Source organism: Lutjanus erythropterus, chromosome 12 (assembly GCF_056507025.1).
Source record: "Lutjanus erythropterus isolate fLutEry1 chromosome 12, fLutEry1.hap2, whole genome shotgun sequence".
Classification (NCBI taxonomy): domain Eukaryota; kingdom Metazoa; phylum Chordata; class Actinopteri; order Lutjaniformes; family Lutjanidae; genus Lutjanus; species Lutjanus erythropterus.
This window is the reverse complement of record NC_139328.1, coordinates 27,899,569-28,162,490: the sequence shown is the minus strand read 5'-3', so window position 1 is coordinate 28,162,490 and position 262,922 is coordinate 27,899,569. Positions and strand designations below refer to the sequence as shown.

Genomic DNA, 262,922 nt, shown 5'->3' with positions numbered 1-262,922 from the left:
ATTTAGAGGAAATAAACATTATTTTTGCAAAGAAACTTACTATTTTATTTTACTTTTTTAACCTTTTAATTGTCGTGACGGCACTAAGATTTATCCTGGGATCCACTGCTGTAAAAGCGGCACATAAACCCAAGGTCCACATAAACAATTATTGTCTATGCAGGACTTATGATAACATACCACCACTGCTACACAGCAAGGTTCCCTTTTAAATGACTATCCAGGTTAAAGGGGCACTCTGCAGATTTTACACATAAACTCCATAATGAGTACTACTCAACCTGTGAAAAAAACATCTACAGTATATCTCAGCATTTCATTCATTTTAATTAAATTCAATTTATTGGCATGACATGACAAATTCTGTCCTGCATTAGTAAAGCATGCCAGTAAAACAACCAAAGACCTACCAGAACAACGGCCAAGAGTCAGGAGAGATGAAAATCCTGAATCTGTCAAAAAAGAAGCCTGATTGTTAAAAATTAAAATCTAAAATTGAATGTAGACAGAATTGTAAAAAAAAAAAAAAAGTTCCTAAAAATACCAGGAAAACTCACCTGTAATGCAATAAGGGCTACTGCTATTGTCATGCATTGAATATAATATTAAGTATCCATAAGATATGTCATTTAGTCAGGGTTTGTCACTTTGCTCAATGATAAAAAAAAGGAGTTCCTTAAGGAAAGAGACTGGGAACCACTGATTTAAAGTACTGAGTTAAGCTTGTGAGTTCACATTTAACAGAAAACCTGTTCTATACTGAGGGCATACAGATTTAAAGATGAAGGCATTTAGGTCTTGTGAAGGATGCTTGTGAGCTGTATTGTGGGAAATGTAGGGTCCAGTATGCTTGAACCTTGACTCTTACTAGACACTACATGTCAGAATATGTCAGGCCTTTGGATTTGACCGTCAGAAAAACAATGAGCAGTTAGGCATAATATTGTGGTCTGCAGCACTGATCTGTGTCAGCTTTGCACAACTAGACTGAAAGCCCATCAAATTTACTAATGGAGGGAAGCTATATATACTCACTCACTCACACACACACACACACACACACACACACACACACACACACACACACACACACACACACACAGTGAAATGGGCATTTCAACACTCCAAACAAGCACTTTCTATATTTCTGAGGATTATGGTAATCCGCTTCCCTCCATTCCCCGTCCTCTCTTGGTGTGTGAGACTGTGTGAGAGCGAGCGCCTGAGTAAAGAAAAACAGTATGAGACCACATAAAAAGCAAAATAAATAATCATGAAACATCTCTCTTCATACAACAGGTTTATTTTTGGTAGGCTAAATGCTGTTCGGGTTTCTTAACAGATTGAAAAGTAACTATCCAGCACAAGGAAGTAACATCATGTTTTACAGGGAACATAAAGTTTCTTCATCCATGAGCACTGAGAGCTGTGGTAGAACGCCTTTTCATACTCACTAATGACTAGTTTCAGTATCAATCAATCAACAGATCATATTTTTCGATGAACTGATTAGTTGTTTTGCTGAAAAAATGGTGAAAAAAGTTGTTCACCGATTCCAAAAGGCCAAAGAGATTTTTGTTCACAACCAAAAGTTGTTCAGTTTTCTGTAACCAGAAATTGAGAAGCTGAGATTGGGAGAATCTGGACATGTTTCTTAAAAAGTGACTCAAAACAATTAATCAATTAATTAAATAGTTGGCAATTAATTCAATAGTTGACAACTTATCGTTTGTTGCTGCTCATACTCATACTTCACAACAAAATAAAGTGATTCACTCTCTCCTCTCACACACAAGAAAAAGCAATTTCAACAATGAAAGGAAGGCTCTGCAAGTGAGACAGAAACGTTCAGTTTGAACCAGTGCAAAATCACAATGAGAGAATCATCACATGAGGACAAATTAAACTATATGTCTCAAATTGAAGACAGTATAGAAAGTATTCATTTGCTCGACTGATGCAAGAGACAAAACACACATTCACACAGTCATCCAGTACATAACAGTGCACTCATTCACACAAAGATACAGACAAGAGGAGGCACTGGATACATTAATCTGAATATACATTCATAAAGTGCCCATTCATACTCATATAGGCTATGTACAGTACATAGTGGAATCTGCATTTTAATCATGAAAGTGCTTCAGAACGGATGTTACTTTGTAAGGTTTTCGAGTGGGAAAAAGACAACAGAGAATAGACAAGAAAATAAAGGACACTGAGTCGCCCAGTTTCAATAGAAGTTGCATATACATATATCTGTACACAAAGGATTGTTTTACAGGAACGAAGAGGCACCCTGTATCCCAAACTACTACACTTCATTTTGTCCACCTGTTCACATGTGCAGTCAGTGAAAAGCCTCTGAATTACAGCTGGCTACAGTCTGAGAATGAGCTGCAGCACGGAAGAAGACGGTTAAGAAGTTGAGGTTGACGTTATGGGAAGACATAAGAAGCAGTTTACAGTTTTAAATTATTTCTTCAGATGTTTTTGGTTATTTTTCTACAGAAGTGTATCGCTGCTATGCCAGATCAAGAACAGAAAACAGATCAGTATCATGTTATATCATGAAAAGTTTGTTTTAACTAGATGTTTTTAACATTATCAGAAGATATTTTCAAGCTACAACAACCTATTTTAAGGTTATAACATATTTTCACGTTACAATATACAGATTTTCCTTGATTTAACAGTACACTATTTATCTTGTTATAACATGACAGGTTTCATGTTATAACTTATTATAACATCAAATGTTTCACGTTACAATATGGTCACTTATATTGTTATAACATGACGTCATAAAGATACATGTTATCACGTTAAAACAAGATCAGTAGTATACTGTTAAATCAAGACAAGTTTATTTTTATAAACATTAGCATATTAGTGTTGTCAAAAATATTGATTTCTTGATACATGAGGATTATGAATATTGGAAATGGATTCAATATTCCACAGTATCAGTTCAACTCTACAACTCTACTTAATTTTACAGATAAGATAATTAAATCATTTAATTAATTTGAAAGGTCTGATCTAAAAAGGGTTAGGTTTGTCGTTGTCATGTTATAGCCTTGTTATGTTTCTCTTTCAGTAAAAATCTGAAATTTATGCTCTTAAGATTATGTCAAGTTTTCCCTGTGGTATCAAAAAATCAATATTTTTCAACGTCGGCTTTCTGTATTGAAGTTAGAATTTCCAGTATTTTGTTATAAAAATAAACTTCATGTCAAGCTGTTTTCTTTTTCTGGCGTAGCAGCAACACACTGCCGTTCTTTCTTTTCTGTTCTGCAGTGATGCGTTTTAAAGATAAAGAGCTTACTTCCTGTGATGATGAAGATCATGTTATATGATTGAAAGTTCCAGAACAAAGTTAGGAAGTGGACTTTCAGCTGTTATTGTTTTGTCATACTATTTTAAAGGCTGTCAAAAAAATATAAGAGGGCACAAGAATGAGGACCTTTTCCATTAACTATAAATATAATTATACTGTATCAGCACACTCAATGATAGGCTGAATATAAAGATTTAAAAGAGTTCCACAAAGTGCTATTCCTTATAAATATTTATTCCAAACATTAATGTCCTATCCTAGTAAAATATGTACATACACAATATGTACAAACTCCTGTCGTGAGGTCAAAGGTCAGGTGGTGTGCTACCTGAAGGTTTGGATGTTCACACCTTAACTAGTGCAACGGACCACCTTGGAGGTTTCAGCAGGTCTGATTTGGGTTAAATGGTGTGTGTGTGTGTGTGTGTGTGTGTGTGTGTGTGTGTGTGTTTCAGGATGTCTATGAACTTTGCTAATTTCAAACTTTTAGAACTTTTTTGCTCAAATATAAGAACAATTTCTATAAAGGTCATGTCTGCAATGCATTAAAAGCTCACTCATAAGACATTATAATGCATTTACAAGCTTTGACAAGTGATGCACGACAGCTTCTAACAAGGTTTATAAAGTACTGTAAGTGGTGGACATAATGTATTATAAGATCAACATTCATGATGCTTTATACCTCCTTGCCAAAGTGACAACAGTGCTGCAGAATGTGAATCCTGGGTTACACAGCACATTACTACTAAATAAAAGAAAATAAAAGAGCATTAAAACTGAACTGCCTCAGTGTGTCTGTAAGGGTCTATGTCTGTATGTCAAGCCCCGATTCTAATGTCATTTGAATGTGCTAATAATGCATTATAGACATGCCTGTGTTACCCAAATGGTCAACCTATAAGAATATAGGTCTAAATAAATTTTAAAGAGACAGTTCACCCCCCCCCCCCCCCCCCAAAAAAAAGTTTTTATATTTTTCCTTTTACCTGTAGTGCTTTTCATCCGTCTTGATAGTTTTGGCGTGAGTTGGCGAGTTTTGGAGATATCGGCTGTAGCGATGTCTGCTCTCTCTTGATCATAATGGAACTACATGGCACTCAGCTTGTGGCGCTCAAAACACCAAAGAATTACATCTGAAATATTCAACACTAGTTACTTTTTCCAGACATCATGACTCGCTTACTCAAGATAATCCACAGACCCTGTGAGCGGTTTCATGAAGGAACTACTTTCTTTCTGTGGTGGAGCCTACTGGAAATATTATTTGTTCAAGAAAATAGTTCCTACAAGAAACTGCTCACAATAAGGTCTGTGGATTATTTTGAGTAACTGGGTCATGATTTCTGAAAGAGACACTAGTGTTGAATTTTTCCTTGAGCAACACAAGCCCAGTGCCATTTAGTTACATTATACATTTGAGAGAAGGCAGACATTTCTACGACCAAAATCTCCACAACTTGGCAAATCACACCAAAACCATCTAAACTGTGATTTTAATTTTGGGGTGAACTGTCCTTTATAAATGTTTTATTTAAGAGATTAAGACACTGTCAAGGGTTGGATTTAGTTAACACCAGCAGACACCTTGTGTTTGTGTTTTTACCTTATGTGAATGTTTGTAGCGCTGTTTTACAATCAACGCCTCGTCACTTCACTTCCATGCAGCACCTCTGGTCCGTCTATGTGACGGTGTAGAGTTCATCCTTGCTGCTCTGACACAGCGTGTACCCACAAACCCGGGGTCTCCAGCTCCAGTTCCAGTTCCAGCCTCTAGTCCAGCCCAACAACTCCCTGTCCTTCTCCTTGGGCGGCAGCAGGAACACCACGCAGGTGGCCACCAGGATGTGCCACAGCGAGTGTGTGTAGTAGTAGTTGTCCTCTGTCTCTGCAAATATGTACAAGCACACCCCGATCAGGGCGCAGAGAGCCCCAGGGAGCAGGTAGAGCACCCAGCGTTTCCAAGAAGGCGGGTAACAATGTCGCCGCTGCACCCCTCGGTACACCTGTAAACAAAAGTAATATTTTAATTAAGTGAATTGTTTTAGTTTTAGACTGGTTTAGGTTGACAAATAGTCAGATAAAAAAAAAGGGTTTAGTTAATGTGTAATGCATCATTTAAATGTTTCTCTAGAATTTCCAAATTCATTACACTGTATACTCCTGGGGAAAAAATCTCCATTAACCTGTTATTAACATTAACAATAATCATTTCTGCTACTTTCTCCATCATAAGTCTAACAATAAGTAGGCTACAGTTGATGTTGGTAAGTTACTGAAAGTTACAGTCAGTAAATACTTTCAAAAGTAATTTATTTAATTACTTACTACAATTACTGCATAGAAAGCCCACTTACATTTGTGGAATTTATATATATAGATGTTCTCCAGAAAGTGTCAATACATTTCAACATAGTTTTTATTATTATAAATTACTTTTTATTTAGTTACTGTCTTGTTTTCGTCAGTGAAACGAAAATGAAATTAATGCTCTTTGTAACTACCTAGATTTTTTTAGCAACAAAGAAAACAGCAGTTTCTGGTCAGACAGTGTGTTCTCTGTAGTATCTGGGTTTATGTCTTACCCAGGCAGTGACCATGATCAGTATGGCACAGAGGACGGGGCCCAGCAGGTTCCACAGACCTTTGCGGTCCAGCTGCATCGACATGGCTATCAGCAGAGCCCCGAGCATAAACAGAGTCTACACACACAAAAATAAAAAGATCGCATTAAAGGCACTAAGCATGTGAAATACCACACTCATACCCCAGAAATACAGGCCGTAGTCAGCGTCTTACATATTTGAATGTGTCTCTGATGCGAGCCATGCACAGGATGGTGACCCAGATGGCACAGACTGACCCCAGGAAGTCACAGTACTGTAGGGTATCGTAGTCCATTATACACAGCACAGCTACACCAGGCTGGTCACAGGCATGGTAGAACTAGAATATGAAGAGAAGAAGAAAACAGGGAAAAAGAGGAATCACTCGAATGCTACAAAACTGTCCCGTAGATGTTTCTACAGTGACCAGTCTGTCACATGCATAACTCAGTTTTCTCAAAATCTGCTTATTACAGAAATTCAAAAAAATAATCCTGGGTGTTGCTTGAATGCATGGAATCTGGTTTGAATAAATCTATATTTTTCTGCCACTAGGGGTCTCTCTTACATTCAATAACAAAAGACGTAGTTTGATGACATTGTGGAGTAGCGTGGAATCATGGGAGTTATCTTCACTGTTACACAGCCACCATTGCTGATGAAAATCTATCTGACATGACTCAGGCAGGACTTCCCTCTTCACTCTCCGACGCACTTGGCATATTCTGTATTTTCTCCAGATTTATAGCAACTAGCAACTAGCTAGCAACGGTTTACAGGAAACACATCTTTACCTTGAATAAATTACTTATTTCTCTGCATTTGAACATTGTTGAAAACATTTGGGATAACGTAGGTACACAACTCAACAAAATATAACATATGTCTAGTGTTTATACACATTTTAATGTGCAAATATTACATGTTATAGCTTTAACTTTCACATTTATGTGCTCTCATTCTGCACAGTTACAAATGACACATACAATACACACAGATGTTTCCATAGTGATCAATCCACCACGTTTGTGCGTGATCTGGTCTGGATTAATGTATTTTGAGGATATTTAACTGTAAGGCTATACATAACCAACATAACAGGATGGTTTTTGTATCCCTGTATCATATTGATCTGCTATTGTGTTATATACAACTAGGTCATAAAAATATTTGCATTTAAAAAAAGTACAGTTTGTGTCTTAACTCTACATTCCTTGGCATTAAAAAATGTGGCTGGCAGTCTTCACAGTGTTGTGAAAGGAATCAGGTTTTCTTAATGTCACATGAGCTCACTGATGAGCTCCCAAAGCATTCAAAGAAAATAAACATGGACGAGATCGTATTTGATTACCTGGAACTTCCTTCTTACACACTGTCAGGCCAAAAGAAAATAAGTATTCCCACATGTATGCATGAGTGTTTTTGAGTGTGTGTGTGTGTGTGTGTGTGTGTGTGTGTGTGTGTTACCGTAGAGAAGAACATCGTGAAGAGGTAGACGGCGGCCTCAGTGATGTAGCAGCGTCTGATGGCCACCACGATGGCTGGCAGGAAAGACAGGTTACTGATTGTGAGCAGCAGAGTCGCTGTCAACTGGCGACGATACGACTGAGCTGTTGAATCATCAGTGCAACCCCAGCCGTTCCAGCCTACACACACACACACACACACACACACACACACACACACACACACACACACACACACACACACACACACCCACACACACACACACACACACACACACACACACACACACACACACACACCATGAAACCAAATGAATAATTTTTTCATAAAAAGACATGACAACAAAAGATATGGTACATTCTTTTAGGTAAGACAGACTGCACTGGGGCCTTAGTTAACAATTAAGTTTAACATTAAGTTAAGTGAAAAAACATCCTCACAAATGTAGAATTATGTGTGTGTCTGAGTGTGAGTATGTGTGAGAGTCGTACCGGCTTTGCAGACACAGGCAGCGTACAGGTAGCTGTAGGATCTCAATAGTCTACATTCTCCATATGTCCCACAATCCTCTACACAGGCACTGATAAACACCTCTGGGACCACAGACACCAGTGATGTGTTACCACAGTCACTCCTGCAAGAAAAACACACACATTCAAATATCAAAATCACATAAGACAATGCACAGGACAAAAATACTGCTATTTTATTATTTGGTCTCTCGGTTTCATCATACTTAGTCAACTTCATCCTGCTTTTAGTCAAGTTTTAGTTGACTAAAAATCTTGACTTGATTTTAGTTTTATCTTAGTCAAAGAACACAAACTATTTTATTCCAGTTTTAGTCAATGAAAAGTGTTGACACTTTAGTCTTCTTTGTTCATCAGGTTATATTAACATGTCATGTCAACTTGTCATTTTAGTCAAACTTATTTCACATAAGATTTTGTCTTATCATTATCTGATGAAAAACAATGTAATGATCCACAACACAGCCTACAGTACATTATGTAACACCACCACTTCATTACTTGGCTTAATATAGCTCAAAAAACACTGTTTTGTTAATCTACCTCATGTCTTTGTGGTGAGCCTTTAGATTTTCAGTATTCTTAAGCAGTTTAATGACTGCTTCCCTTCTGATGAACCATTGCATTTGTTTTTGCCTTCTTCTCAGCCGCGCTGTAGAAACACTGAAATACCAGTTTGTTTCTTTCTTCAAAGCTTTCCCTATAACTGTCAAATTCAAATTCAGATTCAAAGGGGCTTTTTTGGTATGGGAAACAGATGTTTACATTGCCAAAGCTGGTGTAAAATAAAAAAAAAAAAGTACATAAACAGAAGAATTTTTATTTTAGCGAGCAAAATAGGCATATAAAGTACATATATATATATATATTAAAAAAAGTTATTATCTTGCTTCCTGTAAAATTTGATGTTGATAAAAGTTACTCTGAGTTCTGAGTGAAAGGGAAACCAAACTGTTGGATTAAAAAAAAACATACAAAACAAAAACTGCTTCATTCCCTCTTACTAACAGCGAAAGTATAGTGAGATTAAATTTAACTGTCGTCTTTATTCGTCCACAACGTTGAATATTGATAAAGTCACAGTTAGTGTTTAATGACACCAGTGACACTGTATCTCATCTTGTCTTGGTCATGGAAAAAAAGGTTGTTGACAAACATGTTTCATTATAGTTTTCATTAACAAAACTACATTTAGCAAGTCTCACACCAGACCTAAAAGTATGGATTGATTTCAAATTTATTGAGCAATTCTAATTATGAACAATTCTGTAAGTGTGCAAGATATCGCAGGGTCACATAAAACAATATTTGCGTTCTTACCCGTTACACGTGAGCTGCAGGGTGAGGTACCATGTTGTTGACTGAGGGAAAGGCAGCCTGACCACAGCTTTAGGAACACTGACATTCACATGAACACCATATCCTCCAAACAAAGCTGCAGGTACACACAAGAAACGCCTCAAAATCTGATTCACGGTCAAGCTTCATAGCAGTACTTATGCACTGCGGAGAGTCAGTGTATCAATATGATTGGCTGATTAATTAAAAAGTAATTTTGATTATGTAGCATGGTCTCATTAGTAAATAAAGTGATGGAAATCTTCTAAATCCAGCTTAAACTTAAACTGTTATTAACTTTTTTGGGTGACTTAAATACCTATCTTCTGTGCTGGTACTCGTCTCTGTTTCTCCTAACTTGGAGTGAGACGACCACCGTCTACTGACTACCAATAAGAATTACCCCTGACAGCCACACATCAAATAATCCAAACTATTATTTTAAGCTACAGCAGGTGTGAATACATCAGGCAATTCAGCTGTGCTACCTGTGCGACAGGGTTGAGATTGGTTGAGTTCGAGGACTGGAGCCCAGGGAGAGAAACAGGCCACCACGCTGCTGCTATTCCCCAGTGTCACATTAGTCTACACACACACAAACACAACACACACGTGTTACAGTAAAGCATCACAGACACGCAAGTGTCTCAAATGGAGCTGGCTTCATCAGATTGCTGTATGTGTGTGTTTAGAGATTCAGTGGTACTCACAGTGTTGAGTGTGAGCTGTAGGTTGAGTGTACCGCCTGTGGCTGTTGGGTGCAGAGGGTAGCTGAGCAGGGTGGGGTGTGTATCTGTAACGCTGACGTTGGGTCCATTGACGGGAGTGAATCGGAGCGACAGAACATCCACCTCCTCGTACAGCACGGGGATGTTCCACACACACGCTGACACTGGTAACGGTGTCGGTAGGGATGTTGATTTGTTGCTGAGGGCGACTGTGTCTGTAACCACTGAGCTGTTGCCTGTTGATGTTGAGTTGGTATAGCTGCTGTTCCCTTGGAGCTTGTTGATGTCGTCATCTGCTGTAAGGCCGACACTTTTTGGCTTACATCCCACTGAGGCAGACAAAGGCAGAATAGAAAAAATATACATACAGGTTACTTGAGGATTATAACAGAGTTACAATGTGTGAAACTTATGTTTCATGTACAACAAAGTTAACATGGAGGTCCCATCTGTTTTGAGATTGCATGTGACCAGATCATGCTTCTATGTTCACCTGTGTAGTTTGAGACAATACTAAACGTCACGGTACGATTGTCTTGGCTGCTCTCCACAACAACTCGCAACCAGGTGTCCCAAGGTGGGTTAGAAAGTGCTGCTGAGCAGCTGATCCCTGAGCAGTTCACTGTTACTGGGCCGTACTGCAGAGAGACAGAGCCGAGCCTGAGGACCAGTGAGCAGTTTCCACTGTCTGCTGCCTCCCCTGATGAACAGTCAGCCACAGAGACGGAGAGAGAAGAGGCAAACTCTGGAACATACAACCTAAGAAACACAGAAATATGTTAAGGAAACTTATGTAGAGTGATAAGAAAAATATACAGCTAGGGATGCACAATATGTTGTTTTTTTGGCTGATACTATTTTCCATTATTGATTAATAATTTATCTGCATCTTTTGTGCATCCCTATATAAAACAGAACAAAGGATTGGCTGCAGGAAGTAAAACACAGACGCTTCTTACTTAAGGCGTGCAGGCCTGTCAGGAGCTGCAGTCTGTTGGAGGAATGTGCCCTGCTGCAAAGTGGGTGTGTCGACTGCTCTCCTGATTGATAGTTGAGGCTGGAAGAAGTAGGAGCAGGACGGAAAGCCCTAAAAGATGAAGACAAAAGCATTTAATTTAGATGTACTAATGGATAATTCTCTTCAATCGATCCTTCCTTGTCAAGCACCTTTAATACAGGAAGTTCAAAGTGTTTTACACACAACTGATAAACGCAGTCAGTAGTAAGATTGACAGTTAAACAATGGGGGACTAATGCACATGAAAATAAAATTATAGAGAGATAAGATAAAACAGAAACAGAATGTCTCTTTCAAGGCCAGCAGTTGGTAAATAAGGCTACACTATCTGGTGCAGTTCAGCAATATGAACAGAGGCCAAGAAAAAGAAGACAGTGAGGAATGTGGTTCAGCTACTTTATGTCAGAAGCAATCCTTCGAACCCCTGCTCCGGTGGAACAGGTTGAGATAAAGGCAAGTTTTCAAGTAGAGCATGATTGGAATACTGACACTTTATCTTGGCCTTCTAATACAAAACAATGGACAAATTCATAGTCAAAGTGACAGTTTAACACATCCAGGCCACAAAAAATCTTTCTTTAAAATGGTCCTCATGAAAATTGCAGCAATTTTAATGACTATAGTGTTCATAGTAAAGGTCCAGTGACAAGACCAGGAAAAAAAAAACAACATAGAAAATCATAACAACAAAAACAAAAACAGAAATTAACAAGCAAGTGCTGGATACAGCTCTATACAGACCTTCTGCTCTATGCGACCATCATCTTCAGGCAAATGGGCAGCAATGTACCAGTCACCAGGAGCTGGATTGGAGAGGTTGAAGGTTGTTGAGCTGTGTGAGGTCACCGGTAGGATCAGAGACAAACAGGGGCTCCATAGCGTTGCATTGGGAAAAACTGACCCTATTGGGTTTATGACTGGAGGGGCACCCCATCGAATATGACTATGAAGGAGAGAGAAACATAAGAATAAAAAGAGAAGCACTGGCACAAGATTCAGCAGAGAAACTAATAAATAAGAGTCACAAGGGTAGCTGAAACTAAAATACAGCAGAGAGAATGTGTGGGTGTTTTCACGACGCACAACTTTTTATGCCTTACATGGTGACGTTGTGCTGTCCACAGTGGAAGTTGTGGCCCTTGGTGACAGAGAACAGCCAGCGAGCGATGGCGGTTTCCTCCGGTATATGAAACCTCTGCAGCCTCACATTGCCGTACCAGCCATACTTTGACAACTTCTGAGCCGGCTTGGACGAGAGTTCTGACACAAACGTCACCTGTCCATCTGTAGAGCAAAAGGCTTCAGTATATCAAAGTGGAAAGTTGGACTCGTATAGTACACGTGGCTCAGAGAAAATGGACCCCTCTCAATGTAAAATGCATCCAGCATTAACCTAAAATCTACTGCAGAACAGGCAGAAGTTATGGTTTATTAATCAGGTTTTAAATGTAAACACTTTATAAACCATTACAGTTTTCATACACTGATGTGGGCTCACTATCTGGCAAGATCCAGTTACTGCTTACTAATAGTTAATCTTACTAACAATTTATTAACATTGAAACCGGAAAAATGAAGCCTAAATGTAAAGTGTAAAATGGTGCATCCTAAAAATGTCAAAGCAAACTATATTGTCAAAGCCTGAATGTATGAATCTGATAATTTGACATACTGTTGACTTTAAGAAATGAAAAGAGCCTTTCTGGCTGTAGCATATTTCACAGAAATGTTATTAGAATGCAAGATCCTTGTCAAATAAAGTAGTAGCAGTAGTAGTAACATCAACAACAACAACAACAACAACAACAACAATAATAGTACGATGAAGATGATGATGATGATGATAATGTCGGTGGTTATATGCTGGTAATTTATTAACGAATATGTGATGGAGCTGACAGGAAGTGCTGGCTGATGGACAAGACAAATAAAGCAATGAGAGCCGAGGCTAAACAGTAAAGGTGGGCTCAGTATCTGGCAAGCAACAGGTGACTGTTGCCCTTTTTATCTAATGCTATAACAGCTTATTAATGATTTATAAAGTGTTCACAGCCTAATAGCCTGTTCTTGTAAAGTGGCACCTTACTTCCATAATAATATCCACAATGTATTTGTAAGATCCAATAATTTGAAGGAGAAAATGAAGGAAATTGTCAACTTTGTTAAACGCACACGCACAAACAGTTAACTAGCTACAGACTTGCCAGTCAAATAACCAATTAGCAGTATGGGTGAATGAGAAACGCTGCATAGATGTTGTCATTTTCACACCAGGCATAGGGCTGTCGAAAACCTCTCTCTAAGAATGCGCATAACACTGTATGAGAAGCGTGAGACAACCGTATAGAGCGCAAAAGGTCTTTCGCATTCATGAAAACTAGCAGGTGGAGGTAGTTAGCAAACATGCTAACATCGGTTTGATTTGACTTCGCCCTTTTAGCTGAAAACACTCACCGTCTCCTAAAGTCCGAGCCGTCAGGGCGACGAGAATGAGACCACGTAGAAAACAAAAGTCCATGTTTCCCTGACGAGTGTCTGAACCATTACATCGTCCTTTCTCTACCTGTAATGTCACACAAATCTATCGCCGTAGGGAAATCATCCTACCTGCACAACACTTCCTGATTGCTATGTAAATACGTGACGTAAAGATGGCCGTCAGGTGCTGCCTTTGCGGTCTATAGGAAAAACTAAAATCAGACATACAAACGACCTATTAGCAACGAGTTGGAACTTTTCATTAATTCATTATTATTATTAATTTATTTGTTTAATTATTTTTCAAAGAAATAATGCGCTAATATCATTAAAGTTACATAGAACTGTTTGTGGGTTATTTACAATGTTAAACGTAGAAATTTAATTTGTCTGAGCTGTTTTTAAATGCACCAGAAAGACTAAAATAGTTTATTGTTGTATGTCATTTCCAGGATGTGAAATACCGACGTTTTGCGTCCGGAGTACAGCATAAAAATGATAAATACAGACAGAGGGCAAGGTCTCTGCAGCTATAGCCACCATCACACTTCTAGTGGGACAGAAGTCATGACTGAAAGGGATTATAATTATAATCTTTATGAATGTTTCTGAGTCAACACATAGTTGCCTATATTTCCTTTTGTAAACGCGACAGTAACTTAAGACAAAAAATAAAGATACCACTGGTCTATTTAAACATGAAACAGCGCTGGAATGTTGTTGGAATGTAATAATAATCAGCGATGGAAAGTAACTAAGTACATTTACACAAGTCAGTTACTTGCACTTGCATTTTACTTGAATATTTATATCCTCTGCTGCTTTCCACTGCACTACATCTCAGGGGAAATATTGCACTTTTTACTCCACTACATTCATATGATAACTTTAGCTACTATTTACTTTGCAGATTCAGAGTATTAATGCAAAATATAGCAAACAAAAAATTATGGTGTATTATTTTAGGTTACGATGAAGCTTTATTGATCCACAGGGGAATGCTCAACCTGCCCAGAAGTACTGATCTCCATCCAATCAGCTGCAGCATTAAAGTGATGAATACATTGATGGAACAATAATTATAAGACATTAATATAGCATATATTACTCTGAAATGGGCCATTCTGCATAATGAATACTTCTACTTTAGGCACACTAAGTAAAGTTTGATGTTAATACTTTTGTGCATTTACTTAAGCATGATTTTAAATGCAAGCAAAAGATCAGAGTACTTTCTACCACTGATTATAAGATGTTGTAACGTGTCTTGCTGTTACTTTGACATAAATTGTGTCTCACATTTAAGGACATGTTACAATCAAACGTGCATACATCCATTTACTGTTTGGGTTTAAAAGCAAAAAAGAACAGAAATAAATATATTTTTTGTATTGTTTATTACCAACAGGTATACTAGGCTCATCATTGCATAACAATTTAAGCAGAGCAGTTGCATCATCTTGGTTTATTGTTGCATTATATCCACAATTGTAAAAGATTTCAAGGAGACAAGACAATATATGAGAAACAAATACAAAACACGATTACTACTTATAAATACAGTAGGACAATAAAATGAAATTCAGTGCAAAAAAATTAAAAACAAAGAAGGCCCACTAATTTACAACTAACGTTCATGATCAGTGTCTCTAAAATTAAGTCTCCAGTGCATAAAACATTTATCAGACAAGGACATAATACTTCTAGATATCTTTTTAAAGGTCTAGTGTGTAAGATTTTGGGGGACTTTGGGGGACTGCAACCTACAGTCTCGTCCCTAGATGTCGCTAAATCCTACCCACTGGTCTTTTAAAGAGCTCCTTCATGTTATTTACTTCGTTTTTAATAAAAAATATTTTGTTGGTTTTATTTTGGAATGCCTAAAATACACAGGCAAATGAAAAAAAAAGAGGGCATAAGTCCTAACCAAAAGCACTGACAGAGTGACAGAGACAGTGACATATTCATCTTAAAGCATCATTCATTCTTAAGTCTCAAAGTGCATTTTAAACCCCACTTCACTGCTGGCAGTTAACTGTTGAGGGGAACAGCTTCAAACCAAAGATCATACATTTAAACTATGCTTATAAAAGATCATAGAAACGTCACATCATCCTGTGACTCCACCCAGCACCACTGAGCATCATACCCAAGCAGAGTTGTCTCTCTTGTGGGCACGCTATCTTCTTTTTTTTTGTCTTGAGAGACTCTGAAACTCTCCTGGTGCTCTATCTGTGCCTCCTCTGACTTTCCAGTGAAGGTGAAACTACCATCATCCACTTTAACTTCTCTTCTTGTCCAGCTTGATCTGAGCAGAGCTCTTCTGATGGGATCAGTACCAGATCTGACGTCTCGTGAAGGAGATGCATTCAAGTCCCATGGTTGTGATTTGGGTAAGCTGGCTCTAAGCAAAACACTGGCAGGACCAAACGATGCCTGAACATGCCTGGAGGTGGATGGAGTAGGGGGTCTTGCTTCGGCAGACTCGGGGCTCAACATGTCAAAGTAGCTCTTGTGGTTTGAATCGCAGCGGTCACTGTGTGGTGGGTGATCTTCTGATTCCTCACTGATGGTTTCAGTCAAATCCTGAGTTGGACTCAGACTTTCTCTGTGGGAGCAACAGAAGAATATTGAGCCACATATGAAGCCTGAATACAGACACTAAAAATGCTTTAAATTTACACCCAGCATGTTAGGAAACTCTCAGTTCAACTTTAAAGATTTTACATGACTACTGCCAGAAATGGGAAGTATTTCAATTACGTATTTAATTACTTTTGAATATTTTGCCATTTGTTTTTTTTTTGGTGGGCAGAATAAAATAAGATGTAATCCATAACAAAATATTTAAATGACTAGTATTTGTGTATTTAAAATACTTAAAATACATTATATTATATATCATTTTATTCTCAAGTAAGACACATTTTAATCCCAAGATTTAAACTGTAGGGAAAAAACTGACCACAGTGTTTGACTTCTGTCTGACTGACAGAAATGACCCAGCATGCACCACTGAATTCACAGGCTCCCACCTCCAGGCCATCCTGATTAGCCACTTCAAATTGATGACGTGGGAAATTAGCAGCACACATTTTTACAAAGAAGGGGGTTAAAGTCAGACCCATGTTGAAGCTACTAAATGGCTAAAATATGGTATGTTTGCATGGATTTATTATGTGTTTTCAATGTCAAATATGATAACCGTAACTGTGAGATAACACTGTATTGGTTTAGTTAAGAATGAATGTTATGTTTATGGGTCTCTTATCAGGACATATTTTGTTGTACTGCATAAAATCTGCAATGCAAACGCCTCTTAATATGTAATGAGGACTCACCTCGACTAAATGAATATTTTGGTGAGGATTAAGGTAAGATTTTATTTCTGGTATTGCTTTGTTTAATGCAGTTTTTCATATGAACTACGTCTCTAAACACTGTGCCATACCTGCAGGGGGACATCGAGGGTCCGTGTTCCTCCACAGTCACAAGGCTGCTCAGGCTGCCTGTCAAGCTGCTGCCACGGCTGGCTAAAGCATCCCGCTCCTCCATCAGCCAACGCATGGCCTCGATCCCCTCGTGCACGGCCACCAGCTGGCGAAGAATCCTCACGTCGGCAGAACGTAGCCACCTCTGCATGAATAGCGTGGAGTTAGTGTGGCTAGATGAGCATGACGCAGGTGTAAATAAGGAAACTGGGGCCATATTACAGAAATAAGCCTGAAGTTAAGATAGGAAGAGTTTTCAGCTACTGCACACTTAGTGAACACTACTGTTAGTTACTGTTGGCAAACAACACTATAGTTCATAAGTTAGCTACCTGTAATGTCTTTCCTAAATCAAGTCCTAATTACCATGGTTATCAAACTGTTAAGGTTCTGGAGTTTAGTAAGTTTCTGTAATATAGCCCGGTCTGTGCACTGCAGGTGTGGGGAGAGCTAAGAGAGGTGTGTACGTTCACTGTGGCACCTCTCTCAGGTCTCTCTCCTTGGCAATAAACTGCTTGATTCCAATTTTGATGAAGCAGAAGAAAAACAAATGGCAAGAAAAGAATGATGAAGGAGTGAGGTGGCAGAGAATGAGCGGGAGGAATCCAGCCAGTGTGTTAAATCACTGGAGGTGAATGAGAGGGAGGCCAGGTGAAGGGTGTGGTGGGGAGACGTGTGACACCGTCTGTCATCAGGCATCAAAATGAGCAGGTGAAGTGGTTCAGAATGGAACTCAGCAGTTTTGACATTTGTACAGTTCAGAGGAAAACATGTCATCAGAATAAACAGAGCAGCGACTGCTGAAACAAGTTGTGCAAGTTGTGGCATTAAAATATTTGTTTTCAGATATGGAAAGACGCTGGGCGCATGCAGGCAAACCACAAACACTCAAACAATACAAACTCACGCTGAGTTACAAAACATTTCATTTTAAATGCACTGTAGGGGAGACCGGGAGTGTTGTAACACTTGGTTAGTCACTTTCAGAAAAGAGCTGCAGTGATGTCATCAATATGGGACGCACCCATTTCCTTTTTGATATCACAGAAGAACTGGCATGTCTTTGTGAAGTAACACTGTGGATTTCAAGACCAAAAAATATATATTTTCAAATAAAGAAGTAAGTTTCTTTCAAGATAATCTTTTGCTTAGCATTCATTATATTGTAACCTAAAGTAGCAGTTCCCCCTGGTTTAATTGGACGTTTTGCAGTCATGCTATGTAATGGCTGCTTGGGGTGGGGACAGTTGCAACAGTGCATGAACATAATGAGAATTTCAGCACTTTGCATGTAACACTCAAGTCAAAAAGAAGTGTGGGTCAAGTTTGTATGCTGTCAGTTCTGGGCCAACAAAGCCTGCAGCCCCGGGGCAGGCATCTGCATTTCTTTCATTTTCAATTTAATTTCAAGAGGGATTTTCTGCCACTTTCATCTAAAATGATTATTCTTTATTCTCCAGTAATATTATCTAATAATCTGAATGGTGTGGACATTAAATAATCAAATTACCTCTCACTGTTACATTCATTCTCAGCTCCACACAGCAGTGGGGTAAGTTCAAACAGTGGAGCTCGTACATATATTTGACATTAAGTGAATTTGTAGTAAACAAATATGGGTTCTGTTTGAGAGATCTAGCACCAAGAACTACTGAGTTACTGATGCTAAAACAAAAGGTGTGACTACCGTCCCAGGTCTCCCCTAATTACAATATGATGAATGACTGAAAACTCATTGCTGAGAGCAAAATAGGAATCTTTACCATCTCTTGTTTTAAGTTGCTTATTTTATCAGAGAAGCTGTCGCTGAAGGCAGAGCTACGGTCTCCTTTGTCAACCGCATCAGACTTCCAATCATCTTCGCAGTCCGCAGCATCTTTCATCCAAATCAAAAGGCTCTCCGGTGTTTTCCTGCCAACCTTATGTTCCAGTTCCTTCAGCTCTGGGAAGGAATCGTTGAGGATTTCCTCTTCCATCACTCCGCGCAGTTATTACTCTCAAATAGTCCGATCGGTGGCTTAAGGACGGAGACGAGCTTGTGCGTAATCTTTACCTTTCCAACTTCCACGGTCTGAAATTAGACCCCAGCGGCGGGGAAATCACACACCCATAAATCTCCCACACTTGTTGACTGAAGTTCACGCGTTATATTCCTGAACACTCCACAGTAAACTATGATCCCGGCCGGCAAACCTGCCACAGAAGCGCAGAGCAAGCCATGAAAACGCTGGAAGTGTGAACGCGCGGCTCATCTGTCCTGCTGACTGCTGTCACCATTCACACTCTACAGAGGCATTGATGGTATGTGGCCCAGAACGTGGTGCTGGAAAGTGGAAGTGCTCTTTGTGTAGTCCTCAAACAATGGTGGGAGTCTCATACCAGCAGTCACATGGAGAGGCTTCAGTGACGCCTGTGCGCACCGACTCCCGTGCCATTATCAGGCTGTCAGTCACAATCTAAACATTACTAACAAATCAAACCTTCATTCCACCACATGGAAAACAAACAAGAATTTCACACACATCACTAGTCAATGTGGTAGAGTGTTGATGATCTACATTTTATTATGAAGCCAATCAAAAATATTACATTATAATGTAAAGCCAGAAAACCTATAGTTGTATAAAATGTGATGTGCACAGGCTACAGTGTTAATGAAATCTCTCCCTGTCTCTATCATAATGTATGTAATAATGTGTACCTCCTTAGTGGACAGGTGCAAAACAAATTCCCAGAGTCCTATGTTCTAACCCCTAAGCCCCTATGTGCTATATAGAGTTAGGGAATGTAAGAATAAGACTTTGGGGGAAATAGGGCCCTTGGCAGGACCCTGAGAACACAGGACCTTATGTAGGACACTGGGAACATACACTGTAAATACTAACATCAAGTTTAATTACAAATACTCAGTTTTTTATCAACTTGTTATTAACACTCATTTTAAATAAGTTACTTGTACTCTGATGTCAAAAAGCTGCCAAACTGAGTTGGGTTATGTTTTTTCAGTGGTGAAATGTAACTAAATACATTACTCTTGTACTTTAGTATCCCACAAATTAGAGGCATTTTACATAAGTGAGAATGAAAAATGCCTCTAAAACAAATTGTCTCAAACCATCCAGTTATTGAAAGTAACAAACAGTCTCATCTGGCCTCTGTAGAGCCTATTAGTCTTTACTTAGATCAGGGCTGCCCAAACTGTGGTGCTCGGACCAAAGTTGGCTAACCATAATGTTTGATTCGGCCCACCTGATGTTTCTAGCTTTAATTAAGAATGAATATATAAATTGTTATTTAAGCTGTTTTATTTTTGTCTGTCGTCTCCTTTGTCTCTCTCACCTTTCCAGTCTACCTTCACATGTCTTGTTCAAAATAGGCAAAAGCCCCCAAAATATTTTTAAAAAACTCTTCAAATAAGATCCTGTATTATTAATTATTTTTCATAAACAGAGCAGACAGATAGACAGATAGAGCGACTCTTTGCACAGGAAGTTAATGGAACTTGGGATTTCAGATTTCTTTAATTAATTTCTTTCTTAATTTTCATATTGATTTTAGGTTGACAACTTTACATCTTGTCAATAAAAAACTAGCCTTTTGGCTAATTAAGGTATATTTATAGTTTTTTGTTTTTTTTTAATTTTTGAATACGAGATATGGGATACGTATTTATAAAAAGATTTTTGATATACAGAATATGCAGGTGCTGGATTTGGTGTCTGGTCTAAATAATAAGTAAATTAAATTATTAGTAAGTAACTTTTACTGCAATGTACAAAGGTATTTATACATATTATGTCATAGAAATATGTTGAATTGGTACTTTACAGTGTGAAAGTGCTTAATACTCCCCAGAGAGACTCTGTCGATGAAACAGGTCTGTACAGTTGCACAGCCCACTTTTAGACACAGAGACGAGCCAAATAAGCAGTGACGAAGCTAACATCTGCTACCCACTCAAATAGATTATTTATTTTTATTCGTCTGTCATCTTGCCCCATATGTCTTTCAAAATCAGGGCAACAGTAACGGGAGCTTCATGCTTCCTCATGACTGAGGTTCAGGCCAGTTTCTGTGCAATAAGTGTTTTATTTGAGGAGTGACTGGCACATATTGATGAAGCAGGAGTAAAGGTAAAGTGACTGACAGAATGAATGACTGAAAATAAGTTTATAATGCCTCACAGTTTACAAAAACTAACCCTAGGCCTCATTTTGATCTAAGAAGAAAAGTCAGACCCTGGGAGGAAAGTTTCAGGAGGGTTTTACCACTGGCTGCTATTAAAGGGAGACAAATACCTAAAAACAAGTTTGTGAAATGCTTCTTTGTAGAGCACTGGCTCCCAACCTAAGGATCCTGACCCCCATTAGGGATTGACAAAGCTTCATGAGGGGTTGTGAGGAAGAAAAAAAAATATCAAAGCATCAAAGCATTTAATTTATTTCTGTGAAAAAAGACTAAATGAAATTGTAATTTTTAAAGTTTGTATTATTATTTAAACTTAAAAAGCCTCACAATGGCCAAGTGTCTGGGAGAAAAAAAAACACTGAATTTGACAAAAAAAAAAAGCCTTCTAAGTATGTGTGACTTAAAAAGTTTTAGAATGAAAATGATGAAATTTTCCACAAGAAATAATCTTGTCAAAATTCATCCAAATCACTTGTTAATACGTGTTATTGCATTCACTATTTGAGTTAATTGAAAAGTTTGTCAGTTTTTATGTTGCTGTTATTGTTGCGCATTAACTATAATATGAAATATTCATATAGGAGATGTCAGTTTCATAATAAATAAGGGGTCCCATAAGGGAAAAGATGGATGAGAACCACAATTTTAGAGGATGTAATTAACATGTATAATTATGCAGTGAACACACTATTAGAATGACTAAATATACCTCGTGTCTCACACAAGCATACAGTACACACAAATGCAGATGTGGCTGTGAAATCAAAACAGGTCAAAATCTGGATGGAAACTGAACAGTGTTCAAGTCTGTAAAAACAAAATTCCCAAGAAATTTCACTAAAAGACTTGCTGGTGGCCTTAAAAGAAAAGTCAGAAAAAGTCACTGGAACCAGTAAAACTGATGTCCTGGGGACCATGAATGTCACAAAATCTCATCTAATGGTTGGTGAGATGTTTAATTCTGGATAAAAGTGTTGACCTGACTGACACAACGAAATTGCCATCCATAAAGCCATGTCTCTAGCATGGCTAAAAAAAAGTTATGTATTAATTTACGGTGCTTGACATTTAGATCAACATGAACAGTTCATAAAAAACACCTGAGGACATTTTAGTAGGGAAGAGAAAGAGTCCAAATAATACTGTATTTTTCGGGCTCATGCCAATCCCAATATTAGGAAGGATCCATATTGGAATTGAGAAAATATGATAAACCATACATAAAATTATGCATAAAAAATAAAAACTATCTTCATTATGTTGTGTTAACGGTGTGCATATCAAACAACATACTGATATAGACCAATATAGCCATTATAGACCAGTATTGGGCCACTAATATCAGTTATCCAGTGTCTTAGTCTGGTTTACACATTCAAATATCTCACACCCAATTTATTCAAGGGCAAAATTTTTTACTAATATTAAAAAGACTGTTAAAAACTGATACTGCAATTGCGATATTGTTGTTATATTATTATATGCAGTATTAGAGTGAGTGGTAATTTTTACATTATTATTCTCATTTTCATTGAAAAACATATTAAATTGATTCATTGTGATATTTGCAGGGATCTGTACCAAACAAAGATGTTTTTTCAGTTTGTAAAACATGGTGTGTAAGAAAGCATGGCAATATTTAATTACAAGTGGCATTTTGACACACATTTCACCTTTAACAAATATTGTGTCTCCTGTGATTTGAAAATTGCAGGAGGCCATGTTGAGATTTGAAAAAAAGAAAAAAATGCCTTAATTTATGCGGAATTTTGGTACATTTTGGAACACGTCCTTTGATGTGTCATTAAAGAACGTGTCACCACATTCCGTGTTCCATGCACAACAGGCATAAGAACACAAACTGTGGACAGTTAGTTACAGATAGACGTGTTGGATGGACATTGGCTTGTTAGTGCGTAGTGATTGTTTTGGAAACTTGTTGAACATTATTATGGAAAACAAATCTTCACCAAAGATTGACACTGGCTGTTCTCTGGTCCTCAACAGAGGTCGAGGTAAGTAAGAAATCCAGACAAATCTGCATTCATTTGTGTAAATTATCCATGACTTATCAGGTAGAGCAGGGACTAATTCAGAGTTAATACCTCGAGATAGGCCTCTGATGATGTTGAAGGGTTTTTCCTCACCCTGATAAGATGTCTGTGATCTGAATCTGTACTGTGAGATGTTTAAAGGACCTTTTCATATAGTTAGTGGAAACAATTCACAACAAATCCATATTATACTGTTTTTCTCATTTTTAGACAGCACAAATCAACATTGTGCAGCATCTGGAAAGAATGGCGGGACTAAAAGAAAAGCCAGTCCTGATGAGAGGACCTCCAACAAGAGGACAAGGGTGTCTGAATATGAACCCCAGAACACCTCTTGGATGGACGTTTTCGCCAAACTCCTGGACAGGAAAGGTATGTCAAACTGTAACCTGAAAAGTAACAAGTAACTAAAGCTGTCAGACTAATGTAATGATCGAGAACTATGATCTTTTTTGATTACAATGTCATCTATAGACTTAGCAGAGGAGATTATGCTTAGTTGTTAAGAATTGCATGTTAGGCAGTTTCAATAATTAGAGTATAATGAGCTAATAAATTGCCCAAAACTGGAAACTTAAAAATCTAAGTCCGTGGGAAATATTTTCACCATCACTTGCTGACCATGCTGTGGGATTAGCCAGCAGAAAGTATAGGCTAACATTTGTCGGTGTAGCCTACTAGATTATTTTAGTGTTTTAGGTCAGTCTGCTGTTGATAGTCTGGTGTAGGACATGATTGGATATTAGTAAAGCAGCAATGGTTTTATTGAAATTGTAGTTATTTGTCTGGTGATTGTTTTATATTGGCTCAGTCAGGTTATAAAGGCTGCCAAGTACAGACAGGTGACATATTTTGAAACGTGAAACTTTGTTGTGTGCTAATTTAGAGAGCAGCAGCGGCGCATTAGAGAGACACAACTCATCTGTGGAGGATGTTAGCGAGAGGAGCGGGAAGAGAAAGGCCGCCGCTGATGAAGAAGGACCGAGCAGGAAGAGGCAGAGGAGCCTGGACCTGCAGAAGATCAAACAAGAACTGATAGTAGAAGCCCGAAGAGGTAAGTAGTGATTAATGTCTGACTTTACTTTAAGATAAAGTGTAAAATGAGGATTTACATGAGGTATAACACAGGAAATATCAATATTAGAGCTTTGGTAACATGGAAGTGATGTTCTTCAGAACTGTGACTCAACAAAATATGTGTATCTGTCTGTTCAGCTGATTTCGAGGCCAAATATCAACAAGAGAATCAGCTTGGAGAAGGAGGCTGTGGAGCTGTGTTTGCAGGATATCGCAAAACAGATAATTTACCTGTAAGTGTTACACACAAGCGCACACCATACACACACATGTATGCACAGTGGTCAGAAAGTACTAACCAAAGTCTTGTTTGTGTCTTGTAGGTTGCGATCAAACACATTCCTAAAGACAACATTTTCTGCAAACATAAGGTAAGTAAGTTTGGAGATATATTTGCTTTTAACTACACATTCATCTACAGATCCATCTTGCATCTGTTTTGAGCAACGTCCTGAAATGGTTAAAAAGAAGTATATCACCAAAGAAAAGCTGTTGAAATCTGCTGTTTCTCTGCTCTCATTGGCTGAAAGTATTCTGTATTAATGGTGGTTCTCGCTGTGAATCTCTGGAACTTCTTCCCCTCATCCTCCATCTTGTTGTGATGTTTCAGGACCAGAATGGGACCCAGCTTGCGATGGAGGTGGCCATCATGTTGAAACTGCAGACTGGAACAGATGGTTCAGTGGGGACGTCAGCACCAGTGTCCCTGCTGGACTGGTATGATCTGGACCAGGAGCTCATCCTGGTGATGGAGAGACCAGTCCCCTGCAAAGACCTCTTAGAGTACATTGAGGCCAACGGAGGCTCCCTACAGGAGGACCAAGCCAAGGTAAGTGGCCATGTGTGTTTCAAGCCTTTCATATCTTAACTCGGGTTAGGAAAACCACTTCAAGACAGATGAGTTAGAGGTGTTACTAACACTTATTGAGAAATCCAACTTAACAATTATCCTGAAGTTAGGAGAGTTTATTTAAGTTTTTGGGAAGTTAGGATACTTGTGTAATACACTTTTCCTATCTTCAGTTAGGAGAGGAACACTGACAAAGGAACTGTCATCTGTAATGTCTTTTCTCTGAAATCAGGTCCTAACAATAATCACCCTGGCAACCAAACAGTTAAGATAGGATTTGCAAGTTAGGAAGTTTCTGTAATACCCTGTCCTGCCCTGTAACTTAACAGACATTATCTCAGGTGCATTTTGTCCTGGTATTTGAACCAGTTTCAATGAATAGAAACACAAAGGTAGAAACACAATGCAGAATCTGGAACCAAAGCCCCACAGATTCCTAAAATATACATTATTTCAGTGTCTGTAGGTTTGTAGATAGTTGTAGAAACTATGTATGTTGCAGTTGTTGTCAGCTTTGAATCACAGCCTTGAAAATTTGATACCTCACCCTTGTCTTTCTGTCTCTGTCAGATCATAATGAAACAGCTGGTCGACGCAGCAAAAGAACTTAAGGATAAGAACATCTTTCACCGGGACATCAAACTGGAAAACATCCTAATCGAGACCGGCTCGGATGTCCCGCGTGTTCGCCTGATTGACTTTGGCCTGGGCTGTTTTACTGAGAAAAGATCATCCTACAGCATCTTTTATGGTGAGATGTCGAACTTCTATGCTGCTTTCCACTCATATTTACCTGTCTGTGACTTTAACATTCAAACAAAGCTTCTCCCCATCCTCACATCTTGTTATTATGTTTGTGTATTCTAGGTACCTCTGCTTACATCCCCCCGGAGTGGTACAGCCGCTGCACCTACAGGCCTGGACCCTCCACGGTGTGGCAGGTGGGAGCGGTCCTGTTCGAGTCGCTCCACAGAGACACGGTGTTTGAGACCAAAGGATTTCTCAGAAACAGGATGAGCATCAATAGTAACCTGACCAAAAGTAAGAAATCAAAAACTTGTTCACATTCTGATGGATCACTGCCATCACATTCACCTTCTCCCCTTTCTTTTTCTCCAGACTGCCAGAGCTTCTTGAGAGCATGTTTGGCCAAAGCACCTGAGAAGCGCAGCACCCTGGAACAGCTCCAGCTTCACCCGTGGCTCAAATAAGTTTAATCTACACACCTTATTTATCCACTACAGACTAAAATAAAAGCTCAATCACGGGCAGCACGGTGGTGCAGTGGTTAGCACTGCCACCTCACAGCAAGAAGGTCCTGGGGCCTTTCTGTGTGGAGTTTGCATGTTCTCCCCGTGTCTGCGTGGGTTCTCTCCGGGTGCTCCGGCTTCCTCCCACAGTCCAAAGACATGCATGCTAGGTTAATTGGTGACACTAAATTGCCCATAGGTGTGATGCGATGAATTGGTGACTTGTCCAGAAGGGTATACTACGAAGCAAGTTCAACACAGCCAGGCTTTCTTTGCATGATCTGGATCAACAAAGCCTAAAACTGCAATCAGAGATAACGGGTATCACGATGGTGGTCACCAGCAGGAAGTCACCGCAGATCAGCGCAGAATGACAACTCAACAAGATGTAGACGCAAAGCAGCTCAGATCAATGGATCATCAGGAAGTCTACGCAGAGCAGCGCAGATCAACAGATCATCAAGATGTCAACGTAGAGCGGTGCAGATCGACGGATCATCAAGATGTCAACGCAGAACGGCGCAGATCAACAGATCATCAGGATGTCAACGCAGAGCGGCGCAGATGGATGGATCATCAGGAAGTCTACGCAGAGCAGCGCAGATGGACGGATCATGAAGATGTCAACGCAAAAAGCATATGCTCTTTGCTAATGCTATTTATCTATATTTCATGGGCAGCACGGTGGTGCAGTGGTTAGCACTGCCGCCTCACAGCAAGAAGGTCCTGGGGCCTTTCTGTGCGGAGTTTGCATGTTCTCCCCGTGTCTGCGTGGGTTCTCTCCGGGTGCTCCGGCTTCCTCCCACAGTCCAAAGACATGCATGCTAGGTTAATTGGTGACTCTAAATTGCCCATAGATGTGATGCGATGAATTGGCGACTTGTCCAGAGGGGTATACTACGAAGCAAGCTCAACACAGCCAGGATTTCTTTGCATGATCTGGATCGACAAAGCCTAAAACCACAATCAGAGATAACGGGTATCACGATGGTAGTTATCAATTTGCTTTGTTAATCCAGATTCTCATCTTAAGGCTTTGTGCACGCTCACATGAAAGGGGCGTTTGTTGCGTCATTTGACTCTTCTTCCGCATGAAATGAAGCAATCGTGACTTAAGTCAAAATCATGATGATGAATTTTCTAATCAGTGATCTGAGCTGCAATATCACCAAGACAAAACAGATAACAGAAGAAAGTATTCAAAGTGTCTGTAGTTGCTTCATCATTATTTTAGTGTGTGGATTATATACCATGTCAATTTAAAGTGTTAATATGATCTGGAGCAAATGGGGAAAATTACTCTGCATCACCAAACGGAGGTTACTGTGACAACGTGATGCATTCAGTTTGTGCCGCTGTTACATTTTTACATTATATGGATTTGTTCGGTGATATTATGAACATACAGCTCAGCAATTTTTCATTTTAAATGTCTTTCCTCAGTTTAAAAGCTATATCGCTCATAAACAACCTTGTTAGAACAATAATTAGTTAAAGAACAGCGCATTTTACAGACGATTTAATCATAAACTCTGAACATATCCTGCTCCCGACCATGTTATGAGTTTAGTATAAGTTACCATGGTAATCTAGCCAGGTAAAAAGAGAGCCACCTTTGTGACACTGAAAATCCTGGCTTTAGACTCAACATAGCTCGCTAACCCATTAATCTCGCTTCGTAGTACACCCCTCAGGGTGAACCCTGCCTCTTGCCCAATGTCAGCTGGGATAGGCTCCAGCAAACCGAAAATCAATCACTTTCAATAAATATGTACATTTGTATTTGGAACTATCCTGTGTCCATGACTTGTTTATGTTGAAAAATGTTGTTGTATGGGTCTGTTTTGATATTTTTTCGGCAGTTGCAAGAACTGTCTCAAGGTTAAGTAGCCCTGACAGAATGCTGTTTGCTAGCTAGACACTGTTACTTAGAAGTCAACGAAAAGATTAAAATGATGCAAGGTCTGATTAATTTATGCATATTATTTTTTGTCATTTTTTTCTGCCATTACTATTGATTAAATATCAATGTGTATATTTGTAATTGGTTAAATTCTTAATGGCAAGTAATTGATTAATGGTTAATTATTAACATCTTTATATATACATATATATGTATATATTTGATACAAGGCTTGTTATGTTTTATTTGTATGCTGTTGGTTGTTTGGTATCTAGTTGTTTGTTTAATGTCTAATAAGCATCATGCTTCTGGTTTTTGTCTAATTTAATACAAAGTGCTGATTGTTAAATCTACTGTAAAATAAAATGATTTCCCTGCTTCTGATGGACACAATATGAAGCATTAATATTCCCCTCACATTTAGTTGTTTGTTGCAGCATGAGGCTCTTTGTGAGAGAGGGGACATCTGCTCAGCCTGCCACACACTCTGACTTTTGGTCATAACATGCAGCTTTTTTCTTTTTGACGTGATCTGGTAATTGATATGTTTTGGAGAATCAGGCGAGTAGATTGGAAAATAAAATAAAAGGCCTGTAGATGGCAGCAGACATTCAACATTTCTAAGCAGATATTTGATGACATTCTCAGAGGCTGAACAATCAAGCCTGATTTCTGCACTGAGACTGGGAACACATTCATTAGGTCTGTTTTCTTAAGAGCGCAGATCAAGTTTCACCAATGAGGCTGTCAAACCTGCAGCAAGCCTGAAAACTGAGCCTAAATCAACACGCTGAGGTCATCTCATCTACTTAGGAATCATAAAAAAAATGTTTTCTGTAATTTTATAGCTAAGTTTCGGCCATTAATTGTCCAAATTCCTTGACAAATACGCTCGCCTGCTGCGAACATGTTCCATGATTTCATCAGAGAGAAGCATGATATTGACAGCTAATCTGTCATACTTGACACAACATTCTTGTAATTTCTTGGAGTGAAAAACATGTGGGAAGTTGGATGACGAGAGGATAAGAAAAATCAGGTTAGTGCAATCCTGGGGGGGCAGGCTGTAAAATATTACCCACGTACAAGCAAGTGTTTTCAGGGCAGCTTGGAGTGACCCTGGGGTCAGTGTTACATGAGGCAGAGGCTAATCATAAAAATGTTTCACACAGAAAGAATTATGTTTTTTACGAGTCAGGGCCTCTGACTTCCAGTTTTAGGGAAATCATAAACTTACATAAACATTAAAAAATGGTCAAAGTATGGATGTCAATGAAAGGCCAGCATTATGGGCAGATAAGATTTTACAGCATCTGTCAGTGCAATTAAGTGTGATTTACCATGAATCATAAAGAGGATGTGGGGTTTATTAGGGGAGTTGCCCTAAGCTTTTTGCCAAACCACCTGAAACGTGAGCATGAAACCACATTTACTGATGTGGGCTGTATTACTCTTCAAGTCTCTTACACTGTAAAAAAAATATCACACAGGAATCAACTAATCTTTTCTCATTAACATAACATATTTTTTTATTCCAGTTAAATAAACTTAAAATTCAAAACTTATAAATATGTTCTTCTAACCTGGAGTCTTGGAATGATGAGTTCAATGAATGTACTGTACCAAGTTAAATAAATAAAAAAATGATCAGCATATCAGCAGACTTCCCAGAATGCATTTTTTGGGAGTTAAAACTCTCTTCAGACCCTACTTTTTTATAGTTAGAAGAAAACATATATGGTGAAGACTTCCTGTGTGTCTCTAATATACTTTAAGTAAAGTCATAGCTGAGAAAATGTGTTTGTAATGTTTGTGTTGGTTCAATTTAATATCTAAAAGTTGTTGAACATGTTTCCTTAAGTTTATTTGACGAGAAAAGGGTATTTGCTTTGAATCATTACAAAATAAGCTAAACTTAAATTACTTAACATAAAATTCTAAGTCAGTCTGGACACTTTTTATAGTGATAGAATGATGGGAAAAGTGGACTACATATTCTGACATCATCGTGATGCAGCCCAATTCCCCAGTGAGTAAGTCTGAAGTGTGGCATGTGTGTTTGCATGCATTAAGTCAAGGGATCAGAAAAACAGCACAACAAACAAAGCCACTGAGCCAGGAAATCCTTCAGGTTCACATGGTCTCACGTGCAAAACAAAGTCAATCAGCACAATTAGGTCAGAAAATACTCAATGGGTCGTTCACATTTCCCAGAAAAAGTAAACTCTGATGTCAAATATACAGTATTCAAGATACTTTTCACGTTTACAGTGTTGAGCTGACTTTACCTGCCTTCAGAGGTAAACATCTTTATTCACTTTCTTGTCAAGAGTTAGATTAGAAGTTCCTCCAGTAGCCAGCTAATTTAGTTTAGCATAATGACGGGCAAGTTTCTCTCCTGACCAGGAAATATCAGTCACATAATTGACCCTTCCTGAGCCAAGCTAACAGCTTTTGACAAATCTCTCCCAAGACTGTGATTTTGATTATTAACATTGAAAGCTCATTTCAGTCATGTTTTGATTGACTATTGACATTCCTACAGCCCTAGAAATATGAGTGAAAAGGTGCCAACTAACCCAGTCTCCCCTACTTTACTCAAGTATTTCCATTGTATGGTGCTTTTCATCCACTCATCACTGCACTGATGTGATGGCTATATTCAGTTGGTTACTTTACACATTAAGATTTTGGATACAAGACATGTCATCACATTATAACATATGATGCCTTGTTACAGATTAAATGACCCAAAGTTTATTTAAATGCAGCTGTTTACCAAAAACAACTTCCATGTTAATGTATTAGTTGCAATGATCCAATAATTTGTGATAATATATCAGTCACAGATGACATCCTGCTGCATTATATGTATGTGCCCTGTTGTACATTTCAGTATTTAGTTAATGAAGTCTTTTTTCTTGAAGCCTCTACAAAGAGCTTTCATAGTGTGTTGATTTTGGAGGCCCCTGTGGATAAAAGCGGGAGAATTTCCATCGCCATAATCACAAAATATAATGCCAAAAAATAAAAATATCTGAAGAAAAATCCCCTCATGCTTATTTTTAACTGTAACTTTGCCTGAGAAAATGTAAACACAGGCTTGTTTTCCCCACCAGGCACAATATCTCAAGAACGCGTTGAGGGAATGTCTTTAAACTTGGCATACGTTTACTTGAACTCACATAAACTGATTAAGCTTTGGTGGTCAAAGATCAAAAGTATGATGACCTCACAAAATCGCTGGCTCTCCGAGAGAGGGAGGATGGAGGCAGCACCAGTCAGGGGAAATCTCTCTCGCTGGAGAGGGGGTGTTGGTGGTTGTTGTGGTGTTGGTGGTGCTGTTTGTTTTGGGTTGTTGTTTGTTGTTACTGTGGCCTCATGTGCATCCTGTTCTAATGAACACCATATCTCAAGAACGCCTTGAAGAAATTTCTCCAAACTTGGCACAAATGCTTACTTGGACTCAAAGATTAACTGATTTGAGTTTGGTGATGAAAGCTTAAAGGTAACCGTGAACTTCACTTTCAATAGTGTCCTCGCCCTGAGGTCAGTACGATGGTAAGCAGAGCAGCTGATGGTAAGCAGTTTTGTTTGGACAGAGACAGACTTGCTGTTTCCAGTTCTTAACCTAAGTTAAGTTACCTGACGGCGGTGGCTTCATATTTACTGTATCAATCTTCTCCGCTAACTCTTGGCAAGAAAGTGAGCAAGCATATTTGCCAGTATGTTGAACTATTCCTTTAAGAACCTTGCTAGACATATTGTGTAAAGACGGCTCAGACTAAGAGAGAAACAGTTAGTTAATAACTCCTGCAGCTCATGAATTTTTAGTTAGATGATCATGCTGTTCTTTGCATCTGTTTCCATTTAGGAACCTACAGAGAGATTAAATGAGTGCGGAAAAGTAATGGATCTCATATGTATGGAGAGGCCCATTTACTTCCTGTAATTGTATTGTGTTTATTCAAACCATGACATAAAGCACAGACCCTGGAGCTGAAAAGACACATAAATACAGTGTTTACAGTGCGTGAGAGGCATACCAAGAAGTCCATGAATTTCCACTGAAAAGCCTGCAAATATTACAATACATCAGCTTCCAAAGTGCATATTACAATGTCAAATTGAGGCAAAACATAAACAGAGATGCAGATTGTGTGAATGCACCGAGGCAGGCTTTTTGCCCCCGTTATCTGACTGCAGGGTCATCAATAGGTTCCTGTTGCATCAATCTTTGCTGTTTAAACAGATGGCAGCGGCACCGAAGAGCTTGTGCTGCGCCTGATCGAGTGCTTGATAGGAAAGCCCAGCGGAGCCTGTGTCAGAGGCCACAGGGGCCAGTAGATTCTAAGCACATTAACATTCCTGAATAAATAACCCCAGGGAATGTTATTGTGGGGACATTAAACAGGATTTTCCTCCCAGAGCCCAGGAGAACGGCCAGGCATCACTCTGGCGTCTCCGTCGCCCCGGGTGAGGAGAAGCTAAAGAACCCTCTGCCAAAAAGAAGAGCTTTTTAAACCCTTTATATCCTATCCCTCCTTAGAAAAAAAATGAAGTGTCTTAGAATTGCAGCAAATTGCACCACATAAGAGAAATCTGGTGATTCTGGTGTAACGTTCTTCCTTTTGCTGCTTCATTTCTTGTTTTCATTTAGATATCGTTCATGTTTATGTCAGTGTACATACTAACACGTCCGACACATGGTGATACTGTCAAGCACAAACCCTCATATTTTATTTTCAAATTTTAAGTTAGATCTTCTTATATTTTATGTATTTTCAAGAAGGTGTCACAGAACTGTCTATTTTTAAATCTGCATCTGCATAAATCTATTTCTAAATCTTTTAAATCTAATTCTGCTATTTTGATTACACTGTGGGTTTCACATTGTTTTCCATGTGACATATGTCTGTAATAATGGACTTTCAGAAGGGCAAGTGGAGGTGAAGGGGTTAAGAATAGTGAGCAACTTCTGAAAAGCACCTGATGTAAGCTTTACTAAACTGTGATATTTCCCCACTGGTTTCTCTATGCTACATTTAATATCTTATCATGTGTTTAATTGAATTCCATCAAGTATTTCCACATACATTGTTCACATTGTGACATTTTGTATATGCCACTGACTGCACCATCAGACCTCTCCAGTCTCTCATGGCATATTACACATGCCGGAAACTCCACAATTAAACACGACGGTCGCTGTGCTAAAATTAGTCCCCACTTTGTATTGTTACCCTTTAAGTACAACAAGGGATGTGGATGGCCTCATGCCTGTGTTTGCCTTTGGCCCCAAAATGACTAAATCCCCCTGCCTCATGTTGTTCTCTTGGCTGGCAGGCCAAAGAGAAACTCATGTTAGTTAAGCTAAGAAAGCTTTAAAATACCTCTCCAGAGTCTAAAGTGACATAAACTTGATTGTTAAAATCACCAATACCAGAAAAAATGGACTGAGAAGTATTTATTTACTTTGCCAGCCGTTTACTGTGCAATAAATATATCGTGCGACATAAAAAGGCACTACATGGCTAGTTTTCTGCCAGTTCAACACTATCTTTCCCGAGTTCTGCACCCTGTAGATTGCCAGCATTTACAATAACACTCGCAGTGTATTTTATTTCTCCATCCCACTAAATTGGCTAGTTGTTACTCCCTTGTTCCCCATAGTGTTGTTTTCATCTTTATTGGTACCTTATCCATACAACAAAATTACACTGTAAATTGCAGGGTGTATTATGTTATGTCACCACAGATTTTGTTACCTTTGGATGGAGCCACACTGTTCCCAGTGTTTGTTCTTTTCATGTTCACTTATTGTTGAAACCGTTTCGGAGAGGTGTTGAGTCAAATTTAATTTTGGAGGATGTAGTTTGCAGTGCAGTTGAATTCTATTGCCTTATAGTGAGTATGTTTTTAGTGTTTTTGGAATGTATTGTATAATTGATAGGGATGGAGTGGACCAAGAATCTATAAAGTCATCAAATTATATCTCAGACAAAATGCATTAAAGTCACAGTTAAGTCATCCTTGATATCCATTATTATTACATAACTCAGACATATTAATATCCTGTCCATAGGGAGACCAATATGCAATCAATACATACAGAAACTAGAGAATACCTGTAATATATCTATCTAGCTCAGATTACATACACAGCAATCAATACAACCACTAATATACATGCACTCAGAGTAAAGCAGCCTACACTGATATATGTACAGTACAACAGAAATATTGATGACGCTCTAAATCAATACTGATACCACAGCGAGAAAAATGTAAGTGTTTCAGTCAATGCTGCATCTCATTGTGACAATGACAATCAATGTCCCAACATCTTCTTTTTTATAAACCTGCAATAATAGATTATTATTATTATTTTTTTTTTTGCCATTTGAAGCTAGCACGACAAGTTGTAAGCAATACATACTGAAGTGTGATGGCAAACAGTTTAGCAAGCAGTTGGCTATTTACACATCTTGCAGAGCAGCATTACCATTAATCTGGAGTTTGTGTCCATCTGACAAATTTTTAGTCCCATATTCACTCTCCTCTTCACTCTGCTTTGGTCTCCACCAACTCCTGAAGGAAATATCTGTCTCTTTAGCTGCTAAATGTTCACCAGCTAATCGCTAACTTAGTCTGGCTGCTACTGAGCAGCTAGTGTTGGTTTATGTCTGCAGTTTAAGCTGCTGGATGGAAAAACCCAAACACTTTTTCAATTTTCTGTAGAAATTAGATAAGATAAAGATAATATTGTTAAGTGCAGTTTTCACTACAGCCTACTTGTTAATAGAACAGACTGAGGCCATGCTATGTTTCCATGACGTTAGCAATTATCTTGACATCGAAAGCTTAAGTCAGCACTCCATGATTTAGATATCATGACAATAATGTGAGTCAACAGCCAGTGCCTTTACTCTTGGCAAATATATTGCCAAGTCAGCATGTAGAGTGTGATCACGTCATCGATTGTGAAAGTTCATATGATCAGTCACACTCACAGTTGGTAGTGAATCAAAACTGTTACATTTGCCCTAAAAGATATTTTACCTTGTTGAATGTCAATAGACATGTTTCCATATGATTGTCAAAAGAATTTGTAGCAAACTTTTGAAACATGGCAAATAAGGCACGTTTGCATCAACTGGTTTAGAGCAAATAAACTGAGCTATATAAGGTGTAGTTTCCTTGGTAAGAGGTCACCAGCCAGAAATAAAAAACACTTGTTTGCCAAATGCCTGAAAGAGGAAGTAGAAAAAGAAGAAAAAAAACCCCTTCCCCTGTTCTTCTTCTCTCGGAGCAGAAACAGCTGATCAGGGGTGTGTTGAGTTTTTGCTTCGTCAGAGCTTATTCAGAAATACTGTTTCCATCTCCCATTCAGCACAGTGACTCTTTTTTGGGACAAAAGGCAAAAACCACAACGGTAAAAACCTTTTTTGCGTAACTGAAGTCCTTTCCCCTGAATTTTTGCTGTCTCTGTCAACCTTTTGTAATGAAACATTTCAGAATACACATACTGATGGAAATATTGATGTTGTCTGTCGTCAACAACAATACTGGACATCATGAAGCTGTCACACTGGACTGCAATTCCTCTGTTAAGTTGCCTGGGTTGCAGGGTTTCTAATTCTGCTCTCTAATCACTATTAAATGACCTGTCAAACAGTTGACCAGTGGATCCAAATGCAATGCTACACAATGAAACCCCCTGCGATGTAATAGCTCCTCTTCTACTCAGAAAGGCTGTTATTGCCAAATCCTCAGTGGCCCCCTCCCTCAGCCTCCCTGTGCCTGTGGTGATGTTAGAGTTGCCTGGGGAGGAGGCAGAGCTCGCTGACAGGATTCCTCTGGATAAACCTGTAGCTCTGTTATAATGCAGCTTGGAGTCAGCCAGATAGGAGCAGAGTGCACTCTTTTCCTCCCACGGTGAATCATGCATTCCTAATGTTGGAGGTCAGCATCGAGGGAGGACTATAGCCCCAGACACGTTGATGATTGCTTAAAAAATAGCTTTACTTGATAGGGTGATTTTTCTCTTTAAGGCTTTCTGTAAGTGATCTTTCTCCAGAGACGTGTATTCATTGCCTGAAAGGTCACAACCGAGCGCCTGCCGAGTGACAAGAGAAAGAAGGTGAATAAGGTCACAAGCCTCTGGCCAGGTGCCAAAGGAAATACAGCTTTCGATGAGAACGAGAGTGGTACCTGAGACTGAAAGTTAATCACACAGGGAAAGTTATACCCTGTCTTCATCTCTGCTCCTTTTTTTCCCCCTCTTTACTCCATTTTTCTGTTCTGTCTCCTGCTTCCCCCTCTGCTGTTTCTCTGGTAACTGGCTGAAAACACATGAGGCCCTGCAGAGGGATTCTGGGATTTCATTCACTTCCATTAAATTCTGCATACGAAACATTTACATTTGATTGACACATTTAAATCTTACCTTTCATATCAGGATTCATCCTCTGGAAATTGATCCTTCCTCAGGCTCATTTATGCTCCCTTTATGTATGAAAATACTCATATGATTTAAATGATATAACCATCACTGCCTACATACTTCCATGTATCCCTCACGTTGGCATAGAAGAGTCAGAAGTTGCCCTGAAGAAGAAGGAGAAGAGTCAAAAGTCTCTGACAACAGCAAACATGCTGGAGGAAGCTGTAATAATGCACCTCTTGAGAAAGAGGCAAAGCTATAGATATAGGTGGTCTGTGCACCATTAAATTGATCAAGACATTTTCTTCACTGCCTATTTGACGTCATTTACAATATTATTGGATTGTTAAAGCTTTTTCGTTGTGTGCTGTGGTTGTGTACCATTTGAACTCCTGATTACACTGCTACACAGCTCCCACGACTTCGGAAAGAAACTGGTATGTTTGATCCGTATCTGTAAACTTTCAGAAAACATGTTTAAGTACAGATAAAATGAATGCAGATCTATCCATGTCCGTATGCGTATGTAACATAGAGCACAGATGTGCCCTAAGCCCGCCCCTTTTGGAACCTCAAGCAACTTTCTTCTTGCCTGTTTCCTGTACTTACATATGCTACATGCTAAGATTGTGTTTAAAAAGAAAACCAAATTTTGAAGATCATTAAAAGGTGACCTGTAAAACCTACACGTATATAATCACGTTATCTACATCAATCTTTAACTAGCTAGTTACCTCTGATAGCTAATTTAAGCGAAACACTAGCTAACTACCTAGCTAATACCAAACAAGTGTTAGTGTGCTATCTAACTCACCTTTTGCTGACATGCTGTGATACTTTTACAGGTCCCCCCACAGTACCTCTTAACCATCTTCAAAATTTGGTTTTATTTTCAACAAAGAAGAACCATAGGATATCTAAATAAAGGAAACTGGCAAGGAGAAGCTAACTAGCTAGCAAATCAACATCAATTGTTTGCAGGCTAGTGACTTCTGATAGTTAATTTGATCAAAAAACTAGCTGACTAGCTAGCTGATCTACATCAATTGTTGGCTATGTTTCCCCTACTATTGTTTCTCTGGTTAATGGCTGAAAACACATGAGGCCCAACAGAGGGCTTCTGGGAGTTTGTTCCTTTCCATTACATTCTACATACAACACATTTAAATTTGATTGACACATTTAAATCTAATCTTTCAGCTCCCTTATCATTTGAAGGTCTGAGGAAACACAAACCCTGCTCTATATGCTGACATGTTACCTCACTGGTGATAAGAACAAGCATGACCAACCTCCTCATCGCAGATACTAAACAACATGCGGCATGAGAAGATAAAGAGCCACACTGGCGAGATGTTGCTGTGCTGTCAGCAAACGGTTGCCAGTGCCAGGTGAGCATATGGAGAGCATCAGAGCACGCTGCTCGCGATGTTTGATGAAGTCAATGTTTGTGTTCCGTCAGCAGTATATTCTTCTTGGCCCCTCTCCCATGGGGCTCCTTCAGACACATATGGAGGTAATTTGTTCAAATTCTTCAGCAGAGAAAGAAGTAAGAGGGGGGGAAATGGCCTTGGGATTTTGGGGTTGGAAATCAGTTTGAGAGGTTGGGACTGGGTGGGGGTATACATCTTTGGGGGTACCAGGAATTGGGGTTTCTGTGAGAAATAGCTTTTGAGAAGTTTCATGTAACATTGTAGTGTACGTGTAGGGATTTTATAGAACCACTGATAGCCAGTTTTAGAAGAACAAAAGTTAACTTGTTAGCTAATCTACATTGAATGTTAGGAAGCCAGCTAATACTTAATTTTATTAGTTTTGTTATTCGATTGTCTGGAGTCCACTTGGAGGACGCTTTCCACACGTGCACAGCAGATCAGTGTCTGTTGTGGCGCTAATCTACTGCACACGTCGATGCACGAGTCACAAATTAGGTGTGTGTATGTCCACACAGAACCTACAAGTACACCATAATGAAATTTCCGTCACACAGACCCTAGCATACCCTTGTGCACTTGTGGACACAGAAATTATAACCTGCAACCTTAGCAGAGTTTTCTTTGGAAAATTAGTTTTGTCAATACCTTGTCTTGAAATAAAGTCAATCGGGGGAAAATCTCCTGACTTTGACCTGATGCAAAAGGTCCTGGTGGTCATTAGGAAGGATGTTTTGAGGACCAAGAAAATTCAGAAGAAAGTTTGTGGCAATAATTGTTTCCTGTAAGTTTTTATAGAGCTTTGGGACAAAGAAATTGTGACTGACCAATAGACTGACAGCCTTCATCATCCCTAGGCCTTGTAACCAACAATAAAAGCAGAGAAGAATGACTGGTTTTGATTGTTAACTCTGCATCCATGAGGTGACTTTGATCACAAACACTTCAAGGGACATCCTCCGTGAGCTGGATGACTGGCATATTGGGTTAAAAACTGTCAACACGATGTTCTGGATTAAAATCCAAGAACTAACCACCTCATGTAGTGTCCAAAATGAAAAGAATTAATCCTCTATGGGGCATGAATGTGCCAGTTCATTTTCTTGACAATACTGCAATCTTTGTCATCCTTTATCCTCTAAGGTTCAGCCTTAGCAGCATTTTCTTTGGAAAATTAATTTTGTGGATATCTTGTCTTGGAACAAAGTCGATTATAGGAAAAATGACCCGTCCTTGACTTGATCGTGGCACCAGACAAAAAGTCATGTCCATCATTATGAAGGATGTTTTGAGGACCAAGAATATCCAGAGCAAAGTTCATGGCAGTAATTGTTCCCTAAAGCTGTTGTTGCAATATTGTGCTATGGGACAAGGAGTTTGTGACTGACATATAGACTGGCTGACTTTATCATCCTTAGACAGCGTCGCCAGCAATAAAAGTAGAGACGCTATAAAGAAGGAATGGTTTTGATTGTTAGGTCTGACTTCCACAGCAAACACTTCAAGGGACGTCCTCCATAAGATTGATGATTGACATGTTGATGCGGAGGGGGGAAACATAGGGTTAAACTGTCAACAAAATGTTTCAGCATTACAATCCAAACACTAATCACACTTTACTTTCTGTGTATATTAGACTGATTCAGGCTCAGACTCCCGGTCAGTGTTGCTCTGTCTCCATATCAGCTGTAAGGAAGATTGCGATGGCAGAGATTTGGCCTCCCGCCTGATGTTTACATTCTCCAGACACAGGGGAGGATGAAGAGAGAAAGAGGGAAAAAGAGAGACAGCGAGGGAGAGAATTACTTACAGCTGCAGCGCTGCAACCCAAAGTCCTCTGAGACTGAGGCCTTCTGGGCACGGACACAACATATTATGGCTAACATTAGGGTTTAGAGTCAATTTTATGAGAGCCGTTTGCGTGTATTGTGTGTGGATGAGTGAGGGGCAGATAAAGGAGACTTACATAACATGTTTAAGGGCTGCTGTCTTCACCTCACTTTTGTTTCAGTCCACTCAAACAGGACATTTACAAGTGGTGAATGTTCTTGTAAACAACGAGTGTAGAGGGATTAAAGACGTGGTGCATTTCTGTGTATATGTGTTTCAGGCTGATAATGGCAGTCCTGGAAACTGATTGTGCGCCTTGAGCCAAGTAAAGAAAAACTCTCAGAAAGTCCAAGAGCTTGGCAGGGCTCAAAAGCCGAGGTCTCCCGGGGAGCCAGCCATCATCATGGTGTTCTGTGAATAAGAAAAACATGCCCAGTGGAGCTGTAATGAGGTCACTTATCAGCCAGGGCGTTTGGAGGGTGTGCCTCGCTTCCTCTCAGCATCCCTCCATCTGTCAGGGAGAGGACAAATGACCTCAGCTACTACTGCCAATAATGTCATGTGGCGTCAGACTCTATGACAGGCTTCAAGTTGACTGAAGGAGCAAACAGGCAGCCAAACTTTCTGAAGAACTGCTTTTCTAGAAGAATTAATCAGGTCAGATTTTTTTTTCTTTTGCTTCTAACTAATTTTCACTCAAGTGAGTTTTTCCAAAAACTACAAAGTGATTATTGCTGTGTTTCTTTAAAGGTCCAGTGTGTAAGATTTCAGAGATTAGGGCTAATGGCAGAATGTGGCAGAAATGGAAAATAATAGTAGTGCCACGTTGCACCACCATATTTCGACAATAGCCCAGATTGGACAAACCAAACAAGAGCTCTCAATATGGTCTTTTGTCATATTATGGTTCATCCACATGTCTGGAAGGGGAGAGTCAGACGAGGTATTTGCAATCTGCAAGCTCACCACTAGATGCCACTAAATCATCCACACAGGTCCTTTTATGTTCCCATGAGACGGTGCTTATGGGCAGTTAGGGTTGTTGGTGTGTATATCATTGACATGTTGAAGGAGAACAGTCATGCAGGCTGACTCCACTGGACTGAGAGCTCCCAGTGAACATGGCCATAGTGGGACAACAACAGCCTCAGAGACCAGTGGAGGCCAGACTGACAACATGGAATAGGCTACAGTACTGTGGTTTTCTTGCTGGGGCTGAGCTAACCAAGCTAATGGCAGTAAGCAATTAGCTAACTTACTTTAGCAACAAATTGACCTTTTCACAGCGAAACTCCTGTACTGTAATCCCTGTTGGAGACCATGTTTACTGGGTGGTTGCTGAACGCTTAGCTACTAAAGTAATAATTAAGATAAAGCCATCTCCCCATCTGTAAGTAGATCATTTTAGCTGTGTGGGCATTGTCGGATAAACCATAAATATTTTCTCCATAAAATATTATTCAATTTCAACCAAATCAGTGAATAAAGTTGTGCTTTTGTACATTCAGGCCGCTATGAACACTCCAGTCCTCCAGGAAGCATTTGATTGGACACAAATTTAGTAATGCCCCCAAGTGTGGGATGACTCATCAACAGTTTTTAATCACTTTGCAGGAAAAGAAAAACTGTGACTGACCATTAAAAGTACCCAAAAATGGGGTGCCTGTGTAGCTCAGTTGGTAGAGCATATGCCCCATATACTGAAGCTGTCAGTCCTCTGCAGTCGCCACTGGTTTGTCTCCTGCCTGTGGCCCATTTGTTCCATGTCATGTCATCCCTTCACTCTCTACCCCCTTTCCAATATCTTCAGCTGCCCCTATCAAATTATGGCAAATACCTTAAAAGTAATAATGAAAAAATACATCAAAATATCTACAGTATTACTTTTTTGTGATCATTTGGTCAGAATGGTGTATAGTGCAATACAATTGTGAACACTTAAACTCTGATTTTGATTTCATGAGAACTTTAATAGCTAGACCAAACCATGAGAGGAACAGCCAAAAACAGCTCTCACATTGCAAAAGGACAACTCAAAGACTATAAAGTCAGTGTGGCAGTTTGAAATGTTTGTAGAATGAGAAAATACATCAGTTCAATCATGTAAGTGACTGACAACAATCTGAGTAGCAGAGGGGATGTTGGTTAATTGTGTGTGTGTGTGTTTGTAGGGGGTAAACAAGAAAGAGAATAAGTCATCACTTCAGAGGAACCACAACAGTGCTACAGAGTTCATGAGAAGAATTTGTAAATCACTCAGGGTAATTACTTCTCAAGTAATGGGGGTTAAACTGCGGTGGGAAAACACAACAGTTTTTCTCTCCAAACCACATGAAAAGGATTCCATTATTAGAATGTTAAGCGCTGCTGATCAAGAAAGCCTCTTTGAATCTCAACCAGAAAAATGGGTGCAGCTGAAAATGTGAAAAAGCATAGGACTGTGCCATTTGTTGGTCTGGTGGATACTAAAAATATACCCAGCATGCGGCCTCTATCACTTTCAATTACAACTGAAGATATCTTTCAGAAAATCTTGCACCACTGATGCATTAATGGAGTGGGTCAGGACTGGTTCACAAAGATAAACATTATGTCAAGCTTTTGGCACTGGGTGTGAACATTAACAGAGAGGGCAACACTCGTGAAATTAAAGGCACTGCCATGTTTGGTAGCGGAGGAGAATTTACACCTTAGATCAAACATGCTCCATGTTTGGTTCATAGAGAGGAAGAGGAAGAGAGAGAGAGACAGAAATTCATTTAGATCAAGAGAATGACAACAGGTTAGTGTAGGATAAAAAAAAAACCCTTAATATTTACCGAAACAAACAAACACCCTGTAGGGTGTAGTTTTATACTCAATTAAGACAGTGGAAAAAGTAATTTAGTAGTTGTCATAACAAAAGGAAACTGCCACACAGCAGTCTGCCACTCCTCATATGGTCATAACAAGACATGGTGCCTTGCGGCTATGTGAAGTGTAGCATTGAGCTACCATCAGGATGCCAACATGCTAACAGTTAAAATGCTTATGTTTGCCATGTTCATCATCTTATATGTTCCATTTACCTCAGAAGTCGAAGTTGAGAGTGACGTCACACCGAAGTTGACCAGGTTGCAGTAGCTACAGGAAGACAGAAAACATAGATGGATGCCTCCAGGAAAACGTTGTGCTTGATAACAACCCATTACTTGGTATTTTGTGCATGGAAACACCATAGCAACATGTTCACAGACAGAAATTAGACATTACTGTGTATGACTGATTTAAATCTATAATGTGTAGCATTTTCACATTAGACTGTCTAATAATGCTAGACTTGTATATTTTGTTGAGTTGTGTACTTGAATTATCCATCATTTTTCTAACATAGAAAAATAACATAGAAATCTGTAGTTTAAAGGTAACACTGCATTTCTTGCTAGCCACTAGTTGCTACAACTTCTGTAAAAACATGATATGTTGAAAGGAAATGGGCGAACATGACAATAAATGTAATGTGAATAAAAGTTTAATATTACCTCATCCATGAACATGATTTCATGGCAATCATTTAACAATAAAGGCACTTTCCATGAACCCACACTACTTCGTAAAAACAACACGTCTTTTGTTATTGCTTAAATGGGAAAGAAATACCCATAGAACTTAAATTCTGCGTTTAATGAGGCACAAAAGACATGTGTGGATTAACACTGTCAATCCATGGAGCAGCCATCTTGGATTTTGAGTTTGAGGTTGGTGAGGTTCTTCACCTGCAAATCCAACTTCCCAGTTCATATGGAACACACCATTAGTTTAGTGTGTTGGTATGCTAACATTAGCACTGAGCACAAAGTACAACTGCAGCTGATAATTTTTGTAGGTTATTTGGTCATAGACTAACCTAAATTGATTGTTAACCTGATAGTACTGCATAACAAGTTAAGGGATCCCCTTTTACAACGTCTTCAGGGGGACCTATCTATAATTTCATGGTATAATCTATCTAGTAGCTGTAAACGATAACCTCATGGTGCTTTCTATTTACCTTGGAGGTCAAAAGTCGGAGCTGGGAATGATTTCACACCAGAGTTGACCGCATTCCAGTACAACAAGTTGTACTGCATAACAACACAATATGTAGTATTTTATGTACACAAAGACCATGGTACATCCCTGTCCACAGAAGTTCGACTGTGTGCATGACTGATTTAATCAGACACAGAAGAGATAATAAACAGGTGTTGATGTACAGAGCAGGCATCTTGGACTTTTGAGTTGGTGAGGTTCTTCTGATTTTCCAGGACAGTAATCAGACTTTATGAGGGTTTCCAGTTGAACATTCCAACTGGAAACTATGAAATTCCAACTTCAAATGGAAGGCACCATGATGGCAGAGGAAAAGTCAGGGTATTCATTAAGATAGAATACCTGGTCAGGGTACCATGAATATGTGTCCAAAATCAGTGCTAACCTCTTTAGTAGATGTTGAAAAATTTCCCTGGATAATTGAAAAAAATGATCTTGCAGGTGGTGCCAGATTAGAAAGCAGGGGATCATCAAAGCTGAGAGTTATTTCCCCAGCGACCATACATGGATAGTTGTAAAAAAAATTCTTGCAATCCTTTCAATAGATATTGAGAAACTTCACTAAAAACTGAAAATGTAAAAATTATATTGTGCTGGAGGGAAAGTCAGATGATCACTACAGTCAGTCGTGAATGAATTTTATGACAAACCGTTCAACACTTTGAGGAATTTTAAGTTTGGACTAAAGTGTTAAATTTACCAACCAACACTGCTATCCTTAGAGCCATACCCATAGTGTGGCTTAAAACCCCAAAAAACTAAATACAAAGTCTGTTGGGTGTAGTCTTGTGCCCAATTAAGACACTGGAAACAGTCATTTAGTGGTAGTCATAACACGAGACAGCTGCTACACAATACTATCACCCCTGGTGTGGTCATAAAAACAAAACATGTTTTGCAGCCTATTAAACTAATCAACTAATCTCCTTCTGGGCAACGCGCCTGATCCAGTCAGCTTAGGATACCATGTGAACACACTGACCCAAAACCCAGCTCACAATACGCTGCCACATACTGTTAAATGGTACAACCTGTAGACGGTCTATATATGTGGTGGTTTACTCAGGTTTTGTGTGGATAACACAAGACACTAAAGGCAAATTTTATTGCTTCTAAGCATTCTCATATGTGAATGTACTTTACCACTCTGGCATACTTTCTGTGTGGAGTCTATATTATTTCAGAGAGCCATTGGGGAGAGGGGTTAAAGCCTGGAATGCATACTATTTCCCCACAGGAAGCCGAGCATGGAAGTCTACCATTGCCCCACGCCCAGGGCCCTACATCGCACGCACAGGCCGACTACTGAATTATAGTACAAATTCTTCTTATGCATGTACGGCACAAGTCACGTATGACACAAAGAGTAAAATAAAGATCACAGAGGTCTCTTGATCTTTTGTGTTTTATTAAAGACATCACATCTTTGATACGTCTTACAGTTTCATTGTACAAAATTTCACATGATGTTACAAAAATATTGAAAGGCATTTTTTAGTAAAAATGAACTGAAGCTGTCTGTCCTTAGAGCTTTGTTTTTTCATAAAAACTTAATATTCACAAGGTGTCAACTTTACTGGATGACATCTGCCAAGCTTTGCCTCTTTAAAGCAGCATGTTTTACATTTACACAGGTCTTGACACAAAGTCATAGTGGGCGTTTCTTCAAAAGATATACTGTATACACACACACAATACAGTATTGTACAATTAATGGTAGCATGCAGAATTATCCGATGCTGAATATAGTACATTTTCAAGACATGTATGAAAAAAAACAAGTTTTCCTTTAAGTCTCAGATCAAAGTTTGTCTTAGTAACTTGAAGGGCGACTCCACCTGCGTTCTGTTTTTTTTTAACCATCCCCATTCTTCAGCCTTGGGGTTTAATATGTTGCATTATCACCATGCAGAAACCTACGTCGGGTCATGTGGTAAAATACAGGCTCGGAAAAACAGCATTTTGACACTAAAACACACATACCTCAACCAAAATTTGATTGTTTGGATTTGAATACATAAGGAACACTACAGGGAAGCAACAGAAAGATATACAAATCTCAAAAAACAAAACAAAACAAATAATGGACACACCCTTTAAAAATGAGTTAGGCCTTTTCACACCACTGTCTGGTAACTCACTACCTCCAGTCATTTCACTGAGGGGAAGGCGGCAGAGGGGATGATGCGGTTTTGTTCACAGGAGTAGGGGTAGGTGATCCATGTGAACACGGACAGGTTTCACTCTGCTGCTCAGAGTTCATCATGCTGAACTGCTGGTGACCACTTTGCTTTGGCCAATCAAAAAAAAGGGGGTGGACATGGCGGAAAGGGCAAGCATTGCGGGGTCTGAACGAGGTGGTCATGAAGGAGCTGGTAATGCTAGTGACCGAATACCTGGAGTTAGCAATGTACAAGGATAACCAGAAGACAGACTGTGCCTGGGACAACATGTCTTGGACTGCAGATGCTTTTAAAACTTTTAATAACCATGAGCTTAAGGCCCCTGGCTACAAAAAGTTACTCTTTGGCCACCAAATATTCTGCATAGCTGCCCCCCTATGGCCAACAACTGTTATCTCCATACATCCTGATTTCTTTGTGCCTTTCAGCTCAAAATTCTACAAAAACAGTGAACAGTTCTCATCGCCAGCCAGCTACCGATATGTTGGAGCCACTGAAGAATGGGTTTACTAAGCCTACTCAAACTGCTGACACGATTCTCACAGAAGAACCAGTAACACCAAAGTCCTCAACTAGAAAAAGAAGTCTAGCTTGTTTTTAACAAGAAACACCACGTCACAATTCATGGCAAAAGCGGACATGAAAAATGTTGCAGATAAAGAAGGCTGTGTTAAGTTGCATTAAATTGCCTAATCTCTATGGCTTTTTACATAAGTTTACATTTGGGCCATCAAAAATATACTTTGGTTACCTGCCCCTGCTTAGAAATATTAGTGTCTCTCCCTGTTGAGGTCATGGGAGGAGGCCGTAGTCATGGATCTTTACCTTTAGTTTACATTTGGGCCACCAAAAAAGCACTTTGGCCACGAAAATTAGGGGACTGTTGGCCTGTGAGGGCCACTGCTTGCTTGTAGTTGTCAGGGTGATTACTGCGTGGTGGTGTGAAAAGGCCTTTAGGATAATGCTTTCAGTCAGTGGTTTTCACTATTATTATTATCTTTTTGGCTAAAAAGTTGATTACATCAATGTCATGCAAACATATTAGCATCATTATTATTTTTATTGTATACCAATGTAATGATTTTCATCTATTATAATGCAGAGCCTTACTGGCAGGCCTATTGATATTAAGCAGCTACAATGTGCCAGAATAGTGACTTGTTTTGCTAAATTGTGCTTTGGTGAAAAGATACTGTAAGTAACTGCTGCTCTAGGAAGTCCCTATCTTTATTTTAAGTATACCTATATATATATGCCTGTGTAGCATACAGTATATCACAGGATTCCTCAGTGATGTGAATCATCACTATGATTAGCAACAGTAAAGTACATGAACTGTATATGATGCTTTTGTTCCACAGTGTTCCCGTCTCGAGTTACATGTGTCTGTTGGAGCAGGTGCCTGTTCTCTGGCTTAGGAGAGGCACACTTGTAGGCTATAAACACTGAAATATATAGACATGACATTAAGACACACTGGCACGCTCACAGAAAGGCCTCACCCATACACACACAGAAGAGACACACACACACACACACACACACACACAGTCTGACCTAACACTTGTGAACACCCGTCTGGTACATATAACAGACAGTCATTTCATTAAATGGCTCAGTGGGGGCTCATCCTACCCAGCAGAAAGAGGCCCACATGCAACACATACGCTCTCACTGTACTTTCCACCTACTGGAACTTATGTGCACCTTCTAAGAAACACTACATTATGGACATAATAAAAGCTTACAAAGTCTTACAAAGCTTTCCAAAAGCTTCACTTCAGGTCATTCAAGTGGTGACAAACAGTACTGAGTTTAGCTAAAATAGTGCTATAAATCACACATAAAATGCTTATGTTTGTAATAAAACCAAACAAAAACAACATCCTTAATGGAAATCAAGGAATTTGTTTTTTTGTCATGTTTTTTTTGTATTAGTTACACTGAGTCAGTGAGTGGCAGGATTATTAGTATAGCTCCCATAGCTGGATGCAGCTGAGGGAGAAAGGCACAAAAGCCACACACAGCTTTGTTTACAGCTGCCGTTTCTCGGTTTTGTTTGATTTCAGACTTCTGTCCATGGAAAGGTCTTGACAGAGGACAATCTCCAATAATCTTCATAACAGAGGAGGAACAAATATCCCTGCTCCTCTCTCTTTTCCACATTAAAATGTCTGGTGAGACTGAGGAAAAACAGAAAAATTTCCGTTGAGAAGGCAAAACACGCTCGACTGCTTTCCATGGCCTCTTCTCATCCTCTGAGATGTTCAAGATTCCATATTTGTCTGCATTATCCAGATTGTTTATCCAGTATTGGCCAGTGGCTGTAGTAGTTATTTAAATGGCACAGGTCAGGGTTATGTACAGTCAGATTGCAGTCTTTTCTACGCCATTATGAGATGGTTGCTCCGCTCTCTGATGTCTGCTGGAGGAACGAGATCTTTCTTCACTGGGGTTGACGATAGGGTAGAACGTCTGCCTTTGGGCTTGAACAAATCAGACACAAAGAACACCTGTGGAGGGAACAGAAAAAAAACAAACATCTCATTTGTTGCAAAGTGGCACAAGAACTCAATTTTGTTTTGGAGGAGGGGTATTTTTTTTTTATTACAAATGAAATACAACAGAGCAAATGTGTAGTATTAGTAGTATAGTAGGAAATGTATGATACATAACATTATTGGCAGTAGACATGTGACCGTACATTAATTCCTCAAGGTTCTGTATTAGACCCTCTGTTTTCCATATACTGTACATGTAAACGCTGCCTCTCCTTTTATTGTAATGCTATGAACGGCAACCAACAACCGATTGTATTTACATGTTGACCTATATGAGTTAAACAAGGTTTTTACAAAACTTTATCAATTGATGCCAAATCTACACAACAACATACCGATTACCGTATTTTTCGGACTATAAGGCGCACTTAAAATCCTTTAATTTTCTCAGAAATCGACAGTGCGCCTTATAATCCGGTGCGCCTTATGTATTAATTCTGGTTGTGCTTACTGATCTCAAACCGATTTTATGTGGACGACTTTGGTAAGCTACGAAGCCGCACCGCTTGATGGATTGTCAGAGCATTACGGCTACTGTAGTCAGGAGCCTCGTGGAGTAATACGTACTGTGCTTCAACATAATATTACGGTGTGTGTATAAGGACCCCAAAATGGCACCTGTTAAGAGACATGCTTACGAAGCGGATTTCAAACTCAAGGCTATCAGTCACACAGTAGAACATGGGAATAGAGCAGCTGCAAGAGAATTCAACATTAATGAATCAATGGTACGGAAGTGGAGGAAGCAAGAAGATGACCTGCACCTTATAATCAGGTGTGCCTTATAGTCTGAAAAATACGGTATCTTGCCTGCCTCAAGTAAGTAGTGATTATTTTGATTATCCATTAATCTGCCAATTATTTTCACAAGAAACTGATTAAAATTGATAAAGTGATTAATCATTTAGTCAATAAATCTTTAAAAAAAGTGTGGAAAATGTTCATCACAACTTCACAGAGCTCAAAGTGACGTCTCCAAAACCAAAAGAATGACAAACAAAAGCAGAGCTGAGCAGCTGCTGAGTTGGTTAATCGAATTAAGTCTTGTTTGTGTCTGACAAACTACATTAAGTTATAATTATTATCATTAATGGGAAAGAACAAATAAATTAACATTATTCATTTACACTTAAGGTCACTCAAATTCTTAATGATTTCTGACCCAATCTAATAAAGCAGATAACAACGTAATAACATAATAGAAGCACTCACTATGCAGTAGGCCACCAGGGCTCCCTGAACAAAACCCGCCAGGACATCAGTGGGATGGTGCTTGTGATCAGAGACGCGGGACAGGCCGGTGTAGAAAGACATCATAATGAGGGTGAACTGGGTCAGAGGGCGCAGCAGGCGAGCTCCGTGCCAAGTGAAACGAGACTGCAGATAAAACTGTGAAGGAGACAGAAGTGTGAGTCGATATCAGATCGAAACTCTTTATTATCTAGGAAGGGAGGTTTGATTTTTTCAGTAACTCACCACCAGGTACAGCATGGTGTACATGGAGAATGATGCATGTCCAGAGAAGAAAGACTTCCTGAGAAGAATTAGAGGACAATTAGCTTTCAATGTCAAGTCAACATGAGTACAAATAAATATGTAAACAAAAAAAAACAAACATTTTCAATACTAGGTTATAGGTTGTTTCCATGTTTGGCTATTACCTGGCCTCCTGAACTTTGCTCTCTGGCCCCTGACACTGGTAGTCAGTGATGTAGCCCAGGGAGCAGTTGATGGTGGAGAAGTCAGGTTTGCACACATCGAGGAAGTGAGGGCGCATACGTCCCACCGACACTTTGGCGATGTCAGTGAAGGACTGGCTGATGGCGCAGCCGAAGATGAACACGCCCACCTGCTTGTACAGTGCAGAAATGTAGGGGTTCCCCACGAAAGACTTGGATCCCTCGTTCAGAAAGTAGATCCTGTAGCTCTCCCCGATGATGATCTGAAGGAACAGAAGAAGAGTTAACGTCAGTGTCACCACCCTAATTCCTAAGCACTTGATTCACATTGCCTGAGTGTGTAGTGAAAATGTGTGAGTGCAGGAGAGCCAAGTCATTTTATGAGGAATGTGACAGAAGTTTGAAATCATGTCCTTGACTGAGGAGTTTATTTGGCAGCTAAAAGCGTCATGCTCATATTTCACATGTAATTTAATGTGTGCAAGTGTTTGTTAGTTATCATTTGAACATAATAACAGCCTAACAAACTTTTTCCTACAAAGTCTATTTTCATTTCTTTTCATCCCCAGTTATTACTGTTTTTAACATTAGAAGAACACTTTATCTTTTGAAGCCTGCAGCATATCCTAACTAGAACCAGACCAATTCTGAGTTTTGGAGACAATGCCAGTAACAATGTTAGGGAGCAAAAAATTTCCAGTAACTGTGTATTGACCACAATTGCAGTGATCCCTAAAATGTAGATATCAAACGTGACGAATATAATGAAGGGTGTATATTTAACAGTATAACAATAAACTTTATTGTCCAATATAACATAAAGGCCCTGAATCAGTAAACTATCAGTGGTAATTTAATACAGCCAGACTGATATATTGCTCGGCTGTTATTGGCAGCCATATTGATATATATAAGTATCAGTGTATATGTTGTCCAATATGCACCGATATATACTGTAATCTTTTTATTAACTTAAATAAACTGTAAAATATCCTGCCTCCATTGCATATCCTTGTCACAAGTGTTTGATAACCACATGTGTACATATCTCGATGTCAGAATATTTTTTTATTCTCCAATATCATCAGTAGATAGGCCCCCAAAATCTAGTATTGGTCAGGCTCTAATTTAAAAAAAAAAAAAAGTCAATATATAAAATGCTGCTTAAAAAAAAAAAAATCGTAATTATGTTCTGTGAATATTTCAAACTGTGATGAGACTGTGATAGGTCAATATCGACAGATAATATCAGCCAACCAATATCTCTGTCTGGCTCTATGCAGAACTACAGAAAGTGTGAATAAAAGGCCTCAAAATGTTTATGAATCAGGCCTCCAGCTCTTGGTAAATATCACAGAAGACCAGTACTAAGCTCTGATGGATTTGTTGGAAATGTGCATCAAAGGGTGTGATTTGTGTGAGGGCGGATATTTGGGACCCGGTTTTAGAGAACTCTGATGGTCAGAGTGGAGAATTTAAGTTATGTCTGCGACTAAAATAACTTTTTCCAGATCAAGATGTTATTATGAGCAGCTAAAATAGACTTTGGTGATGTCTCCTGAAGTGGTTTGAAAAGGGCTACTTTGTAGTTGAATGTGTTTACCTGTGCCAGTCGACTTCTGAGACAAAACAGTGAGGCGACGTGGGAGGCAACTCAAACTGTCCGCCGTGTATAGTTTTCTGTAAGTGTGTAAATAAACCACCGTCTAAAACCGACGATTGACGTGTAAGGCGCGCTTGGACGGGGGGGAGGTGGAGAGCTTTAACTCACAACAGCTGTTAAAGCTCAAAAAGCGCCTTCCCAACCCCCTCATCATCCACTGTTGTCTTCCGGCAAATGAAAGTGTGGAAGAGGAGTCAGAGCGAAAGTGCGGGGGAGTTCCAAGGAGAAAGTGGAGGAGTGGAAGGGAGAATAGTGAGGAAAAAGAGTGTGTAATAAATAAAGGCGTAACAGGACAAGAGGAGTGCAGACAAGGAGAGGAGGAGAAAGGGGACAAAAAGAGGAAGGTTGAGAGGAGGAATGAGGAGGGAAGTGGGAGAGTATAGGGAGGGAGCGGGGGAGGCACCGCTGGTTCTAATCAGCAGAAACGCTGAGCTAGGCGACGTGTCTGATTTTGGTGGCCAGACTCCACCAGGCGCACGTCGGGGGCACGTTTGTTTTTCACCGCTGCGGCTGTCTCTCAAAAACGGCTCCGATTTCACAAGGGATGTCTGACTGTTTTCATGTTAGTATCTCGGTTTCATCAGACATTCTTTAGAGGGGCGCAGAAATGAGTCTCATTCTGGGAAACACTCTCTGCAGAGGGAAAGCCTTTACGGAGATTTAACAAGCTGATAGAGTGTGTTGTTTCCACCATCCAGGCCTTTAGAGCCAGCTCGATAAAGCCCAGCTGCTTCCATGGGAAAGAGGGAAGGGGGAGAAAACACATCTGGTTCCCCTTGTGTGAAACATTTAACTATGTGAATGAATAAATGAACTGGCGTTGGAGGACAAGTAGCTGCTGCACTGGAACCTCAAGAGATAATCATGGAGACAAGACGTTGATTTGTGGCTTACGTCAAACGCCTTGTGTTTCCAAAATGACACCATGGTGCTTTCGTTTCTTCTAAAAAAGATTTGCATAAATTATAAGGCATGCGGCCTCTCAGCTCAATTCGGTGGGAAATGAAGCACAAAACGACCTAATGTTGGTGTTCTCTGGTTCAGAAAACACAAAGGCTGGCCAGAACACTCTTAGGGGCGAGACGATTTGTAAAGTCACGTTTTGCGAGGGGGAAAATGAGAGATCTGGCAGAGTCTTCTTGTTTGGGGCCTTCACCACAATTCCACCCCACCAATTACAGTATTTCACCAAACAACCATTGCGTCAACCATAATTACATGGAGCCGGGGCTTGTTCTCACCATGAAAACCCCTGTGGCCCCAAGCCCGTGGAGTAGTCTGCTTTACAGGGGGAGGACACTACTGGCTGCTGGGACAGACGATGACAAGTCCACGCCGTAAGGCAGGACACCTTCAATCTACACGTCTGCCAGGTGCCAACACGTACATGTCATGGCAGCATGTACCAGGAGTCAGATTTTGATGTCCTACTACAAGCAGATTTCTTCACAAAGTCTTGCATTCATGTGTGAATTATTTCAAAAGTTGGATCTGGCTTCTATGAAACATCTATTTTCAATTACATAATTTATTTGGGGGTGGGTGGCAACGTCATGTGTTATCTAAACTGGATTTCTTTAGCCATAGTTCTACAGTGAATTCAGAAGTGTTTGGAGAGAACTCAGCGGTCAGTACACAATAATGTACTTAGAAGCACAAATGGGAAAAAAATAACGGCCGAAAAAACTCTCCGTGGCGCAGAGATGCATTACTCAAAATGTCTAAAAATGGTGTCAGAAAAACATCCAGAGCAGATGGGGTGTTTCAGCCTCTGAACAGTCGCAAATAGAGAAAAAATGAATTGAATTTGAAGCACAGGGTGTTGGGCCGGTTTAGTGTGCAGCTCTTGGATGCATACTCACTGTTTTCTCCCAGGAGAATATGACAAACCACTCAACACTCCACTCGCTCAAGTGCCTTAATCAGCTGAGTCATTTTAAGTCCCCAACGAGAAAGCCTTGAACAAATGCTGCTGACTGGTTTTTATCTGGAATCTGCTGAAGCCAATCAAAGGGACTGATAGCACAGGTATGGGGACGTGTTGTCTCAGTAATCATGTAGGATAATCTCTGTTTATACCCACAGTGAATCAACGATCAGATAAAGCCCTTTAATGGAGTGTATTTCTCTGAATGTGGGAGTGCAGTGGGAATGTGTGTGGTTTGGTTGCAGAAAAACATGAAGAACATGTGAAGAAGAACAGTTTAAAATCTTTACATCATTACCATATTATTACATATTGTTGGAAATGTCACTGTTATAAACAAATTAAAGGGATAGTCTGAATTATTCAATGTGGGGTTGTATGAGATACTTATCGATCAAGTCAGTATATTAGCTACAGGAGATGCCAGTCGACATACCCCCATTTTGGAGAAGCAGCAGAGAATCTAAGCAATCAATTGCTGTGGACAACAGCAAAAGGTATTTTAGCTATTTAAAAAATGGTCCACCTAAAAAAGTCCATATCATATTTAAGTGTAAGCTATATTTAGAATATTTTCACCGCTTTACTTTGCCATCAGACAGCCTTTTCCGACAAGAAACCAGTGTTATATAAGAAAAATATCGCTCTCTCCAGTGTCTCCCTGAGGTCGACTGCTTCAGAGGAGAGGACGGCGTCTGCAGTGTGGGGCGTTGAGGGTCTTTGTGACTGTGTGAATACAGAGCAACTGTTGCAGTAACCACATTAACTGTGTATTCACAGTAATACAGGACAAGCTAGCTGGGCTAGCCAGTTAGCATAAAAACTGGCAAGGCTAATTTTGTAAGAGTCTAACGAAACAGGCTGAATCAATCAAGGGAGGTGTGGGGGGGTCCACCTCAAGGTAATGGTAGGGGGAAAAAGTGCAAACCAACCAAACTCCATGGGTGAAATCAGTCATTTTACCTCACAGAACACGGGATTTGCTGGGCTACCACTGCCTCAGTCTGCTACTTGTTCGTGTTGTCGTCTGACTTTGGTGGGTCTGAATTACCCTTTTAAAACACCAAGGTCACACAACAACACAAACAAACTAACACATCGAGGAAGTGGTAGACCAGCAGACCCTGTGTGTTGAGAGGTAGAATTGCTGATTTCGCCTGTGGAGTTTGGTTGGTTAGAGAGCTTTTTGGCCCCGTCAGAAAAGGCTGTCTGAAAATATTCTAAATATACATTTTGCTGTTGACCCTGTCTGCAGCCGTACATTGGTTAGCTTCGTTCACTGGTCTTCTTGATGCCTCTCCAAAACAGGAGCTGAACGCCTTCTACTGTTGCTAACACAATGACTATTGATAAGTACCTCTTACAACCCCACATAAAATAACCCAAACTATTCCTTTAAACCCTCTACTGGACTTAATGAGAGATATTAAGATGCCCTGAAGATGAGAGGTTATGTCGTCAACATCTAGTATAAGGTGTGAGTGGGTGCTGCTAGTAACAGTGGAGGCTGCTGAAACACAAGGAGTGATGATGACATTAGTGATCAGAGTGAGGTGACTTACAGAGAGGATGGTGATAAGAATGCCAGCAGCGCTAAGCACACCGTCGCTAATGGTGTCTCCATTTTTGGCCGGGTACTTGATGGACTCATCATCGCAGTAAAACCCTCTACGGTAAGGCTGAACAGCGCTGGTCTCAATGACCAAGAAAGGCAGGCCAGCTAGTGTGAAGAAGCGGTGAGCGGCACAGAGAGAAACAGGGTGGTGGGGATGGGTGAGGGAGAGAGAGAGAGAGAGAGAGATGGAGGTGCTGGGTTAATGAAACGCAAATTACAGAGGTCGCAGGTACAAGCAAGAGGCAACGAGAGAACATCTGGGACCGGCTCAACTCATTCAGAGGTCGTAATCTGTGACTAATCAAGAAAAAATTACTCCAGCGTTGTTCAATATTTAGTATTAGCTAGTGGAACATTTTGAGCAGAAGTTTTTAAAGGACCATATTTTTGTATGTTTTAGCCTCTTAAGGATAAATCATGTACTTTACTGCTGGCCATTTTCCAATACACACCATGTGGTTTTAGACAGATCTCTATTTCACCAGGCTGCCATTAATTTCCATTAATTTCCCTACAGAATGCCAATGAAGTGGCAGACAATTGGAAGCAAAAGGAACGTAAAATACATGTTTAGTCAGTTCACATTTTTAGAGCACAACGTGTATTATGGCCTTGTGGCAATGCAAGTCAACTTAATAATATCAACTAGCAAAAACAGGGTACAAGAGCGTAGCTTTAAGTCTTAAATGAAAACGAAATAATCCCCCAAACTCAAAGGTCTTTAATTTAAAGTGAAGTGATCCAAACCTTAAGTTATCTAATGTTAGCAAAACACTAGCCTACTAGCTAGTTAGCTTTTACAGGTACCCCAGAAATGTGATTTTCTTTTCATTATAGACGTGTCTAGTACAGTACGAGTTTCTACTGGGTACCAAACATGCTCAACGAAGAGTGAAAAGGGGCGGGACTTAGGAAGGGTCAGTGGTCATAAAAATGGTTCAGGTGTTTTCATGTGCACAGTCTCCATAACAACTGTGCAAACTCCACCTGCTGATGAAGACCAGGGGATGTAAGTGAAAGCCTTTGAGTTAAGAATATTTTTGTTAGGAAAGTACGTGACAATTAGTTGAGCTAAATTACAAAAACTTCCTTATTAATTGTTTTGACATAAGAGTTTAATGTAAATTGCATTTTTAACTGTTCAGCAGTTGTTTCATTACACGACTATTTTCAAGGTCAATAAAGAACCGTCAAGCTCAGCAAATCTTTGGTATTTTTACTCGATGAATCATTGTAACAGTTAATATATTTTCTTACAGTATTAAATTTAATGGAAAGCATTGGCCACCTCGGCTCTAGGGTAAGAAATCAATTCTGAAAGCTTATAATAACATACAGTAGCTTTGGAAAATGTTGGCAGTAATATACAGTATACATGATTTAAAGCTAATGAGGTACAACATGCAAAACCACTGAGTGTGACTCAGAGTCTGTCGAACCAATCATGTCCTCTGAGGTGTCACAAGCCAACCGTTGGATGAACTGAGCGTGTCCCAACATATGCTCTCTAGTCCCCCTCCTGCAGCACCACAGCAGGACTTACTGACACCACGGGCACAGAGACGCCCACGGCTGTGAGCACCGTGTTGGACACCGTGCTGCTCTTATAGGTCAGCTTGATGCTGTTGTCATTGCAGAAGAATCCTCTCTGGTAAGGCGGGAAGGGAGATTTGTGCAAAAACACGGCAACAAGCAACACTGTATGGTTGGACACACACACACACACACACACACACACACACACACACACGCACGCGCACAAACACACACACACAAGCAGAGGTCAGACAGCTATTTAAAACAAAACAATGAACAGCTGCATCAATAAATATTATCAACATGAAGGCCAACAGAAAAGCACATAAATACGGAGTCATAGGAGTGCCATAAAAAATAAATAAGTAAAATAATAATAAATGTGGAAATGATAAGAGAAATATATAAAAGTATAAATAAATGTTTAAGGATGTAGTCAAATAGCAAAATAAAGTAAAAAAAATAAGCATTTTCATTTGTTAAAAAATGTACTTGTTCATTTATGTCTGTGTAAAATATATCCATTTATTTTTTTTACATATAAAAACTTTCCTGCACAGTTCTAAAATGTTGCTATTTTTTATTTTATTTTTTGCTTGAATTTAGTTATTTACGAATCCTGCCAGGAATAGACCACTCAAAACTCTTTGTTTGGTGAAAATCCCTGCATAGCATAATCATTTTAATAAGAAATAAGAATAAATGTGTAAAAAAGATCATTCCCTCTAGAGTGGAAAATCAAATTTCAATTGCAAAAAAAAGGTTTGTTTTTTTTTTATTTTCAAATACAAAAGTTAATGAGCAGATAAATGGGAAAATAAATGAAAATGCTTAAAATACTACTAATGACTACATGTATCTTATTAATATAGCACAATTCATGAATAAAATGCAACACAAGGTGATTATAGAAAAAAAGACCACAACACTGATAAAACAAGAAAAACAAAAACACAAGTGAAATAATTATTGATTTATATTTTGTTATCAAGCTTTATATTTCCACATTTATTGTCTTATTCTTTTACAGATGTATTCTATTTTATGGCATGTTTTGGATGCCATACACAAAGACAAATCTCAGACAATCATACACGACTTTAAAACTCCCAGCAGACAAGTCTTCTGGTTATATATCTAATCCTGTTTTCAAAACAGATGATGATGCTGTCTTGAGAAAATAAACAAAATAAAATCTGATGAAACTAATGCCAAAAATCAAAGTTTCATCAACACTTTAGACTTCAGTAAACCTTTTTGTGCTTAACTGATCTCAAACAGGATGAGTTAGAGCTAAGAGGGTTGGATGTGTCATGTTAATAGAGACCATTGCTGCTAACTGACAAGAAAAAACCCCACAGACACTATCAGAGTCTCCCTCCCCTGCCTGCAGAGGCTTTCAAGTGCACTTAAAAAGGACCACTTTAAGATGCCTCGGGGGGGTGTCTGCGTCTGATCAATTTAGTGTCTTTTGCCACTTAAAGTGGCAAAAAGATCTTATTTATCTCCTGACAACAAACACAGAGTGGGTGTAGCTAAGATGCAAGCCAAAAAACGACAGCTTATTTTCCCCACGTATGAAAGGCTTCAATGGAGGGACTTTGAAATTTGAGTGTGGACGTTTGGTACCCAGGGGAGGCCTCAAATCTCTGACAGAATTTAGAAAACACACTTTCAAATCACTTCAAAGCGGCGTTTAACTGATGGTGGAGCTTTCAAGTGGCGCTTTGAATAATTCTGCGATCTGCCGATACAAAGGAAAACAAACATCTCCCTCTCGCGCGCTCTCTTCCTCCGGCTCGCCGTCTCAAATGCTAGAAAGCGCCGGGGTGCAGAGGTCAGTGCTGAGAGCTGCTGAAGGCGGGACGGTTGTGTTTGTGGTGCAGAGGGGTGCGGGGGTGATTTCTTAAACCAAATGTCAACACACGCTTCAGTTGCTGAGCCCCTCAGCCGGTTACATCCACACAGCTGACTCTGGCCTTTGAAGGTCCAGCTGGGTTGGGCTCAGGTTACAGACAGAGCTCTGCTGCATGATGGGAACTCCAGAGTGCTGGCCTTCCCTCCGCATTCAGCAGGATTCACATTATTAACTGTCTTGTTTTCATTCTCGCCCTTCAAACAAATACCTGGACGGAGCCACAATCAGCTCCGGAGCAGGTCTGGTGTCGGGAGAAAGAGCAGGGAGGTACGTCTCAGAGTTCTGCAACTGTAAAAATATACAGTACTTTAATCCTGAATGTCTGACCCCCTCAGTTTGCTTAGCCTGGCCATGAACAGAACCACACAGACCTTCCCAAGACAGGCACTTTGGCTAGCCAGACAACAACACAACCCCCCTGCTGAGAGTGCTGGATGTGAGAGACGTTAACAACAGAGTGCTGACGCCGTATCACAGAAACGTCCTTAAGTTAAGATAGAAAGGGCCGAAAAATGGATTTTTAGTATTACTGATGGAAATCCCACCCCCCTGTTAGGCCAGCTTAATGGTTATCTTAAAGTTAATACAGTTTATTTAAGATTTTATGAAATCAGGATGCTTGTCTGTCTTAGGTTAGGACAGAAACATCGGCTTGTAATTGTTCATCTGTAATGGCTTTTTTTCTAAATCCTAACTTTTATTACCATGGTTAGTAAACAGTTAAGATATGATCTGCAAGTTATGAAGTTTCTGTGATACGGCCCCTGACCCCTGTAGAAACCTCTAAACACATTTACAGATCAGATACAAAACCACAAGGCCCAGAGGCAGAGGGCAGAGACTGATGAGACATAGAGGTAGATTATAGATTGATGGGATAAACTGTCCACAGATTTAAATGGACCTGCATGGGTCAAGTGCTTCAATCAGCTGATTGGAAAGAAGGGGGAAAAAAACACAACCACAGTGAGACACTGTCAAGTCCTGTTTTCCAGACACTCAGCTGGGTTTTCTTCTACGACCCCTTCCATCCGTCTAAACAGTGCAGCATCAGCACTGAGTGCAGCACGTTAGGATTTTCCCCTCCTACCCTCTTCCTCCTTTCCCACTTCTGACAGGCTGGGGAGAGGAAGGAGGAGGAGGAGGAGGAGGGTGTCCTCGTCCTGCCAACAACAACACCAGTCAGCAGGCGTGGGTATGTCTTTTGCATTAGCTCAACATCAACCCCAAAGACAACAGAAACAAACAAAATGGACCTGGAGGGAGACATTAGTTTTCCCTGAGATTTTAGTTCCTAATGTCCACATCAGGTGTCTTCTGTTCAGTTTTTGCCTCTGAAGCAGTTTGCTTTACAGTTAACTTACTGAAAATAAACAAATACTGTAAATGAAGACTGATGATGACTTTTCAGCACAAAACTGAGCGGCGCCTCACATCAAAGTATGAGAGAAAACTTTTTTTTCTCATTCGCCTTTCCCCCAATTCAGTGCTGGCAGTTCTACTACAGCTGCAGCTTGTGGAAACTAGAATCAATGTATAACCCTCACGCTGAATTAAATCCCCACCATATTTTGGAGGCATTCGCCAAAACGCAGAGTGTGACTATTAAAATAAACACACGCACATTTTCCACTTGCAGGGATCTCTCACTGTCTGGCGTTCAAATGTATACATGTCTGAGGTAGTTGTGGTGTACACACAGATGCAGTTGTTTTTACTCTTAGCAGCCCCCACGCACAACCTGCCCCCTGTCCATCCGTCTGTCTCTGTCTGTCAGTCGGGCCTGCTGCAAAGCTTAGCTCATAGTTCCACTGCGGAGGGGAAACCAGGTCTGCCTGTTTGGGTTAAATAAAAGTGCATGTGCAAGGAATTGCTAGTGGCTATAACTGCTGCTTTTCTTCAGTTTCTCTGCTCCTTTTATTATTCAAGAGTAGGAGGTATTTCACACAAGACAGTTTACATTTACATATCTGTTCCTTCTCTGCTCCCATACACCCAGAACACACACACACACACACACACACACACACACACACACACACACACACACACACACTGGCTCTTGCAATACATGTACATTAGGCATGCTAATGATTAGTCTAATCATTAAACATTTAATCACCATTAAGAATTTAACTGATTAAAAATGAATGATTTGATAATTAATCAAGAGTCTACAAATGGAACTAACTGCACCTCACTTAGCATTTTTTTTTTACATTTTGTATCTTATTGATTAACTGATTAATCTTTGTAGATACAAACATAAATGCATCATACACAGCAACATTACATATAAAGGAAATGGATACATTCATGCACATATATATGATCTTGTATGAACATTCAGCATGCAGACATGAGGGCTGCAACTCACAATTGTTTTCATTATTGATTAATCTCACAATTATTTTCAAGAACAATCAATTGATTGCTTAGTCTATAAAATTTGATAAATGCTCGTCACCATTTCTCAGAGCCAAAATTATTGACTTCAGATGCAAACCCTTACGTTTAAGAAGCTGGAACCAGCAAGTGTTTGATAAAGTACATATTTTTCTGCTCGCCTGTAGTGCTATTTATCCATCAACACAGTTTTGGTATGAGTTTTGTAAATACTGACTGTAGAGATGTCTGCCACAATATAAGGTCAAGTTCAAATGTATTTGTTTGGTGCTTTGGACACCACAAGCTAAGTTCCATATAGGTCTATATCCAAGGCTGATATCTCTAAAACTTGGCAAAAACAATCTAGATAGATAAACAGCACAACAGATAAGATGAAAAATACTGTTTGTCGTTTTGATTTTGGGGTGAACTGTCCCTTTAAACTTAAACTAATGACTCAGTGCCATTTTTAACTGTTTAAATTGGCTGTTATAATTGGGCAGCACCTGTTTCTTTTCAGGACCCTTTAAGCCTAATTTATTACTTCAACTGACACTTCAACTCCAAGTTCAACTGAATCTTCAGCTTTTTAAGGTACTTTGACTTTAACTGGGTAAAACTTCATTTTCTCTCAGCCCTTCAATTTTAGCAGGCGTTTCAACTTCTTTAACTGTAGGCTATTTCAACTGACACTCAAGTGTCTTTCAGTATTTGCACTATTTAAATGTTTTAGGTACACATTATTAGCATACCTGATAAAGATCAAACTTTTGTTAGTTCATTTTAAAGGATTAGTTCAACCAAATTACAAACCTGGAGATGCTTTACTTTCTTCTTTATGCCTGACATAAATACCACAAGCATAACATACCATCAACATTATAAAAAAAAAATGTTGTAATTTGGGTGAACTGACCATTTAAACTCAAGTGTCCACATGTTTTACCTGGTTCAACAAAATAGCCTCACAAAACTTAAAAAACAGTGCAGTTGTTGGTGATTAACCACCTTTTATTTGCTACTGAACTAGAGCAAAAGTACATGGAAACATTATAAGATGATTAAGTGGAAAACAAGAAAGCCACCTGCCACGGCTTAATGTCAAGTGAACCTGGTCACCTCACCAGGACTTTGAGGAAACAAACGAAATAACAGCTGTCTGCTTTCCTCAGCATTATTTAGCAGTGTTCAGATCCAGTCACCACTAAATCAGGGTGCATTCTGACTAATGTTATCTTTAATGGCACTGATGGTGACTGAAGATCGTATCCCTGCAGGAGAGATATATCTGTAATACTAGACGTGCAATCAGTGTGTGAGAATGGAGGAGTGGCGTCTGATTACCAGTAAAGACCCACCATTTCCTCCTTGTGGCTGCTCTCTTTATACCACATCTTCAGCCAGAAAAACACTGCTGGTTTGTTGACAAGCTTCTCTGTGGGAAGTTATGTACATAGAGAGCAAATCACTGGGATTTACCCGCCATAGAGACAAAAACTAGACCAAAACTAAATATAACTTGTAAGAAAAAGACTGTTTATACTGTAGTTTGTTTTAACAATAGTTGGACTGGTGCTTTTCCCATGAACTGCTGTTTGCACTCATGTTCTTATAATAATGGTTCACAGAACACATTGGAAAACTATATATGTTTCATCTAAGAGAAAATAAATTAGAGAAATTAGTGAAAGGTCAGAGGTTCAAGCCCCAAGGTCTGACAAACCCTTTGAAGGACTTTTGGGTTCAAACGTCAGTGCACCAAAAATGTTTCACCCACAATAACAACCTTAACCCAGCGTCTGCAGCTGTTAAACATCACAGGACCTGTGCTGATGAACATACACACACTCAGGTCTGACCTTTTCACCACTTCCCTTAATTACTGCACACACACACACACACGCATATATATATATGTTATGCCAGATGTTGAGATCAAGAGAATTCCTGCTGGTGAGGAATGTGAGCCATTCTGGAAAATATAATGAGGAGTCAAAGCAAGCAGGGGTACAGTACAGGTGTGGGTGGAGACCAAAGAAATATATCCCTCCTGGAGCAATTTAACTTCTCCTTCGGCAGCACTGTTTTTTTTTTTAACTTCCACTACCTACCCCTATGTATTTTATGGAAAATATGTAGATTTAGTGCTATTAAAGCTAAATGTGTCAGATACAGTTACTGACGGGGCATCACTTGTTGCTTTGGTAACAGCTCGTTGAACTGGTGTAGCTAGCTAAAGTGTTTTCAACAATTTGGCTAACAACTATGATTATTAGCATTTGTTTTTGACATTTTATTCATCTAACTGACATTTATCTAGCTTAACCCATCAGGACAGTATCGACAGAAATGTGTTTGTACTCTGTAGTTAAGTATGGATGCAACAATACCATGATAAAAAGTCCACACAGTATTTACCACAATTTTAAAATAAACAAAGAAAAAAATACTACTTGAAAAAATGGTCTTTTATATATCTAAAAAGGTACAGAAATGTACTTATCATATCATATCATATCATATCATATCATATCATATATGTGCAACATTTTTTGTTGGAATACAATTAATTTTACCTTTTAACTTAAAGTGGTCTTGCTTTCCTTTATTATTAACATAAATAAAAGTAGTCAGCCATGACCTTAGCATGTGCAAAAAATAAAAAATAAAAAAATAGCATGAATTGCCCTTGGCAATAAATATTTGAATTCACCAATACATGTAAAATCACAAGTTATATAATATAATGTTGTAATATCATGGTACATATTGTCATGTTTCCGTACAGTATTGAGACATATTTGTCTAATTGCAATATTACGATATGTGATATATTGATCCATCTTTTATTGTGATATTTGACATTGGTAAATCCCAACTGTAGCTAGCTAAAACATTTAAAGAATTATGGCTAAGAATTTTTTTTAAATGTTAATTAGCATAAACTTGGTTATAATACAATGTTGTAGTATTGTGGAAGATATTGTCACGTTTCCCTGTTGAGACTTTTTTTTATGTTGTTACATCTTTTATTGTGATATTCAATGCATTGTTACATCCTAGGTGTAGCTGAAACATTTTTTAAAATAGTACAGAAAAGTGGTTAAATAAGAATTACATTAGTGAGAATATAATGTTAGTTAAAGTACCTTAATAGTTTTGTTCTATTGCATTTATTAATTTAACTGACAAGCTTTACCCATCAGGACAGCATCAATATAAACATGAAATTCTTGGCCAGTACACAATAATGTTATACTCATATAAACAACAGTTAAATGTCACAGACTACAGAGAATATTATAATGATATTAAGTTAAACTGTATCTTATGGCAAATACACAGTATGTAGTTGAGAAGTAATCAGAAAGTTATTTAGAACATGATTAAAATAAAAGAAAAAAGTTTAGAACATTAGTTACAATGAAATATGAGGATTTAAAAAGCCCAAAATTGACTGTTGAGTATCACAAAGTGCTTGTATTAATAAAAGTGATGGATGTTATAGATAACATGAACACAGACTGGGGTTCTTACCTAGAAACAGACAGAACAGATCCACTCCGACCAGTAACTTTCTCCTGCTGTGGTCTTTGCAGTTATTGTTGTTCAGTGAACTCCCGCCGTTCCTCGTCTCGGCTGCCATACTTTTCTCATATATCAAACAGCGTTGCATTTAAAACGTGTTGTGTGGTTCAAATAACAGGGGAATAAAAAAAAAAAACTTGTAACTGTCTGTCGCAGGGCTCCGTTGACTTTATTTTCTATCTAGCACGAGCGATTCTACTTGAATCCTGAGGAGGAGGCGTCATGCAAGTCTAAACTAACGTTACTCTACAGAGAGACTAGGCTCTTTAACTCTAGGTCCTGTCTTCTAACAATCACAGCTCGACTTCTCCTAACTTCTAGCCATCCTTTACTCGTTTCCTTGGGGGTAGTGGGAGTCCTGTGACAGTCCTCCAGGAAAGCCACTCCTCCAGCCCCTCCTCTTTCAATTAATACCATATGGCAGCTGCTTCACACAGGCTCATTCCCACACTCACCTCATGGTGCTGCTGCTGCAGGGGGATGAACACAGCAGCAACAAGGGGGATTTCACACAGCAAAGTCAGCCAGATCACAACAAATACAAGGGCAGAGAACAAGTTGTAAATTTAAGTGGTTAGAGGTTTGTTTTTCACAATAATGGTTGTTTTTCTCTTAACAGCGGTTACAAATTGGTCTATGGTTTGTGGAAAACCTGCTAAAAATGACAAGGTGTAATACAGAATTTCCATCTGACATGCTGCACACAATGACGAAGGAAATATAGGTGGTGCAAAGCTGGCACACTTTTGTTTTTGCCCTCATTTTTCATGCTGATCAAACAGCATGATTATTGCACAGGTGTGTCTTTGACTGGTTGCAATAAAAGGTAACTCTAAAATGTGCAGTTTGATCTTAAAAAAATACATTTATTAGCCACTGAACTGTGTGTATTTCACATGGGGCTACAGATACCATGTTCTTTTCCCAGGAGGGTTACAGGTACAGTCATGACCCACCCTAATCTGCCTCTGGCTACTTGTCTTTGTTGGTTGGTTAGGTTTGGGCATGATGAGTGATTGTTTAGGGTTAGCTTAAGAATATCAGGGTAAGCCAATCAGAGGCAGAGTAGGGCAGGCCATGACTCTGCCCCCCTGGCTAAAAAAAAAAAGGTATCTGACACACCTCAGGTCAGGAGGATGGATTATCTTGGCAAAAGAAGACAAGCGCACTAAAATGTCAGATTTTAACTTGAACAAAAGCTAAGAGAAATGAACCTTTCATGTACACATAAGTCAGATTTTCTTTCAGTTTTACTCACAAAAAAGCAAAAACTCAATGTGTTTTTATATTTTTGTTGATTGTATAAAAATGCCACCTTTTATCAGTAATCTCAGGAGTGGATTATAAAATGCAGGGTTCCCTTTTACATGACTCCTAATAAAACTTCCATGACCACTCATAAACTTTAAATACAGAAACAGAACTGTAGTATATGGCCTTGTCAAACACTACACGTCAACAGCTACTGAAAACTTAGCTGTTACATTACATGAAAGATTACTGTGACAATTTCATTATGCACAGTAAATGTCCATGACTTTTTCAAAACTTTGATAGATTTTACTAATTTACTACTTTTCCAGGTGTAGAAAACAAGATTTTGAGAATCCATGACTTTTCCAGGTTTTCCATGACTGTGGGAACCCTGTAAATGTTATATAGGCCTAAGTCTGTGGCAGCTACACTATATGCATCATAGGGGTTGAGAATCATGACACCCCTTATACAGTAACTGTTCAAGGAGTCTGTTTAAATCAGGGAAAATGTCATGACGATGTAATCAAAAACATAAATCAATGACAAATATTTATTAAATGTAACAGAAACAAAAGAAAATCCAAATGCAAAGAACATCTTCACAAACAAATCATTTAATGTAAGCTACTACAAGTCAACAGCTTCCTACTTTATATGATTATCAATTATTTTAGATAAAGTGCAGTGATGATTTGTGCTCCATAAACAGTTACATCAAAAAAGGGAAAAAGGTGAAAATGTGCGAATATGCACAATAAACAAAACAAAAAGGTGAAATCAGAATTCTGTTCACATCAGCAGCCCTAATCATTCATGATAGTTTCTTCAAATACACAGCAAACTGGTGTCAGTGGAAGATATTCTTCATCATAGCAAATCCAAAAAGTGAGCTGCAGTTTTTCGTGCTGACATTCCCTGTAATAGCCGATGCTGAGGTTAGAAGGTGTCAGCATATAGCGGCGGGGGAGGAAGGAGCTCCAGCTCTGTGAAGTCGACCTCCTGCTCGCTGTCATACAAAAACACAACGGGACATCAGAGCATATGAGCAGCATGCCAAAGAACCTGAAGTACCGCGAGTGCTTCTTTGGCAAAAATCTGTGCAGATATAAATAAAGATCAAACGGAGCTTCACTTGCTGATGAGAAGGAAACAGTCAACACTTACGGATATGGAGGCTCCTCAACGGCACACAAGAAGTCTGGATAAAGACAAGCAGATACGAATGTCGCATTAACTTTGAACTGTCTCTGCAACCTGTCCTGCAACATGTCTCCAGGTGACAGGAACCAGATAAATGTACCGACACAAGATATTTTCCATTACAGGCAAGACGCCAACCAGTGTTGAGACTGTAGTGTCTTTAAAGAGGTTTCTAAGTATCCTCGTCTTAGCTTCACCGTTATCAGAGAGAGTGACACAAGTGATGACAACAGTGGAGTCATGGAAACAAGTAAACTCTAAACTTACGTGGTGGCTCGGCACTTTTCATAGGACAGCATGGATAAAATGAAAAGAAGAGGTTAATTTAACAAAGTTTTTCATGACATCAGTAGACTTAAAGGGATAGTTTGGATTATTTGAAGTGGTGCTGCATAAGGTGCTTATCCATAGTCCGTGTATTACCTACAGTAGATGCCCCCAGTTAGTATTTTAGCCAGTCCAACTAATATTGATTAAAACTGATTGATTACACTGGGCATGGCATGTCTGCACCATGATCAGTCCTCCACATGGCTGCAGGTCTTGGCTTATACAACAGCGTTTTTTCTTCAGAAAAGGCAAAGTAAAACAGTGAAAATATTCTAGATATATCATACACTTTTTTATTTTTAAGGTAATTCATTTTCTAAGTGGCTAAAATAGCTTTTGTTGCTCATCTTGTCCACAGCAGTACATTGTTAAGCCTCCATGCTGATTCCCCAAACTGGGGCCGTGCCGTTCTCTGACCGTTGCTAACTAGCTCATACAACCCCACTTTAAATAACCAAAATCTATACCCTGCAATAATGTGAATTTCAATAAAGTTATGATTGAGATAATGGATAAGAGAGTACTGTACTTTGTAGGGGTTGGTCCTCCACTGTCAGGGATGTCACTAAATTCGTCTTTGTTGTGTTGAAAGAAGATGGCAAGTTTCTGCAGGGCCTCATGTCTGGTCCTAAAGGTTAAAGACAACAAACTGTTAGGACTTGTTTTACTATTGTAAATATTACTGTAATACTCATCAGTGGGCTACAGGGGGCGAGGAGCACCTGTACAATATATTAAAATCCAATATAGTAACCATGAATTAAATACCACTAATTTTAAGCTTATAATTATCAGTCTTTGTGTCCAAGAGTTGCTGATATCCTCCATATGTTCCAACAGGAATACAAAGGTGATGATAACACCTTAACTTTAGAAACAAACAGAATTTCAGTTCGTTACAAGTAGACTGAAAGTTTTTTCCTTTTAATTATATTCAGTTCCAACGTCATGGCTCTGTGATAAGTGTATAACAGTGTTTCGAGGGGCATGGGATGGCATATTTACACGGTCGGCTTTGGTTAGGTGTCGCAGAAGGCAGTCTGCAATTTATACTTGCATTAAAATTTTTGCTCACTCGGCATATTCAAGACTTCAAACAAAGAGATCACAAGGAGAGGATGACTCAATAAATTGCACCGATAGCAGAAAAAAAAAGTTGTGTAACCTATGGCCTTTGGAAAACATTAGTACATTGTGAACACAGTGTGCATGAGTCATTGCTCTAACTTCTTCCCCAGCTGCATTTTTTTATTTGCTCTGGGGTTTAAAAACAGAGAAACAATAATATATTTGGTTGTCTGTTTTTTTTTCTGTTTTTTAGGCAGCCCCATGCTTGCATTAGCTAACCTTCATCCCATATGTTGGATGGACATAAAAGCCCTTCTCCAATACCTTTGGGTTGTTTTTATGACAACTAGACAGGTTCTGAGCTCTGATTGGACTGTTTGGTGTCATTCAAACAGACATGTCAACAAGCTTAGAAGCATCTGATTTCCAACTTTGAACAAACCTTTTTGTGTGCCATTTGATTTGATTAATTTACTAATTATTTCAGTTCCTCACCAGTTAAACTGTTACTATTTTGCCAATTTTTAAGCCAATTATTTGCTTGTTTCAGGCTCTGAAATATGCCGAAATTGCTGCTTTTCTTTGTTATAAATGATAGTAAACTGTATATCTTTGGGATTCAGATTGCTGGTTGGACAAAACAAGTTATCTGAACACCTCACCTTCGGTTCTGGGAAATTATTATGGGTGTCTTCACCACTTTTTGACATTTTATAGAAGAAATGATTGGTGAATTCATCAAGAAAATTATCTGTAGATTAATCGGTTGTGTCCTCTATGTTAGTGTCATCCAGAGCACAAACTATTCTCTTTGGTCTCCATCAAAATCATAGAGTGAAAGACTCCAATTATCAGTTTGTTTATCTGCCTATATTACTTTTTTCTTTCCAAAATGTCCAGTGTGTAAGATTAAACAGGATTTATTGGCAGAATATGTCAGCACTGGAATATAACACTTTTCATTAACAAATAAAAACGAGACAAAAATGTTGGGGCGAGATCCAATCTCTTAGTGTGGTAGGGAGGTTAGATGCACACAATTGGATATTAATAATCTACCCAAGAAGTCAGGTAGCATACACTTGCTGTTGACTGAAATTAGACTACAACTAAAACAATTCAGATGGCTATAATGATTTTTTGTCAAAAGACTAAGACCCAAACTAAATCAAAATTTGCTGACAAAATGAATACAGTTTTCATTAGTTTACACATGAAAACACAAATCGTGGTTTCATTACCTTAAAATGAGCCTTTTATATCTACAAGATGTGCAGGTCCTTGTTCCCACAGTAGTCCAGAATGGACAAACCAAACACTCTCACAGTCTATACAATCTTTTATGTTTTTTATAGTTTCTCCAACATGCTTGGAAGGGGAGTGACATGAGCCATATTCAGTTGGTTGCAATCTACAACCTCACCACTAGATGCTGCTGGTCCTTTAATATTAGTTGCTCAAGGAGAAATATGAACACAGTCACTGTCTTGAGAATGGATGGACGTGGAAAGATTCATGTACATGTAGGTTAGCAAGAGAAACGTGCCAAGGTATCTGCTTTGACACCTGTGTGTTTCAGACTTACTGTGTGTGTAGGTCCTCCAGGTTGGCATCACTCAGAGTGTGCTGGGCGCTCGCATGGCCACATGCTGTTAGAGTGAACGCATGAAGGGCAGAGGTGTGTGGGGGGGTGGGGGTGGGGGTGAGTTATATAAGGACAGTAAGACAGAAGAGGGAGAGAGGAAACGGCATGGTAAAAGTGCACTTCAAAGGCATGTTACAGTGTGCCCCATATGTTAATGCATAACATGAAACAACTACTAAACCAGAGGGCTGAGAGATGAGGAAAAACCTATTCTGTTCTCATGTTTTCACTTCAAAAGGACTGGATATAACATGTACTCACACATGTCAGATACTGAAGCAGTCTGCTGCGGAAAGCTACTACACAGAATGAAGAGAAAGAAAATAATTATATACAGTCTATATTGTGGGTCACATAAATTCCTCTCATGACTTTAATGTACTCTTATGTGGTCGATGGCTTCTGTTCTTCTTTAAGCCACAGTAAAGGATAGCACATTTTCTCAGTCTTACTGGCTTTCATTGGAGGGTGAGAGGGTCTCATCTTCACAGGCCCACTCCTCACTGTCGTCATCTGTGACTGTGCAAAAACAAACCAGTTTGATTAAGCACAGGGTGCATGCTGATGATAGAGGTTTGGCAGGGTAGAAACAAAAACCCCCAGCCTGCATGGAATTCCTTCACAATCATAAAACAACACATGGCTGTCAAGCAGATGATAACTAGTTAAGTTATGTAGGCCAGCAGGCTTCGCCTTGTGCGAGTCTGTGAGCTGGTTTCCAACTTCTGTGCGACTGCTCTCTGTCAGTCGGCAAGTCCATCCATCATTTCAACCAGTTAATTTTGCTTGTGCTGTCTGTATTAGACTACAGCACTGTCGTCAGCTGGGCTAATGAAAAAACTAATGCAGTTAATGTTAGAAGAGTCAGAACAACCAGTTCAATAATAGGATTAGTTCAGAATATTTTATGTGGGTTTGTGTGAAGTATCGATAGTCAGTGTATTAGCTACAGTAGATGCCAGTTAGCGCACCCCTAGTTTAGAGAAGCAGGCGCCAGCATGGAAGGTACTGGAAGCGACCGCCATCTACTGTAGCTAATCCACTGACAATCAATAAGCATCTCATACAACCTTACTACAACTAAATAATTTGAACTGTTCCTTTAATGTCTTTGTGCAGACAATATGATACTTACAGCTGCTTGTTAGGACAGGGTGACTCGAGGATCTGCAGAGCAAAGAACAGAGTTATGAATTATTGATCAAGACTCATACTGACAGACTGTCAAGCAAGGGATGCTTACGAGTTGTTTTTTTTAATTGAGAATTTTATCAGTGAGCTACCCAGTACCTGCTCCCGATGCTGATGGTGTCTCCCTCCAGGTTGCCTCCTCGTCCAGCCGCTTGGGCTTTCTTGCCAAGTTCCAGCATCTCCTTGATATTCAGTTCCACATTCATGACCGAAATATAACCATCTGCAACACCCAGGACAGAGCAGAGCGGTTACCGAAAATAACAACTTTCATGTGATCAAATGTTCTTCTTATCCTGCTTGTTGTCCAAAATTCAGGTGAAGTTAACAGATGCTGAGGTACTTTAACTCTATGTCAAATCAAATGAAGAACTGATAATGGGGTTCCTACATATTCCCGATAAAAAATTCACAACTCAAATTTCCAGATTTCTTTTCAAATTTGACACCTGACTACAAACTGCTAGACGTTCATTATGTAAGTATGGTTTTAAAATCCAACTATTTTGCACCTTGGTTTCTTTTCCCATTTGGAATTCTGAGCAAACCAGGCTTTATATTAGACTGCCCTCAGAGAACTGGACATGCATGTACCCACTGTGTCCATTTGGTCCACTTTCCTACAGAGAAAGCTGGATCACATTCCACTGTCAAACATCTCTGCCCAAACAGGAAGTTAACTAACTGGTGCCAACTACACAATTATTATTTATTATTATCTAAAATTCTGTTTAAATAATATTTTATTAATGTTCCCCACATATTTTGTAGTGTCTTTTATAAATGAGAACCAAATAATATGATTTAATAATCACAGGAAAACAAAACACTACATGTAAACTCACACTTGTGGTTGGCGTCCCGGGCCAGCCATTTGCCTTTGGGGCAGCTGGTGGTGCGAATGATGCTGACTGTGTCCCCCGTCTTCACAGGCAGGTCATTCTTGCGAACCTTGCTAGCCACCGTCACCCTGGCGTGGTACATGGGCTCCTCTTCACCGGTCACCTAGAGGGTCAAATCTCAGCGATCAGAGTGTTGCCATGCACGATGCCAAGCTGAGAAATTACAGTAATTATTCTTTTTTACTGACTCTCTTTATTATGATACCACTGACAATGATAGTTATTGAAATGTAGGATGTAATATTTTGTTGAAAAAGACTTAAACTGTCACAAGTAAACAAGTCAATCACTGGCTAAAAAAGGTGGCTAAATATTAAGCATAAGCGGCGTTTTGAAAGCGGACAAAAAAACAGCTCTGCTAGATGGAAGAAATTAGCGACTTCCAAGTAATTTGATTGCTTAACTTACTTTGAACTTCTTTTTCATTTCATTTTCCTTCTTCTCCCTTTCTTTTTGCTCTTTTTTTTCCCTCTCCAGGCGCTGCTTCTCCTTCTTCTTCTGTTCTTTATGGTCAGCAGTGTTGGGGCTTTGGCGTTCTTTACTGAAAACAAATCGGACTGTTCAGTGGCACAAAGTAGCTTATTTTCCATAAAGATTAGATGTTACACCTGAAATATAAATGGAACCATATGGTAGTAAAACTGACTGAATAACAAAAGGAATTTTCAGTGTAAAAACAGAGGGCAAAGGGATATGACCCATTTGTTTAAATCAAAACACCAGTAAGAGAGAGATGTGTAACATACCTGAAGACATGAACATGAGCTGAATGTTCTCCTGCTACACTGGCCCTGCAGTTTGATTGTCATAATAAGAAAAAAAGAAATCAATGGCTGCCTTCCATCTGACAAAAACAAATATCAATGATAAAATGCAGGGTTTGTATGTTTGAAAAGAAAAATAGACATACCATGGATTCTTCGGCCATATGTGAAGACACGCCTCTTCCTTCTGGAAATAAACACAGATGATTTTTAATTTACCACAGATTGTTCAGCTTGTAAAACAGAGTGAATTCCATAATTTCTCCAGCGTGTTTCTGGCCATAAACTTAAAGAGACAGGTTGTATTTTTGTAAGTGAGGTTGTATGGGGCACTGTACTTATATATGTCAGTGCAGTTAGCAGGAAAAAGAGCAGGAAGCAGGAAGTGTGGAGGTGCAGGAGGCTAAGCAATGTACTGCTGGACAAGGTCAGCAGCAAAACATATTTATCCACCTAAAAAAAAAAAAAAAGTGTACGGTATACATTTAGAATATTTTCACTGCTTTAACATGCCGTCAGACAGATTTTTCTGACAGGAAACTCCTGTTCTAAAAGCCAAATATCATTCTCTCTAAACCAACAAAACTCCATCGTCAAAATCAGTCATTTTACCTCACAGAACACAGGAGTCGCTGGTCTACTGCTGCCTCAGTTAGTTAGTTTGTGCTATTGGGTGACTTCTATGGTTTAAAGCACAATTCAAATTCCTCAAAATTACACAACAACACAAACAAACCAACCAACCAAGGCAGCGGTAGAAGCGCAACTCCTGTGTTCTGCAAGGTAAAACTTATTTTGGAGAGAGCAATATCTGGTTCATATAAATGTGGTTTCGTCTTGGAAAAGGCTGCCAGATGACAATGTAAAGTGGTGTAAATAGTCTAAAAATAGCATGCACTTAAACTCATATAGATTTTTTTAGGTAGCTAAAATATGTTTTTCTGCCGACCCTGTCCACACTGGTGCTTCTGCTGCTTCTCCAAACTGAGAGCATGTTGACTCCAATCTACTGTAATACACTGACTATTGATAAGTTCCTCACACAATCTGACTTCAAACCATTATTGTAATTTAAATGAACTATAATTAAACAACTCCTCCTAACTTGTTCTTATAAAACTTACTCAATAAGATAATTATATACTTAAGATAAAAAAAAAGTTACCGTAGGATGGTTGTCAGCATATGGATCTGTAAAAAACGGTTAACAAGGAAACTGAACAGGGAAAATAAATGTCTGCAAATTGTGTATGATAGGAAAAAAACATCATATTAAATCATATTAAGTGCATAGTCTTACTCTTCAGACCGACTTTTCGTTTCCGTGAGTTCTGGCCTAAGATGAATTTGTTGATGTTCTCGACATCCTCATACACATTATTGCACGCCTCATAGTAACTGTCCTGTTGATACACACTGAAGGGAAGAAAAACAATCAAATTTTACAAACAGAAGTACAAACACACTGAAATGTGAAAAAAATAAAGATGCAAGACAAATATCAGGGCCCATCAATTAGTGTCTGATAAGGGGACATTTAAATGATTTATTATAATAACAAAATTATAGCTGATAAATATCTGCTATAATACAACCCTAATTCCAAAACATTGCATACATTGTACACTTAAATTTTACACAGCACTCCAACTTTTTGGAATTGGTTTCTCTGTGTCTGATACATATATGATGATATAAAATCTAAAGCATTCAATTTGAATTCTCAGGCAAAATGCTTTTTCAAAGCCAAAGTATATTTCTAACATTTATTTCAGAGTCAGAACTGTTCTTTGATTTTGTTGTAATACTGATGTCAGTTAGATTTGGTTTGGTCAGAGTCAAGAAATATTAAAATCATCAAGCTTTGCTCACTACATCTGAGCCTTTCTTACCCTCACATGTGTATAAACTACAGGTTATATGTACTTCTTTTTTTAAAAACAAAAATGTGAACTTATCTGTTAGCTGGTATTGGCCATGAGAAGTGGTTAATTATCTGTCATCAGTATCAGCTGAAAAAAATCCATATCCTGCATCTTTAGAAACAACGGCTCAAAGTGTGACTGCAGTCATTAAAAAACTCACCTTGTCTCCTGTGCAGCAGAGTGAAACTCAGTATCTCCCAGATCAGCCTCATCAGCTTGAGAGTTGGACAGAGGATCTATGCTGCTCACCTCCTCACTCTGAGACCACTGCTCTGGCACAGCAGGCTCTGGGAACTCTGAAAGGTTTATTGGTTCAGGGAAGCTGGCTGGATCGGGGGGTATTAAATTTTGGCTGCCAAGGTTCAGATCTTGGATGCCTGTGCTCACAAGGGGCTCTACGGGATCACACGCTGACGAGTCGGGTTGCGGGTCTTCGCAATCGGCGACCCCGCAGACATCGTCAGCGCTGACTAAGTCTAAGGCTTCCAGCTCCAGGGCACCAATGTCAACACCTTCACCCTCTGCTGTTTCCATCTCTGAATTCTCAAAGTCTGGAAATTCTGGAGCGTCAAGTACAGATGATGGGTGCTCAGACTCTGGCCGTGGGTTTTCACTTGGTGCTTGGCTCGGACCTGGTGACACCTCTATAATAAGGAACCAAAATCAGCACTCAAACAGATGTTTAACCCGACCACAAATAAGTATAATGTAAACTGCAGTGCGTATAATACACAGTCATTGATGTCCAAGTAAAATACAACTCTGAGCCGTCATATTTTTGTGTGGCCACAAAAGGGGGGAAACAAAAGTCAAATAAAGCAAAAAAGAAGCAAAAAAGGATAGTTTGGATTTTTTTTATGTGGGGTTGTATGAGATACTAATTCATATTCAGTTTGTTGGCTAAAAATAGGTACAAACAAACAAAAAAAGAATCTTTAAGTGTATGCTATAATTACAATATTTTCACCGTTTAACCTTGCTATCAAACAGCCTTTTTCCGATTAGAAACATTATATAAGTCAAATATCGCTCTTTCCTGAACAGGGAGCTACAACCTTTACAATCAAAAGAGACATTCTGGGCCAAAAATGTGGTGAAAATACATCTGTTTGGAGCCACAACTTTTACATTCTCTATTTACCTGTCTTTGTTTTGATTTAGCATCCACAACTAGCCTTTGGAGACATAAGACTAGCCACTGGCAAAACTTAGAGGACAAGATGCTATAGATGTAAGCTATGATGAACATTTTAGCTGAATAAATATTAAAACTTTTTTTTATTCAGTGTATAGGCTACACATTTTTACAGTTGGTGAATGTAAGAATCACTTCAAGCCTACTACAATGATGAGTAAAAATTAAAAAGTTAAAATAAGAATGATTATTCATTTCCATTTAATTTAATTTGCCAAAGCTACAGGGAGCTACTGGAGAGGGGTGAAAGAGTTGCAGATTGCTGACCCCTCCTCAAAACCAATGAAATTCCATGGGCAAAATCTGTAATTTTGCCTCACAGAACACAGGAGTTACTGGTCTGCCACTGCCTCGATTTGTTAGTTTGTTGTTATTGAGTGAGTTCAGTCTTCTTTTAAAACACCAAAGTCATAAAATAACCCAAACTAACAGATCAACACAGCAGGACACCAGCAACTCACATGTTCTGTTAAATAAAATTACTTAAACTGATTTTGCCCATGTAGTCTGGTTGGTTTGAAGAGAGCAACATTTGACTTAATTACCAGCGGCTTCCCATCTGAAAGGGCTGTCTGATGGTGAGGTAAAGCATACCATTAACTGTGGGTAGGTGGTAGCAGCTGAGATCTACTAATGGAGGTCTGGGGGGCTTTGGTGGCAATGGTCCAAGCAACCTCAAGTCAGGCAGGGGCTTCTTGGCAGGAACACAGGGTAGCTGAGGCTCACCAGCCCAGACAGATGGAAGTTCAGCTTTGTCCTTGCCGAACTGCTTATCCAACGCAGACTCTGGACACCAGGGAACATCATAATACAAACACATTAGAAAAGTGTCTGATGTGGACAAAAAAAATGTTTAGCACAGAATAATATAACTTACTGCGTACAGAGGTGTTGGCTTTGAAGAAAGGCCGGGCTGAAATACAAGCCAGGTGTGGGAGACACACTGGTGGGGGTAAGGGAAGCTCAGGCTCAGCGCTTTCGATGTTCTTTGGTGGTGAAGGGAACACCTTGTTTCTCGAGGCATAGTCGGGAGAATGCGAGCTCTTCGGTTTGGCAGAGATCAACATCTGCCTGCGTGAAAACTTCTTCTTGGCCCTCTCCAAGGTGCTTATGATTTTGTTGTCGGAGTCGGTGCTCGTCTCCGCTGAAGGAGGGGTGACTGGGATATCTGGGCTGGAGAGAGGGAATTCAGTGTCACTCTGGAGAGAAACCCCATCTTCTGTGGTTTGTTTTTCCACAGAGGGCAACTCGCCAGGAGCACTGGAAGGTCTGGTGGTCAAATCAGCATACGTAGGCTCCTCTCCGTTTTCTGCACTGACTTTTGATGCTTTGGCTGACTTGAAAGGAAGCAGCAAACCTTTCTTCTTGATTTTAGTTTGTGGCAGGACTTCTTTCGCTGGCACTGGTTCCAGTTTGTTCTCCTTTTTGGCTGGCGCTTCTGTCGTTTGCTCTTTTACAGGCAGGACAGGAAGCACCAGCGGCATGTGTCGGTCTTTGAGGGATTGCCTTGCTGTGCTGTCTCCATTAGCAAGCTGGGATGAGTGGGATGTCTGCTGAAGCTGCGGAGGGAAGGAATTTGGTCTCTTGCCTCCAGATGCCCGCAGCCCATCTCTGAAGATGACCCGGGGAACCACTGGTGTCTTGTTTTCCACAGCAATATTAACACTGCTCACCACGGAGCTGCAGTGACCTCCAGGAGGGGGGAGGTGTTTGGGTTTCTCTGCAACAGCTGGGCGGCTGGTTTTTGACTGAGCCAGCAGGGCCTCTTCCTGAAACTTGGCCCTCAGAGCTTTGAAGTTGATTGGTCCCTCAAAGAAAAAAAATCACAAATAAATGATAGGAAAGTGTATTACTTTGGCAGACAATTTACCATAGTTTGCTAATTTAGGGAAACAAAATGCTGACACAACATAATTTAAGGGCTGTTTTACAATGGAGGTGAATAGATTTCAATCATCTCTTTTCCAGAAACAAACTAGAGCTTCAATGATTGATTGTTTAACTGATTACAATTTAGATAATGGATTCATGAGTCATTTTTTAAGAATCAAATTCAAATCCCCTGCTTCCAGCTTTTCAAATATTAATATTTGCTGGTTTCCTTAATCGTCTATGACAGTGGTTCCCAAACTGGGGTGCACAGAGCCACTGCAGGGGGGCATGGATGACCAGGGGAGAGAAACAGAGTGAAATAAAGTTAAAAGAATTTGATTTAAAATCAACAAACAGGAGGTTGCTGATGCAATAATGCTGACCTTTATTTCACTAAAATTTAATTTGAGTCCTTTTTTAAAATCAGCTGCTTCCCCAATTATTGTTAATAATTGATAATAATTGTGGGGTAAGAGGGCCTGAACTTTTTTTTCAGCTTCAGATAGACAAAACAAGATATGTGAAGGCATCAAGCTTTTGGAAATTGTCATGGGCAGTTCTCAGTATACTACCTAGGGATGTACGAAATGAGTCGACTATACGATTAAACGTTGCCACCCTCGTTAGTCGGCATCAGAAACACTGGTCGTTGAAACTATTATCAATATTTCTTTCATGCACAATATCAGTCAACTCTAAGGTGTTAAGCAGTGACCCGCCACTAGTGGGGGCTTCTAACATTTTATAAACCACACAATAACTGATTAACCAAGAAAATATTAGATTCCTCAGGCTGCCTGGTGTATGGTGATTTTGTACTATTATTAGAGATGAAAATATCAAAAATTAATCAACTAATAAATTAATTGGCAACTACTTTGATAATAATTGTTTTGAGTCTTTTTTATATTAAAAATGTCCAAATTTCCTGGTTTGTTTACTCTCTTATGACAGCACATTGAATATCTTTTGGTTGTGGACAAAACAAGACATTGAGGATGTCATCTTGAGTTTTGGGAAACACTTATCAACATTTTTTACTATGTTTTGCCATTTTATTGACCAAATCAATAAACACCAAAAAAAATTATTGTCCAGAAAAGACGCTGCTGATGACTTTTTACCTGTAATTTTTCTAGATTGTGAGGACCATACGAGGAAAATCCGTTTGCAGCTATGATTTTGAGGTGGTGGAGGTTGATATCTCAAAGTTAACGTTAGATATCTGAACACACTAGAAGTGAAGGAGAAAATGTTTTGTAATCGGTGTGAAGCAACTCTTTACTGCAGCATTTAGAATTGTGATAACTTGGGTAAGAGATTTATTTATTTGGCATAAACTAGTCAAACAAACTTGATTAACAAAGTGTGTAGTGTATTATAGATGGGGTAACAGCTAACGTAAGACGTCTTCCAAAAACTTAGCTCTCCTCAAGCTAAAATTACTCAGAAAATAACCTAACTGTTAAAAGTTTAGCTTACCTGCTCCATTGTAGGTCTGCTCGTACATCACTGTTCAGGTATTACCAATGGAATGAAATTACTCGCCTGCCGGCTACTTTGACTAATTTACCGACATAAATCCTACAGACTGTTTATGCTAAAACAAACATTTTGAAATCGCCGCCACGAGACGGTCATGTCTGGAAGGGAACCCTTGATTTGCGAAACTCTCGCGAGATTTGTACGTTTTGTTTCAACAAAGTGCAAACAAATTAGGTTTGTATGTTATGTAATATTACAACGTTGTAATTATTATCTGGGTAGATTTAAGGACAAAAAAATACTTGCTAAGGTTTAGGAAATTATCCTTGTGTGGGTTAGAATTATCACTCTCACTCTTTCAGCGTGTCTGGAGTTCCCGTATGGACACGACCCAGCAACGCCTGAGACGCACCTGCGTGCTGCGCGTGACCTGATAACGTGCACGTTCATGTTATTTGATTGACAAATCAGAAGCGTCGGAAGCCACGTTGTTTATGTATTATTATTATTATTATTATTATTATTATTATTATTATTATTAGTAGTAGTAGTAGTAGTAGTATTCATTCGTTTGTTTATTTATTTATTCCTTCTACTATAATAGACCTAAATATAGTAAAATAAAGTTTAACTTTAAATATAAGAATTATTTTTTTATATCATGTTACATTAAAGTGAAAATTAACACATTAAACAACACATTAACACATTAACACATTAAAATTAACACATTAAAGTGTTTGTGTGAGTTTCTACAACATGTTCTGGCAGGAATGTTGTGTTTGCAGGGATGATGCTGGGAAATGGAGGTCGTAGATCAATTTTAAAAAAGACTTTGTTAGCTGTTGTGAGAGTATGTGTTTACTCTTGATCAATCATTCACTGTGGTTGGTCAGGACAGCTGTGGGGGAATGTCCCACAGGATCCCTACAGCTGTTTTGTGACACTGCATTTCAATCTTTAAGGAGTAGCTTATTTTCATTATGGGGATATTAATCAATTTCCCCCTGACTTTATGCACACTTTACTTGTTTATCAATTTTAGCTCAGTTGTGAATGCATCAAGGAGACCATGGACAGCTGCTGATAACAGGTGCAGTATTCCTCACTTACTACCTACATTCACTTAATACCAAATTGATAGCAGTTATTAATATATTTCATGTATCATGGTATTACAAGATGAATTGAGATGATAATGGTTGTTTCTGGGGGTCAGTTGGGCTGGGACAAGGAGAGCCAGAGCTGTAAACAGGCCAGCTCCCATTGACTGTTTACAGGGGAGGTGGTCATCCTGGACTCCTTGTACTTCCTGCACAGACAAGAAGGTAATGGTGTTTTGGTCTTTTAAAAATGCTAAATGAAAACTATGATGACAGCTTGTATCATCGTTGGCTTGTACAATACCTTGCAATAGTAATTTGAGACCTCTCTCCCAAAACACTGGAGTTGAAACTACTGGAAAGTTTTGTGTCTAAAACCTTTGATCAAATCATTGTGGATGAGATGATCAATAGGTCTGAAGGGAACAATGATTATACTTATCAACACGCCTGCTCCATTAAGTTCAATAGAAGGGAATTTCCACTGTGGAATCCACTAATCTTTTCTCTTTAAATAAATATAAATATACACGTTTTATTTGCTCAAGTAATTAAAACATAAAATTTATAGTATTTATTTCAGAACACTTCTGAACTTATAAACATGAGGTCTTCTAACTTTCTAAGTCTTTTGATCAGAAAGGATGAGTTCAGTGAATGTACTGTTCAGAGTTAAGCCAAGACCTTGCTTTTGTTATAGGTTGAAGAAAACATGATAAAAAAAATGTGTTTCTTAATTTAGAATAAGTCATGGCTGTGTAAATGTAAAAGGAAATTTACATTTTTAATGTCTATGTTTTTCAGTATGACTGAAGAGTTGTTGGTTCAACTTAATATCTTAAGGTTATTGAACATGTTTTCTCAAGTACATCTGAATTAATATCAAGTTTATTTGATGGCAGTTTATTTTATATTTATTATCTTTTGAATCTCTACAAAATGACCTCAAATTTTCTTTTCAAATTCAGTTAACTTAAACATTTTAAAGCAGCCCAGACACTAACTTTATTCATTTAAAACATTTTTTTTTTTTTTAGTGTACCAGTGTCAACTTGTAATTTTAAGGCAACCTAGACAAAATGACATTTTAGGCTATCTCTAAAATACACAACTCATTTAGGATCAGGAGTGCACTCTAAAACTGAAAATGTTGAGAAAACACAAAATTCCAAGGCAACTTACTGTGATAGATTTTTGAAGTCTGAGCCCAACTCAAACTCTTTAGTCAGCGTTTTATTGACTATGTTTTGTTAAGATAATTTACTTTTCCTCTTTAAACAAACTTGAAAGTTTTAGAAACCTCCTAAAATTTATATTTCAAATATTGTTTGAAACTCATCAAAGTGATAGTGAATAATTGTTATCGATTTAATATTTCATTTTTATATATTCAACTGCAAATTTTCAAGCACCCTGATAATGAAGAAGCAGGTCCACAGCTCACTGTGAAATACAACTTTTTGGTGTTTCTAAAACTCAAAGATTCAAGTTTATCTGAAGAAGAAAAGCAAATTTATCAGCAAAAGATTGTAGGTGTTTTGTTTCTTTCAAAACGTAATCTAGTGAAGGCAGTTGCCTTGAAATAAAAATTAAAAAAAACAACTTTTTTGTATTACAGTATATCAAATGTTACACAGCTTCCTATATGGAATACAGAAATGTGAAAAAAAACCCCAAAACAATATGGTTTTACCTGCACCACTATGGACATAATGTAATGCAATATAAGTGTGTTTTATGGCTCTATATCTCAATGACTGTGACATACTGAGTGAGTTTAAGCACTAACTCATTTTTAACTCTGGCTTAGTTCCGTTTCCGATACTTGGAGAAGCCCTCACAGTTTGGTGGCACAGAGTGCGCTGATCCTAAGCTGTGGGAGGAGCTGCCCTGTCCAACTGCAAGCCAACAGTGTCTGGTGCCAGATTTCTGTGGAGAGAGCTTCACCTGCAATGACACAGGCAAGTCCCATCAACAACCACTCAGACAGCACATTCTCTCTGCTGGTGTGATGTACAGTCCATGTAAATCTGTGTGAGTGACTCTGTCTGTCTGTCTGTCTGTCTGTCTGTCTAGGACGCTGCATCAGCCAGTCCCTCCGCTGCAATGGAGAGTTCGACTGTGTTGATTCTTCTGATGAAGACGGCTGTGTAAAGGTCAACGAAAGAAAGGACAAGTGTTCCACCTTATTGCCAATCCCTGGTGCTGAACGTGGCACTCAGGGGTAAATACTGCATAGCTATTATCCGCCTTATTGTTATTATTCACTTTGAAATGAAATATCAGGACAGTTGTAAAGAAATCCTTTCAATAAGCACATACACTGTAAAAATCACCCAGGAATTTAATGGTATTAACTAATCTTTTCTCATCAACGTAACACAAATATACAAGTTATATTTATTCAGGTTAATTAAACTTAAAATCTCTAGTATTTATTTTTAGAACACTTCAGAACTTATAAACGTGGGTTTTTCTAACTTAAAGTCTTTTGATTTGACATGATGAGTTAAATGAATATTCTGTATTAAGTTCAATCAACTGATTAAATTAAGTTTGTAAAGAAACATGATTAGCAGACTTCCCAGCATGCATTCTTTGAGAGTTATAACCCTCTTGAGACTCTCCTTTTTTATTACTTTATATTAAAAGTTTCTGTGTGTCTCTAACACACTTTAATACAAGTCATAGTTGTTTGATCAACTTCGTTTGTAATGTTTGTCAGTGTGACTGCACAGTTGTTGCTTCAACTTTAAGCTTATTGAATTCAAGTGCAACTGAACTAATATCAAGGTTATTTGATGACAGAAGTTGATTTTATATTTATTATGTTTTGAATAATTACAAAAGTACCTTGACTTTTCTTTTTAAATTCAGTCACCTTAAATGCAGCCTGGACACTTAAAACAAGTTAAAACAAGTTTTTGTTTTTTACAGTGTCCGCTCATCAAAATTTCTCTTGCTCCGTCTCATTTCATACTTAATGACAAATACTTTTCACAGCTACAATGTCTTGACTGGAGAGTTTGTGGATCATGTGATTGACCCACAATACTTTGGAGGAGAGTGTGAATACGTCTATAATGGTGAATGGAGGAAATTCACCTATGACGCATTCTGTGAGAACCTGCACTACAATGAAGATGAGAAAAACTTCAGGAAACCTTACAACTACCACACCTACCATTTTGTGGTAATGTTGTGATTTATCTCTTTGTGTAACTTAATAAGTCAGCTTTTTGTTGAACGGAAACATTCTGACATCAAGTTTTACCTGTTACAGGCTGAAGCTACGTCAGAGGGATCTGAGGAGTACTATGAAGATATGGAGAAGATGCTGAAAGCAAGGAAAATATTGGGTTCAGCCAATGCTGGTTTCACAGTTGGGATCGCTTATGTGGAATTTGGTTTGAAAGGAAGCACGGAGTTTGACTTTCTCCGGAACATATCGCATTATACAAGTCAGGTAAGATGTAGTGATCCACAGGTCAACATGCTTTACATGATAAAACAAGTATTTGTTTTTATCTTAAATACATAATTATTGATTGCTTCTGGTCAGGGTTTGGTAAATTTTTAAAGCAACAGTTTGGATTGTTTTAAAATATGCTTGTTTGCTTTCTTGCCAAGAATTAGATGAAAAGATTGATGCCACTCTCATGTCTATTTGATAAATATATAGCTACTGCCAGCAGCTGGTTAGCTTAGCTTAGCATAAATACTGAAAACAGTGGGAAACTGCTAGCCTGGTTTTGTCCAAAGGTTGAAAAAATCTGATTTGTACAGACTGAACAAACCAGGTATAACATGTTACATGTTACAGTTGAACAGAGCTAAAGCCAGTTATTTCCCCATTTTTAATCTTTATGCTAAGTTAAGCAAATCTCCTAACAGTTTTATATTTAGCAAAATATAGAAACCCATTTCTGCCAGTGAGACTGAAAAAAAGTTAGTAATTATAATAATGAGAAACTTTCTCGAAGTAATGACGTAGTATTTCCAAACAATGACTTAGTATCTCAAAATAATGATTCAATATCTCAAATAATGACTTAATATCTCAAATAGTGACTTAATATGTCAAAATAATGACTTATTTTGAGGAAGTTTCTCATTATAATGAGTTATACTACATTGACAGAAATGGGCTTCCATAGCATGAAAGCAAATATGCATATTAGACAAAGTTACCAAAACTTGTATCATTATTTTTACTATTTCTACCTCTGAAAAAAGAAAACTCACTTCACTGACAAAAAGTTGCCTTTTTGCCCACAGGAGCTTGGGTTCATCAGGCTTTCGTCCAAAGTGCAAACAGCCCACTTCAAAATGAGAAGCAATAAATTGATGCTTTATGAGGATATGTATGTTTCACTCATGGAGCTCCCTGAGCTATATGACTTTGGAATGTACTCCCGCTTCTTCAACACATTTGGTACCCACTATGTCACAGAGGGAACTATGGGAGGAACCCTTGAATATGTTGTGGTTGTCAACAAAAGAGCAATGGCAGAATCAAGTACTGTGGACTTTCCAGTTTGTTAATCAATATCATCTAATAGGAAAAGTAATGTAAAGTAACCTTTGTTTAATTGTCTTCCCTAACTCTCACAGATCTATCGAGTCATCAAGTTGGAGGATGCATTGGCGCCTCTATTGGTTTAAACTATCCCATCACTGATCAGTTAACAGCATCTCTAAAAGTGGGTGTGAACCCATGCCTTAAACACGGGGGACTTGATCGAGGTGAGACATTCCTTTGGCAGTTGCTGGCAGTTCTTCCTGAAGGGCTGAGGTTCTAGCTTTTTCAAGAAATGGTTTGTCAAGGAGTTTTTCAATGATTGTGGAAGATCTCATTCATGAAGGGTATAAACCTCTGGGGGCCCTTTTCCACCAACAGGAAACTGGCACCTTTCCAGTTCAAGAACCTAATTTAGAACTGTGGCATTTCCACCAAAATTGAACTGATTCAGAACCTGAAAAGTTAATTTCCAGCTGGAGTCAAAAAATAGAAGTGCCAAAGTGCACATGTCAACAGGTGGTTGTACATTGTGACGCCCTCTGTTAATAACATCCTTGATTAAAATGGTTCCACACAAAATTGGTGAAAATGTGGGCTGGTTCACTAAATGGCCCCAAGGTTCATCTGCTGATAAAGGCTCTGAGAAGATTCTAGATTAAATCCTTGCAATATAGGAAGGTTCCCAGTAGAACTCTCTGGCTGGGTTCTAGATAAAACCCTTGAAATATAAAAATATTCTCTGTAGAGCACTCATTGTGTTCTACAGAGAACCTTTTTTCCTTCTACCAGGAATCAAAAAGGGTTCTTGTAAGGGACAAGCCAAGAACCCTCTATGGTTCTAGTTGGCATCTTTACTTCAAAGAGTGTACCTGAGGTCCTAATAATACCTCATCAGTTTGAATTTGAGTTCATTAGCTTTTTTGTAAATGTTTAATTTCCACTCAGCTGACAATTGATATGAAAGATTGTTGCAGTAGTGTCATCAGAGGTTGTACTACAAATGTTTTTCTTTTCTTATGTAGCCGGGACCTCCAAATCAGGAATTGTTGAGGATATTGTTACTCTAGTGAAGGGAGGGGTCGTAGACAGCAGCGCTGGTCTGTTGGCTATCAGGAGCCCTGGCACCTACAAGGCCTGGGGAGCGAGCCTCAAAAACAACCCAACAGTCATTGAATTTGAGGTAACTTACTGGAAGAAACAGTTTTTATGATTTGACATAACAGGAAGAAAAACAAAAGATGATATGACATCACATTGCTTTTGTGCCTTTGGTGGTGTGGCCATCTGCTTTTTATTAACTTCACTCTTTCTCCTCTTCCTGTACTCCGTCCTGCCTCCCCTATGACCCAGATCATGCCAATTTATGAGCTAGTGCGCCTCAGCACAGCCGCCGACCATGTAGGTGCTAGGCTGGCCAACTTGCAGAGAGGCTTGGACGAGTATCTGCAGCAGTTCCACTCCTGTCGCTGTGCCCCCTGCAGGAACAACGGGATCCCTGTCCTCACGGGTACCTCCTGTAAATGTGACTGTAAGTCAGGCTACCATGGAGATGCCTGTGAAGAGACTCTGAGAGGAGGTGAGACTTTTGTTGCACGTAAAAGCAAAGGAGGTAAACACATTCAAATCATCTGTGACAGTAGTCTCCTGTCACTCAAACCAGGAAGTTTATTTAGAAACTCATTTACCACTGGATCAGTTCTGAATTTTTGCAAACCTCTTGTAAAATTTCTCAAGCTGATTGAGCCACTGCCTGTTTCACTTGCTCCTCGGGTCAGAGGATGTGGTGGAGTGACGATAGTGTGCGCACATATCCCGTTTCGAAATCTACGTTGTCTATCCCTTTTGTTGTAATCAACTTAAAAAACCCCTTAACTTTACTCGACAGAAACCAGGATAGATGGGTCATGGTCGTGCTGGGGGGCCTGGTCATCCTGTGCATCTGGGAGGAAGACTCGGAGAAGAACCTGTAATAATCCTGCACCTGAGGGAGGTGGTGCAACCTGCCTGGGCTCCTCCTCTCAGAGTCAGCGCTGTTAGTGTGACGTCTGCTTTACACCTACATACACTTTCATGCTAATTCTGAATAATCTGCCATGTTTTTTTGGTTAATAAGAACTGCACAACTCTTCTGAAATCTGCATCACTTATCAGGAAACTGTGTGTCATAGAAATAAATGTGTACAGACATTATTACATGTGTCTGAATGTGTTTCTGTCTGAACATGAAGTACTTTTAATCAAAACCTACCCAGTTTGAATCCATGCTTTCTTGACCTCTGAGCAACATGGTTAGCATGTATCTATGTCAGTGTATCTAGCACATGATGTTCTGTCATTGCTGCTTAAATTTGGGGTGACTGCAACAACATGTATCAAAACAGATCATGCAACAATATTGTTCAACATAAACAAGTCACTGTGAGGCACATAATAGATAGTTCATGAAAAAACAAATGTGTATTGCTTTTTTAAACATACATAAGTCATTTTGAGTAAAATAATGCTGTATTAAGAAGAGTTCACACACTAGAGTGTGCTAAAAATGTTTTTTAAACAGGTACAGTATATATAATAAATGCATGTTTAATATATAGTTTTATAAAACAGTGCATATTTTCACAATGCTATGCAAAAAGGAAAAGTTAATTAGCAAAATGTAATGTATTTTTAATAAGTTGCAACTGTCCCCAGGGTTGGGATCAGTTGTAATATCTCACTTCTTCCTTTTAAATAAATATTGTGAATTATATGTCGTATGTAATTGTCTTTAAATGACATGGGTAATTAGAAGATGCAACTTCAATATATAAAGATTTGCTTAGTCTAGTGCAAATGGTCTCTGAGTTACTGAGAGAAATTTAAAAGGTGTAGCTACTGTCCCCAGTCTCCCCTACTACATATCAAGAAATGGCACGTATAGTTTAAACATTCTTCATAAAATATTTATTGAAGATATTCCATTCATGTGTCATTTTTAATCAAATTATGGCACACTAGCACACAGACCACACTTACATTTTTAAGTTCTTTTAAATGTCAACATTGACATTTCACAGTTTCAAAAGCATTCAGTAGACTCCTGCTGCAGTCCGCTGCATGTCATGCCTCCATTTCTGGGCGTTGGGTTGTTACACTGTCGACTCCTTGTCATCCTTCCTCCACTGCAGGATGACCAAGCGCCCCAGCAGCTCCAGCTGCCGTCAATGGCTATATCTGTCAGAAGTAGTCGTATTATATCTCATGTCATTATGTCAGTATCTCAGTAGGTTTAGAGCAAAGAAAGGAAAATAATGTCATGTTGTATGCAGTGGTTCATATTTTGGATCTTGAGTGCTAACCTTTTTGCCTCTGAGTGATCTCACAGCCCAGTCCAGTGTAGCCAACAGGACACACACAGTCACACCTGGTGCCTATTGAGGGAGATGGAGATATGTCTTTCACCATCTTAATTATCAACCGACATCATTAACATCATTGCAATCATCATCAGTGGCACTTGCTGCACTATTGTTTTCTGTTAAGGGCACAAACACTCTAAAAATGCTAATGATCAGCTCTGTTGGTGTTACTGGCTTCTTTGGTCATTCGTTGAGGGTGATCATTCAAGCAGCGTTTCCACTTCAGGAAGTTTCTTCAGGGACTAGGAACCTTTGGAGACACTTAGTGTATTTCCACCACAGGGACCTGGGACTAAATTAAATTTTTAGAGACATTATAGCCACGTTTCCACCTTAGGAACTTTGACATGGAACTAGAATCCTTTGGAGGAACTGTGTGTTTCCAGCATCACCACCTCCCTAAAAAGTCCCTGTCTGGGGGATGATATTTTCCAAAAGTACAGGAACTTTGTGGGTGGGTCTTGCAGTGCTGAGCATTTCTGATTAGTCAAGTATTCATAGTATTATATTTCAGATGAAACAAATAGGCACACTGAATGGCAGGCTGCAGAGACTAATGTGTGCGGCCACCCACTAAACGCTGAGGTAAAGAGCATTTTACTCTACCTTAACTTACATTAGCACTGTTTTGTCCTGAGGCCTGTCCCTCGCTTTATACGGGTTAGGGTCATCGTTGTTGTATAATCGCCCACAACAATAATGTGTACAAACAGGTGTCATTTTTCATACATCAGCGGGCTAATTTGCCTGATTTTTGCGCTTCTTTAGACCACAGTGGAAACAACAACGGTGGGCTGAAAGAACTTCTCGGTTCCTTAGAAAGTATCACCTGGGACCAAGTTCTGGGTGGAAATGGGGCTGTAATGTTTCTTTAAGTAAAACCTTAAGCTTTTGCACAAACAATGAATAACAAACATAAGGTCACAATAATGCAACAAGTTTTCAGTCAGTAACTGATATCAAACCATAAAGTCTGTCAAAAAAACACAAAACAATAATATCCTCTGAGGTACCTTTCAAAACAGCCACTCCGTTGTTGTGGCAGGGAGCACATCGACATGAGCTAGCCTCTGCCAGGTACTCTGACAGGGCTCTCTTCAGGTTTCTTTTCAGGGTGGCAGCTTGGGTGAAGTCTCTGGACGTCACTAGCTCATACAGCGGCCGTGTCTAATGAGAAACAAATGTAATTAAACCAGAAACAAATGTCTATTCAATCAAGATCTTTTTAGTCTTTGAATTCTATTGAATTGAGTGTGTTTTTTAGAGCCAACTGTAAAGCCCCGCAAATGCTGAAATTTGTCCGTGCTGGAGCAAGGTCATTGTTTGCTGTTCGTCCTCCAACTTGCTATTGATCAGCCTAGCTGTACTTTGCCTGTTTGTAACTGTGCAAATTCTGGTATCTTCACTGACCAATTCTTTTATAAATGTATTTGGTCAAATTCCTTGTGGACAGTTTTATCATGGCAAACTGAAAAAGACTGAGGTTTCTGTAAAAGAAGAACAAGGAGAGGTGCTGCTCTGTGCACCAACTCAGTCAACTTTATCATTTTCCTGTAAAAGTGACATATAGGGCCCTTTCTTACACCTGCTGCACAGCAGATGATGCAGGTGACACAAGTGGCATTGCAATCTTACAACGATGCAGTTGTCATTTTCCCCACATTTGCAAGATAGCAAATGAACTTGTACCTGTCTGTGCACCCATGGGTGGGGGGTCTAAAAATGAAGGTATGACCATGCATGTTTGGTATCTTGAATGGCTCACTGTAGCCAAAACCCCTTGCTAAAACCTTGTCAAAATTGAAAGTCTGTGGTGCATATAGATGTGTATAAGAGTTTGTTGTAAATGGGAACAAAAACAGAGATGGTGAAGATAGGTGAGAAAAAAGGAAGCAAAGCATGAGATTAGTAAATGTTAGAGAAACTCACTGTTCTGCGAATGAAGTCGGGGTTAAAACGCACACCCTCGCCCCATAGGCCCATCAGCTGTGGAGTGGGAAGCCTTTTAGACAACAAAGCAGTGATGGATTCACTGCTTCCTCCCCTCACAACAGCAGTAAAGTCCTCCACCATGCTGCCATGTGCTGTGTCCGCTGGAGAGAGACTCATTCAGTTTTAGCATCAGCTCATGTGTCTATTGTAAAACAGAGGCCATTCTGCAGGACATATGATGTGAGATGGAGCCTCACCTCCCATTTCATTCAGCAAGCCGCCACATCCTCCAACCTGAAAACCCCCAGACACATAAATACCCTCAATGTTGACCCCAAGCTTAAGGCCTGTCTGCACACACTGCTTGTAGTCATCCAAAGAATAATCTGGAACAACAAAACTCTGTTAGCTGTTTTTCAAAGTTTCATTATCCTTCATAAATTTAGTCCATGAGGTGAACATTTCAGTGCATTGGTTTATTAGATTACCACAATGGTGATAGGATGGCAAGATGTACAGTAGCTGATGCCACTAATATCTATCACCTGATTTCTCAAGTTTCTCCTTGTTCAGGATGATGGTGTGCTCAAAGGTTCCTCCGAGGCCTGCCTCTGTGATGTAGTGTGTGCCATAGTCTCTGTAGATCTGTCTGTATTCCCCGTAAGTATACGACTGTGGCAAGGAGCGCAGGCGCTGCAGGAACTCATGGTGAAGCACCAAATCATCTGGCTTCAACATGTACTGGGCCGACTCCAGCTCTGCCTTGGACCTTATAAAGCTGTTAGTCTGAGGAGAGAATCAGTGGAAGGCAGGTGTTGGATAATTCACTGCTTTCATGTTGAGACCTGGGAGGGAATTTATAGATATTTGGAGTGTATTGTGGCTTTGTATGAACCGTAAATATGTTGAAGGGATAATTCGGACAATCTGAAGTGGGGTTGCCTGAGATACAGCATGGAGAAGCAGCATGGAAGCTAAGTAGTGTACTGTTGTGGACAAGATTAGCAGCAGCACAACTTATTTTAGCCATTTAAGCAATAATTTAATTTTAAATGTATGCTATATTTAGAGTATTTTTGCAACTTACCTTGCCACCAGACAGCCTTTTAAAATGGGAAATAGCTGTTATATAAGCCAAATATTGCTCTCTCTCACTCAACCAAACTCTGTAGGCAAAATCGGTCATTTTGCATAACACAGGAGCTGCTACTCTACTGCTGCCTTGATTGGTTGGTTTGTTTGTGTTATTGTGTGACTTCAGTATTTTAAAAGGTTTGTCTGGATTGACACAGAAGTCAAACAATAACACAAATAGACTAACAGATCGAGGCAGCAGAAGATTGACAACTCCTACATTCTGCAGGTAAAATGACTGATTTTGCCAATAAGTGTGGTTGGTTTGGAGAAAGCAGTATTCGGCTTATATAACGGCAGCACCAATTCGACAAGGCCGTCTGATGGCAAAGTAAAGCAGTGAAAATATTCTAAATGTAACATATGCTTTTTATGTATGTGGACCGCCTGTTGATAACTATCTCATACAACCCCACTTCAAATAATCTGAACTATCCCTATAAATTTATTTTGGTTCAGTTTGGTTTTTTTAAGACACAGAAGTCAGGGGAAAAGAAAGCACAAACGATATCTCACGTTGCCAGAAGCACGGCGAAGCTTCTTCACTGACTTGCTGTATTTCTCATTTCTGAAGTTGAAGCCAAATTCAACTACACCTGGAACGGCAAAGCCAATAGATACTACGGTTTTGGATTTACGCTCCTCCTGGGTGAAGGCCATGTAGTCAGAGTAGGAATCAAATGACGTCAGGGTGAAATCATGTGAGCCTCTTGTCTGTAAATACATGGAAAGCAAAATTTCCTTTTTAGTGTGCATTAAATGTGCCATATTAATGACAGAATTATTTTATTGTAAACATTTGGAATATGGAATAATGACAAAAGATGAATAGAGAATAAATATTACAGATTAAAACTAATCCTGGCTGATGCAACATACACAAAGAAAATGGCCAATAATGATACACCATTTCTAAAATGTTAGGTTGTAACTACTGGCACTATTAATCTTAACACATCATTTACTATGCTTTATAGAGCACTTGCAAAATCCCTTTGGTGCCTTTCTATTTAGTGATATGCAGTTATTAATGTTGCCATTCATATTGCTTAAAGGACCAATATGTGACACTCTAGCATTCAAAATTAGTGCTGCAGCCCAAATAGCAAGTTGGAAAAATAGAAAAAAGGTTGAATCCATTTTTAATATACAGTCTATGGTTGAAATGTGTTGTTTTCCACCATAAAATGTCAGAAAATGGTGAAAAATAAGTGTTTCCTAAAATGAAGAATGATGTCTTTAAGTGTCTTGTTTTGTCCACAACACAAAAGATATTCAGTTTACTGTCTTAGAGGAGTAAAGAAACCACAAAATACTGATTTCAGTACCTGGAGCCCCTTTCTGGATGTTAAATTGTACTATGGTACAATCAGTTAATGGGATTTTCTAAAGTTTGATAGCCTCAATAGTGTTCTTGTTAAAGGCTTATATGTCAAATTATTACAAGTGATTTATTAACCATTAATAAAGACATTATGCACAACTTGAGCTGTTGTGATGGGTGAAACATTAGAAAAATGTTTCTAATAAAATGTCAGTACTCATTAAATACATAAGTGTGATAGGCAGCCAGTTTCACCTCTAGAGTGTACTGTTGTAAGTTGTAAGGCTTCCTGAATCTGGTATCCTGGATGTAGTGTGGCAAGCAGCTGCCAGCATAGTATCTGTTATCCAGCACCACTCCCTCCAGGTTACTGTTCAAGATGTTGATTCTGAAAGATGAGCAACAGCAACAGTGTTGATGGTGAGCAGACTGATTTGAGGAGAGCAATTTGTTTACATATCTAAAATATCTTGGACTCCCGCTGCAGACTCATGGGAATGTGACTCACCCTTTGGCGAGGTTCTCGATTCCCCAATACTCGTCAACCTCCTCCCTGCATGGTTTGGAAACCCTCCCACAGCCAACTTCATCTGACATGTCCCCACAGTCGTCCTCCCCATTACACTGCAGAGTTCTGTGGATACAGCGTCCTGAAGGAGAGAGACGGCGTGGCTAGAATTTTATAATGGTTCAGTCTAAAAGAAGACAACAACAGTTTGACAACATGCAAGCAGGTGATGAGATTAGCTTAGCATAAAGAAAGAGGGCAGTGGGAAACAGCTACCCAGGCCTGTTGAAAGGTTAAGACTATGGAGGGAAGTCACTGTGCGTGGCTGACAAATAGTCCAGCAGTACACTTCTTTTACTGGGGGTTATGTGAATGAATTTTTCTAGTATGGGGGCAGTGATTTCATTGACCTTTAGAAATTATGGTAAGCCAAGGGAAACCAGGCTAGCTGATTCCCTCTGTTTCCAGTCTCTTTGCTAAGCTAAGCTAAGCTAATTTGCCTTTCCTAAGTCCTGCCCCTTTTTGCTCTGTGATCCAACAACAGTTAGTTGAGCAAGCGTGGTACCCCATGAAACTTCGCTCAACTTTCCTTTCCTTTTTCCTGTAAGGTATGCTACGTGCTAAACTCATCTATGTTGAAACAAAAAACACATTTTGAAGCTGGTTAAAAGTTGTTGCTGAAAGACCTGTAAAAGCAACATAGTCACATCAGAGGCTAGCTAATGTTACCAAAACACTAGCTTACTAGCTAGCTAATGTTTGATCTAGAGCTACCTCGTTAGCTAGCGTTTTGTTTTAGCATTAGTTTGCTGATAGTTGATATACAACACCCAGCAAGTGAGCAAACGTTTTTCTAGTGGGCAAAATGCTAGCTCACTAGATAGCTAAAAGAGAAAGTTGACGGAGGGTTCCAACAGGGGCGACACTTGGGAGGGGTCAGTTGGCTGCTGGCTCCTATTAAGTGTTGGGTACTGACATGAGAATGGTAGAATAAGTGTGTTGCCCAGAACTATTCCTTTAGGAGCAAAGCTTTATAAAATGCAAAGTGTCCTGAAATCTCCTTACTGTGATGACGAGATGGCTCACTCACGACTAACACAGAATATTAACTTCTTGAACGTGAATCTTTGAACATTCAAACAATGATGTCACTGCTGTGCGGGTGTACAAGACTGAATATATGGTTTCCTGAAAAGAGAGTGGAGTATATGGTAATGGTTGTAGGAGATACCTGTCTGGGTGCAGAGGAATCCCTCACACAAAGGAACATTGTTACAGGTGTAGCGGGCTGGAACAGTACAGGCCTCCTCCTCCCTGCCATGAAAATTGCACGGCTGCCCTCCGAACTGAGACGGCTGTTCCAGTTTAGCATAACGAAACTGGATGGTCGAGGGAGACACAACACATACACGGTCAGAGAAACACAGACGAAGGATGGCCACTACTGAATAAAAGTGGTGGAAGAGCTCGGAAACTGCCCCGGGGAACTATAACAGCCGTAATCCCATTAGAGGGCTGTTTTCACTTTGTCATGTCAAGGTTATTAATCCCCCTCCTTGTAAAGTGGATGAGATAGAGCACTGAAGTACATCAGCTGAGACCTTTGCCAGCAGTGGAACTCTCTACCCCACAGAAGAAAAAAGCCTCAGACATGTCTCTCAATCCTGTGATTATTTATTTAACCAAATCTAATCTCATTTATGGTATTTGGTGCGTTATCAGATGGTTACATCAATTTGTCTGGCCAGTAGTTTACTGGGATAATGGCCATTTATTTAGTTCACTGCAGTCCATAAAACCAGCTGTTCTTGTGCATTTTATTTGCCTCATTGTTAAATTACCATTAACAAGTTTTAGGTAATGTGAAAATATACTATACATTTTCTTTATTGCTGGTAGTTAGATGGGAAGATTGATAATACGCTAAAGCTACTACCATGCAGTCTGAAAACTGTTTCATTGGACATATAGCCCAGTTGTCTGACAGCCTCTTAACCCAAAAACAACAGCCGGTGAAAACGCTACTATCTTCTTTCTCTAATATCTTAGTGTATTTTGAACTGCAAATATTCTTGACCTTTAACAAAAGTCAAGTGACCTTTGATATCATAGTAATTACCTGGTTAGGTTTTGAAAAAGATGATTCGGGGTTCAAATTTTTTAAAAAAAGGTTTACATAGCCTGCAAAATTTCAGAGCAATGGGCTAAATCCAAAACTGCCAACGATTTCTTAGTTCAGGAAATTACTTGACCAAGAAATAAACAGCACTTTGTTGTTTTTATATTTTGGTTTTCTGGTATTACTAATGAGCTTTAGTTCAACACATTTGGTTGCCGAGCTAAAGTGAGTTTTTCCCTGTTTCCAGACTTTGTGCTAAGCTAACGTGGCTGCTGGTTTTATCTTCATGTTTACCATACAGTATTGAGAGTGGTACCAATCTTCTCAATCGACCTCTTGGCTGATTACATCCGATGATATCACTGAGATGAATTTTGGTGTCACATGATGGTCTACATGCTGACTCAGAGGCTTTTCTACATAATGGTAGAAACAATGAAAACTTTTAATCTTAAAAATGAAGCATTAGAGGCAGTACAGTTGTGCCTGTAGCTGATTAATATGAACTTTTCCAGCTGTGTGGCTGTCGGCTGACTAATAACAGCCAATCATATTTGTGCAGGTTAAACTAAACATCACAGCTATTATAATCAGACACTTCTCACTATTACACAGCTGATATGGTCATGTTAACACACCACTCAAATCATCTCTTATGAGGTACTTTTAGTTCATTTTTATGTTCATGTATGGATTAAGGGTGGAGCTAAACCTTTTCTGCAATATTTTCCTCATATTACAGTTTGCTACATACCCATATACAGTTTGCTTGTCATATGTGTCTTTGACTGCATTTTAATTTAAACATCAGCATGAACTATCTATGGCTATGTGTGATTTTATTCCTTTGTAACAGACTATCAGAGTGTCCAAGTGAGGCCAGCAAACACACGCCGTGTATTGTTGCTGTGATGTTCCCCAGGCCCTCTATCACCTGTCTGGGGTCATAATACTTACTCTCTTTTTCTGACAGGTGTCACAGCGTGACCATGCGCTCCAGTCTGATAAAACACAGTCCACTGGTTGAACTACCACCTGATCGCCCACTGAGCGAGCTTCACGAACACTGGGCTCCTCATCGCTTGCTGTTGCGATGCCGACTTTACTGTGACACGTAGATGGAAATCAAGTCAGAAGAAATCGACATTTATGTCACTTTGAAAGATCTTTTAGTTTCTCTGAAGAGTCTTGCTGTAAGATTGTCTACTGACAGATCAGCAGTTGTGTCAGCATGTCTTTGACAGCAAGACATTCACATAACCTCAGTGGACATTAAACTGAATCAGAAAATGAAAAAAGACAATCTACAGACGAATACAACTCCTACCTTAGCAGCACCAAGCTCAAAGTAACATGGAGTAGATGGCACTGCAAACTGAGTGCGCTCATCCGTATCAGCACAGAAAGCATGGTAGTGTGTGTGATGACTGACTGCGAATGGGTGGAAAACACTCTTCAGCTTTCTGTGTAAACACCCACTGATCAATACTGTCCGGGATATGAACTCACTGCTGCTGTTAGACTCAGATGTGGAGCTGAATACACAATCCTGCAGGCCTCAGAACCACAGAGCTAAGAGTGAGGGTTTTAGGTCTTGTGTATATTTACCACAAGTATGACACAGTTTATAATGAGGCACTTTAGAGTCCGCAGGTATTTTAAATTAAAAACTTCTTTTCATCTGTTACATAAACTTTATTATGCACAATCTGTACTGATATGATCAATGGCTGCAAAACATACTTTAAATAACACATGGCAGTGGTGGAAAATAAAGGCTTTGTAAATGACATACATTCCCGTTAAAAGTCTTCTCTTGTCTAATTATTTGAGTCATGTTTGTGTACTTGTGACCCTGAAACTTTGTTTACCTTCGCTCATTCCTGGATTTCACAAAATGATGCAATCCCATGACTCAGCTGTAGTTACTTCAGTTTTGAGGTACTTGTACATGACATGGGTATTTTCATTTTATGCTGGTTTAACTCATATTTGTACTTACACTCCACAACAATTAAGAGGAAACTATTTTACTTTCTATTACTCCACTGCTTTGACTTGACAGCTGGAGTTACTAAAACATCCCACCTGTGTGTAATCTGTCAGATTTAGTCTAAATGTAGCCTGTTATGGACCACATTTATCCCTAAAACATCTTAAATTAGTCTTTCTGAACATTTTTAAACATAATCACTGATGTTCAAAAACTTGAACACTGCTCTTTAATATAAAATGTATGTAAAAACAAAAAATGCACATTTTCTGCTCCTTCATGAGATGCATACATAATGCGCTTATACAACACAACACATTCTAAAGATCAAACCACCTTTTTTCTCAGCCTTTTTGGTTTGTGACACAAGAGTGTGTGTGTGAGTTGTTTGCTGAAATGTGATTTCCCCTTCAACTTCTCAGATGGTTTCAACAAAAATAACTGTTCTACTGTGCAGAAAAAGAAGAGATCAAATTTTCCAATATTATACAACAAAAGCCAGACAATGAATACAAATATGTGTAACAGAAGTTTTTTTTCCTTATTATTATTTTCTTCCACCTTAAAGGGAAAACTTAGCATTCTTCATCTGGATATCCAGTTGGTGTTGATGGAAAATGTTGTCAGCTGAATAAATTCCTCAGTGCTATGTTGACCAAGAAAGATGCTTGTGGTGCCTACGTGTACCAGGATGCATTGCATGATGCCAAAGCTCATGTTGCCATGTATCACCAACCAGCCTATTACTTGGCTGGCTAGAACATAGCATTAGGGAACAAAAATACTCACCTTGCTCACGCTTCCTGACTACCTGTAGACTCCAAATCCAAGCTGAAATAGCCTGTTGTTTTTCCTTACATTCAGTGACATCACTGTGACATCACTGGATGCATGAAGAACTACAGATTTTGCAGCAAGAGAACTCGGTTTTCTAGGTCAATATAGCATGCAATGAGGAATTTATTGCTTCAGATGACTACATTTACCATCAACAAATAAATTTTAATTTATTAAAATATTACCTATAATTAACTTTCAGTTTCTAAAACTCAGTGATTCAAGTTCATTTAGTCAAGTTCATCTATTATTTTGAATATTTTGTTTTTTTTATTACACTGCTGCTCCTCATCTGATTAAGTAATATGATCTGCACAAAAAGAACAATATATATCATATACACAGTCGGATGACTAATTGACTGTACGGAGGATTAATGAAGAATTTGTGAGAGGAGAGCAGCCTCTGTTGGCTGCTTTTGTGCTCCTTACAGAGCAGATCATTAGAAACATGGCATGAGGTTAAAGAGAGAGAAGAAAACCAGGCAGAAAAGTGGGAATCACATGATATTTTATTTGTGACTGAACAGTGGCATGGGTACAGTGTATGGGGGAAGTCATAGACGTACAAAAGTCCTTTTTTTCTCTTTTTCATGACAATTCTTAATTCCATAAATAAAATTTACAAAATATTTTGGACTATTTCTCATTTTTCTTACACGAGCAGGGGTACAGTTACCATTTGTTATTGTAAGTCTAGCAGTTAATAGTGATATCTCTATTGTTCATATTATATACGCCTTTCTTTTTGACCCTTTCCATTCGGTGGAGCAGACCTACAATATGCCCAAGTGCTTTGTTACAACAATGACCTGTTTACTGTGTACAAATGACCTGACAAGAACAGTGACTGGACAACAAAAAAATCAACCTGATAAGGCATAGAAATGCACTCTACTGTCTCTGAGCTTGTGGTTGTTAAGCCATGTCACATCAGTATGGGTTTATTCTGCTTATTTATTCAAGAAACCAAACATAGATATGATCCTAAGAGGCAGGTTGTAAACAATGCGACCTCAGCTGGAAATGTAGAATATCTAAAAAACAAAGAGATGCAGGAAAATCTGCCTCCTATTTACTAAAAAAAAGTCTGTAACCATTAAGAAGTAGTAGGATTCTTGTTGCTATTCTTATCAACCCCTTCGTTTCTTTCACCAGGTACAGCAGGCTTTTATTTTGAATGACCATGTAACACAGATTCACAGTTCATATCTCACCAACCGAACAGAAACAAAGACAAGTTCTCTGAAATCAAAAAAATAAATGGCAGCGAAAGCGAAACAAACATCCAGACGTCAAATATGGAGGTGCTGGTAGGGCATTGCTTGAGAGAAACACAGGTAGTTGGCATCCAAAGAGGCAGAGAGCTATCTTATGGCACAGAGGCTCAGGTACGGGGCACTGGGAAGATTCTTATTTACAAAATAGATGTTTGGCAAATTTTGATTTCGACATTGATGCCTCAAAGTCATTTCGATTATCTCTAATGACTCGGCGTCATCAACACAGAATTCACAGCTTATAAAATAAGAAAAAGAGCTCATGTTTTTTTTCGATTTGTTTCAGATCTATAGAAGGAAGCTGCTGCTGCAGAGAACAGTTTGCTCACAGCTGAGTCCGCTGAATCCACATCAAGTCTGTTCATGCAAATGGACGAGTCGGTGGAGCAACATGATGAGAATATTTGGCAAATCCATCTGCTGTGCACAGTCTTTGCTGGTGGCAGTCGACAAGCTGAAGGTCAACCACGTGCCCCTCTCGAAAAGGTTCCAAAAAATAATTTGCATCATCAGTGTCACATTGGCCATGTTAACGTCTCCTCACAGGTATAAACTCATTAATCCGTCACAGGAGGGTGCTGTCACCTCCCATCGTAAGATCAAAGGTCACTTCCTGGTTGAAAGGTTATTTGATTGGATGATAAAGCCAAAGTCTGGTTGTCATGCTGAGGAGTTACAGTACAGTACAGTATGTGGCCTCTGGAGGGAAGCAGATCCAGCTTCTTGCCAAAATATCCTTTCAAGGTTGAAAAAACAGAACAAGTCTGTGTAATCCAGCTGTGAGAGACGCTGCTGCTGATCACAGTCACTCATCTCTCTCATCTTCTCTTTCTCATGAGCTTCTGTCTGGGCCTCGAGAGCTTCCATCCCCGACACTGGAAAAAAAAATCATACAGGAATTAAATGGAATCAACTCATCTTTTCTCATTAAGTTAATGTGACTATACTAGTTTTATTTGTTCAAATTGAGTAAACATGACTTAACTTTTTGTATTTGTTTTCAGAACTTACAAGTTTGAATTCTTATAACTTGAACTGACGAATTAAATTATGTTTCAAGAGAAACTTAATAGGTTGAAAGAAAAAATATCTGATGGAAACTTGCTGTGTGTCTTTAATACACTTTAAGATCAGTCATGGCTGAGAAAATGTAAAAAAAAATCAAATTTGTTTGTAATGTTTGTCAGTGTGACTGAAGAGTTGTTGGTTCAACTTAATATCTTGAGCTTACTGAACATGTTTTCTCAAGTACAACTGAATTAATGTGAAGTTTATTTGACTAGAAAAGTCTCTTTGTTTCGAATCATTTCAAACCTCAACTTGTCTTTTCAAATGCAGTCAATGTAAAATTTTAAGGCACATTTTAAGACACTTTTTTAAGTACAAGTACTTGTCCTTAAGTAGATCTTTCCGGTATCTGTACTCTACTTGGGTATTTGTTTTTCATTTTACTTTTACTGCCTAAATTTTAACACAAACAGCGACACTTTCTTGGGGAGTAAGAAAATGTTAATACACTTGAGTATCGCAATATTATTTTTTGTGATACTGTATTGATTGTCAAAAATACTCTTGATATCATGCAAAGATCCTTTGCTGTGGTTCATTTTGTGTTGTGCTTAAACACCAGACCACCAGATAGCAGCGTAAATACAAATAAACTTTTTTAACTTGGATTTATTGCAAATGGTGTTGTGGTGTTATAGTGTTATACTCCTTTTACGCTTTCCATAAAATTAAATTAAAAAGATTGCATAATATCACCTTGCTCACAGTATCGCAATATATCGAAATATACTGAATCATGACACCTGTATCGTGATACATATTATATTGCCACATTCTTGCCAATACACCACACTAGCACTTTCTGTTCCTCACATTGTCAAAACACGCTCATAACTTTAATTTTAATGCATTTGAGGGGAATTATTGATTATTTTTATTTTGTGTCACTGCATGCTGCCTCCCAAACATGAAGACTGCTTTCATAACAATGCTCTGGTGTATCCATCAGTACACATCATGCATGAGCAAGACAGACATAACAAGATGAAAATGGCTCAGAGGATGTTACAAGACAAAACAGACAGAGAGGGAGAGTAGATTGAAAAGAAAAGGCGTCTAGTGAATCTGTCAGCTGCCTGTGAGGGTTTTTTTTTTACCACTGCACTACCAATTTTTAAACACCAAAGGGACATCAAAGAACTTTCAAAACCAGCAAAAGATCTGGGTAGTCCTGCAGAGATGAATGAATTTCCAACAAAAGAAAAAAAGGCTTAATTCTGCACATCACACTCTTAGAAATAAAGATGTTTACTAGAACCATAAAGACTTCCTCACTGGTGAATCCTTTTTGGTTCCTGGTAGAACCTTTTATAAAGGTTCCACTTGAACCCTTTCAGACAGTATTATCTAGAACCCAATATATGAAAGGCTTCACCCAGAACCCCTATGAGAGGTTCTAAAGGAGAACCCTTCTATGGTATAATGGTTCGCACTTGGAATCCTCCCTGGAGTTCTATTTATAACCCTTCCACCTTCTAAGGATCCTAACGAGAACCCACCCAGGGGTTTCTACTAAGAACCTTTCATGTTCCAAAGAAGTAAAGAAGCTGAATCAGTACTTCTACTTGTGTGTAATGTGTATACTTTTGCCACCTCTGCATGTCATGAAGCTGTATTTGTGCGGTTATAACTCTGACCACTAGGTGGCAACATTGTGCCTTCCTTATCTTTCGTTGGGGCGACGCAGAGAGGCATAATGACAGAAACACTGAACTAAACCAAGGTTCCTCTCCCATTGGCAGCAAACCACTCATCCACAACAAAAAAGGGAACACAGACAAATGAGAATATAAAGCTAATAAAGAAACACAGAGCATGTTATGAAAATATGAGAGAGGGCATTGTTGATGAAAAAAAAGAGCGCCTCAGTGTGAGGGTACAGTTGATAGGTAACAAGGGCAAATAAGAGAGGAGGGGACCATGAGATACCCACTCAGTGTCTGTTGTTCTCTAGCTGTCTTCCTGTGGACAGGTCTGATCCTGCGGAGGATCAGAGGCTCCACTGGGCACCGGAGAGATCGACCTTGCAACAACAGAGCCCTGAGAGAGACAGAGAGAAGAAGCTGTAAAATTTATATTTTGCAGGCAAAATCACCTCCAGCATGTGAGTACTGGCAAAAAAGTGCATCTTTTCTTCCCAAGAAAAACATCCGCCAAACATTTAAGAGAATGACAACAAGCATGATTAGCGTGGAACATAATTTCACCTTATTATATATGATCTAATCAAGACACTTAAATCATCTTTGACCTTTCACGTTTAATTGACTTGACATTTTTCTGAAAAAAGGGTAAAAATCAATCCCATTTGGCCGTGTTAATCACATGACATTCTACCCTGCGTGTGATTATGTGCGATTTACTCGAGAACAGATCATCCATATGACAATAACAGATTATGGCATCATGCCAGTCAGTTTGTAAATCAGATCCATGAATCTTATCGACTGGGATGTGACCCAGGGGGGGACGGCGGCGCTCACCGATTGTTCCTCCTCCTTGGCGTTGCTGGAGCTGCCCTCGGGGTCTACAGGGGAGTGATCTGTGGGGGGGTCACTGGCCTGGGAAGGGGGGCAGTCCGAGGATGAGCTCTGCTGAGGGGCCGGGGTAGATGCTGCAGAGAGAGGGAATGAGAAATGTAAATTCATGAGGGAAAATATGCATGAAATACAGCAAGAGGGCATATAGTAGAATTTTAACTTTGTTTTGTTCCACTTTCTTAAACGTGGCGTGTTTACTGTTTGATGCTAATGTGCTCTGTGAATATATTTTAGCATCAAGCTGGTAACATGCATAACCTATACTGAGAAGTGGTGCTTTCAAATCTAGATCATGACCTTTATGTGTCATCTCCTTGACTTTTTTTCTATTATACATGACATTCTGTATTCTGTATACCAGGTCTATTCAACTGGCAGCCAGTGAGGCGAACCCTGTAACAAAAGTATATAAAAAGGATATAATTGTAATTTTATTTAAATAACTTGATAACATTCTAAGTTTATGGTTGTTTACATTGTTTATTAGTAGATCGTCATTTTATTGTGCTAATTAGTGTGTTCATTGTTTATGTCTGTTGTTAACAGGGTTGGAATTTGGCCACAGATCCCAGGAGAGACACAGCAGACGTGTTGTAATCTTGAGTTTCTCTGTTCTTTGTTTTGGTAGCCGGCCGTGTGCATGTTAGTCCATGTTAGCTATGAGCTACTGAAGGACTCCAACTTGACTCTGAGCTGGATTTTCTTCTCTTTGATGTGTAAGTAACTGGATAGGTTCATATTATTACATGTCTGTTTTCATTAGTGACTGTCTAGAGTTGACATAATAGCTGATTGGCTGTTGCCGATGTTATGAATTTGTTCTGCAAATGTTGCAATTGCTAGATGTCACTGAATGTTGACATAGCCCCTTTAAAACCAGTGCTTTCATCTTCAAGTGTAGTTTGGTTTACTTGATGTGGAGTTGTGTGATTTGGTGTATTAGCAACAGTAGATGCTGGTCGACACACCCCAAGTTTGGAGAGGCAGAGAGGGGCACCAGCAGAGCAGCTGATGTGCCATCAGACAGCTTTTTTCCGATGGGAAACTGCTGTTACGTAAGCATAAGTATCGCTCTCTCAACCAAACTACAAAAGTGCAAAATTAGCACCTCACAGAGCATGCAAATGGCTGGTCTACCAGAGAGTGATATTGACATATATTATGTCTGTTTCCTGTCAGCAAGGACAGTATAGGTTAAGTAAAGTGGTGAAAATATTCTAAATATAGCATACACTGAAAACAGATATAGATTTTTTAGGTGAACCACTGCTGCTGGCCCTGTCTTCAGCAGTTCATTGCTTAGCTTCTGTGCTTCCTTTCTGCTTCTCCAAACTGTGGACTGTCATCTGCTGCAGCTCATACACAGACTATGGATAAGTGCATCATACAACCACACTTCAAAATAATCCAAAATATCCCTTTAAATTTCAGTTAGTTGCTTTAGTGTGTCTGTGTGCTCAATGAATCTTTTAAACCTGATACTTACAGACCATGCCAGCGACAATGTAAACCTGTTAACCTTTTGAAAGCCACTGCATCTCTCTAACCCTCTGTCTGTTTGTGTCCTACAAGCACAGTTCTCGTGCTGGGACCTTTCTTGTTCCCCTGGCAGTCAGTGCCTCTTTCCAGATGTTCTAGATCGTCCAGGAGATTCAGCCTCTGCTCTTATCTCTCTCTCTCTCTCCCCTGTGTGCATGTTGTCCTTGTCTTTCTCTCCCTCTGCGTGGTTGTTTCTTTTCTCCTATCTCTGTGAATGATGCGCTTGAGCTTTGCCTCTCGTGTGCTTGTGCAGTCTGTCCTCTCTCCAGGTCTCCATGGTGGAAAGGGAGGTTGTGTGGCTCAGGTTCTGTTGCATATCTGTCCCTCCTTGGAGAGGGACCCCTGCTCTGATGCGCTTTCTGCAATTTGTCCAGTTTTTCCCCCATTAAAAGGCTCATTTCTTATCCGAATCAAGGTTCTTAGGACAGAGAATGTTGCTTGACAAAAGATTGTAAAGCCCTTTAAGGCAAATTGTGATTTGTGATATTGGGTTATATAAATAAAACTGACTTGACTTGACATAAGTCTTCATCTTGCTAAAGGTCAGTGGAGTTTTTGGTCACACGCAAGCCGTTTTCTTTTTGTGTGAGGCACAGTGTTGCAGAATAAAATTACATCAACGTCATGCTAACATGCTCATGGTGACAATACTAGCATGCTGTTTATAGTGTTTACCAGGTTAACCATCTTATTAGTAGCACTAGCATTCTAACATTTGCCAATTAGCACTAAACACAAAGTACAAATGAGGTTGATGGGAATGTCGTTAAGTTATTACAATCGCTGCTTCCTAAGCCTCACCCTTTTTGGCTCTGGAGGATATATCCTCTATATATCCTCTGGAACCATGAATGAACTATACAAAAGTTTATTACAAAGCATTCAGTAGATGCTGAGATATTTCACAGGACAAGTAAATATTTTGATCAGTTGCTGGTGCTAATGGAACAGATGATACCAGAGACATTATCAACTTCATCTTCAGATACCATGACTGCCTATAACAATGGATCTAAATGTTTAGATAGTCCAGTTTGTAAGGTTGTAGATGGACTGTCAGACATCACCAGAGCCATGCTGCTAAAAAGTCTAATAAAATGGTTCAACTGAGCTTCAATGTTTTAAAATGCTGCATGTTTTTCACATAAACTGGTACAGACAGTAATCTACATGCATTATGTGGGAGGAAAATAATTAGGAACACTTACGAGATTCAGTAGACGGTGATGAGGATGTACCTGGGCTCAAGGTCATCCTGGAGAGATCAAGGTCACTACAGCTTCCTTCCTCTTCCTGGGTCACAGCAGATGAAGGTGGCAACAGCTGACTGCAGGCCAGTGTGTCCGGTACACTCATGAGGCCTGGGGTCCCACACCTGCTCACCGCTGCCGACGCCACGCCAGGTCCAACACCTGCTGCTCCAACTCCTGATGTAGAGGGGCCCTCGCCCGCGTCTGAGTCCACGCCGAGGCCTTCCTTCCCCAGACTCAGCTGCCTCTGCAGCAGGGCGGGGTCGGCCGTGTGCTGGGGGCTGGTGATGGCAGAGGAAGGCGCTGATAGGTCGCAGGCTTGGGGGCACATGGTGGTAATGGGTACCAGGCCTTGGAGCATGGCAGCTGGTATGGCATGTCCCCCCACGCCCACGGTCTGGGCTGGCATGTAAGCCGCCATGGCCGCCCACTGCTGCTGGGTGGCAGGGAAAATGTTGGCCTGGCTCCAGATGACCGGCTGACCACCGGGGAGGACCTGAGCCACCTGGAGGGGCCCCTGCACGGGGAAGGCCAGAGTCTGAGCCTGGGCAGGAAACGGCTGCTGCGCCCACTGGGCCGCCTGCACTGGACCCATGGTCATATAACCTGGAGCAGAAACAGGAGGAGGAGGGAGAGGAAGAAAATAATTAAAGGATATTAGGGCAGGAAAAGGAAGTGGTAATGATTATTATTATTATGAGCACTGCATACATTTTGTCTCCTGTAACTGTGAGTTCAATACATCGATTTTCAACATTACAGCATGTTCATCTATTTAAGTTTCCCTCCAGACAAGTTTTAAATACTCTGCTATGATTAATATTTCGTTTAACATGGTTTTCTAACATAAAAAGTTGAAAAAACAACAAATAGGCTGGAAGCACATCTACTCTTTCCCCTTCATTGAGAAATTCTGGCTCTGTGCCACCACACTAGGTTGATCAGTGTGCATCAAGACAACAAGCGTTAACATTAGAGGAAGCATGTAGGTTTCAGCCCTACATGTGCGGGCCTCAGTCACTGCTTGATTCAACTGGGCATGGCTGTGTCACATTCTGGCTGTGAAGTGGCCGCCGTGATACTTGTGATTCCACCACAAGTGCCACAGCACATCCCAGAAGCGGCTCTCCACTCTGCTCCGCAGAGAATACGTGATGGATGCTGTGTCAAGCTTCACAGAGCAGATCGACCAGGCACGAACTCAGACACAGGATCAGCATAGAGAATTCAGCTGATTTTCAGAATAAAAGACCCTGTACAGATTCCAGATCATGACAACAGACAAAACAGAAACTACTGAACTACAAAGCCTACTTATCAGATCAAGCTAAGCACTCCGCTTCTCAAATGCTTGTGGTGGGGTAACGGTGTCATAGATGCAACGTGCCCAGTGGCATTAATCAGACGGAGACTTAGATGAAGAGTCTGTTATGCACCAAAATCAGCAACCAGCATATGTATATAATGGTGTCATTAGAATCTTATATTTGTTCATGTTAGCTTGTAAGTGGCGGTGGCTGACACAGCTAATACTAACGCTCGCTGTCTGTACTGACAAGTCAGATCTGCGCAGGAGGTTTCGGGTTTCTTTAGATAGAGATTGGCTTTTGGATTTGCAACCTACCAAATCTATGCTTTCCTGAGATACATTTGAATATCATATTTCAGGGAAGTGTACAGATATCTTCCTACTCAGAAGAGGAATGTTAAAACAGCTCTCTAGTGACACACTTTGAACAGATACAAGTCAGTATAGTCAAAGTCTGACATTTTAGAGAACATATAAGAAAACACATTTAAGTGGAGAGCTGTCTTTAATATTGCTTTAACAGCCCAACCAAACTTGCGTCACAGGGTATGTATGAACTTTTAAAAGATTTATTAAGTACAATTATGATGACTTCAGGTAACTGATTTAACCCAGGCTAGGTTGGAAATTTTATCACAATCATATATTGTCCAAAAATGTTACTGTTGCATGTTAATACGCTTACAAGCACGGGTTATGTGCTTCATTGCTTCATTGTTCCAGGACAACATCTGAGATTTGAGAGTCAGCTGTCAAACAGCAGTCATAAGCTGTCTTATCATGGGCAGACACATTGTGAAATGGATGATGTGAAACAAGTTGTTTCTTGGATTAAAAAGGTCGCTCTTCAGTAGGCTGAATGACGTTGGAACGCTCTTGACTGTTCTTGGAAAACCACGACGTCAGTGGTTTTGGTAAAATATGCAAAACCACCATTGTGGTCTTTTAAGTAACATCACTGTACTGTATCTTGGTGGGTTACAGCTTAATCACACGGCTGCTCCATGTGTGGTCCTTATAAAAACTGAGATAAATCCACATCCTGCCAAATCTTGGTGGGGCTTTTTCACAAACTACACATCAAAGACAGCCATTCCCACCAGCACTTTATTCTCTTTTATGTTTTGTATTGTGGAAAAAGATGCATCGTTTCACTCCGGGTAGCTACCTGACGGCACAGAGGTGGGGCTGAAGGGGGCATACATCTCAGCAGGATTGTGTTGCTGCTGGCGGCTGCTCCTGCTAGGGTCCAGTGTGTTGGCAGGTGATGGGGGCATCTGGGAGGCAGAGCACACACACACACACACACACACACAGATGTCACCACTATCAAAGTCACCTAAAAGTCATCGCCACTGCCCATTTATCTTTAATGTGCAGTACTGTCGGATATTTGGGTTATTCAGATCTCTGCCAGTGTCCTAATGAAATGACCGACCATCACAAACAAAATTAGGGATGCATGATATTTGATTTTTGACAATACACAAAATTTTTCAACTCATTTTGCCTGATTGCCAACTCTGACACCGATATATGCACATATTTTCATTATCAATTGTCTGCTGGAATTAATATATTATTCTGCCGACTCTTATTGCATGGCCTACTGGACTTTTCAGAATAAAGCACAATGATTTTCAAAATAAAATACAGTGCTGACGAATGCTGATGGGTATTTTTTTCTCTTTGATCTTTGCTAATTGGTTTTATGATCTTACAGTGATAGCCCACTGGCAGATGGAAACATAAAATACAATGCCTTTTAAAGTAAAATACAATGTTTTTCAAAATAAAATACATTGCTTTTCAAAATAGACAAATATAATATTGACAGTATTGTGCATCCCTAATTAGAATTAGAAAAACGTTGGTATTTGGCTTATATAGTGGCATTTTCCCATCAGAAAAGACTCTCTGATGACAAAGCGTCATCATAATATTTCTACCGATATGATGACGCTTTAATTTTACACACATGACTCAAGTATGTTGGTACAATGGAGGTTTTTTGAAGTGGTTGAAACTGATGTCAAAGCTATTTGCAGTTGATGATTGCTCAGCATAGATCATGTGAGGAGCAGTCAATCACATTTCTTTAGCACTACGTACACTATAAATTTAATTTTCCATTGTAAGAGCCGTAATCCCAGTCATATAGCCCAGTTAGTGAAGACCAAAGGGCAAAGCCCCCATCAGCAGTAGCTTTCTCATTCTGACCAGTAAATATGTCTATTCTGAAAAGCAGTACATTTTAAATACTAAAATAGTTGTGTTTTATTTTGAAAAGCACTGTCTTTTATGTCTGCATCTGCCAGCCAGGAGTAGGCAGAATAAAATGTAAATTACAGGAGAAACGTGTTGATGAAAATACATACATATATTGGTATTGGTATCGCCATCAGCATCAGTAGTGGCAACTGGCAATAGATAAAATTTAGTTGGAAAATGTTGGCATATTGGGTACTGGCAAAACTCCTAGTGTAGATAATATCGTGCATTCCTTCATAAAATATGTTAGTAATTTTTTGTGCAGTTCTATAAAATTGCATCACTTACACAAAGTTATTATATAGGGTTTAGGTTTGTGTGGTCAAACTCACCGAGGGAGGAGTGGACATGTCGCCAAAAAGATCAAAGTGGTTGATGTTCTGCAAGTTGAAACCAAGGGATGAGGGAGAGAGAGAGACAAAGTCCAGTGATACATCATGACAATGAGATTTGCACAGTCATGAAACCTTGAATTTATCTCCAGATAGGGTATGGTGGTTGCATGGGTGGGTAGGTGTGGGGAGTGAAATCTATTCACAAAGGCAGTTTGTGCTGCGGATGGCAAGAAACAACTATCCCCTTCGTTTCATTATCAGAAAATGGATCTAAAATGAATCTTTCATGGCTCGCTATAATTGAGTGGGTAAAAGGCTATTCAGTCCTATAAAACAGGCTCTGATTAGATATTCTTATGTCTGCCAATCAAGAAGGGGGCCCCCGTGAGAGACCAGGCCGCTTTATCATGCTGATTCTGCTCCATGAGGCGGACACACACACACACACACACGGAGGAGTGTGTTTATTTTATCGAATGAGTGAAAGAAGAAGCTCCTGGAACCACCCAACCGAGACAATGAGGCCACCTCACCCTATAGGCAGACGTGACCCCTGCACTAGTCCCCTCTGTCCTCCACTCGCACTACTTTAAAGGAGAGGGGACGCGGCTATGGAAGAGACTATGGAATGGCTAAGTTGCATGAAATGTCTCTGGGGCCATGCACAAGCAGACAATGAGTCACCGTAAAAGCACAAAAACACACAGAACACACAGGATTTTCATGCTATAAATAAACAGATACACGAACAAACACAGAAATATTCAAAGAAAAGAAAGAAAAGGGAGGAATCACAGCAATCAGAGTTGCTGCTACAGTAACAGGGTGTTTATGTCCTCCTTGAATAAGCCGGGACATAGCGGATCGCACAGTTTGCACGGCACTTTGGGACCATTGAGGGGCACAGAATGAGTCAGAATTTGAAAAAAGGTAAACATTGTACACAGAGGTCTCTCCCTGCAGGCACTGACACACATCAGGGGAGCTCCGAGGCTCTCAAAAAGCTCCAACTGAATGAACAGACAAGCAGTAACACTTAGAGATATGGAAGCGCTGCTACTTATACTGGCATGGGCTGCTCGGGTGAGATAGCGAAGGGGGCCGGGACAGTTTATCTGTTTGATATGCTGAGCAAAAGCACACAAACAGCGAAGAAGAGCAGAGAAGCACTTTGCTAGGGCTGTTTTCAAAAGTTGCGTGGAAATTCTCTCTGGGTGAATGTTTGGCGAAATAGGCTTGAATGAATGTTTTTTTTTATAAGCGATTTGAGAAATGTAATAGCGTGGTCACTGCATGGTGGTGAGGAACTCATAAAACCTACCAGGATGAGATGAAATATATTTTCAGTTTGATGGGAGAGGGGGGAAATCAAATAAATGCTTTTTGTGCTGCTTTCTGATCAAATCAGTTCATTGCAGAAAAATATATTGCTATTCATTAAAATGATAGTTTGGACTATTTGATGTGGGCTTGTATGAGATGCTTATCAATGTCAGTGTATTAGCTACTCGTTGATGGTAGACGGCACACCCCCAGTTTGGAGAAGCAGAAAGGGGCACCAGCAGGGTCAGCAACAAAGGGTATTTTAGTCTCTTAAAAAAGGTCCACCTAAAAATATTCATATAAGTTTAAGAGTACACAATATTTTCACTGGTTTACTTTGCCGTCAGACAGCCTTTTCTAACAGGGAACTGCTCCATTGGCCAAATCAATCATTTTACCTCACAGAACATGAGAGTTGCTGATCTACCACTGGCTCCATCTTTTAGTTTGTTTGTATTCTTGTGTGACTTTGGTGTTTTAGAGGGACAGTTTGGATTCAAGGAAGTCACACAATAACACGAACAAACTAAAACACTGAGGTAGATGTAGACAACTTCTATGATCTGTGAGGAAAAAATCACTGATTTCACCTGTGGAGTTTGGTTGGTTTGGAGAGAGTGATATTTGGCCAGTCAGAAAAGGCAAGTAAAGCAAATTACACTAAAGTAAAGCGGTAAAAATATTATAAATAAAGTGTAATGATATTGATTTTTTTGGTGTGGACCTTTATTAAGGCTGGGGTAGGCAGTTTTGGCACCACTGGTCACGTTTCCTAATAATTATTAATGTAATTTTAGTGATCTGAGAGAAAAGTAGACTTCAGCCCATCCCCATTGGCTCTATTTTCAGGTTTTAAAAATATCTATCCTGTGACAGGAGACTTTAGCCAGTCACAGGTCAACAAAACTGAAGTATCTGACAACCTGGGAATGAGACTGAACATTCAACCATCTTAGAGCCACCAATCAAAATTTTCTGAAATTTGATGACCTGGAAATGAGACAAAGCAATCAACTATCTTTCTCCAGAATCCCTTAATGCACCCTTAACTGCCTAAAATACCTTTTGTTGATGACCCCGTCCACAGCAGTATATTGCTTGGCTTCTGTGCTGGTTCTCCTCTCTGTTTGTCTAAACTGGGGGCGTGCCGACTGCCAACTGCTGCAACTACTACACTGACTATTAATAAGTTCCTCACACAACTCCACATCAAATAATCCAAACTATCCCTTTAAGGTACAGCTTTAATGAGTGTTTGGTGGCCTTGACTGTATGTAGTCGTGACTACACTGCATGCAGCTCAACCCAACACCCACCCCACCTACAAACCTCTCGTCCTCATCCTCTGAGGAAGACGCAGCAGCCACCCCTTTATTCATCTCGCCAGTCTGGTGCACCAGTCAGATGAGACCAGCAAACAGACTCTGATCAAGCTGATTTGGTCTTGGACATCTGGTCCCGATATGCGCCAGATTCTGCACAGGATTGGATTTTGGATACGAAGCCTGCCTCCCTAATGTCCTGTGAAATTGCTGACATGTCTGACTTTGGTTGACCAATCAATTAGTCCTATCTCTTCAAGCAGGCTAGGCATGACCAAAGTAGCTTTGCTTCATCATCATCATCTCAGAAAGCGGATGCAGACATAGACCCCTGCTGTTGTTGGCTTGGGAAATGCTTTTTGGAGCCTGTAGGCTGTAAAACTATTAAATACAGTGGAGCAAAATACTACAAATGGATGCTGTCAAGGGGGGCTTAAGGCACTTCCTTCAAGAGGATCTTAAGGAGAGGTTTGCAAGTAGAAGAGAAAAATAAACAAATAATAAAAAATAAAAACACCTACAGTCATGAAATGGCGTTTTGGGACATCATAGATCCCTTCCTTCTGCTGACTGGTTGGGACCTGCGTTGGATTGGAGGTCGATAAGCAACAGAGCAACACCTTTTTTTTTTATGTGTAGGCTGGGTTATTAAGAAACAGGAGCTTACAAGAACTGAAACAGGTCTATTGAAAAAGAAAAAGCTTACTAAATCAATTTTTATTCAGTCTATTTTCTTAAAAGATGTAATTTTATCTTTTAGAGCAATGGGATTATGCAAATTCTACAGCTGATTTTGTTGAATCAATTCTACTTAAATCAATATTGATTGCAAACAATGCTTGAGGATGGTGCATGCTGGTTCTGTGAGTATTAAGACAGCCTATTGTTATTCTGCACCAGTATGTCTCAACTGGTTCATCTGACAATACGAAAATTCCTCAGCCCTGGCCTCCTTTGTATACTTCCCTCACATTTATTCCAACTATATGTTGCTCTTAATCTTACTGCCTTTCACCCCTATCGCTCCCTCGACTGGTTAACTTTCCGTTACGTTTTCCCCAAGTCTATTGATCTTGTTTCATTCTGAGATCAAATGGCATGGCAAGTGATTAATCTCTCTCTGCATCTTTCATCTTCAGAGGAACGCAAGATACAGAGAGGCAAAAAGAGGAGGAGGAGGAGGAGGAGAGGGTGAGGGAGGGAGGGGGTTAGGATTAAACCATACGACAGGTCCCTGGAGTCCTCGCTGGTCCTTCAAATGGTCTAAAGCCAAAAGGTCAAAGCGTTGGATATATAAAAGGAGTCTGATATACCGGCTTTGACTTAACTATCCAGACTAAACAACTGACCTTGACTCTTCTACAGCTGTTTTAGATGCTACATGAGGAATAAAAACCTGCTGCCTTTTTATTTTCAGCATCTTTAACGTTATAATCCTTAAGATTTTAATGAATTCAAGTGGTCATTTTGTCAGCAATAGCCGTTCAATTTATTTACTACAGCTGACAATTTAAAGTCAAAGATATGAATCCACACAGTTGACTGATAACCTTCCAAGCTGAGGCGTCGTTTTTTGTTTTTTTCAGTCAGTGCTAGTTTACTGTGCTAGCTAGCATACTTACGGGGACATTTCAGCCCCCAAAAGTAGCTGCTGAGTAAGGCTCCTCACATGCGCTGCTCTCCAGGGTAAGATCATTCAAGTCATTTTAAGAGTGAAGCCTGGATTATACTCCATGGATACGTAGTAGGCTGAGACAGAGGCCTGGAGGAAGAGAAGCCTTGCCCAGTTGGACTCTGAAACTTTTAGCTCAGAGCAAATTGATGCAATATAGTCTCTAGCAGTTTTTTGTATCTAGTCTCAGCAGTTATTATGATTTTGTTTTTGTTTTTTTGACTTTTCATTTACTATATAACGTGAACGCAGCCGTCACCCTGAACATCCTGCCAAATCCCAGTAAAAAATCTGGCAATTCAATAGTGTTGCTTGATAGTCCATATGAAACAAGGAACGAATAGTGAAGTATTCATACTGAACAACCACATTCGATCTGACGAACAACATTCTGAGTTTGGTATATCCCTTATATTTATGTTATGTAATCGCCTTTGTTAGTGGCAGAGTCCGCCATTCCCATGCTGGATTCAAATTGCCTTCATATGCAGGGAGTCAGAGGAAATAATGTATGTCTTTAATCCAGTGTAATTTTATCTAATTGACATCAGCCTCCCTGTTTAGTGTTTTCTCTGTTTATACTGTATCAATCCTACCGCCTCTGCTTTACATTGAAAGTGTTGGCTAACTGGCTAAACACGAGGTGGCTTTTGTTGTGAAAGAATCACGGGAAAATATATATCACCAGATGAAATTTAGACAATCTGGCTTCCGTATTGAGTGAAACAGGATAGGCAGGTGGGACATAACTTTGGGAGGAATTTCATTTTGAACATTGAAAAGTGGGAATGTCATAACCCCACCCGTCATGCTGTTGCTAGCTAGCTAACTAATGAATCTTAGCTCTGTGAAGCGCACCACTGAAGACTAATTGATGTGTGGATGTCATATCATTGGTTGAAATTGACTGGTTCATGTCTATGTGAGCACATCATATTTTTTAAAAGGAAGAAAACAAAATTGGATTTTGATATAAGAATACAAAGAAATTGATTTCTTTTGTCATATATTGATAAAAAATGTACACAATATTATATAAAAGAGTAAAAAGACATGTTTTCATTTTGAAAATCATCTTGACTTTAACCACAGGTTTCTCAGAATCAAACAGGGACTAAAATCTTGTGGATTATAACTTTATCATGAACTGAACCCTTTTTAAGATCTCACAGCTTCATTCGGTTCTTTCCTGGATGGCTTTTCATCCTCAGCCACATTAAAAAAACAGTAACCTTAGTTTGATCCTACTCTTTTTTCTGATTCCCAAGAAAATCCTTCTTTTTTTTTCCAAAAACAATCTGCACTTTGTAACTTATTACAAGTCAAGTTGTTAGTACTGTTTCTATTATCATCTATCACAGGGTATGAAGAGGGAGGAAAAAAAGGGGGCAATGCTTGTCTTTGTACCTGATAAACGCTCTCCTCTGACTGGGGGCCACGGAGGGGTTCGTGTCCAGCCTCAAACACTATGTACTATAGAACAGAAGTAGTGGGCAAGGCATAGAGGTGCAGAGAATAATGAGATGGGAAGACAGAGAGAAGGGTTGGCATGTAAAATAAGAGATACAACAAGGGAGTGAGACATGATGGGAATAAATGAAAGCACAGGGGGGCGAGGATGGTGTTGAGTGGGGAGTGAAATGAGATCAGGAAAATGAAAGGTGTAAAAAAAATGGGGCATGGGAAAGAGGAATGGGGGAGATGAAGAGAGAAAGAAAAAAGAGTGAGGTGGGAAGAGGAAAGAGCACAAGTATAATAGGTCAGGCAGTAGTTCAAGGCAATGTGGAGGTCTTAGCTAGAGGTCTCCCTTCAACATCAGCAACGTGATGCTCCACCTCTCTGAGAGAAAACAGACCCGCAGGTCAGAGTATTCGCTTGAGATCCATGAGTGAGGTCTCATAAGTCCTCAAATCAGTCAGTATCTCCTCTTAAGGTTGACGTTAATAAATGTTTTTGTGGATCTCCAATTAAAGGAGCAGTTTGACATTTTGGTAAATGCATGTATATGCTTTCTTGGCAAGAGAAAAACAAGAAGATTGATACCTTTCTCATATCTGTACACTAAATGTGTAGCTGGAGCCAGCAGTTGGTTAGCTTAGCTTAGCATTAAAACTGGAAACAGGGGGAAACAACTGGCCTGACTTTGTCCAATTGTAACAAAATTTGTCAAAACAATGACCAAAAACTGATGAAAACAAGACCAAACCAAATAAATAGTAATCATTAATAAAGATGAATATATCAAATATACTATATAGTAGATGGGTGATGGACACATTATCTAATTACTGAGTCTCAATAACCATCAGTCATTTGTGGAATCACACACTGTAGCCAACCGCTTGATTAGTACAATGTATACTCCACTGCGCTCCTCTCTTGTCAGAAGTTGAGCTGTTTGACCTGTTTCACTATCGCCAATAAGACCCATCTCACATTATGCACTTCATTCCTCCACAATCCACTGAGAATTAAGAGAGAAATCTGCATTGAAATGCTTGAGACAAACTTTGAAAACATGCAAGCAGCACACCAACATTTACAGTCCACTTCCTTCCTTTCTGACATACTTAAGTTGTAGCAACTAGCTAGCAAAGGCTAGCAGCACCGTTATCTTGAATACATTACAGATTTCTCTGCAATTGACAACTGTTGGAAGCATTTAGGATAATGTAAATACACAACTCAAAAAAACATGTAACGTGTTTATATTTTACATATTACAGCTTTAATGTAACATGATCAAGTGCTGTTGTAAATTGTAGGATTATTGTCGACAATCAACCATCACCACCCAAAGAAATATCACTACATTTTCCATCCTTTTAGCTTCTCCTCAGACAACAAATGGTATTTTTGTGCAAAAATAAATGAATGCTCTGCAGTTGAGAATGCAGGTGCGACAGCTGTAGTAATGCTGCTGTAGTTCAGTCAGTGAGTGTTTCTCTTCAAACAGCCAGGCTGTCGTGTTACTGCAGATCATACAGACACAACTAACTAAGAAAACAAATGACAACAGTTTGACTAAAATTAATCTACACTTTCATTAAACGACTGAGGGCCTTTTTACACCTGAAAGACAGAACCCAGGCTCACTTTTTTGTGAACTGGATATAGTCTTGCATAGCCTGTTGTATCACCATAGTGCTCAGTGCTGGAGAAAGTTCTGTCCTCACACATTATCAGTCTGCTATAGGGGGGAAAATGATCTGGCTTGCTTGCATTTCTTTAAACCAATCAAAATCATGTTGGACAGTGCTAAGCCCAGGATGGAGCAATGGTGCCCCTGCAAAATAGTGTCAGGGGGTACTGACTTTTGGTGAAACATGTGCATGCCCTACCATTGAAATGGCTAAATCACAGCAAAAGAAGCTGCTAGCTTGTTTATGTTCATACTGTTAGGGATCCAGATGCTAATTTGCCATTTTCAGTGTGAGGGTTGCTTGCACTGAGGTTGTTGTTGTTTTTTTGTTGTTTTAGATCCGATCAAACTGAAAAGGTGTGAGCTAGTGCTTTCCCCTTATTTACAGTCTTTATGTTAAGCTACAGTATGCTACCTGGCTGCTGTCTCCAGCTACATATTTGCTCCACAGACATGAAAGTGGTATTGATCTTCTCAGCAAGGAGTGTGGAGACTGAGTGCATTTTCCAAAATGTCAAAGCACTCTGTTAAGGTTCTGGCCACAGTCTGGAGTTTTGTCAACCAACATCAACATAATCGAAAAGCTGCAAATGGAATGACTTTATGCAAAACACACTTCAAGAGCAAAGAACAGAGGTGATCTGGGAGGTGGCTGGACGTACTGTACCACTGAACATAGCATTCAGAGTAAGAGTTAGTGTTGTCTGTATTCAGTGTGAGCAAACACAGAGAAAAAAAAAAACATGTTCAGCCAAATAAATGCACAGGGCAAAAAGGGGTGGGGGTAACAACCAGTCAGGGGGGGCATGTCTTTGGAAGAAATCAGAACACTGACACAGATCAACTTAAAAAATATGGTTTTACAACACTGCACTGGCAAATGGGAGTTGAATGGTTGAACAAAACTGTCCACTAGGATGGTCTACTGTGTATTACTGGAATGGTGGCATATCATGAATCATTAATTCAAGCAGATCAGTGACTGGAGGAGATATTTAAATTAAGGATTAATTATTTTTGTTGATTCCAAGCTTTAAGAGTGAAAACAGCACCAGTGAAGCTAGAAAAGCATCAAAGTCAGCAGTGTTTGGTTTTCCTGCTCTGTGTGCCTACAGACCTACCTGGTAAACTGGGTCGTCCACTTCGTCCTCCAGGATAGTCTGTGCAGTGGTGGGACAGAAGGCAGATGACACATTTTGTTTTTCATCAGTAAAGACAGAGCAGCCGAATTTACTTTATTTACTTATTTGAAAATAGATGGAGGAGGCAAACAACTCAGTCTTTTCCTGCAAGCAAGCATAATTACAGAGTGACAGTGTGTTGTCTTTTAAAGGGATAGTTTGTACAGTCAGTGTATTACCTACAGGAAGTACTTTAACATGAAATACTAATATAAGGCAGATATGTGAAAGTACAAACAGCGACAGGAGAAACTAAACTACAAACCACAGAGATTCAATTAGACGCTACAAACATACGAAGAACTGAACACATAGATACTTTAAAAAGCATCTTTGTGTTGCAGCATGGACATTATTTGAGTCTTGGCTTTCTGGTGCACATCAGAAAAACAACAGAAAGGAAAACTCTCCTCTATTTTCTTCGTTTACCGGGGTGACGAGTCCCCATCAAAGCTCTGATTGGTTGTCTAAAACGAAACAATGATGATGATCAAAGCGCCTTTCTGAAAACTTCAGAGAGTTTCAACTAGAAGTGCTCAGAGCGGCTGTACAAAGAAGAAAGATGCCGCGAACAGCACCTTTTCTGCAGACGTTCTCTGCTAGTTGGGAACAAAGGGCGTGCTCAGAAAAAAAACATCTAATGTGGACACAGGCCCTTAGCCACCTAAAAAAGTTTATATCAGTTTAAGTGGACATTATATTTAGAATATTTTCACCATTTAATCTTGTTATGTTATAATATGTTTTGATGCTGATCCTGTCCACAGCAGTACATTGCTTAGCCTCCTACATCAGTACTCCTGCTGCTTCTACAAACTGGGGGCAAGCTGACCGCCGTCTACTGTAGGCAATACACTGACTGTGGATAAGTACATCACACAACCCTACTTCAAAAAATCTCAACTATCCCTTTAATGACACAGTGATTTGGTATATCACAGAAACACCAACGCATCCTGTCACACATACCTGACACTAGAAGAACACATCTAAACCTGTTGTATTTCCACTCTATTTAAATCTTCAACACTCAGGACTCAATGGTGCAGACAAACACAGTCTGCAGTGCACTTCAAAGGAAGCTTGGACGTGTTAGGATTTCTGTTGTGTGAATGAATTGCTGGCTGAGTTAAAATGTGTGATCTCGCCTCTGAATGGGAAATGAAACTGAGGAAAAAGGCAGAAATGTGCTCTGAGCGTCCTACCTGGTAGACTGCCTGCTCACACTGCTTGTCCTTCTGGGCCTTCTTCTCCATCTCCTCCCGCTGCTTAATGTCGTAGATGAGCGTGAAGAGGTCGCGCAGGTCGATGATGAGAGGCTCCGCCTGGATGAGAGATGTGGGGAGAAGAGGAAGAAGAGGATGTGGAAATTTAAGGAGTGGATGTAAGGAGAGAGATGCAGGGAAAGGAGAGGAAATGAACAAAGAAAAATAGAGGTGCAGAGAAGTGAGTACAGCAATGAGATCCAGGTCAATGAAGAGCCGTGAGCGTGGAAGATGAACATGTGTAGGCAATGGGAAATCCAAAAGATGTGGAAGAAGAAAAAGATTTTTTTGAAAAATAAGTTAAACCTTAACAGAATTCTGAGGTCACAAAGTCTAAATTTAAGACTCAGTGTGTTATCCTCATAAAAAAGGATAACATAACTTTGGAAAATCAATAAGGGACATCAAGTCTAAGTCAAGAAGGTGCCAAGTTCAGACCATGTGATCAGAGTTTGTTGAGCAGCTGAATGCTGTGTTGGACAAAGGATGTGATGCCTCTTTTAGTCAGCATCTTGGGCAGAAAATTCCCTCACACTGAAGATAAAAGTGCATATTCATGCCCCACCAACACTGAAGACAAAATGTCAGCATTATCTAAATGAAGGTCTTTGTAACACAGCGTCAGAATAGTTCTGTCTACAGTAAAGCATCAAAGTCTCCTTAAACTGTAGAGATGTTGTTGGTGTGTCCTCAGTTTGCTGTCAATAACAGTGCAGAGGTACTTGTACTCCAGTATACATTCAATGGTTAGGTCTATTTTGTTCATAATTTTATCATTTCTTTAGTTTTCTTTGTGTTTAAAATGTATTAATTATCCAAACACCAGTTATGGACGAGGTCAACTGCAGCTCTATAATGGTCTCATTGTCGGTTAAAAGTCAGATCAGAGCCACATTATCTGCTAATTTTATCACTGTACAATTATCCTGATGAATAATACAGACACCAGTATATAATGTGTCTGTCTTTATGTAATAATGAACTGGCCCTGACCTCGTCACTACCCACAAGGCTCAGCAGAGAGTGGAGAGTGATGACTCATACTCAATCAAAAACTCAAATAGAAAATTAAGTCAGTATCTAAGCATATATCTGGTAAACTAGTGTCACGTTGTTGTAAAAACACCTGACCTTCACACGGGTTTGTTTCTTAGATTGGAAAAAGTAGGCCGCTGCTGAAACTCAGGGCTCTCCAGTAAAATGAACTTAAGGCAGTTCCCTGCATCACAGTTTATTTCTATGTTACTGAACTGACCTACAATTCACATCACAGTTTTTTCCTTACCAGTAAAGCCACTGTTTGTGTATTCTACAATTCTTCACAAGAGCTCTTGAGCAGTATTTGCAGATTTGTGATTGAACAAAATAGTGCACATCTGTACACTGGACATGTGAGACCTGGGTATGAGTCAAACTTAAAAATACAGACTTGACTCCTTAACTGCTTCACTTGAAAGCAAAAACACAAACACAGTCTCGTGACTTGGTTTAGAACTGCTATAAAAGACTTGAGACTTGACTTCTACTGGCCTGCATTAGTTTTAAGATAGACAATGCAGTAACGTTTGTGAAGCTGGCCCCTCCTACCAACATACCAGAGAGTGAATGAAGTGAGGGACCAGCGATAGCAAGAACAAAGCAGCAAATCAAAGGAATAAAATGTTATTTTCAATTTTTTTCACAGTGGTTATGCTCTAAGGCACAAATAAACACACCCACACCTCCCCACAATGTGGAATTCTATGTGAAAACGGCTGCCAAGATCCTCAGTCTGCTCTGCCTGTGTGTGTGTGTGCGTGTGTGTATGTGTGTGTATCTCTGTCTGTAACTCTCACAGTCAGAGAGCAGGGGACAAAGATGGAAACAGCCACTGGCCACTACGTTACTATAGAGTCTCGACCTCGCGACCTGACACTCAGAAACGCTCTGAACACAGCAAAATATGAACAATAAGAAAATACAGGCAGAGGCCAGACACAGACACCACCACACACCTCTGGTGGGTCATGAGTGATGATTTACAGAGATTATTTTAGGTGAGTTTTTTAAAAAACAGCTCTAGCAGGGTGGAAAAACACTTACCGACTGTGCCGTCTTGATGGCCACAAACCTGTGGTGGCCCTCCTTCCCACAGACATAGCCGAAGGCTCGGTGGTCCCTGGTGTCCTTGGCGATGTAGCTGATCTCATGGACTGAGTGGTGATGCAGGAGCACCTACGCAGCCAAGATGTAAAGTGTTACAGGAGTGGTCGTGTGGATCATGTGAAACAGACTGAAAGAATCTGCTAGGGCTGAAACGATTCCTCAAAATCATTTAGGGCTGCAAAAAATTATTATTTTCATAGTCGATTAATCTGTCAATTATTTTCATGAGTATTTGATTAGTTGTTTGGTCTACAAAATGTCAGAAAATGATAAAAAATCTGTTTCCCAAAGCCCAAGATGACGTCCTCAACTGTGTTTATTGCCCACAATCCAGAAATATCTATTTTACTGTCACAGAGGAACAATGAAACCAGAAAATATTCACATTTACAAAGCTAAAATCAGAGAATTTTGACCTTTTTTTTTTCTTAAAAATGACTCAACCCAATTAATAGGTTATCAAAATAGTTGGCAATGAATTTAATAAACAAGTAACTGATTAATCGTGGAAGCACTTAAATCATTGTTTTATCTATTTAACTATACAGCTCAATTATACTATGTTTCACACAGATACATAGTGTACTGTCACACAACAAGCTCACACTCTGGATATGTAACATGAAGAAGATGAGATTTGACGAAGAGAAGAGACCAAAGAAAATGACAGGAGGTTTTGGGATCAGTTTAAACTGAAACTAGCGCAAACTCTGCCTCCAGACCAACACAAGGCAGTGTTAACATTAACATTTAACATAAATCACTATAATAGCTGGTTCAGATGAAGGCAAAAAATTGACCACAGAAAATAAAAAGCTACAGTCAGTTTGGGAAAGCCTGAGCATCATGATAGTCACACACACCTCTCAAAGTGATAAAATACCCCAGAAAGCAAAATATCAGGTGGTGCAAGTCACAATTGGAGCCTTAAATGTAAAAATATAGATTCTTCAATAAAGAAAACCAATTAATTGTTAATTTTACGAGACGTGTCTTCTTTCCTCCATATTGACAAATTGAAGGAATAATTAGTAGAATATTCACTACCACCCTATAATCCACTGTATGTGTTGCTCTCCTTAAAGATGGGGGGAAAAAAACATGTCGTGCTTAATTTGAAAGTCTGCCTGTTTTATATAATGTTTTACAAGTACATGTACTGTACACTGTGTTGGCTGGAAAAGTAGGTCAAACCTACTTTAAATATCTTTGCATATTGTTGAGCCAAATGCAACCAGCCAGCACAGAGTGAGCACAGAGTGAACCTAAAAGTGACAGAGGGAGGAGAAAGGCTGTTCAAATCTCTATCACACAGTGCTGGATACTATAGTTACTATAAAATTTGTAATCCAGTATGTTTTGTTTATTTGTGCCAGATTGGATGCCAGATTTTCTTCATTTATGCCCAGCTTTGATATCAGCAGGATTTGAGAGGCTGTGAATTCGGTGGTTCAGAAATGCCAAATTCAGTAGACAATCCAGTCTTCAAAATCTATCTACTGTATGAATTATTCACTCTATTTATAATAGGCAGCTCTGAAACACTTAGCAGACAATAGACACCCCAAAAAAAGCTCACAAAACACAGACACACTCCCATAAATACACACTGAGAGCAATTCAGCTGTCACTCAGGCACACCCACCTGCCGCTCCACTATTAGCAGAGATAAGCTTAGGCACTGGGGAGGAGCTTTCATTTGAATATTAGCTGATATTCAGTGGGGAGCGTCGCTGGTAACGCCTCAGATTAATGTAAAATACAAAACTAATATGACTAGTCTGCTCAATTCAGCAGAGAATCATGTCAGCTTTACATAAAGTATTTCCATCTAAATGCTCGCTGACGCTGCCTGCGCTGGAGTGATCCCCATTTCCACCATAATAACTCAAGAGGGATATTAAGTGTGGAGTGTTATTTACTGCCAGTAATCAGTAAATAAAATGAAGAGCATTAGGGGCATGATTTCCAAAACAACAAATGAGCTTGTCAAAAGCTGGTGAGCTGGTTGGTGGCGGCGGGCAGGAGGCTTAATGTGCTTTTTCATTACGGGCGAAAGACACGCCACCACCACCACCACCACCACCACCACCACCCCTTACCACCACCAGTCATATTAGAAAGAGATATTATCAAAGATGGGTGTTTTTTTGGGAATAGACGTTTGGCGTTGGGGTGGGGGTCGGCAGCCACGGGACAAACGCTGTTGCATAATTATCAGTTTAGCGCTAACGACAGCTGAGGTGGAGCCGTGGTGTAATTAGCATTAGCGGCAATGATCATTAAGGGGTGGAACTGAGTGCTAATTATCGGTTAGCGCTGATGAGCAGAGTGGGCCTATCTAGCCAACACTACGCCCCAGGACGGGGGAGAGCCGAGCCCCTCGATCATCCTGTAATGGAACAGCAGGCCTCTGAGTCCGCCAGGGGGATGAAAGCCAGGATGGAGGCGGAAACAGCCCGTCTCATAACATCACCATAACATTGCTCACTGTGCTACATTAGCAGGCAGACAGGGCCTGAGTGATCTTAAGTAGGTCCTGCAGCATACTCCTAATCTGACTGTGGTATGTGTTAAACCACGGTACTCAGGGTCAAATATCAAATGCAAGACCTGTAATTTAATGCTGTCAAGTTCAATTTTTATGATCCAAAGGGCAAACTGTCCTGTGGAAAGCTTGTTATTGCTTCTTTTTGCGTGATAATTGGAGCAGAATTTGGACTTTTGCAAAAGCAGTGATGAAAATGACACATTTCATCTCAGCGTAACCTCGTGAACACTGTAAAAATCATACAGGAATTTAGCGGAATCAATTAATATTTTCTTAGTAACTCAACACAAATATACAAGTTTTATTTATTCAAGTCAATTGAACTGAAAATTTCTATTTATATAAGAACGTTGAACTCTGCTAACTTTAAGTTTTTTTGACCTGAAATTATGAGTTAAATTAACGTACTGTGCAGACTTCAACAACTGAATTAATATCAAGTTTATTTGACTAGAAATGTTCATTTGTTTTGAATCATTGCAAAATTACCTAAACTTGTCTTTTCAAACATAATATTTTACAGCAGTCTGTGCACTAACTTTTTTAAGTCTCTTAAATATAATTGGACTAGAAACTACTTTCTTTCTGCAGTAGAATCTATCAGAGCTATTTTTTTCCCACTTGACAGAAAGACGTTCCTACATGAAATGGCTCACAACAAGGTCTGAGTAAATGGGTCATGATTTCTGGAAAGAGACATTGCTCGTGAGCTTTTCAAATTTTTGAAATAGCAGAGTGCCATTTTGTCCAATTATATTTGAGTGAAGGCAAACATCTCAATGGCCGATATCTCAAAAACTCTGCAACTCACACCAAAACAATCTAGATGGATAGACAGCTCTACAGACCAGAGGAAAATCTGTATTTTTGACTGAGGGTGAACTGTGCCTTTAAAACAAATAGTTTATTTTTTTACTGTGAATCATCCTCCCTCTGTGCAGGTATTGCAGTTGAACTAATATGTCAACCGTGCCAGCCAGGCTTACAAGATGGCGGCCCTGGCAGCCGCTGTGAACTGAACCGTGCGAGCGAGCGTCTGCCCTCTGGATGTCCTATACTGTAGGTTCACAGTACAGCAGCTGGCAGAGGCCTGGCGGTGCAGCTCTGCCACAGGGCCCGCTCGCTGACATGCTACTCACCCCTGATCTTTCACAGTAAATCTTGATCCCGCCGAAAGAGACCGTCAAGAAGACTCTCTGCTTGTGCTCCCCTTTGGAACGTGCCGAGGAAGCCATTCCCTGCAGGAGATTAAAGGCAAACGACATGAGGAGATGAAAGGATATGAGCTCAGCGTGAAAGACAAGTGAGCCTTCTTCTCTTCCGACTCAGGTGAGTGTGACAGTGGGAGATGGGGGGAGAGATTGAGGGGGAGATTCATAGGAAAAGATTGGGGGGTAGGGTGACAGGAGTTACATAAGGTGTGATAGGACAGAATGTTCTTTCATGTGCCTTTTCTTGACGCTTCACTCTCAGAGGAATTCACACATCGCCTTGTGCAGCGAGTCTTATTATTATTGCGGCCTCCTTTTTTTTCTTTTTTCTAAAGCACCTTTTTTCTCTCCCTCTCCTTAAAGTAGGTCTACTGCACTTCAACGTGACATACACAAGTGCGAGCTAACAACAATAAGGTGAGATTTGCTGACAGAATGGATCGCGCGCTGCTGACCGACCGGCTCGCTCAACTTCACATAGTGCTGACTGAACAACCAATCCAGCCTTTGAAGTGCGTTTTTCCCATGGATCTCGACAGCTCTCTTTTTCTCATATTCTCAGCTCTAATAAAGAAAACAATTAACATTTCCACCGTGCTCAATTTGATGCGACCTGTATGCTTGACATGTCTTTCATAGAACAAAGCCTGCAAGAGAGAATACAAGAGAGAAGAAGAGAAGGGAGGAGTGGAGATAAGAGGAGAAGAAAGACCCGGCTCCCTGCTGTGCTGAACACGTCTGACAAAACTGCAGGCTCAGTGACGTCGACAAGTGGTCGACATCCACTGTACATCAACTACCCTCCACCTCAGAGTCTGTCTTTTAAAGCTTAGCTAATATTTAATAACACAACTGACCCTTTGTAAATCCCCTGCCTCTTACGAAACCTCAGTCAACTTTCTCCTTTCCTGTTTACTGTGGGCTCTATGTTGAAAAAAAAACCCAAAAAGTTTTTAAAAAAGCGACAGAAAGTCACATCTTAAGCTGGCTAATGTCAGCAAAACACTAGTTAACTAGCTCAGGTAGGTCTATCTGCAGTCCTACAGGACGCCCTGGACACACTAAGACTCACACCCCAGTTAGGCTACATTTAGCCAACAAAACTACACAGTGAAGTTTAGGCACAAAAACAACTTGGGTAGGATTAGGGAAAAGACTGAGCTTTGCACTCAAATACCTGCATCAATCCAGGATGTTATTGAAGGGGTGTGTCCTGTAACAAACTGTGTGTATCTTGTAGTCTGTGAAGACGTAGACAGAGGCGTTGTTTTCCCCCCAAGACTGTTCCATCAGTCCCTGCCTACTGTGCTGTAATTGGCTGCTACTACTGCTACTGTGCTGTGATTGACTTGTATCTGTTGTCCTGATGATGCAATGTGTGATGTGATGTAATTGACAGAAAGCCATTTCTAATGCTGTGGAAAGGGTGTATTCTAACCATAAACCATTATCTTTTCCAAAACTCAACCCAAGCAGTTTTTGTGCCTAAATCTAACCAGATTAGAGCTGAAAACTGAAAACGAGAAGTCAACTAAATCTAAATAAAGTCAACTGCAAATAGCTACACTTGCACTCCCAGCCAATCACAGCACAGTAGGGCGGGACTTGGAAGAAAATAACACCATATAACACCTTCTCAACTAGATAGATAATCTTCATCAGTCGTTAGCTAGCTACTTTGCTATCCAATTGAAAATTTTTGCTCACTTGAGACCATATTTGTGCCTTCAAATTGAAATCCTGGACTTGGTTAACATGGTTACAACATGGCAAGTCATATACATGACTTTGCGAGTCGTGTACATGCCACTTATGTGGTTGTGAATGCCACAAGAGAGGGGTGTTCATGTGCACTCTAATTGTGTACACGCCAAACACGAAGGCAGCATTAGTTGCTTTCGTAGGCCCCCCCGCAACATCTTTTAACCATCTTCCAAATGGGGTGCAGACTTAGGAAGGGTCAATTACTGGTCTTGCATTAATCACCATCAAGCTCTGCTTCTGCAGGAAGATGGAAAAAAATATCCATCCATCTTCATATATAAATGTATATATAAATGTATATTCTTATGAGAAAAAGAGGCACTGGAGGGATAAAAGGAGTACAAAGACAGAAAGAGTAAAGAGAGGAGGATAAAGACCAGAACAAGCAACAGGGATAAGAAAGAGATGAAGTAAGTGAGAGTGAGGCAGGCGGGCAGGCGGGCGGGAGAGTCGATGGATGTTGTCAATCAGCCATCGGCTTCTCCATTTGGTGGATTAGTCCTCAAGGCAGCAAGAGGCAGCTCAATAGAGACCCCGTCCCCTCCTCTATCCCCTGTCCAGATAATAGCAGGTCTGTATCGACTGCTCCATTGACTGTAACTGGCTGGTGGCTGGTAACTACTGGAGTCACATGGAGGGCACTGCTGAAATGTCAGATCGAGGCAGGGAAAAAGTTGTTTTATTGGACATATCGCTTAGAATGGATATGGGTGATGAGAGGCTTTGCCTTCTGGCTATACTGCTCTTCTCATGGGCCTTCCCACACATTTAAGCTCCTGCAAAGTCTGTGAGAAGATACTTAAAAAGCCATGCATATACGTCCCCTTTTGGAGAAGGATTTATCCCGTAGCCACCTACAGTGCTGCAAAGATGCTTACGTGCCGCTTTTTTCCTGAACAAAGAGAGCGATAAGTATTGCCTGCCTTTTACTTCAGAGCCAGTAAACACAATTGCCATTTAAGAGGGTACAGAACAAACTTTTGAGAAGAGAAAGCATGCTATTTCTGAGTAATATGTCACTTAAATTGATAATTGACCATTTGCTAAACCCTCCCCTGAACAGCAACTGTTCATTTCTAACCTAGCAACAGTAAATAGGCACAACAGGACTACCCAGTGTCCTGACAGCTTATTATACTTAAACCCCAACAGTCAGAAAAACATACCATTGGAACATAACTCCTTTGTCTGCCAGCCCATTATCCCAAAAACAAATGCACACTGCTCTGACGGCCAATTGCTCCAAAATTACGCACCCTCTCTGTAGTTCAGTGACTGCCAGCCCTGTCCATGCTGCTGAATCAGCAGGGATTTTACCCTTAATAGACTATCTTTCTGGCCTTATGCCAGGGATTTCAAACTCACTTTAGTTCACGGGCCACACACAGCCCAATTTGACCTTAAGTCACCCAGACTGGTAAAACCATTGCATAATACACTGAAAATAGCAACACTTCAATTTTTATCTTCTCTTGGTGTAAAGAAGTACAAGTACACTCTGAAAATGTTCACAGTTAATGAACCATTCTGTTACAAAACAGACGAAAAGTCTTAAGATGTCTTAAAAAGAGTGTAATTTCTACATTCTTCTGTCATTACGTGCAGTCTAATGTACAGATCACAGTGGATCTACTAACTCACCAAATAATATAGTACTTTACTTTTTTATGATTTGCACGACTTGTCAAAATCTAGAAGTTCTTTTAATTTTCCAGAAATGTCAACTCTTGTGTGGTAATGTTGGTATCGCCACGAACTGAAGTGGAATCTAACGAGGGTGGAGGTTAAGTTATCTCCTGCCTTATAAACCATGTTCAAATCAAAGGTTATGGCAGTGTCTTAGCAACAGGGTTGCACCAGTGGTGTTTAAGGACAGAAGTCTGATACTGAGCATTTATGACTGACTGACAATATTGTCTTTAAATATAACCATAATAAATATTCTTCCAGTCTTTTTGTCATCTTGGCTGTTCTGATAAAATCAAACATGTTTGATACTAGTTAGTGGACATTGGAGTCAGTGTTAATTTTGAAGCAGTGGGGATGCAGAGCAATGGGTATTTGTTTTTGGGAAAATGGGCTGTCGGACAAATAGGTTTTCTGTCCAGTGGGACATTTTCAGGCTACTGGGGATTCAGAATAATGAGCCCCAGCCAAAGTCTTTATCTCAGATAGAGTAGCTTGACGTTTGCTGAACACATTAGTCCACGGTCCAAGTTTATGTGGAAAACATGAACAAAGCCCTTTTTTTTTCTTTTTACCAGGGACATAGCTTTAGCTTTGTCTTCTAGCATGATATAACGTGTAGCCATCAAGCTCATATTGACGTCAGCTAAAAACATTAAAAAATTAGCTGGTGACAGCACTTTCAACCGGACCATGGAGCTAACCAACTTTGTCACTTACTGTAGGGCTGAATTTGACCTAATTTACTTTTACAACATTCTGTATAGACGCACTGGCTAAAATATTATCTGGGTCACATTATCACAGTTTGCATATGTGCTACAAGTATAACATCATGGTCTCTGTTGTAAAAATAGAAGGCTTTGACTGACATGAGAAGACATACAATACAGTCACACGCTGAAAAGTGAAAATTTCCTACTTAGTGACATACTGCTTTAAGCTTCACAGAGTAGGAACCCAGTTTGCCTCGAAGGTCAAAAATCTGTATGAATAAATGTAGAGCTTTGAGCAAAACTAAAAATACAGACACCTATTAGAAGGAGAATAAAGTACAAAGCTGCTCCCATTTTGCGAAAGATAGAAAACCAACCTTACAGTAGCCTTTTGTACATGACAAAGAATACGGAATAATAAGGTTGGACTTTTATTTGTTCCGTCTGGTCAGTTCTTTACAAGGCTTCAGTGAGTCATATACAGGACAAGACAGCTCCCATGACTCATTCAATAGACAATACAGACATGCCCGAGCATGTATTCTCCAAATCTGACTGAGATGACTGAAGAGGCTCAATGATGCCCCCCCCCCCCAACCACACACACACACACACACACACACACACACACACACATTTACAAACACACATAAGTCTGCACCTTCAGCTTCATCATTGAGTCCTGGCACAGCTTGTCCCCACGCGCCGCTGTCACCTCATCAATCCCGATCAGCTTGGCCTTGTAGCGCACGCCATCTCCACGGAAACGCTTAATAAGCCCCGCCTCACTGCGGTCCTGACCTGCAGGGAGAGACGGAGAGAAAAAGAGAGGACAGGAAATAAGGAGGAGAAAATGAAAGAGAGTGATTACAGGAAACAAGGATGGGTGAGCTCAACTGAATCCTACAACTTTAGCATCATGCCCTGCTTGAGGTATAGATGCTGCTGCTGCTGTGTGTGTGTGTGTGTGTGTGTGTGTGTGTGTGTGTGTGTGTGTGTGTGTGTGTGTGTGTGTGAGCTGGCCTCTGTATAAATATTTATGGAATAGGAAATGCAGAATGAATAGCAAATTAGCAGCAGTGAGCAAGATTGAAAGAAAATTGAACTTGAAATTGAAATTGAAAATGAAGTTGGGTAAAGGCAGTGGACCAAATGAGAAAAGAACGGGAACACTCGACCATCAGTGATAGAGCTCAACAGTGACCGCCCACTTTTTGAACAGCTCTGGTTCATTCATTCACTCCATTTATTAATTTGAAAATCCTTATATAAAGCCTGAAACTAACCCAACCAACTATCAGATGAATAGTGACCATAAACATTTTATCAAAAAAGGAACCAAAAAGATTGGAAAATGGAAAAAAGTCAAAAGGACAAGACTGTGTACATAATAATTTAATTTAAATTTAACTTATGTCATACATTTAGTTAAGATTGAGGAAGACTTGGCTACATTTTTCAGGTCAGGTTGGTGGTTTCAAACAATTCTTGTGGCTCACAACAGTGTATATAGGCTACACTCACAGCTAATCGACCCACATGTTGCACTAATAAGTAGCTAACCAGTTTATTGATAGGTGCTACACAGTGACTTAATAGGTTAGCTAGCTTTTGTCAAGGTTGTGCAAATTAAATGTTTTGGATTTTCTTTATGAATACACTGATTTATTTTTGCAAGTAACATGTTGGATTATTGTTAATGTGTATTTTCAGATGTATTTGAATTGCTGAAAAAACAGCTATCTGTAGAAACTCTGAGTGCCCACTAGGGGTTGAAGATCCATGGTTTAGTTTATTGTATTTATGACTGTTAGCTAATGTCAGCTAATGTTAACTACCTAGTTAACTAGCCTGCCAGCAGTAAACATTTCCACAGGAACAGCGAGCTCCACTAATTAAAGATGTTGCTATTAGACTTAGGGGTTGTGGGTAGTGTAGTACTCCATGGCATTAGGGTTTGGCAATGTCTACTGAATTGGCATGCTGTGATGTTCATGGTGAAACACTGTAATGGACAATGATATTGTTGATATCCTTTTTATATGTTTCCTTTTGTGTATGTTGGGCATTAATTACAAATTGGGCTTTATCTGTTATTTCTTTTCAGCAAATCTGATGTCTGATTGACACTCCTTAAATTCATATTCATCAATTCTAAGGCACTTTTAAATCACAATGTTGTGATGATAGAGGGCTCCGTGGATGATGAGTGTCTGGTTTACGGGAGTATATATCATTCACACGTCACAATCTCACAGCTCGTGACCAGTCCATTTTGGATTGTTATGATATTACGGTTAATAATCCAAATCTAGACTCAGAACATCATTTCCGGCACCTCAGTGTTGAACCCTGATGCAGGGCAGTGTGGGACAACCACACACACAAGAGCTCGGGTGGAAGGTTAGCGGGTGGCTGCGTGGGGGTGCGCACTCCTTCGCCTCACCACGCCCAGAGTTCCCATGGGTGCTATTGGCAGTGACAAACCAGCTTGAATGGCTGCTATTGAGGGAAATCATCTCGGTCCAGTGCTCACCCACAATCCACCAGGCCCTCCCTAGCTGGGTGATGGATGTTGGGTGGTGGGATGGTGGTGTGAGACAGGGACAGGGAGGGGGCATTTGCAAATGTGTGTCTGGATGTCCTCAGGCTGTACCTCCCGTCTCCCTCCCGCCCCTGCTGCTGATTATTCTGTCTGTCAATCTCTGTGCCTGGCCTGACACCACCTTGACACTGACACCTTTCTTATTTCGACTCCGCGCTGGCTGCCGACGTACTGTTTTGATTATGAGGGCGCGAGCCTCGAGCACTGCGTCTCGTGCGTCTACAACGTCTGAACCATCCCCTCATAACCTGTGCTGGGCTTGTCAGCTGCGAAACACCGACTTCCGCCGCATTTACACAAAGAGATAGCAGGATTTCCAAATCAAGGTCACTGGCACCTTGGAGAATTTAACAGTTTTCAGGCCCCTTGCTCACTCAATTCTAGGTCATGAGCGCATACAGTACATCAGTTAACGGCACATTTAAGTGTCTGGCTAAGCTGTGTGTGAGAAGAGAACAGGGTTTCACATTCCAAATAAAGACTATCAGGCTGCACTCAAACATAATATTACACCAAAAACACCTTATTCCACCAAGAAACACACAGTTTTGCTATTCGTACTACATCTTTCAGGGTGAGTAGGAAGGGGGAACACACACCAGTAAGTGCAGACAATGAGAAAATGAAGGTTGCGGGAGAGGCAGTTGTACGCTCGTAGCCACGATGCAAAAACAATATTTTAATAATTTACCAACAGTTCAACATGACAGTCCTCTTCAGGGTATTGAGGAACAAAACAGCCCCAAAAAAGAAAGCACAGAGGATAATTACAGGATAAGACACAGGTGAGTGTCCTCAATTACTTTTACATTTATGTTGTGAGAAGAGCAGAAAGCTACCTGGTTCATTAAAAAAGTCTTTAAAAAAGCAGTTTATTCACTCAATTAAGTTGTATATTATGCTCAAAAACATCTCCATATAAATGTAGTACAGGAGCACAAATATTATCAGCACATCATCTGTATCGACTTTAAAATAAAATGTAAGTAACAACTCAAAATGTCAGTATTTCTGATGATTTGGCAGACGCTTCAGTTTTTTGCACAACACTCAAGTACGTTGGTGGTGTGGAGGTTTTTTGAAATGTGTGAAACAGATATCAAAGTTGCCATTTGCGACTGACTACTCTCTACGTCAGTCATGTGAGGTGCAGCCAATCACATGCCTTTAACTCTACAAATTTATTGGTCCATCATTAATGACGCCATCCTGATCATTACGACCATATAGTGAAGAATAAAGAGAAAAAAAACTGTCAGCAGTAGTTTTCTTATTCTGTCCAATTAATATACAGAATACTAATGCATAAATCAGTACTGGCCATTGGCCAAAATGAGTTGGAAAATATCAGGTAATATTCTGCAAAAATCCATTATCGTGCATCCCTAAAATGTAGACAAAAACTAAAGAGAACATGATGATGCATTTGATAAAAACGGTTATTATGTATATTTAAAGAAAATATGCCCAAGAAACAGTCAGCTTTACTGAGACACATAATGCTGAGAAAGACCAGGTACATACCATCTATTTTAATGGTTCTTGATAGCGGGTGTGTTGTCAGCACACTTAAAGGGTGGAAAAGTTCTTGTTGGAACCCCCAAAGAGGGTTCTGGGTGGAATCAGTACAGCATAGAAGGGTTCTCTGTAGAACCTCTCATCAATTCTGGATGACACCTTTCACAGATGGTTCAAGGTACGACCCTTCATGTTGGATTGTAGATAGAAAAGCATTCCAAGAGGAACCTCTGTAAAAGGTTCTACCAGGACCCAAAAAGGGTTCTTCTATAAAAAGCTGAAGAACCCGCTACGGATCTAGTTAGCACCCTCATTTTCAAGAAAATAAGGTTAAGAGCAGGATAGAGGATGGAGGTCTCAGTATCTGTGTGCTATATACAATAAACTCTATGCACTGTCAAAAGAGATTTTTAAATGAAAAATCAACATCTAGGTAAATGAAACAAGGCTTAGATCTGAAACAATCTCTCATTTTAAACAAGATCAAAATCACCCTAACCCTCACCCGAATCCATGCTACATCTATCATAAAGCATAGGACATTTCTTCTTCCCTCCATGTAATGTCCAAGGAAAATAATTAAAGCAAAACTAGAAATTTTGATCAAGTGGCTCCTGCAAATGGAGAAAAAAATGTCTAAATTCAAATGCAAGCTCTTGTCTTGGCTATGCACACCCTCTCACTAATTCATGAGAGCACAATTCTCTAAAGGGGGGGAGGGCTTGCTACAGTCATTAAAGTCTCTAAGCAAGTGAATGTCAAATCTGGGTCTAATTCAGACTTGTTTCTCTGCCAGGGGATAATGAGTCTTATATACAGCCACCGTGTACCTCTGAACATCAACCAGACGCAGCCTGGCATGCACGCAGAGACCATGTAGAGAAATTAACATTCCCACTTTGATGACAAACTCACTAAAAAGACAAACTGCAGACATTTCTATGTGTGTGCCGTTCGTTAAACCCTGCAGGACAGATGCAAGAGAGGGTGGACTCCTACGATAATTATTGCTGTGCCTGATTCAAACCACCCCTCATACAGCGTCTGTAGTCTGTTCACACAGTATTATGTATTCCATCCTGATTTTACTGACTCATACACTCTGTAATGTAATGTAAAATGCATGCTGCTCCAGTTGCATTTTAAACACGATCGGTCCAATTCAGTGCAGCTCTCTCAGATGAGCTTTAACCAGATGTTCTGTGCCATTTGTTTCTTTACATACAGCGTGCCATTTCCCCTAATAACACTTCAGGAGAGATTTAGAGGTTTATGTGCAGATCCTCAAAAATGTAGGCCTTGCATACGGAATGAGAGTCTTGACACAGTGGCATAACTCGTACGCTACGTGCTCTGGGTTCAGATCCAGACGAGCGAGTGTGCTGTATTTGAAAACTAAAGAGCTGCGGGGCATGCTGTTTCATGTTGTTACACACTGTAAGAAAGGAGAAGAGAGGGGGAGAAGGTGTGTGCGTGTGTGTGAGCGGGGGGCTGACACATATTCCTCTGGCTTTCTGGATTTACAATTACCCAAGGTTGAATGGTCCTCACAATATTTCTGGCCCCATAAGTCCGATGCTCATAATTTGTCTGACAGAGGGCTGCCTAAAGCTTTGTCTACTGTTAGTCTGCGTCTTAGTGTATCCTCCGCATGGGACAACATGCCTGCCATTTGGGAGTCCTGGTGGGCTGAGACGCATGTGTCCTCGGTTAGAAACCAGCCTGGGACCTCTGTCGCATCTCTCTGCCCCCAATATTTCCTGCTGCCCTCATTTTCCAACAAAGTAATAAAGACATAAAGGACCAGTGTGTAGGACTTCTGTGTGGCATCTTGCAGTTAGATTGCAGATAGCAAACACTTTTTCTCATCCTTGTCTTCCAAGCGTGTAGCAGAACCTACCCTTCCCTATAGTTTGGTTTGCCTTTTCTCAGCTACTGTAAAAACATCCGAGCACAACATAGTGAACTGATTGACCTATATATTTAGATAGTGAATATGAAAAAGTGAAGGCAAAATATCGCAATTGTCCCCTGGTGGCTTGTTGCAGTGAAGGTCATTAATCCTACCCCTGCCATTTTAGTACATAGGACATGGCCCAAACTAAAACATCAAAGTACACATCAAATACATTTTTCTGTAACACCATTCATGTCATTCTAGGTAGGTCTTATCATGCAGATGTACAAATGCAGGCTCAAGTTTTCATTTTTCTGATAAGTTGGGTTTTAATTATTTATATTTAGGGCTGCCCCCTAACAGTCAATTAAACTGTGGTGAGGAAACTCTTAGTTGATCACATTTTTTAAAAATCTATTTACCAAAAGAATAACTTAAACTCCATTCGAGAGCTGTTAAACAAGGAGGATTGTTGCAACATAGACCTTTGTCTTGTAAAGCTGTAGTCACTGGCGCACTGCTGCTAACTGTGCTGTAGCTGCCATTAACTAGTTAGCTTAGCAGTCCTATTAGACCAGGACACATCCTCAGAGGCTGATTGACGCCAGTTTGACTACCAGGAATACAGTGATTTACTGAGGTGTTGTTCAGGGCTCTAACAAGGGAGATGATGAAGATACAGTGGGTTCAGATGGGGAAAGGTGGTGTGATGTTTGTAGAGAGTTAATTTGTAATCATACATCATCCATTATGTTGATAAGTCTGTGAGTATTTATTCCTGTGTTTTGAATCCTGACTTGTGTGAGGTTATAATGTATCTAAATAAACACACATTTAGCATCATTACCGCTTTTGTGATTTGTATTCAACAGGTGGTTCACATCATGCCCCCCCCCCCCCCCACCGCCAACATAATTAAATAATTAAATTGATATAAACGTGTAATGACTAGTCGACTAATGGCTTTAACTAACACCTACTAGTGGACTAGAAAAACCTGACAACATGACAGCTCCCCAAAAGTGAAGCCACAATATCTTGATGACCCCCTGGTGGCTGGCTGCAGTATAGGTCATATATTCCACCACTTCCATTTTAGTAAATAGGAGATTTAGTTGATTTAGAAGATGGCAGTGCTAATATCCAGGATATTTTGGCTTCATTTAATTACAGTGGGAGAAAATGGAAATGTGTTTTTATGTATGTCAATGGGCAGACTCCATGGAAGGGGGCCCGTACCCTCTGTATATAAACGTTTTTTTCTAAGGTAATGAAAGCACAATCTTTCTTATTTTCAGGTGATTAAACAATAATGAAAACATACTTCTGAATATTATATTCCAGTTCTGCCAATGAATACCCATAAATCTTACACACTGGACCTTTAAGGGGATTAAATTGCCAAATCTTCTACTGTCGGGCTGAGACTTAACAGCCTGCACATCAGAGGTCCTCAAATCAAATGCTACTATCACCTACCTGACACACAGGCCCTGAACCAGGACCATGGAGAGAACAATTACTGTTCGCCCTGCTCCATACTGTTTAAGGGCTTGTCTCTGATCACAGTGTTGCATCCTCCTCCTTGCCACACTAGAATGGGGACAGCGAAGGGACAGATGGCAACAGATGGAGAGTCAGAAGTGCCCCTCCAGATATAAGGACTTGGCAACAAGAAACTTTTTGTTGGGGATCCGGGCATCGAGGCAACTTAACCTTTGAACCTTTCTGAGTGTGTATCTGTGTCTGCCCATCTCTCGCTGTCAGTGGCCCTGTCTGCTAGTAGGACACACACACGACATCCGTTGAGCTATAATGAGAGTGTACGGAGATGCCAAATCACTCATGTGTTCAACTACATGCAGTCTACAGTGTTAACCATTATTTTGCGCATCTCTGCACAGGACATTTGAAATGAAAACACTAGGTATGTCCCATCAGTGCGGGGGGCTGATGACTTTAAGCAGCAGTAAAGAGAATGGATGTCTGAGGAAGGCAAATCTGTCGGCGCCATCTGCCTCCCCCATGTGCACAAAATAACTTTCATAAGCCTCAGCAAACACACAGATACACATTTACAAACATTAACAGCAGCACGTGTTCCCCGGTCCAGACCACACTGATGTCAAAATTCCTCCACCCAACTTTAAACACAAGATGGAGGTTTTGGTTTAATGACTGATCGTTAAGCATTTACAGAGTTAATGAGGGGTATTGAGCACCTCATCAATGCGGCGGATTGTCCATTGAATCACCGCCGAGTTACATGCAGGTATTGATGTGTGCTGGGTTGTGATGGGCGAGATCATTTATTAGGTAGGGGGCTCCACGATGCTATTATCACATTCATGGTGAAGCAGGATGATTTGGTCAAATGTGGGAAATAGTGTTTGAACAGGGTGAAATGGTCGGTATTTGCACTGCCTCTCACAATCTTTCCAATGTCATACATTCAGTACGAGAGGTGAGTGGTGATTTAATCTGCCGTTTGCCTCTCTTCCTCTTTCTACGTCTGTTTGCTGCATCTCCGTCCTTCTCTCCCCCCCTCTCCCTCAATGTCTCTCTGTCCTCCATTCCTTGTCTCTCTTTTTGAAATGAATCATTTTTGTGTGTGCACAGATTACAGTGGGAGAGCAACAGTTGCTATGGAGATAGAGTAAAGTCACGCATGTAAAGCAATTCTGTTGATGGATAGAGGGGAGCTTTGGCTTAAGCGCAGCAGTCAGAGTTTGCTGCAGTGAGGTTTTGATTTTTCCAAATGAGCACTATGACGTTCCTGTGAAAAAACATAAGATAGTGTGTCCAGTCACTGCGACCCAAAATTTTCCTCTGATATCCATTAGGCTTGTCACAGTAGTAGGATGTTACAATTACACAGGCTTGGAGAGTAATGGCTTACATGTAACGGGAGTATGTAATTAGGATACCTAAAAAAGGAAACTGTATTCCACTGCAGTTACAGAAAAAATGTAATCAGGTACAATCAGTAAAAAAATGGGGATTATTAGCAGAAATTTGCATTTTGAAATTAAGTTTAAAATAAAGCTCAATTCTTCCTTCAGGTGTGAAAATAATGTCATCATCCAAGGACTCAACATCTAAATTAAAGAAACATTTACAGGTAAGATCAACCTCTACCTTAAGTAACACAGTAACGGAGTCTGAAAAATATTTTGGGACAGTAGGTGATGCTGGTGACTGGGATTGCGTGGTGGGTAAAAACACATTTAAACCCCAGACCAGGAGTAGCAGGAACGTAACACTGTCGGCAGCCTGACAAGAGGTGGCTCGACAAATTAGTACAGACTGGAATCCGCCGGAAGGGCCATTTTACGGAGCCATGGCATTGTGAAACAGTTATGGGGTGTGTGTAGACATTTAAAAGTGAGTATTGTGTGGTTCAAAATATTGCCATGAAGGCAATAGCTGGTGGTAATTTGTCAGGCTAAACCAAACTCGCGTTGACAAGGAGCCGACATAACAACATAGTATGTAGTATGTTTATTATGTATGTAGTTAGCATTAGCATTACTTTACAACTCATCTCATCAGCTTTGGTAGTTGGAGCCAGTGTGGAGGATGTTTGATAGACCTGACAAGTCAAAATTAAATAACTGCTTGTAAATGTTTGTTTTGTTCAAAATAAGGAGAAGAACTACAGATCTACAGTGAAAAATAAGAATAAACACTCTAACATTTCAGAAATTGAGTGAACTTAGGCCACTGCAGTGAGGAATCAGCCTTTTAACATATGGGAAGTGCACTACCAGGTGAGCTTCTGGAGCTGCCCCAACCGGTCCCATATTTGTGTGTTAAGTTTAAAGCTAGAGTCTTAGATTATCTTAAAGGACCAGTGTGTAGAATTTAGTGGCATCTAGTGTTGAGCTTGCAGCCTGCAGACACCTCATCTCACTCTCCCCTTTCAAGCATGTAGGAGAACTTACAGTGGCTGAGAAACTTGTGCAAAACATGAAAGGACGTATGTAAAGCCAGTGCTTGGTTTGTCCGTTCTTGCCTACTGTAGGAACACAGCTGTTCAACATGGCGGACCCCATGGAAGAGGACCTGTGCTTGTACATAGAGGTAGATATAGACAGCTCATTTTAAGGTAACAAAAACATGATTCTTATTTTCAGGAGATTATACAAGATTATGCAGAAAAGTCCCTGTAAATCTTACACCCTGGACCTTTGAAGACTGGAAGCAGGTGATTCATTGAATTCCTGTACTGTGAAGGCAAGACTTCAGTCCACTCCACTCTGCTTTTCAAGTTGGTGTCCCAAAGGTGTTAAATAAATTACAGTCAGTACCACACACACCAATGCTGTAAATACTGCAATACTTACTCTTGTTTGAGATTTTTTTTTTTTTTTTTTGCTAGAATCTACAGTTCCCTACAGTTTTAGGAAAGTATTTAGCCATGTAAGAAATTAAACTATTTTTTTGTAATCCTTTAAAAAAAGATTTTCACAAAGATGAGCTTGGGCTTGAATGTTGCAGACAGGGGAGGGAAGTATCAGGAAACTGTTTTACACATGCTTGGTTCTGGTCTTTCCATGGGGGATTGTTGATGAAAAATATATAATGATGGCAACCTTATCCTTAAAAATCACACCAATCTCTTCTGTTGCTTCCAAACCAAGTGGATATAAGCAGGACTTTGTCTAAATACATGTCATCAACCTGATCCTCAGCAGTGTCCTTCACCTGGCCTCAGCCGGCTCACAACCACCTCTAGCAGTCTGCATACATTTATGCTGCCCCATTTCCATTTATATGGATCTAAATAGCATCTTTGCTGATTGTGACAGTGGTCCCTGCAGCACATGTGATTAACATGCTAAAGTCAGGGGCTGATAGCCTGTGCTGATGGCCCCCTCAGACGAGCCGCATGGCCACGTGTGTAATAGCTCCCTCGGTCTGTTCTCCCCCCTCCACTTAACTCAAATCAATGGGCCCTCCTCCAGCCTGGCCATTTATCTGAGCAAGCCGTCAGGGCCTGTGAAACAGCCACAGAGGACCTGGCCCCGCGGCCTCGTTACAGCAGCCCGCAGAAGCCAGATTTACTGGACTAGCTGGAGTGGCTTTATTCATGGATGGAGAAATGGGGGGAAAAAGGATGAAGTGAGGGAAGGCAAAGGAGAAAGTATCCTTCCTCCTACCTCTCCATCTCCTCTTCTTTCCTCCTCTCAGCCAATTCAATCCCATTTCAATCTCCCAGTGAACGTTCGGAGAATGCCTCGTCCTATTACATCACTTATGCTGTTCATCAAAGCGACAGGGTGTGAATTACCCTGTCCATGACACCTAAATCATGGCGCTACCAAACCCTGGGGCTACATGGAATAGCTGTTACTACATCTGGATCCCTGGGATGAGACAGGGAGCCTCTCGGCGAGCTTGACAGAGTGGGGCTCCTCTCTGCGTAGTCCAGCGTTATTTAGCTCCATCCAAACATGACTTAAGGTTATGTTCACTGCCTGCCAAACATGAGAAAGCTGCCAGTTTCCCATTTTGCCCTGATTCCCCTTTTCTACATGTTTGTGATTGTCTTTTCAATACTTGTCTCTCAACATTAACTTCTATCTCAATTCCAGAGATGATAGACACCATATGAATCTAATACTGCACATGCACCTACATTAAAGGGATAGTCTGGATTATCTGATGTACGATTGTATGAGATACTTATCAATAGTCAGTGCATTAGCAACAGTAGATGGTGGTTGGCACACCCTCAGTTAAGAGAAGCAGAGAGGGGCAGCAGCACAGACGCTAAGTAATGAACTGCTATGGACAAGGTCAGGAGCAAAATGTTTTTTAGCCACTTAAAAAAAGTCCACCTAAAAAAAAAATCAGAATTTGACTTTATAATATTTTCACCACTTTAATTTGTCCTCAGATAGCCTTTTCTGACAGACAGCCAAAGCCACTCTCTACCTTGAAGAACGCAGGAGTTGCTTAGGTTTTTTAAAAAGATAGTTCAGCCTCACCAATCAGGGGCAACAGTCGACCAGCAACTTCTGCATTCTGTGAGGTAAAATGGCCTTTTACCTATGAAGTTTAGTTGGTTTGGAGAGAGGCATTTTTAAGTGACTAAAATACTTTTTTTCCACAGCAGTACATTGCTAAGCTTCCTTGCTGGTACTCCTCTCTGCTTCTCCAAACTGTGGGTGTTCCAACCCACATCTGCAATTTGATAAATTGGATTTAACGTACCTTTGATCCTCCTGGACTCCTTTCGCTGGCTGGTTTTGACACCCGGCTGGAGCTCGGCCTCCGCTGACATCCTCCACTGCTGAGTCCCTTGTCCTGCTCACAGCGGATCCACCATGGGTTAGCAGCACACTAGCTAATCCTCCCAACTCCCAGTGTCCAAGTCCCTCCACTCCAGTCTCTCTCACAGTCGCTCTTTGGTGGAGAAAATCTCGTTTGAATCCATTGTGAGACGTCTGGTACTCCTCAATATATGAAGATCCAGCATTGATATCTGCGCGCCGTCACAGCTGGCCCATGGTGTTTGAGTATCGCTGAACAACTCATGAAAAGATGATTGAATTATGGGGCCAGGTGATCCTCTCGAGAGCAGCTTCAGATCAGATTTGACATCTTCTGGAGTGCGCCTGAGTTCTCTCCGTGAAGGTCAAGTATCACATGGTCCACCGTTGCTCTTTTCTGAGGGTCCACCTATAACTCTGGAGTAATTCCCCCCAGGGGAGACTGCAACATTGATTGAATGAAATATTGTTCTTCAGCGTAGGTCAGGAGTGGATATTATTCTTTGGTAGAGCACTTCAGATGCAGTCCGACAGCCCATCACAGACATTTGCTCCAAGCACTGCAAGGAGAGGAGACAGAGATGACAGTTAATGTTAAACTTGAGGTGGTTAAAAATTAAAATGACAAACACATGCCCCTTGATCACTCATTACAGCATTAATTTAAGGTACAAAATGGCAGGCACCAATTTACCAAATCAACAAAGATGTTATTATCTCCTCTGGATCATCAATCCCTAATGAGAGTGTAGCAAACGCGTGCTGTTTGGTGCCCACCCTTGAAGGAGACCTGTGGCAAAATACTTGATGCTCTTGTTTTACATGCTGCTTGTGAGTAAACATAGAACATTAAAGCATGACCGACGCTTCTGTGCATGCAAAGCAAATTTTGAGAAGATGGATTGTAAATGCTCCCAGCTCCGGCCAACAGCACGAGAGGAGGGGAAGCAGCAACGAACGATGAATGACAGGCTGTTTCAAAGCGAACTCTGGTGAAAATCCTGGCACAGCCATCTATAAACTGGAACCCCCCCCACATTGTGCTTTAATGCCCTTGAATCATCCACTGCTAACACGGGGGCCGTGCCAAACTGGCACCGCGGCTGGCACCGCTTCTGTTGGCATGGTGATAGGCCATTGTTGGAGAAAGAGGCCTTCAGCCTACCCTGGCCTGAAAAGAGCTGCTGCACATCGAGCACCGAGTACACATTATCCTGTGTGACATTGTGTGACATTGTGAGTGTGTGTGGTGAGACTGAGTGAGAATGAGAATGTCATTTAAAATGTATTTTAAGAATTTACTTTATTTTGATATTTGGCTCATCCTACGACTGTTTCTGTTGGAAAAGATTAACAACATAGCTTGTTAAAAGGTCACTCTAATTACAAAAAGCAAATCCTATCCCCTTTGTTGTTTTTTCCAGGTTGAGACAATGTTCTCTGAGGGTGTGTTCAGCCTGGCAGCAGGTGGTGTGACATTAGCCGACCTTACCTTAGAGTAGCTACCTTAAACACTATTGAAATGTCAAGCTAAATGGTTTAAAGTGTGTATCCCGTGCATCTGGTGACGCATGGGATACACTTAACAGCAGAGGGATGTACCATGCTCAGCTGGTTGTAAAATTGACAGCAGGTTAGCAAATATGATATTTCTGCAAAAGAGATGCTGAAGTTTGAACCTGGAGTTTGTATTTTGCTGTTGTTAGTACTGTAACTGTTAGTTATTGTAGGTTAGGTTTAATGTCATTAACCTTTTTCCTTTTTAAAAAGCATGAGCTCAGGCACCATTTAAGGCACCAGTATTGTTTTAAAAGTGTTGTTTGAGCAGTGGTATCAGAAAAAACCTTAACAATACCCAACCCTTTTCGAGCCTTTTATGTTTTTCACGAGTTTTGCTGCCACCATAGGTTCTCCTACATGCTTGGAAGGGGAGGGTTAGACATGGTGTTTGAAATTTGCAAGCTCACCCTTAAAAGTCACTAAATCCTATATACTGGTCCCGTTGCTCCTGTGTTCTGCACCCAGTCAAGCTTTATATCACAATAATGACCCGTTCACTGTACATTATCCCTTACAGATTCACTCAAAGTTACAGCCAAACAGCCAAATTAGTGACTATACAAATGTTAGCTACAACTCAAAAGCAACATCCACATCAGCGGCCTGTGACCGACCTCAGAAACTCAAGTTCTTTCTGTTAATCTTTCAGTTTCTTTTCTTTCTTCTTTTCCTTTGCCTGACTTTGAATGCAGTTGTCCTGTTGCTACAACTTGCTTTGCATTCAGTTTGAACACACCTTGAGACCTCTCGTCGACCCCAGTTAACATAATAGAGGTAAATTAATTCAATTTGTGCGGCTCATATATTTTAAACATGACATTTGCAAAAATCAGCAGCAATACATCCTTTTAGAACCAGCGTCCCTGTTAATCTGGATAATCCACAGTGTATGCAGTTTTCATTCGAACTACTGTCTATCAAAAAAAAATAGTCCATAAGAAAGCTATTCACAGTGAGGATTGTGGATTATCCGGAGGAACTGGGACACTGTCTGTGGATAGAGATGTCGCTGTGAAGATGTTGCCCCAAATGGAATTCCATTCACCTCCACTGTATTGTGGTGGTGGCAAAAACCTTCAGAGACAGATATATCAAAACTTGGCTGGCTGCCACATTTGTGCCCTAAATTTACCCGTGGTTTGGACATACACTAGCATAGAGCGTTACCCTGGCAAACCTTAGGAGAAAAATCTGCTACTATTGTACCATTTATCCAGAAGCAGGCTGTGTCTTCAAAGGTATTTTTTTTTGCTCCCACAGGTGTCTACTGTCTGTCAAAAATGATATACGTTCACTCAGTGCCAAATCAACATTTGAATACAATATTTCACAAATAGCACTGTAAAAAATCATACAGGAATTTACTGGAATCAACTAACCTTTTCTCATTAATTTAAAGCTACTACAAAGAGTTTTTAACAGGTTATGAAAGTCTAAATTTATTACTGATGCCTCTATATGACCTACATAAGAAAACAAGACCATCTGCGAGGAGATTTCTCTTTCTATTTCTGTATAATGTCAGCCACCAGGTCAGATTCTCCATGAAATCTGATTAAATAAGTCTGTGTTTAGATTTTCCCAGCCAAAGTTAAACTGAGTAGTGCTAGTAGTACTATTTTTGTATTTTTGGCTAGAAAGTTAGTTAGTTTTGAATAATTACAAAATTATGCCAACTTGTCTTTTTCATTTTTAGTCAACTTAAATTGTTAAGCCAGTCAGAGCAAATAGTTTATTCTTAATGTGAGGCTAAATGAGAAAGGAGGTAAATGAGAAAATGTGTTTTTTTTTGTTTGTTTTTTGCAGTGTGCCCTCAGCAGACCTCCCATAAGCCTTTGTTCACCAACATGGAACCTGCCCTGTTACACGTCAAGCACCTAATTTTTAATCTTTCTGAGCATTTCCACTAAAAATAATTTGGTTTGGAAGGTGATAAGTTGGTTACCAGCTGGAACCAAAGAATAGCAGGTATCAAAACTGCTGGAAACGTGGGCTGGTCCACTAATTTACACTTTACACCAAGGCTCCAAGAATCTTAAAAAGATCACATGCATAGCTTTGTGCGTATGTATAAAACAAATAGCCTCTCTACAGTCCTCATTCACCTCCCGTAGACAAGTCCTTCAACCCTCCCATTATTCCAAAATGACCTGCAATGTTCATAAAAATTTCATTTCCTTGAACAACAGGTCATTGCGATCGCCTCATCACCACCCGTTCTTCTTGTGCATGGCTGTCTAGACCATGTGTCACCCCTCATGTGTGCTTATGAGGCAGATAATGTCGCCCAGGTCCAGGCGAAGGGGGCAATCTCCCCGTAAGTACGTCTCAGAAAGAGCCTTGGAGTGTCAGTGATGGGAGAGGTATTTTCCATGTCACAAAGAACCTTATCAGAATGTAATTTTCATTACCGACGAGGGAGATATGCCTCATTGTATTAGACGGAAGAGCGATTTAATGTGATGTACGGCTGCTTGTCAAAAGCAATGCTATCTAGGTCACCCAGACTCCCCAATCTGCTCTGTGTTTTAACAGCTCCCAGTGTCTCTTATGATTTGGGTCAGAGTTAACGAGCATCACTCGTTTCTCCAGCTACTCTCAACTGTTCGGGGATGTCAGAAGCCCTTGACAAAAGCCACCCTTTATTTATTAATTTGTTCATTTTAGTACTACCTCTCTCAAGTGCAAAAGGAAAACTTCCTTGAGGGAAGTCCGTTTTATTTCGACTTGCATTTCTTTATTTCCTTCCATCAACCCCGCCGCTGTCTTTGTCTCTGTCTGCCTGTATTTCACAAATCATCTCTTGAGATGTTTGTTTCCCGCTTGCGTCAGAATCTTCACCCCGTGACCGGCTTATTGAACAAAAACAGGCATGCTGCGAGAAAACCTGATGTATGGCAACTCTCTCTTCCTTAGCATTAAGCATATCAATCATGCAAGCCATTGATTTTTCAGGCGAGGCGTTTGAGTGTATACCTTCACATACAGAGAACTAGACCCCCTGGGCAACACGCAGGTACATATATCTTGTCATGCAGCTTCAGTGCATTGGGAGGAGGTGTGATGTGAATCTTTTTCAAGAACAGAAACAACTGCATCTTTGTTGTTTTAATCAGTTTATCAGAAAGATGTGTATAACCTTACAGGCAGTGTTACTTTAAAAATGTAATTTAATGCAATAAAAAAATTACCTGTTAAAAATGCAGTCAATAACCTAATTGAAGTATCACAACATTAAAATAATGTAACCTGATTACTCTCCATTACTTCTGGATTACCTCATAAACCAATATGGTGAAATTGTTTATCCCAGTATAATGTTTTGTGTTTGTTGCATCACCATCTCCATTTGTCAGTAATAGCAGTAATCACAAGTATCTGTAATCTGATTACATCCTTTTGATCTGCAACTTTAACAGTTACCTTTTTTTGCACCCTAACTAGATAATGCCATTACATGTAATCCATTACTTCCAAAGTCTGATTACAGGTCAATCAAAACACTTCACCAGTCTCCCTGTATGATCAGTTAATGACCAGAAATAACATATAGTTGTCCTGCTTTCAGTTCTTCATAATCATGTATTTAACGCACATACAACAGAGAATTTGCTCGTCATGATAATTTGTTCGCAATGAAATAAAGACTATAATTTAGATCTTTGATTTATGCTCGAGAGACAAAGGGTTGTAATTTCCAACAATTATACTGAGTTCCATCTTTCTAGTCGCCTCTATGAATGAAAAGGCTTCATTAAGTGTGATCAGATTTTCAGTCATGTTTACCGTCTCAGAAATATAATGGGCAATCACCGAGCATGCGTTGATTTTTAAATCAGATCATTCTTGAGATTTTTTTTCAAGCTGCAGCATTCCAGTAAGTAACATTTCCTCCTGAGACTGGTGTTTAATAGACTGCACAATCAACCTCATATTGTGAGACAAGCCTCCGTGCATCCTGCCACCAATGAGTAACAAAGGTTGAACAGCCATCTATCACTGGATATGGCCAATTACACCTCCATTCACTGCAGTCCCGACGGAAGGCGCAGTCTGTGCTCTCCACCTTGCATGTGACTGCACAGGAGCGGGGAGGCCCAGTCCCCCGGACCATCTCCGTCTCTTCCTGGCAGAGGCTGGCCATGGCCTGGGGCTGGTGGAACGTTTGTTCGACAGACCGGCTTTGGCACCTCGCGCTGGTCATCTTTGTTACAAAATGCCCCCCAGCTTATGGAGTGGGACACAACTGTCACAACCTGGCCTAGCAAAGCTCCTCTGAATAGCCCTGCTGTGCTACCTTGTGTCACCTATGGCAACGAAGGCCGTCCAACTACTGCTATATCCTCTCTATACCTAAAGCCTGTAATCTGTACTGCTGTGAAATGTTTTCTTTGTTCAAGGCTAGACATTTTGTTTCACTCTGTGTAAGGTCTTATCACAGCCTCACAATCAATGATAAGATTGGCTCATGTGGCTTTACAAGATAAGCTGATAGTCCTGGAATCTAAGATAAGGTTAATTTGCTTTTTTTTTTTAGACTAATTAGATTCCCGAGAAGCGAGTGATTGACTGACATATGGGTCTTTGGGGTAACACTGCAATCTATTAACACTTCTGACCATATGAAGCAATGTGTTAATCATGTTACACACAGACATGGCAAGCCATAAGGTCACAGAAAGACAGAAAAAAATGCAAATGTATAGTTAGAAGCCAAGAGCCACCATGTTAGTGGTTCTGTGAGGTTTTATATAGGTGCTTTGAGCTAACATGCTGATGTTAATCAGGTATAGTGTTTACCATGTTCATCAGCTTAGTTGAGAGTGTTAGCATGCTAGCATTTGCTATTTAATGCTACATATTACAAATGCTACAAATGTTCAGGCTTTAAGCATCATGTAATTCAAGTGGTCTGAGAGAAAACTAGAATACTGCTCCTCCTCTTGGCTCTGTTTTCAGACCAGCTGGTGATGGGAGACTTTGGCCAAACATGGGCCAGTATGATAGTTCAGTCTCATTCCCAAAATGTGAGTATTTGATGAATACAAGTGATTACAATTCATCCTGGGGGGGGGGGGCATGAATGTGTGTGCCAAATTTAATGGAAATCCATCCAATAATTCACTGCAAGTCACAACTGTTAACTTCATGGTGACGCTAGAGACGAAGTCTGGGGATCATCAAAGTTAGTCAGATTCATCCTCTGGGAACCAAAAATGTCTGCTCAGGAGTTCATGGCAATTCAAATTTCAGTTTGGACCAGCAATAGTGGACAGACAGACTGATGTTGTCATCCACAAAGCCACGCTATCAGAACGGCTATAAACTAAAGGATTTTAGGAAAATCGGGGCTAGAAAGGACAACCTAATGACAATCTGTGATGAAATTGAATAAATTACAAAGCATTCTTTTAACTAGCACAAATGCAAACTTTTATATAAAATGGAAGCAGAAGAAATGGGGACAACTACTCTGTGTGAACATTGTACCATAAACTTATCCATTCCTTTTGATTTATACTGGGATTTATCTGAGGCAAAACTGAAATATTGCAGCCAGAGAAGGAGAAGGACCTCTCCTTTCTTCTCCTCCTCCTCCTCCTCTGCCTTCCTGGCCTTCCAGGGGGAACTGATAGCCTCTGAGCTCAGGCTGTTCAGCCACGGCCCATTAGTTCACCTCATTCTGACAAGATGGAGGGCCTCTGACGATGGAACAGTCAAGTGTGCGAGCGGGGAGGAGGAGGAGGAGGAGGGTGGAGAGGGGGAGAAAATACATACAAAAAAATTCAGTTTGAGCATTTGAAGCGTTCTCATTTACTTTTTGAGGGAAAGAGAAGCCTCATTGCTTCGGGTTCAACGGCTACAGCTGGTAAACTAAATAAGCGTTGCCACACAGTTGCTTTGCTGTGCAGATTTATGTCAGTAAAGGCCTCGGAGCTGTGCACTCAGTTAGGCGTGGCTCCAGCACGGCCGGGCACGGCTACACAGAGAGGGCAGTGAGGAGCTGCCCTCTGAAGTGCTCCTGCATTATCCTTTTTTACTAGCTCAGCTGCAGGATAACTGGGCCCAATTTAGATGGAGAAAGAGTGAACGGAGAGGGTGTGTGAGGGCGGGGTGGTCTCTTCAAGTCTGAGACATGACATAAATGAACAAATACACACCCGCTTGCGCAGCAGATGCAAATATTAATGGGGTTTGTTTAGAAAGTTTTCATTTGACAGGCTGTTGAAGTCAGGTCATTTTATTTTTAGAATGTAATGTGTATGTTTATGACTTCATGGTAATATTGACATAACTTTATAATGCTATGCTAGTGGCTCTGTGTGGCTGTGCTTTGAGCTAAATGTTGATAATGCTAACATGAACATGCTAACGTGAGCATATCGATAACGCTAACACACTGATTTTGAGCAAATATAATGTTTATCAGGTTCACCATCTTTACAGTTTAGAGTGTTAGCATGCTAGCATTTGCTATTTAGCACTAATCATTAAGTTCAGCTGCTTAAGGCTGATGGGAATGTTGTTAGTTTTGTAAGTAGCTATAAGCAAACACATTGCACACTAAAATTCTGACCTTATGATAAACACTTGACGGGAAGTACGTCAATATTGTCACAGTATCGGTATCTGCTGTCAATTTTATTTATACTGCGCAAAATCATAATAGAATCTATCTCAGTGTACTTTTCGTATAGAGCACATCTAGACTACAATATTATTTAGGCTACAGAAATGCATTACCTCTCACCAACAACAACACTTAGGCAACAGTTGCAAGGAAAAGCTCCCTATTAACAGGTCGAAACCTTGAGCTCTGTGGCAGGCAGACATCCATCATGGCTGATAAAATATTGCTATCAGCCCAAAATTAACATTTCTGCTGATATGACAGACCAATAAGATGGCGCTTTCATTATGTGCAAGCAATGCGAGTATGTCTGGGCCCAATTTAGATGGAAGAAGAGCGAGGAGAGGGTGTGTGTGTGTGTGTGTGTGTGTGTGAGGGGGAGGGCGGGGTGGTCTCTTCAAGTCTGAGACATGACATAAATGAACAAATACACACGCTCACACAGCAGATGTCTCAAGATGCAAATATTAATGGGGTTTATTTTGAAAGTTTGCATTTCTTAGGCTGCTTCTGCCTCTATAACAGACATATTCAGGCTAATAAAGTGTCACTAGCTCCCTATGGTGGCAGTAAACAATAGCACGAAAACAAGATCGGCTACAATTTCTCTTTTATTCATCTAATTCCACCCACTGCACATACAGCGGGTCTGGAAACGAAGCCGGCGTGAGACTCCCGGACCCCTCAGAACAGTTAATTGGTGGATCCGTCTCTCCCAAACACCTCCTCTAATGTTAGTGTGTGGCTTCCCTGAGGAGCCTTTAATTCACTGTTGATTTGGTTTGTTGTTGTGCTGTGTCTCAGCATCTGAACAGTGTGTTAAAACAGCCCATTTACCACGTTCAGTGGGAGAGAGGGAGAACTGGGCCGGCTCCAGAAGGCCTGGACAAACACCACGTTACCTCACAGCCAATCTTTTCTCCTTCTGTCTGTCTGTCGCTCCTCTCCGTTTGATTTACTCTGGATTCATCTGTTTGTTCTACACTTGTAGAAATAAGGGTTCCAAATGAGTTCTCTCTGAGGGACTTAGGTTCTACCCAGAAATATTTGCCACTGAAATTCCTCTGAAGAAAGGGTTTGTCAACGATTCTTTGTAAGACCAAGGGTTAAGAACTCTTTTCACCAAAAGAACCCTTTTGCACCATAATATAAAAGAGTTCTCAGTAGAAACCCCTGTGTGTGTTTTGGATAAAACCCTTGAAATATAAAAAGGTTTCCCATAGAACCCCTTTGGTGGGTTTTTGATAAAGCCCCTGGTTCTCAGTAAGAACCCCATCAGTGTGTTGTAGATAAAACCCTTGGAATATAAAAAGGTTCTCAGTAGAACCCCCTTGGTGAGTTTTCAATTAAACTCCTGAAATTTAAAAAGATTCCCCAGAGAACCTACTGAGTGTGTTCTAGATAAAACCCTTGGAATAGAAAAAGGTTATCTGTAGAAACCCTTGAGTGTGTTCTTGATAAAAGCCATGGAATTCAAAATGGTTCCCAGTAGAACCACTCTGTTTGTTGTAGATAAAAATCTTAGAATCTGAGAAACAGATTCTCAGTAGAACCGCCTTGAGTGTGTTCTGCATAAAACCCTTGGAATAGAAAAAGGTTCTCTGTAGAAACCCTTGAGTATGTTCTTGATAAAACCATGGAATATAAAATGATTCTTGGAAAACCCTGGGTGGGTTCTTGTTGGCACCCTTAGAAGACAGAAAGCTTTTGGACAAAACCTCTAGCAAGGGTTCTGGGTGGAACCATTACACCATAGCAGTGTTCTCTGTAGAACCTCTCATAGGGGGTTCTGGGTGGAACATTTCACAAATAGTTCTAGGTATAATGCTTTGTTGTAATGTTGGGTTCTGGGTGGACCTCTGAAAGGGCTCCAAGTGGAATCTTTATAAAGGTCCTAACTGGAACCAAAGAGGGTTCTTGAATTGGGACAGGCTGAAGATCCCTTTATGGTTCTACTTAGCAACTTTATTTTTTATGAGTGTACAGTGGGTTTTTTTCACTTACATATTTACCCCTCTTTCCTCCTGTTCTCCTCTGCCCTCATTTTCTTTGTCTCCGTCTCTTCCAACATAATGTCTGTTTGTGAAAAGAGGTTGAAACATGTTTTATTTGGCTGCCACCCCCACCAATGCCGTCTTTTGTGAGTTACAAAAGAACTGTGGATACCTTGGTTTGGTCATTATTTCATGCAGAGAGTAATTAATGAGACAATTAGGGTTTTTTTCCTCCTTCTGTGTTCTCTTTGAACTAAATAAATAGCCAAAAGGTGTCCTCTTTAATTGCACATGGGTCATGGATATAATTAAGATACGCAAGCAGCCTCTTTATGAAACTCGGCTGTGAATAACTGTTTCACTGTTTGTTGTTCTGACTGTATTCATGTCTTAAAAGGACTCAAATTTGATTCGGCAGCATTGTGGACGGCCAATATGACTATCAAATACAACAGAGATCCAGTGTAGCCGAGATAAAAGTTGCCATGATCAAAACCGCCGTGCACAAAAACATTACCTGCAGCGTGCGAGACGGCATTAATGAAGCTGAAGGGAAGCGCCGAGCAGCCATTTCAAAACATGAACCTTTTTGTTTTTCTGCTTACTGTCACAATGTCTTATTGATGTTGTCATCATGTGACACAGACACGCAATGCTGTAGAGTAGTTTCACTTAATGTAAATGAAAAAGCAGCAGGAGTTCCGCATTACTGTTGTTGTTTTGAGCTATACGAAATTTATTACATAGAGAGAGGGTGTCCAAAAATGAAGGGTGATGTATTCTTTGTTGAATTTTTCTCCTCCCAATTTTTATTTTTTATACCAGCCTTCCCTTGAGCTGCTACCAGCGCCCGGTTTATTTAGTCACTGGAAGTAATAAAAGCTCAGTTTTAGTGGTTCAAAGGTGTGGTAAAGAGGACTTTGGTAAACGCCTGAATTTCTACTCTGAGCAATAGGCATTTTTTGTAGAGAGGAAGTAAGTTCTGAACATTGACCTATCACCTCTTAAAGCTACTGCAAGGAACTTTTCTATTTTGTTGATTTTGAAGGTCCCTGTGGACAAAAGCGGTAGTGTTTTCTCTGCCATAAACAGAAATTATTGATGCCAGAAATGAATTTATCTACATAAAAATCCACTTCTGCTTTTTTTAAAAACTGATTAATGTACTACTTGCTGTAACTTCACCTTGGAAAATGTAAGCACAGGCTCATTTAATCTGACTTCATGGAGAAGAGAGGGGAAGAATGGAGAGGAGTAACTAACAGAAATAGTCGATCTTCTCACAGATGGTCTTGTTTGCTTATGTAGGTCACTATTAAATTGACTGTTTCATAACCAGTTAAAAACTCCATATAGTAGCTTTAAGTTGATGTGGTTCCTTTTTTTTTTTTTTTTACACCAAAATTAGCGTGTTTTAAAATTCCAAGCAAACCCACGAAAATAAGGGCAATTGAGTCTTTTCCCATTATCAGTAGACAAGATTGTTTCATGTTTGACGTCACAAAAGTGCTTGAAAACGGAGCAGCATGGGGGCCAGTGACAATGTTACAGTGGTTGCTTTTTTATCCTTAACTTCAGTCTCTCTTTCAAACTCAGTGCCAACTAATTCAGAATGGCATTTGAGTGCTGCTTGAATGGACACCTATGGAAGAGTCACATAAGTTATCGACAGGGGCAAAAATCCTTGACTGCATCAAACCAGAAAAGAGGCAAAAATTTGCGCATCCACCAGGGTATCATGTTTCTATCACTGTTGATCAGAGCTGGAGCTGATAAATACCCAGAGTCATTGATTTGCAGTCGTGTTTCAGGCCATCTGATGAATGTAAGCTCATCTCGAATTATGCCTGTCTGTTGTTTAATGTTGGGAAGGTAATGTACAGCGGTTTTAGAGCCTTTTCACTGAAAACAGATGCCAAAGAACAAAGCTGTAAGAGCAATGAGAGTGAACCAAAACAGTGAAGTTATGAACCAGACAGGTAAACAATGATCTGAAACTCACAGCTCTGTAAAGGCGAGATGGGATGCAGATTTAGCTAACATCACTATGAGCAAGCATATGACATATTGTTATTACAAACTTACACCTTATAGCAATTTTAGGTTTTTTGATTCAACACATTGTACCAATTCAACATTAGTTTATGATATTAGGGAGGTGGGTGTCTTGTGTAAAATGAAAAGTGATTGTAGAATTATTTAATGTGACATCTGGTGCGTCACTTCAAACTCATGAGTGATGTCATTCCATCATGTGACATACGTAACGTAGTTATTTGAACCCAAATCACGATCTTTTCCTAACCTAACCAAGTAGTTTTTGTGCCTAAACCCAACTAAACTGTGACCTATTTACAGCATAAACAGTGTGTGTAATGTCACATGTGTTCTGTCACCTGACTGATGTAACGTAGTTAAGGTCCTGTAAGCCTGTCAGTAATGTGCATCTTGTCTTGGGAGTAACTGACAATCATCCTATTTTGTTGTTTAGGAATGAAGATGTGTTGAAATATCTTTAATTCAGCTACGAAAACTCCACAGTTGGTCTGGGTTTCCTTTCAGGCTGTTACGTTCAGCAAAAATATGCCTGAGAGAAAATATAGGAGTGACTGACATCACGTAGAAAGGGAAGTTTTTCGCTGTGATAAGGCAGATGGGATATTTGGTTTGCTTTCATGCCTCCACTAGTTCCTCGCAGCCAGCTGTAGGAGCTATTCAAAGCACAGACAGAGTTCTTTTTTTAAATAAATTATACTACAACTCTTGTTAACATCCCAATTAGTGGTATTTTGCAGTGATGTGATTTTGTTTTTGCAGCTGTATTTTAGCTATCACCATTTCTACAAAGTGCTTTTAACTGGTTCTTCTTTTCTCTTGAGGGCGCCTTTGTTGTAGCTCAACTTCTCCCACTGTGAAGTAACAGGTGTCTCGTAAAACTGTACTTTAAAAGAAGCTCACACAACCTACACACACACACACACACTCGCACAGACACAAACTGTCTATTCCCCTGACGACAATATAGTATGTGCGGGTGTAATTAGTGAATCTCCCACCACACCTCAACATCTCTCATTAATCTCTCATGAGTGATTAGGCTGCTGCGACGTATGGAACCACGGGAGGTGTGAAACTGGGTGTGAAACTGTTGTCATCTCATATGTTATCGCACTCTGGAGACCGGCGGGATTAAACCACGCCAGGCACAGCCCATTGGCAGCTAATCATGCCGCTAATGATAAGTGAAATATTCGACTGCCTCTCATTACAATGGCATCGCAAGGTCAAGATCTCACACAGGCCGCGAACACAAACAAGCGGCGCCACCGCTGTCTCTCCGAGGAGCTGCTTCTCCACTCACTGCTGGTGTTGTTTTGTATAAACCCAAGCAGAGGCCGGGTACGAGCCCCGGTGAAGCCTCCTGAATGTGACACTTGATGTCTGATTAGAGCGAAACATCAGTGTGGTCTCCAACTGTGACGCTCTGATGAGAAGTGATCTAAAGGGTCTCGTCAGAAGACGTCATGCTGACCGCTGTTGCTGTGCCAGATGCTTGTCGCTCGGCGCAACTACACATCAGAAATATAGAATCTGTTCCCTGCAGGCATCTCTGCGAGAGAGATCTGCATTTAATTAAAAATAGGTACAAAGTTCCAAACTAGAGCGACTGCAATTACTTAGCCTGGGCAGACATTAAGGAAAATTAAATGTCATCCGCCATTAAGAGTGAAACGTTCATTCTATATTTTACTTACATGCCAGTGCCTATAGCTTTAGATAATCACTGAGTTAAAAACAGCCTTCCCTTGTCCCTTTTTCTGATAATGACATGAGTCAGTGAAGGATAATGATGACGCATTGCAAAGTAAATCAAGAAATGTAAGGTTTTCTTCATGAAGGTCATAAGGTTACATCTCTTTAGAGCTGACAGACTGGATTATCAGTCGAAGCGATCAGCTACAGGGGAGCCCCAGACCTTTAGGGGATCTAAACGATCCAGGTTCACTGTGTGGCAATTAGGGCTGCAAATAAGGATTATTTTCATTATCATTTAACCTGTCCACCATTTCTCAATTAATTTGTTAGTCGTTTGGTCCATAAAATGTCATAAAATGGTGAAAATTCCTTGTTTTTTTCTAATCATGCTTAATAAGCCAGAAACAGAGAATTTGGACAAAAAAATGACTCAGAACATTAAGTTGAATATTAAAATAGTTGTCCATTCCTTTAATAGTCACAACTAATCAATTAATGAATTGTTGCAGCTGTAGTGGCAATATACAGTAGACTGAAATAATAAAGATGTAAAGGCATCTGGGTCCATTTTGTGAACTTGTTAAATTTTATGTGTAAGGGGATGTGATGTGAATTCAATACAAACCATCATGGTTTGCAATATTTTCATTAATAATGTGTATCTTTAAGTGTATTAGAGATACACAGCAAGTTCCCATCAAATTTGTTTTCCTCAAAGTTTCCTCAGAGTTTTAACTCTCACAAAATGCATGCTGGGAAATCTGCCAATAGTTTCAACCAGGAAACCAGATTTCAAGTCCCGTGTGAAACCAATATCATATTAAAAGTTCTATTGTACATTAAGTTATATATGTCATGTGAATTTTGTAATGTGACTTTTGTGTTGCGTGTTTCCTCAGTAACGTCAAGTGACATATGTTACATCACATAATGTAATGTCACATAATGTCACATAATGGATCGTTACATAATGTAACATAGTTATTTTAACCCTAAACGCAGTCTTACCCTAAACCACACGCAGTAGTTCTTGTGCCTAAATCTATGCAAACTGTCAGCGTTTCACAGTGTTATTCACCTGATAAAAAGTCCTTCTGGCCTCGTCAGCTACAGTCGCTCAGGGGTTCACTGTGTTTCAGTATGAGACACTGAGGGCCAGTGACAAGTCATTGGTACGTGATGAGTGACGAGAATGCGCTGCTCAGTTTTACTGAACTGTGAGTAAAGGAAAATAATAAGCTGGTAAAACACAGGGAAATGCTGCAGTTTAATTAAGAAGGAAGCAAAACATTTTTGCATTTAGCGTAACACTGCAACTCTTGATGTAAGAACATGTTTTTGTTATGTTAAGAGAACACAAATGATCCATTTTACTGAACAAGTAATTGACTAAAAGACATGCGAACATAAAAATACTGAGTACCATTTTTAGTTCAATAAACTGTCACAATCTATGCTAAGTGCACAATGTATGTGATGAACTACTTAGGCTTTATTGGCTTTATAAATTTTATTTTAAAAAAATCCAAACTTGTTGACTGAAGATTAAAAACTTATGTCAGTGTCAGGAGGAATAGTTTTAGCATAAAGTTTTAGGTTTTATCATTTTATCACTGTCATTTTTGACAGTCCTGAAAATGGACTAAAATTTTGCATCATGGATGAACTGGGGTTAACTGTGTTTATTGGACTTAATTTGATCAGTTTATGTACTTACTTGGTGAATATTGTTGAATAGGAGTGAGCAAAACGTGGTGCTCAACTGGGCCAACAGATGATTTTTTCTCCAGGCCCCTCTAGCAAGTTAATCCATTCCTGCTTTGGGGTTTAATTTTACTTCTGTTTGATTTACTTTCAAGAGTTACACTTAACAGATGTAGCTGCACTCTTAATTAACAAAAACACAATATTTCAAAAAAGTTTCACACCTGCACTGTTCCCCTCTCTGACTTAGTCAATAAATAAGTGGGCAAGCAACTCTGTCTCCTAGAAATGACATTTATTCCCTACACATTTAAAAAAAAAAAAAAAAAAGAAATAGTTTGTTTTTCTGACGGTAGAAAGTGGTTTGGTTTTTCATCATTCCTTCGTTGATGTAGCACAAATGAAATAAGTTGTTGATTAATATTTTGCAGACATGTTCTGTATGAATGTTTCATGATTTTGCAAATATGTTTATTAAAATATTTCCTATTTTTCGTTCCCCAGTTTTGTTGCTGTTATTGCTGTTGTTAGCTTCACTACTGATTTTAGGATTAGTTTTACTGTTGTTTTTTTTTCAATTCTTACTTTATTTTAAAGAACCAATATATAACAATTGTTTGTCCAAACATTTGTACTGCAGTCCAAATAGCGAGTTGGAACCAGAGATGACATATTAAAACAAGTTGACATCCCATTTAATATCCAGTCTGTCTTATTGCCTGCCAGACTCCATTAACATATTGCTCAATTTACCCGTGGTAAACATCCACTCCTTCTAAAAGATTATTAATGATTTCTTACAGCTCATAAACAGACACTAACTCATTCTGCAAACATTCGGCATTAATTTGAACGGGCAAACAAAAACACAAGTGCAACAACTGTAGCATTTGTTGTCAGAGAAGCAAATATTTCAATTTAGCATGTTTCCTTAATCTCTGATGATATATCATGGTTGTTTCTATAATTTATTACAGTAAATTCATTACAGATTTCTCCTTCATCTGTCTGTATCTCTTTATGTCTTTCCAAACTCATGTGCCTGGTCCTTCTCTTCAGTTTTTGTGAACACAGTTCAACTAAACTAAACCTATGTTTCCTTATTATGTTGAACTAAAAAATGTAACTCAGGTGTCATTATCTTTCCCTAAAAAGGTATTTGTTAGCAGCGTAGTTTGTGTAATTTTTAGGAGACAGGGCAAAATGATTGCTGGTCTTTGTAGCCAGAGAATGTTTTTGAATTTCAGAAAATGCAACTCAACGGTATTTTTTCCTACTAGTCATGTTTTCCTCCATCTTTACAGTGTACTAACTGAAAGATAAAAATTAAATACTCAAAATAATGAACTTTGCTGCTTCCGTTCTCTTGTTTTCCATGTTGGCCACATGAAAATAATACCAGCAGACAGACTACTGGCTTAATCTACTTCATTATACGCTCAGTTGCCAGATTATTTGGTGCACAAAGCTAAAACTAATGCAGTCTTACACAACAGTCCTGCAATAAATCCGACATCCATGAAGATTAAAATGGTCAGTTTCTGCTGAAACTGTTTTAGAGTGGTGTTTATTAAACAGCATGGTTATTTTGCAGGCTGCTACTTTTGGTATCGCTGAATTGAGAACACTAAATATGAGCAACACCATAAACTACAGCCTCCAAAATGACCATAAAGTTAAATCTACATCTCTTTTACACTGTAATTAAAGAGATGCTTCGTTTGTGTGCAAGTGGATGAACTTTTGCTGTCATCTAATGTTTGATTACTCAGAACTGTAAATGATCTCAACAAGGGGAACACACTGTGCTCAATAAGAAAAAACATGAATCAGGAGATATAAAATCGCATGAGAATTGAGTTTGATAGCTCCTCCAGGCTGAACTAAACATCTCAATTACCTCCAGGGGGTTGAAAAAGCACTGCAGTAAGGAGATGTGGCAGATACAATATTTAAATTGACTGCCGGTGGAAGAAAAGCCCTGCTAAGCTTATATTTGATTACATATTTTATGGAACACAAACACAAATGCACGCACAAATGCATCTCAGCCACAGTAGTGCCTGCTGCTGCCAGCCTGCCGCACTATTATAATCATCAGCCACATATGGAGCCGCTGTCCCGCCTGTGGGGAATAGGGTTGTAGAATGGGCCAACGGGATGAAACCGGAGGACCTCACTACTCAGAGGTGATGAATGCTCTGCTGCTTATGGAGCCTCCTGTAGTGCATCTGTGAGAGCAGATGAATGGGGAGGAGAGGCTGATAAATTGGGTCACACGAACGTAGCGTTTCTGGGTAATGCGGTGAAAACGCTGGAGGAGTGCAGTTGGGTGGCTGCACGTGCCTACAACTGGGGCAGAGCGGCTCCGACTTGACTTGATCTGCCTCGCTCCGGCTCGTCTCGCGCTCCTGGCATTATTGAAAAGTTACGCTTTTAATTCGCAAAGAAACATGCCCCGCTTTTCCCCATTTCTGGAAGTCACTCACTCAAAACAAGGCACATAAATTTTAATGGGACCCAACTGAAAAACACAATTTTTTGTTGATAGTATGCTTTATGACTTTTGGCTTTTTTAATGTAAGAAAACTGCATTTACAGATTGTCGACGTGAATCAATCCTAGTTCAATGCATATTTAGGCAGATATTGGCCGTCCATATCAGCCATAATGTATCAGGAAGATATTGAAACTTGATTTGCTGTCTACCAGACATGTTGTTAAAAGCTGATATGAGATTCCTTCTTACAGCTCAACAAAAAATAAAAATGTGTTGTGTTTGCTCCCATTTTTTATGAGTTAAGGTAAAATATCTTCTGTGCACACAAAAGTTTTATTTCTCTCAAAATTCTTCATAAATTTGTTAAAATCTGTGTTTAGTTGCCAAGATAATCCATCCACCTGACAGGTGTAGATACTGAGCAAACAGCAGGGTTATTGCACAGGTGTGCTTTGGACTGGTCACAATAACAGGCCGGTAAAATGAGCAGTTTGATCTTGAAAAAAGAAAAAATTTATTAGGCTCTGCACTATGGATGCTTCACACAGGGCTACAGAAAACATTTTTTACCCAGCAGGGCAAAGTTATGACTCTGCCTCCAGGGTTGGGGAATATTTAGAATATAAGTATTTAAAATACAGAATGTTTCTTTAATTTAAAACAACCTAAAATTACCTCAGGCAGGGCTGAACGAAATATTTAGATTTTAGTAGAACCTTTAAATTTGAGATTTTATGTCATCACAACATTTATGTGAACATTTGAAAATTGGGGAAAAAAAACACTGGAAAAGTCAATATATAAAAGTCATAAAATGTAGGGTGCAAGGTTTAGTGTGGAGCAGAGAGAGAAAAAAATATTTTGTGCAACCATAAAGTAATAATCATTCATCAGTCATCAACACATATACCAAAACTATATTAATAAATAACTGGTAACATGCCTGATAACAGTCAGAGTTTTACAAGCAGCATCTCTAGTTTGTTTAACGTCATTAGAAATTCTCGTTGGAATTCGTTGGATTTTTTTTTTAAACATAAATCTTCATTGTTGCAGGACTAAAGTGATTCTTACATTGTTCAGCTGTAAAAATGTGTATCCTGTTCACCGGGTAAAAAGATGTTTTAATATTTTGTCAACTGAAATGCGTATTATTGCCTCTTGGAGGCAACTTGGAGCTGTTTTCCTCTAAATGTTGCCATTTGCTGTTCAGAGACAGATTTTATCTCTTTTTTTTTTTTTTGGCTAAAATGACTCTTTTAATAAAAGTTGTTGGGTTAGAGTTGTGATTAGTTCAGTTATGATTAGTTCTATTGTATTCTGGGTGAAACCATATATGCCATAAACTGTGTGCTTTCAAAGTTAATAAAATGCAGTGAAAAAATACTGGGGTCTTGTCAGATACATTCTGACTGATGCACTGGAGTGAATGTCAGTCCAACGACCTCTCCTCCAATATAGCAGCGTATTTTCTGCTTGATTTATTTGTGCATAGAGAGGATATGAATGCAATTGTTCCTTCAAAATTCAGTGTTAATTAATAAGAAATGTATTGTATGTATCCTTGCAGCTCCACCTCTTGATGTAACCATGCAGATGAGGAAAAAGCAGATGGAGGCCAATCAGACTTAGTTTTTAGCTTTTCTGAGGTATTTCTGGAGGATCTTTGTAATCATTATTTCATGGTAAAGTTTAGCATTAAAGCGTGGGGACAGGCTAAAATCCCTTTTCTTAGTGTTCTAGATGTTTTTTATTAAGGTTTTACATGATGTATCTTCAATTATAATTAAGATAAAGCGCAGGACATGCATTATATCTATTGTAATGCATATTATACATGTAATCTTGGGGAATGACAAGGCATCAGTTTGGTGGATTGGACCCTGAATGATTTGACCAAATCCTTTTCGAAATGATGTCCCTCCCAGCTCCTGAAACTGCTGGTTGACTCTTACTTAAAATGCTAATAATTTTTTATATTTGAGCAAATTGCCCAGTGGCAGCTATTTTGCCAAATCAGCCGTGTTGACCTTTAAAATCTTGGCAGTATCAGTCATTAATACATATCACATGCCAGCTTGTGCCAGCTTACATGTATGGACAGCATGTGCATGTGCCACATCACATCACATCATATCACGAATCTGGAGCTTGGTGTGTTCATTCCCCTTGTTCTCTTTAAGGCTGCTCTCTGCTCCGATCTAATTTCATTAATTTTGGGTTGCGGAGGAGTGTGATTGGGTGGCGGATGGGGGGGGCATGGAGGACGGGGCAAGGGGGTGGGGGGTGGTGGGGTCCTTTACCTTGGCACAGATAAGAAGACAAACTAGATTTGAGGGCGGATAGATCTTGTCGGCAGCACACGCCGTCTCTTGGCAAGCGAGGCGAAGTCGATATTGAGCGGGGCCTTTCTTACCTCCTAAGATTTACAGTATCTGGAGCTCCACAGCCTCATACTTCAGTAGATGGATGAGTATTTCATACGGAGCCAACTGGCGCAACATGAGTTGAGCTGAAGGTCATTGTGACTCATTCCCAGCTCAGAACCTGGGTGGCTGAAGACAGAGCCGCTAAATCTCTACTACAGACTTGTTTTAAAAGTATAAAAGAAGACAGAACAGGCTGTAGCCCTGTGCTGGTACTGTTCAGCATCAACAACACACGCACAGACTGTACAGTGCCAAAGACAGTTGAGAGTACAGTAGTAGGGAGTGGGTACAGATTGCCGTAGAACCTCGAGGCATATGGCAGGACGCCCCATGCCTCCCAGCTAATTGAGTCCTAATGAATCACTGGTTTGGCATGCTACATGTCCCTTGTGATGGCTGGTGTCATTGATGCATTGAAGATGCCCAGTCCTCTGGAAGCGAAGCGGGCAGTGACGGCCGTCCGGGCTAAACATGGGAGGCAGGCCGACACTGCTGGCTACACACTGAACACTTCACTCACTCACCAGATGTTACAGGCCAAGGCACGAGGATTACAAGCCACCCAGCTCCACACAATGGAAATAATTGTGTGATGGGCTGGCAATTCACTGCCCCATTTGATTCTAGTAACACTCTCTATAGCAGCGGGGTCACCGCCTCACTGTCAGCTCGACAGGGTCAGAGCGACGAGGGACATAATGGTGAGAAAACACTTGAAGTCAACGGTGCTTGACTGCTGTTTTTGCAGAATGTACAGCTCACTAAATTATGTGAATGGATGGAAACGTTACATAAGCCTCGACCGCCGTCAGCAACACTTACTGACCTAATTGTTTTATTTATTGGATATTTTACACTTTCTCATTTCAACATGTAATTCAATAACAATAATATCAAATGACTTTGATATGGTTTGATGCCTCTGTAAATACAATAGCCCAATTTTACTTGCATAATGTCTAAATGAATATTTGAGAGAATTTAATGAATTCATATGTAACAAGATATGCATGAAAATAGAATTGCAATTCACAGCCTCATTATAACATGAAAAAAAAAAACCTTAGTTTAATGTGCAAGATGATATCTTCAATTCTGTGGGGGCTGGATTCAGTTTTAAAAGTGCGAGTCTATTTCCACTTTCATTACTGAAACAGATGCAGCCTAAATATACAGGAAAGGAGATGTTCATTTAAACATTTTCCAATTTCATATCTTATATTTTGCACAACAGTGTGTTGATGTCAACAAGAGACCATTATATCAGCTGGTTTGAAGTCTGAGCTAAATATTTTTTTCTCTGCAGGATGATTCTTCGGAAACATGTTTAAGTGATAATTTGACATTTTGGGAACTAATCTTACATCGCTGTCAATAAGATAATAATAAATATAGTGCTACAGCCAGCAGCTGGTTAGCTTAGCTTAGCATTAATACTGGAAAAAGAAGGAATCAGTTAACCTGGCTCTATCCAAAGGTGACAAAATCTGCTTATCAGAACTTCTAAAGTTCACTGATTAACTCTTTATAATTTATTGCATTTCTTTAATCTGTACAAAAACTTAACTGTAAAACCATTTTATGGCAAGACTATTTTAAGGTTTCCGTGAGTCCTTTAAAAGTCTTAATAATCTTAATTTTGTGCCTTAAAATGTCTTAGTTATGATTATGACAGGTTTTAAAACTTGATTGGATTACTAAATTGTTGAAAAGCTTAACTTCACTCTTGATTTTAAATTTGTTTTGGAAAAAAATCGCTCAGATGTGAGATATTTTTGCTCAGTGTTGTGTTTTTAACTAAATCACTGTTTCCTGTAGCGATTGCTTTATGAGCCAATGTTGGCTCAGCAGGAGAGAGTATCATGTCAAACTGTGCTTCAAAACACTGTAAAGACTGACTTCTACATTTGGGTCCACGATTCAACACAATTATGCTTAATCAGAATTTCTATCTGATTTAATTATTAGCTATATTAGCAGCTAATATTACTCAGTTCATACAGGTTAACTCTTTCCTTGTTTGGGCTCTTACTTAGTTAGCATCGCTGGTTAATTCTGTGTGCTAGTCGAGATGAACATTTGACATAAACATTTCTGTAGATGTGTATGATTTATTGTCCTCTGTCTTATAATGTACAAAAGTCAACAGAAACTCTTCTAATCTGCAGCAGTTTCTAGATCTGAATAATCACTGAAGTCATTTAAATGCAGTAAAATTAGAACAAATAAAGGTGGTGAATGAATGAAAGTGCAGGGTACCTGTTATCATGTCATGAACTATAAACAAATAAAAATTGTACAAATAGTTGTTACTATAGGACACCCACCAGAGTTTAATCTGATTTTCCTGCATATCCTTCATCCTTCATCCATCCTAACTTGAGTTATTCTTTCCCCGTTTCATTAATTAGAATTCAAATTAATGCTTAATGTTCATTGAATGTGTAAGTGTCTGTTTATGAGTCGTAACAAATCATTAATAATCCTTTAGAAGGCATAGATCTTCAGAACGGTTAAATTGAGCAAAATGTTAATGGAGTCTTGCAGGCAGTCACTGAACTCAAACTCCAGAGTCTGTATTTTTGGAAAGTGGGCTTTTGTTTTCAGCAGAATGGGCTTATTGACTGATCAACTCAGGGTGTAGGACTCATCGCTTGTTATTGTCAAATTACAGTTTGCACTTGTCTTGTGCTCAGCCTGCCTGAGCTTTCTCCCCCTTTCTTGGTCATAAAAGGTCTTAAATTTAATTTGTTAATTTAATTAACCCACATGAAACTCTGGCTTGAACCGAACTCTGGCCAAGAAATATTACAGCACATCACCCAAATAAAACTTCAAATAGCTGCTTTTTGTAAGGATCTTCTTATCCAACTCTCATGACAGGAAATAAAAGTAAAATATCAAACTATTCCTTTAAATGTCCTATGTAGGAGATCAGAGTTCTCCTACATCCTCAGCTTGTAGTTTGAGTCTTTGCTCCTGACACATTTGGTTGCCACAGCCCTCCCATTGCACTCTTAACTTCAGATGCACCTGTCATGTTGATTACACTCCCAAAGGAGCATGTGTGCATCATTCAGCATCCGACAGTGCGCCGCTATCTGAGCAATCTCCCGCTTTTCAACCGAGGCAACTGAGATCACCCCTGACCTGCCTCTGCCAGGGGCCACATCTTCATTAATGAACACACTAGAAGTGATAAGGCCACCAGCAAAATGAGAACTCAGACACAATCTTGCAAGCTCATTAAAACTACTTTTATAAAAGATTTAGGCCACTCTGGCAAACGTGTGTCTAATGCTGGAACGCTACATTAATGTCAGTGTAACCCTGTGTTCGTTAGATGCATTATCTCAGAGCACTCGGGAAATCTTGAGGGAGTTCAAGTCGAGGTAATGCCACTGCAGTATGAAGAGAAACAACAAATGTGATAACACACCAGGCTTTCAGCGAGACAAAAGCCAAGAGGCAACACTACAGCAAATGGGCGAGACAACCCCAAGGATTTCAGGAGTGCAAAACAACAGTCAGCCCAAATGTTGCTCCTTGCATTGTTGTAATTGTGCTGAGATAACATGAAAAAGAAATATCCAAACCACTCTCACCATTTTGCAATAATTGCAAAAGGGGAAAGGCATTATGGTCTTAATCGGATAAGATATAGCTCCCGTATCCACTGGCTGCTTTTGCTGTCAGGAGCTAAATTAAGTGTCTTGATTCCACTGGGAGACCCAACAAAGAAGCCCTTACTGGAGAAGTTAATGCTCTCTAGTGTTTTGTTCAGCTCCATCTTAAGCCCCACAACTCACACTGGGCTGCAGAGAACTGTCTTGGGATGACAACTGGAATCTGTACTGTGTGCATGTGTGTGTGTGCAGCACATGTGTCCTACAATCGAGCCAATGGGTGCAGCTTAGGATCTGTTGCAGAACATCCCCTGTAAGGAGATTACTAAAGGCAGTTTGGCCGATTGGCAGAAGTCGCCAATGAACTTTGGCACCAATGTCAAAATGCTAACGGCGACCTCTGCTTACATCCCGCCAAGCCACAACAAAAACATCACTGGTCTTTTGAGCCAGCAGGACGTAGGTGGGCCACATTATTTCTTGTTTTATAGCTGCTAGCTGTTGTGTTAGTGCTTTTCCGCAGCAATAGTCAAGGCCATTTTCCATCTAGGCCTGTCCTTACATTAGCACTCAAGCAGAAAACACAGGGGCATCATGATAGACATATGGTCCAGCATTGCACTGTGTATTTGAACTGGTCTTGTTGGCTCATATTCAGTTTTACCCAAGGGGGGGTTGAGTATTGAGAGGTTAAAATAATGGAAAATCATGTTAGGAAGGGGTCAAACAATCTCCTAACAGCACTACCATGAAGATTACTTAAGAAATAATGATCAAGGCTGTATTTTTCAAAGCAAAACTCTTGTTTTTCACATTTATTAAATGCACAATATGTAAATTCTGCCGATAGGGGCCTCTCACATCAAAACAATAAGAAAAGATGTAGTTGGATGACGCTGTGAAGTAGTGTGGGATCGTGGGAGTTGTTATCTTTATGATAAAACAACCACCATAGCCAATGAAAATCTATATGACATGACTCTGGCAAAAATCATGTCCAGGGACGAGATAATATTAAAGTTTTATTCACAGACGTTATAGCAACTAGTTAGTAACATGCTCCAGAAAAAGCACTGTTGTCTTGAATATATTATGGATTTCTTTGTGTTTAAACATTGTTGGAAACATTTGGGCTAATTTAACTCAACAAAATATATCAAATATATCTGCATTTTTAGACATTTTATTGTGGAAATTTTGCATATTATAGCTTTAAAGGAGCAGTTTGTAGGATGTAGTAGTGGCGGTGAGCTTGCAAGTTGCAAACACCTTGTCTCACTTTCCACTTCCAACTGTGGAGCAAAACCTGCTGTTCAATTGTTGTTGTTTTTTTTAAAAGCCCATATCTAGAGCCAGTGTTTGGTCTGTCTGTTTTGGGCTACATGGCAGCACAATATGGCGCCCTCCGTGGAAGAGGACCCGCTCCCTCTGTAGATATAAACTGCTCAATCCAAGGTAATGAAAACACAACAAGCTAATTGTAAGGTGATTATACACTAATGAAAACATTATTATTACATTTTCCTAGCTGACCAGTAGCCGTCAGTTCAAGCCATCAGTCAACTAGTCATTGCATGTTCATGATATCAGTTTTATTATTTAAATATATATTTTGGGGCATGAAGCAAGCACAGTATAACCCTGTTGTTCAAAACATGGGAATAAATAGCCTAAAATTTGACAAAAACAGATATTAAAAGTCATCAGCACAATGGATGATGTATACTGACTAATTAACCTGCTAAATTACAGATTTGCTCCTCAGCCCACTGTGTCTTCATTGTCCCCAAGATCAGAATCTCGTCAGAGCTTCTGTAAAGTTAAATCACCTTGGTTCCCTGTTGTCAAACTGGTCCATGGTCTCTAAGACTGTGTCCCAGTCTAATACGACCACTAACTTGGCTAACTAGCTAATGGCAGCCACAGCACAGTTAGTAGGGGTGCACAGGTGACTACAATGTTACAAGAGAAAAGGTCTATGATGCAACAATCCCCCAGTCTAACAGCAAGGTGCAGCTGCTGAATGGAGTTTGAGGGGTTTTTTTGTTTGTTTGTTTGTTTGTTTTTTCTCTGACTACTGAATAACTGAAAAAGTGGTTAATGAAGACTCTTAGTTTAGTCAGCTATTAGGGGGCGGCCCTAATTTTGTTTCTGACATATTCTGGCAATAAACTGACATAAATCTTACACACTGGGCTTTTCAGAAAACAGCCATCAAATAAGAGAAAATGAATATTTGTATATATCAGATTGGCTGTTGGTTTAATAGGATCAATATGATTACATTCAACATGGTAAACTGTAAAAAGTTGAATTCAAGTGTATTCTTTGCCAAAAAAAAAAAAAAAAAAAAAGCGAGTGATTGCTCTCTGATATCCACTGGTCTCCCATCGGGAAAATCCAAATGTGGGTGCAACTGCACGCCCTGACGCAGCTCAGACGCCCCCCCACGCCTGGACGCTTCCACAATTAACAGGATTGTTTTTATCTCCACAATGACCCCTGGACGTGAACACAGACCAGATAGGACTCACTCTTCTACAGGCCTGTGCACTGGTTTGAGGCAGACTTTGGCTCAGCGCTGCCGGTCAGAGCGGTGCCGCTGCGCTGCGCTGCGCGCTCCCATCCAACCAAGCATCCATCCATCCATCCACAGGTACTCACCCCCACCAATACAGCCTGCTGAGCATTTTCTAACCGCTTCTGAACACAAATCAATACATTTATGAACGTATGCGTCATCATTCACTCATTCACTAGGCGCCGGAGCGGGTTAACACACGCAGTCGGTTGAAGATGACTTACTGCTGTTGCAGCAGGACATCTCTTCATTTGAATATTTGGGGAGGGAGGGGGTTCAGTCAGACGTGGTTGAACAAGCTTTTAGCTCATACTTGTATCTTTAGATCACATCTTATAAAGCTGCATCACATTTACATATCAGTCAAACACCGCAATCGTGTCAAAACGAAATGCCCAATGTCCAATTTGTGCGCAATTCAATGTGGGACAGCAGCTTATTTGACAGGCGACCGGCGTTTGCGCTTTAACGGACTCCACATTCAAATCCACCAAAGCACCATCGATGATCTCACTCAAAAGCTCATTTCTGATCTTATTTGTCTTCTTCTGTCATCAGTGTGTGACTGTGTCTCAGTCATCCACGGCGGACTGCTCCGCAACCCATTTTCATTTAGCGGCCAACGCATCCTATCCATAAATCTTGACATGACTGAGCTGCCTCGCATCCTTAAACAGCTCTACAGTTGTACAGTTTTAAAGACTCCGGTTAATGGAGAAGCTGAGGACGGAGATGTCACTCACCTTTTCTCAGCGGAGTGTCCCATTTATGCGTTTTAATCCACATCTGTGTCCCCTTCATTTGAGCGCTCTATTTTTCCCCCATTGAGAGAGAGATGGAGAGAGGAGGAGAGAGGTGGGGGGAGAGCGTGTTTAAGAAAATCCATTTGTTAATTCCATTTGCCGGACACACACAAGGTAAAATCACATTGCCTCGCTTTTTACATGTTCACAATTCTTCCATAATTCTAAGATCCCGTAAAGCCCCTATCTTCCTCTTCTTCTTCTTCTTCTCTCCAGCTCTGAAGTTGCCTGGTTACCCCTGTTTCTCATTCAAGGAGGCTGAAGGCTGCATACAGCGGCCAATCATAGCAGCAGCCGGAGAGATTAACTATTTCTTGGCTCCACTATTCTAGACTCGGGCGAAAATGAGGAGAGTGGGCGGGGAAACTGGGCCCCCGGTGACAGAAAAAAAAATTAAAATGCACAGAGAATAATGTAGAGAGAGAGAGAAAGAAGGGGGGAGAGAGAGGAGAGGGGGGATCCGTTAGAGGGAGAATGTGTGGAGGGGGGGGGGAGAGAGAGGGGGGAGGGGACAGAGGGGATTAAACATTTTCGAAAAATAAAGGATGGTGGGATGGGGGGGTGGAGGAGGGACCAGTTGCCACTTCTCACAACAACAAAGATGTAAGTGAGTGATATACAAAGCTGAATACCCTCCCCTTCCGAATGACCTCCATGGGACCTGACTTCAGAAAAATTATGAACAGTGGTCAATGGTGAGAGCTAAATATTTTTTAGAACTGTGCCAGGAATTACACATATGATGTTTGTCATTTTAAAAGATAATTTTGCAAGACAAAAGAGTTGCAGTTTGTCATAGTTTAGCTTGAGTTTTGAGTGAAACCGCTCAGTGAACTATGTCTCCCATCACCAACACCAACATCGCCATCCCTTGCAACGTTATCTTACATTAAATGTTTATCCATTTACTTCTGGCCCTTTTATCAGCTGGGAAGTGAAAGAACGAGCAAGACGCAGATAAAGACATGATATCACTTCTGGGTGTGAAGTCTTTCTAATTCTAATTCTTCACAGACTGATACCTTTGTTTTGCAACAAACATCATCTTTCATGACTTGTAAAATTATGTTTTAAACTGACAGACATTATATCTGTAATTTGTGGCTAAATTAAAACAGAATCTAACATTATTTGTGTCGCAATTAACTACCTTTTTACTAGCACGGATCACGCCACAACAATTAAGGATTTTGATGAACATTCAGAGGGATAGGATGTTGATGATGAATGAATGTGAAGGGAAGGGGCAAAGGTGGATGGACGATGTCATCAGCTAGGCTGGTCCAGAAGGGTGTGCTGAAGACTGGGCAGAAGGAGACTCAGTGTGGGGTCTCCGTCTCCACATATTTCTGCCCGAGCTGATTATGGACCTTCTGACTGTACCCGGAATGAGACATGGAAGAGGTATGCACTAGACTGAAGGATGAGAGGAGAAGGGGAGAGGATGAAGGAAAAGGAAAGAGGTGGGTGGGTCGAGAGATCTAAGACAAACAAGGCCGGATGGCAGGTAGAAGTAGCCGCATGACTACATTCCAATGCAAAAACACACAGGCTTCAGCAGCTAATGTTAACTTTTGGAGGGAGAAAGTCATGACTTCACTTGCACGACTTCTAGGTGTGAAGTCTTTCTTCAGTCTTATACTTCAACAGTTTTACAACAAATGGAGACTTTCTTGCCTTCTAAAATGATCTTCTAAATTTACAGACATCATGTGTAATTTGTGGCACGATTCAAGATCAAAAAATTGTTTGTCTCTAGCCAGTAACTGCCATTCATATTTTTTCCAAAGTACAGGCAAAAGTCAAGAAAGTCGGCATTTGTCATAAAACTGTGATTACGTAATTAGAAAGACTGCATTCAGTGGTCACGTAAGTGACCTCATGGCTTTCTCCCTTTAAAAGCTAGCTAATGTTAGCTGCTGAAGCTACGGTGCATGTGTGTTTTTTGTACCAGGATGTAGTAACCCAAGTTAGGATTTTGCTCATTCTTTCGCTTCCCGTCTGATAAAAGGACCAGGAGTCGGTGATACAACACATCAGGCAGGGTAAAGTTACAAGGAACAGCAATGTTGGTGTTGATGACATATATTGTGCAAAGTGAAAGATGTTGTTCACTCAGCAATTTCACACTACTGACTAAGACAAACCTATGATAAACTGTGACTTTTCTAACTAGTAAAATGATCTTTTAAATTTTTAAACTTATGTGTAGTTCATGGCACAATTCAAATAGGATAAAAAAAAATTTAGTCGCTTGCCATTGACCACGGTTTATATTTTTTCCAAAGTAATGTCCCATGGGGCACATCGGAAGGGGAGGGACTTCACCTCTCTATTCCTGTTGCAAACCACAGTGGAGCAGTCTCCTCCTCCTTCTCCTTCACAGGGCAATCGGTCTATAAGGAGCAGAGATCCGTCTCATTTCTGAAATCCCCAAAAAGCAATCCATCAGGGTAATTGATCGCCCCCCTTTAACCAGCCATCCGTCAAGGCGAAGCTCTCCCCCTCCTCTTCCCTCCTCCCTCACCCCTGTCCCACTCCAGTCGCCTCATCATAGGCCGTATCGATTTCAATTTCCCCCTCCAGCCGGGGTGAAAGGTGTAGGGGAGCGAGCCAGCTTCAATCACTAGTACACGGCACGTGGGGGCATAATGACCCCCCACCTTCATGCTTCAGGCTACTGAGGGGGCGACTACATCCAGGTCAAGCCCCCTCACACACACAGATACACACCTACTGCAGGACGGCCTCGACCTTTGTGAATGGCTGCACCGCGCGGCACACTGGTGGCTTCAGACTGGCTCCCGCAGGGTGCCGCGCAGAAGTGCTGGTGCATTATGGGGGAACAGTTGGGGGTCCTGACAGCACAACAACAAGCTTCTCAAAGAGACAGCACCCAGTAGGAGGGGGTTGGAGGGGTGACCTGTGTGTGTGTGTGTGTGTGTGAGGGGGTGTACACAAAACTGTCTGGGACATTCCAGCAGATACAAGTCAGCATGAAATCTTTTTTGTTAAAGTTCTCATTAAGTCAAAATCAATGTTTAAGTGTTTTTTTTAATCACATATGTATTGCTCTATACATTAGCTATGGTTTCTGGCTCAACAATGACAAAAAAGTAATTTTGTAGAAATTCTCTGGTATTTTTAATTGTTTTCCCAGTGTTTGTCTTTTACTGGAAAAGGCTTAAAGACTGCTGATGACTCATTCTGTCATTCAGGGGCGTATAATAAATATTTTGTCCAGTGAAATGCTTTCTCGCTTATGATGCAGCGGAACATAGAAGGACAATACATGGAGTGTTTCTGGGAGCTGGGTCTCACTGTACAAAAGCACAATTTTATAACTTTACTCACTGATTTCATTATTTTTACTGAGAAAATATTTTCTGATGTCCTCCAGCTACACAGTTTCAGTTCTTGGTTATTTAATCACAGAGTTATATATATGTATTGATAGACAGATGGGCTTAGCTTACTTGTTGCTAAAGTAGCTAACCATCAGTGGGATGACTGTTCACTGGGACAAATATAGCCTCAGAGGCCGAATGAAGTACCAGGGTTGTTTGCTTTAACACAAATATCTGAACCTTCTTGCTCTTGTTGACTCATTACTTTAGTTTTAAACATATCAGGGGAAATACTGGTTATTCTTATTTTGCATCATTACGTGCTGACTTCCCGACATCAACTGTCCTAAATGGACAGTCAATAACACAGAAAAGATATTTGCTTTCTGTATCCATCAGAGCTTTACACACAAAACAGACAAGAGAGGAAGACCTGACTGTGTAGAAAAGTGAGGTTCAGTTAGTTTTGTATGGGAACATCTGGTAGAAATGTCCTTCAAAGGATGACTTTTTACTTTCATACTTTGAGTACATTTCAGCGCCTGTTCTTTTTCACTGTTACCTGAGTAAAGAAGATGAATCAGTACTTCTACCTCTATCAGAATCTTTTTTAGACAAATATCTGTACTTCTGCTTGAGCAAAGAATGTGTGCACTTTTGCCACCTCTGCTTAAATGTCAACATTCTTACTTTTAAAAAGCTTTTTAAGGCCTTTTGTCCATTCTACATTATAGTGTCAGTCATATCTGATTCACGCTTCAGTGCGAACAGTTCACACAGGCGATAAAAAAAAGTTTTTCTTTTCATTTTTTTGTTGTGCTGCAGCCGCTGAGTGTGATTGATGCATCACTGGCTTCACTCCATCCCACAGATTACAAATGAAAACAACAGTGTTGGGGTCCTCCCTCCCCCCCGCGCTGCCGGACGAGAGCTGTGTGTGTACATGTGGGTGTTACAGTTGTGTATAACACACACACACACACATACACACTGGCAGTAGTACACACACCCGCATATACACTTAGCGGTTGATTGACGTGTAGCTCTTGGCTTGAGCACAGCTTAATCCCGCTGCTTTCACAGATGGACTCAGTCTTCCTCTTTTTGTCTGGTGTCACCAGCAGTGGCAGTGGCATGTTATACATTTACACACATATACACCCACACGCGCACACACACACACACACACACAGTACAGTACCATGTACTTTTGTTTACTCTGGAGGGAGGCTGCTGTGTGGGTTCTAATCCCCTCTGTAACCCTCCCTCCCTTTAGTGGCCACCCTTGCTCTTGTGCATACACACATACACATACACACACACACACACATACACACAGACACACATACACACCGACACACACAGATGCACACAGGCATCTACTCTTTGGTCATTAAAAAACAAAGGAGGTCAGTATCAGGCAGCTGGGTTCTGTGAAGCGGGAGTTAATCCTCATTTTCAAGGCCCACAGACAAAAAGAAGCCTCGCAGATGAAATGTTTCATGAGTTACACATGAACACATCGCTCTTGTGCCACCTTGTTCATCCATCCGTCCATCTATCCACCTCCAACACCAACAGTGTGCGTTGTCGTCGAGTCTCTCAGCTCTTCGTAGGTTGCTGCGGTGAATTATTAGCATGAATCAAGAAGGGAGAGATTAGACTTTTCTCCCCCTCCCTAATCGTATTCCACTTCTGCAAAGGCTTTGATTTCCATGTAGATGGAGCTGTGTTGATAACGGTGGGGAACTGCCCCGGAGAAATGAGGCAGAGCGATAAGATAAGGCAAGCAGATCCCCATCCAGACAAAAAAAGACAAAGAGGAGAGTCATCACCCCACATGGCGGTTAATCTCCATTCAATCCAGAGATTACCGCAGTCAAAAATTCTCATCGCTGCTCCCTGGCAAATGATTAGTCATCTCCCAGAGGAGAGATGGTTTACTGGTGCTCCCCCTCCCGTGAAATCTTGGACTGATGGCTGATCAATAACTAGTTCCTGGTTGCAATGACAGAGTAGCAGCTTTGGGATCACGACAACATGTACTTCCAAGGCAGAACACATGCTTTTTGGACATGTGAGATGCTGATTCCTGCTCCACGACAGTCCTGCAGCGTGTTAAAGACTTTGACCACTGATTAGTCCATCCAGCTGTATTCCTGACACGAGTAAACAGCCACTGAATGAGCGTGTTATCAAGGAGAGAGGCCTGTCTACTCAGTATTGTCCTCAGCCTCCACTGAGTTCTATGCTAATGGACTGTTTTAATCGAGTCTAATCGTATTGTTGTTGCAGTGTGTGAGTGATTAGCATTCAGAGAGGAACGCCGGGGAGAAGCCTGACATCGATAAATGACATGTGACCCTTGACCCTGACTGCTCCGGCTGCTGAAAAGTTCCTCTTCTTTTATCAGTCGCACCCCAGGCCTCTTCATTTCCTGTTCTCTTGATAACCATAATGTACAGAGACACCAGCAGGACAAAACCCGGAGCACCTGTGGTAAAATAATACACCCATTTTTTTTTATTGAAGCAGATAAGAAAGTTGTTCAATCTAACTGTCATACATCAATTACATGAGTGCTATGATAATGTTTAGCATGCAAGCTTTTGAGTAGAGATATTCCAATACCATTCTTTCCTTCTGATACCGATAGCTGAACTTTACAAATTGGCTGATATATACACTACCAGTTTGTTAAAAAGTCCAATTGGTAAAGAATCCGTTTTGTATTTACATACTTTAAAATGTTGCTGATGGGGAACTAACAGAAGATGAAATGTTATTTCAAAAAACAGTGTGTCCAGCACACACAAACATATAAACTTCCCATGAAGTCAAATTTGATGTTTAAACTGAGAGTTTGTTTTTTTTTTTTTTTTTTTTATCACATATGGGTTGAGCTACATGTCACCTATATGCCATTAGTTGACCCAACAATGACAAAGTAGCCATTTTGCAGATATTGGGGGTATTTTAATGGTATTTCAGAGATTTCCTTAGATTTTCTGGGAGCTGGGCCTCACGGCACAAAAGCACAATTTTATAACTTTATAAAGAGAGTTTTCCTGTTTGGAAAATAGAAAAGATACCTTAATTTGTTGCTAAAGTAAGTTAGCTAAAGGCTAAATGCCAATAATGACAAAGAACACACAGTGCTATTGGCTACTGCAAACGCCAATCAATAACTGGATATCTTGACTTTCTTGACCCTCCCTAGATGCCTGTTTTACAGGAAATACATAAGCAATAGGCACTCCAGTAGCTGTTTCATGGGAACTTCAATGAGAATGGGGCTGCTTGTAGTGACAAACTCACAGAAAATTATCACCTGACTTCAGTTCTCCTAAGAATTATAGGATGTCATTTTTCAGCTTATTTTAGATTCTGAATGAAACAGTTTGAGTTCATTCTAACTGCTCTTTTCAATGGCATTTCCAGATGTAAAGGTAGCTGTTTTTGGTGAAAAAACTCCGGTAAACCCATTGTTCACTACTTGACCAGCACCAAACAGCAGACAGACAAAGTTAGTGACTAGCCGATGAGCATATTGGAGCATTTAGCAGCAAATGAATCAGATATTTTAGTCTGCAGTTGGTGCAGCAAAAGGTAAAAAGAATGTTAAATGTTGGGCTTAAATTCATCAGGTGGACATACACGACTCAAAATTAATGCTAATGCTGCTCCATGTCTGCAGGGTGTGAGCAGTTTGCTAATATGTTCACCATATGACATTTTTATGTCAGTGTTGAATATGCTAACAGCTTGCTCCACTTTTCTCAAGTGGCCCAAATATCCGCTGCTTTAACCAACAAGGACTAGGTCTATTGTTACCCTTTCCTTTTCCCTCTCAGTTGTACTTCTGTTACACAGAACCATCTGGGAAGTCATCCTTAGAAACTGTTTGGAAAGGGGCAGGCACTTTTAAAAAAAACACTTGGCAGGTGATTGGATTATCCATCTGTCTAACACAGGCTAACTTTAACCAATCAGATCAACGTCACACCTAAAACCACACCTGTAGCTGCCAGTCGTTGCTCCTAAGATGCTGATTGGCTGCAACACTTTTGGTGCAGACACAAACGGATAACTTGAAGCCTGGCAAGATGGATTCTTGTAACTGCGGGTGCCTCACAAGGCAAATGCTGAATAACAGTAGAGGATTAATGCAGCCAAAATACAGCATAACATATACAGTGATGATCATCGGGAGTTTAAAATGTGCCTGGGTCACACGTTTAGCTGTGTTGCACTTCTGTGTCTTGATGCTCTCTGCCGTTGTTGTGTCTTGTTTGAGTCTGAAAGCCACAGCACTAGCTCATTAATCTCATGTTGCCAGACTTGTCAAGGTCACAAAGGCCTGGAGAAAATCTTGTTCATAAAACATCAGATATTCAGACCATGAGGAATTTTTTGATGCACCCACTCAACTAACTTTGAAAATGGGAACTCTGCTTTGTTTTCTGTTTGAGTAGAACGTTCTACATATTGTAGTTATATTGTTGTAGAGTGTAGCAGACATCCATGTCTTATAACTAACCTTTGATTTCTTGAAAGTGCCTGAATGTTGTAGTTGAATTTCAAAACATCAGCAGTGAACTGGGAGGGAGTGAGAGGATGTAACCAGTCACTTAAACCACATCTGATTCATGCTGACATTTGTCAAGTGTAAATGCATCATTATTATTAAGCTACACATACACACAAAATATCAACCTTGAACACTCTTAAGTGCAGCATGGAGGCAGGCAGTCTAACTACAGCATGAAGGATACATATGGTTGAAGATCAAGCTCAGGGTGTGACGGTTTATTAGCTGCTGATATTAAATCACATGAACAGGAAATAAAGCAGATGGACAATGACAGGTGCCAGTTTTCATTTTGGGAGGGAAAAAGCAACGGATTTATATCCATCTGCTGATCTCGCATTCTTAATTAGAAGCGCTAACACAATGTGGTTACATTGCATCTGTACACTATTTGGATACAGCATAGCATACAGATAACTTCTGCCAGTTATTAGAAGTGTAAACATCTTGATTATTGTCTGCTGAAGAAAACTGGCAAAGTCTTAACTCCATATGCATCTTTTTTTTGCTCCTGCATGCATGCCATATTCTTATTGTTTAATGACTTATAAGCAGCAGTCGTGCATAGACCAAAATGTTAATTGGTTATTGTTCTGAGTCAATTCACCATTTTCACATGGCAGCCATTTTCCTCTGACACAGGGAAGAAAGCTCAAATGTTCCAGGTTACAGGTCAAATAAATGTAGAGCATCTGAGCGTCTGAGATTTTGATTTCCCCACTTCGTGATTGATCAGTAACTGAAAAGACAATGAATTGTGAAACTCTGGAGGGACAACACATTTAATAACCCATGAGCGACTGTAGCTAACATTAGCATTCAGCCACTTCCTGACTAATGCTACCTTTTGATATTGTTACATGATACAACAAGTAAGGCATAAATTAATTCTGAAATATCAATGCACATCCTGGATGCATTTATTCATGCTTTGAAATAAAAACCCATTGGATTATAATCAAGCTTGCATTGTAACGTCTTACTGTCTCTTCCCCTGACTCTTCAGAATTGTTTCAGATAAGTCAGTAACAATATGTGACATTTTGCTCACCGGAAAACATGTTTCTGAATAATGTTCATAGAGATTATGTCCAAAACAAAAGTGTGTCACAAACACTGTAACCCACACTGTATGTAATCAAGCTTGTAAACTGTAAGCTAGTTGACTCTTCAACTGAAATGTTCTGGTTAAGTCAGAAACATTATGAAATATTTTGCTCGCAGTGTTCATACAGATTACATCAAGCACAAAAGTGTGAAGCATAGTAATGATAGCTAGGAAGTGGCTACATACTAATGTCCAGCTCACAGGAGTTAATTGATTATCAAATATTTTCTTTTTTCTACCTTGAAATATGGCCACATGTCCATCCAGAATTTCACTATCAATTGTCTTTTCAGTTAATGATCAATCAGGAAGTGTTCAAATGAAACAGTTTTTTCAAAATTCTCTATATCATAACTAGCAACCTGGAACACAGGTGTATGATATTGAAGCATCTCACTCGAAGCTGTAGATAACATATAAACTATGCTATGCACATTTTTCTGAATAATAAGCGAATCCAAAGAGGTTTTATCACATAAATGCTAAGCTGACCTCCAGGTCGATCACCCATCTCCGGGTGATGTAAGTCTTGATACTCAATTATAGATGTAAATAGTGAAAAGAGTGAGGTGGCATTGTCCCTGCCCACTCAGCAACTCTGAGCACACATCGGTTTCTTCAGGGTACCATGGAAACACACGACACTTTGGTCATGTCCGGTTTGTCAAAGAGGCCTTTTATTTCAGCGAATGCATTAGAAATCCCATCACACACACACACACACACACACACACACGTATTGTGCGTGCTCTTTCCACCCACACATCACTGTGATCAAATTGTCACAAGGGCCCGATGACAAAGACAGTGTGACAGTATGTGATTTATTGTGTCAGAAAAGAAAGTAAGAGAGGGTAATTGAGGGGTAAGTGGAGGAAACAAAGTTTGCAGGTGTCAGCGTAACTTTGTCTGCCATCACAAGACTATGATGAATTTATTCATGGGTGGGTGATGCTGCCAAGTCAAGGACAAACACCATATAATTACCCCATAAATTTAGGAAGTGATTAATTCTAAATTCCAGCTATTTAATTAAAATATGCAAATAGTCAGCCATCGCTGTAACATGCGACACACTTAGCAGAGTAACAAAGTTTGACGGGAGTTCAGTCACTTCCAGAGACCACACACACACATATACACACACTCACACACTACATCTGTCTCCATTGCACATTTGCGCCATTGCGCATCACTGATTTACTGAGCACATTTGGGTCCAACAGTGGTGACTCAAGCAAGCTGACTCCTTCAAAGCAGAAGAAGAGTTGGAGAGCCATTACAGATATAATTGGATTTCATTTCAACCATGTGAGTGGAAAAAAGACTTGTCACCACCCTGAAGAAAATGGAGCCAAAATACAATCATTGTATTTACTGCACTGCATAGAGGGGGTGTGTTTGTGTTAATGTACAGATGTGTGTTTCACCCCGTGTGCCTCTGTTTGTGTGAGTGTGAGTTCTCAGTGTCTCAGTGTGGGTGTGTGCTGCACATCCCAATGCATAAAATCCCCAGACACTTACACAAGTGTCAAATGAATCCAGAGAAAGAGAGAGAAATGGGTTTTCCTGACGCTCTTTAAAGCGATGCATCAGAAAGGGACATACTGAAGGCAGTAAATGCAGGACAGGAGGAAACCACAGCTTCAGCAATGCTTCTCCACTTTTCAGAAAAAAGCCTTACAAATAGAATGTTGTGTCTGTCAATGCTGCACAGCAAAAATGTCCATCTTGACAAGACCTTCAGTCTGTGAAACTGAACTAAAACTGACAAAAAAAGGCAATCAAAAAAGCTATCAGACATGCAGTTAACACTGAAGACAAGGTTATGAAAACAGATGCATGGTGTCAAGAGCTGTAAACTGCTCTCAGTATATACACTGTAAGTATTGACCAAGTAGTATTGAAACTTCGGCATTCAGACAATAGCTGCATTCAATCCTTTTTGCAACCAGATCTAAAAAAGAATGACTATGTTCACTTTAATGCAACATGTGATAGGCCCACCAATGCAGCCAAAGCTAGCATACAGTCTGTTGTGGTGAAGTCAAGTGTGGTGTATTTGTCGGTTTGCAGTTCAGAATACTGAGATGCCACCATAACGTTTGAAAATATGGAAGTTAAATGATAACCAGCCCTAATGGTGTCTAGTTAGTGCTAGCAAATCTAATATTTTTAGCATATGTTTGGCAACTAAAATACATTGGCTACTATTAGAATAGTTGATAAAGTGATGCTGTACTCATGCATTATTGGTAGAATAGGAAGAAAAGTGTTCATGCATCATTCTAAGATGGCTACCCACTGCTAGCCTTGTAGTCTTGTATCAGATACAGCCTAAATTAGTTTAACTTTTGTTGCTCTATGTATTAGCAGCACTTCATTAAGAGGTAAAAGCAAATAGTTTTAAACAAACCTGCACTGCCAAAGCAATTCAAAGACTTCAGAGGACAGTTCTTCATACTGAGTGGGCAACGTGAAAATATTGTGTGCCTACTACTGAGGAGGATGGATGAAGAGCCTAACTAAATTTAATTTAAATTTTTATAGTTGATATTTGATTTTACATCGATGTAAGTGGCCTGGGACCAAATGAATCTGCAAGCTCATGTGTCATTTGCTCTGGCGTCTGGCAGCCTTCCTGTTGAAATAGATTTCCACCACCCTCATCTTTTGTCTGGCCAATCACAGCTGTTTATGTTAATGTAAGGCAGGTTTGATACAATGATTGACCAGCTTGAAACCGGACCAAGCATTATGTTTCATTGCTTTTCATTGCATTGATTTTCAGTCTGTTCTTTTTGTGGACTTAAAGAATGAAGTGTAGAAGCTTTATATGACATTGGTGTTAAGCCACTCCGTTGTGTTGTGATTTGTAGGAGTATTTATCTTTTGAATTTACATTTTAAACACAGGAATATAAGAAACTTTAAGATACTTCAATGTTAGGAATTAAAGTAGATATGAGATGGATAAATTAACACTAATCTGACGTGTGCATGTGCATGTACGTATGTGCACAAGCACCTTCTGTACTTCATGCCACTCCTGCATAAGTCAGTGCCCCACTTGTGCCACCCCAGTCAAAAGAGTGTGGAAACACCCCTTCTCAGCGCATTCTCAGTCATTTTTCAAAATTATGAAGTGGATGTAGTTAGGCTCAGGCCTGGGGGAATAAAGAAATAAATAAGTTTAAGTTTAAATAAGTTTTATTAATTGATTGGTGGTAAAACAAAAGCATAAAACATTACCTTTCTTTTTAAACTCCATTTGAATGATTTAATCAAAAGTATTATTCATTAAATATGTTATTTAATATGTATTGATTGTATTTTTTGACTCATTTGATAACTTTTGATAGATTTGATCAGTTTCAGGCCTCCATGTCAGTCCACTATAATTGTAAAAAAAAATACTTTTGTTGAAGCAGGTGAAAAAACAGTTAGTAGGTTAGAGATTTTTTCCCTTTTCCCAATGCAAATCACATGGCTTAAGAGTATTTTGTGACTATGTTGATATGAATGCAGTTGTGTGCCATATTTTAAGGCATTAACATTTTTTAAACAGGTGTAAACAAGTCAGATTTCCTCATTTCTAGCCACACACGTTCACCTTTTTGTAAAAAAAAAAAAAGAAAACAAGATGTTAAGGCTCAATCCAAGATAAATGACGAGCTTAGATGGGTATATTTTGCAGCGCGGCACCCAGATACCACACCAGTCTTTTAGGAACGCGCCAGCAAAGTGGAGCTCCACACAGGGAGTTGAGGCGAGGGAGGAGGGAGCCGGGGAGCATTTGATTTTCCATCAAGCGGATTCAGATGCCTTCAGACCTCCCCTTCACAGCCCTGACAGGCACACCTACATACACATCTTCGCATCATCACACTCCTGTGCACATGCAGACAGATGGGTGCAGCTGCTGCACACCTCTCTGTGTCTAACTGACATATATATTTAACCACCCACACATACTTTACATGACACACATGCACGCAAGATGCAAATTGAGGCACACTGACACACAGGTAGACTTTCCATGCACCCGCTGCTCCACGTGTGCAGGGCTGCCCCGGTGTATTCACCAGGGATTTATGAGTTTAACTGGTGCAGGCCCCAGATTGGAGGCTTTGATCAACATGCAGTGGAGTCAGTTAACCAAGATGTTGACTATGAGTTATTTAGAGGCTGGAAGCTGCTGTGGACAAACACACAAAACCACAGAGCCCGCTTCTCTGACATCTGGATTCTGGGCTTCCCTCTCCTCCCACCGTCTCCTCATCTCCATCCTAAATGTGCCAGCCTTTTGTTTAGAGAGTTTTTTATCTGGTGGAATATGAGGCTTGACAATACACAGAAATATAATAAGGCTCCTCTTCTGATATTTTGAGGCTCTGACCCAGTTTTGATTTGTTCCACGGGGGGCGTTACTGCGATACATGGCTTCAGAACACAACTCTAAATCCTAATAAACAGTGAAGCTGCTCTATAATTACACCAGAAACTTTCCCAGCGCAAACAAGCAGTGGTGGAGAGAGTACTGAAGATCTGTACTCAAGTATTGATGAAATTGCAAGCAAAACTACTGGTACATAAGTAAAAGCTTCTCATGAACTACTTTTTAACCATTAATGTTTAATGTCACAGTTCCAGGGCTGCAACTAAAGATTATTTTCATTATTGATTAGTCTATCATTTTCTCAATTTTCTCAATCTCTGAAAAGTTGCACTGCAACCTCTCATGGTCCAGTATTGAGCACAGCATTTCTTCCATCTTAGTCACAGTGTTCAGCTGCACTATTAACTCAAAAATGCCAACACTTCTATTTGAACAAATAGTTCAACATAGACATACATAACCACAACACTAGATTTGCTGGTGACGGTGACACTGTGGTACCCAGCACAAGGGCTAATTCACTGAGAAAAACTTTTATTTAGAGAGCCATAATGAATTGGAATAATTTACCCCTTAATGTTCACCCGCTAAAAAATTAATTAACCTTTAAAAAGAATATGCAGAGGTATTTATTCATACAGATGATAGACTGAATAGGAGGTATAACTCTTCAGTGTTGTGTTTTGCTTCAAATAGGTTGCATAATTCTCATCTCTTTAAGAATTTTAATCATTTATATATAGATTTTTATTAGCACTTTACCTAAATATATGGACAGTGTTGTCTGCCTTTAATATATTGATGTATTTTTTGTGGAAATTATTGTTTTTGTTGTATTTGTTTCATGTAATGTGGTATGTATTGTTTGTTCAGTGTGGACCACAGGAAGACTAGCTGACTGCCGAGTCAGTTAATGAGGATCAGTTGTTTAGTCTGTGAAATTCCAGAAAATTGTGAAAATCAGAGCATTTTATTCTTTGAGAATAACGACATAAGCTAACTTAAGATGTGACCCCATGTCGTTTTTATAAAGGAAAAACATAAAGTTGACCAATGTAACAAGTTTGCTCAACTGTTATTGGAGCATAGACCAAAAAAGGGGCGGTACTTAAGAAGGGTCAGTTGCCCCTGGTCTTCTCTACAAGTACCTAATAAAATGACTTAATTACTGTAATTTTAGTAGTTGTAATTAGTTCTCTCCACCCCTGCAAACAGGTTATGTTTGATGGATGGCTGAGCTTAATCTACGCAACCTACTTTGAACGGAAACAACTGCGGGTACATGAGGAATCAGCCAGAATGAGAGAGATGCTACATGTGTGTGAGAGTCTTTGAAGGAGGAGGAGAGGAACAAGATCTGAGGGTAGCAGTGAGTGACAGAAAGGTAGAAGACAATGAGAGTAAAATGAAAAATAGATTGAGAAAGAGCCAGATGGAGGTTTGAATATTCTGCTAACTGCTATCCCTCCACATGTACTGTAGCGTGACGTGCGGCTGTCGCCATAACCCGCCTGATGAAGAATGAGGCAGATGCGTAATGGTGTAGGAGAAGAACTCAAATGTCAGTCGGTAATGGGCAGCCTGTTATATTAATCACAGTCAGGGGCCTCCTTAAGACTCCAACATCCTTGGGGAGGAGTGTCATAAAAAATAAGGCAGTAAAGAGAACTGTGTAGCAATGCAGCATGAAAAATGCCCTCCATCTGCAGTGACTCAGCCAGTGAATCCAAGGTAAAGAGGAATATGTTTGCCCTCTCTCTTTCTCCTCTCATCTCTGCGCTATCTCTCTCTCTGTCTGTCTCTCTGTCTCCACGCGCGCTTCGGTTCATAGGCTCAGCTCCGCACACACAAACCCAGACTCTGAGAAAAAAGGAGGAGAGATGGAAAGGGAGACACTTGCTTCAGCACATTATCAAGGCCTGCTTGCATTCATCAGGTCCCGTGTACATGCGATTCCAGTCATTATCCCCAAATAGACATATGAATTCATGCATGCCTCCTCAAACAATCACTACTGTCTTTCCTTTTCTAAATCAAACAGCAGATGCAGGCGTTTTCTTCTTCTACCCCCCTCCAGTTGGCTAATCTGTTAATTCTACATTCCCTGGGTGAGACAGACAATAAGGACGATGGGCTTCCACGTTAAAACCCCCGGCTATCGGATCTACATGGTGAGAGTGTCTATTGTTACAGGGCTTTCTAATGTAAATAGGCAGTGTAAACAACAATCACTACATGCTACTGTCCTAGATAGATACTACTGTGCACTGCAACACAATTAAGCACAAAGACGTATTTATGCACGACTGGGTACACTCACATTCATGCTTCGCAGTAGACCGTAGTGAGGCCGAGGACAGCACATGCATAAACAAGCATGAGCTCTCATTTAGTCCACAATGAGGAGTAAGGCCACTCTGTCATTCGGTCCTCTTTTAAAGGGATAGTTCAGATTATTTGAAGTGGGGTTACACGAGGTACTTATCAACAGTTGGTGTATTAGCTGCAGTAGATTCTGTTCGACACGCCCCCAGTTAGGAGAAGCAGAGGCGCACCAACTTGGAAGAATGACGTGTCAGCAACAAAAAGTATTTTAGCCACCAATTAAAATTATAAGTGTATACTATATTTAGAATAATTTCACAGCTTTACTCTGCCATCAGACAGCCTTTTCTGATGGGAATCCACCATTAAATAAACCAAATATTGTTTTCTCCAAACCAACCAAACTTCATAGACAAATTTAGTAATTTTAGCTTGCATTACACAGGAGTTGCTGGTCTAATGCTGCCTGGATCTGTTAGTTTGTTTGTGTTATTGTGTGACTCTAGTGAGGCTGAACTAGCCTTTTAAAACACAAAAGTCACACAATAACACAAAGAAACTAACAAGTTGAAGACCAGCAACTACTGTGTTTTGCAAGGTAAAATGATTGATTTTGCCTATGGAGTTTGGTTGAGAGAGCTATATTTGGCTTAAACAAGAGTGGTTTTCTGTCAGAAAAGGCTGTTTAACTACAGGTGGTGATAATATTCTGTAGCATACACATAAAATTTTATAGATTTTTTTCAGGGTGAGTCTTTGGACTCACGGATAAAATATCTTCTGTTGCTGACCCTGTCCACAGCTGTACATTGCTTAGCCTCCATACTGGTACTCCTCACTGCTTCTCCTACCTGGAAATTAGTGGCATCTTACTGTAGCTAATGCAGTACCTCATGCAGCTCCACTTCAAAAATAATACCAAATGTCCCTTTAAAGCTGTAATACAAGCCATGAACTGTGTGCAATGGTAAATAGGACAGTATTTCCACAATAAAAGCCTTCAAGTCTGGAGGGGAGGTAGAACTTTGCCAAAATGTTCACTGTAGGTGTGTGTGAATAAATCCTGGTATTTATAAATCTGATGAGCAGTGAATGGAAGCATATCATCACTCCTTCTTCTTGGCCAAGGCAGTTTGCGCATGTTTATTCCCTGAATTTATTGCCATTGCATGACTGCACCCTTTGCCGTGATAAGTTTGCTGATTTTTCCTTTTCAAACCGATGCACCTGTAATTCCAGGGGTGAGTTTGCCAGCTCACGTCGCATTGAATCAGGCATAAAAGAAAGGATTTTCTCTTTTACAGATAGCACAGAATACATTTATATGCACATCAGTATCCCAGTTTTGGATTTTATCCTGCTTTTGATCATATCTGGTTATTCATGACATTATCCATGTTTTTCTGATCATATCAGTTCAGGTGTGTTTCAGCATGTAAACCACCATTGCATCATTTGTGATCATATCTGTTGTTTTCCTGACTGACTCTTACATAATTTGAGGACTGCATACAGTAGAACCTACATGTCACAAGACGCTAGTTTCCTTTAGAGTACTCCAGCTCGCATATAGGCATTTTTGACATTTTGACTTGTCACATGCAACGTTTACGTTATATTTTTAAGACAGTAATTATGAGCAGCCGAGTGGGAAAAACCCTTCATGCCAGCCTCCAAGTTGTAATTCAGAGTCGGAGATGCAGAATCAGGAGTTTCTGACAGCGACGATATCTCCCACTGGATGAAAAGCAGTACAGAAGTGTCAACAAACATGCAGCAAAAAGGCAAATCTGCTGGCACTTACACCTAAATAAAATCCAATAATGGCAACACTACAGTCAATTTGGTATATTTCAGAGAAGCTATATAGGTTGAGAAGTAGTGCCTAGTATTTTGCATATATTTTGTGTAGTAAATGAACAATTTTGGAGCATAAAATGAAAGAAATTATTTTCTGTTTTCATTTACCAGTGCATTTCTACTGACTGATTGATAGTGTATACAACACCAAAGTTGCCATTCCTTACATTTTCCCATGAATAGTGGGGTATTTTATTTATTCGGTTTATGTATGACCTGTGAACAAGTAGGCACTTTTTGCAATAACCTTTTTTTGCAGGTATGTGACTTTATTTATTATAGTTCACTCTAATGTTGTACATTGTCAATTTGATCCTTTTGATATATAAGAAGTGAAAACATAAAACAGTGGTTAAACTTAAAAAACATTGAACTAATCCAATCACACAAAATATTTGATGCTGACTAAATGTAAGTCATTTGTTCAGTTTAACCTAAAATTTAAAAATGGGTTAAGGCAAACATAAATTAGTAAGTTTAGTTTAAATGAACAAAACTAATAATTTTCAAATATTTAACCAGTGACAGCTTAGTCTGACTTTTTTCATTGTAGATTTCTCCCTTTGCTGTACTTCAGGTTCTTCCAGTGTGAACTAATTGGTAGCTTACAAAGCTGTGCTTTCAAAGTAGCTTCCCCAAGACTGACTGCTAAAGAATTGCTCCAAATTTGTGACACAGCAAAAGTAGCAAATCAAGGCTATTAAAATTATGTGAGTACAAGGTTAGCAGTGGGACTGGAATAATGCTGGAGCACTCCCAAGTTGAAATTTCACTGGTTTTACTATTCTACTCATTCTGACAACACCGCTTAAATGCAACAATAGCAGGAAAAGCACAGGTGTTACTAATAACATTAACAATGACTCTGTTAAGCCATGATAGTGTGACAGTCATTATTGTATTTACATGGTCCTTTTTACTACTGTGACATGTCAAAAGCTCCTCTGTGAATTAATGGATTACTCAAACACCTGATCTTAACTGGGATTCCAGTGTGCACTGAAATGCACTCGGCACCTCAGTTATTTTTCCAGAATGTGATTCAGAGCCTTGAGGCATCTTTCATGAGGTGTTATGCTAATTTTTGAGCATGCAGACACATTCCAGTAAGCACTGATTTGATGTGTTGAAGGTCAAAAGATGTCTAGACGTCCAAGCTGACTGGATGAGAGAACAGAACAGCTACCGAGCTCTGCTGACGCAGGCCACGTGATACAGATCAAAGCTTTGGAAGAAGTAGGTGGATCTTGAGTTTAGCTTTGCCTTGACAAAAGGTCAAGAGTGATATGTCACACTTAACTTACTCTTTATAACAAGGACGAGAAGACATAAATGTACTTAGACATACTTAAACCTACTTAGCTCACATGTCAACACATCCACTTCCATGTCAACTTAGCAAACTCCATTCACTGATGAACACTCTGTGATCAGGTTGAAAGCTCCAGTAAAGCTAGTAAGTGAACATTAAAGAACAACTTTGTTAGTTTTCAACCTGGACTCTATCTACCTATGTAACTATATCTACGTGACTAATGGGGTGAACAGTTTTTTGAATTGGTCCAGTAAGAAGCAGCCAGCAGAAGCAAAATGGAGCTGCAAAGTAATCCCTCTGGGCAACTCTGCACATCAATGTATCTCCACAAAAATGCGTTTTCATCATTGACAGGCTCAGATTGTCATTTTACATGTATGACAACATTGTGGAAAGGATCACTACATGGAGCTTTTTAAAATAATAGGATGTGAGATGTTTTGTTTAACCAGAAACAGCAGTTTTATTGATCTCGCCACACTAACCAGACTCCCTTTACAAAATGCTTATTTTAAAATAGTCACTGTCATCTTTATTTAAACTCAAAAGAAACAAAATTAAACTCACTGAAAAGCTCTTGGTTCATTTTCCAAGGTTTCAACAATCACCAGCTCTGGTTTGGCTGAAATACAGCTTTTTTATACACGGCATTAGATGAGAAAATATCAGGAGGGGAGCGAGAGGGTTCATTTCAACCGAACAACCTGAATTGATGAGTGTTGGCGCAGTGGAAAGATGAGCCAAGATGGTTTTAGTGAGCTTTATTTTGCTTCTGTTGAGTTTGAATGAACATGAAGATGACAATGAGGATGTTGAAATTAGCATTTTGTAAAGGGAGTCTGGTTAGTTTGGTCAGAGCAAGAACAGGTGTTTCTGGTTAAACAAAACTTGTGTTACTCTCTTAAAAAATGTCTCTCTCTGTAGATCCTTTCCATAATGTTGTCAGAAATTTAGAAAAACAATCTGATTCTGTCAGTGGCAAAAAAGGATGGACTTTGACAGTGCGCAGTTGCAGAGGGATTACATTATAGCTTAATTCCCCTCGGGTGGCTGCAGCGCTGTCCCTCAATTAGGACTGGGTTTTAAAAAAGATGATTAATTGATTCGAAACAATTTTCATTTGCATGTCTGATATCAATCCATAAAATCCCAAAATTGATCATTTAATATGATGACATATCATGGTAATTTTAGGATTTATTACAGTAAATATAATACAGATTTCTCTTTTAACTGTTATTTCCATTTAAATGATGTATTTCCAGATGAGGCAGATCTACACAGTGATTGGCTTACTTACAACGTGCATACTGCATCCATATGCACACACACGCAGTAAAAGCTTTGGGGGACTAATGCAAATAATCCAGTACTAAAATGGATGATATTTCCCTTTCAATGACATACTGACACCCTTCCTGACGTAAAAATAAAGCCACAGTTATGCACACATAAATACACACGCAGGCGAGTCAAAGAGAGAGAGAGAGAGCGAGAGAGCGAGCATGTCAGCTTCTGCTGTGGCCTCACTCATCCGTGTCCTGCTCCGATGCAGATGTGCTCTCTACCTCGTTAACCTCGACCAATGGGAGCTGCCCGCGCGCAGCTGTGCAGCCGACATGCTGCTCTGCCTCACCAGACTGCATTGCTGGCATGAAGCAAACCCACTGGCACCAAGTCAACACATAGTCACACGCTTGGACACATGTACATACACATACAGTACACGTTAGTGCACACACACATACAAGTGGAGAGTGCTCAGACATGACTGTGTTTTTAAACAGGGGCATCGCACTGCAGAGTGTACTAGCATGTGCTGCATGCAGTCACCTTGTTCAAGGCCAGAAATAAATAGGTAATTTATTGACAGCGGCCAGTTGCCTGACTACATTCAATTACACTTTGCGAGGAGCTTGTACAAATTTATATCTATTCCTATAATGTTCATAGCAGCTCTGCATCCTGCAGAGCTGCAACCACTACCACCACCCGCTTTACAGTAACCATAGCAACTACTTGGGGCTACCAGGGCTTTGAGGGGAGGGAGGTCAAGGGTTGAGTTCTGTTCAGTGGAGAAATCAAATCTGCTCTTTGCCTAGACAGCAGCTCTCAAGATTGATGTCCAGCAGGAGAGGAGTCTGCAGAGCGAGCTGCTTTGGGGGGGTTTGGGGACTGTTCTGACCCAGGCTAAAATCTGCTGCCCACACCCACCGCGACTGAGCCTCTATCTGACTGATCCAGAGACTTTCCTGTCTGCTGAATCAAGATGTTTTTATCTGCCTGCGTGAATGTCCTGAAACATCAGAGGCTCTGAAATGTTGGATTTATTCCAGGCTACTCTCGGTCAATCAGTTTGCAGTCTGTTGATTTGTCTCTTTTTGCCTTTTACATCAGACGAGAGCCCACAGGTGGTCGCTTACTTTACCGTAGCCATGGCAACTGCCCACGGAAAACCACAAGTGTTTGATGGAGGAGAAGAAGAAGAAGAAGAAGGAAAAAAAAAAAGAAACCCTCCACTTACCTTTAGAGGGGCAGCTCCTTGGATGAGCGTGGGTGGTTTCTCCGGTGCTAAGTGTGTGTTTTAGGCTCCGACGGACCTCTGACTCAGAACAAAATGGACACTGTAGCGGGGGCCCCCGGTCAGCCCAGGTGGGCCACATTCATTGCCCCTCAAGGCCAGTCCACAGATGGGCTGAGCCAAGATGGGGGTGAGTTGCGGGGGTGGAGGGAACTGGGCACAGTCCTGGCACGGAGGAGCTGAGCCATCTGCCTGTCAGGACTGCTCCATTTCAGACCCCTGCTCTGGCTCTCCGGTGTTCCCACCACAGATGGACAGCCTTCAGAAAGGTGTTAGTCATGCCTGGGCTGCATCACAGTGACACTTGGAGGGCCGCACAGTCTGGCTATCATTAAAGGGATGGTTCAGCTTATTTGAAGTGGGGTTGTATGAGGTATTTAGTCAGTCAGTGGATTAGTTACACAGGGTGATTTGTTGTATTTTTATGTTAAATAAAGAAAATAGATGTGAGAATATGTCCTTTCTTGACATTTTGTGAGTGTATTTCATTTATTTTGTCACGGCTTCCACATATCTCATCACAGTCGTCCGATATTATGTAACTGGACCAATTGTTGAAATCTTTAGGAAAGTAAAGTTTGATTTCAGTCTTTCTGACTGACCCAAACAGCTGCCTTGCGGCATAATACAGCACATGGCACAGGCAGGCGTGCTTATGCGCATGAATACAGAAGTACTATGATTATGAAAATGTAGGGCCAAAGTAAAGGGCTGTCTGATAGGTAAAGCTGTGAAAACATTCTAAATGTACACTGAAACGGATATTTATTTTTTTTAGGTGGGCCTTTTTTTTAGGTGAGCTGGGGATGCACTGACCGCCATACACCAAGGGTAACACACTGACTATTGAGAGGTACCTCATACATCTCCATTTCAAATAATCTGAACTATCCCTTTAAACAAAGGCTGAGTGAAAAAGGGAGGACAGAGGAGGAATGCAGGAGTAAATCTGTTGTATGTTTGAACAGGTTGAAAGGGGTTAAGACGCAGAGCAGAGATCTGCCAGTAACTGATATTTGCACACAACATTAAGTAAACGCTGTGTGGATACCAGATATTAAATGTTACAGCCCACAACCCCTCATTCTACAACCAGCGCACCCACACAGCACCACCATCGCTCTGTGTTCTCCTTTTGTCCTCGTTTTCCTGCTCTTACACCCCTGCCTTCCTGTGTCATTTTCCTTTTCACTCCTCTCTCTTGTGTATTCCCACGTACACATGCACAAAGGCAATGTTTGAACACAGACACACACACACACACTTGTAGCCCTCTGTCATTCACCTCTTCCTATCCACACCTTTTCTTCATCACATCATTTCTTTTTGACCTTCTCCTCTCCTCTCCTCTCCTCTCCTCTCCTCTCCTCTCCTCTCCTCTCCTCTCCTCTCCTCTCCTCTCCACCCTTCCTATCGGTGGTGGTAGCCCCCCTAATCCGTTGGGATGCAGTGCAGCATCTCTGCCGGGGTTTTCTGGAAGTGGATTTGTAAGAGAAACACCAGTAAGCCTTCCTCTCCCCCTGTCTTAATGGCAGATTAGAGCCCTGCTCCAGCTTTAAGTCGACAAACACACAGAGCCGTCGCAGAGCCTCGCAGGCAGGTAACAGGAGTAAGGTGGAGCAGCTCGGGGAAGCGAGTCGACATCCGTCAGAGAAGTGGGAGCGAGGAACAGAGGTAAAAAGAGGGGGGAGGGTGATCATCATAAACTAAACATAAGCTGCTTAATGTACCACCTGCTAATTCAATTTTTCACAGGAGAAGAAACAGGTGTGGTGAAAAGGACACGTGAACCCCCCACATGTTTACCTTTTCACGGTCATGTTGTGACGTTCGGAGAGGTTGACCTTTTTCAAGACATCGGGCTTCATTCCTGCTCATATCTTGGTTTATTTTTGTCCCCTGTGCAGCCAATATGGACCCCGTTTGCAGTTAATATCACATGACAGACAGTATTTTTTAATAAAAAGCGAAAAGGTTTTTATGATCCTAACCTCATATCATGAAATCCTAAAATAAAACCTCTAAAAATGAAATCTCAAAAGTAGTTTCTACTATCCTGTTTTATGACATAATATGATTTTTGATAAAAATCTAATTTGAAGAAGGAGGGTCCATAAAAGTGCTATTACACTGTCATAACCCTTTCAAGACCCCTGCCATGAACAGGAAGGAGTCTTAAGGAATCTTTAGCTGTCGTCATCAAGTGTCATTTGGTCACTTGGTCATTTGTTTGAGGTGTCTTTGTTATGACAACTTGACATTATCAAGCTTAAAGAAACAGTTTACTTTTACATTATAACATTACATTATAAACTGTTATATGTGGTTGGTCTCGACACTGGCTGTCATAAGACCATTATAAATGTCATGAATACTTTCCTTGACCTCAGGTAAAGTGGTGCATTTTAAACTTGTCATAAAGATGTCATTGAATGTTATAAGGTCAGTTTGACGACAGAGTATAGTACCAAGGTGATTTAGCCTACAGAGCTGGTGGACAGACAGGTTTGCTAGTTTACTTGTTGCTAAAGTAGGCTTTTGCTGCAAGAAAACCACCTCAGTACTGTATTCCCAAATACAAGCAATCAGAATAGCAGAATAGAAAAAGGTAAGTGCCAAAATACTTAAAAATTATCTGCCAGTGTTTTACATCACATTATTAACTATTGCAGGTGGGTAAACTAAGGGTAGTATGTAAACTTGATACATTTCTGAGAAATGAATTGAATTTTTCAATACTTTTGTCATTCTAATCAGTGTCAGCTGCACTTAGTGCTAATGAGCAAATGCTAAAATGCTAAAATAAGATGTTACTATGGTAAATACCTGCCGCACATCAGCATGTTAGCACTGTTATTGTGAGCATGCTTTGCCTAAGTACAACCACACAGCTGCTAGCAAGACTCTTATTTATCTTTTGATTGGCTGAACTTTTGTTTGTTAATTAGGTTCAGGCCATATTGAGTGATTTTATTAAGATAAACTATTGTCGCTGAGCTGCTACTTTGTGGTTGCACTGCTATATATGAAAAACAAGCAAACATTATTGTAAGCAGTCACATACCTTTGCAGAATTAATATTACAGTAAGTGATCAATTGTATATTTTCTTGTGGCGACTGATCGATTTATAGATTAGGAGTAACAGGGCTGTCCTTGTGGCTGTTCCATGGTCAGGAATTAGTCTCAAAGGTGATTGTGCCGTTGCTGTCAGGGCTCTAATAGCCAACCATCCTACTATAAGCAGTAGTGATTCTTTTAACACAGTACTGTCTTGGAATGTCTTACTTCACCGATGTAGATTTTATGTTTTATTTTCACTGTTATTATTTTCATAATTTTTTCCACTGCTTTATTATAATGGTAAGCAGTGATCACATATGTCCTATAGATCACCCTTCAAATCCAGACATCTTGGATCATTAAGTGTTACACATTAAATATATATAATTAAATCTCTAAATGACCAGTGGGTATTTTAGGACTCTAAACTGAGAACCAGCTGTCGACACACTGACATCTCGGATGCCTTCATCTGTCGATGCTGCAGCTGATCAGACAGCTGGATGTTCCTGCCTCGCCGCTCCTCTGGCCGCCGTATGACACAGTCAGAGGGACTAACCTAACCTCGTGTGCCAGGTAAGGTGGGCTGACAGGGCTCGTTACTGGGTCAGCGCCGTGAACCGGCACTGCAGCTCACACACCTGACCTACATTGCACTTCACGTAGCCTGGATGAGCTGCACTCCAGTATGCAGCAGTCTCTGGACAGTTTGAAAAACATCAGATAAGCTACAGTACAGAGAGAGTAGCTGATGTGCGAGAGGTGTTTGCTTCAGTTGCTCATGCATTTTTCATCTAGTCAAGTGATACAGATTTGTATCACTACTTTGTTGTTGAAACATACGCATTCTTTATTTTTTCTTGTTTTCGTTTGCAGCCTTTATATCACTACTTAAATAAATAAATAAATATATATATTGATTAGAAAAAACAACATGAAACCAAATTAAATCCTACTAAGTATAAAAACTCCTGAGAGTTTATTTGAATGTTCTTTCTGGGTCTCATTTACTTTAATCTCCTACTGAGTTTTGGATAAATGAGGAATTTATACACATAATATGGACTGATAAAAATTAATTTCAAGTCAAATCAAACCAAATAAAGAAAACATTTCTTTCAGATTCAGCAGCCTGAGTTTTAAAGACTTCCTTTCCACTTCTTTAAATACATAATATTCTTGTCTTCATCAGGGCTGTGATCCAAATTAAATCAATATGGCGCTACCACAGAATGATATGTGAGCAGCTTTATTTATTCACGGAGTGAAGATCAGTGTAGTTTCAAGTCATGTTGTGGTTGAACACAATATTCTGTTTGATCCCGTAGCAGACAGATTTATTTTGGTTGTAATATGTCGTTCCCATAGACTGAGGAGTGGGATATGTGAGAGGGAAGGAAGTACAGTGTGAAATGTGTGATTGTAGCAGATGCCAATTATGTATATTTTTTAATCTTTATAATGTTTTGCTTGAAATGTTTGGTTCCGGATACAAGGGATGTTAAAGGTGTGGTGCCTGAAAGTACAAACCCAGACAGAGGAGAGAAACTACATTTCAAAACATAAAGTACTGTGAGACAAACATAAAGAGACTTTAAGAAACGTCTTTCTCTCTGCTCCCCCTGCACACACATGAGCTGTGTATCACAACACTTGCTTGTTTGAGGGGGGAGAAAGGAGAATCGTCGGTAGTTGGCTGTGGCTGGCGAGACATCACTGCAACCGGCTTGGAGGTGGGTCAGGCTTGCTTTGGCGTGGCTCGGCGCAGCTCAGCACACTGAAGAGGTGCGGTTCAGTTTGGTTCGGCGCAGTCAAAAGCGCTGGTGGAAAAGGTCTGATAATGTCCCCTAAAGGAAACTGTACCTCCATTGTGCTTCTTTCATCAGGCTGAGACCCCTTAATTCATCCTCCATCTTCCATCATGAAAAATACTTAAATTGTTTATGATTTATTATTTAAATCATTCATTAATTGATTTCAGTAGGCTAAATTAACCTTGAAAAAATTAAAGTAGGCTACATGCAAAGAAAAATGCACATTTATAAAATAGCTGTCAAAGAGTTGGTTGAAACTTAGGTCCCACCTCTCACTGGACTGGTAACCAATCATACTTGAGGATGGGGAGGGGAGGCACTTGGATTGGCCAGTTAGTCCCCGGCCCAGTCTAGGATCTATTATACATCTATGTCAAACATACAGAGACAAAATTGATATCAGCTCAAACAAACTGACAACCAAATTGCCAAAGTGAGGTAGCTGTTATGTGATTGTCACTATCATGCTATGTCCATAGAAAATGCTCAGTTCTGTTGCTGGCAGGAGACATAAAACACAGTACAGGTGTCTGTTATTAGGTGAATAGTTTTACCTGACTGCTTTAATACATGAGTAACTGCTGGTTTTGATGTGTGGGTCACTCCTGGGTGGACAGCCTATTAGTGGGACAAAAGCACGTATGTTTCTCTTTTCATTTGGAAGAGATCAGTGGATTTGCACAAAGGCAACCCAATTTAGACATCTCAAACAAAGCTCGCCTTCTTCCTCCCTCTCCTCTCTGCCTCCCTCTCTGTCTCTGTCGCACATACATTCACACATTTGCATGCTCTTTGAGGAAGTAGCGGTTCTCATCCAACAGCCCAAGCTGTGAGAAGAGGGGATTGTGGAGGCTAGCGACTGAAGGGACAGAATTAGTGGGAAACCGAGAGGGAGAGGTGTGTACGGGCGAGGAAGGTCCCCTGAAGAAGCTTAAGTCCGCCCTGTTTTAAAATGCTTTGATCTCGCTCTGAAGCCGCTCACCCAAGAGTTAACACTGTTGCTTTATTAAGGACCTACTCTCCTCTCAGCTCTGTCAACACTTTTTTTTTTATTTTGGAGCTCAAATTAGCAATTCAAATGGAGGCTATTTGGATATGCTCGCCCAGCTTCCTCCCCTCGGCTTTCCAGGCAGTTTGACAATATTTTTGTTAAGCCCCATTTCCTCCTAACGCAACTGTAGCAACAGGGGAGAGAGAGGAGATGGGGAGATAGAGGGGAGGGCTGAGGGGGGGAGCATATGCAGTGAGTGTTACTGTGGGTGTGGAAGGTCAAATAGGAGACAGAGTGGCCCTTGCCATTTGGCGTGTTCCCTCCGCTAAGCTAATATGAGGGATAATGACGGTTATTGGAATAATATGGTTCCGTTTAGAGCTGAAAGGTTTAAATTCATTCTGGGATTATAAAACTGTGCCACCCTGCCACTAGATGATGAGCCTTTTTTTTTTTTTTTTTTTTTTTTTACAGACGCAGGCTGACCTGAAGGTCACACTAAACTGCTGACATACAGAACTATGCTATCATAAATCTATCCATATCCATGCATAAATTCTAAATTTGGGTTAAAGGGAGGAACTCATGGATAAGGTGAAGTGTACTGAGCAATTGTGCTCAAGATAGCTAACTGTGGTAGTCTGAAACACCTGTCAATCAAGCTTAAAAAACCTAACTATTAGCTCATTAATAGAGAAATGCCTTTTTTCCAACAATGAGTAAACCCAAGAATATTCAGTAATTCATTCAAGGCACACTTCCTGCTAGTTGTTGCTAGCTAGGTGCTAGTTGTAGTCTTGTTGGATACATCACGAGTGTGGAAGGAAGCCAGCAAACGTGACTAAATGTAATGTGAGTAAAATTTTAATATTATTGTGTCCATGAGTCTTTTACCATGAGATTTTCATCAGCAATAATGGTCTACCACAAACTTGTGTTTTTAGCATCTTTCAGCTGTTTGTTTTGGTTTTAGGGCCCACAATTTTACTGTTTTAGATCTCTCTCACATCCAAAACAGCTTTTTTTTAAAGCAGCAGAAGGCAGCAATTTTCAGCAAAAAAGCCAGATGGCATATGAATACCATGGTGATGTGTAAAGGGACAATTCACCCTTAAGTAAAACATACATATTTTAATAATTTCTTTTCCTCTTACCTGCAGTGCTATTTATCCCTCTAGATTGTTTTGGTGTAAGTTACAGAGTTTTGGAGATGTCAGCCGTAGAGATGCCTGCCTTTTCTCTAATTAATGGAACTAGATTGCATTTGGGTTGTGGTGCTCAAAGTGCCAAAAAAATGCATTTGAAATATTCAACAGCAATGTCTCTTCTCAGAAACCATGACACGGTTTTTCAAGATAATCCACAGACCTTGTTGTGAGCACACCCATGTAGGAACTACTTTTTTCTGTGGTGGAAACTACCGGAGCTACTTTTTCTCTGGTTTCCCACTGCTCCGCCTCAACTCACTGTGACACTAAACTGCTGCAAAGTGTAGCTACTGTTGGCTAGTTAGCAGTTAGCCATGCTGCCTGGACTGGTTTGAAGCGGGATGAAGACGCATCTGCTGTCTAAAAAAATAATATAAACCACTTATTACTAAACCACTATACTTTAGATTATAGTCACTCCTGTAACAAGCAGCAGGAGAGTGTTGGCGTTAACCACAGGAGCTTTGGACCAACAGATAAGAGAAAATATCACACTAGCTTTTTGTCATTGGTGAGAAAAATATAAAATTTTACAAAAAGAAGGAATAATACAATGAAATGACTAAAAAAATCATCTAAATTTAAAAAAAATACTATTAGGAATTGGGGAAAGATGGCACCTTTGGTGCAGGGAAAAAATAGACAATAATTGTTGAAGAACTCTTTTAAGGGAAAAAACATACACATATATACTTGGAAACATGAAAAAGTGGTCATTATACAAAAAAGGTGATATTGGAACAGGGCTGCAAATGAATTCATCCACAGGACTGCACGCATTTTAATGAATTTCCCAAACAGTTTGTTTTTAGCTATCATTATGTAATATTGCATACTACTTGGCAGTAAAGATTAAGTGGGAAAAAAGGGAACTAGACTCATCATCTCCAGTGTATCAGCCAATCACTCCTGCAGGGTTTACCTCATTGATGAGGCCAGAGAGAGTGATGGAGGCAGCAGGAAGATCCCATTAAGAGAGAGACGTCGCCCCACACTGGCTTTAAACATTACGATTAAAGTTAACTTCAAGCTGAGGCAAACGCAAACACTAGGTTGTGCTCATTTGGAGGCGCGCACACACACATTCATCATGCACAAACATGCGTGCATAAGTCAGTACAAAGATACACAGATACACAAGTATGAAAGAAGCAAAAACACACACACAACTTCACCTTCTCATAAGCATCTTCTAGAGGACATGAGGGTAAAATTAAATATTATTTTTCTCCACCTCTCTGTGTGAGATGTGGGGAAATATGACAACAGCTAATGAGGCAAATGATATATCTCCCTCATGTGAGGGCCTCCATCCCCTGCTCACTCACCAAAAGCCAAAAACGTAGCTTGTCTGGCACAGCCCCTCCAGTTTTACTGCATCAGATTGTATTTTTGTGCAATATTATCCAAAACAAATAGAGGCGGTGGAGGGAAAGTGACAGTTAAATGCTAATTCAATATGTCTGTCCTGTCAATCAGGTCCGACTGATTAGCAGTGCTTGTTCATCTAAATGTGTTGTATCACCTCCTTGCCAAAATATAATGTGATCCTTTCATGCGTGGTAGGCCCGGGCTGTGGCGCAGTGCTAAGTCAGCGCTCTAGTTAATAAGTCCTTTTCATTAAACAAGCGTTCATTAAACATTCATTCATTCACTCATCCTCATTTGCATTTTCTCATCATAAAAGCATTCATGAAACATTCATTTGTTCACTTGTTCTCATTTGCATGGTTTCAAATGCATTCTTCAAGGAATGAAAAGGGCCGAAATAGGCAGAGAGCGACGAGAAGGAGGGCGAGGATGAGAGGAGAGATGAGGAGTGGAGGCGAGGGGCAGAGGAGATAGTTATTACTCCATTTGAACAATCTGTCCTGTAAATGAAAGTAGAAATTAGATTATGTTTCCTCTCATCATTATGTAGAAGCACTCGCCTTGCACAAAAATTGCCTGTTGCACAATGCAGGGCCACGATATGAAAACAAATCATGTCTGATATCAAAGCACGCGCAGATAGAAAATGCATTCTTGGTTGTGGCTGAATAAAGTACCTGCAAAAGCAAACGACATCCCATTCTGGAGATGATGGGACTGGATAACAGCTACACCACCCAACACTCTTAGAAAGAAGGGTTCCAAAATGGTCCTTCCTGAAGGGCTGGGGCACTACCCAGAACAGACAGGAACACTTTTTTGAAGGAAGGGTTCGTAAAGGATTTTTTTAATAAGACTAAGGGTGCCATTAAGAACCCTTTTCATCCAAAGAACACTTTTTGGAAGATGGACAAGTTGTTTTTTAAGGCATGGGTGTTCAAAAAAATCCTCACCCTCAAATATTCATATGTCATTCATCCATGTTTCAAACTTATTTATTTTTAAATGGAATCCCCTTAATCGATTCATTTCACTTGTGTTCTTGTGTTCTTGGCTTATGTGTATAATTTGGTTCTTTGTAGAACCCTCAGCACATGACAGGGTTATAGGTGAAACCCTTACAAAAAAAAGGATATTTCATCATTCCTTTCAGTAGGTTCTATATGAAACCCTTGAAATATAAAGGGGTTCTCAGTAGATCCACTCATTGGGGTGGCTGGGCGGGTTCTAGATTTTCTTAGAAGATCATCCTCGATTGGTTCTAGATGAAACCTTTTGAATATAAAGGGGCTCTCAATAGATCCTTTAAGAACGTCCTAGAATATGAAGAGTTCTTGGTAGAACACCCTGGTGTAAAAGCTTCTTGATCGAACCCTCAGAGAGAAAGGGAGATTCTGGGTGGTTCTTCTTTAGAATTTCTCCTCTGGGTCTTTTCTTCTAGAACCTTTCTTTCACAGGTCAAGGTAAAACCCTTCATGTTGGGTTCGAGGTAACTCTAAAAGGGTTCCAAGTGGAACTTTTATTAAAGGTACTACCAGGAACCAACAAGGGTTCTCCTATGGGGACCAGCAGAAGAACCCTTTATGGTTCTGGTTAGCACCTTTATTTCTAATAGTGGATGCAGCTGCCCATCTCGCCACATCCCAAATAATAAATATTCCAACAATATGCAATGAGGTCACGTCTTTGACATTACATTGCATCTTTTTATTTCCTTTTCATTTGATCCATATTGTATGACCGAGCGCTTCTCTGCATGCTTTTTTCCCCCCTCTCATGAACAGCCTACACATCAAAGACATATTCAACAAATCCTCTGTGAAATAGAGCAGCTTTGCTCTACACAACAGTGCCTTTCTGGGTGCAACTCCCAGTAGGCTACATGCAGTATGGTTTGTTTATGTATGTGAACGTCAATGTGATGAATTGAATACCGATGATGCAGCGGCGAGAGATCATCTTCATACATCTCTAACCCTGGGAGCAGTCTCCATCCTCTATCCTCTCTTCATTACCTTCTCCTCCTTTCCTTTTAACTTGTGCCGTCAGGGGAGACATCAATCTGAGTGACAGGTTGTGTGATCCTCCTTCCGGGCTTGGTGGGAGAAGGAGTGCTGTCAACATAAATATCCTTCCTGGATTCGCGGCGGGCATGGAGCAGCCATGGCCACCATGAATCTTCATCCATTATCACGGGCAGGGAAACATGAGCCCATCAGCATGTCTGAAAACCGCGCCATCACCCGCAAACGCCACCCCTCTCGCCCTCCCCTCTACAAACAACATGATCAATATTGTCAGTTTATTGCTTGTTCCTGATTGTTTGTCCATTTTTACTTCCACACAGACAGATCATGTGGACAGGCTGCCATGTCACCCGGTCAACTTACAAACATTTAGGTAACATTAAGGAAATTTTACTTTGGTTCCTACATTGAGTAGAACAAACTCACTTTTTTCAATGTACTGAAGAAGAAATAAGAAATAAGAAGCCATCAATGTGATTCAGTGGTGGATGCAAAAAAATGTCTGGTTGGCTGGCTAAGTATTTTTTTGTTTCATTTATGTTAACTAATATGAAGAATACACATTGATTTAAATGAATAGCACCTAAGGAATCAGTAATATGGTTCTATCTGATTATTTATATTAGTATACTTTTTATAATAGTTCATGTCAATAAAATAATAAATGCATAAGACAGCCAGCCGTCCATCGTTGTGTTACACTCCAAACCCCCAGTGGTTTTATGATTTCATTTGAATGATTTGAATGATTTATTATTTTCCATTACAGATTACTTTGTAATATTCAGAAGATTAGAAGTGAAATGTTTCTCATGTATAGAGAAAAATGTACAACATGGTAAAATCTTATGTGAAATATAAGTTAAACAAAGGACAAATATCATTATGTGCACAGTTACAGGAACATTACCATCAGCCATAGACACCAGCAGGTTTAATACCACTCCAAAGGAGGACAGACTCTGTTTGTTGTGTGCGCTGAGAATGAGGTTCATATTTTGTTTTATCTGTCCTGCCTATGAGGACTTAAGGAATGTACATTTTACTAAAATGTCCTCTATTTATGCTGACTTCTTTTGGCTGGATGACTATAAGAAAATTGAGTTGTGCTTTAGGAAGGGGACCTGTTTTTTTTTTGTAGCAGATTTTATTTGTCAAGCTCAGGGGAGAAGACAGAGTATTCTGTTTAAGTCTGAGCTATAAATTGGACTGTAATTTTGTATTGAAAGAAAGAAAAGAAAGAAGAAAAGAACATTTGTTTTCATCATATCAAGGGGGAATTTAAATTAGGGCTGCAAAATGCATTGTGCAGTTCCTTGCATTAATGGATTTATTTGACAGCAAAAAACTGTACACATGACACTGATGAATTGTCACTGTATTAAAGTGCTCTGGTGAACTTGCTTGCAAGCAGTTGCTTATTTAGACATCCAGCACACACAGAGCAGCATCAGTACTCATACTGGACGAATGTAAGTGTAATATTTTCTCTTCTTTTATCTCTGTTTTTTTGTCTTCACCAGCTCCCGTGGGAAAATCTGTTTTAGCAGCTAAGTGATCCACTGTGTTCACCAGTGGAAGTTGCTAATTTGTGCTGACATTTGGTCCTGGGCGGTAAGTGTAGTGAGTGAGTTAATGGAGTTGTTTGCTGAAAACAGCTGCATGTTGTGGCTGGAACCAAGGTAGAAGAGTTTGGCGAGAATGAACCGAAAACAGTAAAGTTGCAGCCTGTAAAACCAAAACATCCGTCTAAATAATGTGTAGAGCTGAGGGGAAGTGCAGAGATTGGATGATAATTCTCTGTAGGTTTGTCATGAAGAGCAACACATTTCTCAAACTGTTTAATCCATCATTAATACAATAATATCAGTATAGAGATTAGTGCAGTTTTAAAGTTTTGATGATGTACCATTTACTTCAGGACAATCACTCAACCTGTATTTTGGAACTATTGTGTATCTTAATTCAAGTGTGCAACATTTTGTGAAATAATAACTGAACAGTGCATTACTATGGCATCAATCCTGCATTTGTTCATTTATACTGTACATTTCAACCAACAAATACCCTTATTTCTAATATTTTTGCAGCATAACACATGTATTTATACACTCATTTTAGCATTATTGTTTATGTACTCTTGTTAATGCACATATTTCTACCTACTTTTTCTACTGTCTATGTCTTATAATTTCTCTGCTTATACATATATATATATGTATATATATATATTGGTTCAGTTTCAAACAACAACAACGTTATAGTTGTTGTTAGTGTTTTACTACTTTCCCTCAGTTTGTATTTATATCATATTGTCATGCTGTTGCTTTGGCACCCTTAATTTATACTGTATGTAGTTATTTTTCAATTATACACCCAGATGCACACACTGACATTAACGTTGCAGCTCAGCGGGGAGTGACAAACCCTGAGGCCTCATTTCTTAAGTAAACTTGGGCACAAACATTGTTCCTGTGACCAAAGTCACAAAGTTTGTTCGGTTTAATGAAAAAAGCTGATCTCAGAGCTACAGTTCACAGACCACACTGCTTCTAGACCAAATGAAATATACAGAAGTGGTGTAATTTATGAGCATCAGTTCAAAAAAACCCATGACCATTTAAAAAAAACAAAACAGTTAATTGTAAAATTTAGAAGGAGTGAATGACCCCGAGGGCATGGGCTGTTGGACAGAAATGCATTTTGTTACACAGTTAATCTGGAAGATGAACAGTGCCCACAGAGGCACAAGAAGTTTTAACCTTGTACTGAGGTTAGAGGATTCATTGCCACAACAAACCAACAGGCAACTCAAGGCTAACACTACATCTCCCTCCCTCTCTCACCTTGTTTGGCCAGGGCCAGTAACAGCAGATGCGGCTTATTGCACTCTGTCTTCCTCTGTGGGCCATTATTAAAGATTACAGGAGATAATCGCCGTGGTATCATGCCGGATGCCAGGATCAGGAAGCACAATGTCATCACAAACAGAACAGTTCACTTGGGGAAGACTGGACTGATTCGACCTGTGGGATCCGTCTGTAAGTTTGACAACCATTAGAAGATAACAAACACTGTTCCTGAGGGCTTAAAGGTACATCCGTGATCCAACCATATAAACAAAACGATCAATACAACATCAAAATTATAACACAGGATTGGAGCCTTCCTCTAACACTGACAACTTGATTGAAAGGCCCTTAAACGCTGTTATTTATACAACAGCTAAATCTAAATTACTAATGTTTTTTTTTGTGATGTTAGTGTCAAAGGTTACAATCCAGCAAATAATCAATTACAAATGGTCATTTTTACATTTCATTTGACATTTTTGGTGAAAATTTAAGCAAATGAGATCTAGCTAGAGATTTGTGAGGTTTGGAGGCACTGGTCAGTGGATTTCTTTACCTTCTGACTAGCTGTGTCCCCCTGTTTCCAGCCTCTATGCTAAGATAAGTGGCAATAACCGGCTGCTGGCTTCATATTTATTCATCGTAGTCAGGAAGAGAATTATTGTTTTTCCCAAAATGATTCCCTATTCCATTAACACAGGGCCACATTTTAGTTGACAGACATTTGAAACTTTAATCATAAGTGACTTTAACTCAAAGTTTTCATTAAAAATGTCCTTTATTGCACATAGCTCTTAAGCGAGCCAGTGTGTGTGTTTGTGTGTGTGTGTGTGTGTGTACATAGAGCACACTTTCCATGGGGATTTGCAAGTTTATGTCCCCTGCATTTAAATGACCTCCCATAACTGCAAAATACCAGCTGAAAACGTGTCATTCTCGTCAGTAGAAAACACAGGGTCTCTGCCTATCTATCAGCCTGTGCGAGGCAGCTTATCAGTGGGCTATCATTGTCTGAGCCACAGCCATGGACACCTGCTCTGCAGAGTCACACACAGGGAGGAGAGGAAGCCACCTGAATACAAATCAGACCGGGCTGTCGAGCAGAGGAGGGGCAGGAATGATGGAGACGGAGAGAGACTGCAGGCTTTGGTTGGGGAACTAGAAACAGTTAATTAGCGAGGATGCTCATAATGCTATCGACTCTTAACGCCTCCCCTCCCCTGCAAACAGCTTCCTCTGTGACTGCAGGTGCTGAAGAAAATCGTCAGGATGATAGAGTCACGCAACAAGCTTGCTATTAAAACTACGAATTAACAGACTTCTTTGTTACTGTATTGATTTTTCATCATAGCTTTTGCATTATTGATGAATACGAGTCACAAAAACACTGTACTGACTAATGATGTGGTTTCTGTAACAGCAGCTTCTTTTTACACACAAAGACCAACCTAACAGATTTGTGGGGTTTTTTCAGTGAATTCACATCCAAACTGTTGGCTGTTTTTTGCTCGCCTGGGTTGCATAACGACCACAGCTGACTCATAAACACAGAAACCTCTAATTAATATTTTGTTGACTACCCGAAGCAAGGTCATTATCGCAACACTTCAGTTACAATCACGGCTGCTCAGCGCTGATGCTGTACTGGCGGAGGGTGAGATATAAATATTCTGTTCTTCTTGGTGAAGGCTGTTTGATTTTAAACTACAGCCTCTGGTAGAATATTAACAGTCTGTGGCAAATGGAGGAACCAGTTTATGACCTCTGATGTCTTTTTCATTGTTGGAGGAAGGCGTAGGCTACACCATTATCATGTATAACAAATTTATGACTGACAGAGTCTGAAATTAAGTTTTTGGTTCAGCTGCCAGTGGCAGGGTAATATAAAATATTTACTATCCAGAGTTAGGTTTGAAATAAATTTGCATTAATAAAGCATTGAACTTGTTTTCTCTGTTGCATTGTAGTCTATTATTATAACAGGAGTACTCTGTTATTGTGACAAAATCAGACTCAGAGCTGTTTTTAAGCAAGACTTTCTCACTTAAAGGTCCAGTATGTAGGTCTTATGGGGATCTGTTGGCAGAAATGTAATATTATATTCATAAGTATGTTCATGTTTCATGTTTTCTTGAGGGACTTTTCACACCGCCACACGATAACACACTAGTTCAAGCCATTTCACAGGGAGAGGCGGCAGAGGGGGAAGCAGCTTCGACTGGTTGCTGTCCATGAGAACACAGACAGAGTTTGCTCTGCCACTCAGAGTCGCTGCCTGGCTTTGGCCAATCAAATGGGGCGAGCATCAGAGAAACAGCAGGCATCGCCGCCACAAAATCCAAATATGTGGGAGCTGATAATGCTGGTGGCTGAGTAACAAGACATTCTACTTGTGGAACAAGGCATATTTTCTTGTTGCATTATTTATATGACAGAGCCATGTTTTTTTTCTCCTAACTTTATTGTACACATGTTCATATGCAGAGATTTAGGAAGTATATGTGTTGTAAACTTTTGGGTGGGTTATACCAACTTTGTGACATTCATTGAAACCCCTGCCTGTTATCGCAGGCCCGAAAATAAAAATCTTTCTGTTTTTACCTTAGAACGAGCCTTTTATATCTACAGGGAACACAGGTCCTCTTTCATGGAGTCCACCATGTTGCATGGTATATTTCTACAATAGCCCAGAATGGACAAACCAACCACTGGCTCAAGAGAGGGTCTTCTGCATTTTTTTTTCACGAGTTTAACAGTCACTGTAGCCTTGGGAGGGATACAGTAGGACTTGGTTGCAATCTGCAGTGTCACCAGTAGGTCCCACTAAACCCTACGCACTGGTCCTTCAGTAAACAAAATTCTGCTAAATAAGAAGTGCAGAAGCAGTGAGTCCTAAAACCTGGAACTGAGTTAGGATTTTTGCACCTCTGACTCCCTTGTCTGAAAGTCAGTGGTTTTCAGTTATTTTCCTGAAATAAGGTCTGTATTTAACAGAAGCTTAAGAGATTTTCACATTTTGTCCTACAGTATGAAATATCTCAATAAATACCCCAATCGTGAACTTTATAAAAAGTAAAATAAAATAAATAATATTAAATAAACATGATACCTTTTACACTTAGCATATTAGTATTGTGAGCATGTTAACATGCTGATATTAGTATTAAGTTCAAACCACCACTGAGCCTGATTAGTGCCTCACACAGTCACTAGCTGCTACAGCTGCAGTAGCCTTCAGCTTTCTGGTTGAAAAGTTTGACTGATCTTTTTGTTTTGTGTGAGAGCTCATTAAGTGGCCTTCTCTCCTTCATGTGAGGGGTTGATATTGCAGTGGTGAATAATGACAGAAAAGTAACTTTACAGCTCTGTAACTATTTCATAACATTTCTGAGCACTGTATATTTATCTCCTATTAGAAATTTATTTTACTTTAATTCACTTTACCTGTAACCTGTGAAATCCTGCAGTGATATTTTTTTATTGGACATGTCAGAGTCCACTTATTTGCTTTGCCAGAGCTTTCCATCATATCAAACAGGCTTCATCTCATCTTAGCTATATGTACATTTTCATGACAACCCAACCCAATCTGTGTACAAGTAACACGACTTTAGACTTTGAAATTGCGTGCAGGGAATACGCCAAAGTCCAATTTTGAGTGCAGTGCATATGCCAATCCACCCCATTAAAAAAAATGTCCGACGACATGGTGCAAAGATCAAGAAAGTCTGTGTAGGAGCATGGGTGGGGTGGGTGGCTGGATGGGTCAAACAAACACAGGACTTTTACCCAGGAGGTGGAGGTTTGTGTCCTGTGTGAAACAAAAAGTCAACGTTATTTAAAGTTTTAAGTTACAGAACATTATGTGACTTGCACAATCTAACATACTTATTTTAAGCCAAACCATAAGTAGTTTTTTTGCCTAAGCCTAATCAAACGGTGACAGTTTCACAATGTTAACCACGTTTGTTTTTGTTATCATGACGATGACAGTCATCTGACCACAAACTAAGATCACCTGTCTATGGATCTGTTCTGCATGGATGTTAATGTGAAGGACTGGTATATCACCAGCAAATAAAATTGGACCTTGGCTTGTGCACTGCATGCAATTTGAAAGTATAAATATAAAGTATAAATATGTGTATGCCGACTGAAGCAGCCATGTTGGAGCACCCTACATCTGGTGATGAAGATGGTCAAAAACTCTGAACGAGCAAGTAAGTGTTTTGTTAACTGTTGTATGAGGTCAAGAAAGAACTGCCAAGTCCATCTGGTCTCTTTTTGGTTAATGACACAAAGGCAATAAACAAGATGCCAAAAGGAACCATGCTAGTTTGTATTTACTTGGTGCTAGATATGTGGTAATTTCTTATTATATTAATTTAGTCATATAATTAAACATGAAAAAATATGAAGCAATACAGCAAGATTACATTAGCTGATTTAATGTGTAGTTGCCTGTGTGAACATATGTGGGAAATATGCTAAATAGACCATACAGTATCTAAAATAAAAATTAGTAATTACTTGTGATTATTTTCTATTCAGTATTATTGTTTGCCCACACTGTGCATAGAGCTTAATTAAACAGTGACTTTCAAGAATATCATTAACTGCCACATCTGGGGGAGTGGTGCTCTCCACAGTACTGAAAAGAGCATTGGGGAATTTAATTCTGGCGTGGTAAATTAGCATTTAACCTTTTGTTTTATATATGATCACGTCGCCTACGTGTTTGGATGAGAAAAGGACAAAGATATGAACTTTGCAAAGCTTTTTAGAACATATGTCCAGTAGTTGTCCTATAGCCAGAATTCTGGAACATTAATCATGTTGGTTGTCAAAAGAAAGTCTCGTGTAAACTCAGTAAAGTCTACTACATTATGGCATGATGGTCAAACACAATGTGAAGCAGCGTTGTGTGACACAACGTGTCATATTTGAATTTAATCAGTATCAGTAATCAGTATTACATATTTCATTGATATGGAAATTAACTTAACAAGGTCAGGATTACTGCAGAGATTAATTAATTTAACCAAATACAAGGATCAAAACACACACACACACACACCACAACCTGATGTTTTTCCAGTTCTTTATAACAGTATTAACTGGTACACACACACCATGACCATGAACCTTAATCTCAACCAATTTTCCAGAACAAACACAATGTCACCTCCTGCACATGCAAATCCTCCTATCATCATCAACTGAAAAATTCATTAAACCCCCTGGCCCTACCTCTACCTGTCTTCACTAATGGCATGTCACATGCATAATGTATGAGAGTCATATGAAATCATAGATTTTGTAATGTGGATCCACGTGTGTTACAAAACACAGAGGGGTACTGTAAATACTCTCTGGCATGTATTTCAATTTCAAAGTAGATACACACACTCGGAGTCACCTGATCAAACATGTCAAATTGAACCATGCATCAGTGACAGTGAAGCCGTGGCGGCCTCATGGGGCGATCTGGGCTTCCCTCCCCATCACTTCATTCCCGGCGTTGATTTGATGTGAACTTGGACCATCTGTCCTGTGTTAATTGCACATGTGCTGCTATGTAGCCTCATTGGTGGGCTGCACTACAGAGGGACCCATAATAAAAGTCGATGTTTTCTCTCCCAGCAGGCAGTCCCCCATGGTTTCCTTGATAATAGGTGAGTGTGAGTGGTTCATTTACTCCAAAAAGCGGTTGGTCACCCATCAACCAGAAATATGAAATTCAATGACATATCAATTTGACATTTCAACAAGGACAAAAAAAAGACAATTGTCATTCATATTTGGCAATCTGTTGCATCTATGGCAGATGAATACAGGCGTAGATTCTGCAGGGGCGCAAGGGGACGTGTCCCCCTCAGTATTTAGAACACATGTACCCCCCAATAAAGACATGAAAGTAGCAGTTTAATTTGACAAATTGCCATGTGACTCACAGACACAACAATGCCTCTGGTAAAGTAGGTGGTGGCGCTGTGCAAAATCAAATGCAGTGGTCGCAATCTGACATCAAACATTAAGAAGAATAAGTAGTTATGCACAGGTCTGATATTGTGAGGCCTGAGCTCACTATTTGGACTACAGTAGTCATTTTGGGATGCACAAATGTTACATATTGCACATTTAAGGTAATGTAGGGCCTGCCCATAATTAAAACTTGCTAGCTATCTAAGCTAGCAGTAGACAAGCTAATTTAGCATTAGCCACACAACAGCTAAAGACAGTCAAAAGAATGGCAGCATGTGATTTGTTGACAGTGTAGGGCATTTCATTCATTGGGAGAGATTAGATATGAATTTAGGGTTAAATTACAGATGTTAGAGAAGAATAAATATTTGAAAGCAGTACAGAATGCCTGAAAGCCTTACTGCATTATTTTCCTTTATATTTTCAGATGTCACCTGATTTGTGTGTCTTCCTATACATGATTATATATTATATTATATTCCCACCATAAATAGATGGCGAAAAGGCAGAAATTGGTGTGTGAAAAATCACCAGAATGCAGGAAATTTAAGTGTCACTTTTCTAAGGGGGACCCCAGACCAAAACTTAACTTTGTCCCCCTTCACCCCCCAATGTTGAAATGAAATCTTTGCCCTTTGATGTACAGCAGTAAGAAAAAAGTGCATAATCAACTGAAAAGGTTGTTCTCAATCTCAGAACAGCTTTTAGAAGCTTTGTTTGTTGACCGTCTACAAATGCATCCCTCACATGTTCCATGCAGTTTTAGAGCTGCGGTAGAGCAGGGTTTGGACTTTCTGAATAATAATAAGTGGCTAAAGGGTAGATTTAGTCAAAGTGCATTCATCTCACTGGCTCGGCTGTGGGTGACATCACTTTCCCCTCTTCTGCGCTCGGTCTTTTTCTCCTCCGCCGTGAACAAGCGCTCATTGAAAACAGCAGGGCTGTCCCCTCTGACTTTAATATTACATGGTCGGGATGAGGGGAACACAGGGCAACAGTGAGGAGAAGATATTTTGATGTCGAATGATCAGGGACAATCCCAGAGCAGCTGAGCTGAGAAGAAGGAGGTGAAGCAGAGACAGAGAGAGAGAGACAGGGAGAGAAAGAGAGAGAGCACAAAACACATCGAGACAGTAGGCAACAGAGTGCAAGAGAGAGCAAAAGCTAGGAAATTAGACAAAAGAGAAGGGGAATCAAAGAGAGATGTACGAGTGCAAAAGAGAGAGCAAAAGTGCTGAAATAAGACAAGAGAGAGTGAGAATAAAAAAGATGTAAAGACAAAGGAAACCCTGTGATTTTCTGTCTCTCTACAGTGAGAGGAGGAACAAGGCCATCCTGATGGAGCAGGGGAATTGGAATACAGAGAACAGCCATTTCCCGGTCTTGACAGGTGTCATGTAGAGTTCCACACTGCATGATGTTGGCTTTCTGACACACATATATAGACGTTCAGTTGAAGTGAAATGCCAATTCTTCACTCAACTGTACTCAGCTGGGTTTCCTGGGAGTATTCATAATTTTTATAGTACATATATGCTGCACTGTGTCAATGGAGCGATTGAATGCTAAGTCAGTTTGAAACTCATCTAACGAAACCATGACACCTTACTTAGAGCAATTATTTGAGGAATTATTTCAAATTATACTACACTAAACTAAGCTGAATTAGCACTTTGCAGGGTAGGTAGGTGTGAACCATGATATTGGCATTTAGCAGAGCTGAATGGAGGGAGTTATTTGCGTTCTGAGCAACATGCCAAGTAAGGGCGACCCGAGAGCCACCAAAGACCTGCCGTCTTGCCTTCTCAGGGTCGATGTTGAACTGTAACATCAGTCTGCACTGAATCGTATTAGCAAAACTGGTGAGGCGTTGTGTTGGGTGCCTGCTGGGAGACAGAAAATCTGCCTTGACTCTGCTGCTGCCTGCTTGGATATTTCTTGCTAGCTGGGTAAGGGAACTAAAGGTATTTTTTTTCTTTTTTCTTTTTCCAGGAGGAGCAAATTACATGATTTTGAAAGTTGACATAAATGCTGCAAAAGAAGCAAAAACATGCATTTAATTTCAGTTTGACTTTAAGATTTCTGCCAGTCACTTCATGAAATTCACCATGACCCATCTCTTTAATGTTAAAAAAAGCACTGGGGGAAACCTGTCTAATAAAGCCGTGCGGTTCTTCCTGTGCATGTCTGACAACACCGCGTGCAACACCATCTCTGTTTCCACAGCAGGAGCAGCAGAGGATGCCAGACACCTCTCCTGAGAAACAATTAGCCATGAACTTCAGAGGAGAACAATGATTAGCATGTGTGCGTACGGATGGGGGGAACTTGAGTTCTCTTACCGTTACACTATTGATCCCTTACATAACCAAGCCATGAATTACATAACATTTTTGTGCTCTCAGGATACCCAACCCCCACCGCTGCCCCACATCACCCCCTTCCCACACACATCTCTCTCTCTCTCCCCCTGCTCGTTTTCATTAGATTTTCCCTTCCTTCACTGCAGTAACCTCATTTGGACCGCTGGGCTAATTAAAGGGTCCACAAAGCAGAGTAAGAGCCTGCCATATGCTTTAGCCAACAGTAACTCCTGAGTGTCACAACCTGGAGCATCAAACATACTGTAGCTGTTAGAGCAGAACTAAAATACATTACAGCCTTCTGCTCACCTCAACAAAATCATAAAACCCCTCAAATCTCCTTTAACTAATATCAATTTAATGTGCGTGATATGCGCTTTTATGGTGCATAAAAATAACTGTGCATCACGCCTTATATACAAAGAATGATGATATGCTAATACTTCATGAAATAGCACTTTTGAAAACAAAAGACAACAGAAAAGTTCAACTTAAAAAACTGAATGCATAACTGTAACAAGCAAGGAAAGAAATAACGGGAGGAAGAATTAAAGATTACATAAAGGTATCCCATTAAAACACAGTATAAGAAGTGATTTGATACTTACTCTGGCAGCCTGAGCTCCTCAGGCGAAGGAGCCTATAGGGACCCTGGCGGCAAAAGCACCGGTCACCTTTAATCTTCAGTTTCGATTAAGGAAAAGCAAAAAGAATTTCAGCTGAGACTTGCATAGAGCTCCCAGGCTCAGGAGAAAGTAAAAGCCTTAGCAATAACTAGGGACCAAGTCTTCAGGTAACAGATAAAATCTTTAAATTCATTCCAAAATAACTGCAGGACAGAAAAAAGTGGGAATTTAACACATGAAAACCACTTTCTTCATCATGTGGACTAATAGACAGTATGTGAAAACAATTACATCCAGTTCTGTGGCTCTACATTAACCCGGGTGATGCGAGTAATCAGACTCAGTAATAGGTAATTAGCATACAGATTGGGAGAATAGTCAAGTTGACCCAGTTTTTACTGTCCATCGTTAAAGCTAGTCAATGGCAGTTATGTATTTAAATCCGCTGTAATCCATACTTTTATATTAACAATGGATCAAATTACTACCTTTGTGAAAGGAGTCGCTTGTGACGTTGCACCCACAGGGAATCATCACTAACTCTGCAGTTCTCCCAACACTTTAGAGAGTTTCAGCATCTTTAAGTGAATTGTTTTGATTTTACAGTTTGCAACTCTGATGTTTTGGTTCACTTACATCACTTTAATAGATGTCATTGTTTTCAACCACAGCTTTTTTTTTTTTTTTTTAGCAAAAAAACCCTAAAACAGCTATACTTCACCTGCCCAAAACCACATGGCAGACAAAGTTATTAACTGGCTTATATGGTGAATGTTAACTGTGTGTAATTTAGCTGCTGCATCGATCAAAAACAAAGTTTAAAGGAGAGAGAATATTGTACTTAATATTTGTTTACTATTACTGCTAATTCTGCTCTCTACCTGCTGGATGTGTAAATCAACTTGTTTGTGCGACATACTGTGTGAACTTAAAATGTGAGAATAGGAAACAGGAAAAAATACAGACTGGGAGACAACGCAGTTTCTACTGTCTATCATTAAAGCCAGTTGATGACAACAATGTATGTAAAGCTGCTATTTTTATATTGACAATGGATCAAGGGAATTATCATAAACTCTGAAGATCCCCTCAGCATTTTAGAGATTTAGCATCTTTCAGCTCATTGTTTTGGTTTCACCGCCCAAGTGGTTTGTTTTTTAGCCCACAGCAGGCAACCAATTCTATCTGACCAGCACCAAATTGCAGACAAAGTCAGCGATTAGTAGAAGAATGTGACAGAAGAAGTAGGTGTAGAGGAAAACGCAGTTAAAAGTAAAGCGAATATTGGACTTATATTTGCCTCATGGCCAGAAACACAACTCCAAAATGAATGCTAATTGCCAGCTGTAGAAATAAGCAGCTGTATGTTCAACTTATCATCTTAAAAATGAAATGTCAGTGTTGTGTTCCACAAAAAAGAAAAAAAGAGTTTATGCATGTTTAAGTATGCATAAAATATATTGCCAGATGTTCTACATCATTAGAATTAAAAAAAAAAGAAAAAAGATCTCAACAGCAAAAAATAGGGCTTGCAATAACTAGAGGAGGGGGGATAAATTGAGGGGTAAATTAGCGTTTCTCTACATCTGTTTCTTTTCAAAGCAAAATAATTTTAACAGTAAAACACTATAACTTTTTGTGACTACCATAGGAGGTGAAAGGGTAAATCTCACTAAATTACATCTTGTCAGATTATATGGAGTTATTTTACATGCAGTACAAACTAGATTAGAGGCCCTCTGCTCCGTGCTAACCTGACCGTGAACGCAGGTGTCAGCGGACAGGAAAGGTGAACTTGTTTGCCTTCAGCTTTAGAATCTGACAGATGGCTCAGAGGACAAACAATAATACTGCGTGTAATTCTGCATTCTGGTCAATTCAGACATCAGAGAAAGAGATCTTCTGTATCTCAACTCAGAGCTAAACATGCTCTCTTATGTCAGTTATGACTTTCAAGGAATAATTTGGATTAGCTGAAGTGGGGTTGTGTGAGGTACTTATCCACTGTCAGTGTATTACCTACAATAGATGACAGTTGCCCCCCTCAAAAACATAACAATGATGCTGAGATGAACAAAGATGTTGGATTAGAGCTGGAGTTGGTCCCCAGGTGCTGTACATTAGCTTGCCACTGCTCCTGACACCAAGATGTGTCTTTACCTTTCGTTTGTAGAAGCAGCAGGAGGACCAGTGCAGGAAGCTAAGCAATATACAGCTGTGCACATGTACATCTTATTTTAGCCACCTTAAAAAAAAAGATGCACCTAGAAAAATAATTTTAAGTATACTTAGAATATTTTCACCATTTTCTCTCCAAACCAACCAGACTCCACTGCTGAAACCTGCAGGACATGGGAGTTGCTTCTCTACCGATGCCTTGATCTGTTACTCCGTTTGTGATTTAGGGAACCCTAGACCAGCAAAACCTGTGTCCTGCAAGGTAAAATGAAATTTTTAAATTTTGCCAGTGGAGTCTGATTGGTTTGGAGAGAGCAGTATTTGGCTTGTATAATGGTGGTTTCCCATGAAAAAGGCTGTCAGTAATACAGTATAAGTATAGCCTCACCTGTACTCTAAATTTAAGTTGATATTTTTATTATTATGAATGAATTGCACTGTAGTGATTTTTTAAAATCTACATCTACATCCCTTTGATACACTGCTGAAACTTCATGTGAAAATGTACTGTACTGATATCAAAGGCAATGTAAAAAGTGAGACTAAAATTGGAGACCTTTAAAAAAATATTTTAAAACTTATTGAAGCAGAAAAACTGGAGGCATTCAGGAACACAGTCAGCAGTTAAGATCAAACAGAAAGCTAGATTTTATAATAGCTCAGACCTGTAAAAGAAATTCTCGCTGTGGTTTAATCACCGTGTAGGTTGATGTACACATCATGACCTACACAGTAATTAATTACACTGAACTGTTAATCTTATATAACCTCCAGACCTCCTCACAACCTATTTAACACCCTGTCAGGAGGGAGCACCACCCTGTCACTGCCCGGCAGGGGAGTCATTGTACAGCAGAGACTCAAGAGAAAATAAATAGAAAAAAAAATGAAGGGCAAATAAAGAGACGTGGAGGTTTTTCTCTCATATGTACAACTCATGTAATGAGGGTCATAGTGCCTGGGGCTACTCAACTGTACAGACAGGAAAAATAATTTAATTCATGAAGGAGGGAGGGAGGAGTAGTAGCTTTCCATATCAAAGAGGGTTGGGAGCATTTTGTTTGAGAGGCACATTTTCAAATTCTACAAATTCAATATTCTCTTTTTGATTAAAATTCCGAGCGTCTGCCCTGCCTCTTTGGCTGATTGGTGTGTCAAGGGGGTTTCCAGACAGAGGTACCGGCTTCAACTCCTTGAGGCAATTGCCGCCTTCGAGTGTTAAGTGCGGTGGGAATCTGTGGGGGTGCACTCTGCAAAAAAAAAAAAATCTTCAGACAGCAAATCCCAAATGCGTAGCGGGGTTCATGTTCCTTGTACAGCTAAGAGACACGGCGGTGTCAGACAGAAGGCTTGTGTTTTAAGTTTGATCCTTTCTGTGTCACGGTGCCAGCCTCATAGGCGACGGCGGCCTTAGCGTGGCAGCGCTCACTCCTCCACAGGATCTCCACTCACTACAGCAAACGTCTATCAGATCAGACACATTAAGGAGCTAATTGTCCCCCTTGGGTTGGACTGTTCATTATCTGAGCCAGTGCACAGAACGCAGTGAAGCAGGAGCAGAAATGGAGGCCACGGCAGGCTGACACATACAAGCATGGTCAGTGGCTCTGTGCACCACAAACAGGCATCAACACAGACAGCCTGTGGTTGTACTCAGCTTTCAAGCTGTACGTGGTATCCCTCTGTAAACAGAAAATCCCTCTGTGAAATGTTCGGCTCCAGCATTGCAATTACCGGCAACAGTTTGGACCTTTTTCCCTGAGCATATAACCTACTAGCAAGAATATTCTAATTCACTTTTGTCTGTCTCTTCAATAATACATTTTGCAAAAGGCACGGAGCGGATAAAAGGCTCTTTCACCCTGAGCAAAGCCTGTGTTTGCCATGTGAGGTGTATTGTTAACCTTACACCATGCACATTAGTCTGTATTATCCAGCAACTCCAATTCTTTGAAAAGAGTGACACCTCCTTTTCATGGCGTGAAAACCTTTCCTGCTCCGCTAGCAGCAGCAGCAGGAGCCATGTTGGACCCCATCCAAGTGGAGCCGTATTGGCAGGTGAACATTTAATACTATTCACCCATCCCTGGTGAACACACAACAACAACAACAACAGACCCCCGTCCCCTTTGAGCTCGAACAAATAACTCTCCTCTTCATAGCCAACGTGTGTCTTTATTTCCACACACAATTGAGTCATGATGGGATTACCCATTGTGTGTACAGCTGCAGTCACAGGATTAGGGATGACTAGGGATGATGGCAGAGAAAACACCGTTCTAACCAACTGCACAACGCCAGACACTGGCTTCACAAACGCCAGCTTAGAAAGTCACCCCAAGACCTGAGATCGTACCGTAAGTGTCATCAACAGATGATTATGTTGTATCTGTTTCTTGGAACGATATGTGCTCCAAAATAGTGGTTCTCAACATGGAGGTCAGGACCCCCAAGGTGGTCGTGAGATGGTTGTGGAGAATTACCACCATGTTCTGCAAAAGAAAGAGACACTAACAAAGAGTAACATTGGTTATCAATGGCATTAATAAGTGAAAAATGTAGTTTATTAAAGTTTAGTTCAAAACAAACCAAATAATATTTATATGCTTTATAAACTATTTATTCAGATATTTAATTGAGACTAAGACACAATAGGTACTCTTTTAGCACCATATTCGCATGTGTAGGGCTCTGCAGTCAAGTTAGCAATAATAAATATGCAATGTCTGAGTAGACTTTCAAAATAAAGGCACAAAAACTACTTGAGGAGGTTTAGGAAAAGATCAGCTTTGGGTATTACTTTATGTAAACAACATAATGTACACAAGTTACATGTGTAACTATGTAAGATACTATAATCATCATTTGCAACTTTATAATAATAATAATAATAGAAATAATTATCCAAATAATGTTTATAAATGATTTACAAAGTAATTATTATTCATTGAGAAATTGTTATGAATACCTGGTCCATTTCTCAAGATAATGAGTTCTTAAAGGTTTACAAATTTAGTCATGTTTAACAAAGACTTAGATATTGATATTGTGTGTTAACAGTGAAATAACTATCAGTTAAAGTGTAGTTAACTTTTAACTTACCATTTATTAATGATTATTATTATAATGTGTTACTGTCATATTTTCTAACATAAAATAGCAAATTTAACAAACTACTCAGCCCAGCAAGCATGATGGGAAATGATGGCTGTATTTTAGACTGGGGAATGTTTTTTTACATTATGACATTATTGCCTGTACCAGTGATATCATTTGTCTTGGAATAGATTTTATTTGGTGGGTTTGTGAGAGTAAAAGATTGCCTGCATGTAAGTTCTTATTGGACACATAAAAAAAAGCTTTTTCAATTTGTTGCCTTTGTGCCACAGTATCATTCTTAACCAAGCAGCTATAGTCAGTGTTGCAAACTATCATATGGAACTACTATAGAGCAATAACTTCTCAGAAGAAGCATTACAGCTCAAGACTACAGGCCAACAGGTATCAAGTGACCTGCAGGAATATAGCTGTCTAAAACTTAATCCAGCACTTCCTGCCTCTTTCATCTAAAAAAATTATCTATGAACAAACTACTATTTTTATCGCCATTCTGATCCTACATAGTCCTGGAGCAACACAGCTTCTAAAATGCTGAAGATGAGATCATCCAGACCCTTGGATGTTCACCAAAACAACAACGAGGAGCAGTGAGCTAACTGCGATGCAACCTGCCGCTATGGAAAGACAACGAGTTTTCATCGAATCACACTTCAAGGTTGACCTAGCTACCTACATGTATGTGCAAAAGCTCCATGCTGACTGCAGCGACCTCTATAAAAGGATGCCACTAGCTGAAAAAAGCACAAGCACATAGAGACACCCTGATTTTCTGCAATATGGAATTTTTGTGGTCGCAAGCATCAACCTAATTATTCAGGGGGGTAGCAACTTAAAAAAGCTGAGTGTCATTGCTCTAAAAATATGTAAGGTTTCACACTGTGGCTACAATATGTTCAAAATAATCCTAAATATATGAATTACATGTGCTCCTGAGCTCGGTGGCTTGTGTGCGAAGAAGACAACACGACTCCTCATCACAACCTGTCAGGCTGCTCCTTTCTGTTGTTCATACCTTTGTGACAACAATCACATATTTGTGACGGTGGGTGCATGTATGCGAGCAGAGGAGGCGAGCAATGACTGTCAGAAGTGACACGTGATGACTGGGTTTGCAAGACACACCATTATCACGACTCTCACACCTCAGGCAAGCACGCCAGTGCAGGTGTGTGTGTGTGTGCGTGTGTGCATGTGTGTGTGTGTGTGTGCCGTGATAACAGGGTGCACCTCGTGTTCACGCACGCCTTGTAAGACGGAGCTGCACATCTCTGCTGGCAGATGGGCCTCATATGAGTGAAGCAGCGCAGCCGGCGTCATGGGAACAATGACTAGCAATGCTGTTATTACACCTCACTACAAACTGGTAATTTAGTGTAATTCTAGTCAGTGTCACAACAGCAGTGATGTGCATTTCAAACGCTGTCATGTTTCTCAGAGGCTGCAAGCTAGTGTGGATCCACCGCTGAGGAGACACACAGTTTTTGGGGTGGCGTGCTCGTATGACGCCTCCGACCCCTGTGAAGTCGAGTCACGCTGAGAGGCAGAGATGTCAGACATAGTGGGTGATCAGCGGGGACAGTGTCCAGCCGTCCCACGCCAGCACAAAACTGTCACTGGCATGTGTTTGTGTGTGTGTGTGTGTGTGTGTCTGTCTGTCTGTCTGTTTGTATGTCTACACTCTGAGGAAAATGGGTTCTAAAAGGGTTCTTTCTGTCCTAACCAGAGCAATTTGCCTCTGAAGAACCCTTTTTTTCCCTCAAAGGTTCTTTGTAAGAGTAAAGGTTCCATTAAGAACCCTTTTCATCCAAAGAACCTATTTTTGGAAGAAAGAGTTCCCCAAGGATTGATGAAATCCTTGAAGATCTTTTCCATCAAGGGTTCTTTATACCGTAATATAAAAAGGTTCTTGGCAGAACTCCATGGGTGGGTTCTAGATAAAAGCCTGGGAATGTGAAAGGATTCTCAGCAGAACCACCTTAGTGGGTTCTAGATAAAAGTCTTGAAATATAAAACACCCAGGAAGGGTTCTAGATAAAACCCTTGGAATATAAAAAGGTTCTCAGCCGAACCCCCTGGGCGGGTTCTTGTTAGCACCCTTAGAATTTGGAAAGGTTCTGTATAGAATCCCCAGACAGGCCTCTGGAAGAAACCATTACACCATAGAAGGGTTCTCTGTAGAGCCTCTAATAGAGGATTCCTGTTCTGGATAGAACTCTGAAACAGCACCATGTGAACCCAAAAGGTTCAACCAGGAAACAAAAAGGGTTCTCCAATGGGGACAACCCTTTATGGTTGTAGTTAGCAGCTTTATTTCTCAGAGTGCGTGTATCCTCTCTGGAAAGTGGCGGTGGTGCCGGGGGAGACACAGTGACTCACACTCTAGATGAGGATTGAGGGAGAGAGAGCAGGATTGAGAGTCACTCATCATCACACATGTGCCCACATCACCCACCCCTCCCTCATTATAGCCCACACCACCCACAGAACTAAGAGCATGTTCACACCGAGTCTACGCGCGCGCACACACACACACACACACACACACACACACACACACACACACACACACACACACACACATGACAGCATATGAAAGGAGTAGCCCCTGCATCAGTGTGTGTCAGAGGAGCTTATCCATAATGGGCAAAGCAGGCTGTAGCAGTGAATCAAGCACTTATCCAGAGCAGCCATCCTGTATAATACAGTACTCACTGTTAGAGCAGACATTCAGAGAAAGTGGTTAAAAGCTTGTGCAAATTATCATGTTTCAGTGTCTACATCCTGATGCAGGCTTTCTCTCACACTGACAGGTCACAACGTGCAATATTCTCCAATCTGGATTTCACAGATTGAATAGAAAATGCCTATTTTCTGCTGGCTTTGATCGGGTCAGTCAGTTATTTGCTTGTGCGAGACGTGTTATGAGCAGACTAGCATAGTATTGATGCCAAAAGTGTAATAATAAGCCTGTGTGTTGCAGAGTGAACATAACCACACTTTTCCCGTACATCTAACCTGCCTGCAGTATAGCGACAGTGTGATGTAGCTTATCCTCCGCACAGATAAAAAAGCTTTGGCGTGCAATTACTAAATTAGTCGAGAAATTAATTTCAACCCAGTGAACTGACACAGAAACGCACTGAACTGCTAATCTGGGAGCAGGAGGGCTAAAAATCCTCTGGAATTTAAAGTTTAATGGATTAATGATGTCAAGGCTCTCAAGTGGATAGGACTGTAGCACAAAGTAACTCTGGAGGAATTAAATTGCTTATGGGGTATGTCGGAAAGCAATCCTGGGAGTCCGCTTGTACAGTAGCCGCTTCAATGTGGAGCAACCCACTTCTGCTGATGGCTGTGCAGTCTTAACTACACGTGATGTATCTGAGCTATTGTCATGAGTCTTGTATTTGTCTTAACTGGCTTTTTCTTTCCACACATGGTCTGTGAATGGTCAGTGAAACAAGCCTCTCTCAACATATGACATGGCCTATTGTTTTATAAAAGGCCACACAGGGACACGGCATCGTGCAAGGGTACATATAACGTCACTGATCACTCACTCAGTAATTATTCATAGCCGAAGAGTGCAAAATAAGTCAGAGGCCTATTTCTGATTGAGATTAACACAGTGTTAAAACAAATTTGGACCCAAAGGCAAAGACTGAATTAATCACTGTAGCAGGAGGAGGTTTATTAGACAGCTCACTGCATTGTCTTCGAGCACAATCCACAGAAACTTTTGCATAATTGTTTCATCTTGAGAACCGCTACACAATTCCTGATTGGTAGACAAAAAATAGCAGAGTACTTGGCACAGCAGACTGGAGGTCTCGGTGGGAGTGAATATATGAACATATGTGACCTCCGACACACACAAACACCACAAACATACATATTGTACAATCACATGCACAGAGATGAGACCATGTGGTTAATGAGACTCCAGGGAACATGTAAAGGTTTATCAAATGGAATACATTTGGAACCATGTGAGTTTAGAACATTTAAATTGCTATAGAACAAGAGTCAACATCCAGCTAGAGGCTGTGTGAGATTTATGTGAGGTTAAGATCATATGGGATGGATTTTAGAGATGAGAAAGATTGGTTGTACAATTACAGAGCAGCATTGACAATATAACACCATATGAATTTAAGTTGTGTTTCACTACACTGACAATGGTCTCTGGCTGCTGTGAGGCATCAGTATAAGTTGGATATATTGTAACCTGGGTTGCTGTAACACCCTTACCAGTGGCAGAAATGTGTCTGATTCTGCCCACAATGCTGAATTGGGTTTTGGCGAGTCAATGCACTTATTCAATATCACATAATTTTTTGCCCTGAAATGGGACACCAATTTATTTTTAAACCTGAGCCAGGCAATACAATAATGTTGGGAATTATATCCGATATGTCCACAAAGGGTTAATAGTATACAGCTGTTATAATATTAATATATAGAGACTTTTTTAAAATTGGATTGTTACTCAGTATTGTCTAATATACAAAGTTCAAGTGTCAGAGTCAGTATCAAAAAGGAAACAATGGTACTGGAACATCTCTAATTATAGCTTCCAAGTTTCCAAGCCTATGAGGCAAATTTGACATGGTGGCTAAAGCATGTAATGACATCTTCACGTGAGGCACTGTGGCCCGAAAAGACTTTTTCCCATAAGCTTACATTGTGAAAGATGCAGTTATAAAATGGTGGATACTTCTACTCTATACTGGTGGTCTACTACCACCAAGAGCCACATGATATGCATGCCTATGTGGAAGATCGGGAAAATTTTATATGTGGAAGTCAACTTCAGGCACCACTGAGAAGCTTTCATAGGAATAAATAGAAGCTCATATCCAACAGTGTATCCAGTTCTCCCTTAATCTGGCTACGGTGCATGCAGAGGACTCAGTACATGGGACACACACAAGTGTGCTACCATGGCACGCTAGTAGGTAAAGTTTATCATGTTCTTAGTTTAGAGTGTTACCATCAAAGTCAGTAGGATTCATCCACTGAGGACCATGAATGTCTGAGCAAAATTTCATGGAACTTTTTCAGCTGTTAGTCTGGACTGACAAATGATGGACAACAGGACAATAAAATAAGCAGGGAAGCAATGGAAGAAGATCTTTGTGTGTCTTGTCTTATCCCAGGGAAGTAAAATCAAACTCGCTGTGTAATTGCATAATTAAAGAATACACGTGTCTGTGTTTGCCCATTAGAAAAACCTGCAGGGATGTATTCTTGTCTACTAACTTCTTGTAGTCTCAAACTGAATAATCACCCTTCATTGCACTATGTATGAGCCAAGGGCCGACATGGCATCAACATGATCCAATACAAGACTTGTGGATATGAGCCTCAGTAACATCCTTCTGCATATCCCCAAAACTAAAGAGGGAGGGAGTGAGGTTTAATTAGACGGTCTCAGGGAGCACTGTGGGGCTCTGTTTCACTCTAGATACATATCATTTAAGGCATTTTTAGTCAGGTTGTACCTTCTTAATGCAGTTCTCTCCCTTTTTCACCCTTAAAGAGAAAAATGATTAACTTGGGTTGTTTTGGTGACCTTGAAAAGTTCACTTTTGGTAGGTGAACATTAACATCTGTCATTCAAAGGCAAAATATAGAGCCAAAATGGTGATGGGCCATCACAGGAAAGTCTTGGACTTGTTCCAATGATATGGGAAACTGCCAGCATGGATGTGCAGCATTAGTATTCCAAGGTGACCTCCTGGGCAAGTTTTCTGCTTTATAACAGTTAGCATTACAATAAAATCTGCTTTGGATCAAGCAGACAGCAACAGGTTTTGTCCAGATTGATGATGATGATGATGGCCCATCAATTCCTTCTTTCTATGTCCAGTGGGTGAAATGACTGTGTATGTGAAAGACTTTACTGGTAGTGATGAACTCACAGATAATTATCACCCAGCGCTACAGTTTTAGCTCACTGTTTTGGTTTTATGGACCACAACTTTTTTGGTTCACACTCATAATTCTAACCAAGCATTTTTCCAGTTGCAGCAGGCAGCTGTTTCCAGTGAGAGGGTTCTGATCAATGGTGTGCTCGTGCTGTCTGAGAGGCAGGGGCAAAAAGGGGCACCAGCTGTATGCGGTGAGGCACCATCGCACAGTGAGAGGTTACTTTTGCCCAGCATGTTGGGTAGAACAATCAACCCAACATGCTGGGTAAGAGATACACAACCTTCTGGTTGTACTACCCAATACACTGTAAATCAATCTAATCTGCCTGACATCCTGGGTAAAGTTACCCGATACTGGATGGCTTTGACCCAGCATACCCAGCTTACCCAGCATAACCTCCCCACTCATTGAAAACATTAATTTCTTTTAGACATGTAAACAAAATGTAAAGGGTTTGAAGCTGAAGGTGACTCAATATGATTAGACAGTAAATTGTCACTACGAGCAACTCCATCCTGCTAGTTATGTATCAGCTAATGTATCTGCCATTCAGAGTTTATTTGGAAGAACATAACCTGCCTTGTGTTTAGAAAATGAGCGAAAAGGACAGACATATCAGCCAAACACAACCTTGCTCGGGGGAGCACACATACAGCCGACCTGGTCCTTCTAATTCCTGTTGTGTGCTTTTCTCACCTGGCAAGTGTCTCCCCAGGGTAGGTGACAGAGGTCATGAGCAGAGGATGGTGGGCCTGATGCGAAAACAGAAGCCCCAGGGACAAACTATGCCAACCAACACCACCATCACCATCATCATTATCATCACATCTTCATCTGTAGGACCCCCCATTGTGCGTAACCATGGTGACAATCTGAAGGGGGGGGGTCACTTGCCCTCAAGGTTGATGCAGTGTGAGGGTCAGTGCAGTGGCCTTCAAACGGCCTGTCTACACTGCTACAGAAGGAAAACTACTGCGTAATAAAGATTTCATAAGACGGCGTCCCTCTTATCTTCAACACCTTGAACATGTTTCATTCACAGATGATACTGTTTATCACTTATGTAGAATGAAGCCTGAGACTGTGACTGAATGACATTAATTACACACAAATGCTTTTGTGTAGGAAGCTCTTTTCAGTGTACACTTTATATATCTGAGTCTTCACTTTTAGTAATAAGGGTTCTAGAAGGGTTCTTCCTGAAGGGCTCACCCTACGCCCTAACTCTTTTTTAAAGAAAGGCTTCGTCAAGGGTCCTTTTCTTTCAAAGAAGCCTTTTTTGAAGAAAGAGTTCTGCAAGGATCCTCGAAGAACTTTCGTCAAGGTTTATTTGTACCATAAAATAACTAGGTTCTTGGTGGGTTCTGGATAAAAACCCCTGAATAAAACAATGGAATATGAAAGGGCTATTGGTAAACCCCCGGGTGGGTTCTAGATAAAACCCTGGAATATAACCGAGTTTACAGTACAACCACTAAGATGGGTTCTAGATAAACCCTTTGTAATATAAAAGGTTTTGCAAAAGAGCCCCCCAAGAGGGCCCTAAATAAAACCCTTGGAATATAAAAGGGTTTACAGTAGGACCCCCTGGGTGAGTTCTAGATAAAACCTTTGGAATATAAAAAGGTTCTTAGAAGATCAGCCTGTGTGGGTTCTAGATAAGACCCTCAGAATATAAAAGAGGTTCTTGGTAGAACCTCCAAGGTTCTGAATAAAACCCTTGGAATATGAAAAGGTTACCGGTGGAACCCCCTGGGTGGGTTCTAGGTAAAACCATTGGAATATAAAAAGGTTCTAAGTAGATCCCCCAGGTGAGTTCTAGATAAAACCCTAAAATATAAAAAGTTTTGTGGTAGAACTCTGATAAAGATTCTGGATGGAATCCCCAGAGAGGTTTCTGGGTGGAACCATCACACCAAAGAAGCCTTGTCCTTGGTTCTGGGTGAAACCTTTCACAGATGGTTCTAGATATAACCCTTTATGTTGGGTTCTAGGTAGAACTCTCTGAAATGGTTCCAAATGGAACCTTTATAAAAGGTTCTACCAGGAACCAAAAAGGGTTCTCCTAAGGAAACAGCCCTTTATCATTCAAGTGAGCACCTTTATTTCTTGTCTTTCTTGAGTGTAACGTGGTGATTACAGGCAGTCCCTTTAGATCTACAAGAGGTGAACTCAACACCGGAAACCTTTCACAGTTTCTCTTTAGTTGTGCAGTTTTTCTGTCTTGACACACAGTATGCAGCCATTTTTGATGCTTCTCCCTGAGCCACATTACATAATTTTGCAGTGGTTTTATAAATCACAATTACAAAGGCAGCTACACAAGAGACTCATATTAATTTAAATACTAATTAGCACATTACAGAGGCGCATGAGACGATGCAGTACTGCGTGTGTATATTTCCGGTGAATTAGGTTTGCCTAGCAACAATGCAGTGCCAAAAGTGGTCATTGAGTTAACTGACTTTCAACAAATGCTCTTATACTGTATATTATTTTGTAAGGTGTTTCCATTATATTGTTTTCTCGTATCATCTTATCAGCATGCTCAAAGCAGCGGTTACTGAACAACTCTGAAACAAGGACTATGTTGTAGGTACAGATAATTACTTTACTGATGAACCAGTGATTAAAGACTAATTTGTTGATTTGAAGTGTCAAGACTTAACAAGCAGGTGGCTCTGCAATTTTGGGGGATTTGCTGACCGTCTAGCAGTAACTAGCTTAGCCTCAGTGACAGCACTTAGTTCTGTGTAGGTCCCAATCTCAGCTGTGTTGTTCACACACCCTCCAGCTCTGAACAAAACTAGGTGACACTTGCATGTAGTGTTATAGTGCTTGAGATCGGTCTTGGTCTCAAAACTGGTCAAGACCACTTTTTGAAGGTCTTGTCTCAGAATCAACCACATTTTTACTCGGTCTTCGATTTCATTTGAAGACCAGTCAAAAACCACAGCCAGTAACTTGACTTTAAATTTGAAATTTGTGTTACTGTTAACAGCCGTCACCCCTCCCTGGCCCCACTTGATGCACACAAGAAAAATAAAGCGAAAGTGGAAAACAAGAGAACAAGCCATGGCTGTCAGCCAAATCCTCTGTAAGAAAATTTGGCTACCACAACTACAAATAGTTCATCTGCAAAACAGAATCCAAAAGAAAACACACAGCAGTATGTAAATTCTGCATTGCAGCTGTGGACGTGGGCGTGGTTGGCAGTCAGCTGCAGGAGAGAGGTGTGGAGACGGCTCATGAGAGCAGTGCCAGGTGAGTTGATTGGCACAGCTGGTGCTTGTTGGCGAATCACATTCTCCCCTTTTAATGCAGTAGCATGCTGGAGACTGCTGCTCACCACAAGAGATGGCTTTTGGTTTGAGGAAACGCATGTAGATATTATTTGTGAACTTGGACTGAAAAAGCAACTGGATCGCATGCGACAGAGGAAGCAGGCAGCCAGAGGCGCATGATAAAAATTGTCTATTTATGTTGAAGTCTTTGTGAGCGCTGGTCATGATAACAGTAGATTGACTGTGAGTGATTGTTGGATCTGTTTTTGTGCTGGGAAACTCACAATGGTGGCGAGATGTGCTACAGCAATGTTTTTTACCGAGACAGCCAGGACCACTTCACGCTTCTGTCGGCACTTAAGAAGTCACTGCAAGTAAGTAACTAAGTGTAGTTGATGCTAGCAAACTTTGCAAGCTACGTTATGTTTTTGCTTGTGCTAATGATGATGAGACAGGCCATTTAAGGCTATGTACCTAATGTGTGTATGCATAGTTACGTTACATCAACGTTGGCTAATTCCAGCTGTGATGCTACAAGCTGTGGCACCGCCCCCTCACTTGTGTGAGAAAGCAGGAAATGTTACGGCACTTGGCCATGTCTCTGTTTCATCCTGCCTTGGTTTTAGTCTTGACTTGGCCCCAGCCCCTCAAAGTCTTGGTCTTGTCTCCATCTCGATGCACTCTGGTCTTGGTCATGACTTGCTCTCTGTTTAGGTGGTCTTTCCTACAACGATAACTGAATGTCTAACCTGTGTTCAGCGTAATGATAGCAAGACAGCTAAGGACAACTAACGTGAGTGAGACAGCTTGGGAATTACTGGGAGTCACTATTTTAGTAGAGGTTAACTGCTAAGACAGTGAACAAGTTGCCCCCAAATTTCAAAGTAACAGAGCATTACAAAGATTAGTAACTGCAGACAAATGTTTCTAATTACTGTAACCACAGTTCTGTAATTGGCCAACACTACTTCTAACCCCTCTCTGTAAAGTCAGTCTAATGCTCATATATCAGTATCCTCATACCTTCATGACAGAATAGGTTGACTGCCAATTACTACCAGCAGCTACTGGCTTACCAGACCTTAACTACTTAACATAAGTCATGTGACCTAACAGTTGTAAACTGTTTGGTTTGGTTTAGCCTAAAAAAGGCCTTGGGTCAGTTTAAAAAAAAAGTTGCAGACTTTCTTGCCCTTTATACCTTCCCTGTCATACTTACTATGCCCACTAGAGGTTGCTGCCTGACAATGTTGAGTCAGAATGAGCTGCTTGCACATTTGACTTAAACACATGCTTTTCTAGTGAAGACGGGCTGCATATATACAGCATCATATAACCAATTATTGATCAGCTATATCAATATACATGTGTGTAATTGCAAAATGGTGGGTTTAATCAGGGACAGACAAAATGTAAATCAACTAAATCAGCTAAATAACACGCTGTTTTTGTACCTAAATGTCTTGTTACTAGAAATGCATCTTTATTTCATGATTACTTTATCATTACTGACCATTTTTGTATTCTCCCATGTCACGTAGAACAGTAGTTTTAACTAAAAGTCCACTATTAATTCATGAATAACATAATCCATTAACATTAATATTTAATTTGGCACTGTATGTTATATAATCAGTTACATTGACACTAGATGTGTGTTAAATGGTGCAGTTGAGATAAAATTAGAGCAGCCACATGTCATGTCCCTGTCTTGAGAATGACCATGCCTCCTTTTTAGTAAAAACAAGCACGGTAGAAGCAGCTAGTCAGTATGTGAGTCTGTGGCAAACACGTCATCACGTCAGTAATTATATTACTCTAGATCGAAGTGAATCAAACAGGAGTCTTAGTGATGGTGTAACAAAATTTTACCTCTGAAAAAAAATATGGCCTTACCATAAAACATCTGTTTTTATAATGGCATTTGGTTCTACAATATGTCCTCTTTAAAAAAGCTCAGAGTGTATTTTTACATTAATAATTAACATTAACTGAGCTGACCTTGCTTCTAATAATAAGCCTAGTGAATAGCAATGTAGTAATGTAGTAATGTAGGAAGTGGAGCTAAAACCGACCTGTTTACTACTTCTCTCCACTCATAGAAGCCTAAAGAGTCCCTGCATTGAGCACAAACTGCTATCAGTGCTCTGCTCTACCATAGATGTAATTAGTCTATAGTAGATTACAAAAACAGCTAAATTAAGTGCCTTAATGATGTAAAAAGTGACAAATGTCAGAAATATGTTACCTGGAGATTTTAGCAAAATGCAAGTCTGACTCACCAGATGTACTCTGTGGGTAAAAAGCTGCCATTGGATGACTTGTTTGAGTCGGCATCACATCATGCCCAGAAAAATCAACAATGAGATAGCAACCTACATGCTGAAAATGGACAATTTAGCACCTAAGACACAAATCTGTGGTGATTTAGACATTATAATGCCAGGACTCATCTGATGTGCAGAATATTGCATGAACACCATCATTGCATCCTGGGCTTAGCACCACCCAAGATGACTGTGATTGGTTTAGAGAAATGCAAACAAGTCAGGATGTTTTTTCCCCTTATACCAGAATGATAATGTATGGATCCAGACCTTTCTCCAACACTGAGCTCTGAGGAGAGAGGTCTGGCTATGCGAGACTAACAAAATGCTGGTTAACTAGCTAACTAATGATTGATGTAGTAAGCTATTGTTTTGCTAACATTAGCTAACTTAAGATGTGAATATATGGTGCTTATTAGTAGTCTCCCAGCAATGTCTTTTAACCATTTACAAAATGTGGTTCCCTTTTCAACATAGACAAACCAACAACATAGCATATTTAAGTACAGAAAATAGGACAGGAGAAAGTTGACCAAGGTATCAAGCTTGCTTAACTGTCATTGGAGCACAGAGCAAAAAAAAGGGCAGGACTTAGAGAGTGTAATTTCTCAGTTGAGTCAGTAGGATTTGTCCAAGCCACTTGTAATGCATCAGGATGTCAAATACTAGAATTATGGGTTGGTGAAACATCCCAAGCAAAGCAAAACAATGAGGAGAAAATAAGAAAATATAAGCAGGGACTTTGCACATACAGCCACCAGTGCACACTTCTACTGGGTCATAAGTGATGATTGAAAGATATTATATTTATATGAGTCTATATATTGTTTTTTTTTTTTTTAGGAAAAACCTTGGAATTTGTATTTATTGCCAGTCAAATTAAAATGTGATTGGGGCACAACGCAGAGGTACCTGGATTAACTACCCTCATCCATTCTGCTCATTTTTTTTTTAAGCAAAAAAAAATGAAATGAAAAGATTCAAATGGGAGTAAACAATAATGTTAGATGTGTTTTTAAAGGTCTGTAAACAGTCTCTGGTTTTGGCTCCAGTCGGAGGCTTACACTGAGTAAGGTCACCTTTGGCATCTGGGTTGTGACTCATTCATCAGCAGGGGAAAGGTTAGGCTACATGCTTCTGTGAAAGTGCACGTCATGCATGATCATTCTTTACTCTAGGCTGAATGGTGTGCATCCTATCCTGTATTTAGTCAACATGTCACATCTCATCTGTGTGTGTGTGTGTGTGTCTCAGCTGTGTCTCATCCATGTGGGCTTTGCGTGAGAACACAGTGTGACCCAGTGAATGTGGACTCAATATTGTATCTGCAACCATGCCGCACGGATGCGGGACTTGCGAGTGTGCGTATGCGCAAGTATATCCATTATTACCCCCTCACACACCTCGGGCTTGTGTGTCAGAGGAGCCATGATCACAGGGAACACCTCGTGTTTCTGTGTGTCACATCAGACAGCAGCAAATCTCAGATGACAGAGAGGTACGGAGGAAATAAGTCCATGAAACATTAAGCAGAAGCTTCCCTGGAGGAGACTGTTATTCATATACATACATCTCAAACCAAAGGCTTATCAAATGTGGCATGTCTGCTGCAGCTTTTTGAGTGTCTACTTCAGCCCTACGCACCGGGCTTAATCACAAGAGCATGGGGATGGGACTTCTGTGACTGTGGGCTTACCGAGGGTAAGGCATGGCCGAATTGATTCCAAGTGGCTGCCAACGTCTTATCGGCCTCTTGCTAAGCACCCTGCTAAACGGCCCTGTCAGAACGCCATTGTAGCTCAACCATGAAGAAGATTTAACTGCTCCTAAATCACAACTACAAGAGTGTTTATTGTGATGTCCAACACTGGGCGGAGGAAGCGCAGGAAATTGGGTCGCGGGAAATATAATGAGTGGTGCAATTTAAAAAAAAAAAAGAAGGAAATGAGCAATAACACTCATGAAGACGGCGGAGGGAGGGGATGGGAGGATCTATGACAGAAATTGTAAAGCCGCATTTAATGCCGCGGTCTCAAATGGTATCCGCAGAACATCAAAGAACCTCCCCCCCAACCCCCCTCCCCTGCTCCCCTCTCACAAAAATCTAAGAAAGCAAAGCACCCAGAGGATTATTCTCCTCCAATCGCATACGCTCACACTGACGGGATCCTCTGCTCCTCACTAACAGACCCCCTCCCACACCGAGAGAGAGAGAGAGAAAGAGAAAGAGAAGTCTGCGTGGTGAGAGGAAAAGACGAGAGCAAAAGGAGGAGGGTGAGAGTACCAGGGGGAAGAAATATACATCTAAAGGTGTGAGCGGATCCATAACGAGATGTAAGAATGTGCGCAGAAAAAGTGAAGTAATGAGGAAAGTGGATAGCTGGAAAAATAAAGTGAGGGTTAGAGTTTTTGCCCTTTTAAAGGACAGATGAGCATTCAGGCCCAATAAGAGCTGGCACTTGAAAAGATTTAGCTACCAACACACACACACACACAAACCCAGTGGATGAATCTCGTCCTTTTTATGGTAACAAGTCTAACAGTATTTGAAACGTCATTATTTCTTTTTACAAAGAAACATGCTACAAATGGCAGATTGTTCAGGTTTACAGAAAAGGTTAAAGGGTTAGTTTGGATTTTGTTGATGTGGGACTGAATAAGGTCCTTCCACAGTCATACAGTAAATGGCAGTCAACACATCTACAGTCTGGAGAAGCAGCAGGAGGACTGGCATAGAAAGCTAAGCAATGTACTGCTGTGGACAGGGTCAGCAACAAAATGTTGGTCACAAATGCACAAATTTGTGTCTTTGCTGAGTTCAGTTTGGTGAACTTTGTGATCGTGCTGTAAAGCGCATGTCCTCAGTCAGAGTACAATTTTTCTTTTCTTTTTCTTTCTGTCTCACAGGAAGTGTTTTTCAGTTGTGAAGGAGTGACATATTTTCTGTTTTTTCCCTTCGATGTCCTCCAGTTGCTCAGTTCTGATTTTGTTTTTTAACAGACAGGTGTCTTTGCTTGTTGCTAAGGTGGCCAACCACTACTGTGTACTTCCCCGGTGTTTGAGGACTCACTCTGGGCAGAATCAGCTGCATGGTTAATTGAGACAACTAGCAGTTAGTGGCTAAAGTAGCCAACCATGAACAACAAGTAAAGTTTTACAAAAACTCTGTAAATCACATCAAGTTGAGGCAGAGCAGCCGGAGGACATCAGAGGGAACACCAGAAAATATTTTCTCCATGAAATATGATGCTGTTTCACCAAAATCAGTGAATAATGTTATAAAACTTTAGGTTTTTGTATAGTTATCAGTCTCCAGAGACACTCTGCTTGGGCTGCTTCTTTCATTTCTATGTCTCATTAATAAACAGCAAATTAATAACATTCATTGCCCTGCATCACTATTTCCATGCTGAAATGGCACTCAGAGGCACTGGGTGCTGTAGTTGCAAAGTAAAACCTATCTCTGAGCCAACTAGCCCATTAACAGCTACTTTGACAGCTAACATCAAGTAAAAGTTGAGGCAGAGCATCTGGAGGACATCACAGGGAAGACCAGAAAATATATTCTCTGTGATATAATCTAGTTTTACCAAAATCAATAAATAAAGTTTTGCTTTTGTACAGTAATCAGTGAGGTCCAACACCCACCACTCCGCTCCAAGTACTTGTTTCAGGCAGAGGGTGAATAGAGGGGCTGCATAAGCAACCACTGCAAGAAAAATAAGGATGTTTTTGAAGTGTGAATCAAGCAAAGATACTGTAGTTGAATCCCAGATTGAAAATATAGAGCTGGAAATGAGCATAATAGGTTCTCTTTAAATGACCTGAAACAAGCCCCAGTTTAAGCATGTGTGTGTGTGTACATGCTTGTGTGCATCATAGATACACTCTGGTACTTAAACAAACAGCATTACACCTCTGGTAGTAAGCTAGCTTACAGCTAATGTTTTTATAGTTGGTACATTCACTGTTGTGGACAAATAAACACAGACAGCAGATAGTCTAGCAGTTGAATTCAAGCAAATAATATAATTTTCAGTTGCAGTTTTTTATATAATACACTAATAAGACATAACAAGCTGTACTTTGCATTAAATTAGAACAAAAAACAGAAATCATCTGTCCTTTGTTAGTCAGTAAGCAAACAGCTATACCCTAATTAGACACCATACCCTGTTTCTGTGCAGAGTTTGCATGTTCTCCCCGTGTCTGCGTGGGTTCTCTCCGGGTTCTCCAGCTTCCTCCCACAGTCCAAAGACATGCATGCTAGGTTAATTGGTGATTCTAAATTGCCGGTAGGTGTGAATGTGAGTGTGAGTGGTTGTCTGTCTCTGTGTGTCAGTCCTGCGATGAACTGGCGACTTGACTAGGGTGAACCCTGCCTCTTGCCCAATGTCAGCTGGGATAGACTCCAGACCCCCACGACCCTTCGGGAATAAGCGGTTACAGAAAATGGATGGATGGATGGATGGAGACACCATACCCCTAACAGTACAATAATAAGACATAACAACGCACACTTTGTATCGAATTAGACAAAAAACTGAAAATATGTTCTTTATTAGACAGTTATAGACTAATAACAGTTCTGTTGTAATGTGCCTGTAATTACCCTACAAGAAAGTGTAATAAGTGTCTAATACTGTTTAAAGTTTTTGTCTACTTTGATACAAAGTACAGCTTGTTCGGTCTTATTATTTTATTGTAAAATAAAATGTCACCCGATTTTGTTTGGCTTTCTGTCTGAACACATCTTTAGCATTGAAAAAGCTTGCTCCCTAGAAACAGAAGACGTTGCACAACTGTTTTCCCAGGTTAAGTGGTGCTATTCAGGACAAGCTGTGTGTAGAATTGTAAAACAGTTTCCCTTAAATCAGTATTTCTGCACAGAGCCAGGACTTCCTTTCTTCCATTTTTGTCAGGAATCATGCAGGAGAGTGAGCTAGCTCGCTAACAGTAAGCACAGGAGACACCTGTGTACCAAAATAAAAACATCCAAATACAACAGCACACTGAGAATATTCAGCCCATAACAGACCTCGGATAAAAACAGAGTGCCCGGGAAAAGAGGATTGCAGCACTGCATTTACAGATAATCTTTGGAACGAGGCAGGGCAAAGAGAAACCTAGGAATTCTGTTAACAAAATGAAGGGGGAAAAAAAGAGCATCAGGCACGCTTATCTCTGAAAGGCTCCTGCTACCCAACCGGGTCAGATGAATAAAGAGGTTTTAACCTAATTTCTCACATCCACCAGCGCTCTGACCATGCCTGGCCACAGTGAGCGAGAGACAGAGAGCGCGTATAAAAGTAAGGGAATCCATGCAGTTTTTTTGACTTGAAGAACACAGCTGGAGCCATATGATAAATGCTGCTGCACATCAAAAGATGCTGTCTTCAAACACATTTTCAGTCTCTTCAAATGCACAGAACAGAACACATTTTGCCTGATTATTCCTTGTTTCAGAGTCTAGTAAGTACATTTTAATACCAGAACACAGGCGGGATAATAAAGGCGGCCGGTTCAGTGGCTCCACAGTGGCAAAGGCAAATGAGTTGGCATGGTGGAGAGCAGTGTTAGCCCTTGAACTAATTTACTTCCATCCTGTGTAATGACTCATCACATGGAAAATGATGGTGAGGGTCGATCAAAAATCATACAATGAAGGTTTTAGCCAAAGATTACACTGCCCCCTGCTGGACAAAGCAGCAACACACTTACATAAGAGACGTCACTGTGGTTTAGTTTTCAGATCTGGGGAACAGGACCTACTGTAGGTCTGCAGGTGTGTGCATGTGTGTGTGTTTTTTGCAGTGCCATTACAATTGTGTGTACAGCTTCAACTGCACTGGTGAAAGTAGTATTCAGTTCTTTTATATAAACCTACCATAAGGAGTTTTTAACCGGTTATGAAACAGTCTCAGTTTAATGCTGATGAGCTACATAAGCAAATGAGACCATCAGTAAGAAGGTTTTAAGCAATTAAAGGGACAGTTCACGCCAAAAATCCAAACTACATGTTTCCCCCTTGGTCTGTAGCGCTATTTATCCATCTAGAATCAGATGGATTGATAGATTTAGACGTCTCTCCAATGTAATGGGACTGAATGGCACTTGGCTTGTGGTGCTCAAAGTGCCAAACACATACATTTGAAAAATTAAAAGCTATTGTCTCTTTCCAAAAATCATGACCTGGTTCCTCAAAATAATCAGCAGACCTTACTGTGAGCAGGTTCTCGAGGGAACTACTTTCTTTCTCGTAAAAAGAAAGTAGTTCTGGTAGATTCCACTGCAGAAAGACAGTAGCTTCTACATGAAACTGCTCACAACAAAGTCTGTGAATTTAACCGGGTCATGATTTCTGGAAAGAGACATTGCTGTAGAGTTGTTCAAATGTATTTTTTGGTGCTTCGAGCACCACAAGCAAAGTGTGATTTAGCTTTAGAGAAGCTTTAGAGAAGGCTGACAACTCTACAGCAGTATTCTCCAAAACACTGCAACTCACAACAAAAAAAATCTAGATGGATAAATATCACTACAGGTGAGAGGAAATATGTGTATTTTTGATTTTGGGAATGAACTGTCCTTTTAAGCTATTTATAACTATACTTAATGGCTGTCACTGGTGTGGATTCCCAGTGAAATGAGATGAAATGAGCCTGTGTTTACATTTTCTAGGCAAAGTTACAGTGAGCTGTACTTTAGCCAGTTAAAAAGAACCAGCAGCAGATTTTTAATTTACTTTGGATGTTATATTTTGTGGCCATGGTGACAACACATTTGTCCACAGGGTCCTTAAAAATCAACAAAATACGAAAATTCCTTGCAGTAGCTTTAAGTAAAAGTAGCAGTACCACAAGTTTAGAGCTGCTGTTTTATTAGATTAATCTGTATTAATAATCTGAAGGTATCAAATAAATGCAGTGGAGTAAAATGTATAATATTTGCTTTCAAAATGTAGTGGACTGGTAGTATAAAATAGCATACAATGGAAATACTATAGTGCAAGTACCTCAAAATTACCAAGTTACGGTACTTTAGTAAATGTACTTTCCACCACTGTTCAACTGTAAGAAATTTTAGCCTTGTTAAAGGTTGAGAGGATTTGCAAAATAAACAATTTGTTTTACAAAAAATCTGTGCAAATCACTTAGGCAATCACATCTGCCTGTCAGTGTCACATAAAAGATATGTGACGCAGATTTTTAAATAAACTCTTCACTATAATCAACTGCAGTGCTCATACTTCTGTTAAAGCCATAATATGAAACATTTTTCTAAAAAAACAAACAAACAAACAAACAAAAAAAAAAATGTATAGACTCATATAAACATAATCCCATACGATTATCATTTATGTCCCACTAGAAGTGTGTGGGGGTGTCTCTGCCTGCCTGTTATTAACTTACTTTGTCATTGTTTTGCTTTCATCAGGATACTTTATCAGCCCAAACATCAGTCTTCGATGTCCTGGGAATGAGACAATCAAGTATCTTTCTGGTGCGTTAACGAACAGCTCGGACAAATCTTACTGATTATACCTTTAAATTAAACCTACTGCATCTGACCCTCAATCACACACAAACAGCACAAGCCACCAAACATTAGGCAAACACTATCTGCTTCACACTTGTCAGCGGCAGTCCTATACTGTTACTCTCACCACTGTTTTATCTCGCTGAGAAAATTCTCTCTCGAGTTTGAGAGGGGGACATTATTCTCCTCCAGTGCTCAGGGCTCAGGGTCAGTCACTGAACAGCACTCCTGAGGCCAGGAGGAGGGGCTCATTGGACTCCTCAAGGTCCTTCAGAGGAGTGGATGCTCGCAGCTCAAAGAAGCTCTTAGCTCAAATCCATCCCGGCCCTTGATTCACATTTTCCCTCGATAGCATTTGCGGCATCACCTGGAATTAGACTTAAGCGTCATTCTGCTGTAGAAAAAGGGAGTGTACACAAATTTCATGTGTAGAATTGTTGTACAATTCCAGGACTGTCCCTCACACCAGCTAATTGTGCTTCAGACTACTGAACAATGCAGCAACATAAGGTACAAGGCATGTCAAAGACTGAAGGTAGAGGCAGCAATTACATTTCAGTCTCTGTTATTTTATATTATGGGTGGGGAAAAATAAATAAATGGGTGAAAAAATATTGAGTGAACAAAACTATATTTGCATTCGCTCAAGAAACTTGTGTGTTCTATCCTAAGATATATTACGAGTGTAAAACAAGCACTTCTGTCAAATCCTGGGGGAAAAAAAGAGTAAAACCAATCATTTGTAGTATTAAAATGTCAGAGATAATTAATGGTAAATTCTTTTTATGTTAATATTACATTCTTTGGTAACATTTACATTATCCTTTTTTAAGTCTGTGTTTATTTCATTAACAACTTCTGTGAACTTAGCTTTACTGCTCATGCTAACAAGCTTACATTAGCAAACTGACATTTGTGTCCATGCAGTTAGGTTTAATGGACATTTATTGTCTTTTAAGCAACCTGCTTAATGGTGGGATTTTTTTTTACACCCATAATAATTTTTCACACAATTTTATGTATTTTCTCTCCCCCGTGTGCCCTTAGGGACTCCATGATGAGTCACGCTTGGTACAACTTCGATTTTTTCTAAAACTGTTGCATGGCATTCAGTCATTACCCACTCACCCTCGTGCCAGCTGAAGGATGGGTTTAGTTTTTTAGTCCACAAAACACTGAAGGAGTTTCGCAGGAAAACAGCAGTGCTATCTACTAAACAAATGTAAGTGAATGGTGACCAGTTTTCAAACATGAAAAAGCAACAGAAAAAAACAAAAACAGAAAAAACAAACATAAAATGCCTCCTTATTGTGCATCTGGCTTAATCCAAGTCTCCTAATGCCCCGACATGCCAAGTTGACTTGAAAGATGTCATTTACACCATGTTTTTAGGCTGAATCTTCACTGTAAATCCGTAGCCTGGAGCCATGTTTGTGTGCACAGTGTCTGAACTGGGTGTGTGTAGTGTGTAGGTGTGTGTGTGCAAGTGAACAGCATATTGGGGATTTGGGAGACTTGTATTATACTAGACAGTTGTTTTTACATTCAAAAACTTATCACAGATTTTCCGTTTTCCTGTGAAACTCCAGACTAAAAAATTAAATCTGACCTTCAATCGGCACAAGAGCGAGTGAATTTTCCTTTTTTGGTGGAACTATCCCTTTAATGACCTATATTTGAACTCATACTGTGCAGAGACCTCACTAAACTAACATTAATTACTAACTTTGATGACAGAAGTTGATGAAAGAGTTGATGATGTTTTCTCAAGTTGAAACGTCTCTCAGCCACCACAGACTGCTTCACTTTGATCCCAACACAATGCATTCAAGGATCCACTAATACTAAAATTGGACATGATGGGACTCTGAGTGCACTTGCAGATTGATTAATCTCTTTTCTCAGGAATATCTGAAGTATCATTTTGTCTGAATTGTGCATTTCAGCTTATTGCAGCACCAGTTGCTGTGTACAGTATCACTAAAACACATTTTTCATACAAGTCCTTTCATGTTGTGTGCTCTTTCTTCTCTTTCAGCTTCACTGGATCAATAACTATTAATAGCATAACACACTTTCTTTTGAATGTGTTGTAGTTTTATTTTTCCACTTTCAGTACACCCTAAATAAATGTTCATTGATTGTTTCTATGCTTCTATGTTGATCTGACTGAAGAAAAAGTCCTGTGTGTGTCCTTGAAAAGTTGAAACAACATCCCTACAGAAGGTTCACCGGTCAGAAGTGAATTTTTTATGAAAAAAAAGTTGAGATGGATGTTTTAAAAACAGGAATTTCTTCACAAAAGAGATACTGTCTGCAGTGTTGTTGTATTAAAACAAATCGTTTTGTTAAATTTGTAGGGTGAATAGTCACAGTCTGCATTTCTAAACAAGAGAACAGCTTTAATGGAAAGCCAGGAAGACATTTCTTTGATTTGAAGTATAACAAATATAAACCAACAAGAACTGAACAGACAACATGAACAGAAAACAAAACTAAAGTAGGAGCAAAGGGATTGTGTCATGTCAATGCTTAAAGCTGCCTGTGGCTACAGAAATTAATATCCATCCTCTTTTGGAAAGAGTCAAGTATTCAGTTAGAAGGAGCGGAGACGTCAGACGTCAAACAGGTCCTGAGAGGGCAACATTTACCCCAAACGTCCCAGAGCTTTGCTCTGTTTTCCTGTTCATGATGTCATGTATGGTGGAGATGGGCAGTGGTTCGCTCTTGTCCCTCCTTGGGGCATGAAGCAAGTCCACCACCGGGCAACTGAGCTTAGGACGCCTGCGTCTTAATGCACGTTTCTCCGCCCGGGTTTTGGGTGGAGGGAGCCCGTCACAGATTCGGGAGCAAGCTGTGGTGATGCCACAGAAGGAGGGGTCGTCTGAATGTGAGGATCCCTCCGAGCTGCCCTCTGATGGTGAGTCTCTAAATACAGGTTGAAGCAACCTTTTTGTAAGAGGTGTAGGGTTTGTGGTGACAGGTACACCATTACATACGACACCTCCATTACACAGTTCTGCAGCAGCGTGAAAAGAGGGTTTCAGAGTCTCTACTTTCTCCATGGGTTTCATCTTACGGCGTCTCCTCTGCGGGGGAAAAGATTAGAGAGAAAGAACAACTGTTAAATACTGTTTATCAGTTACAAACAGTATTTCAAACATATATTTTATACTAATAATCTGCACTGTAATAAATTTGTATTTACACACCTTTCTGTTAGCTGGACAAAGACTCTGTGTGTCCTCTGCATGAAGCATTTCTGGGCCTATGAGACAAATAATGAAGTTAGTTCTAACAAGATAAAGAATGGCTCAATTCTGCTTTGACTAGCTCCTATTCAAGATAAACGAGAAAAACCTTGAAACAGATTAATATTATTACCCTGATGGCACTCATTCTTACCTTCAGTGGTGGTTAACTGGAATGACTCAGAGTTTATGAGTGGATATGATGCACTCCTCTTCAAGCCCGTCTCATCACAGGAAGACAACTGCCTATAAGGAAGCAGTAACAGTTGAGGTAAAGGCTGCATGTAGCACCTTTATTAAGACAGGAGTCAAGGCTGTGTCATCAGTTCAGATTCCAGCTGCAATCTTCTTGATAATCAACTGTATCAATAAACTGACTTAATGAGTAGGAGCCACTCAAGGCACTCTAACCTCTGCCTATAAGCTGGAAGAACACATTCAGAGCTCTTTGCCATCATTTATGTAAAATGATTTTACTTCACTGAATCTTGGTATAAAGATTTTATTTGTTATGACACCTTTTCAGCAGATAGTATAACCCCAATGCCAGAAACCTCAACCTATATTCAATTACTGAGTGTTGTTGAAAGAAAAGGTGATGTAGGAGGTAAAAAGGTTTTGCTTTTGTAATGTATTAAATTGAAAATAGGTTGAAAAGGATTTGCATTTACATTTTTTTTTTTTTTTTAGCTTACCACCTTTAAAGGAACCAGGGTTGTAAAAGTGCATGTTTATCTGGGTACCTGTCAGGGCAGCAGAAGGTGTAGCTCTTAGCTATGGGTGGATCTGGCTCTGTGGCTGGAGGAATAGTGGTGATGCGGCAGCGGGTGACACACAGCAGCAGGCCGAGAGACAGGCACAACACCAGAGACAGCAGCAGGTAGTTCTGCCTGTCTGACACCTGGGAGACAGAAAATTGATTATTGTAGCAAAACCGAGGCAATGTCTGACGTGTCAAACAGAGAAACAGAAAAACAGTATAACTGGACATGTATTTCAGAATTGGTAAAAAACAAACATTTAGTAGCCCTAAAGAGCCTTTCTCAAATAATGTATCAGGATCTTGTGTTCAAGAGTCGCAGTACATCCTTGGTCCTGGGAAAAGACTAAATGTACTCAGTCTGATTTCAGGCTGAAAAAACTGATTACAGATGAAGGCTTTCTGCCAGGAGCATTGTATCTACCTCAGTCTGCAGCTGGCTGACTCTGACAGACAGGTTGAGAACCAGCTGAGTCACATTCTCCAGCTGGCCCTGCAGCAACTGAATGGACTCAGTCTGACGCTGGTCCTGTGGGATAAACAGAACGAATTTAGCAACAACACACATGTTCACATCATTGAAAAGGTATGTAAAGATCTTAAGAGTCAATATTGTAAAAGGTACAACATTACAAGCTGTATTAACTGTGTTTTGGCCAGTTGGAGTCAACACAACAATATTATTATTTGAAGTGGGATTGAATGAGGTGCCTATTGATACTACCTACAGAGAAGCAACAATGCACTGCTGTGGACAGGGACAGCAGCCAAATGTAATTTAGCCATTTAAAAAGGGTCCACCAAAAAAAAATCTGTACCATTTAAGTGTAGACTATATTTAGAGTATTTCCACTGCTGCTTTGAATTCTTATCACAAAATGATTTTGGGACAACTATCTCAAAGTCAGACAAAACACATATTTCTCTCTGTCATTGCCTCTTCACTACTCACCTGCTCCTCTGCTATTCTCGAGGTGTTCTGGAGTTTGATGATGGTTTTGTTGAAAGCCTTTTGCATCTCCTCCATCTGCTTTCGATACCTTGAATCACAAGACGGAAAAAGAAGTCTTAATATATCACCCTCTGTTTAGTTTAACAGGGCTTCTGCAGGTTTAAACATATTAAATTTGAGACTTTTTAAGTTATGAATCCAATTTAAGATTTCATGTCCACACTGGCAAAAATAAAGTACAAAGATATGAAGTACTTTGGTGCTGCCCCTGAAGGAAATATAGAACAATACTGGATGATTGCATGTGTTTACTGGTGGCTTTTTATGGCGGCCTTTTGTTTTCATGACCTCATTTGGTGAAGGTAACATAAACAGAAACAATTTGAACTCATTGCTTTTTTTAACAAAAGGAGATGCCACATTATCCTACACACCACCACCTGGGCGTGCTCCAATAAATGCAGTTTGCATGAGTAGCTCCATGATGGTTTTATTCTGTTACAGGAAAGTCAGTACATATTTTTCCCTAAAACTTGAGAAAATCATATTTGACATTTTAACACATTTTATGGCCTAAAATTCAGCTTATTGGATATAGAGACTTTTTAATGACCTGCAGAATCCCTGTTTATACATGAAGGAGAACAAGCTCACTCTTTCTCACCTCTGGCTCAGCTGCTCCAGGTAGCGTCCGCTCAGCGACATGTTCATCTCTAGGGCCTTGATGCGGTTGTTGAGTCTCATGAACACAGACTCCTTCTGGCTGGAGCCGTGGACCGGGTTCCCGTTCTGCTCCGTGCCATTGGGGGGGTCTGCATAGATGTCCGAGAGTGACGGTGAAGTAGGCGTGGACGAAGGGGCTGGAGGAGAGGCGGAGACGTCCTCTGCAAAATCCTCCATTTTAGTCTCTGTGATGACCGGCTGACCGCCGGAGGGCTCGAGTTCTGCAGGGATGTCTGGAGCCGGGTGGGCTACTTCAGTGGAAGCGCTGCTGCTTTCAGGTACCGGTGGTGGGTCAGGATGGTGTTCTAAATGAGGGGAGGTGGTGGGATGGAGAAGCTGAGATTGGTCTGTCTTTTCCGGGGTTTGGATGGGGGCATTTAACTCTGTTTGAGAAACATCAATATCAGACTTCACTTCTGTTGTTGGTGCCACCACGGCGTCCTCCGCTGCTGCACCAGCACTGGGTTGGACATAGCTGGAGCTGCTGAGAGAGGTGGAGGGCTCAATGTGCTTCTCCTCAGCCAGCACATCATGGCTCTTTTCTGGCGTTGGCTCCTTCGCTGGCTCCTCAGAAGACAGCTGTGGCGTCTCCACAATAGGGGTAGGTTTGGCAGAGGATGAGTCAGTGGCACTGGGTGTGGGGAGGTTCGAGGTTTGACTGGGCTCCAGCAGAGGACGTTCCGACATGGACTCTTCTGTGGTCCCTGGAGGCTGCGGTGTTTCTGACAGGCTGGCTCCGCTTTCTGGCTCCTGTTCAGGGGCTTGTTCTTTTTCCCGGGGCTGCTGTTCCTCACTGTGGTGCTGCTGAGGTTCAGGGCAGGCAGAGGGGGACAGGGATTGGTGCCAAGCGGGTGTTTGGATGGGAGGACTGGTTTGCTTTCTGTCCATTGTTCGGCATTTCCTTTTTTTTGACAGCAGGGCCGAACACTGCCGATGGAGATACTCCTGGAGGGAGGCGGCGCAAGAACAAGAGGAAGAAAATGAAGGAAGTAGTGAGCAGTAGTTTTGGATTTCTTGTTGTCGTTCACGAAGATAATTTTTTTCTTTTTCTTCATCCAACTCCTCCTCCTTATCCAAAAGGGTGATTGTAGAGCTGATAGGTTCCTCCTCATCTTTCTCTAAAGGAGTCACTATTTTGTCCTCCACTGGGGGGAGCTCTTCTTTGCTTGTATCAGAATTAGGAGTCTCTGAGGAGGGGGCTACAGTTGCAGGGATATTGGGTTCTAGTAAAATCTCTTCCTCTTCGGAGTCTGGACTAGAAAGTAGAGATGCACAGAGAGGTCATTATTTGTATCTGTATCTGTTAAACTAACAAAATTATCTCAATATCCGTATTTGGATACACAACCAGAAATGGACGTGGTTATACTGGATGTCTAATCAGGTTCAATCGGGCAAATGTTTTATTTTCTAACCTAATATTCATTGGCAATGCAATTGCTGTGCCTACAAAGTATCATTTAATGTTGGCATATATTCAATTAATTTAGCTAAACTGAATTCTATTAACTGTCTGAAACCCACCACCACCCCATTTAAGTGGTGGATACTGAAAAATCAGCAACTGAATACAATGTTTTATAGATCAAAAGATTCTGTTTTGCACTCAATAAGAGACTCCACAGCAAAGATACACAAGTATATAAAATATCCTTCAGTTGAAGAGAATAATCTTGGTGTATGAAATATGTTACTGACATGCAACCTTTTTTCAACTATGCTCAGGTAATCATGGAGCATGGAGGTGACTTTTTCCAAATAATAATAAGTAACCTAAGACAGAAGAAATATCCATTTCCACTGCATCATTTGTGCTTTCCCAAATTACTTATTTGGACTTGGCTGCATTGCTGCTAGAGAGGGAGGAGGACAATCCAGTGCATACTAAATACAGCAAAGGAAGGACACAATGCAACAAAACAGTCCTTCAGGCTCATCTACAAAATATCTGTTATTTCAAAAGCACTGGTAAATGGAAGAGCAGATTTCCAAACGTTAGAAACTAATAAAAGATACCAGATTTGAGGCACAATAATACACTAGTTTTATTTTGTTGGCTTTTCAAAATATTACGCTACTGTCAACTTGCATTGACATTACAACTTAACACACACATAGACTTGTAAATATATATGAGATTTTGAAGGGCCAGTTCACCCCAAAATCAAAAACACATATTTTTCCTCTTAACTGTAATGCTCTTGCTGTGAGTTTCAGAGTCTGGGAGATATTGGCTTTAAAGATGACTGCCTTTTCTCGAACATAATAGAGCTATATGCCACTTGCCTTGTTGTTTTCAATATTCACAAAAATACATCTGACACACATTTGAAAATCTCAACAGCAATGAAACCAACTTCAAGCAAATTTACATGGGTTTCATGTAGATTTCAGACAGATCATAAAGTCTTCATAACACTTCATCATATTTCCAACTTTTCCTCATTTCCAGCAGTATAAACACATTTTCATCAGTCAATAATATGAAGAACAAAAGTGATAGACAGTTTGTTGAGGGTCAAATTACAATTCTAAAAGATGTAAATATGACTCATGACATTACTCACACTGTAGTAAAATCTGTAGTGGTAGTCTGAGTGGTGGTGGTGGTTTCAACTTGGGTTGATGGCTCAGTCAAGTTTACTTCTTGTGATGAAAGGTTGCCTGCAAAACACAAATAAGAAAAATAGCATTAAGAGTGAACACATAAATAATTCAAATTTATAAGAGTAAAAACTGACAAATTAGCAACTGTATATTATTAAAAAACAGAGGCTGTCTGCCCAAACTGGACCTTAGCTGGTTGTGTTGGTCATACCTTGCATCTCTGGGCTTCCACCGAGAACATTGACAGCGATATTGTTTACCATATTCAAAATAACATCTGAAGAGAAAATATAAGCACCATATTAATAATGATAATACCATAGTCCAGGTTGTGGATCATTTTTATGCAGTAGAAATCCATGTTTGTTATACTCACCTTTTGCTGATCCAATCAGATTCTTGGATAACTTGGCTTCACCAGATGTATATCCAGGAGGGTAATCTGTAGGGAGCAGCACACTTAATAACACACATCAATTTCACAATGAAACAATAAGAAATATGACTGCAAAAACACTGAACATAAACACAAAAATGATGCCTGAACACAGAAATGAATGTCATTATTATATTACCCAGGTGATACATTTAGAGCAACATGTCTGGTACAGTTTGTATCTTGCACATTGTAATGCTGCTTTTAGTGACAAAATGTTTTTATTGCACTTCCACACTGAAATAAACAGAGCACTGCTTTCACTTCCAGGTTGTGCTGGAGTACATTCCTGCTGATGTACAAATTTGTGCATCAAAGTAAGACTGGTCCTTATTCACACTACATCTCCTTAAACCAAAATATAAAATCCAAAATTAAGTCAACAAAGCATTGCTTTCACTTCCACGTTGTGTTCATATGATGTCACGCTGTACAGCATTAGATGCTGGACAAGGACGGGTATTCAGTGAGATTAGCGAAGTTATTCTTTTGGGACTTCATGCATTCATCATGCTGCAGTTTGTGGTGTTTTTCGGGTGTTTGAACAAGTTAGTTTTGTTATTTTGCAGCACAGACACAAATTTCATGCCACCTTTGATTCACTCTTCCTTCAAACCATGTGCCACAACAGATGATGATCCTTTTTGAGCAACTAACTCTTTGCCCTCTGCTCCAGATATCTGATTTTTGTTTTGCCTGCCTGCTCTCTGTTGTGTATAACTATTCTACGCTGGAGTGGAGCTGCAACATCCAGGACATTTTTCATAGGCTTAAGGGTGCAGTTTGCTGGTAATTTAGGAAACACTTGATTTGATATTGAGCACAGTTTTCTACATTTCTACATTTTAAACATCAATATCACGGTCTATCATGTTCATTACATGGAAACTAAAATTGTATTTGATCAATATTCGATTAATTGTGCAGCCCTTATTAAATACGATGTTCTCAGTTCTTACCCAAGTCATCATCCTGATCATCTGGTCTTTCTGGTGGATCAGCGATCTCCTCGTACTCTTCAACCATGCTTGTGCCAAACACCCTGGGAAAAAGTAAATCAAAATAATTTTATGAGCTGGCTCATGTAATAGTCTTTGACAGCCTGTAGGGGGCAGATCACTACACTAAAAAGCCTACACACACACACACACACACACACACACACACACACACACACACACACACATACACACACACACACACAGGTCATACAGTACAGGAGAGTCATCCATTAGCAGGTTCTTTTTTCTCAACACAGTTAGATTTTAACACAAGCATCAACCTGGTGTTTCATTTCCCTTGATGGAACATCTGAATGTGCACCAAAGGTAATAGGCACCATATGGTTTGCTATTTCCAGATATCTATTATAGTCAATAGTGGTAGCATATGATCATGTGTTGTTTTTAGCTATTTATGTCACCCCTTTAGTACACAAACTTCAGCCAGACTGAAAGTGAAAAGAACAGCTGATAACAAACAGGTGGATTTAGGATTTTTCTAAAACAGGGGCCATACTTTACACAGTGGAGCCCAGTGCTATGCAGGGGTCCAAGGCGTCCCAGGAAAAGTATTTCACACTTATTTCCTGCATTCTGGTGACTTTATACACATTTAACTTGGGCAGAACTGTCTTTGAAGAGGTGAATGTAAAAATTCAGATACCAGACAACAATGTCCTTTTGTGGATGACAAGTAAAAATGCCCCCAGTCCCTTCAAAATTCAGTCTTTGATTTCTGTTGGACCTGCTACTCGATCTGCCCGTGTGCAGCGTGTTCATGACCACATGCCAAATACTACATATCACTTGACACCATCTAGAGCTCATGTATTTTGATTTTAGTTTGATGGTCCAGTTCAATATTATCTGAAGTATGGTTGTGTGAGGTATCTATAGTTAGTGTGTTAGACACAATGGGTGGCAGTAGGCACTCAGTTAGTAGAAGCAGTGAGGAGTACCAGCATGGAAGCTAAGCAATGAACTGCTGTGGACAGGGTCAGCAACAAAATTAATATCAGTCCAAGTGCACTCTATATTTGGAATACCATTACATAAATCAAATGTTGCTCTCTCCAAACCACTGGCAAAATAACTAATTTTACCTCACAGACCACGGGAGTTGCTGGTTTACAGATGCCTCTCTGTGTTTGTTTGCATTATTGTGTGACTTTGAACTGACTGAACTATCCTTTTAAAACAGAGGGGTCCTCCAATAACACGCACAATCTAACAGATTGAGGCCATGGTAGAGCGGCAACTCCTGTATTCTGCAAGGGAAAATTGTTGATATCACCTATGGAAACTGGTTGGTTTAGCGAGAGCAATATTTGCATCTAGTGCAGCTAATACTCTGACTATTGATGTAACACAACACGACATCAAATAATCCAAACAGTTCCTTTAATGTTTGTTCCATATTAAGGTCTCACTTCCTTTTTAAACAGTATACAATCTGAGTACAATCTGACAACATGGCATGGTAAGAGTATGCCAACATTGCCTGAATATTACATACCTTATGAGACTGAGGGGACAGAAATGTTCAGAGCCAAAGTGAGACACCAGGTCTACCTGAAAAATGCAGAAATGATTCAGATATTAAAACAGAAATGTGAACTGCATTATACCATACACAAATCAGCACTGTCAGCAGGGCAGCAGGGGTGGTGTTACTTATGAAAAGCAAAGCCGTGATTTTGTTTTGTTGTAAAAATCAACACAGTGGATTAAAATGAAACAATGAGAGGGTGATTGGCCATGTGGGTAAATCTGAGAGGAGCAACTCAGTATAGTGTAAAAGGTAGTCCACATCAAGAACTATAAAAATATTGTTCCAGCTAAAGTGGGCAATGGAGTCCGGACCACAGCTTTATAGTTGTGATGGTGACTCTGTCATCCACTTGAGTTCGAACGATTTTTACAATTATATTTTTATAGTTATAGTTCTTGGTGTGGACGGCCCTTAAGTTAGATCATTTGACATATTACTACAGGCTTCATCATTTGAATGACTGATGGGCATTAAATCATTATGTGTGATATGAATGAATGTATTCAAAGAGTGTTTCTTGAAGTTATAAAAGGTTAGAAGCTAGCAGCAAGTTAGATCTGATTCTGTTTACAGCTGATCGCACCACTTAAGACAAAAAAAAGACGCAAAATACACCCGTATCAGTTCACTCAACCACAGACCTCTACAAGAAAAGCAGGCTAACCTTTATGTACTTGGTGAACATCTGAAGCAAGAGAGACAGAAAAAAGAGAAACAAAATTAAGAGACGTACACATGCATTCAAAACAGGTCCAAAGATTCTATGTTGATTTTAATTTGAGTCACTTCCGGCGCAAAATAACAATGAAGCCATGTCCAAATCTAGAATATAAAGCACTGTCCAAACTGCTGCTGTGACATTTTACATTTCATTTGTTGGTGCTCATATCAAGAAAAATATGAACACCACTCAATCGTTACATGACCTTTTCTAATACAGTGTTATCATTCTACAGACTTTGTGACTATAAGGAAAAGGAAGAAAAAGTAAAGGCTTACATTCAAAGAGATTTAGAGAGAATTACAGCGATTCCTCTGCATTACTTTAGCATAGAAGAGAGACAGATGCAGTAGTAGTGTGACCAGAAATAAATATATTGTGCTCACCTTCACATATTTAGCATACAGATGTTCATCTAATGGGAAGCTCTGGACTGTGCGTTCATCCCGGGCATGAAAGGTTCCTAGTTTCAGCCACTTGTTTGTTGGATATCTGCAGGAATAGATTTACAGTCAGTTCAGTGATATGGATGTCTCAGGATTACAGCCTGAGGTCACTGAAAAAATACAGAATTTTATCATTCAAATTTGACACTGATGATGAGACTTTTTTCCCAATAAAACTCCCTTAGATGTAGACAAGAAAATTCATTTAAGCAATATTAACATTTAGCAATATACAGGTACATGTTTTTGATACATATTGTTTTTAAAACATGTCTGTTAGATGCTTTGCATAGAGTACCTATCGCTGATGGAGACAAGAAAGTCTTTGGGAGTAGATGAGAACAGCTCAAAGTTAGCAATGTCCAACTGCTTCACCTGGATAGGCTCACAGAGCTCGATGATGAACCTGAGTGAGAACAAAATACAAAGCTTCAAAAACTGGCATCAGGCCAAGGTGAACAGAAATGTTCTCATGTTGCATCAGTGGATAGAAAGCATGTATGCACACTACATACCAGATTTTGTTACTGCAGGGGTTTAGCATGTACAAGTCCATGTTCTCCTTCAATATGGCCGAAGTGCTCTGCATGGAACAAATTCACAAAGTCAGTGTGCACTTTTATTTGTAACCAACATCCAACAGAGCAATGATTCCTCAGTAGGGTGTAGTGTCATGTTAATAGTACCTTTGCCTCAGGGTTAGCGCCAAGGATCTTGGCTCCACACTCCACTGAGGCGTAGTTATTGAAGTTTTTCTGGACTTTCTTCACTGTATGAGGAGCCCCGTTGTTAGAAGTATGAGTAGACTGAGCTATGGAGAGGAAGAATATAACAAAGAATTATTGAGGACAGGGGATGGGTGATAAAGCTGAAAACATTTCCACAATAAAATATTTAATTTCAGTCTATATCAATAATAATTGATGATACTTAATAATAATTTAGTAACCTATATCTAATTAAGACCAGAAGCAAAAGGTTGAATTTAACCACTTCATTTTTAAATGAACCCCACTGTTTGCACTTGTAATAGACTGGAAATGCTATACGCTTAATTTTTATTTAAACATTTTTATTAACAACTGGATGATTCTATTACTTTTTACAGTCTTTACTGTTAAGGTTATATACTTTCACGTCAGCAGATGGCGCTCTGGTGCTGCTGTTGAACCGTTGAGGAGCCTAGCTACAAGCTCCACTCACAAATAAACAGGCTCTGAGCATGACATTCACTCTGGTCCTCTCTCTGTTGATCCACAGATAAACTGTTTACATAGTGGCTACACAGTGCTCTCTAGCCTGTGTAGCCCTTGACACTGGTCCAGATTTCCCCTAGGTCTGGTGCCAGTAATAAACTCATTCTCTCATTCTACACCATTTTTGTTGTTGTGTCACATGTCGATTAGACAAACAAACAACACACCTGTTAAATGATTGGCTATTTCTGTCACTCGAAGCATGCTCCATTAACAAGCGACTTATGACGAGTTATTTTTTAGCCAGGGGATAGTTGTCATGTACTTAGCAGGGGGATTGCATTTAATTAATTTAAAAGGGTAGTTTGGATTATTACCAGTGGGGTTGTATGAGATACTTGTTAATAGTCAGTGCATTAGATGCAGTAGATACCAGTTGAAACATCCCCAGCTCGAAGAAGCAGAGAGGGCTACAAAAGCTAAGTAATGAATTGCTGTTGACAGGATCATCACTAAAAGGTATTTTAGCCACTTAAAAAAGGTCCTCCTAAAAACATTAACATCAGTTTAAATGTATACTATATTTAAATTATTTTCACTGCTTTACTTTTCTGTCAGACGTTTTTTTTCTGAAGGGAAACCTACCTTATAAAAGCCAAATATTACTTTCTCCAAACAAAATCACTTTCATGATTTGAGACAAAATAAGCGATCAAGGCAGCAGAAGACCAGCAACATCTTCTGTAAGATGAAATTACTGATTTCGCCCATGGAGTTTCATTGGTTTGAATGGAAAAATATTTGGCTCTTATAACAGCAATACACAGAAACTGATAAGCTCATACAGCCCTACTTTGAATAATCCAAACTGAAACTAGTGAAACTATGATGAAGTGTCTGTGGCAGGTAAATGTCACTTTAGTGTTATTACCTGTGCCAAATGGGGGAGTTTTGAAATCCAGTACTTGGTCTCACACTTACGCTGGACTGTGTTATGATCTGGATCAAGCTTAACATTACTTTACAAGCAGGATAAACTAATCTCTTACTCTTTTCCTTCTCCACTTCCATCTCCTTCCGCTTCCATTCATCAAAAGTGGGGATGTCCTCAGGGTCTTTGTTGCCCACACTAGAATCTGGGTCTGTGGTACCATGGGAACTCAAGTCCTGTCAGACACGATAATAAAAAATCAGAGCTGGGACATCTCCTTTGGTAGGGAGAGGAGAATATTTCACACACAGCATCAGAGATCCTTACTGGCTCATTCAACGTGTGCGATGTGTTGGCCTCCAGATGCTGTGTGCTGTGAGTGGCTGGAGAGCCCAGAGAAGGGTCAGTGTGGGTTTTGGTTCCTGTGGTGTGAATGTTGGATGTGTTCTCCAGAACTACTGGAGGACTGCTGTGGGAACAAACAAACAAACAAACAAAAAAAAAACAACACTGTCACCAGGTTGCACTTGTCTTTTAAGCTGAACTATCATCACACTCTACTCAAAATTAACAGTCGGTGCTGATTTGACAGCAATTCAAGAGAAGTGTGTTCAGTATGTAGGGCACAAGATTAACTCTTCACACCCATTTTTGTTAGATTTGATTATAAACTTTAAGACAGAGACCAAATATACAAAACAGAAAACAAATTCAATGGGAGAAATGATGCTTCAGCAAACCAAATATAAACAGGAGACAAGGGAGGAATCACAAAAGGATAGATAAAAATAAAGGCAAAAATTAAAATAAAATAAAAAACACACAAAAAGGCTACAAAAAGGAGCAGGGTAAAAGACAATAGAAAAACAAGAACTGAGAAATCATTTCTGTTCACTTTTACAATAATTTTCAGTAACTTAAAATAGTTAGCAAAATTATATATGAACACGGTGAAGGAGGGAAAGTTTCAGTTCTACTCACAAAGATGAATATATTTGCCCTGAATAATCACAAGATTAGACTGTCAGAAGTATTTGCATCTATCAGTTGTCCATAAAATATTCTGTCCAACAATATGCAATTTTGTATTTCAGATCAGAACAAACTGGCGCATGAACATTTAAAAATAAATGGTCAGTGGTCTCAACCTCTAAGGAACAAAACACGGATGAACTGCAAATATAAATATTTTGTGTGGAAAGTCAATGACAGGGTATACTGCTGATACTATTTTAAAATAGAGCAAACAGAGCATGAGTTTATGTCACCAAAACCAACTTACTGATCTGCTGTCACATTTTAGGGCAGGAAAAGCGATTAAAACTACACACTGCTTCGCATCAGTTGCAGCAAGGGACCAGGAATTGCTCTGCAGATTTTGTTAAACCCTTTCCTTGAGATAATAATGTAGTACTTTGTGGTGAAGTCTTCAAGGGATAACAAGGTCCATGTGGTTTGTAAAGCTCACAGACAGACATTAAACTACTGTCATACCAATCAGAATTGGATAGATTTTCTGTGTATTGTTATAACCCTGTTGTTCCACAATACAGAATTGTGTGGTGAAAAACTGTGAGTAAATATGATTTTTTCAAAATGTAACTTCTCACCTATCACTGTCATATGGGTTTTTCTCTTCTTCTTCACAGTCAGCTGGAGGCAGGTCAGACTCAGTGACCTCAGGAGCAGCTACGTCAGATGCATCATCTGAAACACTGAAATGAAACAACAATCCATGTTACATTTTTGCAACCCTTCAATTTCCAGGCAGGCAGCAAAGAAGAAACAAATATTTCAAAGGATGTTGTCCTAAAGTTGTGTTGTAACTCTACACTATGTGAACCACATTATCTGAGACACTAAAATAATACAGCAAAGCAAGCACTTTGTGCCATTTTTATAGATAAGTGACAGATTAAATAAACTGAACAGTTCTAATGAAAAAAGAAAAAGGCCTTGAGATAATAATATCTTGCCTATTTGGGATGTTGTCTTGAAGATTAAGGTCGTTTGAGTTGTCTTGAAGCTCAGCAGCAGAACCAGATGGATGGTCAGGGGAAGGAAGCAGAGAGGATGAGTCCTGGTCTTGAGTGATGGAGGTTTCAGGATGTTGGTTTTCTGAACTTTGCTCAGGTTCTGGCTCAGATTGTGAAATTCCTTTTTCCGCCTCCAACTCTACCTGCACAGAGGACTCCTCCTCTTCAAAGACCTGATGGATAAACAGAGAGAGATATTTGAGCTGTTGAGGAAAATGCTAAAACAGTCCATTAGCTTGAGTTAGATTGATCGACCAAACACTCTAAGCTTCAAATGTTCCAGGAATGATCAATACAAAGAACTGGATGGTATGATGCACATGACCACTTATACAGGTCTGAAACAGTTGTGCTGCTTTGGAGAAAACCAAATAATAAAATTACTACAAGTCTGAGCTTAAATATACCTTTGATATTATCATAAATATGCATTACCCAAAGAGCACAGCACATAATCTATTTATAGTATGAATTTCTTTTTGAGGGATGCAACAAATTAAGCCCACTTCTTCAACTCTGCAGGGATGTCCAAATCCTCTGCCACCATTACTCCCTTTCAGAGGCTGTAGCAGGCCAGTTTTAAAGGTAGCAAATACAATCTGCCAGAAATCCATTGGTACCAACCATGTCATGCCAGCTTGTCTGGAAGTTGGCTAAATGAGCTCTAAAGTTAAATTTTGGTAACTGGAAATGGTTAAATTTACATGATACAACTATAATGTACCTCTGAATTGTGTTTTTTAACTAAATGAGTAGCACATTATTTTTTGACTGGCCCATATTGTCAGATTTTCTGAAACTGGTGCTAGATCACATGGCAACAGGTTTCCTGTGTGGTTAAATGAAAGAAATATATTCACAGAATGAAGTGAAACCTCTGAGTAATGAAGTGGGTTGTACAAAACCCCAATTCCAAAAAGTTGTGTAAAACGGAAATAAAAACAGAATGCAATAATTTGCCAAAAAATAAATAAATAAATAAAAATCGATCTAGTTGAATACATTACAAAGAAAAGATTTAATGTTCAAGATGATTACAGTTGTTTTTTTAATATACACTCATTCTCATTTCATGCCTGCTACTGTGATACATCACCTTTTCAACAGCAAATATTTTCTTATGACAGCAAAACTCTTCCTGATTCTTCCTTGATATATGATTTCAGCTACTCAACTTTTACACTTCAAAATGCAGCACACATTTAGAAAGAGAAACTGCAGGCAGGCCATCTAGTTCCTGAACTCTTTTACTACAAACACTGTTGCAACATGTGCAGAATGTGTCTTGGCATTGATTTACTGAAATAAGCAAGGATGTCGACATCACCTCATAAGCCTTTATGTGTCTCTCAGCATTAATGGAGCCTTCACAGATGTGAAAGTTAGCCATGGGCACTAACACACCCTCATACCATCACAAATGCTGACTTTTGAAGTTAGTGCTGGTAATAATCTGGATGGTCCTTTTCCTCTTTAGCCTGGAGGACACGATGTCCATGATTTCCAAAAACGATCTGAAATGTGGACTTGTCAGACCACAGCACATTTTTCCTCTTTGCATCAGTCCATCTCAGATGAGCTCGGGCGAGATAATACGGCAGTGTTTCTGGGTGTAACTGAAATTTGCATTCACTTTGCATGGTAGAGTTTTAACTTAAATTTGTAGATGCAGCGACTAACTGTGTTTAGTGAGCCTGTGTTCAGTTTCCCCAAGCCCATGTAGTACCCTGCAAAAATTATATGGGTGTTTAATGCCATTTTTAATGTACTGCTGTCTGAGGGGTCAAGTGTCACAAGCATTCAGTGTCAGTTTTCAGCCATTTCCCCTACGTGTAGTGATTTCTCCCAATTCTCTGACCTTTTAATGATATTATGGATTGTAGATGTGGAAATCCCCAATTTCCTTGCAGTTTGTTTTGAGAAATGTTGCCTGCACAGTTTTTCACACAGTGATGAACCCTATCCAATTCCTGCTTGTGAACAACTAAGCCTTACCAAGATGCCCCATTTAATACCAAATCATGATACTGTCACCTGTTACCATTACACAACTTTCCCAGTCTTTTATTGACTTTGTCCCAACTTTTTTTAAATGTGTTGCAGGCATCAAATTCAGAATAAGTGTATATTTACAAAAAACACAAAAGTTTATGAGTTTGAACATTAAATTCATTGTCTTTGCACTGCATTCAATTGAATACAAGTCAAAAAGTATTTGCAAAACATAACATGCTGTTTTTATTTATGTTTTATATAACATCCCAACTCTTTTGGAACTGGGGTTTGAACTATGGAGGTATATAGTTGAGACTACCTTGTGAAGATGAACTTTTTCCCCTGACTCTTCCTCCGAACTGACGTCCTGTGAGGACACGGGCCTCTGGGCCTCTTGGTGCGATTCCGTGCAACCAACATAGCTACTAGGGTACCTATGAGACAAAGAAAAAGTCAGTCAGTTTCATAATAGCACTGAGTTGGAATTTGTCTGAATATGGGTCATGTTAATGCAGTGGTGAAAATGTGCTGGTATCCAGGGAAAAAGCACGAGTATAGCATTGTATAAGGTGTACACAAACTCTTGAATAGAGTATACTGAACATCTCATTTGACTGCAGTGAGTCACACAGGACACACAGAGGAAGCTGCAGGCCAATGTCCCAGGGTGACACACTGAGAATTTCCCAGTGGCCTATACCCCAACGTAGACAATTTATCTTATCTGTATGCAGAGTCCGGGAATGTTGTCAAAAGACACACCTAAAAAAATTGTTGCATATTGCTCAACTTGAGTGCAGGACCCTGAAAAATAAACATGAAATCTGCAAGATTGTGTGTCATTATTATTATTATTATTATTATTATTATTAGTGTTATTTATATTTCAATATGTTCTGGTTGTGTCCAAAAACTACTCTGTCACCTGTTTAGTGAAGAAGAAAAAAACAAAGTGAATGTGGAAATAAAGACACAATAATATAAACCTATTCTGCTTCTTGTGGTTTTTTGTATTACTAAAGCTGAGTTTCTGTGTGAAGATATATTAAAACCCTATTCTTTAGATTTAAACACTGCAGCTCAGTGGGGTGACACTGTGCCAGACAAACGGTCACGGTCACAGTGACTGTCCTCACTCCTGGCAGGAAAGCAATGATAATTAGCAGTAACAAGGCTTTAAATAATTGCAATAATTATGGCGTGTTCCCATGGGGGAAAAGTCCTCCTGGTCCTGTATCAAAGGCCACAATCCAACAGCAACCACCACTTGTCAACATATGAGGCCCTTATCTGGATTTTACTTAGAATTCCAGGTCAGGTTCTTTACTTTACTACACTGAGTTGGCTGGTGCTGCTGCTTTATTGGTCTGACCTTACAGGCTAAACTAGTCACAAACATTAAAGTGCACAACAGAGCTTCTGTTTTCTAATTGGAATCCAGCAGCCATAATGTAACTCCAGAAGGAGCAAGAGCAGTGTTAAGGCATGACTTGCTAAATAATTAACTAACTGTTTACAGACAAAAAGCTAGTGCAGAAGACGTCACATAAAATAGTAGGAAATGCAAGATATACTTAGGTGTATACTTTGTGGTGAAATGGATATTCTGTGTGGATGAGGCCACTCTGTACATACAGTACTGACTTTTTCAAAGCACTAAAATAAAATTCAGGGATAGGGTGTAGTGTAGTGAAAGAGCTTTTACAGAGCTGGGAGGATATGAAGGAGTGAACTACCCACTATGCAGTAAATAAAACAGAGCAACGTGTATCCCACAAGTGCAAAGATCATGTGCATCATTCATATGATCATGTGTCCAATCTCATCAAGACTGTCCGTAAGACACATCACTGATTCACAAGTGACCTGTGAGTATTTCAACGTCTATCAAATGAATGTCACAAGACAAGATCTTACATTTATTACTACAATTCTGAACCTGAATAATAATCTGATAAGATTAAAGACATGAAGACACGTGGCATCACCTGTATGATGTTTATGATGTCACAGGATTGGAATAAGAGATAGAGCAAACAATTAATATTGGGACAGACAATATCATGATGCAGCCTCCTCGTACAGATTGATATTGAGACACCAGCGTATTATGTGAATTATTTGTGCTAGGATATCATTTTTATTGTGGGCAATAGTACAGTATCATGAGTTACTAGGGATGTCACAATTTAATTATTAAATCAAAAATAAACTGAAATGAGCTCAGAATTTCAATAATCACATCAAAAGCCATAATCTGTGATTCCCCCAGTATTTGCTTTACATTCCACCCCTGCATACTTGTGGCATCTGGTACGTGTAAAAAGAAAAAAAAAAAGAAAAAAAAAACACTTGAAAAATGGCACAGTGTAGCTTACCAACCGTTATATCACACTTGATATCATATAGACTTCTTCTATAATTCTTCTTTTTAAAGAAGAATTTGAAAATGTAAATGACAGTTGTCAGGGCTTAAAACCAGCAATTTCTTTATCTTTGCAATCAAACTTGATAGTCTAAAAATGGCATAACCGTCAGGACAAAATTAGAAAATGTTTAAACTGAAAAATTGTATCATGACCTTAAAATGGATCATAGATGGTCATATGGTCATTGTCATAGATTGGAGACTCGTGATACCCAAAGGAGGTACCCTTTGATTTCCAACCCTTCTTAAAATCCTTAAATTTTGTCACACAAAAAAATCATATAGTCTCAAAATCAACCCTGCAATAATAACACCAGATATATTAAAGAGATAGATGCCATGGTATTACACGTCTAGCAAAATCTCCAATGGGGAACATCTTTTCCCCCACTGTAAATACTAGCAAATAGGGAGGTTAATTATTAGTCATTTATCACCATCAAAAATCTGACTGATTAAAAATGTTAACTGACATGATATGTTCTGTGAACTATTTCTCTGAAGCTCATGCGTTTTCTTATGATTTGGTTTGGTCTGCCTTATAAGTTTTTTTAGGTTCATTTGTCAATAACATCAGAGAGACCAGAGTGACTAGACATGTCATAAAAAGAATAGCACAGGTGTGATTAATAAAATTAATGACAACTCCAGTTAGCCGGCATACACAATACCAGGGCCCTGGGGCTGAAATACAGCTGTTAATTATGTTACTAATTACACCTGTGTTCCTCCTGCTATGACACTTCTGAGTGCTGTGAAAATGTCAATTAACATCTATTAACTGACAAAGCTGAACAAGAACAAAACATCTTTACATTGTACTGAGATGTACTCTTCCATGAATATAGATAGCAGACGTTAAAAAGTCAAAAATACTGTCGCTCATGGCTTCACTCTAAAATGAGAGCTAAAGCAATGTTGATGAAAGTAGGTCAGGTCAACATCACCAACATAGCTAGATCTTAATACCACATTACATCATATTCCTCTCTCCCTTCCCTCTCTATGTAAAGTACTCTAGTCAGTGCATGTTCTGGGTTGTTGCTATCCCCTAACATCATAGCTAGAGCCCATGATCATCCCACATAATCTCCCTCTCTGCTGGCTTTACTGTGTTCTGTCCGACTTACACACACTACAACCTCCAGCTTTCTAGAGGACTGACATGATTGACGTGAAAGGCCTTTAATCCTGTCAAAGGCTGATGAACCAAATCTGTGTCACGTCAGCTAACAGTAGCTTTCTGACAGTAAGGGTCGTGACAATCAACAGACACTGATATGGACCAGTAATACTCAACTTGCAGCCCACTGGCCAAATCTGGCCCCCAGTAGGGTGCCAGTTGGCCCTCTGATCACTTTCTAATTCACAATGACAACAAATTGATGCTATTTTTTCTACAAAAGAGGGACAGATCTGGCAGTTTTGCATGATAAAAATAAATTATGCTGTTAGTAATACAGAAGACTGATCATTGTGTGATTTCAGACTGTGGATCAGATGGTGAGCTCCGTATGGGGAGGACAACTATTAAAGGAGCAAAAGTTACGCAGAAATTAACGTAATTATCATTCTAAGTGTAATTCATATTAAAAAAAAACTTAAATACGGTATTCATTCATCATCAGTCATCCTAGTAGGAGCAGTTTTTGTTTGCTGTTTAGGAATCATTTCAACATTTAGTGATTGCATGATGGAAGAGGTTCCAGCTAACTGCAATGCAATTAAATGTCTGATTTAGCTGTCAGTCCTTGCTCAAGTTGATTTAGTTAATAAATTAAGTTAATAAGTAAGTCAATTTGAAGTTTAGGATTTCAAAGAAAGATAAGTAATGGGCCCTTTACAGGTTACTGATTTTATCTGATAGATAATGTTATTGTTAACATTTAGGCCTGATATTGACCTATCACAGCTATGTTGTCTGATATGCGCTGATATGAACTTTTTCTTTACAAAACTTAATGCAGATTATTTTTATTTTCTAGTTTTATAGGCAGCATTGTATTTATAATTAATCGTTTATATAATTCAAGTTCAAGATCAATTAGTGTCCCAACGTCATTTTGAACCATAAAAGCTTTTGTTAAACTGGAAAATATTCATTATGTCTCCATAACATCTCAATGTTTCATGTTTCATGTTTTCAAAAAAAAAAGAAAGTGAGCTCATGGATACATTATAATCTGTAGAAACAATATCAGTATTGGTCGGCCTCTATTAATGTTTGTTTATTAAATGGCCCTGAGCCTCCTGTCAGGGAACCCGGACGAAGCAAGCTGAGTATCCCTGATGTAAACTCAGCAGATTCACTTATGTATAATAAGGATCTTGTGGTTATTTTAGTCATGAGGTTTTCCATAACGGTTGCACTTTATGCTAGTCGTCTGGTGCTTTAAGTAGAGTGATACATGACACAGACGCGTGGCGGTTGATTAAACTTAAATAATTCTGTCAAATAACTGAGCTAGATATTGTAATGTCATGAGATGGAGGGGTAGTGTTATAAGTGTCAAATTGCTATTAACTTAAGCACAAGTTATTTAATAGATAACTAAGTAGCTGTGTTAAACCTAGCTAACGAGCTAGTACTTAATGGTCAACAACTGAAGCTAACACGTCCTGACAACAAGTCAGAAGTCAGCCAGGTGCCACATCACAGCATAATGTTAATGCTAGCTAGCTAATGTACTGCGTTGTGGCTGACTTAGCTTCACCTTGGGTAACGTATACTATTAAGTTTGTTAGCATTCAGAGTCAGTGTTTATCAGTGACATATTAATGACAACTCAGCTCAAATGGGACAAATTTAATTAACTTACCAACAGACTACAGCTACACATAGCCACACTGACACAACTCGCCATAACAGTCGTGTCATCTTCATCCCTGTCCTGCCGGGATAGACATCGTCGCCGTACTCAGAAATAGCGTTTAATCCTTTCAGCTTGCAGTCTCAGGAGCTCCGTAGAACAAAAATTTAGCCGCAGTTTCCTGTTAACTTGGCAATGGTCGCTGTTTTCACGGGTGAACTGTGATGCTAGCCGCTGTCACCCACACACAACCTGCTACCGACTGTAAGAGCGTCCCAGTGTTCTGCTGTCCAATGAAAACGCAGAGACGCTATTGCGCAGTTCAAACTGAGTTTAGGAGCGTGTTGGGAGCGCTCGTTTCATAACCTCTTGTCTCCCGAGTGGGTGGAGCTTCTCTTGAAAAGGTATTTAATACGGGCAAGAGATGCCAATCATACCTTCATGTGGTATCGTTACGATGGCGATTCCAACCCATGATGTCAAAAATAGTCTCATAATGTGGCAGACGTGACTGATACACGAGTCACCGAACGTGGTGTTTAGTGGGTGAATAACGCGGA

General features: G+C 40.0%; 9 protein-coding genes across 11 annotated transcripts; 2 read left to right on the top strand and 7 right to left on the bottom strand.

Annotated features, from left to right (window-relative positions):
* Positions 1-4,722: 4,722 nt before the first annotated feature.
* On the bottom strand, positions 4,723-13,648 carry pgap6 (post-glycosylphosphatidylinositol attachment to proteins 6). The gene is made up of 13 exons (XM_084732447.1): positions 13,485-13,648; positions 12,131-12,314; positions 11,772-11,973; positions 10,972-11,099; positions 10,506-10,771; positions 9,995-10,341; positions 9,773-9,869; positions 9,267-9,381; positions 7,908-8,050; positions 7,417-7,595; positions 6,143-6,289; positions 5,929-6,045; positions 4,723-5,349 (listed from the first exon to the last, which is right to left on the bottom strand). The coding sequence occupies exons 1-13, from the start codon at positions 13,546-13,548 to the stop codon at positions 5,026-5,028; spliced, it is 2,313 nt and encodes a 770-aa protein (XP_084588573.1). The 5' UTR covers positions 13,549-13,648; the 3' UTR covers positions 4,723-5,025.
* A 1,761-nt stretch (positions 13,649-15,409) lies between these two features.
* On the bottom strand, positions 15,410-19,298 carry LOC146318140 (leucine rich adaptor protein 1-like). The gene is made up of 3 exons (XM_084732637.1): positions 18,763-19,298; positions 16,960-17,144; positions 15,410-16,116 (listed from the first exon to the last, which is right to left on the bottom strand). The coding sequence occupies exons 1-3, from the start codon at positions 18,973-18,975 to the stop codon at positions 15,603-15,605; spliced, it is 912 nt and encodes a 303-aa protein (XP_084588763.1). The 5' UTR covers positions 18,976-19,298; the 3' UTR covers positions 15,410-15,602.
* A 3,840-nt stretch (positions 19,299-23,138) lies between these two features.
* On the top strand, positions 23,139-26,379 carry LOC146318139 (serine/threonine-protein kinase pim-1-like). Its single transcript, XM_084732501.1, has 9 exons — positions 23,139-23,202; positions 23,476-23,613; positions 24,128-24,295; positions 24,457-24,551; positions 24,642-24,689; positions 24,929-25,147; positions 25,739-25,919; positions 26,036-26,209; positions 26,288-26,379. Exons 1-9 carry the CDS (start codon positions 23,139-23,141, stop codon positions 26,377-26,379), a joined length of 1,179 nt encoding a protein of 392 aa, XP_084588627.1.
* A 21,202-nt stretch (positions 26,380-47,581) lies between these two features.
* On the bottom strand, positions 47,582-65,492 carry LOC146318138 (phospholipid phosphatase 3-like). Of its 2 annotated transcripts, none has more exons than XM_084732221.1 (6): positions 65,109-65,492; positions 57,273-57,427; positions 50,507-50,787; positions 50,322-50,379; positions 50,058-50,234; positions 47,582-48,797 (listed from the first exon to the last, which is right to left on the bottom strand). In XM_084732221.1, exons 1-6 carry the CDS (start codon positions 65,245-65,247, stop codon positions 48,669-48,671), a joined length of 939 nt encoding a protein of 312 aa, XP_084588347.1. In that variant the 5' UTR covers positions 65,248-65,492; the 3' UTR covers positions 47,582-48,668. The 2 variants fall into 2 exon arrangements, with proteins under 2 accessions (XP_084588347.1, XP_084588346.1); XM_084732220.1 differs by lacking the exon at positions 57,273-57,427 and adding an exon at positions 55,677-55,834.
* A 1,460-nt stretch (positions 65,493-66,952) lies between these two features.
* LOC146318137 (uncharacterized) lies at positions 66,953-80,127 on the bottom strand. Its single transcript, XM_084733151.1, has 19 exons — positions 79,991-80,127; positions 77,514-78,444; positions 77,231-77,422; positions 75,602-76,085; positions 74,817-74,932; positions 74,682-74,707; positions 73,663-73,703; positions 73,499-73,543; positions 73,161-73,293; positions 72,696-72,855; positions 71,950-72,073; positions 71,795-71,826; positions 71,112-71,178; positions 70,921-70,958; positions 70,600-70,663; positions 68,476-68,574; positions 67,884-67,897; positions 67,581-67,614; positions 66,953-67,422 (listed from the first exon to the last, which is right to left on the bottom strand). Exons 1-19 carry the CDS (start codon positions 79,997-79,999, stop codon positions 67,353-67,355), a joined length of 2,679 nt encoding a protein of 892 aa, XP_084589277.1. The 5' UTR covers positions 80,000-80,127; the 3' UTR covers positions 66,953-67,352.
* A 769-nt stretch (positions 80,128-80,896) lies between these two features.
* On the top strand, positions 80,897-87,808 carry c8a (complement component 8, alpha polypeptide). Its single transcript, XM_084731685.1, has 11 exons — positions 80,897-81,086; positions 81,213-81,321; positions 82,907-83,057; positions 83,173-83,320; positions 84,100-84,289; positions 84,380-84,562; positions 85,375-85,615; positions 85,711-85,842; positions 86,641-86,798; positions 86,969-87,194; positions 87,504-87,808. Exons 1-11 carry the CDS (start codon positions 80,977-80,979, stop codon positions 87,653-87,655), a joined length of 1,800 nt encoding a protein of 599 aa, XP_084587811.1. The 5' UTR covers positions 80,897-80,976; the 3' UTR covers positions 87,656-87,808.
* A 730-nt stretch (positions 87,809-88,538) lies between these two features.
* On the bottom strand, positions 88,539-97,520 carry c8b (complement component 8, beta polypeptide). Its single transcript, XM_084731686.1, has 12 exons — positions 97,361-97,520; positions 96,991-97,138; positions 95,146-95,293; positions 93,915-94,056; positions 93,662-93,794; positions 92,599-92,796; positions 91,494-91,734; positions 91,206-91,334; positions 90,946-91,109; positions 90,030-90,183; positions 88,957-89,028; positions 88,539-88,831 (listed from the first exon to the last, which is right to left on the bottom strand). The coding sequence occupies exons 1-12, from the start codon at positions 97,441-97,443 to the stop codon at positions 88,677-88,679; spliced, it is 1,767 nt and encodes a 588-aa protein (XP_084587812.1). The 5' UTR covers positions 97,444-97,520; the 3' UTR covers positions 88,539-88,676.
* A 1,836-nt stretch (positions 97,521-99,356) lies between these two features.
* Positions 99,357-170,648, bottom strand: dab1b (DAB adaptor protein 1b). Of its 2 annotated transcripts, XM_084731688.1 has the most exons (15): positions 170,255-170,648; positions 142,672-143,290; positions 131,094-131,233; positions 126,195-126,293; positions 122,442-122,573; positions 120,300-120,419; positions 119,035-119,073; positions 116,179-116,244; positions 113,621-113,680; positions 110,452-110,499; positions 109,017-109,125; positions 106,498-107,145; positions 103,694-103,824; positions 103,144-103,250; positions 99,357-101,017 (listed from the first exon to the last, which is right to left on the bottom strand). In XM_084731688.1, the coding sequence occupies exons 2-14, from the start codon at positions 142,739-142,741 to the stop codon at positions 103,161-103,163; spliced, it is 1,752 nt and encodes a 583-aa protein (XP_084587814.1). In that variant the 5' UTR covers positions 142,742-143,290; positions 170,255-170,648; the 3' UTR covers positions 99,357-101,017; positions 103,144-103,160. The 2 variants fall into 2 exon arrangements, with proteins under 2 accessions (XP_084587814.1, XP_084587813.1); XM_084731687.1 differs by lacking the exons at positions 113,621-113,680; positions 116,179-116,244 and having other exon boundaries at positions 170,255-170,647.
* A 69,944-nt stretch (positions 170,649-240,592) lies between these two features.
* Positions 240,593-262,653, bottom strand: LOC146318133 (SUN domain-containing ossification factor). Its single transcript, XM_084732081.1, has 23 exons — positions 262,372-262,653; positions 257,444-257,558; positions 255,070-255,302; positions 254,704-254,808; positions 253,421-253,562; positions 253,212-253,329; positions 251,653-251,777; positions 251,482-251,549; positions 251,265-251,372; positions 250,907-251,012; positions 250,464-250,484; positions 249,764-249,819; positions 248,206-248,288; positions 247,187-247,252; positions 247,022-247,087; positions 246,771-246,867; positions 244,145-245,458; positions 243,481-243,568; positions 242,953-243,057; positions 242,512-242,669; positions 241,923-242,014; positions 241,730-241,785; positions 240,593-241,606 (listed from the first exon to the last, which is right to left on the bottom strand). Exons 1-23 carry the CDS (start codon positions 262,434-262,436, stop codon positions 241,139-241,141), a joined length of 3,855 nt encoding a protein of 1,284 aa, XP_084588207.1. The 5' UTR covers positions 262,437-262,653; the 3' UTR covers positions 240,593-241,138.
* Between the last annotated feature and the right edge of the window lie 269 nt (positions 262,654-262,922).

Excerpts from the sequence above, each read along its gene's own strand:
- LOC146318139 (XM_084732501.1), top strand. The coding sequence starts at position 23,139 with ATGGAAAACAAATCTTCACCAAAGATTGACACTGGCTGTTCTCTGGTC. Across the intron at positions 24,296-24,456 it reads GATAGTAGAAGCCCGAAGAG|CTGATTTCGAGGCCAAATAT; the intron begins GTAAGTAGTGAT and ends CTGTCTGTTCAG. Across the intron at positions 25,920-26,035 it reads ATCCTACAGCATCTTTTATG|GTACCTCTGCTTACATCCCC; the intron begins GTGAGATGTCGA and ends TGTGTATTCTAG.
- LOC146318133 (XM_084732081.1), bottom strand. The coding sequence starts at position 262,436 with ATGAAGATGACACGACTGTTATGGCGAGTTGTGTCAGTGTGGCTATGT. Across the intron at positions 253,563-254,703 it reads AACCCATATGACAGTGATAG|CAGTCCTCCAGTAGTTCTGG; the intron begins GTGAGAAGTTAC and ends TTGTTCCCACAG. Across the intron at positions 241,786-241,922 it reads CCAGTTAACCACCACTGAAG|GCCCAGAAATGCTTCATGCA; the intron begins GTAAGAATGAGT and ends TTTGTCTCATAG.
- pgap6 (XM_084732447.1), bottom strand. The coding sequence starts at position 13,548 with ATGGACTTTTGTTTTCTACGTGGTCTCATTCTCGTCGCCCTGACGGCT. Across the intron at positions 11,100-11,771 it reads ATGGTCGCATAGAGCAGAAG|GGCTTTCCGTCCTGCTCCTA; the intron begins GTCTGTATAGAG and ends TTCATCTTTTAG. Across the intron at positions 10,772-10,971 it reads GACAGGCCTGCACGCCTTAA|GTTGTATGTTCCAGAGTTTG; the intron begins GTAAGAAGCGTC and ends TGTGTTTCTTAG.
- LOC146318140 (XM_084732637.1), bottom strand. The coding sequence starts at position 18,975 with ATGGAAGAGGAAATCCTCAACGATTCCTTCCCAGAGCTGAAGGAACTG. Across the intron at positions 17,145-18,762 it reads GCAACTTAAAACAAGAGATG|AGGTGGCTACGTTCTGCCGA; the intron begins GTAAAGATTCCT and ends CTATTCATGCAG. Across the intron at positions 16,117-16,959 it reads CCCTCGATGTCCCCCTGCAG|AGAAAGTCTGAGTCCAACTC; the intron begins GTATGGCACAGT and ends TTGCTCCCACAG.
- LOC146318137 (XM_084733151.1), bottom strand. Across the intron at positions 76,086-77,230 it reads CCACCTACCCACAGTTAATG|AGGTGTCACCAGGTCCGAGC; the intron begins GTATGCTTTACC and ends TCCTTATTATAG. Across the intron at positions 74,708-74,816 it reads ACGAAAAGTCGGTCTGAAGA|ATCCATATGCTGACAACCAT; the intron begins GTAAGACTATGC and ends CGTTTTTTACAG.
- c8b (XM_084731686.1), bottom strand. The coding sequence starts at position 97,443 with ATGCTTTCTGTGCTGATACGGATGAGCGCACTCAGTTTGCAGTGCCAT. Across the intron at positions 95,294-96,990 it reads ACACCTGTCAGAAAAAGAGA|TTTCGTTATGCTAAACTGGA; the intron begins GTAAGTATTATG and ends TCGACCATCCAG. Across the intron at positions 94,057-95,145 it reads ATTCCTCTGCACCCAGACAG|GACGCTGTATCCACAGAACT; the intron begins GTATCTCCTACA and ends TCTCTCCTTCAG.
- dab1b (XM_084731688.1), bottom strand. The coding sequence starts at position 142,741 with ATGTCAGCGGAGGCCGAGCTCCAGCCGGGTGTCAAAACCAGCCAGCGA. Across the intron at positions 107,146-109,016 it reads CCCCACCTCTGTGCCGTCAG|GTTATATGACCATGGGTCCA; the intron begins GTAGCTACCCGG and ends TTTCTGCTCCAG. Across the intron at positions 103,825-106,497 it reads ATCACCGTCTACTGAATCTC|CATCTACCCCGGCCCCTCAG; the intron begins GTAAGTGTTCCT and ends CTCTCTCTGCAG.
- c8a (XM_084731685.1), top strand. The coding sequence starts at position 80,977 with ATGGGGATATTAATCAATTTCCCCCTGACTTTATGCACACTTTACTTG. Across the intron at positions 83,058-83,172 it reads CTTCACCTGCAATGACACAG|GACGCTGCATCAGCCAGTCC; the intron begins GCAAGTCCCATC and ends CTGTCTGTCTAG. Across the intron at positions 86,799-86,968 it reads CAACAGTCATTGAATTTGAG|ATCATGCCAATTTATGAGCT; the intron begins GTAACTTACTGG and ends CCTATGACCCAG.
- LOC146318138 (XM_084732220.1), bottom strand. The coding sequence starts at position 65,247 with ATGCAACGCTGTTTGATATATGAGAAAAGTATGGCAGCCGAGACGAGG. Across the intron at positions 50,235-50,321 it reads ACACCATGCTGTACCTGGTG|TTTTATCTGCAGTCTCGTTT; the intron begins GTGAGTTACTGA and ends TCTCCTTCACAG. Across the intron at positions 48,798-50,057 it reads CCCTGGTGGCCTACTGCATA|GTGTTCTTTGTGTCTGATTT; the intron begins GTGAGTGCTTCT and ends TTCCCTCCACAG.